Source organism: Oncorhynchus mykiss, chromosome 5 (assembly GCF_013265735.2).
Source record: "Oncorhynchus mykiss isolate Arlee chromosome 5, USDA_OmykA_1.1, whole genome shotgun sequence".
Taxonomy (NCBI): domain Eukaryota; kingdom Metazoa; phylum Chordata; class Actinopteri; order Salmoniformes; family Salmonidae; genus Oncorhynchus; species Oncorhynchus mykiss.
Window position 1 is genome coordinate 40,408,293 of NC_048569.1, and position 285,554 is coordinate 40,693,846.

The 285,554-nt window shown below is 43.1% G+C and overlaps 24 protein-coding genes and 4 pseudogenes across 36 annotated transcripts; 4 read left to right on the top strand and 24 right to left on the bottom strand.

Moving 5' to 3' along the window:
* Nucleotides 1-11,240: 11,240 nt before the first annotated feature.
* Nucleotides 11,241-17,999, top strand: LOC110523806 (dual specificity protein phosphatase 4). The gene is made up of 4 exons (XM_021602838.2): nt 11,241-11,767; nt 12,602-12,735; nt 13,481-13,700; nt 15,624-17,999. The coding sequence occupies exons 1-4, from the start codon at nt 11,380-11,382 to the stop codon at nt 16,004-16,006; spliced, it is 1,125 nt and encodes a 374-aa protein (XP_021458513.1). The 5' UTR covers nt 11,241-11,379; the 3' UTR covers nt 16,007-17,999.
* Nucleotides 18,000-25,640: 7,641 nt separating this feature from the next.
* Nucleotides 25,641-139,376, bottom strand: LOC110523807 (poly [ADP-ribose] polymerase tankyrase-1). 4 transcript variants are annotated; one of them, XM_021602840.2, is made up of 28 exons: nt 138,904-139,376; nt 136,710-136,934; nt 123,054-123,149; nt 77,569-77,605; nt 72,024-72,099; nt 48,690-48,710; nt 46,886-46,980; nt 46,600-46,666; nt 46,048-46,234; nt 45,759-45,880; nt 44,880-44,971; nt 44,688-44,766; nt 41,630-41,801; nt 41,462-41,541; nt 40,821-40,966; nt 40,312-40,477; nt 38,549-38,768; nt 35,391-35,500; nt 34,061-34,249; nt 33,458-33,800; nt 33,139-33,224; nt 31,044-31,164; nt 29,518-29,615; nt 29,201-29,275; nt 28,943-29,048; nt 28,519-28,705; nt 28,107-28,263; nt 25,641-27,962 (listed from the first exon to the last, which is right to left on the bottom strand). In XM_021602840.2, exons 1-28 carry the CDS (start codon nt 139,331-139,333, stop codon nt 27,876-27,878), a joined length of 3,870 nt encoding a protein of 1,289 aa, XP_021458515.2. In that variant the 5' UTR covers nt 139,334-139,376; the 3' UTR covers nt 25,641-27,875. The 4 variants fall into 4 exon arrangements, with proteins under 4 accessions (XP_021458515.2, XP_021458518.2, XP_021458516.2 ...); XM_021602841.2 differs by having other exon boundaries at nt 27,564-27,962; nt 33,145-33,224; XM_021602843.2 differs by lacking the exon at nt 48,690-48,710 and having other exon boundaries at nt 33,145-33,224.
* Nucleotides 139,377-143,871: 4,495 nt separating this feature from the next.
* LOC110523808 (heat shock protein beta-11) lies at nt 143,872-144,836 on the top strand. The gene has a single exon (XM_021602844.2). The coding sequence runs from the start codon at nt 144,003-144,005 to the stop codon at nt 144,630-144,632; it is 630 nt and encodes a 209-aa protein (XP_021458519.2). The 5' UTR covers nt 143,872-144,002; the 3' UTR covers nt 144,633-144,836.
* A 2,308-nt stretch (nt 144,837-147,144) lies between these two features.
* Nucleotides 147,145-147,985, bottom strand: LOC110515957 (heat shock protein 30-like). The gene has a single exon (XM_021594659.2). It carries the CDS (start codon nt 147,926-147,928, stop codon nt 147,284-147,286), a length of 645 nt encoding a protein of 214 aa, XP_021450334.2. The 5' UTR covers nt 147,929-147,985; the 3' UTR covers nt 147,145-147,283.
* A 952-nt stretch (nt 147,986-148,937) lies between these two features.
* On the bottom strand, nt 148,938-149,776 carry LOC110523810 (heat shock protein 30-like). Its single transcript, XM_021602847.2, has one exon. It carries the CDS (start codon nt 149,719-149,721, stop codon nt 149,077-149,079), a length of 645 nt encoding a protein of 214 aa, XP_021458522.2. The 5' UTR covers nt 149,722-149,776; the 3' UTR covers nt 148,938-149,076.
* Nucleotides 149,777-150,728: 952 nt separating this feature from the next.
* LOC118964590 (heat shock protein 30-like) lies at nt 150,729-151,569 on the bottom strand. The gene has a single exon (XM_036977488.1). The coding sequence runs from the start codon at nt 151,510-151,512 to the stop codon at nt 150,868-150,870; it is 645 nt and encodes a 214-aa protein (XP_036833383.1). The 5' UTR covers nt 151,513-151,569; the 3' UTR covers nt 150,729-150,867.
* A 951-nt stretch (nt 151,570-152,520) lies between these two features.
* Nucleotides 152,521-153,362, bottom strand: LOC118964591 (heat shock protein 30-like). The gene has a single exon (XM_036977489.1). It carries the CDS (start codon nt 153,302-153,304, stop codon nt 152,660-152,662), a length of 645 nt encoding a protein of 214 aa, XP_036833384.1. The 5' UTR covers nt 153,305-153,362; the 3' UTR covers nt 152,521-152,659.
* Nucleotides 153,363-154,315: 953 nt separating this feature from the next.
* LOC110523813 (heat shock protein 30) lies at nt 154,316-155,153 on the bottom strand. Its single transcript, XM_021602848.2, has one exon. It carries the CDS (start codon nt 155,094-155,096, stop codon nt 154,452-154,454), a length of 645 nt encoding a protein of 214 aa, XP_021458523.2. The 5' UTR covers nt 155,097-155,153; the 3' UTR covers nt 154,316-154,451.
* A 950-nt stretch (nt 155,154-156,103) lies between these two features.
* LOC118964592 (heat shock protein 30-like) lies at nt 156,104-156,944 on the bottom strand. The gene has a single exon (XM_036977491.1). It carries the CDS (start codon nt 156,885-156,887, stop codon nt 156,243-156,245), a length of 645 nt encoding a protein of 214 aa, XP_036833386.1. The 5' UTR covers nt 156,888-156,944; the 3' UTR covers nt 156,104-156,242.
* Nucleotides 156,945-157,894: 950 nt separating this feature from the next.
* LOC118964593 (heat shock protein 30-like) lies at nt 157,895-158,735 on the bottom strand. The gene has a single exon (XM_036977492.1). It carries the CDS (start codon nt 158,676-158,678, stop codon nt 158,034-158,036), a length of 645 nt encoding a protein of 214 aa, XP_036833387.1. The 5' UTR covers nt 158,679-158,735; the 3' UTR covers nt 157,895-158,033.
* A 950-nt stretch (nt 158,736-159,685) lies between these two features.
* On the bottom strand, nt 159,686-160,526 carry LOC118964594 (annotated as a pseudogene).
* Nucleotides 160,527-161,478: 952 nt separating this feature from the next.
* Nucleotides 161,479-162,321, bottom strand: LOC118964523 (annotated as a pseudogene).
* Nucleotides 162,322-163,273: 952 nt separating this feature from the next.
* Nucleotides 163,274-164,115, bottom strand: LOC118964595 (annotated as a pseudogene).
* A 950-nt stretch (nt 164,116-165,065) lies between these two features.
* LOC118964596 lies at nt 165,066-165,905 on the bottom strand (annotated as a pseudogene).
* Nucleotides 165,906-166,857: 952 nt separating this feature from the next.
* Nucleotides 166,858-167,698, bottom strand: LOC118964597 (heat shock protein 30-like). Its single transcript, XM_036977493.1, has one exon. The coding sequence runs from the start codon at nt 167,639-167,641 to the stop codon at nt 166,997-166,999; it is 645 nt and encodes a 214-aa protein (XP_036833388.1). The 5' UTR covers nt 167,642-167,698; the 3' UTR covers nt 166,858-166,996.
* Nucleotides 167,699-168,648: 950 nt separating this feature from the next.
* LOC118964598 (heat shock protein 30-like) lies at nt 168,649-169,488 on the bottom strand. Its single transcript, XM_036977494.1, has one exon. The coding sequence runs from the start codon at nt 169,430-169,432 to the stop codon at nt 168,788-168,790; it is 645 nt and encodes a 214-aa protein (XP_036833389.1). The 5' UTR covers nt 169,433-169,488; the 3' UTR covers nt 168,649-168,787.
* Nucleotides 169,489-170,439: 951 nt separating this feature from the next.
* LOC118964599 (heat shock protein 30-like) lies at nt 170,440-171,280 on the bottom strand. The gene has a single exon (XM_036977495.1). It carries the CDS (start codon nt 171,221-171,223, stop codon nt 170,579-170,581), a length of 645 nt encoding a protein of 214 aa, XP_036833390.1. The 5' UTR covers nt 171,224-171,280; the 3' UTR covers nt 170,440-170,578.
* Nucleotides 171,281-172,230: 950 nt separating this feature from the next.
* LOC118964600 (heat shock protein 30-like) lies at nt 172,231-173,071 on the bottom strand. The gene has a single exon (XM_036977496.1). It carries the CDS (start codon nt 173,012-173,014, stop codon nt 172,370-172,372), a length of 645 nt encoding a protein of 214 aa, XP_036833391.1. The 5' UTR covers nt 173,015-173,071; the 3' UTR covers nt 172,231-172,369.
* Nucleotides 173,072-174,021: 950 nt separating this feature from the next.
* LOC118964601 (heat shock protein 30-like) lies at nt 174,022-174,862 on the bottom strand. Its single transcript, XM_036977497.1, has one exon. The coding sequence runs from the start codon at nt 174,803-174,805 to the stop codon at nt 174,161-174,163; it is 645 nt and encodes a 214-aa protein (XP_036833392.1). The 5' UTR covers nt 174,806-174,862; the 3' UTR covers nt 174,022-174,160.
* Nucleotides 174,863-175,812: 950 nt separating this feature from the next.
* Nucleotides 175,813-176,653, bottom strand: LOC118964602 (heat shock protein 30-like). Its single transcript, XM_036977498.1, has one exon. The coding sequence runs from the start codon at nt 176,594-176,596 to the stop codon at nt 175,952-175,954; it is 645 nt and encodes a 214-aa protein (XP_036833393.1). The 5' UTR covers nt 176,597-176,653; the 3' UTR covers nt 175,813-175,951.
* A 951-nt stretch (nt 176,654-177,604) lies between these two features.
* On the bottom strand, nt 177,605-178,445 carry LOC118964524 (heat shock protein 30-like). Its single transcript, XM_036976523.1, has one exon. The coding sequence runs from the start codon at nt 178,386-178,388 to the stop codon at nt 177,744-177,746; it is 645 nt and encodes a 214-aa protein (XP_036832418.1). The 5' UTR covers nt 178,389-178,445; the 3' UTR covers nt 177,605-177,743.
* Nucleotides 178,446-179,395: 950 nt separating this feature from the next.
* LOC118964603 (heat shock protein 30) lies at nt 179,396-180,236 on the bottom strand. Its single transcript, XM_036977499.1, has one exon. The coding sequence runs from the start codon at nt 180,177-180,179 to the stop codon at nt 179,535-179,537; it is 645 nt and encodes a 214-aa protein (XP_036833394.1). The 5' UTR covers nt 180,180-180,236; the 3' UTR covers nt 179,396-179,534.
* A 953-nt stretch (nt 180,237-181,189) lies between these two features.
* On the bottom strand, nt 181,190-182,098 carry LOC110523814 (heat shock protein 30-like). The gene has a single exon (XM_036977500.1). The coding sequence runs from the start codon at nt 181,968-181,970 to the stop codon at nt 181,326-181,328; it is 645 nt and encodes a 214-aa protein (XP_036833395.1). The 5' UTR covers nt 181,971-182,098; the 3' UTR covers nt 181,190-181,325.
* Nucleotides 182,099-183,090: 992 nt separating this feature from the next.
* carm1l (coactivator-associated arginine methyltransferase 1, like) lies at nt 183,091-192,661 on the top strand. 3 transcript variants are annotated; one of them, XR_002473489.2, is made up of 14 exons: nt 183,091-183,323; nt 184,551-184,676; nt 184,780-184,889; nt 184,983-185,087; nt 185,201-185,311; nt 187,997-188,174; nt 188,280-188,370; nt 190,963-191,044; nt 191,150-191,235; nt 191,374-191,463; nt 191,588-191,725; nt 191,834-191,923; nt 192,163-192,273; nt 192,406-192,661. XR_002473489.2 is itself a non-coding variant. In XM_021602853.2 (13 exons), exons 1-13 carry the CDS (start codon nt 183,152-183,154, stop codon nt 192,413-192,415), a joined length of 1,389 nt encoding a protein of 462 aa, XP_021458528.2. In that variant the 5' UTR covers nt 183,091-183,151; the 3' UTR covers nt 192,416-192,661. The 3 variants fall into 3 exon arrangements, 2 of the variants coding, with proteins under 2 accessions (XP_021458528.2, XP_021458529.2); XM_021602853.2 differs by lacking the exon at nt 192,163-192,273; XM_021602854.2 differs by lacking the exons at nt 192,163-192,273; nt 192,406-192,661 and having other exon boundaries at nt 191,834-191,927.
* Nucleotides 192,662-192,842: 181 nt separating this feature from the next.
* Nucleotides 192,843-205,545, top strand: pum3 (pumilio RNA-binding family member 3). 2 transcript variants are annotated; one of them, XM_021602852.2, is made up of 17 exons: nt 192,843-192,864; nt 193,886-193,962; nt 194,087-194,308; nt 194,491-194,629; nt 195,926-196,001; nt 196,278-196,371; nt 196,494-196,560; nt 197,289-197,463; nt 197,646-197,749; nt 197,857-197,935; nt 198,021-198,119; nt 198,220-198,273; nt 198,377-198,600; nt 199,487-199,709; nt 199,958-200,045; nt 202,645-202,735; nt 205,036-205,545. In XM_021602852.2, exons 2-17 carry the CDS (start codon nt 193,899-193,901, stop codon nt 205,160-205,162), a joined length of 1,926 nt encoding a protein of 641 aa, XP_021458527.1. In that variant the 5' UTR covers nt 192,843-192,864; nt 193,886-193,898; the 3' UTR covers nt 205,163-205,545. The 2 variants fall into 2 exon arrangements, with proteins under 2 accessions (XP_021458527.1, XP_021458525.1); XM_021602850.2 differs by lacking the exon at nt 192,843-192,864 and adding an exon at nt 193,459-193,532.
* Nucleotides 205,546-207,645: 2,100 nt separating this feature from the next.
* LOC110522940 (potassium voltage-gated channel subfamily V member 2) lies at nt 207,646-210,001 on the bottom strand. Its single transcript, XM_021601376.2, has 2 exons — nt 208,937-210,001; nt 207,646-207,954 (listed from the first exon to the last, which is right to left on the bottom strand). Exons 1-2 carry the CDS (start codon nt 209,999-210,001, stop codon nt 207,646-207,648), a joined length of 1,374 nt encoding a protein of 457 aa, XP_021457051.1.
* A 4,664-nt stretch (nt 210,002-214,665) lies between these two features.
* On the bottom strand, nt 214,666-230,562 carry LOC100136015 (ovary specific vitellogenin receptor). Of its 2 annotated transcripts, XM_036977501.1 has the most exons (20): nt 230,234-230,562; nt 226,660-226,779; nt 225,500-225,622; nt 223,817-223,939; nt 223,271-223,642; nt 222,807-222,929; nt 222,307-222,429; nt 221,750-221,869; nt 221,432-221,557; nt 220,864-221,035; nt 220,176-220,400; nt 219,953-220,071; nt 219,689-219,828; nt 219,141-219,282; nt 218,586-218,735; nt 217,338-217,400; nt 216,758-216,799; nt 216,190-216,270; nt 215,749-215,918; nt 214,666-215,505 (listed from the first exon to the last, which is right to left on the bottom strand). In XM_036977501.1, the coding sequence occupies exons 1-20, from the start codon at nt 230,298-230,300 to the stop codon at nt 215,470-215,472; spliced, it is 2,637 nt and encodes an 878-aa protein (XP_036833396.1). In that variant the 5' UTR covers nt 230,301-230,562; the 3' UTR covers nt 214,666-215,469. The 2 variants fall into 2 exon arrangements, with proteins under 2 accessions (XP_036833396.1, XP_036833397.1); XM_036977502.1 differs by lacking the exons at nt 216,758-216,799; nt 217,338-217,400 and having other exon boundaries at nt 230,234-230,561.
* A 3,144-nt stretch (nt 230,563-233,706) lies between these two features.
* On the bottom strand, nt 233,707-253,501 carry LOC110523817 (SH3 domain-binding protein 2). 6 transcript variants are annotated; one of them, XM_021602858.2, is made up of 13 exons: nt 251,853-252,196; nt 244,080-244,219; nt 242,941-243,043; nt 240,484-240,604; nt 240,322-240,389; nt 240,003-240,088; nt 239,846-239,923; nt 236,875-237,523; nt 236,624-236,741; nt 236,315-236,370; nt 236,038-236,113; nt 235,860-235,919; nt 233,707-234,528 (listed from the first exon to the last, which is right to left on the bottom strand). In XM_021602858.2, exons 1-13 carry the CDS (start codon nt 251,933-251,935, stop codon nt 234,391-234,393), a joined length of 1,776 nt encoding a protein of 591 aa, XP_021458533.1. In that variant the 5' UTR covers nt 251,936-252,196; the 3' UTR covers nt 233,707-234,390. The 6 variants fall into 6 exon arrangements, with proteins under 6 accessions (XP_021458533.1, XP_021458537.1, XP_021458534.1 ...); XM_021602862.2 differs by lacking the exon at nt 251,853-252,196 and adding an exon at nt 253,371-253,501 and having other exon boundaries at nt 233,708-234,528; nt 236,624-236,744; XM_021602859.2 differs by lacking the exon at nt 251,853-252,196 and adding an exon at nt 252,732-252,854 and having other exon boundaries at nt 233,708-234,528; nt 236,624-236,744.
* Nucleotides 253,502-285,554: the final 32,053 nt, after the last annotated feature.

The following is a 285,554-nucleotide window of genomic DNA, read 5'->3' on the forward strand; positions in this document are numbered from 1 at the left end:
TAAATAGACATACCCAAAAGTAACTGCTATTCCTGTGTAATTACATGATTCTGACATGCAAAAATTGGTATATCTGGAAAGAAGACATCTGGGAGATTATTAGGAAATGAACAGAAGATGGATAGGAGTCACAGTTCAGAATACACAAGATCAAGCACATACAAAATAACATTTTCTTTGTTTTCTGTTTATTTTGAAAGTCATCTTTCATTGACAAGCTAAAAGTGAATTATTGATGACTTTGAAATCCCTAAATGCTCTTTGTTCAGTATAAAAACACAATTTCTACTCACTCAAACATTGTGGTGGTGTTATGGGGTATGAGGTTCTGCAATCTACTCTGAACATTTCAATTTCCCATGGTGTCAGATCACTGAAGAATGAATAGGTTTGTGTTTTTTCCAGGAACTTCATCCAGCAATATCATCGAGTAACATCTTGTCAGTGGCCTGACCTGAACCCATCTGCTCCCATCTGCTTGACAAATTTGACTATACAAAACAGGGAGTTTGAATGAGGATACAGCAGTTTCCGGAGGTGTGTGGGTGGAATTTGTGTCTGAGCACACACACACACACACACACACACACACACACACACACACCTAAACACAGGGGCGGGGGGGGGGGAGCGATAGCGAGGCTGTGGTTCTGGGACTTATCGCATCTTTAGGGTCGTTCAGCGAAATGGGTGCCTTTTGTGTCCCTTTGGTATTTTCAGTACGTTGTCCACCAATTTTGAATTTTAAAAACCTGTTATGTTCAATAAAGTGTCCTTTTAATATAGACCACATGGATAATTCAATAAATCTGATTTCTTTTTTATGAATAAAGACTTGCTAAATAGCCAAAATGCAGTATTATGACATGTCCCTCTTTGCACTCCCTGTGACTACCAGGAAGATTTTAACCCACTTAACCCTATCAGTTTTCACCATCATTGCAAAGCGCTAGTTATTTTGTTGCTTTGACAGTCATTTCTGAAAATTATTTAATGTGATTAATGATTGATAAAAAAAAAAACAATAACATGTACCTCATTTTAAGGTCAAACCTGTTACATGAACTGAACTCTCATTTTAATATGGTGAGACATAATTATCATTTTTTATTATTTAAAATGAATGCAAAACAGGGGTTCCCAAACGTCTTTGGCCCATGACCCCATTTTGATATCTGAAAATTCCCGCGAACCCAACCATGTGAAATAATGTATGTAATTAACAGCCAAAGTTAACATTTTGTTATTTGGGACTATGGCAGTCAATTGAAAAACATTCTAGCAGTATTTCTGATGGTCTTCTCAACTCACCATCACATACTTTTAATAATGTGGGGCTATGACAGTCAATTTCAAATGAGTCTGACATAAGAGACATTATCTCACTGCCACTAATGAGGTGGGTGTGCTTGATGCATGTCGAGTCAGAGCTTCTCAAAGTCAGGGGGCGTGGTTGATAATGCGCACCTCCTTTCTGCTCACATCCAACCTGGATCGATATTAGGTTTTAATGCAGACGAGAGCACTGCATCCAGATTCACACAGATATGAGCTGGCTAAGGGTAGCCTACCATGAGTTTTATGGTGCTTTCAAGACAACTGGGAACTCTGAAAAATATGAGGTCAAATCATGATGTCAGTGATCTTTAGGTCAGAAAATCGGAGCTCTAGAAAGAGGCCTGAGTTCCCAAGTTGGAATTTCGAGTTGGATGACCGTTCAAAATTATTTTTCCCAGTCGGGGCTCTTTTCTTTCCGAGTTCCCAGTTGTTTTGAACTCAATGGTGTAGCTGTAGAACATTTTGAGGATCTGAAGGGCGCATGCCTAATCTTTTCAGTCTCCTGAGGGGGAAGAGGTGGTGTCATGCCGTCTTCATGACTGTGTTGGTGTGTGTGGACTAGAGGTCTAGTCTGGACCATGATAATTCCTTTGTGATATGGTCACCAAGAAACTTGAAGCTCTCGACCCGCTCCACTAAAGCACCATCAATCTGATGGGGGTGTGCTTGTCCCTTAGTCCACGATCAGCTCCTTTTTCTTGCTGAAGTTGAGGAAGAGGTTGTTGTCTTGGCACCACACTGCCAGGTCTCTGAATTCCTACCTATAGGCTTTCTCATTGTCGTCGGTGATCAGGCCTACCACTGATGTCGTCAGCAAACATAATTATGGTGTTGGAGACGTGCACGGCCACACAGTCGTGGGTGTGCAGAGAGTACAGGAGCGGACTAAGCACGCACCCCTGAGGGGCCCCATTGTTGAGGGTCAGCATGAGGGATGTGCAGTTCCCTAGCCTCACCACCTGGGGGCAGCCCGTCAGCAAGTCCAGGATCCAGTTGCAGAAAGAGGTGTTCAGACCCAGGGTCCTGATCTTAGTGATGAGCTTGGAGGGCACAATGGTGTTGAACGCTGAGCTATAGTCAATGAACCGCATTCTCACATAGGTGTTCCTTTTGTCCAGGTGTGGGGTGCAATAGAGATTGTGTCATCTGTAGATCTGTTGGGGTGATATGCGAATTGGAGTGGGTCCAGGGTTTCTGGGATGATGGTGTTGATGTAAGACATGACCAGCCTTTCAAAACATTTTGGCTACAGATGTGAGTGCAATGGGGCGTTACCTTGGCGTTATTGGGCACAGGGACTATGATGGTCTGCTGGAAACATGTAAATATTACAAACTGGGTCAGGGAGAGGTTGAAAATGTCAGTGAAGACACTTGCCAGCTGGTCAGCGCATGTTCTGAGTATGCCCCTGTGGCCTTGTGAATGATAACCTGTTTAAAGGTCTTACTCACATCGGCTACGGCGAGCGAGATCACAGTCATCCGGAACATCTGGTGCTCTGATGCATGGTTCAGTGTTGCTTGCCTCAAAGCGAGCATAGAAAGCACTTAGCTTGTCTGGTAGGCTTGTGGCACTGGGCAGCTCGCGACTGGGCTTTATTTTGTAATCTGTGATAGTTTGCAAGCCATGCAACAACTGAGAAGAGTCAGAGCCGGCGTAGTAGGATTTGATCTTAGTCCTGTATTGACGTTTTGACTGATGGTTTGATGGCTAGTTGGAGGTTGTACTGGGATTTCTCATAAGCATCTGCCGCTCCTAGAAAGCGACAGCTCTAGCTTTTAGCTCAGTGCGGATGTTGCCTGTAATCCATGGCTTCTGGTTGGGATATGTACATACGGTCACTGTGTGGACGACGTTGTTGATACACTTATTAATGAAGCCGGTGACTGATGTGGTAAACTCCTCAATGTTATCAGATGAATCCCGGAACACGTTCCAGTCTGTTCTAGCAAAACAGTCCTGTAGCTTAGCATCCGCTTCATCTGACCACTTCTGTATTGAGCAAGTCACTGGTACTTCCTGTTTTGAGTTTTTGCTTGTAAGCAGGAATCAGAAGGATAGAGTTATGGTCAGATTTGCCAAATTAGAGGCGAGGGAGAGTTTTGTTTGCGTTTCTGTGTGTGGAGTAAAAATGAGGTAAAACGGATTTCAGTTTCCCTGCATTAAAATCACTGGCCACTAGGAGCGCCACCTCTGTATGTGCATTTTCTTGGTTGCTTATGCCCCTATGCAACTCATTGAGTGCGGTCTTAATGCCAGCCTTGGTTTGTGGCGGTAAATAGACAGCTACGTAAAAATATAGTTTTTTTTTACCCTCTTGGTAAATAGTATGGTCTCCAGCTTATCATGAGGTATTGTAACACAGGTGAGGAGAACCTTGAGACTTCCTTAACATTAGAAATCATGCACCAGCTGTTGTTAAGAGACACACACCTCCCCCTTAACCTTACCAGAAGCTGCTGTTCGGTCTTGCTGATGCACAGAAAAACAGCTAGATGTACAGTATATTATCCTTGTACTTGTTCAGCCACGACTCCGAGAAACATAGGACATTGCCGTTCTTCAAGTCCCATTGATAGAACAGTCTCAAATGGAGTTTCTTGTTTGTTCTGTAGTGATTGTATGTTCGCCAAAAGAACAGAGTGTAGAGGAGGTTAATTTACTTGCCGACACAGTCTCGTCAGCGTGCCCGCTTGTCGGCCTTCGAGTCCCGGGGATTAGGGCCTGGTCTGGTGCGCTGCTGACCCGTTGAAGTAGAAATCTTCATCCAAATCAAGGTTAGTGATTGCTGTTCTGATGTCCAGAACCTCATTTCGGTCATATGAAATGATGGAGGAAATATTATGTACAAAAAAAGTTGCACATCTCAAAAGGCACCGAGTTGGTGGAATGACCCAGTAGCAATAGTGACTACCCATTAGCCATCAGCTTCCCTGTGATCTGAGACCTATTTAGATAGATGCTGTCCACCACTCCTAAATATAAAAACAATTATTTGATTAAGCAACGGAAATACAACGTAAGGTTTTATTGATTGAGATACTGTAGCTTGCTTTTGTGGTCTGTCATAGATGTAAATATTAACATTGTGAAAACGTTTATATTTTCTATTTCTGGACATGATCAATTAACTCAGCCACTTACATTGGCAATGATTCCAGGATGAATTTCTCATAACGGTCATTATATGTTAGGAAACCCTCACTTTGAATAAATAGCCTGAGCACAATTGATCTGTTTATTTATTTAACCAGGTAAGTTGACTAAGAACACGTTCTCATTTACAGCAACGACCTGGAGAATAGTTACAGGGGATGAATGAGCCAATTATAAGCTGGGGATGATTAGGTGACCGTGATGGCATGAGCGACAGCTTTGGAATTTAGCCAGGACACCGGAGTTAACACCCCTACTCTCACGATAAGTGCCATGGGATCTTTAATGACCTCAGAGAGTCAGGACACCCGTTTAACATCCCATCCAAAAGACAGCACCCTACACAGGGAAATGTCCCCAATCACTGCCCTTGGGATAATTTTTAGACCTGACGAAAGAGTGCCTTCTATCAGCGCTCCAACCACTTTCAGCAGCATCTGGTCTCCCATCCAGGGACTGACCAGGACCAACCCTGCTTAGCTTCAGATGCAAGCCAGCAAAGGGATGCAGGGTGGTATGCTGCTGGCTATCTGTGGTGCTTGTAACTGTTGTAACAGCCAGCAGAAACATGCAGGCCATTGGGTTTAACTGGAGAGGATAGAAGGGAACAAGAGAGACTGCTCCTCAGGACTAACTGACTAATTAGGAAAAGATTACTCAGCCCAACTGAGCCTGCGGTTTTCTTATTCTGTCTGCACTGCCTGGCATCTGTGGGCAGAACCCAACTGGCATGTCTCAGGCTGAGCAATATGGCTATAGGGGAAAAGCTATACAAGACTATAGTCCCTAGACAAAATTACTCATTATTCGAAGAGTTTAGTTAAAAAACACAATGTCCACCAATTTGTATTTTTTCCATCAGAAATGATTGCTTATGGGTACTTTCATGTGTGTGTGTTATTGCTCTCAGATTTTTCATTCATAGATTTTAGATATGTATTAAAATGGATTTAGTTGCAAACTGCTATATATCCATTGTTCAGCTGGAATGGAAAGTTCATGTCCTGTATATTTGACTGTGATAGGTGGTTGTCTCACCTAGCGATCTTAAGATAAATGTTCTAACGAACTGTAAGTCGCTCTGGATAAGACCATCTGCTAAATGGCAAAAATGGCAAATGTAAATATTTTACATACAGATCTCATATTACTATATTGATCATTTTTTTAAATGTAGTTATTTGTCACATTTGACTGTGTAAAACCTAGTAGTACTACTTATTTATCTGAGAGTGAGGCGGACATAGCTATTTGCTAAAATATGATTATTTGTCTGTCATTGAACAACCCCATGCCAAGATAACATGCTGACCAGACACGTCGCGTGCGCGAGCATCGCAAAATAAATGTAGAAATCCACGTTATTCAATTATTGCACCCACACTGCTCGCACGCGCCAACGAGCGTCTGGGATGCCAAGGGCTAAAATAGAACTCCTTTCTATTTCTGATGCAGATCGTGCTGAATGTCCTGCCTCTTCCATCTCCTCATTGGTTTATAGAAGCAGGTACCCACGTGCCATCTCCTCATTGGTTATACCCACGTGGGTGATTGAAAGATGAAATGTTTTGCCTTGTCGTGGTAAAAGTGTAGATGCCAATCACCATATAAGTTCAAAGATGAAAAGGCCTGGAAGGAGGAGAGATGACTAGAAATGATTCGGTTGACCATTTTATGTGTGGATTAATTGTCGGAGTAGATGACCTTGTGCATTTCAGGTAAAATAACAACTCAATGTTTATATTCCAGTACAAATTAGCTAGCAACAGCAAGCTAGCTAAAATGGGCAAATTAGCTAGCAAGTGCAAGCTAACTAGCTAAATTGCCATTCATGTTAAATACTTTTCGACCTGTCCACAAATTAATGTATTTGGTTTAGAGTTTGTTTTGATATTGTAACCTGCGTGTCGTGATCCCGTTTAGTGTAGGGGGGGACAAAATAAATGTATGCACGAGGGCGCACGCACGCAGCCGGTTTGGGTTCCGTGTAAGGTGATGAAAAAACACACCAATCTCTTTGATAAGTTCTTTACACAATAAAAGGTCATTTACCAACATTTCTAAAATGAATATATAGCATTTTGGAATGAAACTGTTCATTTATTCTGTATTGAGCAGAGTAGTGAACTCATGACCTCTTCAACTGTTGCGATTCGATCCACCTTTGTACACCAAATGAAATGGACCCTGCTCTGAGTCTGAGCTGGTTCCATCCAGAGTGAAAGGTCTCTGGCTTGCCTTTACGGGGTGTAGAAGCACAATGTTTGCCTTCCTATCCTGCTCTTACACTAATCTCATGGTCCCAGCCGCATAAAAGATGTCCTTTTAAACCAGCGAGTTGCGGATTCCATTTCCGCTCGTTACTGTGCATTGCACGTACCTCAACAACTCAAAGCCTGTATGACTGCACGGTACATAAAGAGAAGGAAATTGTCAAGTCACATAACATCCACAATGGAGTTGGAGCTGCAGATTCCAAAGTCCCAACCTCAATAAGCTAACAAGCACTGAGGTTAGGGTGAACTTTCCATGCCTGGACTGAAGTCTGCTGCCCAACCAATATACTATTTTACAGATCCAGCACCAGAAAACAGGTGAGAAGTCCACAGACGGGTTGAGGTTATTGACACAGTAACTAGGTCATTGATTAACTCAACAGATGTTCCAAAAACACCACTGTCGTTTAACGTCATACTCTACACGTGTCATATTAACTTTTTCTTCACTTAGAAATGGAAAAAGCAGCTGGCACGTACACTGTAGCCGTCTACATTACATTCACGTGGTTGGGTATCTTTCAAATCTACTTCCTCATGTATCTCATAGCCTGACATCGTGAATGATTTTATCCAAAGCCCTGCTACATGTTTTGCCATGATGAGAGGGGCAGCCCGTCTATGATCCAAACAAAACTCAGAGGGATTTCCACAGGAGCAAATTTAATTGAATGGATCTCCTGGCCTTTTTGAAATGGTTCTTGGTCTACCCCCCCACCTCCCTGCTCCCTCAGCCCAGGCCAGTAATCCCAGGAGAAATCAAGCTGTCTGGAGTTACAATCGAATCTAAAAGCCTGGGACAAATGACACACTGTGTGACAAAAACATACATAACACATATGCAACCTGTCCACATGATGCACACATGCAACCTGCCCACCCATCACTATGTCTGCCCCATATAAACATATAGAAACACACACTTATACCAAAACACCACATACACATTCATAAAAACACACCACTTTCAGTTGATGCTTAAATACGGGATTAAAATGGTTTATGGAGAAAAGGTTTAGAGTGCAGGGTACAGAGAGATTTGTGAGTGGTTTCCATGAACCTGAGAAAGGGGGGTGGGAGAAAGAGAGAGGTACAGACGGAGAGAGAGTGGATGAACTGAGGCAGACGAACATACTGGTGTAGTCAGGGAGGGACACACAGCTGCCCTGAGAGGAGAAAGCAGAGAGAGAAGAGCGAGGGAGTGGGATGTAATTCCCATGGCTTCAACGGGTGACTCATACCCTGCACAGCATGCAAAGTGATGGATGTTTATCATTCCAATGAGGGAGGGAGGGGGCAAGGAGTGTGTGAGAGGAGGAAAATTAAGCTTCACTTGGGAGTAGTCTGTGTTTGGGAGGATGTGGAGGGAGGGAACCCAGCCTGTGTTGTGTGCCTGCCTAGGCGTCCTCTCCTGGGGTGTGATGTGATGGGGACCGGCGGATGGAGGGTGGTGGAGTATAATGACGTCAAACAGAACAGAGGAGGGCCACACACACACTAACACACACATCCAATGACAGCCACATCCAGCGGTCTCTGCACCCACTTAATATACCTTTCCCTTGTTGCCATGACGGCTGAGATTCATTGCAGCTCCCTCGCTGCATGCATACGTGGCGCTGGGAGCCATGGCGATAGCAGGACAAATTCCATTCTGACACTTCTGACCACTGTGCACATGTTGTCACACTCGCCTGGGTGTTCTGTCAGTGAATATCCTCCTTCTGCGCACACACACACACACATCTATGCCACCTCTTTCTCTCGTCCTCTCTGCTCTGAAACATTCAAGGCCTTCTATTCATTATTCAGCTGGTACCGCAATGCAACACTGCCAGTGCGCCTGACACCTCAGGATGCTCACAGGATATTCTTATTTACTATTTGTCCTGTTATGCTGTCTTATTGTAACCCAGACACTACTACGATGTCTGTACCTATCTAGCCTTGTTGTATAGTAGCAGAGTGCAGTCGGTCTGTCCATCTCCTATGTGCCCTGCAGCCCAGGATGTTGTGTTCATTTTTACATCAACACGTCCGCCCTGTGTCACCTCATCTCCACCCTCCACCTTACCAAAGCCATTCAGACAAAATCGACATGCAAATACCTGAGCGCTCTGAAAGGTTTTGTGTTAAACTATGCAAATTATACACTTTTACCTCAGAGAGAGAGAGAGAGAGAGAACAAAGATTCTACAGTAGGCTATGACGCTATATACAGGTAACTGCCAAAATAATGGAAACAATTGAGTAAATGAGGGATGCAAAGTGTATTGAAAGCAGGTGCTTCCACACAGATGTGGCTCCTGAGTTAATTAGCATGCTATCATGCTTAGGGTTATGTATAAAGACCCAATTGATTCTGGAGCGGCACCTGAGACAGCATTTTTCACCACCATCAATGAAACACCAAATGATGGAATTTATTGTGAAAGAATGGTGTTGCATCCCTCCAGTAGAGTTCCAGACACTTGTAGAATATACCAAGGCGCATTGGAGCTGTTCTGGCTCATGGTGGCCCAACGCCCTATTAAAACAATTTATGTTGGTGTTCCCTTTATTTTGTAAGTTACATGTATGTAGGGAACCACTAACCTCTGTAAGATGAATGACAACGACATGTTCTCTGAATTGAAAGTGTTATTGTGGCCTTTGACAGATTTGAAGACTAATTAATGATGACACTTGAGTGAGAATGGGGCATTAGGAACTGGAACTCTCCAGAGACATTGAACCTTAATCAGACTGTAGTGACAATGACACCAGAACAAAGATTCAGGAAATCACTTTGTGGACACTCAATGTGGTGCCTTCATCTATTCCTTCAGATCTGTCTGAGGAATTCAATTATGCTTCCTTCTTTTAAAGCCGTGACTTCCTCCGTGAATGTCTTGGTTACTAATGCTTGATCAAAACCACTCAGAGAGAGACAAAGTAGAGTGGACATGGAGGATAGATCTCCAGTAGATATCTGACAGAAATAGAACATATAGAGTGAGAGAAGAAAGAAAAGAGAGTGATTTTCCAGCATGACAAGAAATTGAAACAGTTCATTATTAATGATGTCGGTGAAAAAAGAATTTGGGGCTGATTATAATGGGATTTTTTCTGATAGGGAGAGCAACCATGCTGCAATTATAGGAGAAGAAACCAAAAACAATTTGAAACACTCAATAGGGTTTCTGGCACAACACTCCATTACTGAGGCTCATCAGCCAGGAAGAGGCGAAGCGAGAGCGATAACTGGGCCCAAAATCTGTCTTCTCCAGCAGGGGATGTTTTTCTTCGCTCACCAAGTGAGGAGTTTTGTATAGAGGTCAATGAGAGAATGTTGAATTTAGTTAACAAAAAATGTCTTATCACTAGTTACCTGGTCTAGCCTCGTCATCACTAGTTACCACAGCCACAAAGTCATAATCCCTGCCTATTTACTACATTTATCTTCTTAAATGTTGATTTTAAACCTATCCTTAACCACACTGCTAACGCTACGCCTAACTCTAACCTTAAATTAAAACCAAAAAGCAAAAAATACAATGAAAATTATACTTTTTCTGTTCACTAAAGTAGTGCACTGGGTCTTTACTAATCCTGTATCAGCCACTGACTGATATAACCATCTGAAGAGCCCCCCCCACCCCCTTCACAGTGGAAGTGAGGGATAGCCTACTGATGAGGTGTGAATGTTCTAGAAGACATCTGCCATGGACCAGAACAGTGAAACTACTGATTGCGTGAAACTGAGAAAATCTGCATACCCTGCTTTCAACACTCTGATCCTGTTGCTAAAAACAAGTTTGGGCAAATATCATTGGTCATATCCTGCAGGATCCTGTAACGGCTGTGTGAGCAAACAAGAGAGGTATCCTGGCCCTCTGGCACCCAGTTGAGAGAAAGGGATTGGGGGAGGGAAAGCATCGTCTGTACCAGAGGAGGCTGGTGAGGGGAGCTATAGGAGGACAGGCCCATTGTACTGGAATGGAATCAATGGAATGGTATCAAACATGTGGAAACTCTGTTCTGTTAATTCCATTCCAGCCATTACAATGAGCACATCCTCGTATAGCTCCTCCCACCAGCCTGTACTGGTCGGTACCCTATCTACAAAGGTATATTACTTAGAATCTAAATCAAGAATGGCAACGGCATATAACACATTCATAACATTTGACCAATTTCTCTTCATATGAAGGAATATAAAATAATAAATGATTAAATAGCCTAGGCATGGTAGCCTATATATAATTACAGAAGATTTTGACTATCGTGGGAAAAGAAGTAGACTACTGCATTTTGCATTCATTCAGCAGAGAGTCAACACAATTTTCGAGGTTTGGCAGCGGTAATTTCATCTTCTGTCGGCTTTGATTGTTGACTTTTCATGAATGAAGAGAAAGGAGAGAATGGTTAATGAATGGTGCTAGCGGGTGACGTCACCTCCAGCGTGACGCCACCACCCATTCATAAAACGGATAGAGGTGACTGCTCGTGATAGTAATGCTCTCAGAAGAATAACAGCACAACATTGCGCAGGAGCTGCTCAGGATTAACGCACATCCAGCACTCTCTTCGTGTTCTTCAACACGAAAAACACGTTTTTTTCTTCATTATGGGGGAAAATATGGTTATCATGGATGAACTTTGCGAAATGGATTGCAACGTTTTGAAAAGGTTGTTGAAGGACGACAGTGCGAAATGTCTGGTGCTGGACTGCAGATCATTCCTGGCGTTTAGCGCTGGACACATTCGGAGTGCAGTGAATATCCGCTGTAACACAATCGTGAGAAGGCGAGCAAAGGGCTCCGTGAGTTTAGACCAGATTCTATCCGGTGACGAAGAGGTCAAAGCCCGGCTGAAATCAGGACTGTACTCCGCTGTGATCCTCTACGACGAGAGGACGCCCGACATAGACACGGTTAAAGACGATAGCACAATCACTCTGGTGCTCAATGCATTATACAGAGACACGTTTGGAACTGAAATATATCTACTCAAAGGTAAAATGATCACAATGCACTTAAGGTTATCAGAATTTAAAAACATGCCCAATGCTGACTTTGTTTACAAATATAAATAACAACAATTAAATATCACATCTGTCTCATTATATCTGACAAGTGTGTTATTACCATGTTATCATATTGTCTCAATCAGTTTAAAATGGTAGGGTACATGTACTGCCGTTTTGTATTGCTGCACAATTCAACCCACAATGGGCATTAGGCTCTAACAATGATGTAATGCGTAGAGAGCCACATCTGGGTGCACGAGGATGTGCCGCAGTGAGTATCTTGTGATCCTCAACAATTGGTTCATCGTCAAGATTTCGCATAACATTTTTATTTGATAATAGTTATTATTGTAAATGGCTCATTATCGCAATGTCATTATCCAAAATAGATTTAAATGACGCACACGCATTGAAGCGTGAAGTGTTGGCAGAAAATCACACGAGAGTATTTCTCAATAAATTATTGGAAGTTAATGGGGAAATGCAAAAACATTTAATCTATTCGAGTATTTAATAGGTTTTCAAATGTAATTAAGGCCTTAACCGTTAGGCATAGGCCTACCCAAATTATAAATGACATTATAAGAAATTGAAATTCTAATTATGATTGTGTTCTATAATGTTTTATGTAATTATTCAGAAATATTTTATTTGGTTGTTATTGAAAAAATGTATGATCTGTAGCCCTATCAAGCTAGGTAGGCCTAATTTGTAAATTATACAGTCGTTTTTTAACGCACACGGTGCGCTATTTTGTTGTGTTGAGAGTGTGGCCTGTGATTGGAATATCCCGATGTCTAACGGTAATCTCTTTTCACAGGGGGCTATGACACATTTTTCACGGAGTATCCCGAGTTCTGTTTGAAGACCAAAACGTTATCTTCGTTCTCTACGCAGTCCAGTTTGGACTCCTGTTCTTCCTGTGGAACTCCACAGACGTTGCACCATGACCAGGTAAAGAAGGGTGCCTGTTTATCTCGGTGACCGAGTTTGACTGAATATGTGCCATTGAGTGAAATACTAGGGGACTCGTCAATTTTGTCCATCCACTGGTTTCCGGGCTCGATAAGAGCACCAGTTATGCTTCCGTTTTTTCTCTCCCTGCCGGAATGGGTCTACCACCCATTCCGGCCTGTGTGACGAACAGTGACCCGGCCGACCTTCCCTATGCACATTTGTTTCACATAGCCCTTATCGATCATTTCTGCCGTTTGAAGCGGGACCATATCAGCAATGACATAACAGTTTTACATAGCCCTTATCGATCATTTCTGCCGTTTGAAGCGGGACCATATCAGCAATGACATAACAGTTTTACATAGCCCTTATCGATCATTTCTGCCGTTTGAAGCGGGCTCATATCAGCAATGACATAACAGGGCCCAAATCAATAAGCTGTCCGGAGATAAATAACTTGCTGGAGTTCAAATCATTGCCATTGGTGATTGGCCAAGATTTTATATGACCACATGTCAGACCCTATTACTGCTACCTTTGTATTAAAATCATTCACACTGTAAATTGTATTTATCAGAACCTTTTAATTTATTGTTAATAGCAAATTGTTAATAGGCCCCTTCTCCAGTCCTATTTATTGTGTTAATTTGTGATGTTTGAAAGAGACATTCTGACTGTAAAATATCCTCTATTCTCTCTTGGCTCTGTATTAATGCCCACTTTTGTCTTATCTATGTTCCAGGCTGGTCCAGTGGAGATTCTTCCCTTCCTGTACCTTGGCAGTGCCTTCCATGCCTCCAAAAAGGACATGCTGGACGGCATGGGCATCTCAGCCTTGCTCAACGTGTCCTCTAACTGTCCCAACCACTTCGAGGGGGTCTACCAGTACAAGTGCATTCCTGTGGAGGACAACCATAAAGAGGACATCAGCTCCTGGTTTATAGAAGCCATTGAGTTTATCGGTAAGTTTCAATCTCTTAGAAGAATACATGGGACCTGTCCCGAATGACACCCTGTTCCCTACAGTGCACTTCTTTTGGCCCGAGACAAGGTAGTGCACTATAAAGGGAATAAGGTGCCATTTGGGACACAGACTAATGCCGCTTAATCATCATCATCATGAGCAGAAGGAGAATTACATGGTCCATGATGGTCCCTGTAGGACCCAGCTGCCGCATAGCCCAGTAGAATGTTAATTTGGTCATGTGATTGAAGGTTGTCTTCTTGCAGGGACGAGATTGTTACTTTAATTGATGGCTCTTCAGGAACATGTTGTACAGATTGCTCCTTTGGTAATTAATGCTAGTGTAGTGTATGAGTAATGGTTGGCAGTATCTTTCAAACCTGGGTGACGTAATGCATTTGACAGAACATTTTCATTTCATGCTAGGTAATAGCCTATCTGACGGGAGAGCATTTTAGAATAAATAATTGGTTATAAATAGAGAGTAAATCATGTGCTCATGCAGAATCTCAGTGTGTGTGTTGCCCATGCTCAAAATGCTTTGTTGATATGGGCGACGGAGGAAGAGGAGTGCTGAGCTATAGTTATTGCGGTACTCCAATGGTTAGGGATTACCATGAGGGAGGATAGGAGGGCGTAGCTCCTAGAGGTTCCATCTTGGTAGAATACACACACACACACACACACACACACACACACACACACACACACATGAAAGCCTCTGCACTGTTCTGTGGAGAACCCAGTAGGCTTGAAGGTGTGTGTGTGTGTGTGTGTGTATAAGCGTGTATGGACTTGAATGCGTCAGAGCTAGCTGCTTAGGGAGTCTGACTCATCCACTGTTCTTGGGTGCGCCGCCTCGTTAGTTGGAGTTACCTGTGTGTGTGTGTGTGTACGCGAGAGAACGACTGCACTTGTATAGAAGTGAATACTACATTTCTATGTTTTAATGAGTATTTATGAAATTCTATCTATGTGGAAATATGTGTGTATTACTACTCAAAATGGCCTCCCTGTGATGAGGGCATATCCCCTGTTGCTGCTATTTCTCATGGTGAGAAATGTTTATGTATGGAAAGGGCTGCTGTAGGTGTCTGGATGCAGGATATACTGGAAACTGTATATAAAATAAAGGAAACACCAACATAGTGTCTTAATAGGGCGTTGGGTCAACACGAGCCACCAGAACGGCTTCAATGCACCGTGGCATATATTCTACAAGTGTCTGGAACTCTATTGGAGGGATGTGACACCATTCTTCCACAATAAATTCCATCATTTGGTGTTTTTTTGATGGCGATGGAAAAACGCTGTATCAGGCGGCGCTCCAGAATCTCCCATAAGTGTTCACTTGGGTTGAGATCTGGAGACTGACACGCACATGCAAGCGTCCACACCCTAAACCCCTAACCCTAATTGTAAACCCTAACCCCTAAGCTTAAAATAGCCTTTTTCCTTTGAAACCCTCTTTCAAAGTCACCCATATCTGTTCTTCTAGCCATCGTAGCCAAAATAATGGGCAATTGGGCGTTTTTATACGTGACCCTAAGCATGATGGGATGTTTTAATTGCTTAATTAACTCAGGAACCACACCTGTTTGGAAGCACCTGCTTTCAATATATTTTGAATACCTCATTTACTCAAGTGTTTCCTTTATTTTGACTGTTACCTGTACATTTGCATGTCTTTTCTCTTGGGTGCAGAGTGTTGCTGTTTGTGTTTTATAGTGCTACAGATTAATATATTGCTTATGAGACACTGAGGTGTAAGAGGCTGGTGTCTGCTTTTGTGGGGGGTCTCTATCATCAAAGCTTATGGACCATGGCAACAGATCATCCTGAGCACTATGTATTACCTATCCTGTACATATTAATATCCTGGAGTCAGTTCTGAACCCCCTATCTCTTTGTCTTTCTTCAGACTCTGTGAAAGACTCTAACGGGCGTGTGCTGGTGCACTGCCAGGCGGGCATCTCTCGCTCTGCCACCATCTGCCTGGCATACCTGATGAAGAAGAAGCGTGTTCGCCTGGACGAAGCCTTTGAGTTCGTCAAGCAGCGCCGCAGTATCATCTCCCCTAATTTCAGCTTCATGGGTCAGCTGCTGCAGTTTGAGTCCCAGGTGCTGGCTACGTCATGTGCGGTGGAGGCCGCCAGCCCCTCGGCAGCCAGCCTGGGCCCCAAGTCTTCCTCCACCCCCACCTCACCCTTCATATTCAGCTTCCCCGTCTCCGTGGTAGCACATGGCCAGCCCAGCAGCCTGGCCTACCTGCACAGTCCAATCACAACCTCGCCCAGCTGCTGATGCCCTGCCCCCACAGACAGACATCAACACTGAACTGACCCAGGGGGCTCCTGTCAGCCCCATTTCTCTCACTATCCAGGGCAGGGAGAGAGAGAGAGAGTTTCTCTTCTCCTAACTTGGTGTAAGCTGAAAGGTCCATTGACAATGAAAAACTGAGGGTGCCTATGCTGCTGCCTGACTCAAAAAAACTGTATAGAATATGACACACACACACTCATTCATCACTATTTGGTGAACATTAAATAAGCTTTTTCTGAAAACAGGCTCAAGGAGATATGCAGTTCCTGTGGTTTAGTGCGAAGGACGTGGCGGCAGACTTCTAAGTTGCAGTCCGTCTCTTTCATTTCCTGTGGAGTTTTCCAAAGCCTCTCCAGTCCTGCTGAGAGGGGTGAATGGCCATGAGCAGAGATGCAGAGAAAAGGAAAGAGCAAAGAGGGGAGGAGGGGGAAAGAGAGAGAAAGAGAGAGAAAGTGCGCTCAGTCATTTAGTCGCTTCCTGACGGAGAGCAGGAGGCCCTTCAGTTGTGACAGGTGCTCTACTAACGTCCTGTCCGGCTTCCTGTCCTCGACATCCCCATCCTATCTCCCATGTGCCCCCCTCCTCTCCTGGAGCAGGACTGCTGATGAATGAGAGAATAAAAGCGTCCCCCATGCGGAGGTGGAGAGGCCGTTGAGATAAAGAGACAAGCTTTCTGAGACGGTGCCAAATGAACGCCTGAGCCTCTGCTACATAGCCCCTGCTAATAGGCTCGGTCGGATGGACAGATAGGCTTTTGAGGAGAAAGTTTGTTTTTTTCTGTTTGTTGGTCAGTGCCTTGTTCAGAAAAGGTATAGGATGTTTTTTCCGGCGCTTTGGATGTGCTCAAGTGCCCCAGCGCCTTTCCTTTTCAAACAGACTGAGGCAGATAAGCTGGGAAATCACTAAACAACAACGTTTCAAGTCAACACTGCAATACAGACAATGTAATCCCATCCGTTCCTCTCCCCCAAGTAGAGCAATAATCCGTTTCTCTCTTTTCCCAGTTGCCACCAAAGCACTACATTGTGTTGTGTATTTCTGATCATGTTTTTTAGCTTCATATGTATATTCACTCATCGATACAGACCAGATATTTCAGAAGTGTTTTTTTTGCCTTACCAATAATTATTTTTTATAATTCTCAAGATAAGAATGTGTTGTTTTTCATCCTTTCATCCATATTGTCTGTTACATAGGTACTATTTCTGTCCAGACAATAGATGTTGATTGTTGATTGGTCTAATGCTTGTTGAAAGACGGAGGCTTAATTGGGAACTGACCTATGAACCTGACTTGTCTTTTTTGTCTTGTCACTGTCACTCCACCAATGTCTAGTAGATCCAGTCTACTTTCTAATTGGGATGATTTCCCAGCTACGCACAAACACCCCTAAGAAACAGACACTGGGATATCAGACATCACTGGGAAAAGATAAGGTAGAAAACTGCTTGTGTGTGCTGCCACTGGTCTGACTCCTGAGAAATGGTTCATTGTTTTCCTTTTCATGTTAAACAGACAGTTCTCTGAGCGTTTGAGACAAAATATTGCCTGGAAGCATTGGCCTAGGTGACGATCAGAGCCAGGAGCAAAGGCTTCTGGGGAAACCGGATTTAATTCCCTCCTCTTTTTTGAAGAATGTTGGCACCTTTTATAGAGCACTTTTAAGTGATGCAATACTGTATTATTTAATTGGTTTGCACATTATTGTTATACCAGGTGGTAACTGATTACTTTTCATACACTCATTATGTTGTTTTCTTCTTGAGCAAGGGTATGTAAATGATATGAAGATGAGAGGCGCTCTCTGGTCCACAATCATTGAATAATGCAATACTTTTTACCTGTGTCAAGTGAAATGCTGTCGTCTCCTTATGGCAGTATCATTCATCAATTTAACATTTTTTAAAAACTTTTTTGGTTCAATTGTAAATGCTTTATTTATTTCTAAAATTCCATTGTTAAATACAACATTGTTCATAAAAAAAAAAAGAATCTGTGTCTTATTTGCACGAAACATCACACATGGTGTCTGGGAGGACTATATAGTGGTGGTATTTTTCATATTCATGAACACTTTATTACACAAACACCTTGGTCATAAACAGGCAGATGACTCATATTCAAATACAACCTTTAATGTAAACATTTTTGGTAGTTCTAATCACCAGATCATAATTGCAAGCACAGGTAATGTATCAAAATAATCAAAGGCATCTTACCAATCACCTCACAAGGAAAAGGCTGGTGTTTAGATGTAGCCAGCATTAGACTATGCAGCAATTTTTGCCGCAAAACTTGGATTGTGATGGTCTGTTTATAACCGGTGTTGGTCCTGTCTCAAGATCTGCACAAACTTCAGTGCATTGACCAGAATAGGGTTCGAGGAGCTGTGTTGCGTTTCCCAACATTAATGTAGGGTTATAACACCCCCTAGTGGGTGATCTTAATACTTCACATCCTCTTAAACCTCTCCATAGAAATCAAATGACATTTTATTTGTCACATGCTTCGTAAACAACAGGTGTAAACAGTGAAATAATTACTTGCAGAGAGAGAGAAAAAATAATGACACGAGGAATAAATACACAATGAGTAACGATAACTTGGCTATATACATGGGTACTAGTACTGAGTCGATGTGCAAGGGTACAACGTATTTGAGGTAGATTATGCACATGGTTGATTTTGCAAATAAGGGCATGTTAAATGTTTTTGAAAAGAAAACCTCTTGAAACTGCTTTTTATCTATCAGAATATCTTCACTCTGTCTTGAAACAAGATCTAATAGTGGTAGAGAACATACTAAATCAAATCAAATCAAATCAAATTTTATTTGTCACATACACATGGTTAGCAGATGTTAATGCGAGTGTAGCGAAATGCTTGTGCTTCTAGTTCCGACAATGCAGTAATAACCAACAAGTAATCTAACTAACAATTCCAAAACTACTGTCTTGTACACAGTGTAAGGGGATAAAGAATATGTACATAAGGATATATGAATGAGTGATGGTACAGAGCAGCATAGGCAAGATACAGTAGATGGTATCGAGTACAGTATGTACAAATGAGATGAGTATGTAAACAAAGTGGCATAGTTTAAAGTGGCTAGTGATACATGTATTACATAAGGATACAGTCGATGATATAGAGTACAGTATATACGTATGCATATGAGATGAATAATGTAGGGTAAGTAACATTATATAAGGTAGCATTGTTTAAAGTGGCTAGTGATATATTTACATCATTTCCCATCAATTCCCATTATTAAAGTGGCTGGAGTTGAGTCAGTGTCAGTGTGTTGGCAGCAGCCACTCAATGTTAGTGGTGGCTGTTTAACAGTCTGATGGCCTTGAGATAGAAGCTGTTTTTCAGTCTCTCGGTCCCAGCTTTGATGCACCTGTACTGACCTCGCCTTCTGGATGATAGCGGGGTGAACAGGCAGTGGCTCGGGTGGTTGATGTCCTTGATGATCTTTATGGCCTTCCTGTGACATCGGGTGGTGTAGGTGTCCTGGAGGGCAGGTAGTTTGCCCCCGGTGATGCGTTGTGCAGACCTCACCACCCTCTGGAGAGCCTTACGGTTGAGGGCGGAGCAGTTGCCGTACCAGGCGGTGATACAGCCCGCCAGGATGCTCTCGATTGTGCATCTGTAGAAGTTTGTGAGTGCTTTTGGTGACAAGCCAAATTTCTTCAGCCTCCTGAGGTTGAAGAGGCGCTGCTGCGCCTTCTTCACAATGCTGTCTGTGTGGACCAATTCAGTTTGTCTGTGATGTGTATGCCGAGGAACTTAAAACTTGCTACCCTCTCCACTACTGTTCCATCGATGTGGATAGGGGGGTGTTCCCTCTGCTGTTTAACTATTTAACAATATAACGATTTTGATCAGTTATCAAATACCTGAGGAGAAATGTCATTACCACCAAGTCATAAAATGGGATATTTTAGTTGAAAATGAAATTACAGGTTTTTTTGTGTTTTTTTTTACTATTTGGAAGTTTTCTTAATTATATGTATTCCTCGTTGTCAAGTTTAAATGCCCATATATGCCTTGGTGATACTCAGAAACATGTTTACCACACCAATATCTTACTATTTTACATTATGTTAGGAATTATCTTAAGAACAAACATATAAGGTTCACATATGGGAAAAATCATCAATATCAATTGTAAGTTAATGCACCGTTTCCTCAAAAAGATGTGCCGTGATGGTAATGAACTAGGGTTGTGGTAATGACAGAGTGTGGTGGAAAGGATATTTCATATAAAACTGATGAAAAATACCATTAAACAGTTTAATGTCACAGTTGTACATGTTCAACTTGATTGAAGACATAGAACACACCATTCAAAACCTCAAAAAACAAAGGTTACATGCCTCATGAACTTAAAGCATATTTTAGAACAATTTTGGGATTCAATGCATTAGGCAGAAATACATGTACAAGGTTGGAAACACTGTTTGACATTGAACAAATGACTGTTCACTGGCTGCAGTCTATTAATTCAGACTCGTGAGACAGGTGTGGGCTCACTCAAGATTAGGTTTTGCCCTTAATGCACTCTATTGCTTAACGAGAGAGCAATTTTTCTCCCAGACTGCACCATCAAGCATTATATGTCATTTTGTCACTGGATGAGGCTCAGGGACAAGCCTAAGCACATTCTCTGGTTGGTCCTCTCTCATTGGTCAAAAGAATCAGTTGGCTCCCACACGACTCTTCGTCTTGACTAGAGTGCTACTCTCTGCATCAACATCTTGTATAATACCAGGGTAAAGGTCTTCATCATATTTCATAACACACCACTTTCCAATCAGTCTCTCCTGTATGTCTGCAATGGGCTGTATTGCGCTAGAAGATGGCTGTGATACTGTGCAGGTGGAAGTGGAAGGTTGTGCTTTGTCTGCTTCTGTTGGTTGAAATATCACGGTCTGTCCGCCAAAACAATCACATAGACGTGGAGTCATTTGAGGGTCAGGTAGGTGTGGTGGTGTGTTCCTTGCCAGGTATGACTCCATAACCTCTTTTCTGGATAGTTCATCTGCTGTTTCTGTTTAAACAAACTTAAGAAAAATATTATCATTATGTAATCAAATCAAATCGGTCACATACATATGGTTAGCAGATGTTAATGCGAGTATTGCAATTTTTTAAATTTATTTTACTAGGCAAGTCAGTTAAGAACAAATTCTTATTTTCATTGAAAATAAGATTTGATGCTGTTCAGGGGCACAACGACAGATTAGTACCTTGTCAGCTCGGGGGTTTGAACTTGCAACCTTCCGGTTACTAGTCCAACGCTCTAACCACTAGGCTACCCTGCTTGTGCTTCTTAATGGCCTTGAGATAGAAGCTGTTTTTGCAGTCACTCGGTCCCAGCTTTGATGCACCTGTACTGACCTCGCCTTCTGGATGATAGCGGGGTGAACAGGCAGTGGCTCGGGTGGTTGTTGTCCTTGATGATCGAAGAGCCCTCACTGCTGCTCGATCATCCTATTTTTCCTACTTAATTGAGGAAAATAAGAACAATCCGAAATTTATTTTTGATACTGTCGCAAAGCTAACTAAAAAGCAGTATTCCCCAAGTGAGGAGGACGTTCACTTCAGCAGTAATAAATTCATGAACTTCTTTGAGGAAAAGATCATGATCATTAGAAAGCAAATTACAGACTCCTCTTTAAATCTGTGTATTCCTTCAAAGCTCAGTTGTCCTGAGTCTGCACAACTCTGCCAGGACCTAGGATCAAGAGAGACACTCAAGTGTTTTAGTACTATATCTCTTGACACAATGATGAAAATAATCATGGCCTCTAAACCTTCAAGCTGCATACTGGACCCTATTCCAACTAAACTACTGAAAGAGCTGCTTCCTGTGCTTGGCCCTCCTATGTTGAACATAATAAACGGCTCTCTGTCCACCAGATGTTTACCAAACTCACTAAAAGTTGTAGTAATAAAGCCTCTCTTGAAAAAGCCAAACCTTGACCCAGAAAAATATTTTAAAAACTCGGCCTATATCGAATCTTCCATTCATCTCAAAAATTTTAGAAAAAGCTGTTGCGCAGCAACTCACTGCCTTCCTGAAGAAAAACAATGTATACGAAATGCTTCAGTCTGGTTTTAGACCCCATCATAGCACTGAGACTGCACTTGTGAAGGTGGTAAATGACCTTTTAATGGCATCAGACCGAGGCTCTACATCTGCCCTCGTGCTCCTAGACCTTAGTGCTGCTTTTGATATCATCGATCCCCAGATTCTTCTGGAGAGATCGGAAACCCAAATTGGTCTACACGGACAAGTTCTGGCCTGGTTTAGATCTTATCTGTCAGAAAGATATCAGTTTGTCTCTGTGAATGGTTTGTCCTCTGACAAATCAACTGTACATTTCAATGTTCCTCAAAGGTTCCGTTTTAGGACCACTATTGATTTCACTATATATTTTACCTCTTGGGGATGTCATTCGAAAACATAATGTTAACTTTCACTGCTATGCGGATGACACACAGCTGTACATTTCAATGAAATTTCAATGAAAATTGCCCTCGCTAGAAGCGTGTGTTTCAGACATAAGGAAGTGGATGGCTGCAAACTTTCTACTTTTGAACTCGGACAAAACAGAGATGCTTGTTCTAGATCCCAAGAAACAAAGAGATCTTCTGTTGAATCTGACAATTAATCTGTATGGTTGTACAGTCGTCTCAAATAAAACTGTGAAGGACCTCGGCGTTACTCTGGACCCTGATCTCAAGATCACAGGGGTGGCCTGTGAGCATATCCCCTGATCTCATATCAAGACTGTTTCAAGGACAGCTTTTTTCCATCTACGTAACATTGCAAAAATCAGAAACCTTCTGTCCAAAAATGATGCAGAAAAATTAATCCATGCTTTTTTACTTCTAGGTTAGAATACTGCAATGCTCTACTTTCCGGCTACCCGGATAAAGCACTAAATAAACTTCAGTTAGTGCTAAATACGGCTGCTAGAATCCTGACAAGAACCAAAAAATGTGATCATATTACTCCAGTGCTAGCCTCCCTACACTGGCTTCCTGTTAAGGCAAGGGCTGATTTCAAGGTTTTACTGCTAACCTACAGAGCATTACATGGGCTTGCTCCTACCTATCCTTCTGATTTGGTCCTGCAGTACATACTTACACGTACGCTACGGTCACAAGACGCAGGCCTCCTAATTGTCCCTAGAATTTCTAAGTAAACAGCTGGAGGCAGGGCTTTCTCCTATAGAGCTCCTTTTTTATGTAATGGTCTGCCTACCCATGTGAGAGACTCAGACTCGGTCTCAACCTTTAAGTCTTTACTGAAGACTCATCTCTTCAGTGGGTCGTGTGATTGAGTATAGTCTGGCCCAGGAGTGTGAAGGTGAACGGAAAGGCTCTGGGGCAACAAACCGCCCTTGCTGTCTCTGCCTGGACGGTTCCCTTCTCTCCACTGGGATTCTCTGCCTCTAACCCAATTACAGGGGCTGAGTCACTGGCTTATTGGTGCTCTTTCATGCCGTCCCTAGGAGGGGTGCGTCACTTGAGTGGGTTGAGTCACTGACATGATCTTCCTGTCTGGGTTGGCGCCCCCCCTTGGGTTGTGCCGTGGCGGAGATCTTTGTGGGCTATACTCGGCCTTCTCTCAGGATGGTAAGTTGGTGGTTGAAGATATCCCTCTAGTGGTGTGGGGGCTGTGCTTTGGCAAAGTGGGTGAGGTTATATCCTTCCTGTTTGGCCCTGTCCGGGGGTATCCTCGGATGGGGTCACAGTGTCTCCTGACCCCTCCTGTCTCAGCCTCCAGTATTTATGCTGCAGTAGTTCATGTGTCGGACAGCTAGGGTCAGTTTGTTATATCTGGAGAACTTCTCCTGTCTTATCCGGTGTCCTGTGTGAATTTAAGTATTTCTCTTTCTCTCTTTCTTTCTCTCCCTTGGATGACCATGCCTCAGGACTACCTGGCATGATGACTCCTTGCTGTCCCCAGTCCACCTGGCTGTGCTGCTGCTCCAGTTTAAACTGTTCTGCCTGCGGCTATGGAATCCTGACCTGTTCACCGGATGTGCTACCTGTCCCAGACCTGCTGTTTTCAACTCTCTAGAGACAGCAGGAGGGGTGGAGATACTCTTAATGATCGGCTATGAAAAGCCAACTGACATTTACTCCTGAGGTGCTGACTTGCTGCACCCTCGACAACTACTGTGATTATTATTATTTGATCATGCTGGCAGTTGCAATTCCAGGCGGTGATACAACCCAACAGGATGCTCTCAATTGTGCATCTGTAAAGGTTTGTGAGGGTTTAAGGTGCCTCCTGTTGCACCTTCTTCACCACACAGTCTGTGTGGGTGGACCATTTCAGATTGTCAGTGATGTGTACGCGAGGAACTTGGAAGCTTTCAACCTTCTCAACTGCGGTCTCGTCGATGTGGATAGGGGGGTGCTCCCTCTGCTGTTTCCTGAAGTTCACAATTATCTCCTTTGTTTTGTTGATGTTGAGTGAAAGGTTATTTTCCTGGCACCACACTCCCAGAGCCCTCACCTCCTCCCTGTAGGCTCTCGTCATTGTTGGTAATCAAGCCTACTACTGTTGTCTGCAAACTTGATGATTGAGTTGGAGGAGTGATTGGCCACGCAGTCATGGGTGAACAGGGAGTACAGGAGGGAGCTGAGCACGCACCCTTGTGGGGCCCCAGTGTTGAGGATCAGCGATGTGGAGGTGTTGTTTCCTACCTTCACCACCTGGGGGTGGCCTGTGAGCATATCCCCTCCATATATGTATAGGCCTATACACTATGCATAATAAACACATCATCATACAAGCTCTAGGTCCATCCACATCATCTAGCAGAGAATACAATTTAGCTCTGTGTGACAAACAGGAGGATAGATTGCTTGGTTTGACCGACTGATTTCTAATGGGCCTTCTGAATGAGAGGATTGATTAAACATCCGTCTTTTCCTGCATGGGATCGCTGAGGTAATGGTCAACTCTGTCCTCACACCTATTCATCTCCCCCACTTTGCAGGAAATCAATTACCCTCTACAGGAATGCAAAGCATGGACAATACTGTTTCAGTGTCTAGTGAATTTTACCCTCTCCAGGAATGCATAGCATGGACAATACAGATTTAGTGTTTAGTGAATTTTACCCTCTACAGGAATACATAGCATGGACAATACTGTTTCAGTGTCTAATGAATTTTACCCTCTACAGGAATGCATAGCATGGACAATACTGTTTCAGTGTCTAATGAATTTTACCCTCTACAGGAATGCATAGCATGGACAATACTGTTTCAGTGTATAATGAATTTTACCCTCTACAGGAATGCATAGCATGGACAATACTGTTTCAGTGTCTAATGAAGTGAATTTTACCCTCTACAGGAATGCATAGCATGGACAATACTGTTTCAGTGTCTAATCTAGACATTTCCATGAATGTCCTGTACAGTATGTAGTGTAGCCAATACAAGGCCCTGCTCCTTAAGCGGGACACTTATATGCTGTGCATTTAACTTCAACAAAAGCCATTCAAAGTCTAACATTAAGACCGAACAATCTTCAGTGAACTACTTCATCGTGAGAAAAGTAGTAGGGAATAGGCATTGGTCGGATGTGAAGTTATGTACTTTATTAAGACTCTACAACACTGAGGAGTGTTACATTAGTCTGCAGATCAGCTGTGAGTGGGTCATTGCAGGATCTTTCAGCACCAGGAAAACAAAATGAACCGGTGGTAAAATAAGATAAGAACTGTAGTAGGAAGTAGGTAGAGGCAGCGAGGCTCTCTCCAGGCGCTGTTGGTCTGAAGGAACGCGGGGAGGGGGGGGGATTGAGACCACGGTTCCATCCCAAATGGCACCCTATTCCTTATATAGTGCATAACCTTTGACCAATGCCAATAGTGTACTATATAGGGTTTAGGGCGCCATTTGGGACACATAATTGCCATTTGGGAATCACTCCAGGCTGTAGTAACAGATGCGTTAACATTCCGGTCAAAGCACAGGCAGTTATGGAGGACTAGTGATCCTAGCAGTGGAAACAATAGGGAAAGCACAGTACCACAGCAGCAAGATGCAGATAGAGCCCAGCTAGTGAGAGGAGACCGAGACACCGTCTTTCAATTCAAATCAGCCACTACTACTTCTGTCGTTTCAAACTGCCATCTCCCAGAGGATGGTAGACAAATCCACCAGGAAGTAAGAAAAGTTATTGTTTACGCCTCAGAAAGAGGACAAAGAGCAGAGGGACGAATATGGCAAATAGTGACTAAGAAACGATGAAAAACACAGCTGCAAACAGTTCATCCAGGTACAATCTTAAGACGGTACAATTGAGAAACTCACTCAACTAAAAAAAATCTATTTCATCCCAGAAAAAACCCAAAGCATAAAAGATCCACAAAAACCCCCACTTAATTTACAGTACTAATACAGCCCACTCTTCATCCGTTAACAACATGGTGAGCTTTACAAAGGCATCGTCTGCTACACACTGTACAATACTGGACATCTTTTTTTTCAACGTTATTTTCAATTAATTTTCAAATAACTTAAAAATCATTCCCGTTAAAAAGTGCAAATCCATTAAAAGATGAGCTTGACTGGATGGGCAATGGTCATGAAAAGTCCGATGTTCAGTGTTTTCTTGTGCAAAGTAACGTTATAATAATACAAATAATAGTAATTATAAGAGTTTTACAGGTGTCATAGCTCGCTGTACTTTCTCACATAACTCCATTCGAGTCTCAATCCCACTTGCTTTTTGTTCCCAATCTGAAACCTTTTAGAGAATGTTCCATCAAATCCAGGAATGGAGAGAAAACCCTTAATGGTCCCAGAGAGGAATACTATGTATCACCTCAACTTACATTTTTTTTTTTAAATCAGAAAGGGGTCAAAAACCAGCAGGTCCCCCGTTTTGACATGGTCCCATTATAGTGTACACATCTCTAAAAACAAAGTCAAAACAATAACGTAAAACCAACTTGAAAATAATCATAAAATAATACAGAGCTAATTTCATAAATGAGGTCTAATGCTTTTATGAGTTTTTTGCTTAAAATATTAGTGTGCTGGAAAGGAAAGGGAGAGGCCATTGGTTGTCTTTTTAATAACACATGATCTGTGTTTGGGGTCTGTTTACTGCAGCTTCCCTTGCCAGGCTTGTTGAAGACACATGGCTCTGAGTGAGGCTAGTATATGCACTACTACACCCACCCTAATCTCTATCCTTGTCTGAGGGATAGGTAGAGAAGCCTCTGCCCGGCTTCATTAGGGCAGCTAACACTCAGGTAAAGGCAGACTGGCATGGGTCCTCATCACAGACCCTAACTGCTCATCAATGAGCTGTGAGTCCCCATCTCTAACCTTAACCACTAACCAATGAGCTATGAGTACCCATCTATAACCTTAACCACTAACCAATGAGCTTTGAGTCCCAATGTCTGACCTAACCATTATCCATTTGGTTCTCTCTATTTGGCCTTAACCAGTGACAACAAAGAGCAACCATGAGCGAGAGACCGGGAGATGGGCACTAGGGGGCGACAACATGACTTGAGACGATTTCCCGGGAAGGCAACATTTTCATGTAAACACTGAAGTAGGATGAGGAAAGAATAAATGGGTGGTGGTTGTGAGAAACTGGTCGTTTATAGTGAAATGGAACAACAACAAAACAAGTGGAGGAAAGAAATCTTTCCAATGGTGTAGAGTTGAGTTAAGGGGCTGGGGTTTGTCCCGGCTCAGCCCAGAATGTGTGAAGTGTTTCTGGTAAGAGTCTCTGTGGTTGGTTCTTTCCCAGTAAAGGTGGGTGTGAGTTGGTCTGGTTCAGTCTGGACTAGGACTTCTGTTCTTCTCCGGCTGTGGATGAGGGTGTGCTCTCTGGCTTCAGGATCTGATACGTGATTAGGTACTCTGGGTACGCCTGAGGAATACAGTGGGAGAGGACAATCATTGTCATTATAAACACCAACCATACAGTCTCAACACATCTACAGTATGTGCTTTTCGACAGACTTGCACTGTGGAACCGTGGCTCTTGTGAAAGGCGTGTGTGTGTTAGACTGACCTGTTCTCCTCTGTAGATTACGTACTCTGCGTAGGCCAGTCCATTGACGCTGGGCCGGCCAATCACAGAGTGGTGTCCAGGGGGGGCGTGGGCCATCTTCATGGCACTGAACTGGAGGAAGGACTTACCCAGGGTCACCCTGCAGAACAACAACTGCCTGCAACACACAACAACCCAACACACACACACATTAGAACAAAACACACACCTCCCTGTAATAAACAACAACACACGCCAGAACATTACACAACTTGAGATCATTCATAACACACACACACATCGGAACGGCACATACAATTGGCTGCAATACACAACACCAGATGGATTAGAAACAGCAGCATACACACAGCCTTTGCTTGCAGAACAGGCTACACATCACACATCATTAAGGAACGTCTGGAGTGAGTCTGACCTGTGGCAGACGTAGCAGGAGCGGTCTTTGTGAGTGGGGCAGCCCGTGCCCCCTCCTATCCCGTACACGTACTGGTTACTCTTGGAGGAGTTCTCTGCAAAATAGATGCCCGCGCCAAACATGCCCCCGATGTAGGCATGCCGCTCGTCAAAACCCTTATGGATGATGGCGTTGATGAATGGAGAGCCTGGCAGAGGAAGGGGGGGGGCAACCCTCATTCAGAAACAAAAGTTGTAAGAGAAATGTCTCTCTTCAACAGAAACGATAGGTAAATGGTAGAGGTACTGGGTAAATGGTAGAGGTTCTGGGTAAATGGTAGAGGTACTGGATAAATGGTAGAGGTACTGGATAAATGGTAGAGGTACTGGGTAAATGGTAGAGGTACTGGGTAAATGGTAGAGGTACTGGGTAAATGAAAAACTACCGTGGAAGAGCATGCGCTCGTTGTGGTGGTTGTGGTTTTCGTCAGCGATCTCTTTCTGTCTGTGCGAGTACCTCTCCCTCAACTTCTTATTCACCACCTTCTGGATCTACAGACGGACAGAGCGCACACAGTCAGACTCAACAGAACTGCCCACGTGCTCAAATCTTTGTCTTATTACCAGTGTTATTAGAGAGGTGTTTATTGAGGAGGAATAGGGATTTGGGGAGGTCGTCTCCTCTCCAGACGCCAACGACTCACCTTTAGGATGTTGTACCTGCTGAAGACCCCACCTGCGTTGCCGCCGTCCTGGTGCTCTCGGATCGTACTTTGCAACTATGAGGACGGTAAAGACAGAGCTGTTATGACAGAGCTTTTGGTCCGATGTCCTTACTTCTCCTAAGTCGACCGTGTCCACTTCTAACACTGATAGAATCTAATTGAACAAAGGCCTGTTTTCGATTGTCCGTTTGATTGAGGAAATGATCTGCATCGTTGCGCTGCCGACTGAGCAAGTAGCCCTTGGAACAATCTGCAGTGTTTACGTGGTAGAGGAGAGCTATAGTTATAGCACATACCTCCTCCTCTACAGACTGGAACTCCTTATCGTCAGTGGCCAGGTCTATGAGCACCGTACCCTGACTGGCACAGTGGAATGTGAGGTACGGGTTAGCACCTGGAGCAGAGGGACGAGAACACAGCATATGAAAATAATTAATCATGTGAAATTGTATCAGGTAACAATGTAAATGCCCGCACCAAAGCCCGCTACCTCATCCTCCAACAAAGACGCTTCTCTATAAATTGCCTAATTGACCTTTTGTCCACTGTACTTGTTTTATTTTTTCCCACAAAGTAGAAATAAGGGAGCAAAATAAATAAATAAATAAATACAGTAGGGGAAGAGGTAGTTGTTTGGGCTAAATTATAGATGGGCTATGTACAGGTGCAGTAATCTGTGAGCTGCTCTGACAGCTGGTGCTTAAAGCTAGTGAGGGAGATAAGTGTTTCCAGTTTCAGAGATTTTTGCAGTTCGTTCCAGTCATTGGCAGCAGAGAACTGGAAGGAGAGGCGGCCAAAGTAGGAATTGGTTTTGGGGGTGACCAGTGAGATATACCTGCTGGAGCGCATGCTACTGGTGGGTGCTGCTATGGTGACCAGCGAGCTGAGATAAGGGGGGACTTTACCGAGCAGGGTCTTGTAGATGACCTGGAGCCAGTGGGTTTGGCAACGAGTATGAAGCGAAGGCCAGCCAACGAGAGCGTACAGGTCGCAGTGGTGGGTAGTAAATGGAGCTTTGGTAACAAAACGGATGGCACTGTGATAGACTGCATCCAATTTATTGAGTAGGGTATTGGAGGCTATTTTGTAAATGACATCGCCAAAGTCGAGGATCAGTAGGATAGTCAGTTTTACAAGGGTCTGTTTGGCAGCATGAGTGAAGGAGGCTTTGTTGAGAAATAGGAAGCCAATTCTAGATTTAACTTTGGATTGGAGATGTTTGATGTGAGTCTGGAAGGAGAATTTACAGTCTAACCAGACACCTAGGTATTTGTAGTTGTCCACATATTCTAAGTCAGAACCGTCCAGAGTAGTGATGCTGGACGGGCGGGCAGGTGCAGGCAGCGTACATAGAAGATGTAGTGTAGTAGTGGAGTATAGATGACGCCTGTCCCATGCTTGACTGTTTGTTTTCAGTGTCTCATAACTCATTTTGATTGGTCCACAATGTGGTTTCAAAACATTTAAAAAAAAAAATCTGTCTTTTGTATTACTGTGTCATAGTGGAGTGACACTTCAATACATTTGTCGAACTCCACGAGAAACCACAATAACACAGAGCTAAAGGTGGTGTCCTCTGAATAGCAGGCTGTACTGAGAGACATTGGGTATGGGTAAGCAGCAGTGTGCATGTCTAGTATTACTTCATAAGAGGTTAAACGGCCCTCCAATATAACCTTAAACTCTCGTGATTAAGCCAGTGTGGCCAATTAAGCCACTATATACTGTATAAGAGAGTTCTTAAATATGAAATCAATAAGGGATGAGATGAATGGAAAACGATCCGGCTGGCAGTATCTTGGCTGAGATCTGGCTCTCTGACCTTGCTGTCCTCCCAGGAGTCTCTCCATGCCTTTGATGAGTTTGTGGCGGTGACCGTAGGCGTTGATCCCAATCTCCTTCAGCTCCTCGTGGCCCATATCGGCCAGGACATCCAGTGTAATCTGCACGGAAACAGAACAATCAGCCAATCAAGAACAGGAGCTGAGACAGAGCATCCTAAACACAGCAAATCGGAGTGGCTCTCCAAAAAAATGCATCCAATCATAATATCATTAGAACGAAGAGACGGTGACAGTGCAGAGAATAGCAAGTCACAGATCGCTACGAATAATGTGACATTCAGAAAGAAGAATATCAACAAATTCCAGAAAAAAATAGTAGATTTATCTTAGTTCTCTGGTTAAATGTACTTGCTGGCCACCATTTCTAGCCCTGCAGCCGACCATGACCCATTTCTACCAAGATATGACAAGATATGGTTTTAGAGCCGTCTCTCTCCCTCTCGGTCTGTGTCAACCCTCACTCATCCGGCCAGTGCAGGGAGTTGTGTAAAATCTCTCCAGCCACTGAGGGGATACACTTAGCCAGTGGTTGAGGAGAAGAGAGGGGTTTAAATGGGTAACTCACTACTCAAATGCATATTCACTGATCAACAACACTGGAGAATCCTCACCCTTAACACAGCATCATCTAGTCTACTCACCAAAAACAAACCTTCAGATATGGACAAACAAACGCTCACACAATCACATAGAGAGAGTGTAATATAGAGAAACTATGAAGAGGCCGTGGTGTGAGTGTGGGGTAGGTTAGTGACTGTGTGTGGGGGGGACACACTTCATCATTTCTATTCCCTGAGCATATATCCTCTAAGGCTGAATCACCTCTTCTCTCTCTGACACTCCCAATCTCAAATAGCCTCCTCCTTGGCTATCCATCACAAGTAAGACAGGTCTGTCACACACTGACACCCGGGCCACTGGCCCTGTCTAATCAATCAGGAAAAGGAGCTTCCCACATGTGACTAACATACAGATGTGATAACGCAGCACAGGAGGTTGGTGTCACCTTAATTGGCGAGGACAGGCTTGTGGTATATATGTTATTTAACCTTTATTTAACTAGGCAAGTCAGTTAAGAACAAAATCCTACCCGCAGTTGGCCTACCAAAAGGCCAACTGCGGGACGGGGGCTGGGATTAAAAATAAAACAAAATAAAAATATAGAACAAAACACTCAACAGCTGGATCGGGAATCTGTAATGCAGTGATAATGGTGAGAAACCAAAAAACAATCTGGTACGAGAACAAACCACTCCACTTTCATCTCATAAGCTTCTCTACATCTGAAAGACTGGAACTTTTTCCTTTCGCAGTAAACCCTCCTTCATGTAACTTCTTCCTTTCCTTTCCTTTCCTTTCCTTTCCTTTCCTTTCCTGGCTGCTCTGATTCTGAACTTGTCTTTAGGAGAGACAGGAAGGTTGAATAAGGTCTGATTTGCTCTCCTCTCCTGACCTCCCTCCTCGCTCCCGTTCCCTCGCTGCAGGGATCCCTCTGCTCATCTATGTGCAAATGAGATCCCTCTCTGTTCCAGCATGGCTACCATGTCCCCAGCCTGATTTCACCTGACATGTCGTCCCGCACACCCCTAACACCACACGCTGCTCAGCGTGGAACCCAACATCCCCCTAAAATCAATCAGCGGGGGGATGAAGAGGTCAGTCTAAACTACCCTGCCGGAGACACGGGGCACTTTGAGCTGCTGCAGACACAGGCAGAGAAAGAGACAGGGGGGAGAGGGAGGGAGAGAGAGAGAGTACAGTCTGCTCTGCAGCATGAGGGAAATTTCATAGTGTCTGGCCATGCAGCACGGTGAAGTCTGATTTCAGCCTGTCTGAGATGATCTGTCTATGCATAAGGGGGGCAAGTAATACTACTGACTGACTGACTGGCTGACTGGCTGACTGGCTGACTGACTGACGGTCCAGTAAAAAGGCCAGCTGCAGACAGAGCGGCACGGATGACAGATTGACTGAGAGTTCAGCTTTTTAGACTTTTAGTCGTGAGTGACGGAGGTGCATGAACGGGAAACAGTAAAAGTGATTGGTTTGTACAGGGACCACTAGGATACGTGCATTTACCTGTTCCCTCTCGAAGATGTCGCGCAGGTGCTCCAACCCCAAGCTCTTCAGGAACTGGCTGATGTTCATGTCTAGGATGGCTGTTGAATAAAACACAAAACAGACAGTGTCAAATGACGGCTTAAATACGGTCTACTCAGACAAATCAGACAAACTCTTTTTCACACGTATTGCCGTATTATGGGAGTCTTCATTTTTCACATTGATGGCCTACTTTGTATGGTGATGCCGAGGGAAAATGTCCACTCTTGGCTGGATACAAAGTTGAATCCTATTCCATCTGTGATATATAAAAGACGGAAGGGTTACGTACGCTGTCCTTCCTTCCTGTCGGACCCGGCGGCTCCGTCTGCAGGCCCGGTGGCTCCAGCCACAGTGAGCTCACTGAGGGGACCGGCCAGGTTGTCTATGCTGCTGGCTGCAGACAGGCAGGATGGCGTAGAGGCCGGAGAGATGTCCGCTGCACTGACCACCGAGCCGCTGCCCACCGAGCCGCTGCCCACCGAGCCGCTGCCCACCGAGCCGCTGCCCACTGAGGCGCTGACCACGGAGACGCTGCCCACCGAGGCGCTGACCACCGTGGCCTGAGGCTTGAAGCAGCTGGGCAGGGCGTCTGGAGGCATAGCATCAATCAGCAGCGCTCTGATGTCATCAGCCTGAGACAGAGGAGACAAGAAACAGACATGTAATGAGGATACTATGATAAACATATTCATTGATTTACACAGTAAACCATCTATCGCGTTCATCTGAAGGAAGGTCTTAATTGCCTAAAGTGAATTACTTCTCAATATCAGAACACAATGGAAATCCTAACAAGCTACAGTTGTGTATTCCAGAATTAAAGGGCAGAGTGACTTTGTGAGAGGCCATTTACCGGAGGTAATTACAAGTGTGTGTGCGTGGGTGTGTGTACCGTAGCCAGGTCCAGTGGCGTCTGTCCCTCCTGGTTCTTCATTGTAGGGTCAGCTCCGTGGGCCAATAGCAGAGCACACAGCTGGGTCCGGCCTTTCTGAGCCGCCTCGTGGAGGGGGGTGAAGGCCCACTTATCTGTAGCGTTCACACACGTGTTGTGCTTGATCAGGAGAGCAGCTATATCCACGTGCTGCGGGAGAAACAACAGGGACGCGTTAGGCTCAAATCTGAATGACCCGGAAGAAACAAATCCTTCAGTGAATGATGGAGTGAATCAGTTCAATGACTTAACTTAGTGAAAGAGAGAACTTAGAAACCCTATCAACGTCTGACGTTTCTAGTGTTCTGTGATCATCTCAGTGTTGAGCCGAGCCCACTGACATTTCATCATCACCACACACTGTCACGCACACCCACACAGTGGCCCTACGCAATATAGACGGGACAGGCCCAGTCAAGGTCAGCCAAGGCCTGCCTGCAACCAGCTGACCCATGGGCCTAAGGAGCACACACTCCACACCTACACAATGGAAGTCAGAGCAGCACACAGGCAGATAGTTGTGCAGCGGGAGCAGTTCTCGGGACCCATGCCAAGGGTAGCAGGCACTGGACTGAACTGAGAGCCATCTCATAACCCAGGGCTGTTACGTAAAACAGACTGCTCCGAGCTTCCTACTACTGGACTAAATGGCATAAAGAACACAAACAACGGTCATTTGGACTGCCTATTAGCTTAACAAATGGCCAAGTTTCCCCATCTGTGTCGTCGCAATGGTCAGAGCTGTCCCTGAGAATGCGTTTGATTTAGGGTGGGAGAAGGTTTGTTTGTGGCTTGTCCCTGAGAATGCATTTGATTTAGGGTGGCAGAGGGTTTGGTTATGGCTTGGACATTTATTTTGCTTGTTTGATTTAGACCGAGGTTGTGTTTCCTGTCAGTGCTGCTGTGCTCTCTCGCTCTCTGTGACCACTCTCCGTATCATCTCCATATCAGCCAGTGTTCACAAAGCGCCTCCCTCAATGGGCCACGGCAGTGCTTCACTACTAAATGAATGATGAAACGCAGTGTTGTATGAAAAGTTGATGAGATTCTTCGGCCTTGGAGGGACCTCTACAGCACAACATTTACACGCCCGACACAATGTGTCACACTCAGGAACACAACAGAGTGTTTGGTATAAGCAGGGAGCACAGAGAGGCCGTGTGGGGGAACAGGACTAGAGAGGAGCTCTGATTGGCTCAGTAAATGTCATTGGCACACTGGTGTTTATAAGTAATAGTCCACTTTTTGGGCTGTGCTCCATGGATTGGAGATGATGGATTATGGCACTCACCCCGTAAGAGGCAGCGTTGTGGAGGGGGATGAGGCCCCCCTTGTCCTGGGCGTTGACATCAGCTCCATGCGCCAGCAGGTACTCTGCTACCTCCAGGTTATTGTAGCCAGCTGGTGGGGGGGGGACACACACACACAATGGATTAATGCAGACACCGAAATGTGCTCATATGTATTGCCATGAATGCCTCATTTGGTCAGCCAAAACTTTTCAGAGACCTTTGCAAGGAAAAGGGTGCAAAATGGATTACTCTGGCACCATGGGGCTCAGTGTTCCATCTGACACTGGTATCTCAATCCCTCTCTCCCTAGCTCTCTCTCTCTCTCCCTAGCTCTCTCTCTCTTCCTCTCTCTCCGTAGCTCTCTCTCTCTCCTTCTCAGTATTCTTTCAAGGTCTCAAACGAGCTCAGCTTCAAAGGGGAAGTGACCCTATACCACTGCAGCAATTTATGGTGTGAGAAATTGAACAGAAATCCAGAAATCGGTTCCGCAGCGGTGTGTTGGAGGCACGGTGAGCACACTGTTCCCTCTAGTTGACTCCCCTCCAGGACCCAGTCTAATTAACACTCATTATTAGCTTCAGCCCGATGCCGATCCACACACGGCTCTGGGCGTGTGCGTCGCTTACACTCTCAGACTCTCTCATTGCTACTTTAATGAGGAGACCGCTAATCAAAGTCATTCTCATAGATTAGGTCTCTCGCTCCTCTCAGCTCTTCACGGTGTGAACATGAGGGGGGGAGATGTCTCACACACACACACACACACACACACACACACACACACACACACACACACACACACACACACACACACACACATGCTACTTACACTATTAAACACACACATCTCTCCCAGCAGCAGGGTGTTTGGACTTAATGTTCTGCTAGGGGAGATAATTGAGCTGCCGTGTTATGGAGTCTAAAGACCTCCGAAACCTCCACTGCAGCACGGACCTCTAGTTAGCAGAATGGAAGTGAATGATAGACTAGAGACACTAAGTTTAAGTGGTATTATTGCATGTAAATGTAATTAAACGGTTGAATCACCACACACACACACACACACAGACAATCTTCATTTCCGCCGCGCGGTCGAAAGTTGCTAATTTAACTGTGAAATCAAGCTGCGGTAGAAAGTGGGTGAGCGCATGAAACGAGGGGCGTCTGTCCTGATCATCCGCCACCTAGAGAGAGGCCATACTGTAGTAAACACATGGTGTGGTGTGAGGTTTGTGTCAGGTCAGCCGTTGACTGTTGTTCCAGCCCAGGTCCGTTCCCGGTTGCCTCCTGTGACTGTTTGTTCACCCTCACCCATCTGTTGTCCCCCCTCCACTGAGCCACGGCCTTCCACGGGCACAGGGAGGGCAGACTTGTCCAACAGCCCTGGCCATCTGGCTACACACACTCATGACCATTCGGACCTACAGTGGGGCAAAAAAGTATTTAGTCAGCCACCAATTGTGCAAGTTCTCCTGCTTAAAAAGACGAGAGAGGCCTGTAATTTTCATCATAGGTACACTTCAACTATGACAGACAAAATGAGGGAAAAAAATCCAGAAAATCACACTGTAGGATTTTTTATGAATTTATTTGCAAATTATGGTGGAAAATAAGTATTTGGTCACCTGCAAACAAGCAAGATTTCTGGCTCTCACAGACCTGTAACTTCTTCTTTACGAGGCTCCTCTGTCCTCCACTCGTTACCTGTATTAATGGCACCTGTTTGAACTTGTTATCAGTATAAAAGACACCTGTCTACAACCTCAAACAGTCACACTCCAAACTCCACTATGGCCAAGACCAAAGAGCTGTCAAAGGACACCAGAAACAAAATTGTAGACCTGCACCAGGCTGGGAAGACTGAATCTGCAATAGGTAAGCAGCTTGGTTTGACGAAATCAACTGTGGGAGCAATTATTAGGAAATGGAAGACATACAAGGCCACTGATAATCTCCCTCGATCTGGGGCTCCACGCAAGATCTCACCCCGTGGGGTAAAAATGATCACAAGAACGGTGAGCAAAAATCCCAGAACCACACGGGGGGGATCTAGTGAATGACCTGCAGAGAGCTGGGACCAAAGTAACAAAGCCTACCATCAGTAACACACTACGCGATTACTACGAGATTTTGAGTGAAAACCTCCTTCCATCAGCAAGGGCATTGAAGATGAAACGTGGCTGGGTCTTTCAGCATGACAATGATCCCAAACACACCGCCCGGGCAACGAAGGAGTGGCTTCGTAAGAAGCATTTCAAGATCCCGGAGTGGCCTAGCCAGTCTCAAGATCTCAACCCCATAGAAAATCTTTGGAGGGAGTTGAAAGTCCATGTTGCCCAGCAACAGCCCCAAAACATCACTGCTCTAGAGGAGATCTGCATGGAGGAATGGGCCAAAATACCAGCAACAGTGTGTGAAAACCTTGTGAAGACTTACAGAAAACGCTTGACCTCTGTCATTGCCAACAAAGGGTATATAACAAAGTATTGAGATAAACTTTTGTTATTGACCAAATACTTGTTTTCCACCGTAATTTGCAAATAAATTCATTAAAAATCCTACCATGTGATTTTCTGGATTTTTTTTCTCATTTTGTCTGTCATAGTGTACCTATGATGAAAATTACAGGCCTCTCTCATATTTTTAAGTGGAAGAACTTGCACAATTGGTGGCTGACTAAATACTTTCTTTGCCCCACTGTATAAACACACACTGCGGGAATCTAGAATCCCACTTACGCCTGGCTTGAAAATACAGTAGCTTCCATGAGGTCACACTAGACGTGGTATGGCATGTGACTGCTGCAGTGGATGGGAGCTGTCTTATTGGCCCCTGACCATTTTGTGTGTGTTTTTTTTTTATTATGCTGATCTTAACGTATCTGCCATCATTTCACCGTGTATTTTTTCCATGTGTCACAATTTGTATGTTTTATCTTTAACCGCGCATTGTGGGAAAAGGACCCGTAAGCAAGCATTTCACCGTTAGTCTACACCTGTTGTTTACGAAGCATGGGCCAAATAAAAATTTGATTTGATTAAGCTATTCATCAAATCTGGCCCTTTTGACAAGTATAACAGCCATTGATAATTGTTAACAGAAGTTCAGTAACAGACGTCCAACTAGATGGGTCTATGTGCCCCTGGCTATGTCTTACCTGCAAGGTGCAGGGGGGTGGAGTTGCGTCCCTGGGTGTCTCTACAGTTGATGTTCTCTGGGCTGCAGAGTTTCTGGACGCGGGCCAGACAGCCCTTCTTTGCAGCGTCCAGCAGGGCAGCGTCTCCTCTCAGCAGGTCCTGGATGTCCGTGTCCCCCTCCTTCACCATGTCCAGCGGAGTGTTGCCGTCACGGTTCTTCTTGGTCGGGTCCGCCCCATGCTGAGGGAACCAGCAGAGCAGAGAGGCTTGTCATGGATTGCTAAGGAAAAGCACTGAATATACACTCTTTCTCTATGTATTTGAACTGTGAAGCTACATTTTTACATTTGGCTCTATACTCACACTCATAGCACTTATAGCATTTTGGATTTGAGATCAAATGGATTTGAGATCAAATCAAAAGTTCCTATTGGGGAAAAAAACTCCAAACAAATGCAAATGAATCCAACGAGTTTGTGGAGTCGCAAGCTTGATGTGATCATTGGGTGATAGGAATATGGGACCCAATGCTAAACTTTTGGACTACTTTAATACCCTGTAAGGGAATTTGCCATAATACCTATGACATATTCGAATAGGCAGACAAGATACATAAAGTGCTTTCATTTCTAAACGGTGAAACAGATATGTATGAATATACCCTCAAATAAAAAGTGACATGCTGTACTGTCGCGTTATATGAAACATTTGATCGCAAATCCAAAAAGCAGGAGTATAGAGCAACCTTTGTTATTTTAGCTTCACTGTCCAAATAGATATGGAAGGAAGTATGCCTCTTGACTGCTGCAGTTAGGCACAGTTAGATGTTTGGGTGATGGGCGAAACTAAACAAACAAGCTCTCTTTAGATAGAAATTGTCTCAGTTGATGATTGAGGTGACGGAGTCATTTCTTATCATGTGCATCAAGTTCAATGCAACACTTGTCCCTCTAACCATGAGGTGGGAAGTAACACGTTCCAGCAGCTCTTGGCGTTCTTGTAAGATAACGCTACCAAAAATAACTCCCCAGCTCACAGCTCAGACGCACATGTTTCTGAGGTCCTTGTGATTTCAGAACTCACATCAATTGGGACCTGCTTAACCCTAATGATGAACAAAACCATAAAAAAAGGTGCTTACACACGGGACGCGGTAAATGGCAACTGAAACGAAAGAAGATCCGCCTACCGCGTGTAGAGAGACCAGTGGTCCCGGTTGTTGTCTGCTCAAATGTTGTCATTAAAACATTGCTTGATTGGCTGACAAGATGAACTCTGCTAATTGGTCAACCACGCCCGGTGGCCGCTCAAGACTTCGGACAATTTTATCTTACGGGCGCTCGAGCCAGCGGCACCGCTCATGAGTGCAAGCGCAACACACTGCGCCGCTTGCAAAACTTCTTGTGTTTTGCCGCCCTACCCCCATTGAAGTCTATGAGACCTTTGCCGCTCACTGCGGCCCGTCTCTAAAGCGCCTTTTAAACACCCTTCTCGAGTGATGTTTTCCTGACCGGAGATCTAATGAAAAAAAAGCCCATAAAACACAAGTGGTGTTCCTGTCTGCTATTCAGCCGTAATAAACAGTGTAACTACCACTGGGCTTTAACATGTGGTAAAATTCTAATACTGAAGCGTTATGACTTTCTACAGTACCTCTCTGTAAAAAAGGGCTTAAAACAGAGAGAGAGGGAGAGATGGAGGGAGACAGAGAGAGGTTTAGAAAGCGTGTGACAGTCTGCAGAGACTGAGGGGACTGACTAACTCGGTTTTAGACAGGACATACCTTGAGGAGCAGCTTGCAGATCTCATATTTGCCCTTGGCTGCAGCCTCGTGGAGAGGGGTGAACTTCCACAGGTCTGCTACGTTCACCGACGCCCCGTGTCTCACCAGCAACTCAGCCACCTCGTAGTGACCGTAGGAGCAGGCATTGTGCAGGGGCACCAGACCTCTGCACAGAGAGGGGGAGGGAGAGAGAGAGGATAGAAAGTGATAGAGAGGGAGAAAAAGGGAGAGAGCAAAGGGAGACACAGAGGAGGGAGGGTTAGAAAGTGATGAGCTTCTACCTACTCTGAAATGTCTTGGGTCTAATATAAGAGACATAGCCTGAGGAAACACAACAGAGCGATAACATCTTTGATAGAGATTCTATATCATCTGCGGGGGGGGGGGAGTGGTGGAGCGGAGAAGATGAAATCACTGCCGAGACAGAAGGTGATAGACAGACATATAGATTCCTGAGCAAACAAGATGGCTACAGAAAGACAACTAGCCAGCCAGCCAGAAAGACTCACCCCTTGTCTTTAGCGTGGACGTCGGCCCCATGATGCAGCAGGTACTCCACCACCGCCACACGGTTGTAGCCGGCGGCGAAGTGCAGCGGCGTGGAGTGACGACCCTCCAGGTCCCGACAATTCACATTCTGTGGAGAGCACAACGACTGCAAGGAGAGAATCAGTTTACATTCTGACAGTGGCACAGGAAGTCTGCAGAGAGCATGGTCACACACGCGTGGGAAGTGCACACACACAGAGAGGGGGAGAGAGAGAAGCAGTCTAAAGAGTGACACACTCAACATTCTGACAGCAGCACAAGCTGTCTGCAGGCAGAATGAGAGTATTAGTGTGAGCTGTGAGACCAAAGCCTAGTTCAGATCAAACCGGCAAAAGCAGCCGTGATGAAACTGGCAAGTTTTCAAAAACATTCTCAGAATATCTTGAGCTGAAGGCGACGCAGTCCAGTGAGTTCATACACCAGAACACGGAGTAGCAGAAAATCAAATAACAGTTTCCATATCAACGGGTCCTGGGCATGTCATGTAAACTTGCTTATTAGCCTTCTTTTTTTCCTGTGAGTCAGCTCGCTATACATATAGTAGGGACACACACACACAAACACACACACACACACACACCGACTTAAATGAGAATCCTACCTTTACAGTGTCCATGTCTCCAGCTTTAGCTGCCTCCAGGAGACGATAGTCTACGTCAGAGTTCCTCACTGGTACATTTTCTGGGGGAGAGAGAGAAGTACAACGTCACAGTATCCCCGAACCAGTGTCTTAGAGTAACACACACACACGCCCTCTCGCTCTCCGTACCATCAAGTATCTGCTGCACGGCCTCGTTGCCCATCTGTGAGGCGGTGAAGCCCTGCAGTGAGAGGATGGAGGCGTCTGCTCCGTAGCTCAGCAACAGCCTGCAGGTCTGGAGGTGTCCCGCCATTGCAGCACGGTGCAGGGCTGTCTGCCCCAAGGTGTCCAGGGCATTCATCTGAGAGAGGGAGGGAGAAAGGGAGGGAGAGCAGAAAAGAGTGAGGAGATGAGAGGGAGAGAAGTTGAGAGTTGTGGGGATTGAGCTTTGCAACTAAATTCACGCATTTTGAAATGAACACAAACAATAATTAATCAGCCGAGCCCTCGGGCTGCTGGAGCTCTTCAGAGACTATCAACACCGAGCAGGAACTGGGAGAGATAGTGTTATTATGTGTGTGTGTTTGGGAGGTCAACTGCATATGTACGTGTATAAATGTATGCTCGTCTCACTGTACAATTGTGTACCAGAGCCGAGCGTTTCAAGTCTGAGATGACTTCCTGCCTGACTTTTATATATTCTGCCCTGTCTTCGTTTCCCTTAGCTCCTGGGATATCCTCATTTCGATTTATTACTGATTGTACAACTCCAAATGAAAGGGGAGGCTCTGCCTAGAACATACACACACCACAGCGCTGCTCCCCACAGACCCACTGATCAGAGCACAGCAGCAAAACTCCAATACCAGGCGCTGCTCGACTTTACTTGTTAACCCTGCACACTCATGGGAATTGGCCTCTTTGAATAGGGCCAAATTGAAATGCTTCTAACAAAATAAACATGAGAAACATAATCATGGTAGAAATTGAAGAGAGATGACAGGGAAATGATCAGACCAAAAGGCGAGGACAACAGAGCTCATTTGACATTTTACTGTACTTTTCGCAGCATTTGTTGCAAAATCTGATATATTCAGTAAGACTAGAACGATATTCATAGAAAACGTGGGGTAGGTTCAACATAAAAGACCAACAATGAAAGGGTTTGAGTGAGAGGTCTCACTGGTGTCTCCAAGTGGTCACACACATCTCCAAAGTAGGCACAGCTCCTAAGTCATTCCAGTGCACTTTTCTGACTCAAAGAAGAGAGCCTTTAACTATAAAAGGTGCTTTCTTGAGCTCCCCTAGCTGTGCCGTTGAGGAACTAGAGCAAGGACATCCGTATTGTTTTGTTTGGAACACAGCCCTGCATCCCCACCATCACTGAATCACTGTTGTTGTTTTGTTTGGAACACAGCCCTACATCCCCCACCATCACTGAATCACTGTTGTTGTTTTGTTTGGAACACAGCCCTGCATCCCCACCATCACTGAATCACTGTTGTTGTTTTGTTTGGAACACAGCCCTACATCCCCCACCATCACTGAATCACTGTTGTTGTTTTGTTTGGAACACAGCCCTGCATCCCCACCATCACTGAATCACTGTTGTTGTTTTGTTTGGAACACAGCCCTGCATCCCCACCATCACTGAATCACTGTTGTTGTTTACCCAATCCAAGAACGGTCCATTATAAATCGCAATCTGGGTCGGATGGGTATAATTTGAACGCTTGTCCTATTGCCGACATGACTAGCTAATTTAGAAAATACCATCGAAAGTTGGGCCCTGTACAATCGGCACTGCAAAAAACGTGGATGGAACCATGGAATCCAGACATAAAAATGGAATGAAATAATACTCAATAATGCTAATAATAACCTTTTGGTAGAGATGGAAAGGCTTTCCCAAAAACCGTCTCAATTAAATGCTAACTACTTAGTAGCCTACTCCTACCTGGCAGAATGACATCATGATTATTTGCATCAATCCAGTGGCCATGTGTTATGCAAACTCAACAATCACATGAGCGCTTGCTGGTGTGCACTTGCTTTAAAAGGTTCAATTCACCCCAATGTTTTATGTATTTTTCCTAGACTTCAAAAGTCGTCTCCTGATGTGGTTTAAGCATTGATGTGGACTTAGAACACCAAATGCTGTTGTTTTTGATTTTGAGAGCAGAAAAAAACATAGGGGAAAACAGAAAAAAAATTAAACTTATTTTTTTGGGGCCTACACAACGCCCTTCGGGGAAACGGTAGTAATTTTGGTGCACATAGAATAGAGTCATTAGCGCATTCAGGTGTGTGTTTTGGGCTAAATTTCTTCACAGCATAGGCTAATTCTGTTCAGAGCAACCCAGGTTTTGGCATGTCATCCTTGTAACTGTACATCAAACATAGCGGTCATAAACATTGATACTGTAAATTACATGCACATTTGGAGTCGGAGACCCTGTAACATGTATAGCATGTTACTGCGCAGCCAATGCGTTCTAATACAGGCACTTAAAAGTGATCAAATCTTCCATTTACACACCGTATACCGGCAGCGAGTTTAACAGGCTGCCTGCTCTGCTCAGGGAAGTGCTGCAGTTTACCTTTCGTTGTCTGTTCCATCTGTCATGCTCCCTAACCAGCTAAGTAGTGCTGGGCCTCTGTGGGGGGGGATAGCTACCTCCCCTTATAACTATGAATAAGACAAGCCCAGACATGACAGTCAAAATACCACTGTTTGGAGGCTTCTCTTCTCTGGATAGATACTCAACTGTCAAAAGCACCCAGGAGCCTCTCTCTCGTGTCCGTCTCTGACGTCTTTCTTTAGAAAGTCATATAAAAACACAACTCACGCTATTGAGAGAATTCCATCGAGGGAAGCTATCAAGAGGATTCTCTTTAGTGGCTGTCTGGCTTTGAAACATTGTGGAACTGGTGCACGTCTTTCACTAGGTCTGCATGAGGGAAGGACCGCCTGTGAAGGTGTCGTTGGTCTCAATAATACTATAAATGACTGAGCTCTAAAACAAGTGGTAACTTCAGACCCACCCGGACACTGAGGAGACAGATCTCAGCCTTCTTTTTAGTTAGAAAAACATCCTGTCTCACAGGGTCTGGGTTCACTCAAACGGCTGCAGATTTACACTCCGATTAAGTATTTTCCATTGAACTTGCCCCTTTTGCTGATACAAGCAGCAAGACCAGTAGAGAGCATGGCAGAAGGGATGGACGGGTGAGGTGAACACTGTACCTTTGCTCCATGTTTCTGCAACACCTCCATGATGTCATTGTGGGCCCTCTCAGCAGCCACGTGTAGGGGGGTCATGAAGCTGCAGAGACAGACAGACGCACACAGGGTGGGTCAACATCGTCATGATATAGCAGTGGTTAGAGGATCGCTTTAGAGGTCAGACAGAGTTCAGCTAAACAGGAAGAGACTCACTCCTTGTTCTTCTCGTTGACGTTGGCACCTTTACGTAACAGCAGCTCTGTGATCTGCTTCCGCTTGGGGTGAGGAGAGGCCACTGAGCAGTGCTGCAACAGAAGAGGAGGAGTCCATTTAACACTGTTTGTTTGTGTGTGTGTGTGTGTGTGTGTGTGTGTGTGTGTGTGTGTGTGTGTGTGTGTGTGTGTGTGTGTGTGTGTGTGTGTGTGTGTGTGTGTGTGTGTGTGTGTGTGTGTGTGTGTGTGTGTGTGTGTGTGTGTGTGTGTGTGTGTGTGTGTGTGTGTGTGTGTGTGTGTGTGTGTGTGTGTGTGTGTGTGTGTGTGTGTGTGTGTGTGTGTGTGTGTGTGTGTGTGTGTGTGTGTGTGTGTGTGTGTGTGTGTGTGTGTGTGTGTGTGTGTGTGTGTGTGTGTGTGTGTGTGTGTGTGTGTGTGTGTGTGTGTGTGTGTGTGTGTGTGTGTGTGTGTGTGTGTGTGTGTGTGTGTGTGTGTGTGTGTGTGTGTGTGTGTGTGTGTGTGTGTGTGTGTGTGTGTGTGTGTGTGTGTGTGTGTGTGTGTTGTGTGTGTGTGTGTGTGTGTGTGTGTGTGTGTGTGTGTGTGTGTGTGTGTGTGTGTGTGTGTGTGTGTGTGTGTGTGTGTGTGTGTGTGTGTGTGTGTGTGTGTGTGTGTGTGTGTGTGTGTGTGTGTGTGTGTGTGTGTGTGTGTGTGTGTGTGTGTGTGTGTGTGTGTGTGTGTGTGTGTGTGTGTGTGTGTGTGTGTGTGTGTGTGTGTGTGTGTGTGTGTGTGTGTGTGTGTGTGTGTGTGTGTGTGTGTGTGTGTGTGTGTGTGTGTGTGTGTGTGTGTGTGTGTGTGTGTGTGTGTGTGTGTGTGTGTGCCTCACCAGTGCCGTCTCATGTGTCTGTGGGTGTTTGAAGTTGATGATCTCCAGAGCGAGGGACTTCTTGGCCTTGGCCACGTCTGCTTCCCGCGCAGCCTGGAGCAGAGTGTGCCCCTTAAACTCATCTACACAACACACACAGGGGGGAAACCATGTCATCACTTACACACATGCCATAAGACTTCCATTATTCTCCCAAGTCATCAAAGGGGAAAACTATTTCAGCATGTGAGTGCATAGGAGAGTCTATAGGTCAGTGTGTGAGTGTCAGTAAGTAGATGTCTTTTCTCACAGGTGAGTCTCTCTTTGAGCTCCGGGGTGGGGGCCATGTCCACAGCACTCTTCCCGTGACAGTTGACCAGGGAGGGGTCAGCCCCGTGGCTCAGCAGCAGAGAACACACCTCCACGCGGTTCTTCGAGGCAGCCTCGTGGAGCGGGGTGAACTGCCACAGGTCCATGGCGTTCACACACGCTCCATGCTAACAGGAAACAGAGAGGGCCGTTACACACCGTACACGTGGTGAAGGAAATAAAGTGGCAGACATGTTTCTGAAAAACTATGTTTTGAAATCCGAACGGGTTCAATAAGAGCAAAGAAAAACGGCTTATTAAAGTGTGAACACGACAAAGTGAACAGAGAATGAAGTCCGAGTCTGTCTGTCTCCTGTCAAAGGAGGAGAAGCCGGTCAGGCTTTTCGGCCTGTGACGAACCCCTCTGAAAACACCTGACAATAAAGGCTTTCTCAGGGCCCTCTATCTCTACCCAGAGCTAAAGGATTCTCACTTCCATAGCCGCAACGTAACAAGCATACCAGCACACAAAAAGCAGCATAGAGTTTCTAACCTTCAGCAGCAGCTCTGTGACTTCGTAGTGACCATAGGAACATGCATTGTGGAGAGGAACCAGACCACTGAGGGAGAAAGGAACACAGACAGCATTAGGTCATTACAGGGACAGAGCCTTTATATCTCTGTGCAATTAGAAACTAAGTTCATTAGGTAAGGAGGTCGAATGAAGTGTCTCAGCAACGTGTGAACTTCAACATTCCAGAAACATTATTGGGGGGGACGGACGGACACTCCAACACAACACTCACCCTAAAGCGCATGCAAACAACAAACACACTTACCCTTTGTCCTTAGCATGTACGTCTGCACCGTGCTGTAGTAGGAGCTGGACTATTCTGACCCGGTTGTACCCTGCAGCCAGGTGGAGAGGGGTGGACTACAGGAGGGAAAGGAGAGAGAGAGAGAGAGAGAATGATCAGAACAAGACAAGGACATCTGAGAGTACAATTTCTAACTTAACCACAGAAAAGACCTCCTACTGGGCAGGAGCACGATGCGCATTACAGCACCTAAAGCACATTAACAACGCACCTTAGTGCTAGCCTATGAGCGTGTCTGTCTGGGGAGAGAAGTTGATGTGAGGTCCCAAAGAGGGAGGAGAGGACTCAGGATGGAATGTTTATCCGGAGGTCAGAGTTCACGGAAACAGAAGCGCAATTCTGAACCGGAGTCGGCAACATAAAGAGCTGATCTGGGAGGACAATATTCTTTAGGTCATTATAGTTAATGCTTCATATCAGGTGAAAACCTGGGGGGCTAGCCTGGGCTATAGTGTGACTGCTTTTATATCGTATCTTATCTTATCTTAACTTATCTTAACTTATCTCTGTGTGTGCATGTGTGTGTAACCTAAATGAAGTGCATCTCATCTCACAGATTATGTCCTCCCACTGAATAGTCAAATAGATTACTTCACCTCATTGAAAACAATTTGTGCAATTAGGAAATTGCAGATTCAAGCTGGATCAAAAATGTGAATCAATGTCTTCCTTCAGAGCAGCCATGTGAAAGCCTCTCTCAGCTGTTTCAGCCTTGAGCAGAATGCTCTACACTGCTGAGTCAACAGCCAAGTAGGGAAGCTCTAGAACAATGGCTGCTTTAACAACACAGGGAACACGTTGACTTGCATGTTTTGTTGTGGACTGTCCTACAGTTGTGATTCTAGTAAGTTGTGGAAATGACTTAGCGACGTTTGTTGTGAAGAGGCAGTGGCAAGACAACACAGACAAAACAACAATCTGAAGGAGGAACTCAAAGGAAAAGGCAGCATCAAGGTCGTTCCATCAACAGAACAAAGAGATGAGCAGCGTAGCATCAACGTCATTCACAGAGACAGGAGTTAGCCTAGCGCCCGTGCATTGAGTGGGTATCAGAGACAAAATAAATGGTAATAACCAGACAGTGAATAAACAGAAAGCAGGAAAAAGAGAGGACCCCATCCCCCTTCATATATACTTTCTAGGTGAGGAACAAGTATGTGACTGGAGAATAGTGAACCAAATAAAGAGAAACTGTGCCAATGAGGCGTGCACAACAACAAACACTGACAATTTGTCATTGTTTCCTGCATTCCACTGATTACACAATTAAGGAACTGTGTAAATTGTCTACCCATAGATCATTTACAACTCTTATTTGGTCTGGACAATATTACCAAGATGCAAGAAACAAGCTTTCGTCACGTGCACATGATAAAAACAACAGCAAAGTAGACAACAAACCGAGTCAAGAACAATATTCAAATGTGTGACTCAAGCTATGGGATGGGCAGGGTGTCACAGTAAGGCATTACAGTAGCAGTTGCAGACAGGGGAGGGGAAGTAAGGTGGAATCAGGAACACCTCTTAGAGAAGGTTCGTATCCCAGGGTTCTTTATCCTGCCCCAAACTCACCTCCACCCCAAATCATAACCTTAACCCAGGACACAGCAGGAGCATTGGTGTGTGGATGAAATATGACCAACAAAAAGGCCAAGGTTCCAAAATGTGCACAAGAGGCATCTTAACTGATAAAACCATAATCCAAGAACCCCAAACAGAAATCAAAAGGAGTGCATCATCTTACAGCTGTTTGAAAATAACTTACCAGCATTTTTTGGGTCGTTGACTGATAGACAATGTCGGCAGAATCACAAATAAAACAAAACAAAAAAAAGGAAAACAAAAACACAAAAAAATGATATGAAAGCATCATGTTGGTATTCCAAGCTAGTAGAAGTTCCGTAGAACCCATTTGATTCCTCCCTGTATTTTCAGCTGTTCACTCGGCCTACGCGTTTATTATTATTTGAACAAGTTGTGGAGAACCGCGTGACTGCACTAGAACTTTCAGGGACAGTTGGTCGGGTGGGAGGTGCAGGTGAAATGCATTAGCAACCATAACATTTACAGGACATTTGAACAGAATCTGGAGGGAGGCGACAGGGCTGTTCATCATCCTGTCTTCTCTGTCCCCATCTGGCCACAGGAAGGGTTGGGCCTGGCGTCATGGGGCACCAGTCAGCCCTGTTCTGTTCCACCCCCAGATAGATAACGCTACATGAGCAGGACTGGGAGGATGATTCAGCCAACACATGGCAGAGCAGAGCATTTGTGTGTTATTTAGGACAGGATGCAATACTGGGCCTCTCTCTTCAACGTGACAGCTGTGAGTCATATGCTTTTATTTCTATGCTATTTAGCAGACACTTTTATCCAAAGCGATTTACAGCCATACTGAGGGTCTCAATACAAGACCGCTATAGAACCAAAAAAGCCATTGTAAGACTTCAGAACTAGCACCTCAGGAGAAACCAGTACCATGCACGTCTTGATTGCTGATTTTACAGTGAAAGTAATAAACCACTGTACAGTACATTCGGAGGGCATACAGACCCTTTGACTTTTTCCACATTACGTTACAGCCATATTCTAAAATGTATTAAATATTTTTTATTAATCCCTCATAAATCAACACACAATACCCCATAATGACAAAGCAAAAACAGGCATTTCTAAATATTAGCACATTTAAAAATATATATATGAAATATCACATTTACATAAGTATTCAGACCCTTCACTCATAACTTTGTTGAAGCACCTTTGGCAGCGATTACAGCCCAGAGTCTTCTTGGGTATGAAGCTACAAACTTGGCACACCTGTATTTGGGGAGTTTCTCCCGTTCTTCTCTGCAGATCCTCTCAAGCTCTGTCAGGTTGGATGGGGAGTGTTGCTGCACAGCTATTTTCAGGTCTCTCCAGAGATGTTATATCGAGTTCAAGTTCGGGCTCTGGCTGAGCCACTCAAGGACATTCAGAGGCTTGCCCCGAAGCCACTCCTGCGTTGTCTTGGCTGTGTGCTTAGGGCTGTTGTCCTGTTGGAAGGGGAACCTTCGCCCCAGTCTGAGGTCCTGAGCGCTCTGGACCAGGTTTTCATCAAGGATCTCTATGTACTTTGCTCCGTTCATCTCCCCTGCTGCTGAAAAACACCCCCACAGCATGATGCTGCCACCACCATGCCTCGCTGTAGGGACGCTTGACATTCAGGCCAAGGAGTTCAATCGTGGTTTCATCAGACCAGAGAATCTTGTTTCTCATGATCAGAATCCTTTAGGTGCATTTTGGCAAACCCCAAGCAGGCTGTCATATGCTTTTACTGTTGAGTGGCTTCCGTCTGACCACTCTACCATAAAGGCCTGATTGGTGGAGTGCTGCAGAGATGGTTGTCCTTCTGGAAGGTTCTCCTATCTCCACAGAGGAACTCTGGAGCTCTGTCAGAGTGACCATCGGGTTCTTGGTCACCTTCCTAACCTAGGCCCTTCTCACCCGATTGCTCAGTTTGCCTGAACAGCCAGCTTAAAGAAGAGTCTTGGTGATTCCAAATTACTTCCATTTAAGAATGATGGAGGACACTTTTTTGGGGGACCTTCAAAGCTGCAGAATTTTTTTGGAACCCATCCCCAGATCTGTGCCTCGATACAATCCTCTCGGAGCTCTACAGACAATTCCTTCCACCTCATGGCTTGGTTTTTGCTCTGACATGCACTGTCAAATGTGGAACCTTTTATAGATAGGTGTGTGCCTTTCCAAATAATGTCCAATCAACTGAATTTATCACAGGTGGCTCCAATCAAGTTATAGAAACATCTCAAAGATGATCAACGAAAACAGGATGCATCTGAGCTCAATTATCGCATCTCATAGCAAAGGGTCTGAATACGTATGTAAATAAGGTATTTTCAGTTTTTTAATTTTTTTTTATGTAAAAGTGTCTAAAAACCTGTTTTTGCTTCGTTAATATGGGATAGCGTGTGTAGATCGATCAGAGGGAGAGAACAATGTAATTAATTTTAGAATAAGGCAGCAAAGTAACCAAATGTGGAAAAAGTCCAGGGGTATGAATGCTTTCCGAATGCACCGTATATGCCCGACATAAAGCAAACCACAAAATAAACACCAAAATACCCACAAAAGGTCATTTTTTGTTTCCGTATTTTATATGCATCCCATACCAATGGCTAGACCAATGATAAGACTAGGCTATTTATCCCAGTTACATGCCACTATTCTCTAACATGTTGATATGATTCACACACCATGCTGACAAAGAGCCTTCTTTCACTGCATTTTTCATTAACAGTTTTCCCTTGTCTGCCAGTCTGTTTTTATTAGGCTGTGTCTAACCCAGGAATATTGCAAATTCAATGCATCACAGGGCTGCATCACCATGGCGACAGTTGTAGCCGAGGTTGGGCTCAATCGCTTAGGCTCCGCCCGTCAATCTGTCAACCCGGAGGGGCGGGGATGAGGGGAGAGGGGGAGGTAGGGAAGAGGACGAGTCAGTCTACTGATAGCTAGAGCATCCCACCGGCTTTATACAGTACACAATCAAACACTGCAGCTCTAAAAAAAACACACAAAAAAACACTTAAGGACACAATAACAAACCCTGTTGTTAAAAATAACTAAGTACTGCTTCCGCTCTCTCCCCCTCTGCAATCGCTTACATGGCTCATTGACAAGACCGGGTAATGTTCCATCTGCTTTCAGACACAAAGCTGTTCACTGTTAAACAACTGACTGGAAATTATTACAATCCGGCCTCCACTTTCGAGAGTCATCATGACCTTCCAGACAGTCTAGTCAACTACTACACAACTCACTACCCTGTCCCCACCTCTAATAACGTACCGTCCCCGCGGATATGAAATCAAACAACAGTTTTGATTTGGAACATGACGTACTGAAGTCATACAGATAGAGGAATTGCATGCTGGGGCATATTGTCTCGGAGGCCCGACGTGAAAACGTAGAGTTTTCATCTTCTAACCAAATCTTAAGTATTTGTAAGGGAACATCTGTGATGGAATAAAGCACTGTTTCATTTCCCGGTGGACATGGAGAGGGCAAGGCAAAGCTGAGCTGCTTGTCGGAGAGAATATGAGAGAGAGAGAGATCGAGCGAATGAGTGAAAACGGATGTGGCAGGATTAACCTATTGTCTCCCAGCCCTTGGAGATATGTACTGTAGTGAGTCAGATAAAGGGAGAGAGAGGGGGAGAAAGAGAGCAGGTTCAGGAGGGTGGAGTGTTAGAGAGTACATGTCTGTGTGTACTATATTGCATTGTTCTTTGAACTATTACTTGGCAGTTAATGTTGCCCTCTTCATCTCCAATACACAATGAGTACAGATACATCCACACAATAATACAATTGTGAATAATCAGATTGATATAATAGTTCGATTTAAACGTACACATGCTTTGCAAGAAGAACGATTTCCCTAATAATCTTTTTTACATGGACAAAAATCAAATAATTTACGTGACGGGACTCTGAAATGGAGAAAATCAGCAATCCAAATAAACGTTCCACCACAGCGACCATGTTATTTTTGTGACGCATATTTGATTCTGAGTTCGAACATACACAGTTTGTATGTGAAAACTATTTATATGATGCATACTGTTTTAAATCAGTGTATGCTTACTCGATTATGAGCTTACGTCGATAACCCCAAAAATGTCTAAGAAACAAAATACATTTGAATTTATCTTATGCCTCTGTGTTTCATAATTGTCCTTCGATTTGCAAGAGGCTGAATGTATCTCACCGGAGAAAGTATCCGGGGCGAGTGAAACAGCGCCCCTCTGTCTCTGTATGTGTAGGCCATCTATCTGATGCTGTCTGGTCATAAAGACTGACATTGTTGCCACCCATGGCATTAAATGCAAGGGAAGCCAGCGAGTATTTGGCCTCCGTGGATAAAAAATAAAAAAAGTATTAAATAATATCCAATCTGCATTGATGTAAACTGAGTAAGCGCAACTGTGAATGGTCCTGGCACACAAAAAAAAAAAGTGTCAAGGGAAGCCAGTTTGGATTTGGCTTCACTCCTATCACATCACATCGCATCAAGAGAAATACGTCATTGACAGAAATAACTTGAATTGATGCATCTCATTGTGTTGTTATCCCCTGGTGGCTGGCTAGCTAGCTAAAATCGTCCCTTTCCTAAATTAGCCATGGATGGAGATAAGGATTTGGACTTCTGGTTTTACTCAATTCTCCATACTGGCCAACGATTACAATGGCAATTCTGATCCAACCATAAATTCATCCATTGTGCCCCTGGTCTGAGAGGACGGAAGTTCAATATTTAGCTAGTAGAAGACTAATAGTAGTAGAAGGCTAATATTAACTATTTAACGTTGCAAGAATTTTGCCAGGTAGCCTAGAACAACAAATAAAAGTGTGTACTGTATGACAGTCATAGACCGTTTCGTCAACATGAACGAGAGGATGGCATTGGCGTTTCTCTACAGGTAGGGTGAGTCAACATGTTTATTCTACTTGCACGAACGCACGCACGCACACACAAATCAGAACCATGGTCAGCCACATCATATTTAGCTAACGTTGATTGGACTTTTTGGTATGTTTAGTTGTCACTGCATTAGACTAAGCGTAGGTGATTTGATGATGTTGAAATGTTGAAGTTTAAATGGTGCTGGAATAGTGGAGGCAGCTCCTGTTTTCTTTGCGGCAACTCTCCGTGGATCTAAATCAATAGTTGTTTAGTGGTCTGAAAATGTTGGAAACATTAACACCCTCTCACCATTCTGTAGGTCACGTAACGGTTTGTTACATGCAATATGCGTCGTGGACTTCACCGGACAGAGGTTGCAAGGCATATGAACTAACATTATAGAGCAAACAAGGCAATCATCACTACACAAGGTGTAATTTGGCTTATTTTTGGTCTTGGCTTCCCCTGTGATTTTACCCACACACCGCTACTGCTTGTAGAGTCCATTCCCTGACCAATTAAGGCTCTTCTGAGTGCAACTCAATATAAGGAAAGTGTTCTGAATGTTTTGTACACTCAGTGTATATTCAGTCTTCAATTACACCAGAGATTGTATGACACACTATTCCATTAGACTAAACAGGGACATAGCAGACTTCCAAACTTAACTGGATAGCCAGTCGGTACTTTATGAAATCGGCACTAAGGTAAAATTGAATAAAATACGTTGTGTTTTTAAAATCTAAAAGCAGACTGCCAGGCAACCGGAGCATATACAGAGTAGCAGATAGGAGAGCGGCAGGGGTGGGAGTATGTCGCAAAGCTGTGATTCCTTCCTTTGCCATTACTTTCGTCAGCTCCAGTCCTTTGTCCCATTTTCTCTCCTATTTCCTTTGCCCCCTCTCTCTCTCGTTTCACAGAATTGTAACCTGTAACCATGCCAACAGTGACTGCTAGCTGTCAGCTGTTGCCATGGCGGCAGTGCATGCTATAACTACCATAAAATTGGTAGAGTGTGAGGTTTGGCCGAGGCACTGCGCTTTCCTGAGCGAACCAACTTACAGAGAATCTCTCTCTCCACTGAGATAACCATGCATCGACAGGCTTAACCCTGGGGACACACCACCAGCCAGGGAGGGAGGGAGGGTGACTTTGTCTTCATGTCCTGTTCCAGGGGATACGGTAGAGTAGACAGCCCGGTCCAAGGGGAGGCAGGCGAACACAAATGTTGGCAAACAGAGAGCGGAGGATAGCCCACTCTTTCCCTGGATCGATAATACATTAGGCCTCTCCACTCCCCTCCTCCGCCCTGCTGACGGCTAACTGCTGGGGGAGATATACGGCCCTGCCCCGGCCCCTATCCCCAGCCACTCTGTGGTAATGATGCATAACACAGCCCAGGTCCCGGGGGGATGGGTGCCCTGCCCATCCTCCAGACATAAAGCAGCACACTACATGCACACCTCTGTTAATGTGTCCTTCTGACCTCCATATATTCCAGGCTAGCGACTACGTAAACACAAACACCACCACCGTGCAGGTATCTTCCTGAAACCTTACAGCAGACTATTTCTATTGGGTGCCCCGTTTCATGAGCCGATAGTTGACAAATGTTCAGAAAATGTACTTAATATTAAGCACATATTTAAACAGTCTGTTTTCCCATAGTACAGACAGTCTTCACACACCAAAATTGGGAGCCGTCTTAGCATGCTGCTTTCATCCAGAAATATGATGAACATCTTAACAAGCGCCTTTGATGAGGGCTACAGAGTGACTCCCTAATCGTTAGGTCTTTGATGTTGTAGTTAGCTGTGGCAGGCGCGTGGGTGGTACTTCACTGCCACCTTCTATTCCCATTACAGCTAGACTCAGACAAAACACAGAGTCAGGAAGGACAGCCGAGCAGGCGGCCTACATTTATATACGGTCAGAACATGGATCAAGAACATTTTCGAAATCACATACGCCTTGCAACTGATCTTTCAAACCTTGAGGCGGCTGCGGCACGATAACGGTGAACGATCTAAACCACACGAGGCTCAAAAGAAGCTCAGAATCCCTGAGTAGCAAACTCACAAAAGCTGCTAGTGTTAATTGGGTTGAAAAGAAACACTCACCCAGCATTGGCCGCAGACTCTATTCCCAGTCCAATCCTAGCCCTCACACCAGCAATAGATCATTTTTACGTTCGAGCCAGGCGATATCGTCAAGTAAATATTACCCCTGCCAACATGATAGCAGAGTGTAGGTGGACATTCTGCCAGTAGTTCTGATATAATCTTAATGGAATAACGTGTGTGTGTGTGTACAACGAGAGGCTAACAGTCAAGTCTATACACAGTAGCCTACACAGAGAGAACTGAGAAGTCTTCCCCCGGTACAGAGTGCGCTAATTGGAAACTATGGGCCTAGAAAGAAGCAGCTCAGTGAGATAAAGATGAAGGACTTGGTTCAGTAGTGGTGTTACCAACTCAATATCTATGCCATGAACCACGACAAAAAAACACCACTACATTTGCCTGCCGGGCTGCTTTCGCAGATGGTTCAAACAAGCCAAAACACTCCATATATTAAGGACCCTGTCTCAGTTAGGTCCTGCAGAACATAACGTAACATTAGCCCTCTCTGTACCACACTCAGGCATCTATGCTAAAATTTGTTCCTAGGGGCACCGGTGCTCCTAAATTAAAATTCCAGGTAGCACAGTAAAATATCTAGGAGCATATGCGACCAAAATTGTAGCACTGTAGAGCCCTCTCTCACAGAACTAGTATGAATGAGGAATACATAAAAAGGAGAAAGAGGGGATAAAAAGAGAGGAGAAACCAGAAAGGTCAGTGAAACAATTGAGGGGGGACTCTCATGGCTGCGCTGCACATGTGTGGTGGAGTAAGTGATTGGTTTTTCAGAAGGCATTTTGATAATGCTCTCCAGCGAGCTGCCGCATCGAGCCGTGCCGCGTTAATAACGTCCTGCACTCCTGAGCTCTCCATCATCTTCAGACACACCCATGGAGTCTCTCTCGCGCACACACACAAAATCGCACCCCTCTCTCTCGTACACACCACACACACACTGTTACTACAAACTTCCAAATGAAAGCTTCTGTTGGAGGCAGGATAGCGTAAAGAGGGCGGCTGGTGTTACAGAGACGCCTTTTCAAATGATGCTTTTGAAGAGTTGCTTCATTGCAGACTGAGTTAAGTGGCACACTCCTGTCAGCTTTGATGTGAATCACAGGCAGCAGTATGAATACCTGGCCGTTGTTTCGTATTCCTACTCCCTCCACAGGTATTGATGGTGGTTGTCACATTTGCCGGTAAAACCGGCGACAGATTCAGGAGTGGGCATTCCAATCTGCATGAGCTGATGATCGTCATGCATTTGGGACGTCGGCTGCTCTTTCAGTTCACCACAAGGGAAAACAGCTGTCAACATCCAGCCACAAGCTTGACTCCCATCAGTATTCGTCACATTGCACAATGCACATTTGCACGTATGATCATTGAACCTGGCTGGCTATCAGTCCTCTCAGACGGGGGGGTAATGATGTGATCTTCCTCTCCATGACCCGCCTCTATGACCCAGCAGTGTTTTGGACTGCTCCGCTCTCTCCCCCGAAGGCTCTCGGAGTAAAACCTTTAATGCGTGGGCGGCTCAGGAAACATACTTGGGCCTCCATATCCAGGACAAGGAAGCACAGAGGAGCATTAACTAGTAATACCGGAGCCTCGCTACAGCAGACTGGGTCAACACAATGGAGCTTACCTACCCATCTTGGCCTGACAGAGCCAGTAGCAGAACACTTATGCGAGGAGTGTTAGACAGCATTAACCCCTTCCTGGCTGGATCTTCTACTGCAGACTAAGGCCATCCAGACTAATCTACTGGATACTAATCCTACCTTTGGTCTATGACACAACTTGTTCTGCAGAATGTGGAGGACCAAAGACCTGAGATTGGTTTCTCTCTTCTGGTTAAATGTGGACCAGTGTAACACCAGGCACTGGTTACAGCATAGGCTGATGGGTGAAGAGGTGGGATGCCCTACGCCCAATAATTACCCTTAATTACACAGGCAATCACCAGCTAATCATGGCTATTAAAGGATGAAGCATAAGTGCCATCAGAGAAATTATCACCTCACAAACATCTCTTATAGGACGGTGTGAACCAGATGGTTAACGGATTAGGCTAGACGGAATCAGCTCTGTGAGAGAACACTAATGTAATGTGCCTTCAAGAAGTTTGCAGACCCCTTATCTTTATCCACATTTTGTTAAAGCCTCATTCTAAAATGTATTAAATGAATAAAAATAAGCAGCAATCTACACATAATACCCATTATGACAAAGTGAACAGGTTTTTAGAAATGTTAGTGAATGTATTAAAACAAAAAAACAGACCTTATTTACATAAGTATTCAGGCCCTTAGCTATGAGACTCGAAGTTAAGCTCAGGTGTATCCTGTTCCCATTGATCATCCTTGAGATGTTTCTACAACTTGATTGGAGTCCATCTGTGGTAAATTCAATTGATTGGAGATTATTTGGAAAAGCACACAGCTGTCGATACAAGGTCCCACAGTTGACAGCGCATGTCAGAGGAAAAACCAAGCAGTGAGGTCTAAGGAATTGTCCGTAAAGCTCTGTGAGAGGTTTGTGACAAGGCACAGATCTGGGGAAAGATACCAAAACATTTCTGCAGCATTGAAGGTGCCCAAGAACACAGTGGCCAGCATCATTCTAAATGGAAGAAGTTTGGAAACACCAGAAATATTCCTAGAGCTGGCCGCCTGGCCAAACTGAGCAATTGGGGGATAAGGGCCTTGGTCAGGGAGATGACCAAGACCCCGATGGTCACTCTGACAGAGGTGTAGAGTTCCTCTGTGGAGATGGCAGAACCTTCCAGAAGGACAACCATCTCAACAATCAGGTCTTTATGGTAGAGTGGCCAGACGGAAGCCACTCCTCAGTAAAAAGACACATGACAGCCCGCTTGGAGTTTGCTAAAAGAAAAGGCACCTAAAAGGCCATGAGAAACAAGATTGTCTGGTCTGATGAAACCAAGATTGAACTCTTTGACCTGAATGCCAAGCGTCACATCTGGGGGAATCCTGGCACCATCCTTACAGTGAAGCATGGTGGTGGAAGCATCATGCTGTGGGGATGTTTTTGGGTGGCAGGGACTGGGATACTAGTCAGGATTGAGGCAAAGGTGAACGGAGCAAAGTACAGAGAGATTCCTGATGAAAACCTGCTCCAGAGCGCTCAGGACCTCAGACTGGGACGAAGGTTCACCTTCCAACAGGACAACGACCCTAAGCATACAGCCAAGCCAACGCAGAAGTGGCTTCGGGACAAGTCTCTGAATGTCTTTGAGTGGCCCAGGCAGAGCCTGGACTTGGACCCGATATAACATCTCTGGAGAGATCTGAAAATAGCTGTGCAGCAACGCTCCCCATTCAACCTGAGCTTGAGAGGATCTGCCGAGAAGAATGGGAGAAACTCCCCAAATACAGGTGTGCCAAGCTTATAGCATCATACCCAAGAAGACTCAATGCTGTAATCGCTGCCAAAGGTGCTTCAACAAAGTACTGAGTAAAGGGTCTGAATACTTATGTAAATGTGATATTTCAGTATTTTATTTTTTCAACATTTTTTGCTATGTCATTACGGGGTATTGTGTGTTGATTGATGAGGGGGGAAAAACAATTGAATTACATTTTAGAATAAGGCTGTAACGAACAGTTGAAGTCAGAAGTTTATACACACCTTAGCCAAATACAATTAAAGTCAGTTTTCACAATTCCTGACAGTTAATCCTAGTAAAAATTCCCTGTCTTAGGTCAGTTAGGATCAACACTTTATTTTAAGAATGTGAAATGTCAGAATAATAGTAGAGAGAATGATTTATTTCAGCTTTGATTTCTTTCATCACATTCCCAGTGGGTCAGAAGTTTACATACACTCAATTAGTATTTGGTAGCATTGCCTTTAAATTGCATAACTTGGGTCAAACATTTCAGGTAGCCTTCCACAAGCTTCACACAATAAATTGGGTGAATTTTGACCCATTCCTCCTGACAGAGCTGGTGTAACTGAGTCACATTTGGAGGTCTCCTTGCTCTCACATGCTTTTTCAGTTCTGCCCACAAATGTTATATAGGATTCGAGGTCAGGGCTTTATGATTGCCACTCCAATACCTTGACTTTGTTGTCCTTAAGCCATTTTGCCACAACTTTGGAAGTATGCTTGGGGTCATTGTCCATTTGGAAGATCCATTTGTGACCAAGCTTTAACTTCCTGACTGATGTCTTGAGATGTTGCTTCAATATATCCACATAATTTTCCTCCCTCATGATGTCATCTATTTCGTGAAGTGCACCAGTCCCTCCAGCAGCAATGCACCCCCACAACATGATGCTGCCACCCCCGTGCTTCACGGTTGGGATGGTGTTTTTTGGCTTGCAAGCCTCCCCCTTTTTCCTCCAAACATAACAATGGTCATTATGTCCAAACAGTTCTATTTTTGTTTCATCAGACCAGAGAACATTTCTCCAAAAAGTACGATCTTTGTCCCCATGTGCAGATGCAAACCGTAGTCTGGCTTTTTTACGGCGGTTTTGGAGCAGTGGCTTCTTCCTTGCTGAGCGGCCTTTCAGGTTATGTCGATATAGGACTCGTTTTACTGTGGATAGAGATACTTTTGTACCTGTTTCCTCCAGCATCTTCACAAGGTCCTTTGCTGTTGTTCTGGGATTGATTTGCACTTTTCGCACCAAAGTACGTTAATCTCTACGAGACAGAACGCGTCTCCATCCTGAGCGGTATGACGGCTACGTGGTCCCATGGTGTTTATACTTGCATACTATTGTTTGTACAGATGAACGTGGTACCTTCAGGTGTTTGGAAATTGCTCCCAAGGATGAACCAGACTTGTGGAGGTCTACAATTTTCTTTCTGAGGTATTGGATGATTTATTTTGATTTCCCATGATGTCAAGCAAAGTGGCACTGAGTTTGAAGGTAGGCCTTGAAATACATCCACAGGTACACCTCCAATTGACTCAAATGATGTCAATTAGAAGCTTCAATAGCCATTACATAATTTTCTGGAATTTTCCAAGCTGTTTTTAAAGGCACAGTCAACATAGTGCATATGTAAACTTCTGACCCACTGGAATTGTGATACAGTGAATTATAAGTGAAATAATCTGTCTGTAAACAATATTTGGAAAAATGACTGGTGTCATGCACAAAGTAGATGTCCTAACCGACTTGCCAAAACTATAGTTTATTAACAATAACTTTTTGGAGTGGTTGAGAAACGAGTTTTAATGACTCCAACATAAGTGTATGTAAACTTCCGACCTCAACTGTAACTAAATGTGGAAAAGAAGGGGTCTGAATACTTTCCGAATGCACTGTAACCAGGGCTGACCCCATTTAGTCGAATATTAAATTGTTTGGATCCATGGTCGACCAAGATCTCTTTAGTCGAGCAGTCGCAATTTATTTGTAATTTTTTTAATGGTGCACAAGACACCAGTCTGATTCGCGACTGTCTCAGTGGACTAATCCATTGCTGAGGCCACGGGGATGGAACAGTCCATCGCTCTAAGACATGTGATACTGAAATTGTCTATTGTGATTGTGAAATTATGTAAAAAATAATGTTGCAACACTAATACATTTAATATTAACAAATGCACTTTCTCCCGCGTTGTTTACAGGTCGCTGACAGCGGCTCTGAAACATTCTTTAGTGCGCCGTAGAAGTGGCTCTTTTCCCTATGTTGCTACGTGCATAATAGCAGAGTTAACTTGTATATGGGGATTGAGAACATTGCAGCGGAGGCAGCAGCAAAGACGAGGAAACAGCCCATGCCTAATTGTCTAATCAAATTGAGGAGAGAGGAAACCCCAACTTAATTAGGTTTATAATAAATAGCCTAACTGTTAAATGTGCCTGGCTTTACAAATCATATATATATATGTATATGTATATATATGTATATGTATATATATATATATATATATATATATATATATATATATATATATATATATATGTATATATATATATATGTATATGTATATATATGTATATGTATATATATGTATATATATATATATATATGTATATATATATATATATATATATATATGTATATATATATATATATATATGTATATATGTATATATATACATATACATATATATACATATACATATATATATATATACATATATATATATATATATATGTATGTATATATATATATATATATATATATATATGTATATATATATATATATGTATATATATGTATATGTATATATATGTATATATATATATATATATGTATATATATATATATATGTATATATATATATATATATATATGTATATATGTATATATGTATATATGTATATGTATATATATATATATATGTATATATGTATATGTATATATATATATATATATATATATATACATATATATACATATACATATATATACATATACATATATATACATATACATATATATATATATAACATATATATATATATATATATATACATATACATACATACACAGAAATAAGACCGAGCTTGCCTTTGTTGCCTGTTTGAGTGCTTGTTTAGTTGCCTACTGATTCGTGAGAACCAAGCATCATGCAACGGCAAAACAGATTTGGCTGTTTTTAGCCTTTACTATACTGTAATATTTTAACACACCCGGGGTGGCAGGGTAGCCTAGTGGTTAGAGCATTGGACTAGTAACCGGAAGGTTGCAAGGTCAAACCCCCGAGCTGACAAGGTACAAATCTGTTGTTCTGCCCCTGAACAGGTAGTTAACCCACTGTTCCTAGGCCGTCATTGAAAATAAGAATTTGTTCTTAACTGACTTGCCTTAGTTAAATAAAGGTCAAAAAAAAATATATATATATATATTTTGTTAGAATAGACTTACAATTTATTTAGTGTTGTTTACACTGTTCCAAACAGGCAGGAAAAAATATATTTAATCTAGCATCTGTTTGTCACACATTATAAGCAAGCATCTCTCGGTCTTATTTATACCCTCCATTTTATTGATCTCATTCTTATTGTTACAATTATCATTATAATAAATATTGTCATTCTCATTAGTAGGCTTTGTTCTGTAGCCTTGTATAACCACCACCGAGCTGTAGGCCAGTCTTAAACTTAAACTGTAACTTACTTAGGCCTATATTTCAATATACACTGTGTCAATCAATCATTTGTTCATTCATGCCATCACACAGCATATGAGACATTCCTACTTTGAAATGCAATCAAGCATAATTAAATATCAAGGGGAGCTTTGAATAAGAAGCCTAAACAATAAATAAACTGCAATGCTGTTTTTAGTCTGCTGTAATAAAGGCTCCATATTTATTATTTTTCATTAGAACAGACATATTTATTTAGCGTTGTTTACTGTTCCAAATGGTCCCAACATTTTGTTATGTAATAGCAACTGTTTGGCACACATAATACTCACGCAACACTTGCTCCAATACCCTCCTCTTTCTTAATCTCCAGGATTTTCCACAACTAAGTCAAATTTCTTCCACAGATCTGACTTCCACTTTTCCTCCTGAGCAACCAGTAAACAAACCACTTTGAGTTGATTTTTCACCTGTTTGTTATAACCAATGTATTGATGTGATTATGGTCACAAGCATGTGATGCTTACATGTATCAAATCAAATCCAATTACAAGTTAAGAAAGCAAATATTGAGGGAATAAGGGAAAGTTTCTCCGAAACAACATAGTGATTTGGGTAACAGTGTTTTTCAGTCAGAAACAGGCAGGAAACAAATGGCTGAAATGTTGCAGCTTCAGCACGAACAGCACAATAAACACTTGCTGTGGTACCTTGTCGCTGCAGTAGGGAGGAGAGGAGGCAATGTGCGCCAGTCACACAGGCACTCGCTGTAATTCTTTTTTTTTTTTAGCACAATGTGACCTCCGGGGTCTTTGACTCATCTGTGTGTCTTAATAATTTAATCAAACAGTGTGCTTAAAGCATCAGACACGCTCAGTGCATATGTAGTTGATTTTATTAAAACACATAGGGTGTGCCTGTCTATATATGGAAAAATAAGGTGAAACATTTTGACCAATCGATTGGTCAAAAGAACTGGACCACTCTCGGTCGACCAAGATTTTTTAAAGTTGGGGACAACCCCAAATGTAACAAACACTTGTGTGATGACGTAGTCCAGCTGGTGTCACGCAGAGACACCCAGGAACCTGAGCTACCCAATCACATGATTGATTCACTTAACTCAGAGATTCATCCTCAGCGTCTTATGCTCTCCATTGAAATTCTAAAGCCGATATAATTCCAAAACCGATAAAGCATTTATTTTAGTCGCCCCCTCTCTCATTTTCCCCTGCGGTACAATATGCGGAGGCGGATGTCACTTCGAAGTCAGTCCCTGAACACAGAGGCAGTGATGGTTATGACAAGCCTTGATGTTGATGACGGTTAAGACAAGGCAAAAAATGGTGAGGTTTGAGACAGGCCCCGTTCATTCATCCTCAGCACATCCCACTGTTCCTAGGGCCGTTGGAGGGACAGGATGGCAGCAGGTTGTTGAAGTAAATTGAGATGCCATTGTGCCCGGGGAGACGGGCACGTGTCTGCTCTGCTCCTCACACATAGACAGACTGGATCTCCTCCTCCTGAATACTGGGCAGCTTCCGAAGGCGTTTGGCCGCATCCGGGTACTGGGTTGAGGCAAACCGGTCATTACAGGGAGCGTCTCATCTCAACGCTCCACTAAGCTTCCCGTCAGTGTCCACACAAGGTCATTTCTTTACACACTACTGAAATGACAGAGCGGAGTTACTAACAGCAGATGCCAAGGGATAGGCCTTCTACAGATTCCTCCACAGTATCAACACCAACCAGTCAGAAAAGCAAAGTAAGGATTTAGTAAATCCAGCTACATAAAAGAGGATGATCAAAAACAACTAGGGCCTATTGTTCATGCCTTGAACCTCAATCTAATAGGGGTTTCTAACAACTAACTATACCAGTGCTGCAGACACCGCAGTAACCTAGATTAAAAACATGGCTGTTGGCAGGGGGTCCACGTATGGCTAATATCACAGGTTCGGAGTGGATTCATCACTTTACAACGTTCTCTAGTATCGCCTACGCCTCTTCCCCTCCTTGTTGTAGCCATGGAAATAGCCTAACACTGAGGACACTGCCAGGGACAGTATTCTCCATTTCCTATTGTCCCTGATCACCCCATCATCGCCAAGAGCCTTTTCTGTCCTGGGCTGCTGCAATATCCATGGTTGAAGCAAACTGTGACAAACGCAATTAATTTACAGAACAAACTGTGTTTCAGGCCATGAAGATATCGGAGGATGATAACAGCCCTTTGCTGCTTTTTTTTAAAACTCCGGGTGTGGATTCAACACAAAACAGAAGAGGAGAAATAGAAGAGAGACTGGTACAGCAACAGAGTCCCATGACAAATGGTGCCGCTCGGAAAGAGCTAAAGTATTCTATTATATACTTCAACAAAATAATGCCCCTGTAAGCTGGAAATGTATGACAAATGGAAAACAGAAGACTTGAGCAGCCAAGGGCGAGCTTCTCTTCAATTCTTTCCCTGGGTTATGGAGGCGGAGGGACAGAGAAGCGAGGTGGGGGGACAGGGGCAGAGGCAGCAAATGCGAGCAGTGGATCTTTAAAACGCACATAGGCAGACCACTAAGGAGATAAAAACAAGAAGCTAACTGAATGGGTTCAGGAAGCAATTGTGATCAACTTTTTATTTATTTAGCCGAGTATCAAAGGAGAGATTAGCTGGGCATGGAATGACTAGACAGGTGAGAGCATTGACTGACTGTGACTCTAGTCTCTTTACGGGGGGGGGGGGGGGGGGGGGGGGGGGGGTTAAAGTAACATGTACTGCACCTGAGTGGTAGAATCTCCATGAAATAACCTGTGCCACAAAGTCACTTCTTAACTACCACATGCATGGCACACATCTCTGAATAAAATGCACCAACAAAACATCAGCAAGCTTAGTACATTTTCAAGTTCACTCTTCTCTCTCAAGGCGGGCCTTAGACCTTTACTTCCATTCCAGTTGAGTCGCTCATTTCTTTATTAGTTTTGACAACAGAAATTACAAGTGGAATGGGTTATGAGGACGGAGAATCCTCAGAACAGAATATCATTAGTATGCTAATCAGAATCCACACTTACAGTATTTGCATATTGCACGGAGAGATCACGCAGATGGCTCTATCTCTGGCTCACACACTCAGTTCTCCCTCTTTCTTAGGAAGAAATCAGGACAATTTTGTGTTAGCATTAAGTTAAGTGGAGTCCAGGTAATTACAAACAGTGAGTTGCCGTGTACTAACCATCTTAGGATAGCTGAGAAGCTCCCCTTTAGAGGTCAGAGTGGGAAGGGGACGAGAACACACCTGACAGACTGGATGTAGCCTAAACACCGACAAAAAGCTCCCTTGGAAATATCTAGGAGCCCCATGAATTGCACCATGTCGGCTAAATGCTGACCTCTCACTTTCCCATAATCTCCTCCATAACTCCTGGGTCTCCCTCCTAGGTAAAATACCTGTGACTCACTGGACAGTCAAATAAAGGGCTATATAGTAGCAGGGAAACAGAGCTGTGGCCTTAGAAAAGGCTTACTTGGCCTCTCCTATCTGAAAAACTTAAAAACACAATTATAGTACCATCCGAACGAACACACATGGGTGTTTGTCAAAATACATACTAGCACAGGAGGGTCAGAGTACGAGTTCAAATCAAAGTATGCCAAACGGAGCACAGAGGGCACTTCTCGAATGCGTGCTCCGTTTGTACATATCTTGAAGCATGCACCGATGCAAGCGTCAACGGAAAGTATGCAAAGAAATATGACGCAACAACGTAAAAAGTTACCCACATTTTCTTGAAATCAATGGTGGCGACTATTTGAGCTGAAGTGAGAGAAAATACACTCCGACTTTGAATGAAATGTTGCCTATTGGCCTCCCGAGTGGCGCAGCGGTCTTAGGCACTGCGTCTCAGTGTTGCAGCATCACGACAGCCACGGGTTCAATCCCAGGCTGTGCCACAACCAGCCGTGACTGGGAGTTCCATATGGCGATGCACAATTGGCCCAGCGTCTTCCGACACATTGGTGCAGCTGGCTTCCGGGTTTAGCGAGCGGGTGTTAAGAAGCGCGGCTTGGTGGGTCATGTTAAGGAGGACGCATGACTCGAATTTCGCCTCTCCCGAGCTCGTTGGAGAGTTACAGCGATGAGACAAGATCGCAATCACCAAATTGGGGAGAAAAAAATATGAAAAGTAATAAATAAAGAAATAAAAAATGTTGCCTATTCACCTCTCATATGTTGCCTGACTACAATATTTTAAATACATGCTGTGTTAATTTTGGCATGGCTACCATACCCACTGTGGTGTGCGTAGACCGCAAGCCATAGTAAGTCAATAGTTAACTGGCTAGCTACTACTGTTAGCTAACTAGATAGCCACAAAGAATTGTTAGCTAGCTACCCATGTAGAATTCACATCTATATTGGATAACATTGGTTTAAGGTCATTTTTGCCGGTTATACTATCTGGTTAGCTACATTATTACGATTCACATATAGCTAGCTGATAGTTATGAAGTAAAACTTTTGTTTTGTGTACATCTGGTTTCGTCTCTATTGCCATTGTCCTGGCTAGACTGCTGCTCCCAAGTGGCGCAGCGGCCTAAGACACTGCATCTCAGTGCTAGAGGTGTCACTACAGACACTGTGGTTCGAATCCAGCCTGTTTCACCACCGGCCGCGATTGGATGTCCCATATGGTAAAGCACAATTGGCCCAGCGTCGTCTGGGTTTGGCCGTCATTGTAAATAAGAATTTGTTCTTCACTGACTTGCCTAGTTAAATAAAGGTAAATAAATAAATACAAATAAAACGGAAGGTTCAGTGAATGGGTAAGTCCATAGTGAGTCAATAGGGCTAACTGACAAGCCACAAATAATTTTTAGCTAGCTACCCACGAAGAGTAAACATCTACTGTACCTTGCATAACATTAGTTTTAGGTCATTTCTGCCTGTTTAACTAGATAGCTGGCTAGCTAGATTACAACGATTCACATATACAGTATATCCAGCTGATAATTCTGAAGTAACACGTTAGCTTGGTGTACATCTTGTTTCGTCTATATTGTTGCCATTGTCCTAGCTGGAAGAAGGTTTAGTGAATGGGGCGATGCAGCGTGGGGTAATACAGTACGGGGAGTGAGAGTGTTTATTAAATGTTATGTTTTATGTGTCCTCCACACCCTTGTCCTCACAAGAGCATACTCAAGAGAACTTCCTTGGAGAATGCACGTGGAGCACGAGTGTGGGGAGCACGGTAGTACGCATATCGAGAAACACCGAGGACTCAAAAACCCAAAGCAATGTAACTAGCAGGAGCAACCCTCTCATCTGCCTTAGAACAGAATCTCTGAACCGACATGCTGTGCTGCCTGGGCCACAGCAACTCATTAGCACAGAGAGACTAACCGCACTGCACATTAGTGACGACTGTAAAGGAGAATACATTCTCTCTGTTCATAAACACTGAGGTCTGGGGAGCAACCAACTGGCTGGCTGGCTGGCAGGAACACTGCACCCTGCAGAGCTGTATTAGGAGGGCCGTGATCTGGCAAACACAGAACCAGCCATAAACATCCACAGCGTCTAGAACAGCACTGCTCACATAAAAGGCAGAGAATTGGCCAGGGAGGTGGAGGGAGGGATGGTGGCATTTTAATTAAAAGGAAAAAGGGGTAATAAAGAAAGGGGTCTTGAGATGGAGGCTATGGCGACAATCTTTGGGAAAGCTTCATTAGCATTTTAATATGCATCATTGTGTCAGTTATTATTATCGCTGTCATCGTACCCTCACGGAAATCAATCCAAATCTAAATGTCATTGCATGCCTCCTGAAGCAGGCAGGGACAGAATTCAGATATACAAAGCCACAGCACTGACAACCCAGCCGGGGGATGATCAGGAGTCATTGAATGCTAACGGCTTACTTAATAGCCATAACTACAACCTACACTGCTGTGGTGTAGGAATACAAAGAACCTCACTGCGGAACCCCACACAGATCTCCAAATCCCTCTACCGGAATAATTCTAAACTATAAAACAGGTTATTTGGATCTTGGATGCTGATTGGTTGATAGGAGTTAGTAACCACAATCCCAGGTAATGAATTGACTCAACCCCACCTACATGTACAAATTACCTCAACTAACCTGTACCCCCGCACACTGACTCTGTACTGGTACCCCATGTATATAGCCTCGTTATTGTTACTTTTATTGTGTTACTTTTTATTATTTTTTACCTTGGTTTATTTGGTAAATATTTTCTTAACTCTTCTTGAACTGCACTGTTGGCTAAGGGCTTGTAAGTAAGCATTTCACGGTAAGGTCTACACTTGTTGTAGTCGGGGCATGTGACAAATACATTTTGATTTGATAATGCCTGTTAACAGCTCCATTTGAATCAATGCGCATCCACTGTCTGACAGCCTAGCCAGGTAATTTATACACTTCATCTCCCCTGGAAAAGAAACGTCTAGGCAATATTTCCCCATGCTACTACTCTAGCATTTGGTTTGCAACAGTCGAGGTTTGTCTAAAACTTGCTGTCTGCTTCTCCAATCCGTGCCATGCATATGAACGTGACAGATTCTCTGGTTATAATTAATATATCCCAAGAAACTGCAAAAGGAACAAAAGGTAAAAACAAACAAAAAATGCACATAGCTTGCTGTCATTTCAGCTGCTTGATGTGATTGTCTGTTTGCTTTAGTTGGCTAGGCTAGCAAAGGAGAACGTGCTAGTCTCATAGCAACCTTTATTGCTTAGACCAGGGGTGTCAAACTCATTCCATTGAGGGCTTTGTGTCTGCAGGTTCTTGGTTTTTCCTTTCAATTAAGCCCGAGACAACCGGGTGTGGGGAGTTCCTTACTAATTAGTGACCTTAATTCATCAATCAAGCACAAGGGAGGACCGAAAACCCGCATAGACTTGGCCCTCTGTGGAATGAGTTTGACACCTGTGGCTTAGAACTGTCCATGCCAATAGAATGGATGACCAGCCCATCTGGCTTGCAACTTCAGGATTCCTGAACTAACGACTGGCTTTTCTCAGACTATATCGTAAGGTGGAAGGATTAAAGCAAACAAATTGACTGAATAAAAAAAATGAAAACATGCCGTTAAATCTGTTTTTTAGTTATACGCTGGTAACCGTTTTATAAAAGCAATAAGGGCCACGAACCCAGGAATTATCTTGAATAACACCCTCCTAAGGGCTGTTTTCCCGTCCCTCTGCTCTGCGTCAGGCCTAAGAACAGCCCTTAGTCGGAAGTTATTCACACGATAGTTCTCAGGCCTTATTGCTAAAATATTCCCAGGAAGATAGCTTTCAGAGAGAATAATGTAATGTTTGGATATGATGGATATCACAGCGTGTGGCTACACTGTACAGTCGTGGCCAAAAGCTTTGAGAAGGACACAAATATTCATTTCCACAAAGTTTGCTGCTTCAGTGTCTTTAGATATTTTTGTCAGATGTTTCTATGGAATACTGAAGTATAATTACAAGCATTTCATAAGTGTCAAAAGCTTTTACTGACAATTACATGAAGTTGATGCAAAGAGTCAATATTTGCAGTGTTGACCCTTCTTTTTCAAGGCCTCTGCAATCTGCCCTGGCATGCTGTCAATTAACTTCTGGACCACATCCTGACTGATGGCAGCCCATTTTTGCATAATCAATGCTTGGAGTTTGTCAGAATTTGTGGGTTTTTGTTTGTCCACCCTGGGGAGTTTCCTGGCCATGGACTCAAAATATCGATGTTTTTTTCCCCGAGCCACTTAGTTATCACTTTTGCCTTATGGCAAGGTCCTCCACCTTGCTGGAAAAGGCATTGTTCATCACCAAACGGTTCCTGGATGGTTGGGAGAAGTTGCACTCGGAGGATGTGTTGGTACCATTCTTTATTCATGGCTGTGTCCGTAGGCAAAATTGTGAGTGAGTCCACTCCCTTGGCTGAGAAGCAACCCCACACATGAATGGCCTCAGGATGCTTTACTGTTGGCATGACACAGGACTGATGGTAGAGCTCACCTTGTCTTCTCCGAACAAGTTTTTTTCCAGATTCCCCAAACAATCGGAAAGGGGATTCATCAGAGAAAATGACTTTATCCCAGTCCTCAGCAGTCCAATCCCTGTACCTTTTGCAGAATATCAGTCTGTCCCTGATGTTTTTCCTGGAGAGAAGTAGCTTCTTTGCTGCCCTTCTTGACACCAGGCCATCCTCCAAAAGTCTTCGCCTCACTGTGCGTGCAGATGCACTCACACCTGCCAGCTGCCATTCCTGAGCAAGCTCTGTACTGGTGGTGCCCCGATCCCGCAGCTGAATCAACTTTAGGAGACGGTCCTGGCGCTTGCTGGACTTTCTCGGGCGCCCTGAAGCCTTCTTCACAACAATTGAACCGCTCTCCTTGAAGTTCTTGATGATCCGATAAATGGTTGATTTAGGTGCAATCTTACTGGCAGCAATATCCTTGCCTGTGAAGCCCTGTGCAAAGCAATGATGATGGCTTCCTTGCAGGTAACCATGGATGACAGAGGAAGAACAATGATTCCAAGCACCACCCTCCTTTTGAAGCTTCCAGTCTGTTATTCGAACTCAATCAGCATGACAGAGTGATCTCCAGCCTTGTCCTCGTCAACACTCACACCTGTGTTACCGAGAGAATCACTGACATGTCAGCTGGTCCTCTTGTGGCAGAGCTGAAATCCAGTGGAAAAGTTTTTGGGGGATTCAGTTCATTTGCATGGCAAAGAGGGACTTTGCAATTAATTGCAATTCGTCTTATCACTCTTCATAACATTCTGGAGTATATGCAAATTGAGGCAGCAGACCCTGTGAAAATTAATATTTGTGTCATTCTCAAAGCTTTTGGCCATGACTGTAGTATCCATTGTCACTAGAATGTTGTCAATACTGTACTAACAATCTGTTACTTATAATCAACATACTATAGAAACTGAGTGTCTGAAAAACAAATTTAGTAGAAAAGAGAGCGGAGGTACTATCCTCAACTCTGACCTATCTATGCATTATGATTACCTTGCAGCAGACAACCGGGTATCACAAATCCTCTCATTTCTCGTATGAAAGGTCTGTGAGAAGGGATGTCGTGGCTCCTATTAAGCCTCTTCTCTGGACTGACTTGGATCCTGTAGCTTTCCCTAAGCTCAGACCAGGCCTCTAACACTGACACCTGGAACAGGACTATGACATCAAGAGGGCCACATAGCCCTCCTCACCCTGTTCCACTTGTGTTCACTTACAATTACTACCTCCGCTGGCAAAGAATGTCTCTAGATTTACCTGAACTGATTGGTCCATTTCACTACGACTTAACGATTGAGTTGGAATATCATGGTTTGAGCGGGGATCGCTTGGGTAACAATGTGTGTGCAGACACGTGCGTGCTGGTGGAGCAAGCCCTTACCTTGCGGCCGTCGCTTGCGTGGCAGTTGACGTTTAACGGAGTGAGCAGGGCCATGAGCTTCTCTTCATTTCCACTCCTGCAGCGGAAGAAAACCATAGAAAATAGGGATCGAAAAAACAAAAAAATATATACCCTGCATTAGATATACCCCAACGAGTGAGCGAGAACGAGAGATAGAAACAGAAGGGAGGAGTGGAGGATTATCATTAACTAAAAAAGGAGAATAACAAAAGGCTAGGAGAGTAGAAAACTTGCCCAGGGAGTTGCCCAAAATGGACAGAATGGCGATCTAAACTAAAGAGCATTATTTATGTCTGCAGTCAAAACCAATCTTTAGATCTCTGAAAACACTGGTCAAGATAGTTAGGTAACAGAAAACAACAAGAGTGAAAAACACTGACGCAGTATAAATTATTTCCTTATCCCAACAGAAACTTCCTTTTTGCCAATGGCTATGCATGGCTGTAGAGAGATTCAGAGAGAAGGCTTCCGGATAACAGAGTCAGCATCTCTACCTGCTGTGGAGGTCTTTCCTGTGTTCTGCTCTACCATCCCAAAACACAGCAGGACATTACACATTGAACACACACTAACAGCCGGTCCTGAAGTCTGGTCCTAAAATCTGGTCCAGAGTGATGGTCCAGTGTGGTCAGGAGACATGTAAAGCCTCAGCGTCTCCTTCCAGTGTCACTGAAGCCAAGGGCCACCCTCTCCGCTCCACTCTCAGTTCCCAATGTGACTGTATGGCACTTCGAAGGATCCACAGTTAAGAGCCAGGGGGGTAAAAGACAGTCCTGAATATGGGATGGACAAAATAAAAGACTACAGTAAGGCCCTACTACTGTGCTGGGTCAGGGTAATCCTACTCATTCTCCTCTATCCGTGTGTCTCTTCACCCTTTGGCTGTTACCAGAAGCCCTGCTGCCTGCTCTGTTCTGGATCAGGGTGGCCGTGTCAGTCAGTCTTAATGTTGGCACGCTCTGAGAGTTTATTTATTAGGGATGTCCTCTGCCTCCTGTGGTTGGTGCACGGTGCCCAGACACGGTGACGGGAGGCCTGGCCAGGATGCACTACCCTGGCAGCGGAGCCGGCCAGTCTCCGCATTACCCAGATGACGACAACTCTTTAAGGCCGTCAGAGAAAGGAAGAAAGGGATCTTTCTCCCCCCCAACTCTCTTTCTCTTTCGTTCCCCCTGTATCAACCTTTGCCAAAGTTCCTTCAGCGAAGATGCATTCATAGTCGGTGGCTTTGCTTTCTTCTGTTCCTCTCTTCTCTCCCCTCCTTCTCCTTCCGCCGGTAGACAACGCTAACTGGGCTTAAGTGAAAACAAGAGATTCTTAATTGAGATGCACAACAACATCCCAAGGTTTAGCAGAGAGTGGAGGCCACTGGATTAAAGCTAGTGTGTTTGTCAGTTTCATCTTCCTAATTACCAGGGCGCTAAGATGGAGCCCATACAGAGTAAACCTCCTGTCATAAGTCAATCAGCTATATGAGGCTCGCCCCCTCCATGATACAAACATCTCAGAAGAGCCTTATCCCTTACCGCAGAATAACCAATAGCAGGCCTCGTCTTAATAAGAAGTGCTGAAAGCAAAGCCCTGGATGGATGGAGCTCCATACAGTACATGTGATTGTTGTGGACATAGTGAGTGGTACATTTACACTCCATGGCAACCCCTCTCATCATGGTTTCAACCGACTAACTGCGTTCCCAGATAATGAAGACGGAGTCTTTATAGTTCTCATGTATTCAAGTTGGGTCTGCTGGCCAAGGGCCAACAGAGGCAGGCACTTCAGTATAATGAGCTGAATGTGACATACATGCCTTGCACCGCAAGACATGTTCAGGTGGTTCAAAGCACGACTATAACAGACTTTGCTATGCTGGGGTGGCCATTGTGGGAAGGAAACTGTGTGCGTGGAGCGACCACAACAGCCATTGTGGGGCAGCCTGTATGTCCTTCATTTGTAGGAACAAGAGAGAAATCCCCTCATGTTTATAGCGGACATGACAGGAGTTCCCAGTGGGCATAGGGAGTTCGTGTTCAGGCAGCAGGAGCACCGAGAGCTGGGCGGACAGAGGGTGGGAGCACAGAGCAGGAAACCAGGGAATCTCAGCTGTTCAGATGACAGGAGGAAGACTCAGTACTGCTCCTCTTCCTCTCGCTGGGGGCTTCACTCCTTCCCAGAGTGCACCTCTCGAGGGACGGCCGTGTGAACTGTGAACCCGCTGGCCAATCAGAAACATCCATCCACCACAACGGTGTTGTCATGTCAGTCATAACAGCGATAGAGAGAGAGATAACCCCTACTCTGAATCCCAGCCGCATCCGGACCAGACGGTCTATCTAGCCTTCTGTTGTTATCCCTGCAGCAGTTTATTTGTTGTTGTTGAGCGGATGGTAGAGGGCAAGAACATAATTACGAATAATGTATAGACTGCAAATTGACCGCAAGAAGCTCAAACACATATGTTGGACTAAAACATAATCATTTTAAACCTTTGTATATGATCACGTGTCATTCGATTATGTGTGGGAATACTTGAAAACAGATGTTTTAACTTAAAATAACTTGGAGCTGACTTCCTGGTGTTTTTACAGTATTTTATGTCCAACAATGAAAAGACAAAAACGGTTTGGTAATTTTTTTGCTCATAAAGCCACCATTTGGGGAACCCTGTCCAAAAAGGGTCCTTCCATATGATTTCAATCACTTTCTGACCGCACCCCTTTTGATTTGAACTAAACCTTCCATACACGTTTTCCCATGGTAGAAGTGGTCAGAAAAGGGGACTTTTTAGACATGAATGCCAAAAGATTCAGGAGATAGAGGTTCTCAAAGTTGACCCATTTTGCATACCCCACCCTACCATGAGACATCCATGTCGTTGTCACTGAAAAAGATGAACGGTTGAGTTCGACATAATTTGAAAGCTCACAAAACGGGTTGTCAAAGGATTGTATAATAAAAAATAAAAAAATATATACAGTACCTGTCAAAAGTTTGGACAGAACTACTCATTCATCTTTATTTTGACTATTTTCTACATTTTAGAATAATAGTGAAGACATCAAAACTATGAAATAACATATATGGAATCATGTAGTAACCAAAAAAGTCTTAAACAAATCAAAATATATTTTAGATTCTTCAAAGTAGCCACCCTTTGCCTTGATGACAGCTTTGCAAACTCTCAGCATTGTCTCAAACAGCTTCACCTGGAATGCTTTTCCAACAGTCTTGAAGGAGTTCCCACATATGATGAGCACTTCTTGACTGCTTTTCCTTCACTCTGCGGTCCAACTCATCCCAAACCATCTCAATTGGGTTGAGGTCGGGTGATTGTGGAGGCCAGGTCATCTGATGCAGCACTCCATCACTCTCCTTCTTGATCAAATAGCCCTTACGCAGCCTGGAGGTGTGTTGGGTCATTGTCCTGTTGAAAAACAAATGATAGTCCCACTAAGCCCAAACCATATGGGATGGTGTATCGCTGCAGAATGCAGTGGTAGCCATTGCTGGTTAAGTGTGCCTTGAATTGTAAATAAATCACAGACAGTGTCACCAGCAAAGCACCCCCACACCATAGCACCACCTCCTCCATTCTTCATGGTGGGAACCACAAATGCGGAGACCATCCGCTCAACTAATCTACGTCTCACAAATACACAGCGGTTGGAACCAAAAATCTAAAATTTGGACTCATCAGACCAAAGGACAGATTTTCATCGGTCTAATGTCCATTGCTTGTTTCTTGGCCCAAGCAAGTCTCTTCTTCTTATTGGTGTCCTTAAGAAGTGGTTTCTTTGCAGCAATTTGACCATAAAGGACTGATTCACGCAGTCACGACTGAACAGTTGATGTTGAGATGTGTCTTGTTCCTTGAACTCTGTGAAGCATTTATTTGGGCTGCAATCCCTGAGGCTGGTAACTTCAATAAACTTATCCTCTGCAGCAGAGGTAACTCTGGGACTTCCTCTCCTGTGGTGGTCTTCATGAGAGCCAGTTTCGTCATAGTGCTTGATGGTTTTTGTGACTGCACTTGAAGATAGTTTAAAAGTTCTTGACATTTTCTGGATTGACTGACCCTCCATGTCTTAATGTAATGATGGACTGTCATTTCACTTTGCTTATTTGAGCTGTTCTTGCCATAATATGGACTGTTGCGTTTGAGACAATCAGTTGTGTTGTGACAAGGTAGGGGAGGGTATACAGAAGATAGCCTTATTTGGTAAAAACCAAGTCCATATTATGGCAAGAACAGCTCAAATCAGCAAAGAGAAATGACAGTCCATCAGGAATTTAAGACATGAAGGTCAGTCAATCCAAGAAATGTCAAGAACTTTTAACGTTTCTTCAAGTGCAGTCACAAAAACCTTCAAGTGCTATAACGAAACTGGCCCTATGAAGACCACCACAGGAAAGGAAGACCCAGAGATACCTCTGCAGCAGAGGACAAGTTCATTTGAGTAACCAGTCTCAGAAACGGATGTCTCATGGTAGGGTGGGGTATGCAAAATGCCTCAACTTTGAGGGCCTCTATCACATGAATGTTTTTGCATTCAGGTCTAAAAAGTCACTTTCTGACCACTTTACCACGGGCAAACATGTTTGGAAGGTTTTGCAGTCGGAAAGTGATTCAAATCAAATGGAGCAACCTTATATGATCCATTCTGGTTCTGCTCTGGGTCTCTGGTCGGTGAGCTAGCACCTTACCAGGGAACACAGTCCGGACTCCCGTCAGTGTGTCTTAACATAGTGTGTTCTGTGTTGATTGAATGACACGTCGCTGTCCTGCCACCCACACCAAGCAGAAGTAACAACTAACACTCCACACAGACAGGGGCCTTCCTCAATTGGATTTGCTCAACTCCTGCGTTCTCTGTCATCTCTCGCCTCCTTCTGAAAAAGGTCAAAGGTAATCGAGGAGTGGGAACGTGGACGAAAATGCTCTTGAGTGAAATGAGAAGCTCCTTCTCCACTCGCGCGTCATCAGGCCAATGACGTTTACAGGGGTGGATCCCAAAATATATGTGTAAAGTGCTAAAAAATAAATGAGTTGAGTTAGTTGTGCAAGACAGTTTATAGCTAAACGGATACGTAGCTTTCTGGTCTTTAAATGTGTGCATGCTTTTCTCCTCTGACAATACGACAGCTGATTCATAAGGTGGTGTGGCAGATATCAAAACTCTCCCGCGGTAGGAAACATTCGTGCTTCCTCGCCAAAAGGAGGCTGTCGGGGGGATCTTCCGTTTGCCTACTAACCAATTGACACGTTCCTCGACCACATCGGTTTCCGGAGCAAGGAAGTGAAAGGACGGAGGAGAGCGAGGACGGACTTCTGCCCAAACGAGAAAGGGCCACACACAGTCCACGTGGGTATCCCTTCACAATAACAACCCTCACCGTGCACCAGCTCCCAAACCACAAGCTCAGCCCTTTCACAACACCTGTCTGCTAATGCCGGAGGGGAAGAGGGGAGAAGGGAGAAAAGGAGGAGAGAGATGGAGAGATGATGAGAGGGGAGCTTGTACTCACCTAGCCGCCTCCAGGAGTTCGTCTTTCTTGTATTCACCTAAATGGTTGCAGAAAATCATAGTGTCAGAGACGGGCAGGGAGAGAGACGCACAGCAGCAGCACAGAGCCAGTGTCACAGTCGAGAGAGAGGCAGCTACGGCACAGAGAGAAAAGAGAGAAACACACACAGACACTGTGTGGGAGAAACACACACACACACACACACGGTGCAGCAGAGCACCCACACATTAGACAGAGAACCTTCCTCAATGCCTGCCTATTTCTCTCTCCTTACGGCTTTCTCTCGCTTTTCTCTCTCCCCCTCCCCTCCCTCGCACATCTCTCTCTTGGCTTGGGTGGCGTAGCTCAGTGCACACCCCTTTGGCTGATGTTGACGTGACGTTGGGCAGCCTGTGCACACAGCAATCATTCTCTAGGAGACGGCTTGTTTCAATCTTCAAATTAAACGGCTTTCTTTCTTTCTCTCACTCACACACACACATCCAACCAACGCCGCCCATCTCTCTCTCTCCTCCTGTTTTTCTGTTAGCACAGGAGGAGGGGTTGCAGTGATAACAGAAGAGAAATAGATATCATGAACAGAAGTGGTCCCACCCTCATCCTCCCTTCTCCCTCTCATCCCTCCAACCCACAGCCTTGCCCCCGCCACTACAGTCGCAACAAATTCCATCCCCCTCTCCCTCCTTCCGACCCCCCTTGATTTTCCTCACCATCAACCCCCCCATCCCCCGTGTGTGCGCTTTCTCTGCCAGGACCTGAGGAGACTGAGGGGGAGATGGGGAACGAGGAGGAAGAATGAATAACATGATGAAAGAGGAGTGGTTAAGGGTCCTGCGACAATATGCGTGGATTTGACAGGACATGCCTGAGGGGTGCCACAGAGATGGAGGGAGAGAGAGAAAGCATTCTGGAACACAAAAAGAATACACGCAGAGTCAGACACAGTGGCTTAATTGGAGGAGTCCTTTGTTTCCATTCCAACAACCGTGGATGTGGAGACAGGGAGGGAGGCTGCCTGGTGTTAAGATCAGAACACACAGAATACATCCGGGAGGGGGGGCTCTGGGGGCTGGCTGGGGTTAGAAGACTATGGCTGGGATGGACTCCCATACAAAGAGAGGGGACATGTCTAGGCAGGCTTTTAGGTCTCTATGGGCATAATACATTTATTAACTCAGAGACATATGGGCAGCAAGATCAAACAAACAACACCCCCTCCTCCCCTGAGATAAAGCAAGGCGAGAGGAGAGCACACACACCATCTTTCCTCGCCATGTGTTCTTAGTGTTGATGCCCCTGCACTCAGTAACCCTCCCTAATATTTGATTGGCAGCTGACGGGGACATAGTGATAGACTGACTGGAATGGCCGGACCCCAGAGGGCAGTTAATGGATGCCATGAATTACATTGTGTTTCTGTGGGGGAGTAGGCTGTGTGTATGTATATTCGGGGTACGGTTGCCTCAGTCAATATCAAACAGATGTAAATCTCATCTGAGGCATGCATGCGGTGCTCCCATCCATCTTTGCCAGAGCAGTGGTAGGTTTCCTCTGTCTCTGCTGTGGTGTGCCTGACTGCCTGTACTCTGACTCAGATTGGATCATTCTAACAGATATGACATTATCGACAGGGAGGAGAGGATATAAAAACAGCAGATGGCGAGGCAGAAATTAGCACGGCATCTAGGGCTGACCCCAGTCGACTGACTGGTCGATTGTTTGGTCGATAGGCTGTTGGTCGGCCAATATTATTTTTTTTAAGTCGAGCAGCAATTATATATATTATTATTTTTATGCCACGAGACACCGGTCTGATTCACGCATGTCTCAGTGGACTAATCCATTGTAGGCCGTGGGAGGGCACACCAGTATCACCAGTAGTACATTTACTGTTATTTCCCATCATTTCAAATCTACAATGTTTGGTTAAGGTCATTTCTGTTAATGCATTCAAAAAATTATTATTATAGTCTTTTACCGTTCTCATTGTCTGGAGTGGACAAGTTGTTTAAGGACCACACAACCTAGGCTACAGTTATGAGGAACAAGTTTTGGTTTATTTCATTCCATTTACGAGTTGTCAATTCATTCAATGTATTTTATTTGTAGCGCTCTGGTAAATGTTGAGTAAGGACCCGCACCAGATTATGCATAGCAGTAGGCCTAGGCTGCCTGGCCTGCGCGCAAATGTAGACCTATAAATGATAAATGTGCCCATTTGGGGATCTGATAGTATTTCTGATCGTCTTAACTCACCAACACTGTGGAACATATGAGTCATTTTTTCTTCACCTCAAACAGCAAGTAAACAAAAGTCTGTTTTTACATGTATTGAGAAAGACAACAAACAACAAACAAAAAAATCCATCTCTCTTTCAATCACTCGGTGTGAAAGGGAGAAAAATGTGTATGTTCTGATCCGGTTGATTACTTCTTATCCCTTGCACAAATAGCCTACAGCTCTGTCTATCTGGAGCTCACTGGCATGGGAAACTCTGAGGGCCCAGAATGTTTTATACAGTGGGGCAAGTTTCCTAGGGTGAGCTTCAGGCCAGACCACGTTGACACAATATTTCAAGTTCCTTGCAGACATGCCATGCATAGCCAATGTGATTAATAGGATATTCATTTTTTAAATCTGGATGTTTTCTACCTGCAAGTTGCAACGTTTTTATTTGTTGGCTTTATGTTAGCACTTTTTACATAGTTGGCAATGGTAATAGAAGTTCATTTTAGAATTTTGAATAACCACAAAGATTTTGAGATTCAAAGACTTTATTATGAATGAAATGACTGTTCCACAAAAATCATGAATGGCACGCAGATCAGTAGAAATGGTCAAATATAAATTGTCACTCCAACAGGAAAAGGTTGCTGACCCCTGGTGTAGCCTGGGGAGGGGGGGGGGGGGACAGGGTTTTTCCTTCTGGTTATGCTATCTTGAACTCTGGTTCCCTCATGAGTAGGGTTGCAAAGGGTTGGAAACTTCCCGGTAATTTTACATGGTAAGTTAAGCCCAGGAATTTTGCTTAAATTCATCAAAAAAAGTTAGCTTATAACAGTGAACCTTTTTTTTGTGGGATACAACCAAGGAATTTCTTGGTCTTGTGGCATATTTTGGTTAAACTATCTCAAATTCAATTGAATTGCAACCCCCTGCATGCACAGTGCATTCCTCCATCACATGCACAGCTGACTCAAGATCTTGCACACTTATGAGATGCTATTGAGCCCACACTACTACACTGTCTGAGATAAGGACTACATACTTTCTGGTAAGGTTTGATTACAATACTGGGTTGGTTGAATATATTTGATATGACATACATGATTTTTTTGTTAACTAGTAAATAGTGGCCTACAGCAAAGTGTGTTTAAAAAATGTCTAACTTAACAATTTCTGCTAGTTAGTTTTTGCTTCCATGTGGGTTTTAGCTTGCTTGAGCCTGCTAACTGAGAAGTGTTAATTCACCTGTTTCCATACATGTCAAATTTTAAAACATTTATTACAAAGGAGTTGTTTAATCTAACTGCTTCACTAAACTCAGCAAAAAAAGAAACATCCTCTCACTGTCAACTGCGTTTCTTTTCAGCAAACTTAACATGTGTAAAAATGTGTATGAACATAAGATTCAACAATTGAGACGAACTGAACAAGTTCCACAGACATGTGAATAACAGAAATGGAACATTGTGCACCTGAACAAAGGGGAGGGGGGGGGGGGGGGTCAAAATCAAAAGTAACAGTCAATATCTGGTGAGGCCACCAGCTGCATTAAGTACTGCTGTGCATCTCCTCCTCATGGACTGCACCAGATTTGCCAGTTCTTGCTGTGAGATGATGCCCCACTCTTCCACCAAGGCACCTGAAAGTTCCCAGACATTTCTGGGGGGAATGGCCCTAGCCCTCACCCTCTGATCCAACAGGTCCCAGACGTGCTCAATGGGATTGAGATCCGGGCTCTTCGCTGGCCATGGCAGAACACTGACATTCCTGTCTTGCAGGAAATCACTCACAGAACGAGCAGTATGGCTGGTGGCATTGTCATGCTGGAGGGTCATGTCAGGAAGAGCCTGCTGGAAGGGTACCACATGAGGGAGGAGGAAGTATTCCCTGTAATGCACAGCGGTGAGATTGCCTGCAATGACAACAAGCTCAGTCCGATGAAGCTGTGACACACCGCCCCAGACCATGACAGACCCTCCACCTCCAAATCGATCCCGCTCCAGAGTACAGTCCTCAGTGTAACACTTATTCCTTCGACGATAAACACGAATCTAACCATCACCCATGGTGAGACAAAACCACGACTCGTCGGTGAAGAGCACTTTTTGCCAGTCCTGTCTGGTCCAGTGACGGTGGGTTTGTGTCCATAGGTGACGTTGTTGCCGGTGATGTCTGGTGAGGACCTGCCTTACAACAGGCCTACAAGCCCACAGTCCAGCCTCTCTCAGCCTATTGCGGACAGTCGGAAGGCAGTCATCAATGACCTTGGACCACAGAAGGTATTTGCACTGGTGAGAGACAATGCTGCGAACATGAAGGCTGCTTGGTCTAAAGTGGAGGATTCCTACCCTCACATCACACCCATTGGCTGTGCTGCTCATCAGGTAGTTCCTGGTGTAACTCGAGCAGTTGTTGTTGCCATCCTGTACATGTCCCGCGGGTGTGATGTTCGGATGTACCGATCCTGTGCAGGTGTTAGGAATGGTCTGCCACTGCAAGGATGATCCGCTGTCCGTCCCGTCTCCCTGTAGCGCCGTCTTAGGCGTCTCACAGTACGGACATTGCAATTTATTGCCCTGGCCACATCTGCAGTCCTCGTGCCTCCTTGCAGCATTCCTAAGGCACGTTCACACAGATGAGCAGGGATCCTGGGCATCTTTATTTTGGTGTTTTTCAGAGTCAGTAGAAAGGCCTCTTTAGTGTCCTAAGTTTCCATAACTGTGACCTTAATTACCTACAGTCTGTAACCTGTTAGTGTCTTAACGACCGTTCCACAGGTGCATGTTCATTAATTGTTTACGGTTCATTGAACAAGCATGGGAAACAGTGTTTAAACCCTTTACAATGAAGATCTGTGAAGTTATTTGGATTTTTACGAATGATCTTTGAAAGACAGGGCCCTGAAGTGCTGAGTTAATTTATTTGTACATGTATTTTTATTTTTTTTAACCCTTTCTTTACAGGAAAATGCCACGGGCACTATCTGATGTGTGGAGACATTTCACTGCAGCTGTAGATGGAAAAGCTGTGTACATTTGCAAATACTATGCCAAATCATATGTGAAGAACGCAATAAAGATGCAGAATCATCTGGCCAAGTGCATAAAGTTCCCTCAGAGCTCACAACAAGCAACCTCTGTCAAAAGTCCCTCTACTTCTATTCGAGGTGAAAGTTATAAATCAGACACCTTTTCAATGGCAACAGCTCATGGTGCTCCTGGAATCAGAAGTTTCTTTGACTCAATGGAGGAACATAGTCAGAGAAATGCTGATTAATGTCTTGCTCGAGATGTGTATGCAACTGGTTAACCTCTGACGCTCACAGGCAATGTGTATTGGAAGGGATTTCTGAATGCTCTTCGCCCAGCATACACCCCTCCAACCAGACATGCTTTATCTACTCATTTGCTGGATGCAGAGTTCAACAGAGTTCAAGTGAAGGTCAAGCAAATCAGAGAAAGCTGACAGTATTGCAATCATCTCTGATGTTTGGTCAAATGTTTGTGGGCAAGGAATAATTAACTAATCTCCACACCCCAACCAGTATTCTAAAAGAGCACAGACACAAGAAACAACAGACACACCGGTCTCTACATTGCAGATAAGCTGAAGGCAGTCATCAATGACCTTGGACCACAGAAGGTATTTGCACTGGTGACAGACAATGCTGCGAACATGAAGGCTGCTTGGTCTACCCTCACATCACACCCATTGGCTGTGCTGCTCATGCATTGAATCTGCTCCTCAAGGACGGCATGGCACTGAAAACAATGGATAAACACAAGAGAGCCAAGGAAACGGTTAGGTATGTGAAAGGTCATAAAGTTATAGCAGCAATCTACCTCACCAAGCAAAGTGAGAAGAATAAGAGAACCACATTGAAGCTGCCCAGCAACACCCGTTGGGGTGGTGTCGTCATCATGTTTGACAGTCTCCTGGAGAGGAAGGAGTCTCTCCAAGAAATGGCCATATCACAGTCTGCCGATATGGACAGCCCCATCAAGAGGATCCTTCTGGATGATGCATTTTGGGAGAGAGTGGTAAGCAGCCTGAAACTACTGAAATCTATAGCAGTAGCCATTGCATGGATTGAGGGAGACAATGCCATCCTGCCTGATGTTCAGACTCTGCTTGCAGATGTAAGAGAAGAAATCCGTATTGCCTTGCCCACTTCACTGTTGCTCCAAGCAGAGGAAACTGCAGTTCTGAAATACATCAAAAGGCGTGAAGACTTCTGCCTGAAGCCGCAACTTACATGCCGCAACGTACATGTTGGACCCCAAGTATGCTGGCGAGAGCATCATATTCCCTTTTGTTGTTCAGTGAAATCATCCCATATGAAGAGTCAACTAATTTAATTAAAGTTAAATTCGTAACTAAATTGAAAAACATATACTCTATTGTATCGATTTAATCATTCGCAAAGATCAACAAGGCCAATGGAGTCATCACTACAGTGTCCCGCCACCTTGGCCTGGAGGAGAGCAAGTTTCTTGGCAGTCTGGCAAAGTATACTTCCAAGCAAGGGCTTTGGGATGGAGATACGGCAGTCATGTCAACATATCTCATCAGCCACCTGGTGGTAGGGACTTCATGGATTTGAGGCTCTTTCCCCGGTTGCCTCCATCCTCCAAATCCCACCAGCACAACTGGTCCTTGTTTGGGAACACACACCAAAGCATGCAACACGGTGACTAATACAACGGTTGAAAAATTGGTGGCAATTCAGGTAAATTTGAGGCTTAATTGAGCCTGACACCGAGCCATCCTGAACAAGGTTGGAAAGTGACAGTGAAGATGAGGCCTCGGAGTCTGATGTTCAAGAGGTGGACATTGAGGTCCAGGGAAAATATATGGAAGCCTGAGAGGAAGACAGTCTAGAAACTAAAGCTTTGGTTATCATTTTATAGATGTTGAAAATGTTTATGGGAGATAATGGATCATTCAATATTCCCTTTTGTTGTTCAGTGAAATCATCCCATGTGAAGAGTCAACTCATTTAATTAAAGTTAAATTTGTAACTAAATGTAAAAAATATACTCTATTGTATGGATTTAATAATTTGCAATTATGTCTACTTATGATAAGGTATAAGGTTTATGTTTGTCTCCATATATGGTAAATATATCTAATGCAAAAAACATTTACATTTAAATGGTATTAATATTTATTTGCATATATTCCCGTTAATTCCCACTGAAAGTTCCCACCTCTGAATATTCCCAAAATGTGCAACCCTACTCATGAGTCATTTGTGTGTCTTAATAATTTAATCAAAGTGTGCTTAAAGCATCAGACACGCTTGGTAGCCTAGTGCATTCGGAAAGTATTCAGACCCCTTCCCTTTTTCCACATCGTATTACATTACAGCCTTATACTAGGATACCATTTTTTTTCCCTCATCAATCTACACACAATACCCCATAATGACAAAGTAAACCGTTTTTTAGAAATGTTTGCACAAAATAATTAGTAAATGAAAAACCTTATTTACATAAGTATTCAGACCCTTTGCTATGAGGCTCAAAACTGAGCTTAGGCGCAACCTGTTTCCATTGATCATCCTTGAGAAGCTTCTACAACTTGGCGTCCACCTGTGTTAAATTCAATTGATTGCACATGATTTGGAAAGGTCCCACAGTTGACACTGCAAAAAACAAGCCATGAGGTCGAAGGCATTGTCCGTATAGCCTTTATGATAGGAGTGGCCTCCGCCTGGCCACTCTAAGTAAATGGGCACATGACAGCCCGCTTAGAGCTTGCCAAAAGGCATCTAAAGACTCTCAGACCATTAGAAAAAATTATCTCTGATCTGATGAAACCCAGATTGAAATTGTTTGGCCTGAAAGCCAAAGGTCACATCTGGAGGAAACCTGGCACCATCCCTACAGTGAAGCATGGTGGTGGCAGCATCATGCTTGGAGGATGTTTTTCAGTGGCAGGGACTCGGAGACTAGTTAAGATCGAGGGAAAGATGAATGGCGCAAAGTACAGAGAGATCCTTGATGAAAACCTGCTCTAGAACGAGCAGGACCTCAGACTGCGGCATGTAACTTCCAACAGGAAAACGACCCAAAGCACACAGCCAAGAAAACGTAGGAGTGGCTTCAGGACAAGTGTCCTTGAGTGGCCCGGACTTGCACACGAGCGGACTTGCACACGAGCGGCGGTAACTCACCAGAACTTCCAGAATTACAACCAGGATTATGACTTCCCTGGAGCGGATCCCTTGTGTCCCCAGAGCTATTTAACTTATTCCAGAGGCTGACCCAAAACAAAGCCGGCAAAAGAGAGGTACTCGAGGCGGTCTTCTGGTTCAAGTTAGGAAGCATGCACACAACCCACCGCTCCTGAGTATTTTACATGCTAATGTGCAATCTCTGGATAAAAAAATGTATGAGCTCAAGGCGAGAGTTATTTTCAGAGAGACACCAGGGATTGTAACATACTCTGTTTCACGGAAACACGGCTCTCTCGAGATACACTGTCTGACTCTGTAAAGCCAGTTGGGTACTCAGTACATTGCGCTGACAGGAACAAACATCTCTCCGGGAAGCAGAAGGATGGAGGTATACAGTGCCTTGCAAAAGTATTCGGCCCCCTTGAACTTTGCGACCTTTTGACACATTTCAAGCTTCAAACATAAAGATATAAAACTGTATTTTTTTGTGAAGAATCAACAACAAGTGGGACACAATCATGAAGTGGAACAACATTTATTGGATATTTCAAACTTTTTTAACAAATCAAAAACTGAAAAATTGGGCGTGCAAAATTATTCAGCCCCCTTAAGTTACTACTTTGTAGCGCCACCTTTTGCTGCGATTACAGCTGTAAGTCGCTTGGGGTATGTCTCTATCAGTTTTGCACATCGAGAGACTGAAATCTTTTCCCATTCCTCCTTGCAAAACAGCTCGAGCTCAGTGAGGTTGGATGGAGAGCATTTGTGAACAGCAGTTTTCAGTTCTTTCCACAGATTCTCGATTGGATTCAGGTCTGGACTTTGACTTGGCCATTCTAACACCTGGATATGTTTATTTTTGAACCATTCCATTGTAGATTTTGCTTTATGTTTTGGATCATTGTCTTGTTGGAAGACAAATCTCCGTCCAAGTCTCAGGTCTTTTGCAGACTCCATCAGGTTTTCTTCCAGAATGGTCCTCTATTTGGCTCCATCCATCTTCCCATCAATTTTAACCATCTTCCCTGTCCCTGCTGAAGAAAAGCAGGCCACCACCATGTTTGACAGTGGGTATGGTGTGTTTAGCTGTGTTGCTTTTACGCCAAACATAACGTTTTGCATTGTTGCCAAAAAGTTCAATTTTGGTTTCATCTGACCAGAGCACCTTCTTCCACATGTTTGGTGTGTCTCCCAGGTGGCTTGTGGCAAACTTTAAACGACACTTTTTATGGATATCTTTAAGAAATGGCTTCCTTCTTGCCACTCTTCCATAAAGGCCAGATTTGTGCAATATACGACTGATTGTTGTCCTATGGACAGTCTCTCCCACCTCAGCTGTAGAGCTCTGCAGTTCATCCAGAGTGATCATGGGCCTCTTGCCTGCATCTCTGATCAGTCTTCTCCTTGTATGAGCTGAAAGTTTAGAGGGACGGCCAGGTCTTGGTAGATTTGCAGTGGTCTGATACTCCTTCCATTTCAATATTATTGCTTGCACAGTGCTCCTTGGGATGTTTAAAGCTTGGGAAATATTTTTGTATCCAAATCCGGCTTTAAACTTCTTCACAACAGTATTTCGGACCTGCCTGGTGTGTTCCTTGTTCTTCATGGTGCTCTCTGCGCTTTTAACGGACCTCTGAGACTATCACAGTGCAGGTGCATTTATACGGAGACTTGATTACACACAGGTGGATTGTATTTATCATCATTAGTAATTTAGGTCAACATTGGATCATTCAGAGATCCTCACTGAACTTCTGGAGAGAGTTTGCTGCACTGAAAGTAAAGGGGCTGAATAATACAATTTTTGATTTATTAAAAAAGTTTGAAATATCCAATAAGTGTCGTTCCACTTCATGATTGTGTCCCACTTGTTGTTGATTCTTCACAAAAAATATACAGTTTTATATCTTTATGTTTGAAGCCTGAAATGTGGCAAAAGGTCGCAAAGTTCAAGGGGGCCGAATACTTTCGCAAGGCACTGTATGTTTTATGATTAACGACTTATGATGTAACTGTGATAACATACAGGAACTCAATTCCTTCTGTTCACCCGACCTAGAATATCTCACAATCAAATGCCAACCATACTATCTCCAGAGAGAATTTTCATCAATAATAACCACAGCGGTCTATATCCACCCCCCAAGCAGATACCACGACAGCCTCAAAGAAATCCACTGGACTTTACACAAACTGGAAAGCACATATCCTGAGGCTGCATTTATTGTAGCTGGTAATTTTTACTATAATTAAATGTCAGGAATTCTGAAAAAAATTAGTTTAAATGTATTTGGCTAAGGTGTATGTAAACTTCCAACCGTATATGGCATGGTCTACAGACAATCATGGATTATAAAAGGAAAACCAGCCACGCGGCGGACACCGACGTCTTCCGGATAGGCTGAACACCTCCTTCGCTCGCTTTGAGGATAATACAGTACCATCGACTGCGGGCTCCCCTTCTCCGTGGCCGACGTGGGTAAGATATTTAAGTGCATTAACCCTCGCAAGGCTGCCGGCCCAGATGGTATCCCTAGCCGCGTCTTCAGAGCACGCGCAGACCAGCTGGCTATATTCAATCTCTCTATATTCAATCTCTCCCTTTCCAAGTCTGTTGTCCCCACATGCTTCAAGATGGCCACCATTGTCCCTGCCACCCTAGACCTACTTCGATTTGCTTACCGCCCCAATAGATCCAGACGATGCAATCGCCATCACAATGCCCTGTCCCATCTGGATAAGAGGCATGTAAGAATGCTGTTCATTGACTATTGCTCAGCATTCAACATTATAGTAACCCTCCAAGCTCATCATCAAGTTTGAGGCATTGGGTTTGAACCCTGCCCTGTGCAACTGGCTCCTGGACTTCCTGAAGGGTCGCCCACAGGTGGTGAAGGTAGGAAACAACATCTCTTAGCTGATCCTCAACACAGTGGCGCCACAAGGATGTGTGCTCAGCCCCCTCCTGTACTCCCTGCTCACCCATAACTGAAGTGCAACAGCACCTCTTCAACCTCAGGAGGCTAAAGAAATTCTAAAACCCTCACAAAAGTTTACAGATGCACAATTGAGAGTATCCTATCGGGCTGTATCACCGCCTGGCACGGCAACTGCACCGCCCACAACTGCAAAGCTCTCCAGAGGGTGGTGCTGTCTGCCCAACCCATCACCGGGGGCAAACTCCCCGCCCTCCAGGACACCAACAGCACCCGATGCCACAGGAAGGCAAAAAATATCATCAAGGACATCAACCACCTGAGACACAGACTGTTCAGCCCACTATCATCCAGAAGGCGAGGTCAGTACAGGTGGATCAAAGTTGGGACCGAGAGACTGAAAAACAGCTTCCATCTCAAGGCCATCAGACTGTTAAACAGTCATCACTAGCACATCAGAGGCGGCTGCCTATAGACAAAGATTAGGAATCACTGGCCACTTTTAGAAATGGACCACTAGCCACTTTAATAATGTTCCGTATCTAGCATTACTCATCTCATTTGTACAAACTGCACTCCACACTATTCTACAGTATCTTTAGTCACTTTTAAATTGTGCTTACATATTGCATCACCCATTTCATATGTATATACGGTATTGTATTCTATACTACACCATTGACTGTTAAACAGCCATCTCCAGCACATCAGAGGCTGCTGCCTACAGACACAGATTAGGAATCACAGGCCACTTTAATAATGTCTCCGTATCTTGCATTACTCAGCTCATATGTGTAAACTGTACTCTATAACATTCTACGGTATCTTAGTCACATGAATTGTGTGTAAATATTGTATCACCCATCTCATATGTACATACTGTACTCTATACTATGCCACTGTATCTTAGTCCAATGCCGCTCTGACGTATCTGTATATACATTCTTAATCCTTTCCTTACTTAGATTTACGTGCATTTTGGATTTATGTTGTGAAACTGTTAGATATTACTGCACTGTCGGCGCTAGACGCACAAGCATTTCGCTACACCCGCAAATACATCTGCTAAAAACGTGTATGTGACCAATAACATTTGATTTGAACAAGTAAGTGGTCTGGGCACGTTAAGAGTTTCTGGCAAAACTATCACGACGTTGACTAATTAATATGCAGTTGGTAAGGGAAACTTTACAACAAAAAGCAACCATAGTCTATGAAGTCTGTGCAATTGACAGTGTGTGTGTGTGTACGTACACTGGTGCGCATGTCTGTGTGCATTCTACAACAATGCTGACTACAGGAAGACCGAGAGGGCAAAAGCTCAGGACACTGCTACCATCCACCTCTGCTGGCTTGCATGCAAATCTCCCACCACAGAGCAGAGTGGCTCTGTGCTGTGGATGTTCCCTCGGACAGCAGCACAGCAGTCAGTGCTTCTCCCTCCACAGCCTGGGAGAGCATGTGTCTAATAACAGCACTATAGAAACTAAGTGACCTTACTGAAACAGAAAGCTCAGTCCACCTTATACTACGGTGCCTGGCCTGCCTGGCCTGCCTGGCCTGCCTGCCTGCCTGCCTGCCTGCCTGCCTGCAACACTAATACCGGTTATTGGAGGACCTAGAAAAAGCCGATACCAATTAAATCGGCCAATTTTTATTTCTATATTTGTAATGATAACAATTACAACAACACTGAATTAACACTTATTTTAACTTATTAACATAATACATCAATAAAATCAATTTAGTCTCAAATAAATAATGAAACATGTTCAATTTGGTTTAAATAATGCAAAAACAAAGTGTTGGAGAAGAAAGTAAAAGTGAAATATGTGCCATGTAAAAAAGCTAACGTTTTAAGTTCCTTGCCCAGAACATGAGAAAGTTGGTGGTTCCTTTTAACATGAGTCTTCAATATTACCAGGTAAGAAGTTTTAGGTTGTAGTTATTATAGGAATTATAGGACTATTTCTCTCTATACCATTTGTATTTCATATACCTTTGACTATTGGATGTTCTTATAGGCATTATAGTATTGCCAGTCTAATCTTGGGAGTTGATAGGCTTGAAGTCATAAACAGTGCAATGCTTGAAGCACAGCGAAGAGCTGCTGGCAAATGCAGGAAAGTGCTGTTTGAATGAATGCTTACGAGCCTGCTGCTGCCTACCAGCGCTCAGTCAGATTGCTCTATCAAATATCAAATCATAGACTTAATTATAATATAATAACACAAAGAAATATGAGTCTTAGGTCATTAATATGGTCAAATCCGTAACCTATCATTTTGAAAACAAAATGTGTATTCTTTCAGTGAAATACGGAACTGTTCCGTATTTTATCTAACGGGGGGCATCCCGAAGTCTAAATATTGCTGTCACATTGCACAACCTTCAATGTTATGTCATAATTATGATTCTGGCAAATTAATTACGGTCTTTGTTCGGAAGAAATGCTTTCACACAGTTCGCAACGAGCTAGGTGGCCCAAACTGCTGTATATACCCTGACTCTGCTTGCACAGAACACAATCGAAGTGACACAATTTGCCTAGTTAAAAGACATTCATGTTAGCAGGCAATATTAACTAAATATGCAGGTTTAAAAATATATACTTGTGTATTGATTTTAAGAAAGGCATTCATGTGTATGGTTAGGTACACATTGGTGCAACGAAAGTGCTTTTTTCACGAATGCGCTTGATAAATCATCACCCGTTTGGCGAAGTAGGCTTTGATTCGATGATAAATTAACACTCACCGCATCGATTATATGCAACACAGGACAAGCTAGATAAACTAGTAATATCATCAACCATGTGTAGTTAACTAGTGATTATGTTAAGATTGATTGTTTTTATAAGATGAGTTTAATGCTAGCTAGCAACTTACCTTGGCTCCTTGCTGCACTCGCGTAACAGGTAGTCAGCCTGCCACGCAGTCTCCTCGTGGAGTGCAATGTAATTGGTCATAGTCGGTGTCCAAAAATGACGATTGTTATGAAAACTTGAAAATCGGCCCTAATTAAATTGGCCATTCCGATTAATCGGCCGACCTCTATGTTGTACCCACTGTGACTATTAAAACCTTCCCTAACCAGAAACCGTGGATTGGTGGCAACATTCGCGCAAAACTTAAAGCACATCCCACCGCATTTAATCATGGCAAGGTGACGGGAAACATGGTTGAATACAAACAGTGTGGTTAATCCCTCCGTAAGGCAATCAAACAAGCAAACCATCAGTATAGAGAGAACGCGGAGTCGCGAGAACGTGGAGTAGCAATTCAGCGGCTCAGACACGAGAAGTATGTGGCAGGGTCTACAGACAAGAAACCCAGCCCTGTTGTAGATATCGACGTCTTGCTCCCAGACAAATTAAACAACTTCTTTGCACGTTCTGAGGACAATACAGTGCAACCGACACGGCCCGCTACCAAAGACAGGGTTCTCCTTCTCTGTGGCCGACGTGAGTAAAACATTTAAACATGTTAACCCTCGCAAGGTTGCCGGCCCAGATGGCATCCCTAGCCGCGTCCTCAGAGCATGCACAGCCCAGCTGGCTGGTGTGTTTATGGACATATTCAATCAATCTCTATCCCAGTCTGCTGTCCCCACATGCCCCAAGATGGCCAACATTGTTCCTGTTCCCAAGAAAGCTAAGGTAACTGAACTAAATTACTATGCTTTAAGAGACAAGTCAAGGATCATATCACCTCCACCCTACCCGTCACCCTAGACCCACTCCAATATGCTTACAGCCACAATAAGTCCACAGACGACGCAATCGCCATCACACTGCCCTATCCCATCTGGACAAGAGGAATACCTATGTAAGAATGCTGTTCATTGACTACAGCTCAGCATTCAACACCATAGTACCCTCCAAACACATCATTAAGCTTGAGACCCTGGGTCTCGACCCCGCCATGTGCAACTGGGTCCTGGACATCCTGACGGGCCGCCCACAGGTGGTGAATGTAGGAAACAACATATCCACTCCGCTGATCGTCAACACTGGGGCCCCAGAATTGTGCATTCTCAGCCCCCTCCAGTACTCCCTGTTCACCCATGACTGCATGGCCACACACGCCTCCAACTCAAATCATCAAGTTTACAGACGACACTACAGTGTTGGGCTTGATTACCAACAACGGCGAGACGGCCTACAGGGAGGAGGTGAGGGGCCCGGGAGTGTGGTGTCAAGAAAATAACCTCTCACTCAATGTCAGCAAAACAAGAGATGATCGTGGACTTCAGGGGACAGCAAAGGGAGCACCCCCCTATCCACATTGACAGGACAAGCAGTGGAGAAGGTGGAGCATTTTAAGTTCATTGTGTACATATCACCGACAAACAAATGGCCCACGCGCACAGGCAACAGTGCCTCTTCGACCTCAGGAGGCTGAAAAAATTTGGCTCATCACCAAAACTCAGGTGCACAATTGAGAGCATCCTGTCGGGCTGTATCGAGCCTGGTACGGCAACTGCACCGCCCACAACCGCAAAGCTCTCCAGAGGGTAATGCGGTCTGCACAAAGCATCACCGGGGGAAAACTAACTGCCCTCCAGGGCACCTACAACACACAGGAAGGCAAAAAAGATAATCAAGGACAACAACTACCCGAGCCACTACCTGTTTACCCCACTTCCATCCAGACGGTGAGGTCAGTACAGGAGCATCAAAGCTGGGACCGAGAGACTGACAAACAGCTTCTATCTCAAGGCCATCAGATTGTTAAACAGCCACCACAAGCACAGAAAGGCGGCTGCCTACCTACAGACTTGATATCATTGGCCACTTTAATAAATGGTACACTAGTCACTTTAAGAATGTTCACATATCTCGTATTACTCATCTCATATGTATATACTGTATCCTTCACCATCTATTCTTTACCATCGCATCTTAGCCACTCTGTCACTGTTCACTTTATACTTATACATTCTTATCCCATTCCTTTACTAGATTGTGTGTATTAGGTTTTGTTGTGGAATTGTTAGCTATTACCCGTTAGATATTGTTGCACTGTCGGATCTAGAAGCATAAGCATTTCGCTACACTCGCAATAACATCTGCTAACCACGTGTATATGACCAAAAAAATTTGATTTGATTGTCTGTGTGTCTGTGTGTGTACACACACACGCACACACACACACAACTGAAGAATGAGGGACAAGTAGTGAGAAGACAGCATTTCAAGCATGACTGACTGACAGGTTAGCTGAGGGGTATTGTGACATAATGACTACCATAGAAGCAGGGGTGGGTCTGTGTCCACACTACCGATGCCCACCTCTACAATATCTCAGCTTTTAGATGGATCTCTAAAGGCACAGGGAAGGGACAAAAGAGAGACCGTTTCAATGCCATTCACTAGGTCTTCTCTAAATCTTCCCATCCACATTAGACATTTTCTATAGATTGTCAGCTGACTGGCTCAATTTGTTCTCATTCCCACCCGTGTCGGACTCTGATTAACCAGGGAAGTGAAGCAGGGAAGAGAAAGGGGGGTTGACAGGAGGAGGGTTGCTGTAGGATGGGTTCAATAACAAAGCAGAGCAGCCGCCCTCCGAGTAGGATGGGTTCAATAACAAAGCAGAGCAGCCGCCCTCCGACTACGATGGGTTCAATAACAAAGCAGAGCAGCCGCCCTCCTAGTAGGAAGGGTTCAATAACAAAGCAGAGCAGCCGCCCTCCGACTACGATGGGTTCAATAACAAAGCAGAGCAGCCGCTCTCCGAGTATGATGGGTTCAATAACAAAGCAGAGCAGCCGTCCTCCGAGTAGGATGGGTTCAATAACAAAGCAGAGCAGCCGCCCTCCGAGTAGGATGGGTTCAATAACAAAGCAGAGCAGCCCCTCTCCGAGTAGGATGGGTTCAATAACAAAGCAGAGCAGCCGCCCTCCGAGTAGGATGGGTTCAATAACAAAGCAGAGCAGCCGCCCTCCGAGTAGGATGGGTTCAATAACAAAGCAGAGCAGCCCCTCTCCGAGTAGGATGGGTTCAATAACAAAGCAGAGCAGCCGCCCTCCGAGTAGGATGGGCTCAATAACAAAGCAGCGCAGCCGCCCCCCCGAGTAGGATGGGTTCAATAACAAAGCAGAGCAGCCGCCCTCCGAGTAGGATGGGTTCAAAGACAAAACATTACATGGTCCTTCTGCCGCTAAAGCAATCTAGCCTAGTCGCTTAAACGTTTAGTGGTTCTAGCATTCAGATAGTTGGTGAGATCGCCTCTAAATGTCTTCTTTCAACTAAGGGTTATTCTCGTTCGGTCAGCTGTGTCATTATTATTCAAAACAAATTAGATATAGCCAGCATAAACATTTATTTCCATTAGAAGTATTTCCATCATGGGATCGACACACTGCATGTATTTCTCTGCATGAGTTGTACTACGCTGCTGCCATTTCAATGGCATTTGAGAACATCTTGGAAACATGAACACACTCGGTATAGGATTTTATGGCAAGGAAGATATCGGATATCGGTATCGGCCAAAAATGGCATAGGTACATCCCTATTTCCAACTATAACTGGACTAGGAGTATTACATGAAATATCTAGAATTCTAGATGTGATAAGGTGATCACCACAGCATAAAATGGTTAAAAAAGTACGATAACAGACAGACAGTACACTAGAAACTGCTTCTCCAATAGAAATCCCCAGTCATGCTTGAAGACGATGTCGTGGAGACGTTGGCTAGCTGAGCTCATGCACAGAAACACGTCATCGGGCATGACCGTGCAGGCCGTCAAATCAAAAGGCACTCGTTCGATATGAACGTCTTTTTGGCGAAAATGAAAACGTGTCAGTTGGTCACATTCCTGAGGATGGAGTAATAACACATTCAGCTACTTCAGACATTGGCTCGAATCTACGTTGTGTCTTTAGATTGAGAAAATGAACAACTAAAAAGGACGAATTTTTCACTTCTCCCGTTGACTTCCCAAACCCGTCTGGTCTGTCAAGTCTGCTTTGTGAAGCGTTACCGGAAGTATCACGATGTTGGGCCTCTGGGTTTAACTCTGATAATATGCTAGCTACATCCATAACAGCATTGTGGAGCAGAGAGACGGGCACAGAAACATTAGTAGTGGAGTAAATATGGTAATTTCTCCTACTGTACCATCCTCTCTCAGACGGGCACACACAGCAGAGCCAAGTGGAGCAGCCATGTGAAAAACTAGGCAATTACAGCTGGATGATAACGGCCACCAAGGCCAACAGCCTGGAAGATGAATCACTCCCTGTGCCATCACAAAGTGGAAAACCAGCAGCCTCACTGCCCGACCCGCTTGTGGGGACTAGGGAGGTTGAGTGCGCGTGCGCTCATCTGTTTGCTCATGTGTGAGCCTGTGCCTGCGTAGTGTGCATGTGCGCCTGTGTGTCCCGGAGGACGACTTCATATCCGTTCAGCCTGTCATCTGGCCCAAATGTTATGAGTGGAGGACATAAGGGGACAAGGAAGGAATGTTTCCGGGAAGATTCTGCATTTTCTCATGGCAACAGAAAACAGAGATATTGTGCTCTGCCAGAAGAAGAATGATGAGTGCTCGCTGGATATCTTAGGCCCGGGCCCATTCATCACAGGAGACCAATCGAAAGGCAGTCGCGACAGTAATCAATGAGCCTGTCACTGATAAGGAGAAGGTTTCTTAAGCACAAAGACACTTGCACTTTGGTATGCATTGTCTCTCCCTCTCACGCACACTCTCCCTATCACACGCTCAGAGAGAAAGAGAGAGAGCAAAAGAGGGAGAAAGATAAACAGAGATAAACTGAAAGCAAAACTGAAAGAGAGAGAAAACATCAAGTCAAAGAGTTTCTCTCTCTAGGGAAGGTTAAAGTCTGAACGGAGAGGATTTCTCCATCGTTCATATTTATTCACCCCTTATTTTACCAGGTGAGTTGACCGAGAATACATTCTCACTTACAGCAACAGCCTGGGGAATAGTTATAGGGGAGATGCAGCTAAATCTATAGGACGGCCTTCAGAGAGTCCTACCCGTCTGGCTCCCTCTCTGTGTCCCTCTTTGTCCTCCATCCTCTCCTCATCCTCTGTCCTGGGCTTAAACCTCTTCTGCTGTGGGTTTGCCTGGCACCCTGAAAGGCTTCGGTTCCAGCCCAGTAAGAGGTTTATCCTCTACACATTCACAACAGAAAGAGCTCCAGAAAGAGTCTTAGTGGCTCAAGGCGACAGAACAAGGTCCTGACTGAAAGACTACCTGAATGGGGCTGTTAAAGTGTGTAACACCAAGAAGTAAAACTCCATTGTAGAACACATTTCAATGCTCCAGCTCATTGTCTGCTTCTATAATTGATTCCTGGAAAGAAAAAAAACAACGGTAGTCAGAGAGATGGATGGTATAAAATAAAAAATACCTGTAGTGACACGTGTCGATTGGTTTCATAACCAAAACCTATTCAGAGTGCTTTTCCTTCTGTCCTTTCTCAGTTCCCTGTGGTGTGCGGGTCAGAGCTATATTATTACCTGAGTCACCGTGCTGCTGCTGCCTAACTGATGGCCAGGCTGGGTTGAAGGCTGCTGAGATCACTCCCATAGGGGAGCACTCTGACTCCTGAGACTCAATACACAGCACGCACACACACCCTTTCATAGACGTAGAAAAAAATATAAGCTAGGCTACACACACGCGCCAGTGATTGTTTACCTTGACAAGAGACCCTTCAACCTTAAAACACACTGAAACCCCTGATTCCTCTTTCCCATTTGCAATTACCCGGGTGTGCGACATTATCCCTCGCCAAGGAGAAGTGGCTGTTTGTGGTAGAGGGAGAGCCTCATGCCTCGTGGGGCCATGATTTAAGATGTTGTGCTTTATGACGCTGGTAAGATAGAGTAGATATTTACCTCAGCGGAGCAGAATGGGAAAAAACAACAGTAAAGGCAAAAGGGTGCTACAGATACAAATAACTCTGGAAGATCCATTACGGTCCAAGGTGAATTCACTGAACAATAACGCTAGCTACTACTGTAGCTGTGGGATTGAAATTCTTGTGTCTGGGGCAAACAATTAGCAGCTGGAAGGAGTGTTTAATAAAAAGTATACAGCCAGCTTCAAAATCAATACTCCATCTGCAGCGCCATTCATGCAAACCCTCCCTACAGCGTCGGCCCTTGGGAAACCAAGAGAGCTTGGCTACTCTTCAGAAACAGTGTTTCAAAACACAATCGTCTGACGATAGAGCCTATCAATTGACAACACAATCACTGGAATCACTCTTCTAAAGAGTCTAAAAATAGCCTAGAGATGCCCCATGCTTCAGTTTAGACTGGCATTCCTCCCGAGCCAAGGTTAGTGAGAGTGACAACCCCACTGGGCCCGGTCAAACAGTGATGAAGTGGCCAGTGAATGGAAAGCTACATGCCACATTATGTTAGTTATTACACAGGAGAAAAAGAGAAGGAGTAGGGAGATGATCAAGGTCCTCTCTTCCAGTGCACCGTCCGGTTAAGAGAATTGATCCTCCCCTCCCCCCTACAGGCAACCAGCCTCTGAATACCAATCACAGAGGTAATTAATAGGAGGAGTTAATGTTGCCTAAGATGGCAGTTTCTCTGAAATGTCTCTGAACTCCCATTACTGTTGCCCCCCCGAACATTGTCTCATCAGCAGAAATAAATGAGCTTTTTGGAGGAGAGAAGAGGCATGAAAAAAGAATGGGATCTTATCACCCCTGGAAAATCCCAACAGAGAAAATCTGATTTGAAAATGATTTAAGGGTAGGATGGTTTCTGTGGTAGTTTTTATTTTTCACTTGTGTGTGCCAACTAACAGGCTGGTGGTTAATAGGTGAAGAGCTGTGTGATATGACCTCCTCATGCTCTCCCAAAGCAGGAAAAACAGTCTCCGTGAGTAATTCTTCCACTTAATTAGCAAGTTGCCTCATTAAAACGGGACTCCGAGAGATAAGCCTAGATAGATGCTGCATTAGGTGGAACGCTAACACAAATACAAACCAATAAGATTATAGGAGCCTGATGATGAGCCCACTGTGTATAAAGTCCAGAGCCAACCATGACAGAGCGACAAACAAATGACGGATGAACAGGCTTTATTCAAAGCCAGGAATTAACTGGATTTGTTACATGTTCCTTCACATTACTCCCTAACCACAAGACCACACATCGCATACAAACTAGGGTTGTGACAATACTAGTATAGCCATGTTTTTTGTCCCATGGCAAAAATGAACACGAAGCAGACCAAACTCTTTGTTCCTTTAACAATCCACTGTATGTAGAATATTGTGTGCTATAGTTTGGCATATATATGTGTGACTCTGGATGACAACATTTGTTTCCAACATTAGGGCTGTTTTCCTAAAGAAGTTAAACCCACTTCCTGTTTTGTTCCCTTGCCACAACAGAACTAGAATCGCGATAATGGTATAGTCCCAGCCCTAATACAAACTGTGTGGCGCAGAAATGCACCTAACCCTCCCACTCAGAGTCGTTTTGAGAGGACAGTGCCTCAATCAGTCAGAGAGACAAAAGCCAGACAATAAACCTCCTCTGCAGTATTAGTGATTCAGTCATAGACAAAAAAGCCCAGAAACAGCCTTTCACACTGAGGGGACTGGAATGGACCAAAAGTGCCAAGCCTCTCCTGCTCCAGATCAATGAGAGCAGTCTCCATAGCAGGGCCACTGCTGGCCTGGGTAGCTATTTCTGGAGAGCCAGTGGAAACCATATAGTCAGCCTGAACACAACCCCGTCCCCACCCCATTGCGGCTGGCTCCTGTTGTGGACCGGGCAGGGAGAAGAGGACGTGGCCTGCATCGCAATCAATGGGCAGGTGATTGAACAGCGTGTCAATTATTTTTGCAGTAACGCATTGGGCATCTGTGTGGTTAAAGAACTTTAACATTATCATGGCTAGACTTGCTACAAAGACAAGGAGCCTCTCTGCAGCCTCTCCTCTCTGCTGTCCTGAAGGCTCGCCCTTAGTGAGGATCAACACATCAGAATGACACTGAATCTCGGGATTTAGGACTCAGAGAACAATGTTTGAGATAGAGGCTTAACAAAGTAGGAGGACTGCGCAAATCAGAAGTATACCTAAGGTTTGGATAGCCAACTGGAGATTTCAATATTGTTTTTGCAGTTTTATCTGCCTTTGTGCTTTAATTTTTTGCAGAGAGAGAGAGACAGAGAGACCTCTACCTGTGGGATAGGACGGAGAGGAGAGGTTGGTGGAGAGAGCGATTCGATGACATGGTGCGTTTGCTCTCACAGATCAGAGCTGGCTTTCTGACCAAGCTAACATGACCAGAGAGAAGACTGACAGGAAACCAACCGTAGGGCTGTGAAGGTCTTGGAATTTGATGTTATGGTAAATATGAATCAATACATTAACAAATGCCAGGTTGAAGAGGATCTGTCACATTTTCCTACTGACAACTTTAACAGAGTCAAAATAAAGAAATATGCCGACCTTTCCCTTGTCTGTTGGCTTTTCTGCATATAAAAAACATGTAATACAAATCGTATTTTGACGCACAAAACCAGTCCTATGGGTTTTGTCACACTTTTCCCGAAATATTTGCATAACGTCACTAACTCTGCTGCTGCGGTCATTCAACAGCATTGGCATATGTTCTTCAAAGAGAGGTGGCCGTAATGAGAAAAATAATGTAGCCTACTGAAAACAGGCTTTTTACCAGATTAAATCTTGACAGGAGCATTTGATTCTTATTAAAGAGATGGAGTCCAGACATGCTAATTTCGGGAAAACCTGGACATATAGGCCTATAGAGAGAGAATCAGTGAACTCTCACACCCCCTGTAAAAGCACCTGTCAATCAAAGCAACCAGCGTACACTACCGGTCAAAAATGATAGAACACCTACTCATTCAAGGGTTTTTCTTCATTTTTACTATTTTCTAGATTGTAGAATAATAGTGAAGACATCAAAACTATTAAATAACACATATGGAATCATGGAGTAACCAAAAAAGTGCTAAACAAGTCAAAATATATTTTAGATTTTAGATTCTTCAAAAAGCCACCCTTTGCCTTCATGACAGCTTTGCACACTTGATTTCTCTCAACCAGCCAAAATAGCAAATATTTCTCCTTCACTTAAAAGTTTTTTTTTTTAAACTAGGCCTACTTTAGGCATTACTGAAAGTAGGCTATAATATAATGAATTGACAAGTAAAGTATGACAGGGACAGCTATGTTATAGTATGAAGATGAAATGTCCAATCATTAAAATAGAAACCAATACATGCATCATGTCCATAACCTAGTTATCAGCGACACGGATTATTGAGGGGGAGAGTGTTGGAAAGAGTCTTCAAATACTGTGAGACGTCAGTATTTTTGGTCTCGTCTAGGGCAAAATACTGGTTAGGACCGGATCAGCATTGATTAGTGTATAAATTGAGTAAAGATTATGTATCATATTATACCATGCCAAATTGGAGAGGATTGGCGCATTGTCCATTTGACACAACATTAGCTCATAGCAGGAACAACCTTGTCGACTGCTGTTGAATAATTCATGAAGTCAGACACATCAACCTTTTTTAAAAGACCAATTTATTTATTTACTAGCAAGCAACAAAAACATACATTGTGTAAAAGAATGTCCACACAAACAATTGTTTTAATGAAGTGCCACAACACTCCACGCACATACACAGGGGCGGCAGGTAGCCTAGTGGTTAGAGCATCGGGCCAGTAACCGAAAGAAGAATTTGTTCTTAACTGACTTGCCTAGTGACATAAAGGTTAAATTAAAAAACATTAGCATATTAGCTGCTCAAGCATCAAAGGACAGTTGGAAAGAGGACTAGATGTAGAAAGTTCAAGTTAGCAAAACAATTGCTTATAATCATTAGTGAACACTCCTGCTATTAGGTGATGTTGACCTACATGAAAATAAAAACAATTCATGAGGGTCTTGATCCATAAACGGCAGTTACACGGTTATTCAATTACCATCGCAGCCCTATCCAACTGTACAGCTCGCTGCCACTCTCAGACTTCATTCAAAGACAGCACATCGACACCAATATGTCAAATAGCTTAGGTGTATCCAGTGGATTTCAGAAGGATTTTGTCATGGCATCTCAACCGTATTGGGAAAGCACAGTTGGCTATAAGCATCTTCAATCCAGGTATAATGAAAATGCCAATGTAAAGAGCGGCAGCTGAGATACCTGAGCACTCACTACGCCATCAGAGAGATCTATCCCCCAGAGGACACACAACTAAACACAGTGGGGACCCATGAGGGCCATCTAGACCTTCGGAGAAGGCCTAACGATTTACGAAAATGTAGTTAAATTTATATTTCATCTTTACAATTGGAATATAAAAAAATATCCAATCAGGATTTTCTTTGGTGGTCCCCGGGTAGAAAAATCAAGCTTGGTCAGCCAGCCATAGGCTCAGCCTTCAGAATCTGGACAGAAGGCCTCTAACATTCAACTGTATTAGAGCAGAATTTTCGAGTGACAGTGGAATGAACCAATCACATTTTGACTTGTAAAGGGCGGGATCGTAAAAACAAAAAGGTGACGTGTCTAGGCTTTCTCAGAGGTCTACTGAGAGCGCAAGAGGAAATCAGTGGTGCAAGCAGTAGTTTCCCCCGCTAAAGCAAGTAAAGTTAGCTGGCTTGTGTTGTAGTATTTTGACAATAACGACAGCGGCTGCAGCAGCTGTTATCAACGTCAAGGTGGATGCCCTCGCTAATTTGTTAAAAATCACCTTTTTCAAGATTAACTTTTCATCTTCTTTCAAACCTTATTTACAAATGATCATCTGGTGAGTGGCACAGTTTTTTGTTGCAGCTCGCTTGATGTTAGTTATCACTTTGAAAACGACTGAAACGTAATGGCCAGATATAAACTTTATATCACCGGTTAGTGCGATTAAGCTGATGAAATTGAATTTGCAATCGGAAGTAATAGCTGGTTTGTTAATTTCATTTTTGAAAATGCTTTTGTATCGTTATGATTTCATGGGGCTTACTGGAGTGAATGGACTGCTTATTATTTAACATTAATTGATGCGTGACTGCTGTCGTCCGTCTATCAGCCGTGTCTATGTGTTCGACCAAAGCGGTCTCTCCTTCAGGCCAGTTGAGTGCACAGGTATTACGGTCGCTGTCCTTTCAGCACAACGAGCCTGTCACCTTTGATGTGCCACTGTTGTTGTCACTATTGGTGATTGTGTGATAGTGGCCAGCATAGGTGTTGTAAACAGTGTTTTTTTGTCTTGCTGGTCGCATTATTTTATGCTGTGTGTCACGTGTTGTGTCCATTTGTACGCAGCCGGAAGCGCGGCCAGGCCTGTTTGATTCATTCATGTCGTCATCAAAAAGCCTTGCTCCTCCTTCACTACAACTAGAATTGTCCGACTACAGAAGACATCATGTCGGGCGCTTTAAGTGATGCTATGTTTTTTGTTATTTTCTTGAGTTTGATACAACGTATTGGAAGATTTTTGGATCCTCTGAGGGCCTAGGTCCTACAGTGGTCCTATAGTCACGGTTCACCACTGACTAAACAGCCCCACATCTGTTTAACTCACCATCAGACAGGCCTGCCTGCCATCTCTCTACATCTGGGTTGCATAATACCTCCCAACTTTGGCAGCATGTCTCCCTGATTGTTAATGAGCAGCCGGACCTGTCTGGTCTGATGTGCTGCTCTGCATGTTGTGATCTGATCCTACCACAGATGCAAAGCTTGATTTCTCACTATGGATAAGATACATTTTACATTCACCACCAAGCCTAGAAACTGCTGCTGGGCATTGTTGATGAGGTACATTTGTCATTTCACAATTAAATCGCCCACTGTGCCAATAGCACACTTTTTTATAATGTACGACTCACTCAACACTGGTCACTTTAATATGGTTTTACCTTACATACTGTATTCTAGTCATAGCTCATTCTATTTAACTACCGCTATACAAACCAAGTCACATAAACGTCCATACACACACCATTCACATACATATTGTGAAAAGCAAGAGCAGCAGCATAAATTATACACGTAAGCCATCTGCATTGTGAATTCACATGGATTTAAGATAATTCATATGAACTCCTTAAAGTCAATAAAACCCAGAGAGAAGACAGAGCCGCTAGGAGACACCACCAGTGTGTAAGAGAACTAATCAATGGCACACAACGGCTGGTGGACCGGAATTTCCTCGCGATTAGAGTGCCAGCCAGCCCAGCCAACAGCTAGCACTCAGGCGCTAACACTTTGACATAATTAATCCTCCAGCTCTCCGTGCCTCCTGTCAGCAGGTAGAATAGGCTGACAGTGGCCTCTGTCCCCTCAGACAAAGACTTAAAAGGTGTGTTCCCTGGCCAAGAGTGTGTGAACTGATATTGAACCATACTTCCTCCCTATGGAGAGGGGGAGGAGAGAGAGGACAGAGGGATGGAGGGACACCCTAAGAGAACGGGAGTATGAAGATTGAGAGAATCTAAAATAGATGAAGCGCAATAAGACATTTCTAATATTAAAAAAAGGTGTAATATGTAAAAACCCCTCCGCCATTTCCTGGTTGCTAAAATTCCAACTTGACAGCTGTGGGAAGCATTGGAGTCAACATTGGCCAACATCCCTGTGGAACACATAACACCTCGTAGAGTCCATACCCCGGTGAATGGAGGCTGTTCTGAGGGCAAAAGGGGTGTGCAATTCAAAATTCAGGAAGGTGTTCCTAATGCTTTATACACTGTGTTTAACTCACATGTCTATGTGAATCTGGTCGGGGCGCCCAGAAGGTTACATACTGCAGCTTTAATTCATTGTAAAGTTATCCAGGTCTATCTAAAATGTGCGCATGGCTACATAATTACCTGGGGCAACACATGGGAGGTAGAAACTAGTCCCAGTCGTTCAACATTAACTTATAGAAGAAATCATACTCCCTCATCCACATTGAGCCGCCTTCCCTCACACACTCACTGTCAGTCGTGCAATGGTTGCAGTGCACTTTCCAGATCGAGTTAAACACACTGCATTCAACTGCCTTACATGATGCCATTACATCGTTATGTGCTATTATACTATTATACTTAACTTGTTTTTCCTTTTAATTGCGTAGAAGAAATGACCACATTCACACGTTTATTTGGGGATAAAAGGCAGGAAAATTAACAATAGCAAGCTTAAATACATCCCGCTTAGTTGGACCCACAAAAAACAAATAATCACATCACGCAAGCCATTTCACTTATCCTGGTATTTAAGCTAAGCAAAGAGGAAGTAATAATGGAGTATACCTCTTTCAATAGTAATGGAGCTTGGAGCTCTGGAATAAAATGACAGGCGAGCAGTCATTTGCAAAAAGTCTTAAAAGGGATTTGCATTCTCAATGTTAACTCTTCAAGACCTAGAACTCAAGTAAAAAGGGAAAAAAAAGAGTTCTACGCTAATACTAGGCCCATCTGTGAATCCCTCCTCACTGGTGCGCCCAGCACGTTGTCTGGAGACGGGAGAGGTTCTGGCTGGTGCATAGCTTCCTGCTGGGGCATAAGATTCCTGCACATAGGACTAGAGTTGGCTCTATAAAGGACATTCAGAGATACAACTTTTTAAGCAATTAAGTGTTAAATGAGGCCTATGGCCATTTAACAACAACAAAAAATGACATGGAGGAAATAAAAGTCTCCTTGCTGTCAGATGGTGAGAAAGGGGCCAGAGAAAAAGAGGAACAGAGAAGGAGAGATAAATCCCCACTGTCAATGCCAAGGACTGCCTCAAGTCAGGATCATTAAACTGGCTTCTAATTGATGAGAAGAAGCCAAGGCATCCCAAGGACACAAGGACACAGGATAACGACCTGAAAGTCTTCCTTCCACTCAGAGTACGGAGAGGAGGATTATTCATAAATGAAGAAGAGGCCTTGCGCTTAGCCACTTACGGTACTGCAGTCTCAGTCAGACCAGGGACCTCCGTCCTTCAGAACAAAAAACACCCAAGGCTATAACATTTTTCTGGCTATCATAACAATCTAAAGCTTTGGCTAGCAATTACTCTACTCAATGACAAAAATAGTGGTGCTTTCTTAGAGGGAAGCTTTTCTCAACTGAGATCCTAAGCATCATTAGACTGCTGTGGTATAGAGACGTTGATCATGAAGCCAGAGCGTTAATAAGTAGACCTAGGCTAATTAAAATAATATCCAACATGGATAATCTGGGTGATAGCTAACTAGCTATTCATTATCTAGGAGGGCTGTAATTGAGGAATCCCTCAGTTGCCACCACGAGAGAAGACACACGGACATGCTCTAAGGGCTGGGAAAAGGTTGAAACTTTCCGGATCGCCGCTGCATGCGTGTTCATTGAGATTTCCCAGCGACCTTGACATTCCATTTTCCACTAACAGCAAAGTCATTTTTGTGGTACAAGCTCCGGTCTGGCTTGTGTCAATGGCGTCCCCTGGCTACGTAAAAACCTGTCACGGTCACATTCACAGGCTGTCATAGCAACCGCAATTCATCATAATAACTAAAACTCTTGGAAAACGTCCACTTGAAAGTTCCATGCCTTGACAGGCAAGAAAAAGTATGTGAACCCTTTATAATTACCTAGATTTCTGCTTAAAATTGGCCATACAACTTGATCTTCATCTAAGTCACAAAAAGAAAGTCTGCGTAAAATAATAACACACAAACAATAAGTTTTCATGTCTTTAATGAACACACCGTGTAAACATTCCCAGTGCAGGTTGGGAAAAAGTATGTGAACCCTTGGATTTAATAAAACTGGTTGACCCTCCTATGGAAGCAACCTCAACCAAACATTTTCTGTAGTTGCGGATCAAGACCTGCACAACGGTCAGGAGGAATTTTGGACCATTCCTCTTCACAAAACGGTTTCAGTACAGCAATATTCTTGTGAAGTCTGGTGTGAACCGCTCAAGGTCATGCCACTGCATCTCAATCGGGTTGAGGTCAAGACTGACTGGGCCACTCCAGAAGGCGTATTTTCTTCTGTTGAAGCCATTCTGTTGTTGATTTACTTCTGTGTTTTGGGTCGTTGTTCTGTTGAGCTTCAATTGGCGGACAGAAAGCCTAACATTCTCCTTCAAAATGTCTTGATAAACTTAGGAATACATTTTTCCGTTGATGATAGCAAGTTGTCCAGGACGAGACAGCAAAGCAGCCCCAAACCATGATGCTCCCTCCAGCATACTTTACAGTTGGGATTAGGTTTTGATGTTGGTGTGCTGTGCCTTTTTTCTCTCCACACATAGTGTTATGTGTTCCTTCCAAACAACTCAACTGTAGTTTCATCTGTCCACAGAATATCTTGGAACATCCAGGTGCACCTTTGCAAACTTCTGATGTGCAACAATGTTTTTTTGAACAGCAATGACTTCTTTCGTGGTGTCCTCCCATGAACACCATTCTTGTTTAGTGTTTTAGGTATCGTTGACTCGTCAGAGATACAAGCATGTTCCAGAGATATCTGTAAGTCTTTAGCTGACACTCTAGGATTCTTCTTAACCTCATTGAGCTTTCTTGCGCTGTGTTCTTGCAGTTAATCTTTGCAGGACGGCCACTCCTAGAGAGAGTAGCAACAGTGCTGAACTTTCTCCATTCACAGACAATTTGTCTTACCGTGGACTGATGAACATCAAGGCTTTTAGAGATACTTTTGTAACCCTTTTCAGCTTTATGCAAGTCAACTCTTAATCTTAGGTCTTCTGAGATCTCTTTTGTTCAAGGCATGGTTCACATCAGGCAATGCTTGTTGTGAATAGAAAACTCAAATTTTATGACTGTTTTGTATACGACAGGGCAACTCTAACCAACATCTCATCTCATCTCTTGGACTCCAGGTTAGTTGACTCCTGACTCCAATCATCTTTTGGAGAAGTCATTAGCATAGGGGTTCACATACTTTTTCCTACACTGTGAATGTTTAAACGATCTATTACATAAAAAAATAAAAATACAATAATTTGTGTTATTAGTTTAAGCACACTGTGTGTCTACTTTTGTGACTTAGATGGTCAGAACAAATTTTATGACCAATTTATGCAGATATCCAGGTAATTCAAAGGGTTCACATACTTTTTTCTTGCCACCGTATGTATAATGTATGTATGTATATACATATACAGTGCCTTGCGAAAGTATTCGGCCCCTTTGAACTTTGCAACCTTTTGCCACATTTCAGGCTTCAAACAAATATATAAAACTGTATTTTTTTGTGAAGAATCAACAACAAGTGGGACACAATCATGAAGTGGAACAACATTTATTGGATATTTCAAACTTTTTTAACAAATCAAAAACTGAAAAATTGGGCGTGCAAAATTATTCCGCCCCCTTAAGTTAATACTTTGTAGCGCCACCTTTTGCTGCGATTACAGCTGTAAGTCGCTTGGGGTATGTCTCTATCAGTTTTGCACATCGAGAGACAGAATTTTTTTCCCATTCCTCCTTGAAAAACAGCTCGAGCTCAGTGAGGTTGGATGGAGAGCATTTGTGAACAGCAGTTTTCAGTTCTTTCCACAGATTCTCGATTGGATTCAGGTCTGGACTTTGACTTGGCCATTCTAACACCTGGATATGTTTATTTTTGAACCATTCCATTGTAGATTTTGCTTTATGTTTTGGATCATTGTCTTGTTGGAAGACAAATCTCCGTCCCAGTCTCAGGTCTTTTGCAGACTCCATCAGGTTTTCTTCCAGAATGGTCCTGTATTTGGCTCCATCCATCTTCCCATCAATTTTAACCATCTTCCCTGTCCCTGCTGAAGAAAAGCAGGCCCAAACCATGATGCTGCCACCACCATGTTTGACAGTGGGGATGGTGTGTTCAGCTGTGTTGCTTTTACGTCAAACATAACGTTTTGCATTGTTGCCAAAAAGTTCAATTTTGGTTTCATCTGACCAGAGCACCTTCTTCCACATGTTTGGTGTGTCTCCCAGGTGGCTTGTGGCAAACTTTAACGGACACTTTTTATGGATATCTTTAAGAAATGGCTTTCTTCTTGCCACTCTTCCATAAAGGCCAGATTTGTGCAATATACGACTGATTGTTGTCCTATGGACAGAGTCTCCCACCTCAGCTGTAGATCTCTGCAGTTCATCCAGAGTGATCATGGGCCTCTTGGCTGCATCTCTGATCAGTCTTCTCCTTGTATGAGCTGAAAGTTTAGAGGGACGGCCAGGTCTTGGTAGATTTGCAGTGGTCTGATACTCCTTCCATTTCAATATTATCGCTTGCACAGTGCTCCTTGGGATGTTTAAAGCTTGGGAAATATTTTTGTATCCAAATCCAGGCTTTAAACGTCTTCACAACAGTATCTCGGACCTGCCTGGTGTGTTCCTTGTTCTTCATGATGCTCTCTGCGCTTTTAACGGACCTCTGAGACTATCACAGTGCAGGTGCATTTATACGGAGACTTGATTACACACAGGTGGATTGTATTTATCATCATTAGTCATTTAGGTCAACATTGGATCATTCAGAGATCCTCACTGAACTTCTGGAGAGAGTTTGCTGCACTGAAAGTAAAGGGGCTGAATAATTTTGCACGCCCAATTTTTCAGTTTTTGATTTGTTAAAAAAGTTTGAAATATCCAATAAATGTCGTTCCACTTCATGATTGTGTCCCACTTGTTGATTCTAAACAAAAAAATACAGTTTTATATCTTTATGTTTGAAGCCTGAAATGTGGCAAAAGGTCGCAAAGTTCAAGGGAGCCGAATACTTTCGCAAGGCACTGTATAAACACACACACACACACACACACAGTGCTGTGAAAAAAGTATTTGCCCCCTTCCTGATATTTTTTTTTTTTTGCACATGTGACAAATGTTTCAGATCAAACCAATTTAAATATTACACAAAGATAACCCAAGTAAACACAAAATGCAGGTAAGTTATGATTTCATTTATTAAGGGGAAAAAAGCTATCCGAACCTTCATGGCCCTATGTGAAAAAGTAATTGTCCCCTAAACCTAATAACTGGTTGTGCCACCCTCAGCAGCAACAACTGCAATCAAGCGTTTGCGATAACTGGCAATGAGTCTTTCACATCGCTGTGGAGGAATTTTGGCCCACTCTTCTTTGCAGAATTGTTTTAATTCAGCCACATTGGAGGGTTTTCGAGCATGAACCGCCTATTTAAGGTCACGCCACCTCAATCGGATTCAAGTCCGGACTTTGACCATGCCACTCCAAAACCTTTATTTTGCTTTTTTAAAGCCATTCAGAGTAGGACTTGCTGATGTGTTTTGGATCATTGTCCTGCTGCAGAACCAAAGTGTGCTTCAGCTTGAGGTCACGTACTGATGGCCAGACATTCTCCTTCAGGATTTTTTGGTAGAGAGCAGAATTCATGGTTCCATCAATCACAGCAAGTCATCCAGGTCCTGAAGGAGCAATGCAGCCCCAGACCATCACACTACCACGACCATATTTGACTGTTTGTATGATGTTCATTTTCTGAAATGCTGTGTTACTTTTACACCAGATGTAACGGCCCTTCCAAAAAGTCCACAGAAAATTTTCCCAAAAGTCTTGGGGATCATCAATATGTTTTTTGCCAAATGTGAGACAAGACTTTACATTATTTTTGGTCAGCAGTGGTTTTCGCCTTGGAACTCTGCCATGGATGCCATTTTTGCCCAGTCTCTTTCCTATGGTTGAGTCATGAACACTGACCTTAACTTCTTGGTGACTGGGGGGGCAGTATTGAGTAGCTTGGATGAAAAAGTTGCCCAGAGTAAACTGCCTCCTACAAATAAAAGCTAGAATATGCATATAATTAGTATATGTCTGTGAGTATAACATAACTCATATGGCAGGCGAAAACCTGAGAAAAATCGAACCAGGAAGTGGGAAATCTGAGATTTGTAGGTTTTCAACTCATAGCCTATCGAAGATACAGTGGGGTATTGGTCATATTGCACTTCCTAAGGCTTCCACTAGATGTCAACAGTCCTTAGAACCTTGTTTGATGCTTCTACTGTGAAGGGGGGCCAAATGAGAGGGGATTGAGCCAGGTATCTGGCAGAGAGCCACGAGCTCGTGACACGCGGTCATGTGAAAGTTAGCTTGCGTTCCATTGCATTTCTACAGACAAAGGAATTCTCGGTTGGAACATTATTGAAGATTTATGATAAAAACATCCTAAAGATGGATTCTATACTTCGTTTGACATGTTTCTACGACCTGTAATATAGCTTTTTGGACTTTTTGTCCGACCTTTCGGCTGGACTTGCACGCGCATTTGGATTTGTTTACCAAACGCCCTAACAAAGGGAGCTATTTGGACATAAATGGACTTTATCAAACAAATCAAACATTTATTGTGGAACTGCGATTCATGGGAGTGCATTCTGATGAAGATCATCAAATGTAAGTGAATATTTATAATGCTACTTCTGACTAATGTTGACTCCACAACATGGCGGTTATCTCTTTAGCTGTTATGATCTCTAAGCGCCGTACTCAGATTACGCCATGGTATGCTTTTTCCGTAAAGTTTAAATCTGACACAGCGGTGAGATTAAGGAGAAGTTTATCTAAAGTTCCATGTATAATAGTTGTATCTTTTAGCAATGTTGAGTATTTCTGTAAATTGATGTGGCTCTCTGCAAAATCACTGCATGTTTTGGAACTCCTGAACATAACACGCCAATGTAAAATGAGATTTTTGGATATAAATATGCACTTTATCGAACAAAACATACATGTATCGTGTAACATGATGTCCTATGAGTGTCATCTGATGAAGATCATCAAAGGTTAGTGATTCATTTAATCTATATTTCTGTTTTTTTGTGACTCCTCTCTTTGGCTGGAAAAATGGCTGTGTTTTTCTGTGACTTGGTGGTGAGCTAACAATCGTTTGTGGTGCTTTTACGGTAAAGCCTTTTCAAAATCAGACACTGTGGCTGGATTGAGAATTTTATCTTTAAAATGGTGTAAAATACTTGTATGCTTGAGGAATTTTAATTATGAGATTTTATTTGTTTTCGAATTTGGCGCCCTGCACTTTTACTGGCTGTAGGCGGGATGGGACGCTACCGTCCCGAATATCCCAGAGAGGTTAACTGAGGCAAGTGAGGCCTGCAGTTCTTTAGATGTTGTTGTGGGTTCTTTTGTGACCTCTTGGATGAGTCGTCGCTGTGCACTTGGGGTAATTTTGGTAGGCCGGCCACTCCTGGGAAGGTTCACCACTGCTCCAAATTTTCTCCATTTGTGGAAAATGTCTCACCTTGGTTCGCTGGAGTCCCAAAGCTTTAGAAATGGCTTTGTAACCCTTTCCAGACTGATAGATGTAAATTACTTTGTTTCTCATCTGTTCCTGAATTTCGTTGGATCGCAGCATGTCGTCTTGCTTTTTGAGTGATTTCTTGATTCAACAGGTCTGGCGTAATCAGGCCTGGGTGTAGCTAGTGAAATTGAACTCAGCTTTCCAAAAAATGTGATTAACGACAGTAAATTCATGATTTAACAAGGGGGGTCCAATTACTTTGTCACATAGGGCCAATGGAGGTTCGGATAGCTTTTTTCCTTTAAGAAATAAAATGATCAATTAAGGTGCATTGTGTGTTTACTTGGGTTATCTTTGTGTAATATTAACATTTGTTTGATGATCTGAAACATTTAAGTGTGACAAATGTGCAAAAAAATAAGAAATCAGGAAGGGGGCAAATACTTTTTCACAGCACTGAATAAATATATATATTATTTGTATATATTTATTATTTAACCTTTATTTAACTAGGCAAGTCAGTTAAAAACACATACTTATTTACAATGACCAAAAGGCAAAAGGCCTCCTGCGGGGATGGAGGCGGGGATATTACAAAAATAAAAATATTGGACAAAGCACACATCACGACAAGATAGACAACACAACACTACATAAAGAGAGACCTAAGACAACACAGCAACATGGCAGCAGCACAACATGGTAGAAACATCATTGGGCACAGAAAACAGCAAAGGCAAGAGGGAGAGACAACAATACATCACACGAAGCAGCCACAACTGTCAGTAAGAGTGTCCATGATTGAGTCTTTGAATGATGAGATGGAGATAAAACGGTCCTGTTTGAGTGTTTTTGTGGCTCGTTCCAGTCCACTAGCTGCAGCGAACTGAAAAGAGGAGCGACACAGGGATGTGGGCGCTTTGGGGACTTTTAACAGAATGTGACTGGCAGAACGGGTGTATGTGGAGGTGAGGCCTAAGAGGGTTTTATAAATAAGAATGGGTCTTGCGTCGGGTACACAGAGATGGACAGTTTACAGAGGAGTACAGAGTATATACAGTGCCTTAGGAAAGTATTCAGACCCCTTGACTTTTCCAAATTGTGTTACATTACAGCCTTATTCTAAAATCTATTAAATACATTTTTCCCCATCAATCTACACACAATACCCCATAATGACAAAGCAAAAATAGGTTATTAGAAATGTTTGCAAATATATAAAATAACAAAAATAAACTGAAATATCAGATTTACATAAGTACTCAGACCCTTTACTCAGTACTTTGTTGAAGCACCTTTGGCAGCGATTACAGCATCGAGTCTTCTTGGGTATGACGCTACAAGCTTGCCACACGTGTATTTGGGGAGTTTCTCCCATTCTTCTATGCAGATCCTCTCAAGCTCTGTCAGGCTGGAAGGGGAGCGTTGCTGCACAACTATTTTCAGGTCTCTCCAGAGATGTCAGATCGGGTTCAAGTCCGGGCTCTGGCTGAACCACTCAAAGAAAGAGACTTGTCACGAAGCCACTCCTGCGTTGTCTTGGCTATGTGCTTAGTTGTCCTGTGTGGAGGTCAACCTACACCCCAGTCTGAGGTCCTGAGAGCCCTGGAGCAGGTTTTCTCCCTGTACTTTGCGCCGTTCATATTTGTTCGCTCCTGACTCGTCTCCCAGTCCCTGCTGCTGAAAAACATGCCCACAGCATGATGCTGCCACCACCATGCTTCACCGTAGGGATGGTGCCAGGTTTCCTCCAGACATGACGCTTGGCATTCAGGCCAGAGTTCAATCTTGCTTTCATCAGACCAGAGAATCTTGTTTCTCATGGTCAGAGTCCTTTAGGTGCTTTTTGGCAAATTCCAAGTGGGCTGTGCCACTTACTGAGGAGTGGCTTCAGTCTGGCCACGCTACGATAAAGATCTGATTGGTGGAGTGCTGCAGAGATGGTTGTCCTTCTGGAAGGTTCTCCCATCTCCACAGAGGAACTCTGGAGCTCTGTCAGAGAGGCCACTGGGTTCTTGGTCACCTCCCTGAACAAGGCCCTTCTCCCCCGATTGCTCAGTTTGGCCGGGTGGCCAGCTCTAGGAAGTGTCTTGGTGGTTCCAAACTTCTTCCATTTAAGAATTATGGAGGCCACTGTGTTCTTGGGGACCTTCAATGCTGCATACATTTTTTGGTACCCTTCCTCAGATCCGTGCCTCGACAATCCTGTGTCGGAGCTCTACGAATAATTCCTTCGACCTCATGGCTTGGTTTTTGCTCTGCCATGCACTGTCAACTGTGGGACCTTATATAGACAGGTGTGCCCCTTTCCAAATAATGTCCAACAATTGAATTTACCACAGGTAGACTCCAATAAAGTTGTCAAATCATCTCAAGCAGTGGTGTAAAGTACTTAAGTAAAAATACTTAACTTTTGGGGTAGGGGGCAGTATTTTCACATCCGGATGAAAAGCATGCCCAGAGTAAACAGCCTGCTATAAAGCCATAAAAGCTAGAATATGCATATTATTAATAGATTTGGATAGAAAACACTCTGAAGTTTCTAAAACTGTTTGAATGATGTCTGAGTATAACATAACTCATAAGGCAGGCAAAAACCTGAGAAAAAATCAGACCAGGAAGTGGGAAATCTGAGGTTGGTCGATTTTCAACTCAGCTCCTATTGAAGATACAGTGGGATATTGGTAATGTTGCACTTTCTAAGGCTTCCATTAGATGTCAACAGTCTTTAGAACCTTGTCTGATGCTTCTACTGTGAAGGGAATGAGTAAGGTCTGCCATGAACTGACCGTGCTCGTTCACATGAGAGGGAGCTCTGTTCCATCGCACTTCTGAAGACAATGGAATTCTCCGGTTGGAACGTTATTGAAGATTTATGTTAAAAACATCCTAAAGATTGATTCAATACATCGTTTGACATGTTTCTACTGACTGTTACGGAACTTTTTGACATTTCGTCTGCTTTTAGTGAACGCGCTTGGTGACTTTGGATCTAACAAAAGTAACTATTTGGACATAAATGATGTACATTACCGAACAAACAAACATTTCTTGTGGAAGTGGGAGTGCATTCTGACGAAGATCAGCAAAGGTAAATGAAGATTTATAATGCTATTTATTATTTTTGTTGACTGCATAATATGGCGGATATATTTGTGTCTTGATTGGGCTCTGAGCGCCGACTCAGATTATTGCATGGTTGCTTTTTCCGTAAAGCTTTTTTGAATTCTGACACAGCGTTTGCATTAAGGAGAAGTGCATCTAAAATTCCATGCATAACAGTTGTATCTTTTTTTTATATATATATATATTTTTTAGGTTACCCCCTTTTCTCCCCAATTTCGTGGTATCCAATTGTTAGCAGTTACTATTTTGTCTCATCACTACAACTCCCGTACGGGCTCGGGCGAGATGAAGGTCGAAAGCCACAAGAGGTTGGCGCGCACTGTGCCTGGCCCGCCACAGGAGTCGCTGGTACGCGATGAGACAAGGATATCCCTGCCGGCCAAACCCTCCCTAACCCAGACGACACTAGGCCAATTGTGCGTCGCCCCACGGAACTCCCGGTCGTAAATTGATGTGGCTCTCTGCAAAATCAAAGGATGTTTTGGAACTTCTGAACGTAAGGCGCCAATGTAAACTCAGATTTTTGGATATAAATATGAACTTTACCGAACAAAACATACATGTATTGTGTAACATGAAGTCCTATGAGTGTCATCTGATGAAGATCAAAGGTTGGTGATTAATTTAATCTATATTTCTGCTTATTGTGAATCCTCTCTTTGGCTGGAAAAATGTCTGTGTTATTCTGTGAATAGGCACTCACCTAACAATCGTTTGGTTTGCTTTCGTCATAAAGCCTTTTTGAAATCAGACACTGTGGCTGGATTTACAACAAGTGTATCTTTAAAATGGTGTAAAATTCATGTATGTTTGAGGAATTTTAATTATGGGATTTCTGTTGTTTTGAATTTGGCACCCTGCAGTGTCACTGGCTGTTGAAGAGGTGGGATGCTACCGTCTCACGTACCCTAGAGAGGTTAAGTCGTTTTTGGGGTATCTGTACTTAACTTTTTTTTAAATTACAACTTTTACTTCACTACATTCCTAAAGAAAATAATGTACTTTTTAATTTTCCCTGACACCCAAAAGTACTCGTTACATTTTGAATGCTTAGTAGGACAGGAAAATTATCCAATTCAAACTTAAGAGAACATCCTGGTCATCCCTACTGCCTCTGATCTGGTGGACTGACGAAACACACATGCTTGTAAATTATGTCTGAGTGTTGGAGTGTGCCCCTGGCTATCCATAAATAAAAAAAATAAAAAAGGTTGCATCTGGTTTGTTTAATATAGGGAATTTGAAATGTATACTTCTACTTTCAATTCGTAAGTATATTTGAGCAATTACATTTACTTTTGATACTTAAGTATATTTAAAATCAAATACTTTTAGAATTTTACTCAAGTAGTATTTTACTGGGTGACTCACTTTTACTTGAGTCATTTTCTAATAAGGTATCTATCTATACATTTACTCAAGTATGACAATTGGGTACTTTTTCCACCACTGATCAAGGACGATCAATGGAAACAGGATGCACCTGGGGTCAATTTTGAGTCTCATAGCAAAGGGTCTAAATATGTATGTAAATAAGGTATTTCATGTTTTTTTATATACATTTGGAAACATTTCAAAAAAAAAAAAAACTTTTCTCGCTTTGTCATTATGGGTTATTGTGTTTAGATTGATGAGGAACATGTTTAATTGTATCCATTTTAGAACACGGCTACAAAAAAGGGAAGTCTGAATACTTTCCTAAATGCACTGTACATATACAAACATATTTCCACACTATGAGGTTGGAATAATACTGTAAAATTGTGAAAATGATAATGTAAGCGTTTTTTAAAAAGACTTCCTAAATTTCCGCCTGTTTTGTTGGGATGCTGTTTTGGCCTTCCATGGTGACATCACCATGTGGTAAAGTAGTTAATAGACCAATAAGAAAGCGTTCCAAAACTCCCTGCCAATAACATCTAATTTTCAGTTTTCCCCTCCCACTCCCAGACAGTCATAGCAAAATTCTTGCTTGAGAAATTGCTAAGTCGTTTGTTTTCTATTAAAATGGCCAAAAAATAATCAGATACTTAATTGTTATCCAGAAATAATTTAAAATTGAGATAATAACTGCTTCAATGGACCTTTAACACTCCGTGAACCTATTGTCTCTGTGTAGCCTCAAGAGCAGCTGGTCTCTACGCACCCTCACTCTATCACTGTCCCTTTTAGCCAGCCTCTCTCTCCACTGCTCTCAGCGCCCTTCTCACTCCCTGTGATTCTAAGCACGGCGGTGGGGTGTGGTGGAGTGGGGACAGGGCGGCTGAGAGCTGGGGGCACTGGGGCAGACACTTCATCAGTAGCAGGTAGAGGTCCTGGCTGCAGTAGAGGGACAAGAGAAAGGGAGCGCCCACACAGCATCTTACTCATCTTGCTCAGATTCTGGCACTCTTATCTAAATCTACCTCGCATAGGGGGTAGAGCTACAGGTGCTACTGGGGCTAAACTTCAGAATCAAATCACGCACAGACCACTCAATCCGTGTCTTTCATTTGCAGAGATGCAAAGTCAACACAGCCAAAATGACATCCAAATAGGCACCCGATACTAAATGGGTGCAATGTCGACTTGCTTCAGCATGTACAATCCGCATAAATGTTCCTCCATCTTCTTATCTGCATGTCATTGTGTTCTGTTGGAGAGGTCTCCCATCATATTGGGGACCATCAGCCCCCCTCCAAGGGGCCGAAAGAACATCCTACACATCATACTGGGGCCTCTCAACATGCCTTGCATTTTTCCATCACAAGATGAGATGTGTGAAACAAAATTACACAATCCTTTTCATACCCAGAGTACAGCGAATTTAATTTCAAGTCGTCTGGAAAAAGTCAATAATTCAAAAGCGATTCATCCGAGTGTGGAGGACGACGTGGAGCAGCATGCATCAAGCGGTGTTTTAAGGCGATTTCTTTAATGGAAGCTTTGAGGATCCAACAAAAGACTAACCCCGGGTGTCGTCCGTAACACTAAATTACTTCTAGCCGGGATTTGAAAATGCATTTTCGTGGCAGTTAGTTACGGATTACATGTAGGGATATATTCTCCGCTCAGGAACCGTGGCAACACTTCAAGCTTTGCTGGAACGGCGTAGATCTAAATTTGTCATCGCTACAGGATATTTGTTCCCCGTCACCCGGGTAGTTTATAGGTCAATATAATCTTTAATCAAACAGTGTACTCGCTGTTCGCTCTGGGGTAGAAGAACTGAATAACAGCTCTAAATCCATCCAAAATGCAGCCTGCAACTAGGAGTACACTACAGACAGGGGCTAACAGTAACACACGGTGCCACAGTGTTTTGAAGTACGGTGTGGACTCCCAGGTGTGGCATCTTTAAAAGAAGATATAATTTCTCATCTGGTGCCCTCTAGAAAACAACATGTCAATGTAAAACAAGTTAGACCAGAGTAGAGTATGATATACAGTCCTGTGGATGAGAGGAGTCAGTTTACTTTAGGTTGGTACGCGAATGTCCGTCTTGGACAGTTCCTAGACCGCAATAGTCAATCATAAGTAAATATAATTATATTGGCTGTTATTGCTGTGTATACACAGTACATCTAGCTTATTTCATATGACAGATCTATATAGATTGCATGTAACTTACCTCATATCACAGACATAGATAACTGGTAGAACATACCAGATACCTTCATAATTACACTGTGTTCTTGTCCATGGGGTAGTTTGGAACAAAAACCTAGCCCATGGCCTCTAACACTGTTCTCACGGTGAGATGGTTATGGTTTGTCGCTTTGTGCCTTTTCACAGCCAAAGGCTTGGGCTTTTTCCTCGAGACATCAGTCCTGTTACTACTGTATTATCCAACACTCAGAGGATGTATAACACAGCCAGAGCAACACCATGATCATTGAGCCTCTGCTTGGTCCTCTGTTCAAGACTAACCTTGAGGGGGATTGTTTATGTAACACAGTCAGCACAGTACAACGTCCACTCCATTTAGGTAGGCCAACTGAGAAATCACAACATTACCCTGCTATGAATGGGGAAAGCCTCGTAAGGGCCCTGCAAATAGTGTTCAGCTAATGATTTGACAATCTATTGCGACGTGTCCTTGGTTTTTACATATTATAAACGTATTCCAATGTCTAAGCTAAGTGCTGAATAAAAAAAAAGACATTCAACCCACATGCAGTGCCTCTGTTCTATTCTCCCCTTGTTTCATTGAAGTGCCATTGAGAGTTTGAGATGGTCTGCATAAAGAACATCCATATCGATCCAATCTGGCAAAAATATTGCAGAGGAAAAAAGACAGACTCCTCAAAATGTTGTCGGTCTCGTTTCCACTCGTGACATAAGAACTGAGCTCTATATTACAAGAGGAAGATTGTGCCAGGCGAGGAGATAAAACTAAGTGTCAGTGGAATCTCCTTTTCAAGATAACAGTCCTATAGTTTCTCTATCTCAGAGAGAGAAACTGTGTGTGTGTCTTGTTCTTCTGTCCTCGGTGGGGACCTGAAATCCCCAAAAGTCACCACAAGGATAGGAAAACAAGGAAAAATCTCCCTCATGGGGACATTCCCCACATCCCCGCGAGGACAAAAGCTATTTTAAGCTTAGGGGTTAGGTTTAGGGTTACAATTAGGGTTGGGTTTTAGTCAGGGGAAATAGGATTTTGAGTGGAAATCAAATTTAGGTCCCCACGAGGATAGAAAAACAAGTGTGGCGTTTATTCTAAATATCCAAATGAACATTAGTATTGGAATATACATATTTGCGAGAAAAAAATCATATTTTAACATGTGTAGCTTGTTGTTTTTGTTGGCCAATCAAAGTGGCAAAGAGGCTCAATGTGTAGCAAGTGGAGTGAGAGTTCACTAACACAAAGCAAGATGGAATAAAGTTACAGAATTAAAATGTTACCGAATTGAGAAGTAGGCCACAACGAGCAACCAAAAGGTAGATTGTTGTTTTATCTGAATGGGGTTGGGAGGGGGGTAGCCTCAATTATACTAGCTAGCTATAGCTGGCTAGCTTAGCTAGCTTAGCTAGCTTCTCTAGTAGGCTGGACAGATTACATTTTTAACAACGCTTTTTTTCCGATAAAAGCTAGTTCATTGCATCCACCGTGGAGCCCAGTTTCATAATGTGACCATTTTTCCAAGCTGCTTGTCGTCGATTTGAAGTAATCGAGAAAAACAGGCCTTATTTTAGGTTATTTTTCACCCTGCCAGCTCCTATTAGTTCTATTGAGCACCAACTCGCCTTCCGAACGTTCTATTCCCAGCTTATTGTTTTACGTCACAATTCTTCGCTATTGTTGGCAATGAGACCTGCTCATGTTGTTAGAAGTTCAAATGTAAACAAAGAAATTACTCATGAAACTGAGGTCGTCCTATTGATTCCTATAGGGGAAATCATGTCGGTCTATTTCGCCAAATATCTTGCAAAGTGTATATTTGGATTTTTTTCTAGTCAGACGTCATTTTAAAATCATGAGAATCTCCTCTTTCTAATTATGTAAATCTGGGCAGCGAGCTTGGTTGTCATCAAATGCTAGCCCCAAAATACTTTTTGCCCTTGGAACGCTGAGCTCCCCCATTGTTTTCCTATGGAGAGGCATGCCAGTCTGTCTATTTAGCCAAATATCTCACCATGTGTATATTTTGATTTTTTCAAGTCGGGCACCATTTCAAATCAGGAGAACCTCCTCTTTGTAATTATGTATGTCTGGGCAGCGAGTTCTTTTGTCATCGATCACTAGACTAGAAATAGTCAGAAGTTTATCTTTTCCTCTACTTTCATTACGCAGACATAAGCACAGTTGACACCATCGAGGTGCAGATGTTTACTTTCTACACAAGTTTTTTTTTTTTTACAGTTTCGTCCGACGAACAGATTGTAGTGGTAAAATAAAAAGGTATAAATTTTTTGGTGCATTTTATGTGAAATGAAATTCTAAGCATCAATCCAGTCAAAACAGGCTCTGCGAATGTTCGATTCCATTCATTTGCTATGGGCGTGCGCTAGTGTTCCAGCTTAGCCAATATTATTTTGCTGTTTTTCAGACTTGGGCGAATTTTAACTCGCTCTATTGTCCAGCCTCTCTCTAGGCTACTTCAGTCAAGACGGGTACTGTTATGTGCGATGATAAATAACATTGTGGCTGCTACAAGTTAGCTTGTCTTGGCCGTAGCCGAGTTGCTGTGGCTAGTGGCTACCGTGACACTCCGTCTCCCTCCGTCTGCTCGCTCCAAGCCCCTTTACAGCTGCAGCAATAGAGTACCAGCCTCTCTCCCTCACGCAGCAGTGAACAGGTAAATAAAAAATCATTGTTTTTCAAATAAAAATGTAAAATAAAAATGTAACAAAACAAACTGTTTAATTTTTTTTTAAATCATGTATTTCAAATTTCCGGACTTAGGGCAAAAATTCATGATACTATTTGAATAGTACAATTGTTTAAAAACCCCTTCCCTAGTATGTGCGTATGTGAACACTGTTAGCTTTGCTCTAGGAGAGAGAGTCGGGGCCTTGAGCAGCATGAGGGTCGGACAGAGTGCTGGCGCAAAGTGCAGAGAGAGATAAGAAAAGTCGATATGTAACAATTATCTGGAGTACTCCAGTGACTGGAGGGGTTCTCCTCTCTCGCTGCTACACTATTTATACAGACAGTACAGTCCTCTCGGCTGCTCTTTCTCAACCCATGAAAGTCGTCTGGTGATTGTTGATAGCCGGGTCATGATACTACAAGGCCAGAGTTTAGTGTGACAGTGATGGGCATTTTCTACCTGGATCGCATCAGTTCACTGACAGTGTCTCAAAACGAAAGTCCAAGCAGGTGGTATAATTAAGATGTTGTATACATGTATACATTCATCTCCAAGAAATCTAAACACACACGCACGGCTTAATACTGCGGTCTACACACAGCAATCAATAAGAGGAAGTTTTTCTCACGGTCATATTCAGCAACAGAGGACAAATTGGCAACAGTAAACAGTGTGTTGCTCTTCTTGCGTGCCACACTCCAACATAGTAAACACTTCCGGAGTGTGTAATGGTTTTGTCTGCTCTCGTATCATGTGAATGTTTTGTTGTTGAATACTGTTATCAAAATCAGTTCACGTTTGCATCACGTACAGAAATTCCAGACAAATAACATCCGCTCCGTGATTTGTTTACAAGGTGGGTGGAAAGCCTTTTAGGACAGTCTTCCACTCTGTATCGCACCTTAATTTATCTACCAGCCAGGGAATATGACGAAACCGCGTGAACAGAGAGAGCGTGAAAGAACAGCAACACAAAGGAACAGCCTAATTATGGATTTGTCTTGACTGCTGAAAGGAGAGAATCACACAACCAACTCAGACACAAAATCAACAGATAAGACCATGGAAGAGGGTGAAGAATAGAGTAGTGTGGATACAAGTGGAGGATCATTCGCAGTTCGACAACTTATCTCTGGGGGAGAGAGAGAGAAGAGAGAGAGAGAGGAGAGGTGAGGCGCAAGAGGTCAGGTACGTAGGAAGAGAGAAAGAGTGGTAGAGGTAGAAAGAGCGAGGGGTAGAGAGACTGCTAGAGGAGAAGGTATGTAGACAACAAAGAGAAAGAGAGTGGTAGATACAAAGAGAAATAGAGTGGCAGAGGTAGAGAGCACGAGAGAGGGAGAGAAAGAGTGCAGTGGAGGTAGAGAGACTTCAAGTGATAGAGGTAACTTGAGAGAAAGAAAGAAAGGGAGTAAGAGAGGTAAAAAAATAAATAAATAAAAATACAATAATAATCGCTCATCACTTACCAGTGAGCACAGCCTTGGCGGACGGGTCGGAAAGGTCCAGGGCACTCTTGCCGTCGGTGTTGCGAATGTTGGGGTCGGCTCCATGCTGGAGCAGCACTGTACAGGGGAAACACAGACAGTAGCTGAGCTCAGGCAGGGACAGACACAGACCACCACTGCTAACACCAGGACTAGCGCTGCCGCCACTGCTGCCCGCTAGCACTCTCTGGCTCCGCGGCATGCTGCCGACATAAACATACATCGCACACCAGTGGTGCGTCGTGAGAACGGAGGACCGGAGCGACAGCAGGCAGCAAGAGGGGAAAAAAACAACAGCCCAAACTGAATGCTGCGGCGGAGGTGAGGAGGAGGGAAAAAAGCCATATTAGAAAAACAGGCAGGAGGACTCAGGCACTACCATGTGACTCCAGCACAGGTATGAGAGCAGAATATCAAAGCCCGCCTGCCTGCCTTTCTCGCTCTAGCCCAGGGAGGGAGAGGGAATGAGAGAGAGAGAGAGAGAGCGAGCGAGCGTGACAATAAAAGAGCAGAGGGTTAGAGACAGAGTAAGGGAGGGGAAAGAAGAGAGACGGGGGGGGGACGACGACATGTTTCCCAGGGTGCAGCGTTTTAATCTCCCCCAGATGAGTGATTGTCTGAGTGGATGAACAGCAGAGCGCTCGCTCATAAGGAGACCAGCGGCCCCGAACTCTCAGCTCTATCCCGAAACACACGCACACTACCAATCACATCCTGCAACACTACTACGCTTCAGTCGTTCTTCACTTCACACACCCACACTGCTCTATGTATTACCAAGGTTTACACACTGAACAAAACAAAGAAGACACACAAAGGGAGAGAGGCAGAAAACTGCTCTGCACTCAAATCAGGGAGCAGGACAATGAAAGAAAGAGTCAATGGGGAGGGAGGCCGGGAGAGGAAAACAAGAGGGTCGGTTAAAGACAACTCCTACTCAATCTGGATCGCACCTCTCAAAATCACATACACCTTTTATACACAGCAGAACAGGGTGAGGGTGCTCGCTTTCGGAGCGATTTGTCATCATACGTATTCAGTCACGCAAGCAGCAGCAGCAGCAGCTTTTCTCAACATCGCCACTCGGATGATCACTTGGCTAAATGGGAGTCCATGTCTGTCTGTCTGCCTGCCTGCCCCTCTCTCCACGTCGGTGACGCACGCCACACGTTAACTCACCCATTCCTCAACACAAATGTGATTTAGCTCTGCACCAAATCACATTGTCTTCCACATCCACTCCTGTCCTACTAGCCTGGTAACTAAAGGAGCAGGGAGACACTAAAGAGAAAGTCCTGGTGGAAGAAAGAGTGAACAAATCCAATGAAAAGGAGCCCTCTGTAAAATAGACATATGCTGGGCTATAGCAGCAGTCTCAGTCCTGTAACAGATTAATATGCAGGTAGGCTCTCATACGCTGCTGCGTTAGCTGGAGGCAGAGCAGAGAGTCGAGGTATGACAGGCAGTCAGTGGGAGTCTGATGGAGGGGTGGCCGTGCTGGTGGAGGGGGCAGTGGAGAGAGGGATGGGGCAGTGTGGAGGGGGCTTGGTGTCGTGTCAAGGCGTAAATGATGGCAACGGGGTGATTAAGATTCGCAGGTGCTCCTCTGACAGCTTGCCTGCCTATCTATCTGTCTGTCACACATGAGCGAGAGAGGGAGCGAGAGCGAGCGAGCGAGCTCAGCTGTTCCTGTACAGCAACAACAACTCCTTCCCCCTCATAATGTAAACCCACATGACCTCCACCCTCCGAACACACACACATACCAAAGAGAGACACTCCCAAAGATTGAGTAGATGAGCCATTTGCCTTGCCATCACCGCTCACCCTGTTCCCATGGTGCTGCATGTGCAGCTGGCTAACACGGCCAATAACACCTACAACAATGATAAACGAGAGGGCGGGAGAGTGCTCAGCATACAAACACCAGCCACTGTGGAGTGACAGAGCTAGCTGACAAGATGGAGAGGATGGAGGGGGCCTGATCATATGATCCTGACACTTAGGTGCTGACACAGTGTATTGCGATTCTATACATATTAGGATTCCATACTACGATTTTATTGCATTATGATGTTAGCCCACGCAACCTCATACTGCCATCTGCCCGGTACAATTCTCCAACGTGCCAGTGGCCATCGAAAGGTGAGCATTTCCCCACTGAAGTCAGTTACAACAACAAACTGCAGTCTGGTCAAGAGCCTGGTGAAGATGAGCACGCAGGTGAGCTTCTCTGAGACGGTTTCTGACCGTTTGCGCAGAAATTCTTTGGTCGTGCATAGGGCTGTTGGGGAATCCCGTAATATCACCACACCGGCGGTCATGAAGGCAGTTCAATTCCAAGTGACCTTTTAGTCACGGTGATTAGGGTTCTCCAAGTGATGGTCATTAGTAGCCTACCAAACTTGCTAACTGTCTGGTATTCAAGCACTCTATTGTCCCTCTAAATCACTGACAATGCAAAGGTAATCAAACATCTAATCAAACACTTCTTGACAGCCTGTGAGCTCATGTTGCTCAACATTTCTATAAGCTACGCGAGAAATGATAGTCGATATTAAAAAGAAGAGGATCCCATCATAGGCCAGACCTACTATATTTATTTCTAAACTTTCTTAATATTTAGCACATCGCTTTTAATTAAACAGGAGTATAAACTACCTGCCTGGCATGAAAATGAACCACGGAAAGGCGTCCTCCATTCGCTATTTAAGTGCATAGATGACATGCATTTTTCCCGCTGCCCCGTTTCGAGACAGGTGCATAATGGTCCATTCTAAATCAAAACAAATTTCACACATATATTATTTAGAATATGTGAAAACAAGATTAAATCAAGAATAGTCTGATGGGTATCAATGTTAGCCTATCACTTGTGAATGATGCCCCCAGCATAAGGCAAAAAACGATTCCTTTTTTTGCCGACTTTTTCGAATCAGTCGCACAACTCATGTAGCCTAGCCCATAGGCCTATGTGTTTAGATAAGGTTTCTATCACAACTAAAGTGGCCAAATAACGTATTAAAATGAAGCACATTAATCCGCTTTACAAGGTGTATAGCGCCTTACTTGCATGCATAAGCAGCGTGAGTTAAGTTTGGGGAAAATAATTTGCTCCATAAAAATGCATCTTTATAATAAAAGCATTACATGCATAACCGCATTCGCGGTCAAATTATAAAGGTATTTTCCCGCTAAATGGAACATTTGCGCTTATAGCCTACTACCATGTGTGCATTGCTGCGCTTATAGCCTACTATCATATGTGCATTGCAGTGCTTACAGCCTACTACCATGTGTGCATTGCTGCGCTTATAGCCTACTACCATGTGTGCATTGCTGCGCTTATAATGGAAGAAATAGCCTAATAGTTCTTTAACATTTTAAGCTAAACGTTCTGATCTGTTGCATCAGCCATATTGCGTTTTTTTTTAAGTATTAATTTGGGATCTATTGCATCTCACAACTGTCCCAGACTATGTTTGGAATATTTATTTCTTGCACAGAATTTGTCAACTTTTGTACTATGGGGGATAGTAGATTGGCTTAGGCTAGTGCTTTTGCTGTTCGTTAGGCCTACTCATTTTGTTGGCTGATGAAAAGTAAATGTGGACAGTTCTTCCAATATCTTCAATATGCACCTCAGAATTGGGTAAGGACCCGCGCAGTTGCATCCACGATGTGTCTGTCTTCACTTGTAGCCTGTATGAAAGACCCGATCACGTGATGGGGAGCCATGTGAGTGAGAGGCGCTCGGAGCGCGCAGCACTCAGGGAGAAGGGCACATCGCAGCACTCCAGACCAAGGTGCATTATGGCCACACAAAAGGGGATGCCGCCGTAAAATTCGAGGCATTATCAAGTGCTTGTCAAATTGTGAATGAAATAGTGATGAAGTGTGTACAGCCCGCGCAAAAAACAAAGCAGAGCTCATGCCTTTCAAGCGACTTTTTTCAAAATCATCATTAGAGTAGCATCATGAAGCCTTACAATGTATCAAATATCGAAACATGTAGCCCAACGTTTGTAGAACAACAAAAGTTACATTAATACCTCTAAATTAAGCAAATAGGAGTACATATTTCTTTATTTACCTGTCAACACAGGTAAATAAATGTGCGCAATCTCAAATCATTTTATTTCCACTTTGTTCAATTGTATTCTTCATATTATAAAATAATGCCACGGAATTCTAAGCTAATCTTATCTGCTAAATTAAATAGTGTAGCCCACAGCCATTTGGCATAGCCAGATCAGGACAACTCAGAGTACGCAATTCTGTTCTGCTGAAATAGACTTCATTTTCTTCATATCATGCTTCTTTAGACCTGTCTAAAATAAATGATTGATTTATTGTGAAAGTGTAGGCTATATTATATGGATTTATTTGCCTTTTTAAAATGTAGATGTTCCAAAGGTCTGCATCAGTGGCTTGTAGGCTATGCGTGGAAGCCAGGAGATGCTAAATGTCTATATGTTAATTAAGAGTCAATTATCGTGAGACCGACAGTTAATTGCTTGAAAATCACCGGCTGTCATGACCGACACAGCCTTACTTGTGCAAACCCACAGATACATCATCTGTCCCGGTGGCTGGTCTCAGATGATCCCGCAGGCAAAGAAGCCAGATGTGGAGGTCCTGGGCTGGAGAGGTTATGCGTGGTCTGCGGATTGAGGCCGGTTGGACGTACTGCCAAATTCTCTAAAATGACGCTGGAGGCGGCTTGTGGCAGAGAAATTTACATTAAATTATCTGGCAACAGCTCTGGTGGACATTCCTGCAGTCAGCATGCCAATTGCATGCTCCCTCAAAACTTGAGACATCTGTGGCATTGTGTTTGTCAAAACTGCACATTTTAAAGTGGCCTTTTATTGTCCCAAACACAAGGTGCACCTGTGTAATGATCATGCTGTTTAATCAGCCATACCTGTCAGGTGGAGGGATTATCTTGGCAAATGAGAAATGCTCACTAACAGGGATGTAAACAAATTTCTGAACAAAATGAGAGAAATACACATTTTGTGCATATGGAACATTTCTGAGATATTTTATTTCAGCTCATGAAACATGGGACCAACACTTTACATGTTGCATTTATATTTTTGTTCAGTATAATATCGTCCAAAATAATATTGTGGTATGTAACTATCGAGTCCAAATGTTATTAGTCTCTGTGAGAGTGAGAAATGTGTGTAGTAATTACATTCTGGCATGAGATGAGCAGAGTGAGTGTTTTTATGTTAATGAACTGGCACTGCTGAAATTAGGCTAAAGTCACTTAATGGTTACTGCTTAATTTCTGCTGAAATTATTTTCATTCAACATAAACATAACACACAAAAATATGTATATAATATCTGAGACAAGCAAAAGCATGAGTGAATATCTCCTTACATGCCCAGTTCTGAAGAACAGCAGCTCACAAATCAACAATCTGTATAGCTAGATTTCCATCCAATTGGCGACAGACTTGTGAATATTAAAAAATATGTTAATTTTCCCCACCAGTGTGTTTCCACCAAATGACAGTGCACACAAAATGTTCTTTTTTTGCTTAACTTCTCATGTACCAAACAAAAATCTAAAGTGCCATGTGCATCACATTTAACTCCAACCTAGATTTATTTTCACCAAAACTGTTGCGTTAAATAGCAAATGTGCCTACTCTATATTTATGTCATGAATATGAATTCAGAGGGCAGAAATCATTAGGTATTAAAGCATTAGACCTCTTACTAAAAAGGCTTCAGTCATGCAAAAGCTATACTTAAATCTGAACTGGTTCTCTAGCAGATTAGTAAGAATGGCTCACCCGATTTCCCTTTATTCAGATTATAACCTCACACTTTCAGTTATTATATAAATAATCTCCAAAATATTGCTATTTTTAAAACAAACCATAGAAAGTTACTTGCAATTTCAATTTAATCCACCAGAAAAGACAGAACAAATATGACAACCAATATTATGGTGAAAATGGTATAATCTTTGTAAATTATATCATAAATAGGGTTGGTGGAGTTAACCTGTTAGATCTCTAGGGGCGCTATTTCATTTTTGGATAAAAAACGTTCCCGTTTTAAGCGCGATATTTTGTCACGAAAAGATGCTCGACTATGCATATTCTTGACAGTTTTGGAAAGAAAACACTCTGAAGTTTCAGAATCTGCAAAGATTTTGTCTGTAAGTGCCCCAGAACTCATTCTACAGGCGAAACCAAGATGATGCATCACCCAGGAATTAGCAGAATTTCTGAAGCTCTGTTTTCCATTCTCTCCTTATATGGCTGTGATTGCGCAACGAATGAGCCTACACTTTCTGTCGTTCGCCCAAGGTCTTAGCAGCATTGTGACGTATTTGTAGGCATATCATTGGAAGATTGACCATAAGAGACTACATTTTCCAAGTGTCCGCCTGGTGTCCTGCGTCGAATTCGGTGCGCAATTGCCAGCTGCTTCTACTTTACCATTTGATTCAGGGGAGAAAGCATGTGTCCAAGAACGATGTATCAATGAAGAGATATGTGAAAAACACCTTGATGATTGATTCTAAACAACGTTTGCCATGTTTTCAGTCGATATTATGGAGTTAATTTGGAAAAAAAGTTTGCGTTTTGAGGACTGAATTTATGGATTTTTTTTGGTAGCCAAATGTGATGTATAAAACGGAGCTATTTCTAATACACAAGGAATCTTTTTGGAAAAACTGAGCATCTGCTATCTAACTGAGAGTATCCTCATTGAAAACATCAGAAGTTCTTCAAAGGTAAATGATTTTATTTGAACGCTTTTATGTTTTTGTTAATGTTGCGTGCTGGATGCTAACGCTAATGCTAACGGTAAATGCTAACGCGAAATGCTAACTCTAGCTAGCTACTTTTACACAAATGATTGTTTTCCTATGGTTGAGAAGCATATTTTGAAAATCTGAGATGACAGTGTTGTTTACAAAAGGCTAAGCTTGAGAGATGGCATATTTATTTCATTTCATTTGCGATTTTCATAAATAAATAGTTAACGTTGTGTTATGCTAATGAGCTTGCTGATAGATTTACACAATCCTGGATACAGGGGTTTTTTCATAGCTAAACGTGACGCAGAAAACGGAGCGATTTGTCCTAAACAAATAATCTTTCAGGAAAAACTGAACATTTGCTATCTGAGAGTCTCCTCATTGAAAACATCTGAAGTTCTTCAAAGGTAAATTATTTTTTTGAATGCTTTTCTGTTTTTGTGTAAATGTTGCCAGCTGAATGCTAATGCTAAATGCTACGTTAGCCATCAATACTGTTACACAAATGCTTGTTTTGCAATGGTTGAGAAGCATATTTTGAAAATCTGAGATGACAGTGTTGTTAACAAAAGGCTAAGCTTGAGAGCTAGCATATTTATTTCATTTCATTTGCGATTTTCATGAATAGTTAACGTTGCGTTATGGTAATGAGCTTGAGTCTGTATTCACGATCCCGGATCCGGGATGGGGAGATCAGAAAGGTTAAGAACAAACTCTTATTCACAATGACAGCCTAGGAACAGTGGGTTAAGTGCCGTGTTCAGGACGACAGATTTTTACCTTCTCAGCTCGGGGATTCGATCTAGCAACCGTTTGGTTACTTGCCCATCATTGTATTAGATCTTTTTCATTTTGAAAAATTAGCTTGAGCGACAACATTGCGTCAATGGTCAACTGGTGGCTCTCAGAGTGATATGTGCGTAATAGACAAATGCGGCCATTGTTTCTCTCGCGCCTACTAAGAAGCCAACTGACCCGGTTGATATATTATCGAATAGATAATTGAAAAACACCTTGAGGATTGATTATAAAAAACGTTTGCCATGTTTCTGTCGATATTATGGATCTAATTTGGAATATTTTTCAGAGTTGTCGTGACCTCAATTTCCGGTCGATTTCTCAGCCAAACGTGAAGAACAAAACGGAGCTATTTCGGCTACAAAAATTATCTTTATGGAAAAAAATGAACATTTGCTATCTAACTGGGAGTCTCGTGAGTGAAAACATCCGAAGCTCATCAAAGGTAAACTATATAATTTGATTGCTTTTCTGATTTTGGTGACCAAGCTGCCTGCTGCTAGCTAGGCATAATGCTATGCTAGGCTATCGATAAACTTACACAAATGCTCGTCTTGCTTTGGCTGTAAAGCATAATTTCAAAATCTGAGATGACAGGTAGATTAACAAAAGGCTAAACTGTGATTCAATATATTTCACTTGTAATTTCATGAATATGAATATTTTCTAGTAATATTTTTTATCCGTTGCGTTATGCTAATTAGTGTCAGTTGATGACAATTCTCCCGGATCCGGGAGCGGTAGTTCCAAGAGGTTTTAAGAGGCTCCTCTGTCCTCCACTCGTTACCTGTATTAATGGCACCTGTTTGAACTTGTTATCAGTATAAAAGACACCTGTCCACAGCCTCAAACAGTCACACCCCAAACTCCACTACGGCCAAGACCAAAGAGCTGTCAAAGGACACCAGAAACAAAATTGTAGACCTGCACCAGGCTGGGAAGACTGAATCTGCAATAGGTAAGCAGCTTCGTTTGAAGAAATCAACTGTGGGAGCAATTATTAGGAAATGGAAGATATACAAGACCCCTGATAATCTCCCTCGATCTGGGGCTCCACGCAAGATCTCACCCCGTGAGGTCAAAATGATCACAAGAACGGTGAGCAAAAATCCCAGAACCACACGGGGGGACCTAGTGAATGACCTGCAGAGAGCTGGGACCAAAGTAACAAAGCCTACCATCAGCAAGGGCATTGAAGATGAAACGTGGCTGGGTCTTTCAGCATGACAATGATCCCAAACACACCGCCCGGGCAACGAAGGAGTGGCTTCGTAAGAAGCATTTCAAGGTCCTGGAGTGGCCTAGCCAGTCTCCAGATCTCAACCCCATAGAAAATCTTTGGAGGGAGTTGAAAGTCCGTGTTGCCCAGCAACAGCCCCAAAATATCACTTCTCTAGAGGAGATCTGCATGGAGGAATGGGCCAAAATACCAGCAACAGTGTGTGAAAACCTTGTGAAGACTTACAGAAAACGCTTGACCTCTGTCATTGCCAACAAAGGGTATATAACAAAGAATTGAGATAAACTTTTGTTATTGACCAAATACTTATTTTCCACCATAATTTGCAAATAAATTAAAAATCCTACAATGTGATTTTCTGGATTTAAAAAAAAAAGTTTGTCTGTCATATTTGAAGTGTACCTATGATGAAAATTACAGGCCTCTCATCTTTTTAAGTGGGAGAACTTTCACAATTGGTGGCTGACTAAATACTTTTTTTGCCCCACTCTATGGGGGAAGGGAAATTAGGCAGACAATTACATTGATAAATTGTCGATTCTATCTGCAATATTAAAGCTGCTCTACACACTAAAAAAAGTTTTACAAAATAATTCTAATAATAATGTGCCTACTCTGGTCTTGGTACGTGCGCTCAAGACAACAGCTTGCAGATACAGTGCGGGTATGCTAGTCTACGTGATGACATTATTGATAATTTTAATTGTCAAATGGCAGTCACGCATCGATCATCATGTCATCAGAATCAGACCCTCACAATATACAGTTGAAGTCTGAAGTTTACATACACCTTAGCCAAATACATTTAAACTCAGTTTTTCACAATTCCTGACATTTAATCCTAGGAAATATTCCCTGTCTTAGGTCAGTTAGGATCAACACTTTATTTTAAGAATGTGAAATGTCAGAATAATAGTAGAGAGAATGATTTAAGCTTTTAATTATTTCATCACATCCCCAGTGGGTCAGAAGTTTACATGCACTCAATTAGTATTTGGAGGCATTGCTTTAAAATTGTTTAACTTGGGTCAAATGTTTTGGGTAGCCTTCCACAAGCTTCCCACAATAAGTTGGGTGAATTTTGACCCATTCCTCCTGACAGAGCTGGTGTAACTGAGTCACATTTGGAGGTCTCCTTGCTCGCACACACTTTTTCAGTTCTGCCCACAAATTTTCTATAGGATTGAGGTCAGGGCTTTGTGATGGCCACTCCAATACCTTGACTTTGTTGTCCTTAAGCCATTTTGCCACAACTTTGGAAGTATGTTTGGGGTCATTGTCCATTTGGAAGACCCATTTGCGACCAAGCTTTATCTTCCTGACTGATGTCTTGAGATGTTGCTTCAAAACACCCACGTAATTTTCCCACCTCATGATGCCATCTATTTTCTGAAGTGCACCAGTCCCTCCTGCAGCAAAGCACCCCCACAACATGATGTTGCCACCACTGTGCTTTACGGTTGGGATGGTGTTCTTCAGGCTTGCAAGCCTCCCCCTTTCTTCCTCCAAACATAATGGTAATTATGGCCAAAAAGCTATATTTTTGTTTCATTAGATCAGAGGACATTTCTCAGAAAAGTACAAAGGCTTTTTTTATGGCGGTTTTGGAGCAGTGGCTTCTTCCTTGCTGAGTGGTCATTCAGGTTATGTCGATATACAACTTGTTTTACTGTGGATATTTGTTTCCTCCAGCATCTACACAAGGTCCTTTGCAGTTGTTCTGGGATTGATTTGAACTTTACGCACCAAAGTATGTTCATCTCCAGGAGACAGAACACGTCTCCTTCCTGAGCGGTATGACAGCTGCGTGGTCCCATGGTGTTAATACTTGCGTACTATTGTTTGTACAGATGAACATAATACCTTCAGGCGTTTGGAAATTGCTCCCAAAGAAGACCAGACTTGTGGAGGTCTACAAAAACAATTCTGAGGTCTTGGCTGATTTCTTTTGATTTTCCCATGATGTCAAGCAAAGAGACACTGAGTTTGAAGGTAGACCTTGAAATACATCCACAGGTATGCCTCCAATTGACTCAAATTATGTCAATTAGCCTATCAGAAGCTTCTAAAGCCATGACATAATTTTCTGGAATTTTCCAAGCTGTTTAAAGGCACAGTCAACTAAGTGTATGTAAACTTCTGACCCACTGGAATTGTGATACAGTGAATTATAAGTTAAATAATCTGTCTGAAAACAATTGTTGGAAAAATTACTTGTGTCATGAACAAAGTAGATGTCCTAACTGACTTGCCAAAACGATAGTTTCTTAATAAGAAATTTGTCAAATATTCTCAATAATAAATGTCTGGAAAGACAACAGAACCATCAAAGTCGAGAGGAAGTTTTAATCGGAGTACGGCACATCAACTTAATTCAGATCATTGCCCACCAGAGAGAATAACGTGCTCATCCCTGTGCCACGATGCACATTTCACAGCAGAGAGACTGCAACAAGAAACTTCATTCTCAAGAGCCAACAAATATAGTAGTCAAGCATAATTCAAAGAACCAGATGCTAAAAAGCACACGCTCTGAAAGCATATAGACAACTCGTGTCTCAACACTTGGTCAATGCAGGGATAATTCCATTACAGCAATGGTAGAAAATAAACTCTTGCCAATATATACAGTGCCTTTGGAAAGTATTCGAACCCCTTGACTTTTTCCACATTCTTACGTTACAGCCTTATTCTAAACTTGATTTAAAAAACTATTTGTCCTCATCTACACACACTACTCCATAACGACAAAGAAAAAAACAGTATTTTTTTGCGCTAATTTATTCAAATAAAAAACTGAAATATCACATTTACATAAGTATTGAGACCATTTACTCAGTACTTTGTTGAAGCACCTCTGGCAGTGATCACAGCATCGAGTCTTCTTGGGTATGACGCTACAAGCTAGGCACATCTGTATTTGGGGAGTTTCTCCCATTCTTCTCTGCAGATCCTCTCAAGCTCTGTCAGGTTGGATAGGGAGCGTTGCTGCACAGCTATTTTCAGGTCTCTCCAGAGATGTTAGATCGGGTTCAAGTTCGGGCTCTGGCTGGACCACTCAAGGACATTCAAAGATTGTCCCGAAGCAACTCCTGCGTTGTCTTGGTTGTGCACTTAGAGTTGTTGTCCTGTTGGAATGTGAACCTTCACCCCAGTCTAAGGGTTCTGAGAGCTCTGGACGCTGAAATACATCCCCACAGCATGATGCTGCCACCACCATGCTTCACCATAGGGATGGTGCCAGGTTTCCTCCAGAAGTGACGCTTGGCATTCAGGCCAAAGAGTTCAATCTTGGTTTCATCGGACCAGAAAATCTTGTTTCTCATGGTCTGACAGTCTTTAGGTGCCTTTTATTTGGCAAACTCCAAGCGGGCTGTCATGTGTCTTTTACTGAGGAGTGGCTTCCGTCTTTTCCCTCTACCATAAAGGCCTTACTGGTAACGTGCTGCAGAGATGGTTATCCTTCTGGAAGATCCTCCCATCTCCACAGAGGAACTCTAGAGCTCTGTCAGAGTTAACATCGGGTTCATGGTCACCTCCCTGACCAAGGCCCTTCTTCCCCAATTGCTCAATTTGACCGGACAGTCAGCTCTAGGTAGTTAGAAACTTCTTCCATTTCAGAATGATGAGGCCACTGTGTTATTGGGGACCTTCAATGCTGCAGAAATGTTTTGGTACCCTTCCCCAGATCTGTGCCTTGACACGGAGGTCTCGGAGGTCTACGGACAATTCCTTCAACCTCATGGCTTGGTTTTTGCAATGACATACACTGTCAACTGTGGGACTTTAGACAGGTGTGTGCCTTTCCAAATCATGTCCAATCAATTGAATTTACCACAGGTGGACTCCAATCAAGCCATAGAAACATCAAGCATTGATCAATGGAAACAAAATGCACCTGAGCTGAAATTCAAGTCTCCTAGCAAATTGTCTGAATACTTATGGAAATAAGGCATTTCTGTTTTTTTATACATTTGCAAATATTTCTAAAAACCTGTTTTCGCTTTGTCATTATGGGGTATCCTGTATAGATTTCTGAGGAATTGTTTTTATTTAATCCATTTAAGAATAAGGCTGTAACGGAACAAAAAGTGGAAAAGTCTGAATAATTTCCCGAAAGGCACTGTAGGTCAAAGTAAGTGACAGAAGGGACTGTGGCTCTAGTTTCTGCCCCGAGAAATTGATCTGGCCTGATGTTCTTTTCAATGGTGTCTGGCTTCCTCCCTGGAGACAGGGAGACTGTTAGGGCCAGACCATTATGGGCTGGTCAGAAAATGTCATTATGTCATTGAGATGTGATTCTGTTGAGATCACTAGGGGTGACATGTTCGTTTCAGGGCAAAATAACCTGACTGTAAGACTTGATGATACAATACGCAGCAGCAGAGCAACAGACCATAGACTCTCCTATCAATTTCTACAGCAGTTAGGCTATTATATGTTCTGTTATAATCTCCACCCGGCAAAGCCAGAAAAGGACTGGCCACCCCTCATGGTTCCTCTCTAGGTTTCGTCCTAGGTTCTGGCCTTTCTAGGGAGTTTTTCCTAGCGACTGTGCTTCTACACCTGCATTGCTTGCCGTTTGGGGTTTTAGGCTCGATTTCTGTACAGCACTTTGAGATATCAGCTAATGTAAGAAGGGCTTTATAAATAAATTTGATTTGTTAATTAAGCTGTTCATAACACAGGAGCCTTAGATTTGGATTCAAAGATAGCTAGGACTATTTTAAATGTGATTCAAGTGTGTAAAGTCAGCACAAAATGCAAGGTAAGCATAAAAGTTGCATGTCGTCGTAGATGTTTCTTACCGATGCACACATCTATTTTGCCCTTGATGGCAGCCTCGTGGAGAGGTGTGTAGTTCCAGTTGTCCCGGGCGTTTGGGTCGGCGCCCTGACAGAGGAGCAGGCTGACCACCTCTGCGTGACCAAAGGAGCAGGCGTTATGCAAAGGGATCAAACCTCCGTCATCACAGGCGTGAACGTTGGCCCCAGTCTGAAGGAGGTGCTCCACAACATCCTTCCTCCCAAATCCTAAAAAGTGGAAAGATTGTGCAAAGTGTTTTTCCTCCTTACACAAATGGGTCTCTAAAATAGTGAAACACAACCTGTAATCATTGTTGAACATATTTTATAGTTTTTTCTGATAAGACATACTGGTTGTGTATCACATATACTAAATCAGTATGGTAAGCTGCAGGCTAAAGTTAAAAATAGACTTGGTTTCCTCCATTGTAATCGCTCCTCTTCACCCCAGCTGCCCAACTAACCCTGATTCAGATGACCATCCTACCCATGCTAGATTACGGAGACGCAATGTATAGATCGGCAGTAAGGGTGCTCTCGGACGGCTAGATGTTCTTTACCATTCGGCCATCAGATTTGCCACCAATGCTCCTTATAGGACACATCACGGCAATCTACACTCTTCTGTAAATTGGTCATCTCTGTATACCCGTCGCAAGGCCCACTGGTTGAAGCTTATCTATAAAACCCTCCTAGGCCTCACTCCCCCCCTATCTGAGATGGGTGGGTATAATTTGTGGAACATTCCAATAGGAATCTGTTCCAAAAACTTTGTAAAGTACAAGGTTGCCAACAAACAATGCATACAAAGTAACATGATCAATCCACCTAAATACCGAATAGGCATTAACTCACCATATAGCTTATTCTTAATGTTTGTCGATAGGCTACCAGAGTTACTACAGACATTTTTCAGAATAAATATGGTGAGTAAAAAACCTCATTAAAATAGCCATCTCCCTAGCCTGGTATCTTATTCTTATTGTTGGCAACCTTGTTATTTACGAAGTTTTTGGAACAAATACCCGTTGCAATGTTCCACAAATTATACCCACCCATCTGAGACATCTACTGCAGCCCTCATCCTCTACATACGACACCCGTTCTGCCAGTCACACACATTCTGTTGTTTTTTTTACCATGTCGACCTTGCAACCTTTCAGTTACTAGTCCAACGATCTAACTACTAGGCTACCTGCCACCCCTGTTAAAGGTCCCCAAAGCATACACATCCCTGGGTCGCTCCTCTTTTCAGGTCGCTGCAGCTGCAACAAACACTCAAACTGGACAGTTTTATCTCAATCTCTTCATTCAAAGACTCAATCATGGACACTCATACTGACAGTTGTGGCTGCTCGTGATGTATTGTTGTCTCTCTACCTTCTTGCCCTTTGTGCTGTTATCTGTGCCCAATAATGTTTGTACCACGTTTTCTGCCTGGAAAGGCCTGTGTGTTTTGCTTACAAATTGCTGGCTAATACAGTGCCCCCTCCCCTAGCAAAGTACCTCAACTCCACAATGACTTCATCCACGGAGTTGAGCACGATATACCTTGTCCTCTGTTTGTCCTTGTCATTTATTTGCTTAAATCCACACTTTTTAATAATACGTGCATATTAATATATACAACCACTGGAAGGTGTACTCAATATTTTTTCTCTACGGTGGAAACGCAGAACATGTTCCAATAGAATCTCAAAAAGTTTTTTTTTTTTTAAGTTAAACTCGGTGGTGGTATTTGATTAACGTTTAATTAAAAACTTAAACTATATCTTTTTTAAATCAAATAAAGAAAACGCAAGCAACAATAGAAAACAAACATTGGTACATGGTAAAGTTGTATCGAATAATTTCAATTTTTTGTTAAGTATCTAGTGCATATCAACTCGAACGAGTCGGAGGTTAATTTAAAAAACGTATCTACGATTAACTCCGTGGATGAAATCATCGCGGAGTTGAGTTACTTTACCAACCCCTCCCTGAGTCTAAATGTAGGCTAGTTGGCTCGGCATTTTCAACAAGTTAGCCTAACGTTACTTAACTAGTACGCGAAGTTTGTTAGCTAACAATTTAGCTTGCAGAAGTTAGCCTCAGAAAATGTAGCTAGTTAGTTAGCAATTTACTCAAGTAACGTTCGTTGGCTAGCTATGTTAGCTAAACAAACCAGCTCGTAGCGAACATTCGCCATCGACGTTACCTGCAGCGAAGTGTAGCGGAGTGGATTTCCGCCCAGCCATGTCCTTGGCATTCACGTTAACCGTATCCACCAGCCTCTTCACCCGCGATACGTCCCCATTACGACAGGCTTCAAACAGCTCTCTGAAAGTCCCGCAGTCGCTGCCCCCGGGGCTGCTATTGCTATCTGAGTCAGGACTAGAGCCAGCGCTGCTGCTACCCCCGGTGGTAGTGGAGCTGCTGCTGCTTAGGGCCGGGGCGGGGATATTGGGGGAGGCCGGAGTTAACTCTGGATCCCCGGCACTGTCTACTTCAGCACCCGCTAGCACCGAAATTATGCCACCACAGGGAACGGGAGGAGACTCCGGAGGAGTGAGTGAAAGAGAAATACTGCGAGGTGGCGAGCATATGCTCTGCTTTTGCTGTTGGGAAGAGCGACGAGACGCCGCCATTTTTACAGCAGTCCCACTGGCAACAAAAAAATATATTGGCTAAACTTCCTGGAAGCGGAGACGCTAATTTCCGGTTTCTAATGTCAGCAGTGAAAGTCGCCCATGAAAATATTTTTAGAACTGTCTTTCAAAACGTTTTTTTAATCGTTTTTTTTACACAGTCTATGGTTTAATCAAATTGTCTGATTAAAGAGCTTGTTATTCAATTGCCATAACAGTTTATTTTTGCTCTTTCAACCGAATAACTAGGCATGACATGGGTGAGACTTTCTCTCCTACACATGCACAGCAAATTCAATGGTTTTATAACTTCCATGGTCTGATATCTTATGTTTTTAGTGTCAGAGACAATAGTGTGTATAACTTCTAACAGCTACTATAGCTATATTATAATCAACCTTTACATTTTTTGCACTGTACGCAACCCTCAAAATAGCAGAAATAGACTGTCATATATGCTAAGGAAGATTCATTTCACTGAACACAATTTCCCTCTCGTCTGTGAAATTCAGTGTGCACGTACTGCACGATGAGTCATCCACAGTATTTCCCTATGCAGATCACATTTTTCACTTAATCTAAAGTAGCCTGAATCACCAGCAGGCAGGACTGCCTGTACTGATATTGAAATGGACGAGAATATGAAACATATCTAACAGGCAAAATCAGTTTCAGAAAAAAAAAACACTTTATTGCATGACTTAAATAGAAAATTACATTTTCAATGAGCAGTTGAATTCAGTGTCAGTCAGGTTGGCCTGATTACTTTTTCTGCCTTGACATTCAGAGCCTTGCAAATTACATATGAAAAAATGAAAGCTATTTGAATAACTATAGTCTATAGTGACAATGGTGAAAATGTACATTCTGCAACCATTCCGGTCTTACCCATTTCAACATTGTAAGCCTATGGTTTTTTGGCGTGTATAAGGTACAATTATGGGAGAAGTACTCTTGACCTGGAGTGCTGGGAAACACACAGGGAAGAAAATGTACTCAACACAGATAAAGGACTTGGAATATGTGCCCTGCTTCTTCTATTACTGAACAGATAAAGAAAATGACTCATGTGCAGGGTGACACCCAGTGGAGAACCGTGGCAAAAACAGGAATGTTCCTGAAGACACTGGAGCTCCAAGTGGCAGGATAAACACTGAGCAAAAATATAAACGCAACATGTAGTGTTAATCACATGTTTCATGAGCTGAAATAAAAAAAATACCTGAAAGTTTCCATACACATAAAAAGCTTATTTCTCTCAAATGCATACATTTGTTTACATTTCTGTTAGTGAGCATTTCTCCTTTGCCAAGATAATCCAGCCACCTGACAGGTGTGGCATATCAAGAAGCTGATTAAGCAGCATGATCATGACACAGGTGCACATTGTGCTGGGGGCAATAAAAGGCCACTTTAAAATGTGCAGTTTTGTCACACAACACAATGCCACAGATGTCTCAGGTTTTGAGGGAGCATGCAATTGGCATGCTAACTGCAGGAATGTCCACCAGAACTGTTGTCAGAGAATATAATTATAATTTCTCTACCACAAACTGCCTCCAACGTCGTTTTTGAGAATATGGCTGTACGTCCAATGTTGCGTTTATATTTTTGTTCAGCATAAAAGCTGTGAAACTCCCACTGCTGAGACAGAAACCAATGCAACCAATACAGTGCCATCTCAGAGCAAGAAGATTCAACATTGACTGAAGATGCTGTGCTCCCAGGAAGCTCCACATCGATGCACCAAATAATCCATTATCTGCTGAGGAGTAGGTGGCTGAGAGAGTGGTGCCCATCAACTGTAGCCTGCATGTGACAATGCAACAATCCCTCAACTCACAGACAGAGGGCAGCACCACAGAAGACAGCACCACAGACACACAGGAAAATGAATAGACAGGCTTCTAATCTTGTCTTTGTTTTTTTGTCATATGTTTTTTTATAACATCTCTGGAATTATGTCTTATATGTTTAGTTTTGTGACCCAATAAAAATGTGCAAAATATATGTTTTTTTGTGTACCAACAAAAAGCACAAAGGTTTTAACTTATTTCACATACAATATTTAAGTCACAGTCTTTATCAAGTAATTGAAAAGGACCTGCTGTAACCCTAACAAAGGTCTGTGAAAACCCAGATATCTTATGTCAGGCTTCCCCCAACTGGCAGTCTGTGGGCCAAATTATTTTATACTTTTTTTGTTTTTTTGTAAACCAACGGACGTAAAAGCCTGTAAAAACTCCAGCAAATCATCTCCAAGTTATTTACATTTTGGAAATCTATTACAAAGTATTACCACGTACGCTGAGTATACCAAACATTAGGAATACCCATTACCCTCAGAACAGCCTCAATTCGTTGGGGCATGGACTCTACAAGGTGTCAAATGTTGACTTCAATGCTTCCCACAGTTGTGTCAAGTTGGCTGGATGTCCTTTGGATGGTGGACCATTCCAGATACACATAGGAAACTGTTGAGCATGAAAAGCCCAGCAACATTGTAGTTCTTGACACAAACTGGTACCGCTGGCACCTACTACCATACCCTGTTCAAAGGCAATTAAATCTTTTGTCTCACCAATTCACCCTCGGAATGGCACACATAAACAATCCATGTGTCAATTGTCTCAAGGCTTAAAAATCCTTCTTTAACTTGTCTCCTCACCTTCATCTACACTGATTGAAGTGGATTTAACAATTGACATCAACAAGGGATCATAGCTTTAACCTGGATTCACCTGGTCAGTCTATGTCATGGAAAGAGCAGGTGTTCTTATGTTTTTGTTTACTCAGTGTTAGCAGATGTGTGGAAACAGGGACGGAACATAGTGTAAAAGGCGATTGGTTTGTCTGTGCAGATTAAGATAGCCCGAGGATGATAGCACAAGGGGTTAACCACGTGTTTTGTCACAGTCCACACTATAATGTTAGGCTTTTAACTGACTTGCCTAGTAAATAAAATGTGCTCTTTCCTGCAAGTTTCCATACAGCTGACTTCCTGCAGATAGTAAATCCAACGGATGTCTCACATGCTGCTGTCACACTCAAACGGATCTTAGCTATACGTCCAGTCTAATGACTAAGTCACACAAAGGCAAGTTTTTATCATGTTAGAAAAAACACTAGCCTATGACAAGAGACAATTTTTTAAGTAGTAAAGTGGGATAGCAAGACTAATTTAGTAATTTTCCACAACAGTACAAATTAGTTGTAATTATGTTCCGGGGCCCTGACCATCCGCTCAAGAAAAAATCGTCCCGTGGCTGAATTTAGTTGATGATCCCTGTCTCGTGTCATAGTCCTGATTTAGATTCAGCCCTCTAGCTGCTCCTTCAAAAGTGTCACGCCCTGACCTTAGAGAGCCGTTTTATTTCTCTATTTGGTTAGGTCAGGGTGTGATTTGGGTGGGCATTCTAGTTGGTCTGTTTCTTTGTTGGCCGGGGATGGCTCACAATCAGAGGCAGCTGTCTATCGTTGTCTCTGATTGGGAATCATACTTAGGCAGCCTTTTTCCCCACATGTGTCTGTGGGTAATTATTTATTTTCTGTGAGTGTTTGAGTGCGCCACGGTTGCGACACGGTCTGTTTCTGTTTACCTGTTTTTTTGTGAAGATTTCACTTCGATTAAAGATGTGGAATTACATGGACGCTGTGCCTTGGCTCATTTATGACAGGGAGTTTGAAGACAGCGAACGTGACACAAAGGCTCAGTGTGTTTCATCTGATGCCATGGTATAGGAAGACAGTAACTCCTTCTTCTCATATAGCAACTTCCTGTATGTTCCTTAACATTTATTGATCGGACATGGCATTAATCTGTGTCCAGATCAAGTTTCCTTTGAAATATTTAATTAACTTGGAGAAGTTGCTGGAAATAGGGTCTTAGCTGTTTTTGTACATTCAAATCGAGCATATTATTACATTATAGATTGTGACTCATTGTGCACACTATGAATACACACTATGAATAATTTTTGGGTCGTGTGATGTTCTCTCAACAAACACAACACTATATTTAAAGACAGAGTAAGGAAGCAATGTTGTCAGTGGGTGTCAATTTCAGAGTCACATCCAAGAAGATGGTTGAGGGAAATTGAATACTGACTCAAGCTACATTATTACAATGTTAATACATTTACTACATGTCATATCAATAAGGGGAAGGGCACTTGTAATTCCTTTTATGTCTGTATCACTTTTAAGGCAGAACCATATGTTATAACTGTTATCCTCATAAGTACAGTGATTTCAGGAAAACTTTGGATGTGTTGTCATGGGGGAAAGGTTATTCATGGACAGAAATGACAGCATGACAAAGCAGCTGTTGTAGATTACTTGCTCACTTTGGAGGCTACTCTTATTTAAAGGACGTTATGTGGCCCTGCGACTCTGACCTGCTTCAGCGGCCACTCTGTAAATAGAACAACGATATATCCCTAAGGCATTTGGCAGTCAGACTGCACTATTACCCAGGGCTTGTTTTGGAGAATGACAAAAGTTGCGTAGTCATAACACTCAGACGTTGGAGTCGGAGGAATGCTACTGGAACTTTCCATTGGACAGTATAAAAGCTGTGAGCCCTAGTCTGCTGGGGACAGAAGCTCGCGGAGACACAATCAGGGAGAAGAGACCAACTAGCAGAAACGACGCAGATTCGATTTTGAATATGCTTTGCCCCAGCATGATGCAGTCTTCCCTCAACCCAATGAGCCCAATGGGCCCCTTCATGGACTTCCACTGGCCTGTCCGCAGCCTCTGGCCAGAGACCCGGCCTCTCTTCTTCCAGATGGAGCAGGAAATGATGCGAAACATGCAGGAGATGAGGCACAATATGGAATATATGCAACGACTCCACCAAAAGATTTTCGAAGACATTGATGGCCCATTATCTTTAACTGACTTCAAGCCCATCGCTTTCCAGATGGGGAAAGAAAACAACCGCTTTGCCCTGACACTGGACACTAAAGACTTTTCTCCAGCGGATCTGTCTGTCAAGCAGGTGGGCAGGAAGCTGAGAGTCAGTGGGAAGACGGAGAAGAAGCAGGACGACGGGAAAGGCTCCTTCTCTTACAGATGCCAGGAGTTTAAACAGGAGTTTGACTTGCCTGAAGGGGTGAATCCTGAGACAGTCACCTGCTCTTTGAATGATGGACAGCTACAGATTCAGGCACCAAAAGTGGCTGCTGTGACGGAAAGCAATGAGAGAGTGGTTCCTATCACTTGTTCATCAGCATTAACATCACCCGGGGCTGCCACTGAGAGCACTGCTGTGGAGGCAGAGCCCAAGAAGGACTGATTACGATGACTCATTCATGATATTGCTGTAACCATTCATTTTATGTTTGGAAAATAAAAATAACTCCCATGAATACCATCATTTCTGTACTATCTCAATGAAATAACTATTTTGTCAAATTTGATGAATTCAACGTCAATAATTATCAATGGCATGGAATGTAAAGCCAATATTTTAGCATGTTCAATAAAGTTTTTTTTTAAATTGTGTCCCTGGAGTGGGTATGCTGGGTATTCCCTGGCCTGGTTTTGCTGCCATTTCAATACATGTCTTGAAAATCAATTAGTGGATTGAAAGACTATGTTTTGATATTATAACAGAGTTGAGTTTTATAAGAGTAATGTAGTTAGTCAAAATGAGCGCAAACAGGTTCCGGGTACATATGTACTGTATGGTCTGTGTGTGTCTATGTTAGTGTCATATTCACACTCTTCAAACTACGCTAGAGAATGTCTGAGGGTCACAGGAGTTGAGTGGTAGTAGTGTTCCCACCAGTCACCATGATATCGCTGAAGAGACCCTGCCATATCTGAACTATTTCTCAACACAATGTAAGTAAAACATTATGAGGAGTGTAAATACTCTACATCAAAAAGGTGACCAACCAGGAAATGATCCCAGGACATGAACATGTAATTGAAATGAAAGGTCTGGTGAGGTTTTAATGAACTTACAGGATTTTCCTGATTAAGTCAATAATGATTTCCTTATACATGAACAAAAATATGGGCTTGGATCCATCCAAAATGTTAAATATAGTTTCCTCTAGCTAGCATACTTGGTGGGTGGCAGGGTAGCCAAGTGGTTAGAGCATTGGACTAGTAACCGTAAGGTTGCAAGTTCAAACCCCCGAGCTGACAAGGTACAAATCTGTCATTCTGCCCCTGAAAAGGCACTGTTCCTAGGCAGTCATTGAAAATTAGAATTTGTTGTTAATTGACTTGCCTATTTAAAAAATACTGTAATATTATCTTTAATTTCAACGAGGGAATTGAACAACTCTATTAGAAGTGTACTGAACATTTTATTGTGTAACAAAACGACAGAAAGACATTATTTCAGAGACAATCTAATAAAAACATGTAACATTTAGAGAATTAATTAGCAAAACAAGATAGTCTATGAATAATACTTGAGGCCAGGCTTTAGGCAATATGTATTTTGTCCATAGACAATTGATACTTGTGTGTGTCTGTGGTTCTGTCTTCTGTGGTGCTGCCCTCTGTCTGTGAGCTGAGGGAGTGAGGCATCTTCACATTGAGGCAACAGATAATGAGCACCACTCTCCCAGCTACCTCCTCCTCAGCAGAAAAGGGATTATTTGGTGCATCAATGTGGAAAGTTCATTTTTGATGAGAAATAATGGTGAGCCAGGGAGCAGGTGACTGTCTCAGGATTCACCCCTTCAGGCAAATATAACTCTTGTCTGAACTCTTGGCATCTGTAAGAGTAGGAGCTTTCCCCATCACCCAGCTTCTTCTCCGTTTTCCCACTGACTTTCAGCTTCCTGCCCAACTGCTTGACAGACAGCTCCTCTGGGGAAAAGTCTTTAGTGTCCAGTGTCAGGGCAAAGCCCTCTCCATCTTTATCCAGCTTGTAGGAGACTGGTTGGATGGCCAAACAAACATTCCTGTCATTGCCATAGTTCTCCACTGGGTGACACACTGAAGGGGAAGTGGTGACGTCACTCCAGCCAGCTTCTAAATCAGGTAGTTCAGTAACAAGCTGGATGGAGTCCACAGTCCTGAGATATTAGTGGTGCTGTATTTAAAGCAGGTCACCTTTTATTGGTTTCACTGGTGAATGATTCACTTAACTTAAATATATTTATGACTTTTAAAAGTATTTTGAACCATATTGCTTTTCACATTTACAGTATTGATGGATCATTTGCAATGCATATTCTGTAACATGCAATAGTATCAGCAAAGTCGAACAAAATTGGACAAAAGATCACAAGCTACGTTTTAAAGAGTTTTCACCACAGGCGTCATTGCAAGAAAGGTCCAAATGTAATTGAACACATTCTAAAATAATCCACGGAGAAATCATATTTTTTAGAAAGAAATTCAGATTGTACAGCATTATGAAATTGGTCATGTGTCGATTTTATGTTCCTATAACATTGTTGAAAACGGAAAAAATGTTTGTCTGGCATTATGTTTATCATATATTTACATCTGTTTTTTAATAACTAAAAACAATATTTTCTAGTTGTGGAAACTATTCACTCACATTCAATGATCTAAAACAGGACACTTGCTCAAAAAGGCCTACATTGCAAATCCTGACAAGTCCACATGACATTTGTTTTCAGAAGTCAGGTTTATAAACATGTCATAAACATGTTAGAATCAGAACATTTTCAGGAGAGAGCTTTTTGAAAATTGGATTTATTGAAAATGATCATTGAAAAATGTCAGGCCAGTGAGCCTTTTGGAATGTTAACTTTTGATGAGAAATAAAGGTCATTATGTTGATATCCGTTGAAGAGATCATAACAACTGCAATATTCTGTCAAATGGTATATTTTATTGATTAAATTAAAAAGCATATCATATTGATTGTTACAAGATATGAAATGTAAATGCATACAGTTTCATAACATGAAAAATATGTATTAGAAAATGTTTCATCCAGTGAAATAAAAATCAGTCCTCTTGTGAAATGGTGTTCTCTTGTTTCTTCTGTGTGTCGGTGATGCTTCCCTCTGTCTTTGACAGGAATTGTGGGGTTTTCACATCCAGGCTACAGTTGATGGGCACCACTCTCTCTGCCACCTCATCCTCACAAGATAATGGATTCTTTGGTGCCTGAATGTGGAGCTTCCCGTCATGAGCCAGGGAGCAGGTGACTGTCTCAGGATTCACCCCTTCAGGCAGATCAAACTCTTGTCTGAACTCTTGGCATCTGTACGAGTAGGAGCCTTCCCCATCATCCAGCTTCTTCTCTGTCTTCCCACTGACTTTCAGCTTCCTGCCCACCTGCTTGACAGACAGCTCCTCTGGGGAAAAGTCTTTAGTGTCCAGTGTCAGGGCAAAGCCCTCTCCATCTTTATCATGCTTGTAGGAGACTGGTTGGATGGTCAAAGAGGACGGGACATTGTCCAACTCTTCAAAGATCTGCTGCTGGAGTTTTGCCATAAGCTCCAGACTGCTCTTGATCTCTAGCAGGTTTCTCTGTAGTAGATCCCGCTGGCTGAGAAGAGGTCGGACCTCTGGCCATAGACTGCGCACAGGCCAGTAGAAGTCCATCAATGGGCTGAGGGAAGACTGGAATCCTCGGGAACACAGCATCTTCAGTCAATGTTGAGTGTTGAGTCTTGTGTGCTCAGTGTTGGATGTATTGGTTTCTGTCTCGGCAGGGGAAGTTTCACAGCTTTTATATGCTGCCACTTGGAGCTCCAGTGTCTTCAGGAACTTTCCTGTCATTTCCACAGTTCTCCACTGGGTGACACACTGCAGGGAAGTGGTGACGTCACTCCAGCCAGCTTCTAAATCAGGTAGTTCAGTAACAAGCTGGATGGAGTCCACAGTCCTGAGATATTAGTGGTGCTGTACTTAAAGCAGGTCACCTTTTATTGGTTTCGCTGATGAATGATTCACTTAACTTAAATATATTTATGACTTTTAAAAGTATTTTGAACCATATTGCTTTTCACATTTACAGTATTGATGGATCATTTGCAATGCATATTCTGTGACATGCAATAGTATCAGCAAAGTCGAACAAAATTGGACAAAAGATCACAAGCTACGTTTTAAAGAGTTTTCACCACAGGCGTCATTGCAAGAAAGGTCCAAATGTAATTGAACACATTCTAAAATAATCCACGGAGAAATCATATTTTTTAGAAAGAAATTCAGATTGTACAGCATTATGAAATTGGTCATGTGTCGATTTTATGTTCCTATAACATTGTTGAAAACGGAAAAAATGTTTGTCTGGCATTATGTTTATCATATATTTACATCTGTTTTTTAATAACTAAAAACAATATTTTCTAGTTGTGGAAACTATTCACTCACATTCAATGATCTAAAACAGGACACTTGCTCAAAAAGGCCTACATTGCAAATCCTGACAAGTCCACATGACATTTGTTTTCAGAAGTCAGGTTTATAAACATGTCATAAACATGTTAGAATCAGAACATTTTCAGGAGAGAGCTTTTTGAAAATTGGATTTATTGAAAATGATCATTGAAAAATGTCAGGCCAGTGAGCCTTTTGGAATGTTAACTTTTGATGAGAAATAAAGGTCATTATGTTGATATCCGTTGAAGAGATCATAACAACTGCAATATTCTGTCAAATGGTATATTTTATTGATTAAATTAAAAAGCATATCATATTGATTGTTACAAGATATGAAATGTAAATGCATACAGTTTCATAACATGAAAAATATGTATTAGAAAATGTTTCATCCAGTGAAATAAAAATCAGTCCTCTTGTGAAATGGTGTTCTCTTGTTTCTTCTGTGTGTCGGTGATGCTTCCCTCTGTCTTTGACAGGAATTGTGGGGTTTTCACATCCAGGCTACAGTTGATGGGCACCACTCTCTCTGCCACCTCATCCTCACAAGATAATGGATTCTTTGGTGCCTGAATGTGGAGCTTCCCGTCATGAGCCAGGGAGCAGGTGACTGTCTCAGGATTCACCCCTTCAGGCAGATCAAACTCTTGTCTGAACTCTTGGCATCTGTACGAGTAGGAGCCTTCCCCATCATCCAGCTTCTTCTCTGTCTTCCCACTGACTTTCAGCTTCCTGCCCACCTGCTTGACAGACAGCTCCTCTGGGGAAAAGTCTTTAGTGTCCAGTGTCAGGGCAAAGCCCTCTACATCTTTATCATGCTTGTAGGAGACTGGTTGGATGGTCAAAGAGGACGGGACATTGTCCAACTCTTCAAAGATCTGCTGCTGGAGTTTTGCCATAAGCTCCAGACTGCTCTTGATCTCTAGCAGGTTTCTCTGTAGTAGATCCCGCTGGCTGAGAAGAGGTCGGACCTCTGGCCATAGACTGCGCACAGGCCAGTAGAAGTCCATCAATGGGCTGAGGGAAGACTGGAATCCTCGGGAACACAGCATCTTCAGTCAATGTTGAGTGTTGAGTCTTGTGTGCTCAGTGTTGGATGTATTGGTTTCTGTCTCGGCAGGGGAAGTTTCACAGCTTTTATATGCTGCCACTTGGAGCTCCAGTGTCTTCAGGAACTTTCCTGTCATTTCCACAGTTCTCCACTGGGTGACACACTGCAGGGAAGTGGTGACGTCACTCCAGCCAGCTTCTAAATCAGGTAGTTCAGTAACAAGCTGGATGGAGTCCACAGTCCTGAGATATTAGTGGTGCTGTACTTAAAGCAGGTCACCTTTTATTGGTTTCGCTGATGAATGATTCACTTAACTTAAATATATTTATGACTTTTAAAAGTATTTTGAACCATATTGCTTTTCACATTTACAGTATTGATGGATCATTTGCAATGCATATTCTGTGACATGCAATAGTATCAGCAAAGTCGAACAAAATTGGACAAAAGATCACAAGCTACGTTTTAAAGAGTTTTCACCACAGGCGTCATTGCAAGAAAGGTCCAAATGTAATTGAACACATTCTAAAATAATCCACGGAGAAATCATATTTTTTAGAAAGAAATTCAGATTGTACAGCATTATGAAATTGGTCATGTGTCGATTTTATGTTCCTATAACATTGTTGAAAACGGAAAAAATGTTTGTCTGGCATTATGTTTATCATATATTTACATCTGTTTTTTAATAACTAAAAACAATATTTTCTAGTTGTGGAAACTATTCACTCACATTCAATGATCTAAAACAGGACACTTGCTCAAAAAGGCCTACATTGCAAATCCTGACAAGTCCATATGACATTTGTTTTCAGAAGTCAGGTTTATAAACATGTCATAAACATGTTAGAATCAGAACATTTTCAGGAGAGCTTTTTGAAAATTGGATTTATTGAAAATGATCATTGAAAAATGTCAGGCCAGTGAGCCTTTTGGAATGTTAACTTTTGATGAGAAATAAAGGTCATTATGTTGATATCCGTTGAAGAGATCATAACAACTGCAATATTCTGTCAAATGGTATATTTTATTGATTAAATTAAAAAGCATATCATATTGATTGTTACAAGATATGAAATGTAAATGCATACAGTTTCATAACATGAAAAATATGTATAAGAAAATGTTTTATCCAGTGAAATAAAAATCAGTCCTCTTGTGAAATGGTGTTCTCTTGTTTCTTCTGTGTGTCGGTGATGCTTCCCTCTGTCTTTGACATGAATTGTGGGGTTTTCACATCCAGGCTACAGTTGATGGGCACCACTCTCTCTGCCACCTCATCCTCACAAGATAATGGATTCTTTGGTGCCTGAATGTGGAGCTTCCCGTCATGAGCCAGGGAGCAGGTGACTGTCTCAGGATTCACCCCTTCAGGCAGATCAAACTCTTGTCTGAACTCTTGGCATCTGTAAGAATAGGAGCCTTCCCCATCATCCAGCTTCTTCTCTGTCTTCCCACTGACTTTCAGCTTCCTGCCCACCTGCTTGACAGACAGCTCCTCTGGGGAAAAGTCTTTAGTGTCCAGTGTCAGGGCAAAGCCCTCTCCATCTTTATCATGCTTGTAGGAGACTGGTTGGATGGTCAAAGAGGACGGGACATTGTCCAACTCTTCAAAGATCTGCTGCTGGAGTTTTGCCATAAGCTCCAGACTGCTCTTGATCTCTAGCAGGTTTCTCTGTAATAGATCCCGCTGGCTGAGAAGAGGTCGGACCTCTGGCCATAGACTGCGCACAGGCCAGTAGAAGTCCATCAATGGGCTGAGGGAAGACTGGAATCCTCGGGAACACAGCATCTTCAGTCAATGTTGAGTGTTGAGTCTTGTGTGCTCAGTGTTGGATGTATTGGTTTCTGTCTCGGCAGGGGAAGTTTCACAGCTTTTATATGCTGCCACTTGGAGCTCCAGTGTCTTCAGGAACTTTCCTGTCATTTCCACAGTTCTCCACTGGGTGACACACTGCAGGGAAGTGGTGACGTCACTCCAGCCAGCTTCTAAATCAGGTAGTTCAGTAACAAGCTGGATGGAGTCCACAGTCCTGAGATATTAGTGGTGCTGTACTTAAAGCAGGTCACCTTTTATTGGTTTCACTGATGAATGATTCACTTAACTTAAATATATTTATGACTTTTAAAAGTATTTTGAACCATATTGCTTTTCACATTTACAGTATTGATGGATCATTTGCAATGCATATTCTGTGACATGCAATAGTATCAGCAAAGTCGAACAAAATTGGACAAAAGATCACACGCTACGTTTTAAAGAGTTTTCACCACAGGCGTCATTGCAAGAAAGGTCCAAATGTAATTGAACACATTCTAAAATAATCCACGGAGAAATCATATTTTTTAGAAAGAAATTCAGATTGTACAGCATTATGAAATTGGTCATGTGTCGATTTTATGTTCCTATAACATTGTTGAAAATTGAAAAATGTTTGTCTGGCATTATGTTTATCATATATTTACGTCTGTTTTTTAATAACTAAAAACAATATTTTCTAGTTGTGGAAACTATTCACTCACATTCAATGATCTAAAACAGGACACTTGCTCAAAAAGGCCTACATTGCAAATCCTGACAAGTCCACATGACATTTGTTTTCAGAAGTCAGGTTTATAAACATGTCATAAACATGTTAGAATCAGAACATTTTCAGGAGAGAGCTTTTTGAAATTTGGATTTATTGAAAATGATAATTGAAAAATGTCAGGCCAGTGAGCCTTTTGGAATGTTAACTTTTGATGAGAAATAAAGGTCATTATGTTGATATCCGTTGAAGAGATCATAACAACTGCAATATTCTGTCAAATGGTATATTTTATTGATTAAATTAAAAAGCATATCATATTGATTGTTACAAGATATGAAATGTAAATGCATACAGTTTCATAACATGAAAAATATGTATTAGAAAATGTTTCATCCAGTGAAATAAAAATCAGTCCTCTTGTGAAATGGTGTTCTCTTGTTTCTTCTGTGTGTCGGTGATGCTTCCCTCTGTCTTTGACAGGAATTGTGGGGTTTTCACATCCAGGCTACAGTTGATGGGCACCACTCTCTCTGCCACCTCATCCTCACAAGATAATGGATTCTTTGGTGCCTGAATGTGGAGCTTCCCGTCATGAGCCAGGGAGCAGGTGACTGTCTCAGGATTCACCCCTTCAGGCAGATCAAACTCTTGTCTGAACTCTTGGCATCTGTAAGAATAGGAGCCTTCCCCATCATCCAGCTTCTTCTCTGTTTTCCCACTGACTTTCAGCTTCCTGCCCACCTGCTTGACAGACAGCTCCTCTGGGGAAAAGTCTTTAGTGTCCAGTGTCAGGGCAAAGCCCTCTCCATCTTTATCATGCTTGTAGGAGACTGGTTGGATGGTCAAAGAGGACGGGACATTGTCCAACTCTTCAAAGATCTGCTGCTGGAGTTTTGCCATCAGATCCAGACTGCTCTTGATCTCTAGCAGGTTTCTCTGTAATAGATCCCGCTGGCTGAGAAGAGGTCGGACCTCTGGCCATAGACTGCGCACAGGCCAGTAGAAGTCCATCAATGGGCTGAGGGAAGACTGGAATCCTCGGGAACACAGCATCTTCAGTCAATGTTGAGTGTTGAGTCTTGTGTGCTCAGTGTTGGATGTATTGGTTTCTGTCTCGGCAGGGGAAGTTTCACAGCTTTTATATGCTGCCACTTGGAGCTCCAGTGTCTTCAGGAACTTTCCTGTCATTTCCACAGTTCTCCACTGGGTGACACACTGCAGGGAAGTGGTGACGTCACTCCAGCCAGCTTCTAAATCAGGTAGTTCAGTAACAAGCTGGATGGAGTCCACAGTCCTGAGATATTAGTGGTGCTGTACTTAAAGCAGGTCACCTTTTATTGGTTTCACTGATGAATGATTCACTTAACTTAAATATATTTATGACTTTTAAAAGTATTTTGAACCATATTGCTTTTCACATTTACAGTATTGATGGATCATTAGCAATGCATATTCTGTGACATGCAATAGTATCAGCAAAGTCGAACAAAATTGGACAAAAGATCACAAGCTACGTTTTAAAGAGTTTTCACCACAGGCGTCACTGCAAGAAAGGTCCAAATGTAATTGAACACATTCTAAAATAATCCACGGAGAAATCATATTTTGAAGAAAAGAAATTCAGATTGTACAGCATTATGAAATTGGTCATGTGTCGATTTTATGTTCCTATAACATTGTTGAAAACGGAAAAAATGTTTGTCTGGCATTATGTTTATCATATATTTACATCTGTTTTTTAATAACTAAAAACAATATTTTCTAGTTGTGGAAACTATTCACTCACATTCAATGATCTAAAACAGGACACTTGCTCAAAAAGGCCTACATTGCAAATCCTGACAAGTCCACATGACATTTGTTTTCAGAAGTCAGGTTTATAAACATGTCATAAACATGTTAGAATCAGAACATTTTCAGGAGAGCTTTTTGAAAATTGGATTTATTGAAAATGATCATTGAAAAATGTCAGGCCAGTGAGCCTTTTGGAATGTTAACTTTTGATGAGAAATAAAGGTCATTATGTTGATATCCGTTGAAGAGATCATAACAACTGCAATATTCTGTAAAATTTTATATTTTATTGATTAAATTAAAAAGCATATCATATTGATTGTTACAAGATATGAAATGTAAATGCATACAGTTTCATAACATGAAAAATATGTATTAGAAAATGTTTCATCCAGTGAAATAAAAATCAGTCCTCTTGTGAAATGGTGTTCTCTTGTTTCTTCTGTGTGTCGGTGATGCTTCCCTCTGTCTTTGACAGGAATTGTGGGGTTTTCACATCCAGGCTACAGTTGATGGGCACCACTCTCTCTGCCACCTCATCCTCACAAGATAATGGATTCTTTGGTGCCTGAATGTGGAGCTTCCCGTCATGAGCCAGGGAGCAGGTGACTGTCTCAGGATTCACCCCTTCAGGCAGATCAAACTCTTGTCTGAACTCTTGGCATCTGTACGAGTAGGAGCCTTCCCCATCATCCAGCTTCTTCTCTGTCTTCCCACTGACTTTCAGCTTCCTGCCCACCTGCTTGACAGACAGCTCCTCTGGGGAAAAGTCTTTAGTGTCCAGTGTCAGGGCAAAGCCCTCTCCATCTTTATCATGCTTGTAGGAGACTGGTTGGATGGTCAAAGAGGACGGGACATTGTCCAACTCTTCAAAGATCTGCTGCTGGAGTTTTGCCATAAGCTCCAGACTGCTCTTGATCTCTAGCAGGTTTCTCTGTAGTAGATCCCGCTGGCTGAGAAGAGGTCGGACCTCTGGCCATAGACTGCGCACAGGCCAGTAGAAGTCCATCAATGGGCTGAGGGAAGACTGGAATCCTCGGGAACACAGCATCTTCAGTCAATGTTGAGTGTTGAGTCTTGTGTGCTCAGTGTTGGATGTATTGGTTTCTGTCTCGGCAGGGGAAGTTTCACAGCTTTTATATGCTGCCACTTGGAGCTCCAGTGTCTTCAGGAACTTTCCTGTCATTTCCACAGTTCTCCACTGGGTGACACACTGCAGGGAAGTGGTGACGTCACTCCAGCCAGCTTCTAAATCAGGTAGTTCAGTAACAAGCTGGATGGAGTCCACAGTCCTGAGATATTAGTGGTGCTGTACTTAAAGCAGGTCACCTTTTATTGGTTTCGCTGATGAATGATTCACTTAACTTAAATATATTTATGACTTTTAAAAGTATTTTGAACCATATTGCTTTTCACATTTACAGTATTGATGGATCATTTGCAATGCATATTCTGTGACATGCAATAGTATCAGCAAAGTCGAACAAAATTGGACAAAAGATCACAAGCTACGTTTTAAAGAGTTTTCACCACAGGCGTCATTGCAAGAAAGGTCCAAATGTAATTGAACACATTCTAAAATAATCCACGGAGAAATCATATTTTTTAGAAAGAAATTCAGATTGTACAGCATTATGAAATTGGTCATGTGTCGATTTTATGTTCCTATAACATTGTTGAAAACGGAAAAAATGTTTGTCTGGCATTATGTTTATCATATATTTACATCTGTTTTTTAATAACTAAAAACAATATTTTCTAGTTGTGGAAACTATTCACTCACATTCAATGATCTAAAACAGGACACTTGCTCAAAAAGGCCTACATTGCAAATCCTGACAAGTCCATATGACATTTGTTTTCAGAAGTCAGGTTTATAAACATGTCATAAACATGTTAGAATCAGAACATTTTCAGGAGAGCTTTTTGAAAATTGGATTTATTGAAAATGATCATTGAAAAATGTCAGGCCAGTGAGCCTTTTGGAATGTTAACTTTTGATGAGAAATAAAGGTCATTATGTTGATATCCGTTGAAGAGATCATAACAACTGCAATATTCTGTCAAATGGTATATTTTATTGATTAAATTAAAAAGCATATCATATTGATTGTTACAAGATATGAAATGTAAATGCATACAGTTTCATAACATGAAAAATATGTATAAGAAAATGTTTTATCCAGTGAAATAAAAATCAGTCCTCTTGTGAAATGGTGTTCTCTTGTTTCTTCTGTGTGTCGGTGATGCTTCCCTCTGTCTTTGACATGAATTGTGGGGTTTTCACATCCAGGCTACAGTTGATGGGCACCACTCTCTCTGCCACCTCATCCTCACAAGATAATGGATTCTTTGGTGCCTGAATGTGGAGCTTCCCGTCATGAGCCAGGGAGCAGGTGACTGTCTCAGGATTCACCCCTTCAGGCAGATCAAACTCTTGTCTGAACTCTTGGCATCTGTAAGAATAGGAGCCTTCCCCATCATCCAGCTTCTTCTCTGTCTTCCCACTGACTTTCAGCTTCCTGCCCACCTGCTTGACAGACAGCTCCTCTTGGGAAAAGTCTTTAGTGTCCAGTGTCAGGGCAAAGCCCTCTCCATCTTTATCATGCTTGTAGGAGACTGGTTGGATGGTCAAAGAGGATGGGACATTGTCCAACTCTTCAAAGATCTGCTGCTGGAGTTTTGCCATAAGCTCCAGACTGCTCTTGATCTCTAGCAGGTTTCTCTGTAATAGATCCCGCTGGCTGAGAAGAGGTCGGACCTCTGGCCATAGACTGCGCATAGGCCAGTAGAAGTCCATCAATGGGCTGAGGGAAGACTGGAATCCTCGGGAACACAGCATCTTCAGTCAATGTTGAGTGTTGAGTCTTGTGTGCTCAGTGTTGGATGTATTGGTTTCTGTCTCGGCAGGGGAAGTTTCACAGCTTTTATATGCTGCCACTTGGAGCTCCAGTGTCTTCAGGAACTTTCCTGTCATTTCCACAGTTCTCCACTGGGTGACACACTGCAGGGAAGTGGTGACGTCACTCCAGCCAGCTTCTAAATCAGGTAGTTCAGTAACAAGCTGGATGGAGTCCACAGTCCTGAGATATTAGTGGTGCTGTACTTAAAGCAGGTCACCTTTTATTGGTTTCACTGATGAATGATTCACTTAACTTAAATATATTTATGACTTTTAAAAGTATTTTGAACCATATTGCTTTTCACATTTACAGTATTGATGGATCATTTGCAATGCATATTCTGTGACATGCAATAGTATCAGCAAAGTCGAACAAAATTGGACAAAAGATCACACGCTACGTTTTAAAGAGTTTTCACCACAGGCGTCATTGCAAGAAAGGTCCAAATGTAATTGAACACATTCTAAAATAATCCACGGAGAAATCATATTTTTTAGAAAGAAATTCAGATTGTACAGCATTATGAAATTGGTCATGTGTCGATTTCATGTTCCTATAACATTGTTGAAAACGGAAAAAATGTTTGTCTGGCATTATGTTTGTCATATATTTACATCTGTTTTTTAATAACTAAAAACAATATTTTCTAGTTGTGGAAACTATTCACTCACATTCAATGATCTAAAACAGGACACTTGCTCAAAAAGGCCTACATTGCAAATCCTGACAAGTCCACATGACATTTGTTTTCAGAAGTCAGGTTTATAAACATGTCATAAACATGTTAGAATCAGAACATTTTCAGGAGAGCTTTTTGAAAATTGGATTTATTGAAAATGATCATTGAAAAATGTCAGGCCAGTGAGCCTTTTGGAATGTTAACTTTTGATGAGAAATAAAGGTCATTATGTTGATATCCGTTGAAGAGATCATAACAACTGCAATATTCTGTAAAATTGTATATTTTATTGATTAAATTAAAAAGCATATCATATTGATTGTTACAAGATATGAAATGTAAATGCATACAGTTTCATAACATGAAAAATATGTATAAGAAAATGTTTCATCCAGTGAAATAAAAATCAGTCCTCTTGTGAAATGGTGTTCTCTTGTTTCTTCTGTGTGTCGGTGATGCTTCCCTCTGTCTTTGACAGGAATTGTGGGGTTTTCACATCCAGGCTACAGTTGATGGGCACCACTCTCTCTGCCACCTCATCCTCACAAGATAATGGATTCTTTGGTGCCTGAATGTGGAGCTTCCCGTCATGAGCCAGGGAGCAGGTGACTGTCTCAGGATTCACCCCTTCAGGCAGATCAAACTCTTGTCTGAACTCTTGGCATCTGTAAGAATAGGAGCCTTCCCCATCATCCAGCTTCTTCTCTGTTTTCCCACTGACTTTCAGCTTCCTGCCCACCTGCTTGACAGACAGCTCCTCTTGGGAAAAGTCTTTAGTGTCCAGTGTCAGGGCAAAGCCCTCTCCATCTTTATCATGCTTGTAGGAGACTGGTTGGATGGTCAAAGAGGGCGGGACATTGTCCAAATCTTCAAAGATCTGCTGCTGGAGATTTGCCATCAGCTCCAGACTGCTCTTGATCTCTAGCAGGTTTCTCTGTAGTAGATCCCGCTGGCTGAGAAGAGGTCGGACCTCTGGCCATAGACTGTGCACAGGCCAGTAGAAGTCCATCAATGGGCTGAGGGAAGACTGGAATCCTCGGGAACACAGCATCTTCAGTCAATGTTGAGTGTTGAGTCTTGTGTGCTCAGTGTTGGATGTATTGGTTTCTGTCTCGGCAGGGGAAGTTTCACAGCTTTTATATGCTGCCACTTGGAGCTCCAGTGTCTTCAGGAACTTTCCTGTCATTTCCACAGTTCTCCACTGGGTGACACACTGCAGGGAAGTGGTGACGTCACTCCAGCCAGCTTCTAAATCAGGTAGTTCAGTAACAAGCTGGATGGAGTCCACAGTCCTGAGATATTAGTGGTGCTGTACTTAAAGCAGGTCACCTTTTATTGGTTTCACTGATGAATGATTCACTTAACTTAAATATATTTATGACTTTTAAAAGTATTTTGAACCATATTGCTTTTCACATTTACAGTATTGATGGATCATTTGCAATGCATAATCTGTGACATGCAATAGTATCAGCAAAGTCGAACAAAATTGGACAAAAGATCACAAGCTACGTTTTAAAGAGTTTTCACCACAGGCGTCATTGCAAGAAAGGTCCAAATGTAATTGAACACATTCTAAAATAATCCACGGAGAAATCATATTTTTTAGAAAGAAATTCAGATTGTACAGCATTATGAAATTGGTCATGTGTCGATTTTATGTTCCTATAACATTGTTGAAAACGGAAAAAATGTTTGTCTGGCATTATGTTTATCATATATTTACATCTGTTTTTTAATAACTAAAAACAATATTTTCTAGTTGTGGAAACTATTCACTCACATTCAATGATCTAAAACAGGACACTTGCTCAAAAAGGCCTACATTGCAAATCCTGACAAGTCCACATGACATTTGTTTTCAGAAGTCAGGTTTATAAACATGTCATAAACATGTTAGAATCAGAACATTTTCAGGAGAGCTTTTTGAAATTTGGATTTATTGAAAATGATCATTGAAAAATGTCAGGCCAGTGAGCCTTTTGGAATGTTAACTTTTGATGAGAAATAAAGGTCATTATGTTGATATCCGTTGAAGAGATCATAACAACTGCAATATTCTGTCAAATGGTATATTTTATTGATTAAATTAAAAAGCATATCATATTGATTGTTACAAGATATGAAATGTAAATGCATACAGTTTCATAACATGAAAAATATGTATTAGAAAATGTTTCATCCAGTGAAATAAAAATCAGTCCTCTTGTGAAATGGTGTTCTCTTGTTTCTTCTGTGTGTCGGTGATGCTTCCCTCTGTCTTTGACAGGAATTGTGGGGTTTTCACATCCAGGCTACAGTTGATGGGCACCACTCTCTCTGCCACCTCATCCTCACAAGATAATGGATTCTTTGGTGCCTGAATGTGGAGCTTCCCGTCATGAGCCAGGGAGCAGGTGACTGTCTCAGGATTCACCTCTTCAGGCAGATCAAACTCTTGTCTGAACTCTTGGCATCTGTACGAGTAGGAGCCTTCCCCATCATCCAGCTTCTTCTCTGTTTTCCCACTGACTTTCAGCTTCCTGCCCACCTGCTTGACAGACAGCTCCTCTGGGGAAAAGTCTTTAGTGTCCAGTGTCAGGGCAAAGCCTTCTCCATCTTTATCATGCTTGTAGGAGACTGGTTGGATGGTCAAAGAGGGACGGGACATTGTCCAACTCTTCAAAGATCTGCTGCTGGAGATTTTGCCATAAGCTCCAGACTGCTCTTGATCTCTAGCAGGTTTCTCTGTAGTAGATCCCGCTGGCTGAGAAGAGGTCGGACCTCTGGCCATAGACTGCGCACAGGCCAGTAGAAGTCCATCAATGGGCTGAGGGAAGACTGGAATCCTCGGGAACACAGCATCTTCAGTCAATGTTGAGTGTTGAGTCTTGTGTGCTCAGTGTTGGATGTATTGGTTTCTGTCTCGGCAGGGGAAGTTTCACAGCTTTTATATGCTGCCACTTGGAGCTCCAGTGTCTTCAGGAACTTTCCTGTCATTTCCACAGTTCTCCACTGGGTGACACACTGCAGGGAAGTGGTGACGTCACTCCAGCCAGCTTCTAAATCAGGTAGTTCAGTAACAAGCTGGATGGAGTCCACAGTCCTGAGATATTAGTGGTGCTGTACTTAAAGCAGGTCACCTTTTATTGGTTTCACTGATGAATGATTCACTTAACTTAAATATATTTATGACTTTTAAAAGTATTTTGAACCATATTGCTTTTCACATTTACAGTATTGATGGATCATTTGCAATGCATATTCTGTGACATGCAATAGTATCAGCAAAGTCGAACAAAATTGGACAAAAGATCACAAGCTACGTTTTAAAGAGTTTTCACCACAGGCGTCATTGCAAGAAAGGTCCAAATGTAATTGAACACATTCTAAAATAATCCACGGAGAAATCATATTTTTTAGAAAGAAATTCAGATTGTACAGCATTATGAAATTGGTCATGTGTCGATTTTATGTTCCTATAACATTGTTGAAAACGGAAAAAATGTTTGTCTGGCATTATGTTTATCATATATTTACATCTGTTTTTTAATAACTAAAAACAATATTTTCTAGTTGTGGAAACTATTCACTCACATTCAATGATCTAAAACAGGACACTTGCTCAAAAAGGCCTACATTGCAAATCCTGACAAGTCCACATGACATTTGTTTTCAGAAGTCAGGTTTATAAACATGTCATAAACATGTTAGAATCAGAACATTTTCAGGAGAGCTTTTTGAAATTTGGATTTATTGAAAATGATCATTGAAAAATGTCAGGCCAGTGAGCCTTTTGGAATGTTAACTTTTGATGAGAAATAAAGGTCATTATGTTGATATCCGTTGAAGAGATCATAACAACTGCAATATTCTGTCAAATGGTATATTTTATTGATTAAATTAAAAAGCATATCATATTGATTGTTACAAGATATGAAATGTAAATGCATACAGTTTCATAACATGAAAAATATGTATTAGAAAATGTTTCATCCAGTGAAATAAAAATCAGTCCTCTTGTGAAATGGTGTTCTCTTGTTTCTTCTGTGTGTCGGTGATGCTTCCCTCTGTCTTTGACAGGAATTGTGGGGTTTTCACATCCAGGCTACAGTTGATGGGCACCACTCTCTCTGCCACCTCATCCTCATAAGATAATGGATTCTTTGGTGCCTGAATGTGGAGCTTCCCGTCATGAGCCAGGGAGCAGGTGACTGTCTCAGGATTCAACCTCTTCAGGCAGATCAAACTCTTGTCTGAACTCTTGGCATCTGTAAGAAGTAGGAGCCTTCCCCATCATCCAGCTTCTTCTCTGTTTTCCCACTGACTTTCAGCTTCCTGCCCACCTGCTTGACAGACAGCTCCTCTGGGGAAAAGTCTTTAGTGTCCAGTGTCAGGGCAAAGCCTTCTCCATCTTTATCATGCTTGTAGGAGACTGGTTGGATGGTCAAAGAGGGACGGGACATTGTCCAACTCTTCAAAGATCTGCTGCTGGAGATTTTGCCATCAGCTCCAGACTGCTCTTGATCTCTAGCAGGTTTCTCTGTAGTAGATCCCGCTGGCTGAGAAGAGGTCGGACCTCTGGCCATAGACTGTGCACAGGCCAGTAGAAGTCCATCAATGGGCTGAGGGAAGACTGGAATCCTCGGGAACACAGCATCTTCAGTCAATGTTGAGTGTTGAGTCTTGTGTGCTCAGTGTTGGATGTATTGGTTTCTGTCTCGGCAGGGGAAGTTTCACAGCTTTTATATGCTGCCACTTGGAGCTCCAGTGTCTTCAGGAACTTTCCTGTCATTTCCACAGTTCTCCACTGGGTGACACACTGCAGGGAAGTGGTGACGTCACTCCAGCCAGCTTCTAAATCAGGTAGTTCAGTAACAAGCTGGATGGAGTCCACAGTCCTGAGATATTAGTGGTGCTGTACTTAAAGCAGGTCACCTTTTATTGGTTTCACTGATGAATGATTCACTTAACTTAAATATATTTATGACTTTTAAAAGTATTTTGAACCATATTGCTTTTCACATTTACAGTATTGATGGATCATTTGCAATGCATATTCTGTGACATGCAATAGTATCAGCAAAGTCGAACAAAATTGGACAAAAGATCACAAGCTACGTTTTAAAGAGTTTTCACCACAGGCGTCATTGCAAGAAAGGTCCAAATGTAATTGAACACATTCTAAAATAATCCACGGAGAAATCATATTTTTTAGAAAGAAATTCAGATTGTACAGCATTATGAAATTGGTCATGTGTCGATTTTATGTTCCTATAACATTGTTGAAAACGGAAAAAATGTTTGTCTGGCATTATGTTTATCATATATTTACATCTGTTTTTTAATAACTAAAAACAATATTTTCTAGTTGTGGAAACTATTCACTCACATTCAATGATCTAAAACAGGACACTTGCTCAAAAAGGCCTACATTGCAAATCCTGACAAGTCCACATGACATTTGTTTTCAGAAGTCAGGTTTATAAACATGTCATAAACATGTTAGAATCAGAACATTTTCAGGAGAGCTTTTTGAAATTTGGATTTATTGAAAATGATCATTGAAAAATGTCAGGCCAGTGAGCCTTTTGGAATGTTAACTTTTGATGAGAAATAAAGGTCATTATGTTGATATCCGTTGAAGAGATCATAACAACTGCAATATTCTGTCAAATGGTATATTTTATTGATTAAATTAAAAAGCATATCATATTGATTGTTACAAGATATGAAATGTAAATGCATACAGTTTCATAACATGAAAAATATGTATTAGAAAATGTTTCATCCAGTGAAATAAAAATCAGTCCTCTTGTGAAATGGTGTTCTCTTGTTTCTTCTGTGTGTCGGTGATGCTTCCCTCTGTCTTTGACAGGAATTGTGGGGTTTTCACATCCAGGCTACAGTTGATGGGCACCACTCTCTCTGCCACCTCATCCTCATAAGATAATGGATTCTTTGGTGCCTGAATGTGGAGCTTCCCGTCATGAGCCAGGGAGCAGGTGACTGTCTCAGGATTCAACCTCTTCAGGCAGATCAAACTCTTGTCTGAACTCTTGGCATCTGTAAGAATAGGAGCCTTCCCCATCATCCAGCTTCTTCTCTGTTTTCCCACTGACTTTCAGCTTCCTGCCCACCTGCTTGACAGACAGCTCCTCTTGGGAAAAGTCTTTAGTGTCCAGTGTCAGGGCAAAGCCCTCTCCATCTTTATCATGCTTGTAGGAGACTGGTTGGATGGTCAAAGAGGGCGGGACATTGTCCAAATCTTCAAAGATCTGCTGCTGGAGATTTGCCATCAGCTCCAGACTGCTCTTGATCTCTAGCAGGTTTCTCTGTAGTAGATCCCGCTGGCTGAGAAGAGGTCGGACCTCTGGCCATAGACTGTGCACAGGCCAGTAGAAGTCCATCAATGGGCTGAGGGAAGACTGGAATCCTCGGGAACACAGCATCTTCAGTCAATGTTGAGTGTTGAGTCTTGTGTGCTCAGTGTTGGATGTATTGGTTTCTGTCTCGGCAGGGGAAGTTTCACAGCTTTTATATGCTGCCACTTGGAGCTCCAGTGTCTTCAGGAACTTTCCTGTCATTTCCACAGTTCTCCACTGGGTGACACACTGCAGGGAAGTGGTGACGTCACTCCAGCCAGCTTCTAAATCAGGTAGTTCAGTAACAAGCTGGATGGAGTCCACAGTCCTGAGATATTAGTGGTGCTGTACTTAAAGCAGGTCACCTTTTATTGGTTTCACTGATGAATGATTCACTTAACTTAAATATATTTATGACTTTTAAAAGTATTTTGAACCATATTGCTTTTCACATTTACAGTATTGATGGATCATTTGCAATGCATATTCTGTGACATGCAATAGTATCAGCAAAGTCGAACAAAATTGGACAAAAGATCACAAGCTACGTTTTAAAGAGTTTTCACCACAGGCGTCATTGCAAGAAAGGTCCAAATGTAATTGAACACATTCTAAAATAATCCACGGAGAAATCATATTTTTTAGAAAGAAATTCAGATTGTACAGCATTATGAAATTGGTCATGTGTCGATTTTATGTTCCTATAACATTGTTGAAAACGGAAAAAATGTTTGTCTGGCATTATGTTTATCATATATTTACATCTGTTTTTTAATAACTAAAAACAATATTTTCTAGTTGTGGAAACTATTCACTCACATTCAATGATCTAAAACAGGACACTTGCTCAAAAAGGCCTACATTGCAAATCCTGACAAGTCCACATGACATTTGTTTTCAGAAGTCAGGTTTATAAACATGTCATAAACATGTTAGAATCAGAACATTTTCAGGAGAGCTTTTTGAAATTTGGATTTATTGAAAATGATCATTGAAAAATGTCAGGCCAGTGAGCCTTTTGGAATGTTAACTTTTGATGAGAAATAAAGGTCATTATGTTGATATCCGTTGAAGAGATCATAACAACTGCAATATTCTGTCAAATGGTATATTTTATTGATTAAATTAAAAAGCATATCATATTGATTGTTACAAGATATGAAATGTAAATGCATACAGTTTCATAACATGAAAAATATGTATTAGAAAATGTTTCATCCAGTGAAATAAAAATCAGTCCTCTTGTGAAATGGTGTTCTCTTGTTTCTTCTGTGTGTCGGTGATGCTTCCCTCTGTCTTTGACAGGAATTGTGGGGTTTTCACATCCAGGCTACAGTTGATGGGCACCACTCTCTCTGCCACCTCATCCTCACAAGATAATGGATTCTTTGGTGCCTGAATGTGGAGCTTCCCGTCATGAGCCAGGGAGCAGGTGACTGTCTCAGGATTCACCTCTTCAGGCAGATCAAACTCTTGTCTGAACTCTTGGCATCTGTACGAGTAGGAGCCTTCCCCATCATCCAGCTTCTTCTCTGTTTTCCCACTGACTTTCAGCTTCCTGCCCACCTGCTTGACAGACAGCTCCTCTGGGGAAAAGTCTTTAGTGTCCAGTGTCAGGGCAAAGCCTTCTCCATCTTTATCATGCTTGTAGGAGACTGGTTGGATGGTCAAAGAGGGACGGGACATTGTCCAACTCTTCAAAGATCTGCTGCTGGAGTTTTGCCATAAGCTCCAGACTGCTCTTGATCTCTAGCAGGTTTCTCTGTAATAGATCCCGCTGGCTGAGAAGAGGTCGGACCTCTGGCCATAGACTGTGCACAGGCCAGTAGAAGTCCATCAATGGGCTGAGGGAAGACTGGAATCCTCGGGAACACAGCATCTTCAGTCAATGTTGAGTGTTGAGTCTTGTGTGCTCAGTGTTGGATGTATTGGTTTCTGTCTCGGCAGGGGAAGTTTCACAGCTTTTATATGCTGCCACTTGGAGCTCCAGTGTCTTCAGGAACTTTCCTGTCATTTCCACAGTTCTCCACTGGGTGACACACTGCAGGGAAGTGGTGACGTCACTCCAGCCAGCTTCTAAATCAGGTAGTTCAGTAACAAGCTGGATGGAGTCCACAGTCCTGAGATATTAGTGGTGCTGTACTTAAAGCAGGTCACCTTTTATTGGTTTCACTGATGAATGATTCACTTAACTTAAATATATTTATGACTTTTAAAAGTATTTTGAACCATATTGCTTTTCACATTTACAGTATTGATGGATCATTTGCAATGCATATTCTGTGACATGCAATAGTATCAGCAAAGTCGAACAAAATTGGACAAAAGATCACAAGCTACGTTTTAAAGAGTTTTCACCACAGGCGTCATTGCAAGAAAGGTCCAAATGTAATTGAACACATTCTAAAATAATCCACGGAGAAATCATATTTTTTAGAAAGAAATTCAGATTGTACAGCATTATGAAATTGGTCATGTGTCGATTTTATGTTCCTATAACATTGTTGAAAACGGAAAAAATGTTTGTCTGGCATTATGTTTATCATATATTTACATCTGTTTTTTAATAACTAAAAACAATATTTTCTAGTTGTGGAAACTATTCACTCACATTCAATGATCTAAAACAGGACACTTGCTCAAAAAGGCCTACATTGCAAATCCTGACAAGTCCACATGACATTTGTTTTCAGAAGTCAGGTTTATAAACATGTCATAAACATGTTAGAATCAGAACATTTTCAGGAGAGCTTTTTGAAATTTGGATTTATTGAAAATGATCATTGAAAAATGTCAGGCCAGTGAGCCTTTTGGAATGTTAACTTTTGATGAGAAATAAAGGTCATTATGTTGATATCCGTTGAAGAGATCATAACAACTGCAATATTCTGTCAAATGGTATATTTTATTGATTAAATTAAAAAGCATATCATATTGATTGTTACAAGATATGAAATGTAAATGCATACAGTTTCATAACATGAAAAATATGTATTAGAAAATGTTTCATCCAGTGAAATAAAAATCAGTCCTCTTGTGAAATGGTGTTCTCTTGTTTCTTCTGTGTGTCGGTGATGCTTCCCTCTGTCTTTGACAGGAATTGTGGGGTTTTCACATCCAGGCTACAGTTGATGGGCACCACTCTCTCTGCCACCTCATCCTCATAAGATAATGGATTCTTTGGTGCCTGAATGTGGAGCTTCCCGTCATGAGCCAGGGAGCAGGTGACTGTCTCAGGATTCAACCCTTCAGGCAGATCAAACTCTTGTCTGAACTCTTGGCATCTGTAAGAATAGGAGCCTTCCCCATCATCCAGCTTCTTCTCTGTTTTCCCACTGACTTTCAGCTTCCTGCCCACCTGCTTGACAGACAGCTCCTCTTGGGAAAAGTCTTTAGTGTCCAGTGTCAGGGCAAAGCCCTCTCCATCTTTATCATGCTTGTAGGAGACTGGTTGGATGGTCAAAGAGGGCGGGACATTGTCCAAATCTTCAAAGATCTGCTGCTGGAGATTTGCCATCAGCTCCAGACTGCTCTTGATCTCTAGCAGGTTTCTCTGTAGTAGATCCCGCTGGCTGAGAAGAGGTCGGACCTCTGGCCATAGACTGTGCACAGGCCAGTAGAAGTCCATCAATGGGCTGAGGGAAGACTGGAATCCTCGGGAACACAGCATCTTCAGTCAATGTTGAGTGTTGAGTCTTGTGTGCTCAGTGTTGGATGTATTGGTTTCTGTCTCGGCAGGGGAAGTTTCACAGCTTTTATATGCTGCCACTTGGAGCTCCAGTGTCTTCAGGAACTTTCCTGTCATTTCCACAGTTCTCCACTGGGTGACACACTGCAGGGAAGTGGTGACGTCACTCCAGCCAGCTTCTAAATCAGGTAGTTCAGTAACAAGCTGGATGGAGTCCACAGTCCTGAGATATTAGTGGTGCTGTACTTAAAGCAGGTCACCTTTTATTGGTTTCACTGATGAATGATTCACTTAACTTAAATATATTTATGACTTTTAAAAGTATTTTGAACCATATTGCTTTTCACATTTACAGTATTGATGGATCATTTGCAATGCATATTCTGTGACATGCAATAGTATCAGCAAAGTCGAACAAAATTGGACAAAAGATCACAAGCTACGTTTTAAAGAGTTTTCACCACAGGCGTCATTGCAAGAAAGGTCCAAATGTAATTGAACACATTCTAAAATAATCCACGGAGAAATCATATTTTTTAGAAAGAAATTCAGATTGTACAGCATTATGAAATTGGTCATGTGTCGATTTTATGTTCCTATAACATTGTTGAAAACGGAAAAAATGTTTGTCTGGCATTATGTTTATCATATATTTACATCTGTTTTTTAATAACTAAAAACAATATTTTCTAGTTGTGGAAACTATTCACTCACATTCAATGATCTAAAACAGGACACTTGCTCAAAAAGGCCTACATTGCAAATCCTGACAAGTCCACATGACATTTGTTTTCAGAAGTCAGGTTTATAAACATGTCATAAACATGTTAGAATCAGAACATTTTCAGGAGAGCTTTTTGAAATTTGGATTTATTGAAAATGATCATTGAAAAATGTCAGGCCAGTGAGCCTTTTGGAATGTTAACTTTTGATGAGAAATAAAGGTCATTATGTTGATATCCGTTGAAGAGATCATAACAACTGCAATATTCTGTCAAATGGTATATTTTATTGATTAAATTAAAAAGCATATCATATTGATTGTTACAAGATATGAAATGTAAATGCATACAGTTTCATAACATGAAAAATATGTATTAGAAAATGTTTCATCCAGTGAAATAAAAATCAGTCCTCTTGTGAAATGGTGTTCTCTTGTTTCTTCTGTGTGTCGGTGATGCTTCCCTCTGTCTTTGACAGGAATTGTGGGGTTTTCACATCCAGGCTACAGTTGATGGGCACCACTCTCTCTGCCACCTCATCCTCATAAGATAATGGATTCTTTGGTGCCTGAATGTGGAGCTTCCCGTCATGAGCCAGGGAGCAGGTGACTGTCTCAGGATTCACCTCTTCAGGCAGATCAAACTCTTGTCTGAACTCTTGGCATCTGTACGAGTAGGAGCCTTCCCCATCATCCAGCTTCTTCTCTGTTTTCCCACTGACTTTCAGCTTCCTGCCCACCTGCTTGACAGACAGCTCCTCTGGGGAAAAGTCTTTAGTGTCCAGTGTCAGGGCAAAGCCTTCTCCATCTTTATCATGCTTGTAGGAGACTGGTTGGATGGTCAAAGAGGACGGGACATTGTCCAACTCTTCAAAGATCTGCTGCTGGAGTTTTGCCATAAGCTCCAGACTGCTCTTGATCTCTAGCAGGTTTCTCTGTAATAGATCCCGCTGGCTGAGAAGAGGTCGGACCTCTGGCCATAGACTGTGCACAGGCCAGTAGAAGTCCATCAATGGGCTGAGGGAAGACTGGAATCCTCGGGAACACAGCATCTTCAGTCAATGTTGAGTGTTGAGTCTTGTGTGCTCAGTGTTGGATGTATTGGTTTCTGTCTCGGCAGGGGAAGTTTCACAGCTTTTATATGCTGCCACTTGGAGCTCCAGTGTCTTCAGGAACTTTCCTGTCATTTCCACAGTTCTCCACTGGGTGACACACTGCAGGGAAGTGGTGACGTCACTCCAGCCAGCTTCTAAATCAGGTAGTTCAGTAACAAGCTGGATGGAGTCCACAGTCCTGAGATATTAGTGGTGCTGTACTTAAAGCAGGTCACCTTTTATTGGTTTCACTGATGAATGATTCACTTAACTTAAATATATTTATGACTTTTAAAAGTATTTTGAACCATATTGCTTTTCACATTTACAGTATTGATGGATCATTTGCAATGCATATTCTGTGACATGCAATAGTATCAGCAAAGTCGAACAAAATTGGACAAAAGATCACAAGCTACGTTTTAAAGAGTTTTCACCACAGGCGTCATTGCAAGAAAGGTCCAAATGTAATTGAACACATTCTAAAATAATCCACGGAGAAATCATATTTTTTAGAAAGAAATTCAGATTGTACAGCATTATGAAATTGGTCATGTGTCGATTTTATGTTCCTATAACATTGTTGAAAACGGAAAAAATGTTTGTCTGGCATTATGTTTATCATATATTTACATCTGTTTTTTAATAACTAAAAACAATATTTTCTAGTTGTGGAAACTATTCACTCACATTCAATGATCTAAAACAGGACACTTGCTCAAAAAGGCCTACATTGCAAATCCTGACAAGTCCACATGACATTTGTTTTCAGAAGTCAGGTTTATAAACATGTCATAAACATGTTAGAATCAGAACATTTTCAGGAGAGCTTTTTGAAATTTGGATTTATTGAAAATGATCATTGAAAAATGTCAGGCCAGTGAGCCTTTTGGAATGTTAACTTTTGATGAGAAATAAAGGTCATTATGTTGATATCCGTTGAAGAGATCATAACAACTGCAATATTCTGTCAAATGGTATATTTTATTGATTAAATTAAAAAGCATATCATATTGATTGTTACAAGATATGAAATGTAAATGCATACAGTTTCATAACATGAAAAATATGTATTAGAAAATGTTTCATCCAGTGAAATAAAAATCAGTCCTCTTGTGAAATGGTGTTCTCTTGTTTCTTCTGTGTGTCGGTGATGCTTCCCTCTGTCTTTGACAGGAATTGTGGGGTTTTCACATCCAGGCTACAGTTGATGGGCACCACTCTCTCTGCCACCTCATCCTCATAAGATAATGGATTCTTTGGTGCCTGAATGTGGAGCTTCCCGTCATGAGCCAGGGAGCAGGTGACTGTCTCAGGATTCAACCCTTCAGGCAGATCAAACTCTTGTCTGAACTCTTGGCATCTGTAAGAATAGGAGCCTTCCCCATCATCCAGCTTCTTCTCTGTTTTCCCACTGACTTTCAGCTTCCTGCCCACCTGCTTGACAGACAGCTCCTCTTGGGAAAAGTCTTTAGTGTCCAGTGTCAGGGCAAAGCCCTCTCCATCTTTATCATGCTTGTAGGAGACTGGTTGGATGGTCAAAGAGGGCGGGACATTGTCCAAATCTTCAAAGATCTGCTGCTGGAGATTTGCCATCAGCTCCAGACTGCTCTTGATCTCTAGCAGGTTTCTCTGTAGTAGATCCCGCTGGCTGAGAAGAGGTCGGACCTCTGGCCATAGACTGTGCACAGGCCAGTAGAAGTCCATCAATGGGCTGAGGGAAGACTGGAATCCTCGGGAACACAGCATCTTCAGTCAATGTTGAGTGTTGAGTCTTGTGTGCTCAGTGTTGGATGTATTGGTTTCTGTCTCGGCAGGGGAAGTTTCACAGCTTTTATATGCTGCCACTTGGAGCTCCAGTGTCTTCAGGAACTTTCCTGTCATTTCCACAGTTCTCCACTGGGTGACACACTGCAGGGAAGTGGTGACGTCACTCCAGCCAGCTTCTAAATCAGGTAGTTCAGTAACAAGCTGGATGGAGTCCACAGTCCTGAGATATTAGTGGTGCTGTACTTAAAGCAGGTCACCTTTTATTGGTTTCACTGATGAATGATTCACTTAACTTAAATATATTTATGACTTTTAAAAGTATTTTGAACCATATTGCTTTTCACATTTACAGTATTGATGGATCATTTGCAATGCATATTCTGTGACATGCAATAGTATCAGCAAAGTCGAACAAAATTGGACAAAAGATCACAAGCTACGTTTTAAAGAGTTTTCACCACAGGCGTCATTGCAAGAAAGGTCCAAATGTAATTGAACACATTCTAAAATAATCCACGGAGAAATCATATTTTTTAGAAAGAAATTCAGATTGTACAGCATTATGAAATTGGTCATGTGTCGATTTTATGTTCCTATAACATTGTTGAAAACGGAAAAAATGTTTGTCTGGCATTATGTTTATCATATATTTACATCTGTTTTTTAATAACTAAAAACAATATTTTCTAGTTGTGGAAACTATTCACTCACATTCAATGATCTAAAACAGGACACTTGCTCAAAAAGGCCTACATTGCAAATCCTGACAAGTCCACATGACATTTGTTTTCAGAAGTCAGGTTTATAAACATGTCATAAACATGTTAGAATCAGAACATTTTCAGGAGAGCTTTTTGAAATTTGGATTTATTGAAAATGATCATTGAAAAATGTCAGGCCAGTGAGCCTTTTGGAATGTTAACTTTTGATGAGAAATAAAGGTCATTATGTTGATATCCGTTGAAGAGATCATAACAACTGCAATATTCTGTCAAATGGTATATTTTATTGATTAAATTAAAAAGCATATCATATTGATTGTTACAAGATATGAAATGTAAATGCATACAGTTTCATAACATGAAAAATATGTATTAGAAAATGTTTCATCCAGTGAAATAAAAATCAGTCCTCTTGTGAAATGGTGTTCTCTTGTTTCTTCTGTGTGTCGGTGATGCTTCCCTCTGTCTTTGACAGGAATTGTGGGGTTTTCACATCCAGGCTACAGTTGATGGGCACCACTCTCTCTGCCACCTCATCCTCATAAGATAATGGATTCTTTGGTGCCTGAATGTGGAGCTTCCCGTCATGAGCCAGGGAGCAGGTGACTGTCTCAGGATTCAACCCTTCAGGCAGATCAAACTCTTGTCTGAACTCTTGGCATCTGTAAGAATAGGAGCCTTCCCCATCATCCAGCTTCTTCTCTGTTTTCCCACTGACTTTCAGCTTCCTGCCCACCTGCTTGACAGACAGCTCCTCTTGGGAAAAGTCTTTAGTGTCCAGTGTCAGGGCAAAGCCCTCTCCATCTTTATCATGCTTGTAGGAGACTGGTTGGATGGTCAAAGAGGGCGGGACATTGTCCAAATCTTCAAAGATCTGCTGCTGGAGATTTGCCATCAGCTCCAGACTGCTCTTGATCTCTAGCAGGTTTCTCTGTAGTAGATCCCGCTGGCTGAGAAGAGGTCGGACCTCTGGCCATAGACTGTGCACAGGCCAGTAGAAGTCCATCAATGGGCTGAGGGAAGACTGGAATCCTCGGGAACACAGCATCTTCAGTCAATGTTGAGTGTTGAGTCTTGTGTGCTCAGTGTTGGATGTATTGGTTTCTGTCTCGGCAGGGGAAGTTTCACAGCTTTTATATGCTGCCACTTGGAGCTCCAGTGTCTTCAGGAACTTTCCTGTCATTTCCACAGTTCTCCACTGGGTGACACACTGCAGGGAAGTGGTGACGTCACTCCAGCCAGCTTCTAAATCAGGTAGTTCAGTAACAAGCTGGATGGAGTCCACAGTCCTGAGATATTAGTGGTGCTGTACTTAAAGCAGGTCACCTTTTATTGGTTTCACTGATGAATGATTCACTTAACTTAAATATATTTATGACTTTTAAAAGTATTTTGAACCATATTGCTTTTCACATTTACAGTATTGATGGATCATTTGCAATGCATATTCTGTGACATGCAATAGTATCAGCAAAGTCGAACAAAATTGGACAAAAGATCACAAGCTACGTTTTAAAGAGTTTTCACCACAGGCGTCATTGCAAGAAAGGTCCAAATGTAATTGAACACATTCTAAAATAATCCACGGAGAAATCATATTTTTTAGAAAGAAATTCAGATTGTACAGCATTATGAAATTGGTCATGTGTCGATTTTATGTTCCTATAACATTGTTGAAAACGGAAAAAATGTTTGTCTGGCATTATGTTTATCATATATTTACATCTGTTTTTTAATAACTAAAAACAATATTTTCTAGTTGTGGAAACTATTCACTCACATTCAATGATCTAAAACAGGACACTTGCTCAAAAAGGCCTACATTGCAAATCCTGACAAGTCCACATGACATTTGTTTTCAGAAGTCAGGTTTATAAACATGTCATAAACATGTTAGAATCAGAACATTTTCAGGAGAGCTTTTTGAAATTTGGATTTATTGAAAATGATCATTGAAAAATGTCAGGCCAGTGAGCCTTTTGGAATGTTAACTTTTGATGAGAAATAAAGGTCATTATGTTGATATCCGTTGAAGAGATCATAACAACTGCAATATTCTGTCAAATGGTATATTTTATTGATTAAATTAAAAAGCATATCATATTGATTGTTACAAGATATGAAATGTAAATGCATACAGTTTCATAACATGAAAAATATGTATTAGAAAATGTTTCATCCAGTGAAATAAAAATCAGTCCTCTTGTGAAATGGTGTTCTCTTGTTTCTTCTGTGTGTCGGTGATGCTTCCCTCTGTCTTTGACAGGAATTGTGGGGTTTTCACATCCAGGCTACAGTTGATGGGCACCACTCTCTCTGCCACCTCATCCTCATAAGATAATGGATTCTTTGGTGCCTGAATGTGGAGCTTCCCGTCATGAGCCAGGGAGCAGGTGACTGTCTCAGGATTCAACCCTTCAGGCAGATCAAACTCTTGTCTGAACTCTTGGCATCTGTAAGAATAGGAGCCTTCCCCATCATCCAGCTTCTTCTCTGTTTTCCCACTGACTTTCAGCTTCCTGCCCACCTGCTTGACAGACAGCTCCTCTTGGGAAAAGTCTTTAGTGTCCAGTGTCAGGGCAAAGCCCTCTCCATCTTTATCATGCTTGTAGGAGACTGGTTGGATGGTCAAAGAGGGCGGGACATTGTCCAAATCTTCAAAGATCTGCTGCTGGAGATTTGCCATCAGCTCCAGACTGCTCTTGATCTCTAGCAGGTTTCTCTGTAGTAGATCCCGCTGGCTGAGAAGAGGTCGGACCTCTGGCCATAGACTGTGCACAGGCCAGTAGAAGTCCATCAATGGGCTGAGGGAAGACTGGAATCCTCGGGAACACAGCATCTTCAGTCAATGTTGAGTGTTGAGTCTTGTGTGCTCAGTGTTGGATGTATTGGTTTCTGTCTCGGCAGGGGAAGTTTCACAGCTTTTATATGCTGCCACTTGGAGCTCCAGTGTCTTCAGGAACTTTCCTGTCATTTCCACAGTTCTCCACTGGGTGACACACTGCAGGGAAGTGGTGACGTCACTCCAGCCAGCTTCTAAATCAGGTAGTTCAGTAACAAGCTGGATGGAGTCCACAGTCCTGAGATATTAGTGGTGCTGTACTTAAAGCAGGTCACCTTTTATTGGTTTCACTGATGAATGATTCACTTAACTTAAATATATTTATGACTTTTAAAAGTATTTTGAACCATATTGCTTTTCACATTTACAGTATTGATGGATCATTTGCAATGCATATTCTGTGACATGCAATAGTATCAGCAAAGTCGAACAAAATTGGACAAAAGATCACAAGCTACGTTTTAAAGAGTTTTCACCACAGGCGTCATTGCAAGAAAGGTCCAAATGTAATTGAACACATTCTAAAATAATCCACGGAGAAATCATATTTTTTAGAAAGAAATTCAGATTGTACAGCATTATGAAATTGGTCATGTGTCGATTTTATGTTCCTATAACATTGTTGAAAACGGAAAAAATGTTTGTCTGGCATTATGTTTATCATATATTTACATCTGTTTTTTAATAACTAAAAACAATATTTTCTAGTTGTGGAAACTATTCACTCACATTCAATGATCTAAAACAGGACACTTGCTCAAAAAGGCCTACATTGCAAATCCTGACAAGTCCACATGACATTTGTTTTCAGAAGTCAGGTTTATAAACATGTCATAAACATGTTAGAATCAGAACATTTTCAGGAGAGCTTTTTGAAAATTGGATTTATTGAAAATGATCATTGAAAAATGTCAGGCCAGTGAGCCTTTTGGAATGTTAACTTTTGATGAGAAATAAAGGTCATTATGTTGATATCCGTTGAAGAGATCATAACAACTGCAATATTCTGTAAAATTGTATATTTTATTGATTAAATTAAAAAGCATATCATATTGATTGTTACAAGATATGAAATGTAAATGCATACAGTTTCATAACATGAAAAATATGTATAAGAAAATGTTTCATCCAGTGAAATAAAAATCAGTCCTCTTGTGAAATGGTGTTCTCTTGTTTCTTCTGTGTGTCGGTGATGCTTCCCTCTGTCTTTGACAGGAATTGTGGGGTTTTCACATCCAGGCTACAGTTGATGGGCACCACTCTCTCTGCCACCTCATCCTCACAAGATAATGGATTCTTTGGTGCCTGAATGTGGAGCTTCCCGTCATGAGCCAGGGAGCAGGTGACTGTCTCAGGATTCACCCCTTCAGGCAGATCAAACTCTTGTCTGAACTCTTGGCATCTGTAAGAATAGGAGCCTTCCCCATCATCCAGCTTCTTCTCTGTCTTCCCACTGACTTTCAGCTTCCTGCCCACCTGCTTGACAGACAGCTCCTCTTGGGAAAAGTCTTTAGTGTCCAGTGTCAGGGCAAAGCCCTCTCCATCTTTATCATGCTTGTAGGAGACTGGTTGGATGGTCAAAGAGGATGGGACATTGTCCAACTCTTCAAAGATCTGCTGCTGGAGTTTTGCCATAAGCTCCAGACTGCTCTTGATCTCTAGCAGGTTTCTCTGTAATAGATCCCGCTGGCTGAGAAGAGGTCGGACCTCTGGCCATAGACTGCGCATAGGCCAGTAGAAGTCCATCAATGGGCTGAGGGAAGACTGGAATCCTCGGGAACACAGCATCTTCAGTCAATGTTGAGTGTTGAGTCTTGTGTGCTCAGTGTTGGATGTATTGGTTTCTGTCTCGGCAGGGGAAGTTTCACAGCTTTTATATGCTGCCACTTGGAGCTCCAGTGTCTTCAGGAACTTTCCTGTCATTTCCACAGTTCTCCACTGGGTGACACACTGCAGGGAAGTGGTGACGTCACTCCAGCCAGCTTCTAAATCAGGTAGTTCAGTAACAAGCTGGATGGAGTCCACAGTCCTGAGATATTAGTGGTGCTGTACTTAAAGCAGGTCACCTTTTATTGGTTTCACTGATGAATGATTCACTTAACTTAAATATATTTATGACTTTTAAAAGTATTTTGAACCATATTGCTTTTCACATTTACAGTATTGATGGATCATTTGCAATGCATATTCTGTGACATGCAATAGTATCAGCAAAGTCGAACAAAATTGGACAAAAGATCACACGCTACGTTTTAAAGAGTTTTCACCACAGGCGTCATTGCAAGAAAGGTCCAAATGTAATTGAACACATTCTAAAATAATCCACGGAGAAATCATATTTTTTAGAAAGAAATTCAGATTGTACAGCATTATGAAATTGGTCATGTGTCGATTTTATGTTCCTATAACATTGTTGAAAATTGAAAAATGTTTGTCTGGCATTATGTTTATCATATATTTACGTCTGTTTTTTAATAACTAAAAACAATATTTTCTAGTTGTGGAAACTATTCACTCACATTCAATGATCTAAAACAGGACACTTGCTCAAAAAGGCCTACATTGCAAATCCTGACAAGTCCACATGACATTTGTTTTCAGAAGTCAGGTTTATAAACATGTCATAAACATGTTAGAATCAGAACATTTTCAGGAGAGAGCTTTTTGAAATTTGGATTTATTGAAAATGATCATTGAAAAATGTCAGGCCAGTGAGCCTTTTGGAATGTTAACTTTTGATGAGAAATAAAGGTCATTATGTTGATATCCGTTGAAGAGATCATAACAACTGCAATATTCTGTCAAATGGTATATTTTATTGATTAAATTAAAAAGCATATCATATTGATTGTTACAAGATATGAAATGTAAATGCATACAGTTTCATAACATGAAAAATATGTATTAGAAAATGTTTCATCCAGTGAAATAAAAATCAGTCCTCTTGTGAAATGGTGTTCTCTTGTTTCTTCTGTGTGTCGGTGATGCTTCCCTCTGTCTTTGACAGGAATTGTGGGGTTTTCACATCCAGGCTACAGTTGATGGGCACCACTCTCTCTGCCACCTCATCCTCATAAGATAATGGATTCTTTGGTGCCTGAATGTGGAGCTTCCCGTCATGAGCCAGGGAGCAGGTGACTGTCTCAGGATTCAACCCTTCAGGCAGATCAAACTCTTGTCTGAACTCTTGGCATCTGTAAGAATAGGAGCCTTCCCCATCATCCAGCTTATTCTCTGTTTTCCCACTGACTTTCAGCTTCCTGCCCACCTGCTTGACAGACAGCTCCTCTTGGGAAAAGTCTTTAGTGTCCAGTGTCAGGGCAAAGCCCTCTCCATCTTTATCATGCTTGTAGGAGACTGGTTGGATGGTCAAAGAGGGCGGGACATTGTCCAAATCTTCAAAGATCTGCTGCTGGAGATTTGCCATCAGCTCCAGACTGCTCTTGATCTCTAGCAGGTTTCTCTGTAGTAGATCCCGCTGGCTGAGAAGAGGTCGGACCTCTGGCCATAGACTGTGCACAGGCCAGTAGAAGTCCATCAATGGGCTGAGGGAAGACTGGAATCCTCGGGAACACAGCATCTTCAGTCAATGTTGAGTGTTGAGTCTTGTGTGCTCAGTGTTGGATGTATTGGTTTCTGTCTCGGCAGGGGAAGTTTCACAGCTTTTATATGCTGCCACTTGGAGCTCCAGTGTCTTCAGGAACTTTCCTGTCATTTCCACAGTTCTCCACTGGGTGACACACTGCAGGGAAGTGGTGACGTCACTCCAGCCAGCTTCTAAATCAGGTAGTTCAGTAACAAGCTGGATGGAGTCCACAGTCCTGAGATATTAGTGGTGCTGTACTTAAAGCAGGTCACCTTTTATTGGTTTCACTGATGAATGATTCACTTAACTTAAATATATTTATGACTTTTAAAAGTATTTTGAACCATATTGCTTTTCACATTTACAGTATTGATGGATCATTTGCAATGCATATTCTGTGACATGCAATAGTATCAGCAAAGTCGAACAAAATTGGACAAAAGATCACAAGCTACGTTTTAAAGAGTTTTCACCACAGGCGTCATTGCAAGAAAGGTCCAAATGTAATTGAACACATTCTAAAATAATCCACGGAGAAATCATATTTTTTAGAAAGAAATTCAGATTGTACAGCATTATGAAATTGGTCATGTGTCGATTTTATGTTCCTATAACATTGTTGAAAACGGAAAAAATGTTTGTCTGGCATTATGTTTATCATATATTTACATCTGTTTTTTAATAACTAAAAACAATATTTTCTAGTTGTGGAAACTATTCACTCACATTCAATGATCTAAAACAGGACACTTGCTCAAAAAGGCCTACATTGCAAATCCTGACAAGTCCACATGACATTTGTTTTCAGAAGTCAGGTTTATAAACATGTCATAAACATGTTAGAATCAGAACATTTTCAGGAGAGCTTTTTGAAATTTGGATTTATTGAAAATGATCATTGAAAAATGTCAGGCCAGTGAGCCTTTTGGAATGTTAACTTTTGATGAGAAATAAAGGTCATTATGTTGATATCCGTTGAAGAGATCATAACAACTGCAATATTCTGTCAAATGGTATATTTTATTGATTAAATTAAAAAGCATATCATATTGATTGTTACAAGATATGAAATGTAAATGCATACAGTTTCATAACATGAAAAATATGTATTAGAAAATGTTTCATCCAGTGAAATAAAAATCAGTCCTCTTGTGAAATGGTGTTCTCTTGTTTCTTCTGTGTGTCGGTGATGCTTCCCTCTGTCTTTGACAGGAATTGTGGGGTTTTCACATCCAGGCTACAGTTGATGGGCACCACTCTCTCTGCCACCTCATCCTCACAAGATAATGGATTCTTTGGTGCCTGAATGTGGAGCTTCCCGTCATGAGCCAGGGAGCAGGTGACTGTCTCAGGATTCACCTCTTCAGGCAGATCAAACTCTTGTCTGAACTCTTGGCATCTGTACGAGTAGGAGCCTTCCCCATCATCCAGCTTCTTCTCTGTTTTCCCACTGACTTTCAGCTTCCTGCCCACCTGCTTGACAGACAGCTCCTCTGGGGAAAAGTCTTTAGTGTCCAGTGTCAGGGCAAAGCCTTCTCCATCTTTATCATGCTTGTAGGAGACTGGTTGGATGGTCAAAGAGGACGGGACATTGTCCAACTCTTCAAAGATCTGCTGCTGGAGTTTTGCCATAAGCTCCAGACTGCTCTTGATCTCTAGCAGGTTTCTCTGTAGTAGATCCCGCTGGCTGAGAAGAGGTCGGACCTCTGGCCATAGACTGCGCACAGGCCAGTAGAAGTCCATCAATGGGCTGAGGGAAGACTGGAATCCTCGGGAACACAGCATCTTCAGTCAATGTTGAGTGTTGAGTCTTGTGTGCTCAGTGTTGGATGTATTGGTTTCTGTCTCGGCAGGGGAAGTTTCACAGCTTTTATATGCTGCCACTTGGAGCTCCAGTGTCTTCAGGAACTTTCCTGTCATTTCCACAGTTCTCCACTGGGTGACACACTGCAGGGAAGTGGTGACGTCACTCCAGCCAGCTTCTAAATCAGGTAGTTCAGTAACAAGCTGGATGGAGTCCACAGTCCTGAGATATTAGTGGTGCTGTACTTAAAGCAGGTCACCTTTTATTGGTTTCACTGATGAATGATTCACTTAACTTAAATATATTTATGACTTTTAAAAGTATTTTGAACCATATTGCTTTTCACATTTACAGTATTGATGGATCATTTGCAATGCATATTCTGTGACATGCAATAGTATCAGCAAAGTCAAACAAAATTGGACAAAAGATCACAAGCTACGTTTTAAAGAGTTTTCACCACAGGCGTCATTGCAAGAAAGGTCCAAATGTAATTGAACACATTCTAAAATAATCCACGGAGAAATCATATTTTTTAGAAAGAAATTCAGATTGTACAGCATTATGAAATTGGTCATGTGTCGATTTTATGTTCCTATAACATTGTTGAAAACGGAAAAAATGTTTGTCTGGCATTATGTTTATCATATATTTACATCTGTTTTTTAATAACTAAAAACAATATTTTCTAGTTGTGGAAACTATTCACTCACATTCAATGATCTAAAACAGGACACTTGCTCAAAAAGGCCTACATTGCAAATCCTGACAAGTCCACATGACATTTGTTTTCAGAAGTCAGGTTTATAAACATGTCATAAACATGTTAGAATCAGAACATTTTCAGGAGAGCTTTTTGAAATTTGGATTTATTGAAAATGATAATTGAAAAATGTCAGGCCAGTGAGCCTTTTGGAATGTTAACTTTTGATGAGAAATAAAGGTCATTATGTTGATATCCGTTGAAGAGATCATAACAACTGCAATATTCTGTAAAATTTTATATTTTATTGATTAAATTAAAAAGCATATCATATTGATTGTTACAAGATATGAAATGTAAATGCATACAGTTTCATAACATGAAAAATATGTATAAGAAAATGTTTCATCCAGTGAAATAAAAATCAGTCCTCTTGTGAAATGGTGTTCTCTTGTTTCTTCTGTGTGTCGGTGATGCTTCCCTCTGTCTTTGACAGGAATTGTGGGGTTTTCACATCCAGGCTACAGTTGATGGGCACCACTCTCTCTGCCACCTCATCCTCACAAGATAATGGATTCTTTGGTGCCTGAATGTGGAGCTTCCCGTCATGAGCCAGGGAGCAGGTGACTGTCTCAGGATTCACCCCTTCAGGCAGATCAAACTCTTGTCTGAACTCTTGGCATCTGTAAGAATAGGAGCCTTCCCCATCATCCAGCTTCTTCTCTGTCTTCCCACTGACTTTCAGCTTCCTGCCCACCTGCTTGACAGACAGCTCCTCTTGGGAAAAGTCTTTAGTGTCCAGTGTCAGGGCAAAGCCCTCTCCATCTTTATCATGCTTGTAGGAGACTGGTTGGATGGTCAAAGAGGACGGGACATTGTCCAACTCTTCAAAGATCTGCTGCTGGAGTTTTGCCATCAGCTCCAGACTGCTCTTGATCTCTAGCAGGTTTCTCTGTAATAGATCCCGCTGGCTGAGAAGAGGTCGGACCTCTGGCCATAGACTGCGCACAGGCCAGTAGAAGTCCATCAATGGGCTGAGGGAAGACTGGAATCCTCGGGAACACAGCATCTTCAGTCAATGTTGAGTGTTGAGTCTTGTGTGTTCAGTGTTGGATGTATTGGTTTCTGTCTCGGCAGGGGAAGTTTCACAGCTTTTATATGCTGCCACTTGGAGCTCCAGTGTCTTCAGGAACTTTCCTGTCATTTCCACAGTTCTCCACTGGGTGACACACTGCAGGGAAGTGGTGACGTCACTCCAGCCAGCTTCTAAATCAGGTAGTTCAGTAACAAGCTGGATGGAGTCCACAGTCCTGAGATATTAGTGGTGCTGTACTTAAAGCAGGTCACCTTTTATTGGTTTCACTGATGAATGATTCACTTAACTTAAATATATTTATGACTTTTAAAAGTATTTTGAATCATATTGCTTTTCACATTTACAGTATTGATGGATCATTTGCAATGCATATTCTGTGACATGCAATAGTATCAGCAAAGTCGAACAAAATTGGACAAAAGATCACAAGCTACGTTTTAAAGAGTTTTCACCACAGGCGTCATTGCAAGAGACGTCAAAATGTAATTGAACAGGACCTTTCTTGTCATTGCCATAGTTCTCCACTAGGTGACACACTGAATGGACGTGGTGACGTCACTCCAGCCCACTTCTAAATCAGGAAGTTCAGGACCAAGCCCAATTTATTCCACATTCATCAGGACTTCGTCCTGCTGTGCTTAACGCTCCTATGTTTTCAATGATATCAATAGACTAAGCTGTCCTCTTTAGTGTCATTCAACATAGTAAAAAAGTGAACAAAATAGAACATGAGTGAAAGTCAGTTTTAATCAAGTGAAAGTGTGTTCATTATTATGTTAGAAAAAGGTGTTTTCGCCCTGAATTTGGAAGTTATCCAAGCATTGATGATACAAATATGTATTTGCAGAAATCTAAAATAAACTTTTGTCTATTCAGATTCTTCAATGCCTTAGCCTAAATTGCTGAACTAGATTAGCTAAATCTAGCCATGGTTAATATATATATATATATATATATATATATATATATATATATATATATATATATATATATGTAGAAAAATAGTTTGTAACTTCTCTTTTTGTTCAAAGCATATTCCTGTACACAGTCTGTCCCCGCCCCTTGACTCCTACCAGAGCTCCTTCCCCTCCCACCTCAACCAAACTCAGACACATCTACAGAACCTTACTACAGAAGTTACGACAGCTGCGACCATGGAGACCATGGAGAGGGGTTCAGAAGTGACCTGTTTTTCCATCAATCTGTTCACGGTGAATGAGGACCAGGTACAGGGAGAGATACAGGTGGCTAAACAGAGGCAACACCAAGGCCTTTCTCTACAGTTGAGCACAGGGCTGGAGGAGACAGTGCTCACTATTCAGGATGGTAAGTACACATGCAAGAAACAAGAACAAGCTAATAAATCAAATTACAGTTTTTTTTTTATCACACTAGCTCTTTCCATATGAGTACAACCAAGAAGAAATAGTGATGATGCTCTCTTTATTTCTGAATAAAATTGCCAATAGCTTTTTTTTTCTAAAGATTAAAAAAAGAAATGTATTGCCCTCTCTCTGGTCTATGAGAAGCCCATGTATGTGTATGTGTGTGGAGTGTATGATATTTTCCTACAGTCTTTCCCATGTGGCAATTTTACTTCTTTCTGTGTGGTCGCTGGACAGGCAGTGCTGAAAGGTCTGTGAGATTTACTACCCAGTTGTGTGCACCATGTGTGTGTGTATGTGTGTCTGTGTGTGTGTGTGTGTGTGTGTGTGTGTGTGTGTGTGTGTGTGCGCGCGCGTACGTGCGTGTGAAGTCAAATCAAATCTAATTGTATTTGTCACACGTGCAGTATAGGTGTAGACTTGATCGTGAAATGCTTACTGACGAGCCCTTTCCCAACAATGCAGAGTTAAAAAAGCAAATTAACAAATAAAAATAGAAAACACAACAAATAACAACAATGTAGCTCTATACAAGGAGTTCCTGCACCGAGTCAATGTGCAGCGGCACGAGGTAGTTGAGGTGTACATGTCGGTAGGGGTAAAAACTAACCGATCAGGATAGATAATAGTAGCAGCAGCGTATGTTGAGAGTGTGCAAATGTGTGTATGTGTGTATGTGTGTATGTGAGGCGTCAATATGCATGCGTGTGTGCGTGCGTGTGTGTGTGTGTGTGTGTGTGTGTGTGTGTGTGTGTGTGTGTGTGTGTGTGTGTGTGTGTGTGTGTGTGTGTGCGTGCGTGTCTGACTCCGTTGTTATGGAGTTCTACTGGACAGTATGTACCTAGACTGTGTTTTCCTATACGATGCGGTACAGTGGGCCTTACCGCTATATCTCTCTTCCTGCTGGTGCACAGGATCAGATAGGGCCGCTACACATTAGAAGCCTCGTGCTGCCAGAGTATGCTGAAGGATTTCTTAGGTTAATGTCTGACATTGTTATTTATGGTTCCTTTACTGATACGTTTGCAAAAGGCCAAGAACAAATGAATGGACTTGGGGTAGATAACTCAGAGGAACAGCCCCCTTGATAATGGATGACACAGAATACAGAGATCTTGTATTTGGGTGTATTTGAATTAACTGTCTGTTGTGTTTTTTTCTTTTGCAGGTGATGGGGTCTGTGTTTTCAAATTCACAGTCACCAGGGAAACAGACTGTTGTCGGGTGGGCACCCAATCTTTCCTCATAACCGTTGGCTGCCTGAGCGTTCTCTTGCAGTTCAGAACACAGAGTGGTAAGGGCACACATGAAACGACTCACGTTAGCTAAGGTGGGAGCCTCCTTTACACCGTCAAAAAGAGTCTTCATGCATCAAGTCCGTTGTTTTCTGACCCCAGAGTTTCAGGAGTTCCACATACAGCTGAGGAGAGAAGAGAAGTCAGCAGAAAGGCAACAATCCGTGTTTGACCAGAGAACAGAAGACTCCTCAGCCCTGCAGTACTTCCAGGTAGTTTTACTGTACCCGTCAACTCGGCCCGCAGAGAGACAAACTGGTGGTGTACTAGGTTGTGAATGAACCTCGTCCTCCCTTCTTCTGTAGTTTTATGGCTGTCTATCACAACAACAGAATATGCTGCAGGATTATTTGAGGACAGCCACGTATCAAAAGGCCATCCTGCTAAACGAGATGGACTTCAAGGACAAAGTAAGAGTGTAACCACATAACCAAAACCACACGTATCCATTGAACCTGATCATGTCTTACATTTTGTCTGTTACTGCATGCGGATGTACTGTCTGGCTCCTTCCTGTACCCAGATAGTACTTGATGTTGGCAGTGGATCAGGGATCCTGTCTTTCTTCGCCATCCAGGCAGGAGCGAAGAGGGTATATGCTGTGGAGGCCAGCCCTGTAGCCAAATTTGCGGAGGTAAAGGCATCTCTTTTACCGTTCACCCTTACGGCCTACTCTGGCAGCATCTGATTGTTTTCCTATCAACCTTCCAGGAAATGTGAAAGCTCATGTTAAACGAGCATCCTTTTGCACTTTAACATGCGCTATCTGGCATTTTCAATCTATAGTACCAGAATTCTTAATAATTGCTCAAATGTGTGTGTTGTATGATGAATAGGTAGTTACTTCAGTAACGTCATTGGTCTGTTGAGATGATTGAACGTTCTATGCTGCTTTGATATCTGATTTATGTTTCTGCTGTTTTAGCAGCTTAAACCACTTACGCCTAGAATGAGAAGGAAAACCTTACGGCTTTGACCAGTGAATAAAGTCATTTGTATTGCTTGGCCCGAAACACCCCGGGTAAAGATGATGAATCACTTATCACAGCCCTAATCACCTGTGTTGTCAACACATCTAGCTCAAACCTCATGGTGTCTACATGGAGCCAAGGACAAAGCCTTGATGAAAACCACACAACCCTGGAAATGCTATCTCAGCGAAAGTCACACCTCCAGAACAGAACAGCCCCCATAAAACGGACCTCGTGCTTCACACACAGAGCATGACATTCTGAGGGTGTAATGGTTTGAGGCAGCTCTTGGCCCAGAAACCAGCTTGAGGGTGAAGGAAACATATTTTCATGGATGGATGGCCTCTAGCTTAACAGTCAGGCATAGTTCTCCCTGTTCTATTTCTACTCTACTGGTGCTTGTTTCTAGACTGCAACCAGATGTGTCCCTTCATATTTCTTTCCTTGCACATTGCAGCTTATCTGCCAATAGCCGAACCGTATACTCAGTTGGACAAAATGGTGGACCTCCATAATGTATTCCTGTTGGGGTGGTTGCATGGTCTCTCTGAGCAGGCTGAATCCCTATCACACTGTAGGCCTACACTGAGGTCTATATAAACAGTGTGAGCCAGAGCCTGGGACCACCCCTGTGGACGCCTGGCCAGCGTCAGTGTGCACGTGCATGTGCATGGGTCACTGCCTCACAAGAACGCTCCACAGGCCAAGGTCTGGATTAAACAGGAAGGGTAATCTGCCACGGTGTGGGATGATGACCTACGCAGACAGCAAGAGAAAACCAACCAGTGTGGACAATGTCCTTTTGAAACAATATTATGAGGGGCTCCGTCACACTCCCAGTCAGAGGGTCTAGCCTGGCCAGCATGACCTGGTTTATGTTTTTAATACACCATATGCTTCAGTCTCTCAGTAATCGAAGACACAGCAGTCTGTTCCTCTCACTCAGTGTGCATGGAGAGCATTTCCATGTAAAAGGACCCATGAGCACCAACATGTGAAGTTCATAGGAGCATATCAAATTGTGTGTCAAATGAAAGCTAAGAGTCTATATTTGGGGGAAATGAAGGCATATATACATTTCTCTACCATTTGCCATCCTAAAAATCTGGACTAACAAACTGATGGAAAGGGTTCTTAGACCACAACATCAACCAGTAAAAGGTATGAGAAATACATCAGAACACAATGTTGAAGTAAAGACCCCTCCAACTAATATCAATACTTATGTTTCGTTTTGGATAAATCGTTTGCTTTGAGAAACTTTGTGCCTTGTGATTCCGTTACCAAAACCCCACATATCTTTAAGACATGTTTTAATGTCTCTCATGAGGAGGGACGATAGTGAAAGTTCACAGAAGTAACAAGTAAAGGTAGACCTACCAATTAGTTACTGTGTAGTGTTTTTACTAATATCAAGTTTGTTATGAATTATTAAGTGATTAAAACTCTGAATTCTGTTACCAAATCGGAATTACTGCAATTGAATTGTCTACAATGGGAAATCATAGTAGTCACAAATCACAGTTGGGTTCACCTGCTACTGTCCTCCCTTTAAAACAGTGTTAAAACAGTCTAGACAACCCCTCTCTCTCTCTCTCTCTCTCTCTCGCTCTCTCTCTCTCTCTCTCGCTCTCTCTCTCCAGTGAATGTCTCCTCTCCCAGATCTTAGTGAAACCTACCATGACACCTACCACCTACCCTCCTTCCATTTACTGTAACAAGCCTCCTCACCCACTGAGCAGACGTGGTCCACATAGAAAACTGAGGGAGATTTTACCGTAATTCTGTGGCCAAATTTAGCATCTGCCCAGTTCTTCCAGTAAATGTGTTTTTGTGAAATGTTCTGTGCAAATTGTTCAAAGTAGTTATTGTGCACAAAGTTGTATGGTTTGATAACTGTTTAAATCAATTGTTTTGTTTGGCATACATTTTAAAGTGAAAAAATCGGAGTCGAAGCGTAATTCCGTTACCATGGAATTGCCCTGGAGCAGCAGCCCAGCAGCTCTGGCATCATTAAAGTAGAACTCCCTGTTTACACAGCAGGGAAGTGTAATGTACCAGAGCACTTCGTGGGAGAGTTTGCATGCACGAGGGTTTACCAAAACACAATTTGTCAACAGCTAATAATTTCTTGCTAATTTTAGACAGCAGATTAATGCAATTTCAGGTGAAGAAACAAGCTACAAACACCCTTAATCCAAGACATCTGCTCTCAAATGTACTACACAGGATGTCATCATCAAAGCCTCAGACGTGCAGTGGTGCATCAGTAAGATCGGACCCTGTCTGACTCAAAAAACAAATGTCATTTTTGGGGGGGACAGCAATGTTTTGTGTTTTCCCTTCAGATGCTTGTAAAGAGCAATAGTCTGTCAGATAGGATCATAGTCCTGGCTGGAAAGATTGAGGAGGTGTCGTGCCCTGAGCAGGTGGACGTGATCATCTCAGAGCCCATTGGCTACATGCTTCTGAACGAGAGGATGCTGGAGAGCTACCTCCACTCCAGGAAGTGGCTTAAACCCAAGGGTCAGTTGAATTCCAACAGAGGCTATTTTCCATGCTGTGATTGATCTGTTGATAGTTTTGTTCAGCTAATGTTACACAAAACATGTCTCTCTTCTACCTATTCAGGTATGATGTTCCCAACCTGTAGTGACATGCACCTCGCTCCCTTCACTGACGAGCAGCTCTACATCGAGCACTATGGACGCTCTAGCTTCTGGTGAGAGAATTAACACAACGTTTCAGAATCTGTTGCGTGTCATTCCGGCACCACAAGGTGGAGGCTGAACTCAAATAAACGTTCTTATTAGTTTTGTATTCTGGATTAGTGCTGCTTTCCATAGGGGGTTTCACAGTTGGCATCAGTGCTAACTTAACTCGTACTTAACTGTGACAGCGGTGTGTGTGTGGCTGCCATGAAAACACAGTGAACTGCTGTATGAGATGAGCTCATAGTGCTCTCCTCCCCCCTCTCTCCTCTCCTTCTGGGGAGAAGCAGAGCAGAGCAGAGCAGGATGCCAGTGCGTTAACAGACCATGATTGACCCCGCCTCACACCCCCACAAAGCCTCTCAGTCTGGGCCTGGCCCTGCCTGACGCTCCCCTCCCCTCCATCTCCATGAGTCTCTGTGACTGTTTACAGCTGTGTCCATGAGGGTTTATTTGACATCCCCCCACAGAGGCCTGGGCAGGCTGTGGGGCTACGCAACATGCCAGGAGGCTAATCGGCCCCCCACCCACCCGCAGCTCCAGGTCCGACTGGCACTGGGCTGTGACCCCAGTCAAGCGGGTTTCCTGTCAACGTAAAACGCTCCAGTTCAGTCCAAACCTGACTCACACATACCCTCTCGAACCCCCTCTACTCAGATAACTGTCCTCACACTGCCAGTGGCAGAAGACACAGAGACATAGAGAGAAATGTAAAGAAAATATCTGCTGCTCAAATATTGTTGGTTAGAGAAAGCGCAATATGTCTTTGCCTGTAGTTTTCCTCCCTCACTACACTCAACACATGACCGCAGATGCCATGCTTACATGGAGATACCGGATAGATGTTGCAATGCTCCTCTGTGAACCCTCTGCCTTCCCTCTCACTTACACACCTACACTTCATGACCAAAAGTATGTGGACATCTGCTAGTCGAACATCTCATTCCAAAATCTTTGGCATTAATATGGAGTTGCCCCCCCCCCCCTTTGCTGCTATAACAGCCTCCAGTCTTCTGGGAAGGTTTTCCACTAGATGTTGGAACATTGCTGCGCTGCGGGGACTTGCTTCCATTCAGCCACGAGTATTAGTGAGGTCGGGCACTGATTTTGGGCGATTAGGCCTGACTTGCAGTCGGCATTCTAATTCATCCCAAAGGTGTTCGATGGGGTTGAGGTCAGGGCTCTGTGCAGGCCAGTCAAGTTCTTCCATGCCGATCTCAACAAACCATTTCTGTATGGACCTCACTTTGTGCACAGGGGCATTGTCATGCTGAAACAGGAAAGGGCCTTTCCCAAACTGTTGCCACAAAGTTGGAAGCATATAATTGTCTAGAATTTCATTGTGTGCTGTAGCGTTGAGATTTCCCTTCAATGGAACTAGCCCGGACCATGAAAAACAGCCCCAGATCATTTTTCCTCCTCCACCAAACTTTACAGTTAGCACTATGCATTTGGGCAGGTAGGGTTCTACTGGCGTCCGCCAAACCCAGATTTGTTCGTCGGACTACCAGATGATGTAGCGCTATTCATCACTCCAGAGAACACGTTTCCACTGCTCCAGAGTCCAATGGCGGCAAGCTTTACACCACTTAAGCCGGTGCTTGGCATTGCGCATGGTAATCTTAGGCTTGTATGCGGCTGCTCGGCCATGGAAACCTATTTCTTGAAGCTCCTGAAGAACAGTTGTTGTAATGACGTTGCTTCCAGAGGCCGTTTGGAACCCAGTAATGAGTGTTGCAACCTAGGACAGATGATTTTTACATGCTAAGCACTTCAGCACTGTGCCTGTTCTGTGAGCTTGTGTGGCCTACCACCACGCGGCTGAACCGTTGTTGCTCCTAGACGTTTCCACTTCACAATAACAGCATTTACAGTTGACCGGGGCAGCTCTAGCAGGGCAGACATTTGACAAACTGACTTGTTGGAAAGGTGACATCCTATGATAGTGCCACATTGAAAGTCACCGAGCTCTTCGGTAAGGCCATTCTACTGCCAATGTTTGTCTATGGAGATTGCATGGCTGTGTGCTCGATTTTATACACCTGTCAGCAAAATGTGTCTGAAATAGCCGAATACACTCATTTTAAGGAGAGTCCACATACTTTTGAGGTTATATTGTATATCACCCGCACCAGTTCACTAGTGCTGACAACATCCTCACCCAAGCTTGAACATACTGAAAAGGTTATTTGTGATAATCTAATACTTCATCTCACACACATCTTGTGTTTCACATGCAAGTCTTTTACACCACCCATTTATAACAATACGGGACCAAAGACACTTCACCAAGATGGGACGTGCAATGAAATCAACGGTGTCATATATACACTTCACTTTTCCCCTTGAAGCTGTATAATGTTACAAGATAGTGGTCTGCATGCCTTTTCCAGCAAGAGGGCTATGGTGTCTTTGATCCACTACTATGAGGGGATGACAAGCCTTTTCAGTTTTTAGGAATGCAGAAATCATTCTTAGCTTGGTGCTCAAACATTTTACAGCATGAATTTCAGTTGTGTCTGCCTGGACAAGTTAGACTTAAGCGCAGAATCTTCTGATCTAATACATTATGTGCCTTGTTGTTCTGCCACACTCCATTGCAGGCACCAGACCTGTTTCTATGGGGTTAACCTGAGTGGTCTTCACAGTTCTGCAGTTGATGAGTTTTTCAAACAGCCCATAGTTGTGAGTACCTCGGTTCAATGAGGCTATAATTGCGTTCATGCTGATATATACTGTGAAATGATACAAAGATGTTCAATTTGCCTCATTGTCCTCATTTTGTTGTAGGACACATTTGAGATGTCGATTCTAATGGCAAAATCTGTCAAGCACTGCATCAATTTCATGGAGGCTAAAGAAGAGGACTTACACAGGTGATTGTCAACAACAACACAAATGTAATTGCGCGGCTCTTATTATGAGCTATGAAACTGTATTGGCAGATAAGAGAAAATCTGCGATAATGACAGAATGTCGCTGTAATAAACATTCCATTTCACTATGTCTTGCAGGATGGAGATTCCATTTGTGTTTAAACTGCTCCAGTCTGGACTGATCCATGGGCTGGCCTTCTGGTTTGACGTAGCATTTATAGGATCCAAGTAAGACCGCTTGGAGTGATGTTTTTCAATGATTTTCATTGTTAAAAAAACAAACAAGTGTTGTCTCAGGCTCCAGGGGGTACAGTAGATATACTCTGTTCATTTGAGTCCTTTCTCTCTGCAGGATGACAGTGTGGCTGTCCACTGCTCCTAGTGAACCTCTGACTCACTGGTACCAGGTCCGCTGTCTCTTCCAGACCCCTCTGTTTGGCAAGGTGGGACAGACTCTGTCCGGATCTGTCCAGTTCATAGCCAACACAAGGTAAGCCGGAGAAGGACAGTGTCTGTACAATATAAATGGAATGTGGGAAATGGAAACAATATTATACAGAGATTATATTGGTTGCTTTTTGCTCTTCATCTCTACCAGGCAGAGCTACGACATTCACATCACAGCAGTCGTTGATCAGTCAGGCTTCAAATCTGGCAACAGTTTGGATCTAAAGAACCCTTTCTTCAGGTGAGCAGCTGCTATTTGGTTCAACAGTGAGATTCAATGATGTCTTATTCTTCTATGTATGCAGTCTATAATGTTGGTCCATACCAGGTTCATAGCAGAAGCTTAAATTCTCTTCATATCCTTTCAATTAATACAGCTTTTGGTAGAAGCGAGTAGATATGGTAGTATTGTTATTTCCTACTTGCCTAATGTGCTCTGTAGTGTGCCTGGACTACACCTCTGTCTGTCTGCCTGTTTAGGGTACACAGTTGGCTGCTGGTGTAAGAACCTCCAGACAATGCAGGAGCAAAGAGTGTGGACAGACCCTTTACAGAGTAGAGTGTGGCACAAGCCCCGGGACTATAGGCTAGGTAAAGTACACCTGAACTGCCCTGCGGGGTCAGTAGTGTAGTCCATTACATATCCCCTTTGTAGGAAAGTGCATAGTTCCAACAGGAGTTTGACTTTGTTTGTTTAGCTAAACATGCATTTTCTTTCCAAAGGTATGCCTGAAGTGATGATCACCAATCAAGTTCCAGGAGCCTTCATGTCCTTCGCTATAAAACTGTCCATGAAAGAACTTTGAATGTACATGAATATGTTTTTATTTTGCATAAACATATAGCCAACGCCGGCATTTCATGCATTATAGTGTACAGGGACATCAAGTGGATCTACAATAGTTATGCACTAAGAGAGATACACGTGTATGTATTGTAAACCTGTAATACAAAACCAATAAACTTGTGTTATCCGTAACAATAACCTCTCATTACTTCTCTAACCAACACATATCTGGTTCCATTTCGGTCCCTGGCTCGTTAGCTCTTACTTGGATTTGAAAATAATTGATTTGAAGGGACAGGTGGAAACAACATGCTGGTGACGAGTGACTTTCTTGGGCTATTCAGGGGATAGATTGAGCCATGACTATACGTGACTTAGGCTACTTAGCTACTACAGTAAGTATCAGTTTTTATCTATAAACACATAGATATCATAAATGTAATATAATGATTTATCAGGTACAAAAACAGGCACCGGGTCATGTCTAGATGGATTGCAGCTAGCTTTTGTCAAATTTACGCCGTTTTTGAATTTGTTTTGCATTTTACGTAACCCTAAACGTAACCTAATTCTCATAACCGGCTACGTTAATTCTCCTAACTTGCTGTGTAAATTCTGCAAAACATGATACGAAAAGTCAATTTTGACAAAAGCTGTTAGACGTGTTAGGGTAGGAACGTCCCAAGTATCCCAGATTGCACTAACCACCCAGGGTCGTCACAAGTTACCACAGCCAAAAAATGTCATAAACCCCGCCTATTTCTACAATGTATCTTCTTCAAATGTGATTTTTTTTAACCATAACCTTAACCACACTTCTAATCGTAAACCTAACCTTAAATTAACATAAAACAGCAACATTTTGTTTTCATGAATGTCTACGATATTGCCAAATCTGACTTTGTGGCTGTGGTAACTAGTGACAACCCAGGCACAGCACAATATGCCGTATCGTTCTAGTATTGTCGCAATAAAAAACAACCCATGCATTTTACGGCAGTCAGGACGTTTTCTGATTGGAAGGTTCATGCCGTAAACCGTTAAGTTCAGAACGCATGTCAAGGTATGTAGCTAAACGTGTGTATTTTGTCTTCTGCATAGGAAAATGCTAAAATAATGTTGTTAACGTGACTGTTTTGTCAGTGAAAATATCTCTACCAGACATGTTTAATTATTACACCTCATACCTTACCTGTAGTTCTTTCTGGCCTGCCAGGTTTAGTAACTAACGTTAGCAAGTCAGCTGAACGCTAACTAACTAGCTGCTATTGCTAGCTAGGTACTGAGGTTAGCTGGAAAACACATGGCAATAGTACATACAGTAATCAGTATTCAAGCTGGAACTATGATTAGTCGATCGTCTAAGGTGCAACTACCTACTGATCATGCGCGCTTTTTGTCTTTTCCTTTGAATAGTGAGTTCTTGAGAATGGAACCCAAAAAGAAAATATTTTCCCCTAAAGGTGGCAAGAAGTTAATACAGAAAGGAAAAGGTAAGTTAATACGTAGAAGTAATACTACTACTAATATGAATATTATACTTGAAAATATTTGTTTAATGATGTGCTGGTAAAAACAATGTGTAGGCCTAACTGACTAACTACAAACTCTGTTCAGAAGGTACAGGTAAACCGGGGACCAAACCAACAGGTAAATCACCAGGGAAGAGGCCATTTAAACCCCACAGTGGAGAAAAGGGCAAGACGTTTGAGAAGACTGGAGGAAAGGGGGCTCCACGGAAATTCTTGAACAAAAAACCCACAGATGGAAAGTATATCAAACCCACAGATGGAAAGTTCACCAAAAAGCGAAAATTCATACCTGGGAAGGCTGAGGAAGGTATGAAATATGTACAACAGCCAATTATCAAACACTTTAAATGGGCTACATTTTGTAATGGCTTGCTGGAAATGTTTTAACAGTATTTAAAAAAAAAAAAAAGGGGTCTATTAGATTTCTTCATCTTTGTATGAATAATCAGTCATCACACCAGTGGTGTAACGCTTGTCTTGTTTGTTCAGGTTCTGAGGCCAAGAAGCCCAAATGGGACGAGTTCAAACAGCAGAAGAAAGAGCTGAAACAAAACCGGCAGCAGACTGAAAAAAAGGAGAGTTATCAAATAGTGAGCAGAGCCAAGCAAGTGTGGGAGATGGTCAGAAGGTAGGTTAAACCAGCTACTACATTAGTTATTGTACCAGCGGTCTAACAAAACTTCAAATGTAGGATTAAGTTGCATATATTTATATCGTTAGTTGTCACAGTGCTATACAGATACCCGCTCTAAAACCCCAAAGAGCCACCAATGTAGAGGCACGGTGGCTAGGAAAAACTCCATAGAAAGGCAGGAACTAGGGTTGAATGCTGGGAACACGGTTAATTTGCCAGGATTTGCCACACAAAACCACTACCAATTCCCGGGAAAGTAACTGCGACAAACAGGTCAAATATAATAAATGATTTCTATGAATAGCATAGCGGGAAATGGAACTGTTAAATAATATGAGACATCTGGCTTCCCTTACGGACTTTGCATGATGAATCATCAACGCTCCGGGTGAGGACAGACAGACCATCTCAGTATGGAGCGCAGTTCACAATGCACGTAGACCTATCATCTCATCATGGTAACTTTTTGGTAATATTAGTGGTAACATTAGGGGTAATATTATGAAAGGTGTATATATATGAGTCAGCCTACTAATTATGCAAATAGGCCCTATTGTATTTCAAAATCAAATTCGCTAGCCTATACTTATAACTTTGAAGGCCGCATGTGCAGCACCATTATCACGTGTTCGCTCACCTACTTTATCACGGTTTGAACGTGTGTCATTCCAGTCCGGTTAATACAGTACAGTAATACAGTTCACACAAGATTAGCCTACTGGAACTAGTTACATCCATGGGCTTTGTTTTTCTGCAGTAGCCTATATCAAATATTTATTGGAGAACAGCACAATCATTTGTGCTTTTTTGTGTGCTAAGCCTCATAAAATGTCTTTAATGTAGGCCTCAGGTAGTATCAGGCTTGAATTTTCAGTCTAATCTCTAATCTAATCCCGACACGGGATTTATATGCTTTAAAATGCTTTTGAATAACACTTAACACTGGTTTTGTCTGGAAATACTGGGATACCTGGGAGAAAGGGGATTTATTCTCGGGATGGAACATTTGTAAAACACCAGGGAAATATTCAACCTGAGCAGGAACCTAGGAGGAAACCTAGAGAGGAACCAGGCTCCGAGGGGTGGCCAGTCCTCTTCTGGCTGTGCCTGGTACATGGCCATTCTTCAAGACATTCAAACGTTCATAGATGGCCAGCAGGGTCAGATAAAAACCACAGTGGCTATAGAGGGTGCAGTAGTTTAACACCTCATGACTAAATGTCATTTGGCGACAGCAACATTTTACGCCTGTACTTATTATTTATTATATGTTCCTCTTTTTCAACACAGGAAAGATTGCAACAAAGAGAAGAGGATCAAACTCATGAAAGAGCTTCAGGAACTTGTGAAAGGAAAGATAAAAACAGTGAGTACAGTCTTAACATTTACACTGCTGGAAGGAGCCATTCAAATCTATATTTTACTGTAGATTGTGCATTGTCAATCACGACAATGTACGAATTAAAAACATGGCACAATGGAGAATTTGTTATCTGCTGAAATTATTGGACAGACCATGCCTGTCAACACTTGAGTACAATAAAACAATTGAGCACAGTAGACTTATTCAAATTAGTTTACAGTGCATGGCATCCCAATGCTCAAGTTTGCAGGTAAAGATGAAACGTTTTTTCTCTTTCAGATAGCATTTGCTCACGACTCCACCAGAGTCCTCCAGTGTTTCATCCAGTTTGGGAACGACGAGCAAAGGCGGGAGGTTTTTGATGAACTCAAGGGTCGGTGGTTTGCTCTGTTCTACCGTTCTGTTCTAACGGTCTGTTCTTCTGAGTGTGGTCAGTTGTTTTTGTCACGTCAATCACAATGCTCTACATCTCAATGATGTTATTCTTCTCCCTAGATGATATGGTCGAGCTGAGTAAATCAAAGTATGCCCGAAATATTGTGAAGAAGTTCTTAATGTATGGGTAAGTGTGCCTTTTTCTTCCTCCAGACAGTTTGTTTATACATGAAGTCGTCGCACTAGCGATGGATGTATTCTTTCCATATCATCAGATATTGTGTTGATGGCATTAGATCCTAGCAGGAAAGCCGGCCCAAAAAATATAGTAAAAACAACAAAAAGGGTCATCTTGTTGAGTAAATCACATCATTGTAAATCTTTGTATGGATATGATTCAACAGTAATCCTTTGTGCTCGCGTGCCATTGTCATTTCAAGTTGGTAGTGCTGCTTGATCTGATCTGTCGTTGGAATTTCCTGATCATTTGTTTAGGACACATTTGAAATGGGAATCAGGTCAATAATTCCAAACTTTACTCATTGTAATCTTCCTTGTAATCGTGACCTTTGCTGAAGATAGAAGTTGTTTTAAGTACAATCTAATGCATGGCTCTGCTATTAAAGGATGGGGGAATGTTATCCCGTTATGAAGGTGTATCTTGTACGGCGAATATAAAGGTCATCATTTGATTGATTTACATTGTGAACACTCATCTCTGCATTTCCTGTCATCTTCCATGTGTAAGATTTGGAGAATGATATCTGGGGAGAAAATTCAAGTCTTTGATCTCCATTGAGTCTCTCTACTCACTGCTAGTTTCTGATAGGGCAGTGTTGTTACATCATAATGAAGTAAACCTGACGGGTCTCTGAATGAAAATCTGACGGCAGGTGTGTGTATCCTCTGCCACAGGAGCAAAGAGCAGGTTGCGGGTGTGATGGTGGGCTTCAAGGGGAAAGTGAGGCAGATGCTGCGTCACTCTGAGGCGTCGTCGGTGGTGGAGTACGCTTACAACGAAAAGGCCATCCTCTCCCAGAGACTCATGCTCACCGAGGAACTCTACGGAACCACATTCCAAGTCTTCAAGGTCAGGACACGTCTCACACCTCTCCCACGAGCACAGTGTAATAGTGTAGTTCTCAGAGTCCGGAAATCCCTTCTCTCATAATCTGGTTACCAAGATATCTTTCTGATTGCTTGTCTCTGTGAATATCGGCCGGAGAGGATGTTATGCCGAATTGTACTGACAGTTGGCATGTTTGTTCACAGTCGGCAGTGTGCCCCACGCTAGAGAAGGTGCTGGAGGCGAACCCAGACAAGGTTAATGGCATTTTGGAGGAGATGAAGCAGATCCTTACCCCCATGGCCACAAAGTGGGTATTATTGAGCACATATACAGCTCTAACCCTCCACAAGGGAAACCGAGATAATAAATCCAGATACTGCTTTTGATTTCTGTCCGTGTTCTCTTCTCCCACAGAGAGGCTGTGATCAAACATTCTCTGGTGCACAAAGTGTTTCTGGAATTCTTCCTGCATGCCCCAGCCAAACAGAGGACTGTAAGTAAAACCACCAATGGCTGTAGAAATGACTGAGCGAATCCTACCATGTTTCTAATATCATTTTGATCATGTGATTTCACAGGAAATGATTGAATCAATAAGGGAGTCTGTGGTGTATATGGCCCACACCCATGATGGAGCTAGAGTAGCAATGCACTGCCTGTGGCATGGGACACCTAAGGTGAGTATTCACTCAGGCCTTCTAGAGAGATGAGCCTCACCAACCACAAACTAGTGTCTGTTCTTTGTATGTACAGTGATTTATTTGTTTTATCTTTCAGGACAGAAAAGTCATCATTAAAACCATGAAGACCTACATTGAGAAGTTTGCAATGGTACTCAAGACAACAACAAACAGACAATATTTGATCGCCACAGTCAGACATGCAAATATGTAAACGTGTGACTTACTGATTGGTTTGTTGATTTTCTCTTCAGGGAGAGTTTGCGTTCTTAGTCCTCATCGCTGCCTTTGACTGCATAGACGACACCAAGCTAGTGAAGCAGGCCGTCCTATCAGAGATTTTTGCTTCCCTGCCTGATGTCATCACTAATAAGAATGGAAAGAAAGTTCTGCTGTACCTGCTCAGCCCGCGAGACCACGCCCACCTGTTACCTGAAATCATCCAGGTGCTGGAGAAGGGGGATGGAAACGCCCACAGGTGAGTCCTGCCACCACCTACCAATCATTCTAAAGGTGTCCGCGTACTTCAGTTTGGTTGGTGCCTAGCTGGATTTGGCTAGGTGTACCGAACGAGTGTGCTTGCATACTCGCTTAAAAGACCTTCACTTGGAAAACGAGAAAAAAAGCGGCAATAGTATTGTTTGTCCAGTATACACTTCCTCAAAATAGTCAATTAATCTAAGATATCTCAAGAACTCTGTCATTAGGCGGCAGGTAGCCTAGTGGTTAGACCGAAACGTTTCTAGATCGAATCCCTGAGCTAACAAAATCTGTCGTTTTGCCCCTGAACAAGGCAGCTAACCCACTGTTACCCGGTAGGCTGTCATTGTAATTAAGAATTTGTTTTTAACTGACTTGCCTAGTTAAATAAAAATGTTGATGTTTTTGCAGAGGAGATCTTAGTTGTGTAATATTACATTTAACTAAAATGTTTGGCGCAATATTTATTTGTACTTTTTATTTTCGCATGAAAATGAGTCGGCGCTCATTGAATGACACTTTATTGAAGAATCCCAACCGTTGACAAATCACAGATGAGGGGTCGTGGACTTCGGCTACCGACTTCTGGCTACTGACTTCGGGTTGCCTCGAGACAGATGTGTGTGTCCGAACAGCCGAAAACCCTCTGACTGAAGTCCAAAACGAACAATATATGCTCTAACTCGTCCGATCTGCCTTAACCAGCTAGTTAGACTAGAACAAAGGGAGGTTAACTGTCCAAACCTTCCCTAGAGTCACTTAACATACCTAAATTGCTATTTTGAACCCAATTGGACAGACAAGATTAAAGAAATGCTGTCTATGCTTCATGCTTTTCATAGCCTGTACTTTAAATGTTCTCCATCCGTTCTCTGTCCCTTCAGCAAGAAGGATGTTGCCCTTCGCCGGAAGGAGCTCCTGGAGGCGGTGTCCCCGCACCTAATTCAGCACCTGTGTGACCACGCCCGCACTATGGCAATGGACAAGGCCTCCAGCGTCACAGTCACCGTCATTCTGGGGTCCGCCATTGGGGACCTGCATCCTGCCATGGAGGCTGTGGCTGAGCTGGCTGCTGACGACTTCACACCAGGAGGAGTGGAGGGGCAGGTGAGGAGGGGTCAGGGGCATGGTGTGCCTGTCAAATTCAAGTAGGAGAATGTCTCTCATTGGTGAGAATTTCATTTGGTTTTGAAGTCTCCATTAGGTTTTCTTCAGTCTGTCTGGTCAACTGCAGGAGGATTGTCCAGGCTTGGAATCGGAAACACTTGAAGGGCAAAATCTGTTTCTCTCTTCTGTCCTCTGGAAAAACCATGGTGTTCAGTGTGAACATGTTTTGTCTGTTTCCTGTTCTGTAGCTGCACATGGCTGAACACCCTGCTGGGCATCTGGTGCTCAAATGGCTGATTGAACAAGACACCAAGATGAAGGAGGTTGGGAGAGAAGGTATGACCGTCTGTAAAAAAAAAAATATATGTATATATCACCTCTGGGGCTGACCGTACATATGACCTCAAATACACTCCCCTACGTATTTATTTGAACAGTGAAAGTTAAACTTTTTAATTTGGCTCTATAATCAAGTATTTGGGATTTGAAATCAAATATTTATATATTTGATGAAATTGAAGTTGGCCTTACTGCTATTAGTCCATATAAATGCATTGAATAACAGGTTCATACATGGAAAAACAGATAATCAGAAGGAAGTTTGTTTTAAAGTGTCTCTTTTATATCTAAGAAAGGTCTGGATTTTTTTTTATTTTTATACCAAAACTATAGGCACAACTACTTCCATATGCATTGCATTCGGAAAGGATTCAGACCCCTTAACTTTTTCCATGTTTTTACATTACAGCCTTATTCTAAAATGGATTAAAAAATGTTTTGTCCCTCATCAATCTACACACAATACCCCATAATGACAAAGCAAAAACAGATTTTATTTGAAAGTCTCTTGAAGCATGTTTGGCAGCTATTACAGCCTCAAGTCTTCTTGGGTATGACGCTACAAGCTAAGCACACCTGTATTTGGGGAGTTTCTCCCATTTTGCTCTGCAGATCCTCTCAAGCTCTGTCAGGTTGGAAGGGGAGTGTTGCTGCACAGCTATTTTCAGGTCTCTCCAGAGATGTTATATCAGGTGCTGGGCCACTCACGGACATTCAGAGACTTGTCCGGAAGCCACTACTGCGTTGTCTTGGCTTTATGCTTAGGGTCATTGCCCTGTTGGAAGGTGAACCTTCTCCAAAGTCTGAGGTCCTGAGCGCTCTGGAGCAGGTTTTCATCAAGGATCTCTATGTACTTTGCTCTGTTCATCTTCCTCGATCCTGACTAAACTCCCAGCGATACCACCATGCTTCACTGTAGGTATAGTGCCAGGTTTCCTCCAGACGTGATGCTTTGCATTCAGTCCAAAGAGTTCAGTCTTGGTTTCATCAGACCAGAAACTCTTGTTTCTCATGGTCAGAGAAGCTTTAGGTGCCTTTTGGCAAACTCCAAGCAGGCTGTCATGTGCCTTTTTACTGAGGAGTGGCTTCCGTCTGGCCACTCTACCATAAAGGCCTAATTGGTGGAGTGCTGCAGAGATGTCTGTCCTTCTGGAAGGTTCTCCCATCTCCACAGAGGAACTCTGGCGCTCTGTCAGACTGACCATCAGGTTCTTGGTCACCTCCCTGACCAAGGCCTTTCTTCCCCCGATTGCTCAGTTTGGCTGGGCGGCCTGCTCTAGGAAGAGTCTTGGTGGTTACAAACTTCTTCCATTTTAAGAACGATGGGGGCCTCTGTGTTTCTGGGGACCTTCAATGCTGCAGACATTCTTTGGTACCCTTCCCCAGATCTGTGCTGACACAATCCTGTCTCGGAGCTCTACGGACAATTCCTTCGACCTCATGGCTTGGTGTTTGCTCTGACATGCACTGTCAACTGTGGGACCTTATAGACAGGTGTGTGCCTTTCTGATGTCCAATCAACTGAATTTACCACAGCTGGACTCCCAAGTTGTAGAAACATCTTAATGGAAACAGAATGCACTTGAGCTCAATTTCAAGTCTCTTAGCAAAGGGTCTGAATACTTAAGTAAATAAAGTATTTCGGTTTTGAATTTATACATTTGCACACATTTCTAAAACCTGTTTACGCTTTGTCATTATGGATATTGTGTGTAGATTGCTGAGGATTTTTTATTTATTTAATCCATTTTAGAATAAGGCTGTAACGTAACAAAATGTGGACAAAGGGAAGGGGTATGAATACTTTCTGACCAAGTACTAAACTTGGACTACTTTAATACACATGTTAATTTGTCCAAATACTTATGACACTTTCAAAAGGGGGTCTAGATACATGAGTGCTTTCATTTCTAAACGGTAGTACTGATATGTATGAAAATGCCCTAAAATGAAAGGTGGCAGTGCTAGCTGAGCCTCTAGAGATCCTGGTTCGAGTCCAGGCTCTGTCGTGACCGGGAGATCCATGGGGTGGCGCACAATTGGCACAGCGTCGTCCGCGTTAGGGGAGGGTTTGGCCGGCAGGGATGTTCTTGTCCCATCGCGCACCAGCAAGCCCTGTGGTGGTCCGGGCGCAGTGCACGCTGACACAGTCGCCAGGTGTACGGTGTTTCCCCCGACACATTGGTGTTGCTGGCTTCGGGGTTAAGCGGGCATCGCGTCAAGAAGCAGTGCGGCTTGGCTGGGTTGTGTTTCGGAGGACGAGTCCCATCGCTGCCACTCCCCTATTGACAAGACTGTAACTACCAATTGGATACCATGAAATTGGGGAGAAAGGGGGGTAAATTGTTTTTATAAAATTGAAGGTAACATTCTGTACTGTCGCCTCATGAAACATTTGATCTCAAATCCAAAATGCTTGAGTATAGCGCCAAATTAAGTTTTATCTTCACTGTCTATAAATAAATACATAGGGGAGTGTATGATCTTGAAACAGTACTCCACTCAAAGACAATGCTAACATTGGCTGTATGCGTGTCCATTTGGACCTGTGACTCTATCCTGTGTCTTCCTGACCATGACTACTGTGTCTTCACAGAGCGTTTCTCCAGGGTCCTGTTGGACAAGGTAGGGATGGACAAGCTAAAGACGTGGGCTGCAGTGAACCGTGGGGCTATCGTGCTCTGCTGGTGAGTACCTCTACACTGTTCGATCTAATTCCTCTAGCCAGTCACAAACTGTAGCACTATCGACAAATACTGCAAAGCAAGCAAACTGGTGCTTTTTGATTTAGTTAACCTTTATTTAACTAGGCAAGTCAGTTAAGAGCAAATTCTTAATACAATGACGGCCTACACCGGCCAAACCTGGATGACGCTGGGCCAATTGTGCGCCGCCCTATGGGACTCACAATCACGGCCAGTTGTGATACAGCTACAGCCTGGATTCGAACCAGGATGTCTGTAGTGACGCCTTTAGCATTGAGATGCAGTGCCTAAGACCGCTGTGCCACTCGGGAGCCCAGTGCTTAACGGTAAAAAAAAACAAATGGAACAGAAATGATACCAGCTCCTTCCTAGGAATTGGGGGGAAAACTCCCTCCATTTGAACTTTGAACTTGTCCCGACTTTAAAATCCAGTCCTTGCGAAACTTGTAAACCAGGGATTGGAACCGGTTCAGGGAACAGAACCGTAAAATGTTTTTTTTTTTTACGAGGAACAGAATCGCGAACGAAGGTGATCTATACTGTTCCAGAACAGAACCGTTATTTTAAAAGCATGGGAACCGGTTAATAACATTATTTTTAGGTTCCCGGCATTTTCTCCCCCAGTCCCACAAAACATAAAGTGCCTATGCCTCACTCTGGCTGGAATTTTTTTGTCTGTGCGTGTTGGCAACCCGCCCCTTCCCCCCCAGAGCTTAATCTAGTAGCATACTGACGTGTGATTGATTCACTGATGTGTGATTCAGATATTAGGTTGATATTTTTAATTGGAAAGAATGGATTTAACATGCTAATTTAAAATGCTAATGAAGGATTCTATAGTTATCATGTCTCACATTGGATTTATTAACTACAAAAAGGTATGCCGTGTTCTGCACACACAAGCTTGTGACGTTTTAGACATTCAATGTTCCTTCATAGAAGCCTTCTCCGTAGGTATAATTGTGGGCCCAATACAGATAAGGCAAACGAGATGCCCAGCACTTCAGGCCAAGCGTACTCCTCCACCCTCTCGCTCTTTCCCCACCCGCAACATTAGTCTCATCTCGCACCCTACACTCATCTGTCCAATGAATGTAAATGGCTTGCCTGCTCCATAGCGAGCTGCTCTGTCTGAAGTAATTTAATGTAGAAAGGAACAATTATAAATTAGTTTATTTATTTTTGGTTCGAACCGGTTCAGAACTTTATTTTGCTGGTCGGAACAATGAAAGGGTGGTTTTGTTCAGAACGGGGGGGAAAAACCTGTTATAAACAGATTGAAACTAGAAGTGCTTAGAAATGTGTACCATGACAGCGAAACTCACTGAGCCATGAAAATGGTAATTGAACTTGGATCAAGGTCTCTGGAGGCCAAACACTTCAGGAATACCAAACACCATCACAAAAGACTAGGCTTAGTGTTTGTCTTGATTTAAACATTTAAATCTTCCCATCACTATAGATGTTCTGCTTGTCTTATCATCCTAGCTGTTGCCAGTGAAATTGAGTGTAAAGCGAGAACAGGCAGGCGTCAGCTGGGGGTTAAGCATGTCTTACAGGGTGGCTGTTTGTATTCATTCACCATATCACTGGGTGCTGTGGGTGAGAAAGGGGCGTGCAGTTGGGCACAGCTGCCCATTGTGAAACAGCAACACAAGCCGTGGATTACGCTTCCTCAATTCCTTGGCTTTCGTTTTCTTCTCTCATTTCTCTGCCTCTCTTCTCTAGCCCCTGTTCACTCTAGCCCCCACCCCTTCCTCCAGTCCCTCTCTCCTCTCTTGTCCTGTGCCACTGTCCCGCCACCTCCTGCAATGTCTTTGTGCCCATTGTCCTTCTGTAATCTCTAAGTCTCTAAGCAGTGAGAGATTTGTCTGAATCACTCTCTAAAGTCTACATTTATAGCTGTAGCCTGCCATATCAAATCAGTTTTTCTCTTAGGATTTTTTTCCCAGCAGCGGTGGCAGTTAGCGGAGTCGGGGGGCTTCCGGGGGCATATCTATACATCTACATTATAAAACTTTTATTTTGTAATTATTTTTTGCAATGTCGACCACAAATTAACAAGGGGCAGTGCACTGCTGCTCAATGCAAATAGGGGAAGCACTGCAAATAATTAGATTTAATTCTCGATGTTCACTAAAAATAGTTTGACTTGGTTAACTTAGTATGGGTAGAAATGTTTCACTCACCAGGTATGAGATGAAAGGAAGACGTTTGTTTTGTAATGTGGTTTATGTGTAAAGGTTACCTTCACCAACATATCTGTTTTTGTTTTTTCACAGTCTCCTGAACAGTGCAGATGAGACTGTTGCAGAGGAGGTTAGGGAGGCGTTGAAGGCCTACGCTCCAGAACTACAGAAGATCCAGAACTGTAAAGGAGTGGAAGTTCTTTTGGAGAAACTGGCCTGATACATATTTCATGATGTCTATCCTCAGAGACAGTCTACCCACTTACTTGTCACTTCTTTCCAACTGGAGTAACAGGTTTTCATTACTTCACTGGGGTTTATATGGTTTTCTATCCATACTGTCCACCCAGTCCAATGACCTGACCATCCTGGTGAAATAGCGTGAAGAGGGAAGAACAGAGGATGCTTATTTTTACTGCATTTTTTTGTCCAAATAATTCCGATATGCTTGTTTGTAAAGCTGTGGTGCAAGTATTTTAAAGGTAAAAGATACCCACACACTGGCAGGCAGTGAGTTTGTATAATTTGTAACTGACCTGTGTTTTTGATTTGTGCTAGCTGACTGTGGTGCTGGAATAAACAAAAATGTTGGTTGGTACACTATCGTTGTGTGAAACTTTCCATTGCCAATGAATTTGTCAGTAAGCAAATGTTAGAAGAATTCTTTCATATAAATCCAACCATAAATGCATTCCCTGTCACGTTCCCTGACAGGGAACCTCAGTCCGTCACCTTTATGCCCCATTAATTCACCAATCTGTGTCCCGGCCTGTCAGACTGCTCGTAGCCTATTCATCTGTGAAGGAAGCAGAAGCCAGCTTGCTCACTAGTGGGTCCTGCTTAGATTCCATCTGTCCAGGTCTCTGATTTGGATGGGCCCAGTCAGCCGAGAAACAGCTTTTTCCTTCAAGACCCAGCATTCTTCTCATCAGTTTAGAGGATTATTAGTGGCTGCCTGTGTGGCCGCTATTCGGGAGATTTTAGTCACATTGTAGTAGTCAGTCTGACTTGCGCTACTTCTGAGGATTCTGTCCAGTGGAGACAATTTGGCCATTAGGCAATCAAAAACACCTGAGAGCTGTGCTGTCATGTTATTTTGATCTTTCTCTTTAGCAAAAAGTCCGCTTTCTGCTAAGTGGAAATACAGCAATGTATGGGTGGCTGGTGAACATTGTGAATGACAAGCGAGAGGTTTTTCTCTGCCCACAATCTGTCCATGAAAATAAGCGCACAAAGTGAGGAATTTTTGTATAGTGGTCAAATTCGGTCATAAGTGTACTTGCTAATTTGCTCTAAAATAAGTTTCATAGTGGTTAGGTTATGATTAATTAATGTACTGATATAAGTGGACACGTGGCATTTAGGCAAAAAATCAAACACTAGGAGTTGTGCGTGTTGTCATAGAGAGGACTCCTAGCTATAACCTGTTTTAGCATGGACATTGAGCGATTCCACCATTTTTAAAGTCAACCGGTTGGGGAATCCTATGCGTTGGGAGCAATCAGCCAATGAAGAAATTATTACTTTAAAATGGAGATGGCCTCAATGGTGCTGCTCATACGGTCTGTCACAGACACGAAGATGAGTCTAGAGCCTGTTCACACACATATCTACCCTCTCATTGGCTAGAATGGTCCCACCTGATCTCGCCTCCCCTGCCTTCTGTCTTTGAGGAAATGTATTTCCATTGTTAGAGCGGTCACTTGACTATCTTGTCAATATAATAGACAATCTTTGGAGAGTACTTGAGGTTTTCCAAATATGCATAAAGAACATTCAATATCACTGTGACCTATTATTTTTTTAAATGTTCTAGCTAGAGCAGAAACATTGCAAGCTGTTCCATATAAAGAAATCGGCATTGGGAAGATCCAATCTTACACAGATTCCCATACAAGGGGGGAGGGGCTGAGTATTTAACCTGGGAATGGCGTGGTATAAAAATGTCAAATATGCATTTCAAAGGCCTTGTTTCTTCTGTAGGAATTAATTGTTTCTAAACCTCAAATGTAACTGAAGGAGAGTTTTAACATGGTAAAGGGAAAACATTAAGAATTAATAACGTACATGATATCTTTCTTTGTCTGCAGTATTTTTGCTACAATGCAAGGTTGCCCTCCACTCCGTGGGAGCATTAAAATTCAAGCATGTAATTTCATAGAATCTCAGAATGCTTGGCAATGCTGAAATCTATGCAAGCAATAGCCTGAAATTAACCAGTTATACAGTAAACATAAGCCTTGTTTATACCTGGTACTGACTTGCGTCCTTTGTCCTGATCTTGTCCACATTCTATTTGTGCTCACACTTTCAGAAATGTGTCTACACATGGTTTTAATGTCTCTCATCCATCCACTGTGTCTGCATTGTGACCAGATTTCTTGGTCCCCCTCTGTATGTAAATTATTTGACAGCTATTCTTTCATAATGACGATTTAAATGTTTTCATTGTCCATATCGGTCTACACTTGTAAGTGTGCCTGACAACCTCAGGAGGTAGTCAGGAAGATCTGATGACAATCGGATCACATTGCATATTTTAATCGTCTACACGGAATATGTGGGCACAATCAGAATATGGACAAGATCAGGATAAAGGATGCAGTTTAGGGGCAGCTTTACAGGACTAGAGATGCATAGTAACTCCAGCTCCCTTGGAACCCCACTTGGTAGAAATAATTTCATGCTGTCACAGCAGATCTGTTAATTGAATGGAAAGTCTCCCATAGAGCTCTGAGAACATTCACCAGTGTGTTTATGGACTGCATCGTCACAGCATTTGGTAAACTTCCTGGCCGCCCTCTTGGCGAACCTGACCTTGCCCCGAGCCTTCAGTGTGGAGCTGTACTCATAAGACTTCAGCTTGGTGTAGTAGTCTGAGAACTTGTTGTACAGGATGGAGATGGGCATGCCGTTCAGAATGATCCCAAAGGAGATGCAGGCGAAGGCAAACAGCCGGCCCAGGATGGTCTCTGGAAACATGTCTCCATAGCCCACAGTAGAGATGCTCACCTGAGGGAAGGAGAAGGCCAATGGTCATGTTATCTGTGAACATTAACCGAGTCGCTACTGAGCTTGCTAACATTTCCAGGAAGTTACAACTTGGACTCAGATTCAACTCGCAGTGCATAGCAGTTTTAACTTTGCTTTGCAATCTGAGCCCCGAGTTGACCCTTTGTGATATGTGTGTCACTGTGCTTACTAGAGGCCTTGGAGGAGGCCGAGGAGAGCCCATGTGAAAAGCTTTATTAGGAGGGCGAGTGACGTAGTTCGTTTCTGGGGACATATTCAACCTCCGTCTGAAGGCTCTTTTGAAGCATTGTTTAATGGAATTACAGAACTAAGGCACTAGGTGGGTCTACAGTCAAATTACATACGACAGATCAATTCCCATGTCATCTTGTTCCATTAAATAAGGTGGAAGTGCCTCAAGGGAAATCCCTAAATGCCTCCCCTGGCAGTGAGAGGGAACCGGAGTCCAGCCCTCTTCAATACCATTGTATCTATTAGGCAATGGAAAATAGCTTCCACATCTGCTGAGTCAGCCCTAATGAAACAAGATCAAGACGTAAGGGCAGGACAGGCTATTGGCAATGTGAAGGTGTCTCTTAAAGGTAACCGTGATAATAGGCTACTGTACTTGATAAGTGTGTGATGAAGATATCTATTTCTGGCTGCATGTTCGTAATTAAGGCCAACTTTAGTTCTAGGTGGAATTGAATCTGCAGGTAAGAATGAATCAATGTTGCTCCATGCTGTGTAAAACCCAATTGTGTGTGTGTGTGTTTAACAGTACCACATAGTCACATAGAAAGATACTCAGCACTGAGCAAGGTCAGAATGTGCTGAATAATGATAGTCCAGAATTTCCTGTGATATTGTAATAATACACAGTACAAACATTTCCAAATAACTAAACAAATCAATGAAGGTAATGCAATAATATTAAGCAAATTACTTATAATGACCAATGAAATAGAATGGGGTGACTTACAGCTGCCCACCACCATGCGTGAGGGATGCTTGTGAAGTTGGTCTGATGGACATCATGCTCCACAGTGTACACCATGGCAGAGAAGGTGAGGATTCCCATGGCGATGAAAAGGAATAGGCAGCCCACCTGCTGGTAGCACTGGCGCAGCGTGAAGCCGAATGCTCTCAGCCCCGTAGAGTGGCGTGCCAGCTTCAAGATACGGAAGATCCTCATCAAACGCATGATTCTCAGCACCTGGCCCAATTTGCCCACCCGGCCCACCGTCTCGATGTCTTGGTGCTTCCCGTAGTCGTCGTTCTCGAAGCACTCCAGCACCAGCTGCAGGTAGAGGGGAAAGATGGCAATCAGGTCCACCCCGTTCAGGACGCTTTTCCCGAAGCGTCGCAGGTCCGGTGTGGACACCAGACGCAGCAGGTACTCCATGGTGAAGAAAGCGATGCAGAAGGTTTCCACATGCTCCCCGTAGGTCTTCCCGCTCAGCTGTCCCGTGGGGGTGTTGTACTGCATCTCCTCCACCGTGTTCAGCGTCATGGCCACCAGGGACACCAGCACGAAGAAGCTGGAAGCCAGAGCCATGAGCTTGGCGGTGACAGAGGAGAAGGGTTTTTCCATCAGGTTCCAGATGATCCAGCGCGTCTGGCCAAACGCCATGCCGTGGAACAGGTCCTCATTCTCTTCCATCTCCACCTCGGCCTCCAGCTCCCGCTGGATCTTCAGCTGCTCATTGAGTTCATCCTGGCGCTCCTCAAAGGAGATGCGGCAGCAGCGGTGTGTGTTCTTGATCCTGACGCCCCAATAGTTGATCTCCTCCAGGAAGTTCCTGGGACACAGCTCATCCTTGATCCAGAGGACGCCCGTCCGGTAGAAGTTGAAGATGCTGTGGAAGATGTCCGGGTCCCTGTCGAAGAAAAACTCGTTGTTTTGGACAACATAGTCATCACACAGGTCCAGCTTTCTGTTGTGGTCTGTGCATGTCGCCAGGCGGCCGATCCTGGTCTTGGGATACTTGGCAGCAACCCTGTATGAGATCTGATACTCCTTCCCACCTACGTTGATGTTCAGCATGTAGTTCTTCACAAGAGAGGAGAGACCTCTTGTTGGGGAGGCCATTACAACATCTTCCTCGTTTTCGTACTCTGCATAGATGTCGTAGATGTCTCGTCTGAGCTCTTGCATGGAGTTCCATTGTTTCACCAAGTTGTTCTGGGTGAGGGGAACATTGTAGTCCTCCTCTGGGTCCTTGTATGTGGGGCCTGTCCCCCCCACTTTGTAGTTGGGGAAAAGGCTCCGTCTCCTATTCTTGAACATTCTGGAGTCCTGTGCTGGGACCTGGTCAGACACGCCGGCTCACTGAGGGGCGTGGAGGCATTACCACAGGTCTAATACCCTCTCCTGAGTCACCCACAGCAGTATACCAGCAGAAAGAAACAACCCTGACCGTCTAATGTTGCTGACTGAGGATCTGGGTGCTTAAAGATTTAAATACTATTATCCTCTTCCAGTCGCTTTCCCCTCCACCCTGACGTCTTCCATTTGCCTGACATTCACAGATCAAATTGCCTAGCCACAGCAGGGGACACACTGTGCTGTATTATAGACCATTACTGACCTCCTGGTTGGTAGTAAAAAATAAAAAAAATTTAAAGGTGAGGATGCAGCTTAAATCCAGTTTGTTTCAATGATTCTAACACTATCCCGTCTTATGTCATCTAATAGTCCTAAGGAAGTCCTAAGGAAATCTTTCCGGTCATAGCTCATGTGTTGTGTTTTCATCTACATGCAGCTACTAATAGTCTTAAAACCCCTGGCTTATGTGGAGTATTATAATCCTAGAGGCATGATAAAATACGATAACACACGCCTAATGTCTACTGGCATTAACATGCAGAGCAGGACATCTCCAGTTTAGCTGTGGCCTGCTGCCAGCTGCACTGTATGGTACTAACTCATTGCTTACCACCAAGAGGCACCAACCACTTTCTCTCATTGCAAATAACTAAACAATGGCAAATTCCTACGGACCAAAGCCACGGGAAGTAGGGGTGCTGAGGGTGCCGCAGAGCCCCCTGAAAATCGGAATAAAAAAATATACTTTTTTAAAAAAATTTTAAAGGCAGTACGCTGGGCCTTTACAAGCCCTGTGTTAACGGACCAATATAGCATCTGTCGCACAGGCACTTGTTTTTTTTATTCAGCAGCGCCCTCAACAGAAAAATGCCTGTGGCTATGGTACTCTTGTCACTTTGCTGTGACCCTTTAATCCAATCTGGTGCAAGCAAACTAGTTAAAAGTGCTCTGAAGTAACCTGCCATCCTAGCCTTTGTGTAAACTCTGTTTCAACTACGCTCGTTGTGGGCTTAATCCAGTTAACCTTTTTGACTCTACACAGCATATTGTACTGCACTCTGTAACGAGGGACCCTGGGCATCTTTTTTTGTTGTGTTTTTCAGAGTCAGTAGAAAGGCCTCTTTAACGACCGTTCCACACCATTAATTGTTTATGGTTCATTGAACAACCATGGGAAACAGTGTTTAAACCCTTTACAATGAAGATCTGTGAAGTTATTTGGATTTTAACTAATTATCTTTGAAAGACAGGGTCAGCTATTTTTTTTGCCGAGTTTGTGTTTTGTGTTAAAACAAAAGGTGTGGTTGAATTTATTCTGCCACTGTGTCTTCTTATTATCTCGGCCTTTAGGCCTATATATCACAGTCGCAAGGCAAATTAATTGACAGATTATAGAGCAAACAATGCTATTATTGCATCACATAGGTTGTAATATGGCTTTTGGGGCAAGGGGGGCTTGGCTTCCCCAGTGATTTTACCCACGCACCACTACTGGATCTTCAGGTCAGAAAGTCAGAGCTCTAGAAAGAGCCCAGAGTTCCCGAGTTGGTTGACCATTCAAAACTATTTTTCCCAGTTGTCTTGAACCCACTGAAGTCGGAAATCTGAGATTACCCAGTTTCCTGTTGTTTTGAATGCAGCATTAATGCTCAGAGGAAGACGGCAGGGTATTCACTTTAAGTCAGGAACCAAAACTCCTCCGTAGTGACCCATGAATGCATTCAGTCACATGACAGCTCGATCAGCTGTTTCGATTTCACTTACTCGCATGTCAACTGAGCGAGGATCACATTCAAATGGGGATTGGGAAGTAGGTCCCAAAATGCTCTTCTAAGCGTTGAGGCTCTGTGCAGGCCAGTCAATATCTTCCACACCAACCTCTAAACAAACCATTTCATTATGGACCTCGCTTTGTGCATTAGGGCATTGTCGTGCTGAAACAGGAATGGGCCTTCCCCAAACTGTTGCCAAAGTTGGAAGCACAGAATCGTCTATGCTGTAGCGTTAAGATTTCATTAAGATTTCCCTTCACTGGACCTAAGGGGCCGAGCTTGAATCATGGAAAAACAGCCCCAGACCATTATTCCTCCACCAAACTTTACAGTTGGCACTATGCATTGGGACAGGTAGCATTCTCCTGCTATCCGCCAAACCCAGATTTGTCTGTCAGATGGTGAAGCGTGATTCATTACTCCAGAGAAGGCCTTTCCACTGCTCCAGAGTCCAATGGCGGCGAACTTTACTCCACTCCAGCCGACGCTTGCCATGGCTGCTCAGCCATGTAAACCCATTTCTTGAAGCTCCCGACAAACAGTAACTGTGCTGACGTTGCTTCCAGAGGCAGTTCGGAACTCGGTAGTGAGTGTTGCAACCGAGGACAGGTGATTTTTCCGCACTACGTGAGCTTGTGTGGCCTACCCCTTCACGGCTGAGCCGTTGTTGCTCCTAGACATTTCCACTTCACAGTAACAGCACTTAAAGTTCACCGGGGCAGCTCTAGCAGGGAAGACATTTGACAAACTGACCTGTTGGAAAGGTGACATTCTACTGTATGATGGTGCCACGTTGAAAGTCACTGAGCTCCTCAGCAAGGCCATTCTACTGCCAATGTTTGCTATGGAGACTGCATGGCTGTGTGCTCGATTTTATACACCGGTTAGCAACGGGTTTGGCTGAAACGGCAGAATCCAGTGTATATACTGAAAAAATAAACACGCTACAATTTCAAAGTTTTTACTGAGTTACAGTTCATAAGGAAATCAATCAATTGAAATAAATGAGTCCCTAATCTATGGATTTCACGACTGGGAATACAGATATGTATCTGTTGGTCACAGATACCTTTAAAAAAGGTAGAGGTGTGGATCAGAAAACCAGTCAGTGTCTGGTGTGACCCCCATTTGACTCATGCAGCGCGACACATCTCCTTCACGTTGATCATACTGTTGTCCCACTCAATGGCTGTGTGAAGTTGCTGGATATTTGCGTGAACTGGAACACAGTCGTACACGTCGATCCAGAGCATCCCAAACATACTCAATGAGTGACATGTCTGGTGAGTATGCAGACCATGGAAGAACTTGGACATTTTCAGCTTCTGGGAATTGTGTACAGATCCTTATGGACATGGGGCCCATGCATTATCATACTGAAACATGTGATGGCAGCGGATGAATGGCATGCAATGGGCCTCAGGATTGTCACGTTATCTGTGCATTCACATTGCCATCGATAATGTCAATGGTGTTCGTTGCTTATGCTTGCCCATACCATAACCCCTACCGCCACCATTGAGCACTGTCAAAGTTGGGAACAAACCGCTCACCCACATGACGCCATACACGTGGTCTGCAGTTGTGGCCGGTTGGAAGTACTGCCAAATTTCCTTAAGATGTCGAGGCGGCTTAAGATAGAAATTAACATTCAATTCTCTGGCAACAGTTCTAGTGGACATTCCTTCAGTCACCATGACAAGTGCACGCTCCCTCAACTTGAGACGTGACAAAATTGCACATTTAAGAGTGGCCTTTTGTCCCCAGCACAAGATGCACCTGTGTAATCATGCTGTTTAAATCAGTTTCTTGATAATGGATTATCTTGGCAAAGGAGAAAAGCTCACTAACAGCTTTTTGTGCGTATGGAGAACATTGAGCTGAAATAAGATGGCATTAAACATGACCAACACTTTCCATGTGCATTCATTTTTGTTCAGTATATATATATATATATAGAAAGTGTATTTTAATGCCCTACTTTTGAATAGTTAAACATTTCCTATTTTAGTATCGGTACATGAGCTTATTTCCTCAAGTATGTACATCAGGAAAGGCAGTTTGACAAACCTATGCAGCATTACCATTTCATGAAAAATACCTTTGGGCATGTCTATTAGGCAGAAATCTACATTTTACCCTAACAGTCAAGAGGTTTACTTGGATTATGATATCCTGTAGATCAAAACAATCCATATTGCCATCTGCAATTGTTATATCAGGCACAACTATGCATATGTTAATGCAGTTGAAATAGGCTGTCAATCATTAAAATAATGCACTCTCGAAAAGCTACTAGGGCCACTACCTTAGACCAACAAATGACTTGGTTGCACTCAGATTCTCAACCAAACTCCAGAAGTTGGTACATTTGTACTCCCTCCCCCCCCCCACACACACATTTTAAAATCATTGGTTTTTAGTGCATGCATGATATCCTCAGACCAGTCAATTCCTTTTTGAATTAACGAGGGGAATGTATGCTTTGGGAGAAAGGAGGAGATTCAGAATGTACCCCTAAATAAGTGGTAAAGGGAAAGTCAAGCAGTGGCTTTTTGAATGACTTATGGATCTTACGGAAATGTGTAAATGAAAGAGTCTTGTTTCATCTTAAGTGTTTGCAAATCATTTTATTCACGACACAGCATTTAGTCCCCCTGCACATGGCTAGAAAAAGTCACAGCAACGGCACAAACATACAAAATAGTTTAACAAATTCAGTTTAAATACATCTTACCCTACCCTGGCACTATGCCCAACCATAGCAAAAATTGATTTCAGTCAAATGTATACAATCTTATTTACAGCAGACCATTTGATCAAAGTGCTTCAGTCCTGATTCTGTTCTTAGGGGAAGAGGGTTTATGTACAATGTTTTACAAATGCTGTAGTAACATGACCTTCCTTAGCTCTCATCTTCCCAGCACAGAATCACACAAAAAAGCTTTATAAGAATGTGCTTCTGGAGATAATGTTCATAAGAAACGTACATATTTTAAGACAGTACTGCCTAAAATATTATTTTCATAAATATTCAGAGAAACATGTTCAGTAGGGGACTGAAGGTTAGAACCAGTATCGCGCCCTGCATGGCCTCACTTCAAAGGACGACCAGTGTACTGAACTAGACGCAAGGTCGCACGTAGTAGAATCTTTGAAATGTTTTGGGGCTAAGGGGGAAGGAGTGGGGATATAAGAGGCCAAGCCCCCAAAATCCCTTGCCACTTTGGACACACTTGGTGTGAGTAGGACAATTCATACATCATTCACACAACTAATGACAAACATCCCCCCAGAAAACACAACTTAATGCACTTCAGAAGGCATCTGGTTGTAGCTCTGTTAAAGAAGCAGAGGTCGTTGGCATGGAGACCAAAGGTAGAAGAAACCGACGGGGTTCACTTGGCAGATTGGTTATGACAAGTCATCTTCTGTATTCACAACTGATATCTGGAAGGAAGACAAAAGCACAATGGAAAGTGGACCTTCACAGGCAGAGAATCTAAACAATTTACCGATTGAGGGCTAAAGTAGTCTGGCTACTAGCAACAATGAATGGGATTTCCCCCTTAGGGGACAGTCTGCAAGTAAACGTAAGGTGATAAGTCACAATGCAAAAAGGGATTGGAAGTTCACACAATCAAGTAGTTAATTACAGAAGTGAACACGCGACTGATTAAGGAGACTACTTACTGCTGGGTAGGTGTGGCCTATATTGGAGGAGTGCCTGCTGATATCAATGTTGAGGTCGTCTTCGGTGGTTTTCAGGTACACTGGATTGTCAAAGTTCATGCTCTTTTTATTCTTCAGCTGCCAGTTACGCCACATCAAGTAGCCTCCTGCAGCAGCCATGGCCAGGAACACTGGGGACAGGAGCCAAAAGTGGGATCAACATAAGCCATACTGTAGTTTAATATCCAGCTAGCCAGAGCCAAGGTTACACAGCGGCGGTGCAATTCAATGGTAACCTGAATAAATCACCACAGCCAATCAACAACTACTATAACTAGGAAAAACCATTGAAGTATTGCTCACCCACCCACTTATCATACAGTTGAGTGTCCTTTAAAAATTATGAGTCATCGACAGCTGCAGGAGAGAGATGCGGGATGGGGCAGTGACAGCGGTACTTACACACAGGGAGGATAACCCAGGCAGCTGCAGATCCTCTAGCTGTAGAGTCCACCTCACGGATGGATGTACTGACGTTGGCTTCTACAACAAAAAAAGTTAGTCTGAATGAGAGTCGGTCCTTTGAGGGACCACGTAAACACAGAACCATACTGGTTTGTGTCGCTATTAGTTTATTTTAGGGTAACCAATAATCACGGTGTACCAAGAATAACCTTGAGGGCCTAAAGTACAATAGACACAACTGGTCATGGAAATAATACTTCTAGGAAATGGAACATAGGTGATATGAGAGTTGGTAGTGACATGACTTGCAAACAAGTTGGTGAATGGAAGGGGGGGGGGCAGAGAGAACCAGCTTTTTTTCCTTCCCTGCCCGTCTGCCAATAGGGTGGCTCTGATCCCTCTGGCAACCCCCTGGTGGGCAGCTGGGCTCTGGAACATTATGTGGCCATCAAGAGCTGGCAAGAACAGGCTGACGGACCAGTAATTTGGCACAAATCACAGTCTAAGGAAAACTACCACTTCTTTTCACCAAGGGCTCAATCAGGGAAGGAGAACTGGGGCTTACCAGCAGGGACAGGTTGGGGGACAACTTTTGGCACCGTGATCACTTTGAACAAAAAAAACTGAGATCAGTGCAACAAAGGCATCTTACAGAAACAAAAAAAAAGGCCTAAACAAATGACTTAAAAAGCAGGCTAATCAAATAAATCCACTACAGATAAAATGCTATATTTGTTACTTTAATTGTGGTCCTTAATTATGCATGCATCCACTGGTTAATTGTAGACGTCACTTAAATCTACCGTTTAACATTCCTGGGTGGATGGCAATAATAGCTACTTCCAAAATTTACTTTGACAGTACAGGAATGTCTAACACTCCAGACATCTTGACTGACCAACTTCCCCATCACCACCTCACACCGCCCCAGTAGAAGGCTGAAAGCTTAGGCTAATCACCATGACGGTGGGTAGCACAGGGAAGCCAGACCAGAGTCATCCAAGAGTAAAATTAAAATCATTGACATCTTTTCTAAGAGCCCAGAAGGCCATGAAACTAGACTACTGGGTCCTGAGTCGTGGCTATAGCCAGGACACGCATGCAGCCCCAGCCGCACATGGCATGCGGGCGGTTGACATCTTTACCTTGGGGGTCAGTGGGACGTATTAGAGCTTTCCCATCATCCTTTGAGGGAGTAGAAGGGCTCACTGTCATAAGAGAGCAGAGTATTGTAACGCTTTGGCAAAACTTCAATCACAGCTTCACATTCTGACTACAGTTGCATGTTAGCATGTTACCATGCAGCTTTTTCATGTTACTTTATGTCACAAATTAATTCCTAGCGGAAAAACAGGAAAGCGGAGCAACGCGAAGCACAGAAGCGTTTGAAAAAAAAATTGCAGAAGTGATCCAAAATTACTAGAGGGAAATGAAATCAATTTCTATACTACTGTCCAGCTAACCATAGAGCCTTGTTCAATTGCCAAAGGAATTGGCGACAAAAAGCAGGAAATGTTAAGGCCTATATTACTCTATAGTAGTGCAAAATCTGAAGGCTGCTCATGTAGGATTATGAGCGGCATGAATGAAATGAAGCAGGAGAGACGATTAGAGCAGACAAAATATTATCCACACTTGACTTATAACTGAGCCTAAATTACCACAAGAAATAATCTTTATTCATTGATCATTTAATAAAGATCTTTATTAAATTAAGAGCATAGACTACACTGCATGACAGTATAACAGTATTTTAGGCGATAGATCTTGGTTAATGGCAGTGAGGTGCACAGCCTGAGCTTTCCCCGCTAGTACCCTCACTAAGCAAATCCGACCCCTTTGTCTCATGCAAATGAAAAGCGTCAAGCACACCGTCTATATCCTAGCATTCCATCAATTACCAGACAAGACACCTTCTATTTGGGGAGAACACATGTTGCTTTCTGGATCAAATCTAAAAAAAGCAGTATATAAAGCATTCAAGTGACAGGAGTCCCTCTAATTGGCCCCTACAATAACCCCCTGTCCCCTCCGCACCCCGGGTGGTTCATTCAATCAAACTGCTTTTAAAAAGCCTAGTGCCATCTCAACTATATTCCCAAACATCAGTGGCTCTGAGAGGGGAAGAAAAAGCAGCAGAGGCTTTTAGAAGGGCAGTTGGGATGAAGCAGAAGACAGGCAAACAGAGGGCCAGACAGCCTGGCTACAGCGGTCAGGCTTCACAAGCAACACAGAGGGGAAAGAAATGCTTGGGTGACAGAATGGGAGTTAAAGGCCTCTAAAGAGAGAGGGCTCGTACAAAAAAAATAAATAAAAAATAAAATAAAAAAACGGCATCACAGCACAGTTTAACCCCTCACTGCCCAACCGGATGTTAAGGGTAAGGTACTTGCCTGGTCGACAGTGAAGGCCGTTTGAAGCGAGCGTCTGGCCTTTAGGACACACGCACGTGTATTTGGGGGAGTATTTGTTGATCTGTGGAGCTGGCAGGCACATGTAGGCACAGCCACCGTTCTGAGCCTTCTCATTGCACCAGTTTGTTCCTGTGTGGAATCAAAATGGAGGGAACCAGTTAGCCACTGCCTGTGCCCCATACTTCTAGGATACATTACGTGAAGAACTACGCTACTTTGCCTTAAAAACGCAGATCAATCTAGTCACACCTACATAACAGCATTTTGATGTCCTAAAATATCCTAGTCAGTGTGTTTTTTTTAAAGCATTGAGAGGCTAGCCAGTTAAGGAAAGGTCAAAAACAAGGATCCTGCCATGCACTAACGGTTACAGGGGTCAATGGAGTTGACTGAAGACAGTTACATATGAGTGTGGAGCTGTGAATTTCACAGAGGCAGCAAACACAGCCCTCTCTCCCTGTGATCTAGGCTAACTAACATAGCCTGATCACTGGGGCTTGGGAGAGAGAGAGGGCTAACATCTGGCAGCCTTACCAGGCAGCTGGATTAGCTCGTGGTAAACAATGATGTCCTGTGGCTCGTTCAGATTGCTTGCCAGGGTAATCACATCAGAGCCTGTGAACTTGTTTGCTCCGTAGATTGCCTCGTTCTCCCCATCTGTCCAAAACACTCGATCCTGAAACAAAACCAGTCACACACTAAACCCCAGAGCAGATGCCAGTAGAAATGGCTTGGGACCTAAGCTTCAGAGAAGGAAATACTTTTGAAGACACCAAACAGATATTTATTCTAACAGTAATTCTGTCAAATGCCACCAGGGGTAAATGCCGTTGATCACCACACGGAGAAAATCATGGGGTTTACAGAAAACCAGTTATGGTGAAACCAATTATGAATGTCAATAAAAGCATGTGTTTGCTGGGTAGCATTAACACGAGAAGCAATCCAATTGTAGACGCAAAACTACAATCTGTCAATTACCCTGCCAGTGTATTAGTTATAATAAGTAGCTTTCGCACACTTATATATACACACACACACACACACATTTCACCACCATCACAGCGCATCGAGAGCCATACCTCAAACACAGTGACAGCGAAGGGGTGAGCCAGGTATCCTGGGGACTGGAGCACTTTCCTCCGGTTGTCTCCGTTCAGGTCGACACTAGAGAGCATGTGCAACTTTGAGTCCACCCAATACAGTCTACTCTTGATCAGGTCTAAGGGAAGGAAATGAATACACATCACACCCTGTCGCCGTCAAATCAATTGAACCTGCTCAAAGGGTAAATGCACATGAGGTATAATGCAGTGACGGGCCAATCAGAATCCAGCTTCACCCACCCAGGGTGATGCCATTGGGCCACTGAATATCAGTCTCGACCAGGACCTGCCTGTCAACCCCGTTCATGCCCGACTTCTCAATCTTAGCTGGTTCACCCCAATCTGACCAGTACAAGAATCTAGAACACGGGCAGAGAGGAGATCAAATCGTTATAAGGGTAAAGAAAGGTGGAAGCATTCAGGAACAGAAATGCAGAACCCCCATTAAATACAGTAACTTTACCCAGAGAGTGGATCAACAGCGACAGACGCAGGCTCTTTCAAACCGCTGTCAAAGAGAACTTTCCGTTTGGTGCCGATGAAGTTGGCCACAGCTATGGTCTTGGTACCGAGGTCTGACCAGTAGATGTTCTTGTAGATCCAGTCAACGGCGATCCCCACTGGTGTCTGGACGTTATCTATCACCTTCACATGACTTCCTACATCTCCTCGCTTATCCAACACCGTGCTGGAAAGACAAGGGATTGAGAAACATCTGTGCTCGGTTTGAAGTTACTCATTGAGCCAAAAAGAAATGTAGTTTGTAGGGTTGAACGGTTTACTGCTGGGAAGTATAGCGAACATATGCTCAGTGAACTTTGGCCCTGGTTACCATGTAAAACTGATTTCATACGTCTGTCAGAAACCAGTGATAACAGGTCAAGGTGAACACAGACTCCATGATAATAGACCATCTATGGGCTGAGACTTAATCCCATAGCTACCTGAAGACGGGACCCATAGCTACCTGAAGACGGGACCCATAGCTACCTGAAGACGGGACCCATAGCTACCTGAAGACGGGACCCATAGCTACCTGAAGACGGGACCATTAGCTACCTGAAGACGGGACCATTAGCTACCTGAAGACGGGACCATTAGCTACCTGAAGACGGGACCATTAGCTACCTGAAGACGGGACCATTAGCTACCTGAAGATGGCCCTCTGGCTCAGGTCTGCCCAGAAGAGCGTCTGCTGGGTGAAGTCTGCATCCAGTGCCACTGTGTTCCGCAGCTGCTCCACGATCTGTGTGTACTCCCTCCTCTCCAGACCCAGCTTCCGGATGTCCCTCCGGTTAGTGAAGATCAGACAGGGCTCCGTGCCTTGAGGGAGCCACAGACACTCATTCATAATGACGATACAATGGAGCCTTTTAAGTCAGTCCTCATGTCAGAACAACACTAATCACGAGTCACCGAGTCAGGAATGGCACAAAAAAACATCCCCCAGCTGGACTTCTCAGATCAAGGTCATTGCAAACTATATCACTGCTTTTCCATTTGAGCTTGGACTACAATAAATAAATAAAATATATAGCAGCTTGAGAAGTCAAACACATTGATCAGGACAGATCGACATGGGGTACCGAGTCCATTGGACCGGATGCCCATTAGTGACGCCGCGTTCCTCTAGCGTGCCAACGTCTGCCTAGGCATCCCTCTGCCATGTGCTCGTGGTGGTACAGCATGGTGTATACACGCCAGGCTGAGCCAACTTACCCACGGCCTTGCACACTCCCGTGGTGGGGTCCATCTGGTAACTGTTGTGGCACTCGCACTTATACCCTCCCTTCAGGTTGATACAGATCTGACTACAGATCCCAGGATTCATACACTCATCGATGTCTGCAGGAAAGGGAAAAACATGAATAGTCACTAACAGTAGGAGGTCAATGAATTTAGTTGTGAATACCAAGTCAAATGTAAGAGATGTAGTACATCTCAATACCCAGTTAAACGTCAGCTGAAAACACCTTTCTTTCGCATGAGAGTTAATATCAAATAGTGTATGGGTTAATGATTAGATATGGCTCCTACCCCCGCAGGTTTTACGGTCTATGAGCTGCAGTCCAGGGGTGCAGTCACACTCGTAGCCAATCACCATGTCCCTGCACATGTGGGAGCAGCCGCCATTGTTCAGCAGACACTCGTTCAGGTCTGAGACGGGAACAGCAGAACAGTGGTTACTCATGCCCTTTATTCACAAACAAAGGCCTGCCTGAAAATCAATCACATCAGTGGACTGGCTTCGGCTGGCTGAACGATAGCGGACTAATGGGAATCGCTGTAGCGTAGGACGAGTTTGACAAGGACAATACGAGGTATCCGACATGGGACAGGTCAAAAGGGTAAAATGTATATAGTAAGTGGTATACACAAACAGACCGAACACTTGCGTCAACCCCATAATGTTCTGCGGTCTACAACCAGGGCAGTATTGCAACTTGCAAGGCAACCCACTCCAGTGAAAGCACTCATGGCTCTTCATCGTGACTGAACAAATCACAAGACTACACACACACTAACTGATCTCATCCTCGCGTCGCTTCTACTGCTTAATTATAAACAGGTTTGGTTCCCGTCCATCCACTTACTGCACTCTTTGATGGGCTCGTCGCTCCAGTCAGGACAGTCCCGGGCCTTGTTGCACACTTTGCTCATCTCGATACACTCGCCACTCCGACACTTGAACCTGTCAGGGCCGTTGCACTGCGTCACTGAGTCGTGAAAGAGAAAGGTGACATTACAAACCGGTGAGGCTGTTAAACAGGTACAGTGACACAATGGAAGTGGGTGTAGGAGATTGAGTCGACCGTCTACAAATGTTGTGGATGTAACCATAGAAACACGGAGTGCTTAATTGCACGTGCAACCAATGCAATTCATGTGACGGCTTGAAGTCAATACTTCCATAATCTCATTGCTGTAATCCTGAATATCAAATTATAGTATTTATTGAGCATATTTTGCCCCAACTCATACAGGAATATCTGAACGCCGACGCAAAAATGACCTCGTTTGTGGAAACGTTCTGTAGTGTAGCAACACCATGTACATTCGTTCGGGACGACATTACTTCTGGTTGAACACTCACAGTTTTTGCAGTTGACTTCGTCGGTGCCATCTGCACAATCACGCAAGCTGTTGCACTGTCTGCTGCCGTGGATACAGGTGCCGTCCTCGCATTTGAACTGATCTGGCCTACAGGTACGAACAGCTGGAAAGGAGAGGACACAGACCTGTCACACCATTTAACCCTTAACTCCATTTGCACTCAATACTTACACCACGGTCATAACCATAAAAAAAAAACAGAAACCCATGACAGCTGCTGTGGACACGGAGTATAAAGACAAGCACGTTTCTTTTATGGCCAGATCCTTTTATTGCAATATTGTTTTATTGTAATAGAAGGCTCCATTTATGATCATATGAAAGCAGCGCAATCTGACCTGTGTAGCAAAAAAAAAAAAAAAAAAAAAAAAAAAAAAAAAAAAAAAAAAATCGGCTGGCCTGCTGGAACTTGCAGGTGGTCTGATTAAGCCGCTCCACACTTACGACAGTTTTCTTCGTCGCTGCCGTCCTTGCAGTCGGCGTCTCCGTCACAGCGCCACTTGCGGTGGATGCACTCCCCGGAGCCACACTGCGTCTCGCTGGGTGAACATTTAGCCGGGGGCGTGGGGTGGCGACCACAGCGCTGAGGGGATTCGTCCGATTGGTCCTGGCAATCCACATCGTCGTCACACACCCAGCTGCCAGGGATACAGGTGGCGTTGCCACACTGAAACTCGCTGGGGCCGCAGGACGACGGGGCGCACTCCTGCTCGTCACTCGTGTCGCCACAGTCGTCCTCGCCGTTGCACACAAAGTTACGGGAGATGCAGCGGCCGCTCGCACAGGTGAACTCCAGCGAGGCGCACGTGATGTTACCTGTGTGAGTGAACGGAGTACTCAGTACTGTGACGCCAATGTAGGAATCAACAACCATGTACTCCTAAATTAACTGTTGCTGCTTGGAGTCATTCAAAAATACACAGTAAGGAAATCCACCTAGCGGTTCGAGGGACACCTCTCGCCCTACGGCTACATGGCAAATAGACTCACCGCAGTTAATTTCATCCTCGCCGTTATCGCAGTCCTTCTCTCCATCACACTTCCAAAAGACCGGGATGCATTGGGTGGACCCGGCGCCACAGCTAAACTCATTCACACGGCAGGTCCTGGTGTCTGCAGGGCACATGGATGGAGAGGGAGTGAATTTATAGACCTTTAGTGCTGCAAGTGTTTGGAATGGGAAATGCTTAACACACAATTCTGCAGGGCGCTGGGCTAGGCCGGCTAATGGAGCACTGAGCGATATATTGAGCCGAGCACTGAGTCGACTGCCTCTGACAGCAAACGTAGGCGGTTAGACAAATGTTATACATTTTCAAATCAATTGATCTTGATGTGTTCAACAAGATTAGATTGAGATTAGTGTGTGTACACTCCCTCACTTTACAGGGTAGGTACTGTATAGAGCAGATTACGAATGCTTCCTTAACTAGGCTGAGAGTCCAGAGCACGTCTTCGAGCCCATTCAAAACTCCTACAAGCCTCTATCTAGTGGCGATTGGCACAACGCCTGTTGGTTAGGAAGCAAACCTAGAGGAATTTAATATTTCAATCAAAGACAAGCCATCAGGAACTGACCTACTAATCATACCATTGAAGCAGAGGAGACAGACGAGTCATGTGTAACAGGGATATAGGAAGGTCTGGTGAGAGTGCTCGCTACCAAAATCAATGAAACTATTTCTGAGAAATGCATGTGAAAGCATGCTGGGCAGTATCAGTCAGAAGAGCTTGTGAAGCGTTAGCTCCACATCGGCGAAGAAAACTCATACTGCTCCTAATGTAACATCACACACACACAACGGGCTCAGAGAGTAATGTACGATGGCAGATGAACTGACAGACCCGTGTTGGAAATATTCTTAACGTCACATCAAATCAACATTTTATAAAGCCCGTCTTACATCAGCTGATGTCTCAAAGTGCTGTACAGAAACCAAGGCTAAAACCCCCAAAACAGCAAGCAATGCAGGTGTAGAAGCAGCCTCGTGTAACCTAATGCACTTTTGGGAGCGAATTGCTTAATAGACAACTGCTTCTAACTAAAGGACAATTTTGGGAGAATTAAGAGTTCCTCAATATTTAAATGTGGTGACTCACATCCTCACACAAACATCACCATGCCTACAGACAGAGCGCTTTTCCGACAGCTGGTCAAACAAACCAGTGACGTCTTGACCTGCACGTACACACAAACCACCCCAAATAGGACTGACACCCTGCTCATTGTGTACTGCAGTGGAATACATTGCTGCTGCCCACATCACTGGGAACAATCCCGTTTGGAACATTAAATGAAGGCTTGTAATGTGGCCACCTGGTCTCTATGCAAGTCGAACTATGCGAGGGTGCACGGAGGACATGCACTTAAAGCAGTATAGCGGAAAGAGCCAGAGTAACCTGATCTAATCTGGATCCAAAGCCATATCCACAAACTGACACAGCTGTTGCATTGGCTGACCGTGGGAGGCACATGGTGAAACTGATTAAACGCCCGTGTGAGATTGACAACCTGACCCACTTATTATGGAAGACACAGTATAATGAAAAGTTGGGTTAAATTGCAAGTGAAGGCAAAATTTATTTTAGACAGGGATACATTTCTCAACTGAATACGAAGATCAGAAGGAAAGGGAGTCCCAATCTGGGGCTGGCTTGTTGCAGGTCACTTACGGCAAACATCCACGCTCTCGTCAGAGCCATCCTCGCAGTCTGGCTCACCGTCGCAGTGCCATCTCTTGGGGACGCATTGGCCATTGCGACAGACAAAATCCACCTCCGCACAGGTCTTACGAACTGCAAAGGCAAAGCGGCATCGAGTGCGTTAGTGATACAGTATGCGAGCGTCAGAATCAGACCACCAAGCAGCAAGTGAAGCATCTTGGTCTTTCAGTGTGAGGACAAAATCCGCCCCAAAGTACCAACCAAAATATCACAAATAAGAGCCGAAGGTCAGCTCCGGACTAAACCAATATAAGGATTGACAATGTGCCCTTTAAAATCAGTCACTATAGTGTATATTTAGTATAGTGGTCTATTTCAGGATTTCCAAATGTGGTTCTGGGGCCCCACTACACAGCTGATTCAAATAATCAAAGCTTGAAGATGAAGTGTTTATTTTCAATCAGCTGTGTAGTGCTAGGACAATAACCAAGAGGTGCACCCAGGGGGCCCTCAGGACAGAGTTTGGGGAAATCCTGGTCTATTGCACTGAGCATAGTATTAGTCAAACAGACCTCCACAATGGCAAAGCACTCACCCTCGCACATACCCCACCCTATTTTCAGTCACTTCATGTCCACTGTGCTAAAGAGCCTTCTCACAGGCCATTCCTCCTTGTGACTAGATTGCCACCTATTGCCAGAGGCCCCTCTAACTCTTATGGAAGTCCCATCAACATTAATGTCACCAGGGCTGTGTTGGTAATGTATACAGTCAATAGAGGGATCGACGGGCAGAGAGACAAAGGAAACAGATGGGCAGGTAATCCATAGTAACACTAAAGTGGTTATGTCAGCACAGATTTCATTGAGACCGCAACACACATCCCTTTCTACAGCAACCTCTTCTTCCCTCCATCCTGCTCCGTCTCATCCCCCATGACCCAGATAGCACAGAAAATCAAGGTGACACTCCGTTTGCCCAGATGGGGCTCGTGGGCGCGTCTCCATCACGGCCATTTTTAGCTCTCCAGAACCGGCGCCACTTACACCAGGTCATGATAACCCCGGTGGATTCAGACACAGCACCAACAGGGCCAAGATTAACAGGCTATGCCACTGATTTATCACCGATCTGATGAAATAGTGTGAGAGGCGGTTCGTGCTTCTCACCACAGGTGTGCTCATCACTGCCGTCGGAGCAGTCCTCATCCCCGTCACACTGCCAGACAGATGGGATGCAGCGGCCATTCCCACACTGGAACTGACTGGGCTCACATTCTGTCTTCGATCCTGTAAGGAACAAGGAAATACTCATTGCACAACAATGTAGAACTGGCGTTTGCGTCCCCAGGCTTCAAGGACTACCACATTCCATCTCGTTCAGCACCAAATTGAAAGTCCTGACCTGGGTCGTGTCTGTAGGACACAGAAACACAAAATAAGCCATCACTACATGCACACATTCAGCCAATCGATGGTTAAGGCAAAATCAAAAGCCAGAGTCAAATTCTAAAATGACTGTCTATGGGGTTAATATTGACAGAGGGAAGAGAGTTCATTTGACGTCAACAATAACCCACTGTGCCCTAGGTACCAGCCAGCCACAGTGAAACACGGCATATGGCTCCTGTATGACAGAGTGGCTGTTGCCAGCCAGCTACGAGCCTGTGCAGAGAGGAGAAAGTACAGCCGGACCATGTCTAATGACCCCCTGCTCCTCAGAGTGTGCCTGAGTGACCTGCTCAGCATGGTACACTTCTGCAGCATGGAGCTAACAGACCTGTGTGACGTGAGGCCAATACCACCAGCACAATAGTCTGCCTGGGACCGACTAGTAATTGTCCTGGGCAGTGGCCAAAGGGTGTCCGAAATGGCACCCTATTGCCTAAATGGCGCACACACTTTTGAACAGACACCTCGAGTCAAAAGCAGTGCACTAAATAAGCAAAAGGGTGCCATTTTCAGACAGCCATTTTCTAAACAAGCCAGCAGATCAGGCTCTTGAAGGGTAGAATGCCAAAGAACGATCAAGAGGGTCATATAAAGCAGAGCGCTTGCAGTGTGGACATTAGCATAAGTCTCAGGGGCACTACCAAACAAGTGGCTGATATGGGTCCTCATACACACAGGACTACACATAGTAGAGAGATTACATTAATCAGTGCCACTCATGCCCAAACCGTCCAGTGATAGTTCCAAGGCAAGGACCGGTGTGTAGCAGCAGTGCTCCTAGAGTGGTTCACACTACAGCTAAACCAATGACCCCCCCAAACCGCAACTAGAATAAGGCTGGTCCTGAGGGGCAGGGCATCAAAATGAAATCCCAGGCCAAAATAAATGGAGACTTGCATAATCATACACACTGAGGCTGAATCATGTGAATATTAGTCATTAGTCAACTGTATAGGTCCTACTGCTCGTCTGTTCTATGGAGCAAGCACAGCTCACAGCAGGAGTTACCTCAGATACATCTCTGCTATTGTAACACATTTTGTGCTGCGGTTGCTTCACTGAAAAGCCTGGGGCAGTGGATCTGTTGATTAAAACTTGATAGTAGGCAATAACTTGGACGAATACTGACCAAAAATATAAATGCAACATTTTACTTTTCATAGGAAATCAATCATTTTAAATAAATGCATAAGGCCATAATCTAGGGATTTCACATGACTGGGAATACAGATATGCATCTGTTGGTCACAGATCCCCCCCCCCCCCCACAAAGAAAAAAGGATCCCATCATGCATCTCTGCATTCAAATTGCCATCGATGAAATGCAAGTGTGTTCATTGTATGCCTGCCCATACCCGCACAGCCACCCTGGGGCACTCAGTTCACAACATTGACATCAGCAAACCGCTTGCCCACACATGGTCTGCGATTTAGAGGCCAGTTGGACATACTGCCAAATTCTCTAAAACAATGTTGGAGACTGCTTATGGTAGAGAAATGAACATTCAATTCTCTGGCAACAGCTCTGGTGGACATTCCTGCAGTCACCATGGCAATTGCATGCTCCCTCAACTAGACAATCTTGCGTGACAAAGCTGCACATTTTAGAGTAGCCTTTTATTGTCCACAGCACAAGATGCACCTGTGTAATTATCATGCTGTTCAATCAGCTTCTTGATATGCCACACTTGTCAGGTTGATGAATTCTCTTGGCAAAGGAGAGATGCTGACTAACAGGGGCATAAACATTTGAGAGAAATACACTTTTTGTGTGTATGGAAAAAGTCTGGGATCTTATTTCAGCGCATGAAACCAACACTACATGTACACGGATCTAAAATATAAACGCAACATTAGGGAATAAACCCACCAACCAAACTAAAGCAGGCGTACTAACGCCTATTGGCAGCTTGCTGATCGTCTCATTATTTATCATTTTCAAATTAATTGTAGGCTTCAAGTGTTTGCAATTGTGCAATCATTAATAGCAGAAGGTCTGAAACACTCCAAGGAAATATGTAATTAGTGTTAGATCAATGTCATTGTGAAATGTATGGTTAATACTCAAATAACCAGTTTCCATAATGAAAGCCATAGGGCAAACATTAACTGTTGTAGGTAGGCCTAGCCTACTCTTATTTCATTGTATTATATACTTTTAATTGAGTAACAAGAGACATTTCAAAAAAATATGCGCATCTTTCATTCAGGCCCATTGTCTACTTTGATTGACAAACTAATTTCCGTTCGCCACAGATTGTGTCCTTCTGTAGTCCCTGTCCGCTGTGGTGGCCTACAGTCTGAAGACAACGCGCTTTTGAGCACTATTGGTCTCAGTATCACAACCAAAATGGAGAATAAAAGCCTTGGTCCTTGGACACAGCTCCATTTTAATTAGGTCAAGGAGAACCTAATTTGCGTATGGTCTCGCTCAATTCACGAAGTGAAAACAATCGGAGATGCAACAACAAAAGCCCCCGACACTAATAAAATGTTATTTTCACGGTGTGGCAAAACATACCCCTTCACGCTCAATGACAAAGCTAAACACTTCATAGATGGTCTACATACCGATAGGGTAATACAGACAAGCGCTTAATCGCCAATGCCATGCACTGCAATCCAATAGTCCGCAAATAATAAGTCACCTGTTCTTTATAAATTTGTTCTTTATAAATCCCCCCGAAGAGAAGAATGTGGTGTTGCTACGCTGTCCCACTGGCCAGTGTGAAACAACATATCAATCCATTGAAGGCTCGCCCCAATCTTCAGGAATAAATGATCACTGGTGGAACATTCTGTAACCTACAGAGAGCGAATGTTAAAGAGAAGATTCCAAATACATCCTACCCCCCTATATCAGTAATATCGACTTCAGATTCATTGCAACCCAAACCAATTACCCACACTGACCATTTAAAAAAAACGACGGTATATGTTTCTAGTGTAACGACCACGTAGCCTACATAAACACAGGCCTTTTGCCTGGCCGCATTTAAAACGACCGACACCTAAAGACTAAAAGCAATTATTCTGGAGTTTGTCAAACCTAGGCATTTTATCGGAAACGGCAAATGTTGGACTAAAACAATATGCTGAGGGCACTGAAAACCCGTCTGCCCGTTTTGTGCCATATTCGTAGAACGAAAGCAAGGTTGAGTATTACATTGCCGCTGTCAGTCCTGTGTAAAGAAACCATAGGCAGGTGTAATGGGCATAACCAACCCGGTGTTGTACCAACACATTGAAATAGACCACAAAACGTTCAGACATGTACAATTAGGCTACGTACCGTGTACAACACCACACTGCTGAAGACATATTGGTAGGATAAGGAGCCCAAGAATAGACGTGACCATTTCGCAGTGTGAGCTGGCCTGGTCGTTCTGCGCGGATATTCACACTGCTACGGATACGACACCTAGCTGGAGAAAACAAAAACCTAGCGCCAACCACGCGCTTTTTATCTCATTTAGGCAACACCGGTCAGGCTCTCCCTCCTCTCAAGCTGGTCATCGAGCTGCAAGCCATGTCCTAATTTACTGATAACATCAACCTGCACCAAACAACCGCGCCAGCAGAGCTGTGTGTGAGCTTTCCCCCCCTCCTTCAAAATGTCATTTTACAAAACAGTAACCCTTTCCCTGCCCACCGGTGATGTTAGGCTATGTGTAATGCTATTCTGATGGGAAGTGTTTCGATGCATATGCTATTACAATTCATAACTGTAGCCGAGATGAAAATGTATGTATGATTGTCAAGGGGCAATTGCGGTTAGCTGAGTGATTGATTGACCGATTGATTCCACTAATTGGTTAATTGATTGATTACTAGTCAATCTAGCGTGAGCGGGACATATCACTGGCCAGACTTCATGGGACTGTGGATAAAAAATAAAGGATCTAGCCAATAACAGCACATAACTGCAGTAATTGCAGTCAACTTACAGAGCAATTGAACATACTGTTTGAAAAGTGAAAGAGTGCAATGAAAGCCAGCCATACAGGGGTTAATGTGGACCCATTTTTAAGCTACAAGTTTCCGATATCTCCTTCTTGTTATCCATCCACTTGTTTTTATCATGAAGACTATTGGGCAGCTGATGAATCTCCCTGCAACTTGCCTGTTCTGTAATAGTAGCGATGTACCAGTAACACAGCTGGAGGCACTTTCTGTCCTAGATTCTGCAGGCAGACCAAAACAAAACTGTAATAATGTGCATCATCATGGAATCTCTCTCTCTCTCTTTATCTTTCTTTTTCTTTCTTTCCCTCTCCATAATTATAAATCCATAATTTAGTGCTGTTTGAAAACATAAACCCAGCATTTAGTGTTATTTGCAGACCTTGATGTTCAGATATTGTACCGTCGACACGTACACTGAGCATACAAAACATTAGGAACATCTGCTCTTTCCATGACCTAGACCAGGTGAATCCAGGGGAAAGATATGATCCCTAATTCATGTCACTTGTTAAATACACTTCAATCAGTGTATATGAATGGGAGGAGACAGGTTAAAGGATTTTTAAGCCTGGATACAATTGAGACATGTATTGTGTATGTGTGCCATTCAGAGGGTGAATGGGCAAGACAAAAGATTTAAGTGCCTTTGAACGGGGTATGGTATAATAGATGCCAAGCGTACCGATTTGAGTGTGGGAAGAACTGCAATGCTGCTGGGTTTTTAACGCTCAACAGTTTCCTGTGTGTATCAAGAACGATCCACCAGCCAAAGGACATCCAGCCAACTTGACACAACTGTGGGAAGCATTGGAGTCAACATGGGCTAGCATCCCTGTGGGACGCTTTTGACACCTTGTAGTCCATGCCCTGAGCAATTGAGGCAGTTCTGGCAAATGGGTGGTGGTTGTGGGGTGTTCCTAATGTTTTGTACACTCAATATACATTTACAGTGTAGCAAACAAGTCAACTCACGTTAAATAGTATGGATTGGAAAAGTTGTGCTACCTTATATTGAATGTGAAATGGTGTGTGCACTATTCTGAATCAAGTTAATACTCTCCTATCTCCAGTGAAGTAACATTTTCTACAAGAATTGTGAGACGTGCCCCCCGAGTGGCGCAGCGGTCTAAGGCACTACATCCCAGTGCTTGAGGCATCACTATACACTCGGGTTCAATCCCAGGCTGTGTCATAGCCGGCTGTGCCGGGAGACCCATGAGGCGGTACACAATTGGCACAGCGTTGTCCGGGTTAGGGTAGGGTTTGGCAGTCTGGGTGTCCTTGTCCCATTGTGCTCTAGTGACTCCTTGTGGTGGGCTGGCCACCTAAGCCGACTTTGGTCACCAGCTGTATGGTGATTGGTGTGGCTGACTTCTGGGTTAAGTGAGCAGTGTGTCAAGAAGCGATGCGGTATGGTTGCGGCATGGTTGTGTTTCAGAGGACGCATGGCTCTCTCCCAAGTCTGTATGGGAGTTGCACTGATGGGACAGGATTGCACCTACCAATTGGGGAGAAAAAGGGGTAAAAGTACAACCAAAAAAATATCTGTATTTTTAACATCAAATATAATTTGATGGAGTCAATTTCCACTGCCAACTAGCCTTTAAAATGCTAAATGTAATGGATTTATACATATTGGATGCTATCATTCTTGTGGTGTTGTCTGTAGGCGCCCAATATTCTCTGTTAATTAATTTACAGCGATCGAGTCTTGTAATCCTGCCTTCATAAATTCCAATTTGCATTAGTGTTCGTTCGCGCTGAATCCCATTTAATGAACCAGTTGAAGAACAGTACACTAATATCCTGTGCTGATAACATGGTGATGCTGGTGGTGATATGGCTGTGGCAGAGTAGAGGGGAAAGGGGGAGAAAAGACAACAGACAATAAGAAGTGATTTAGCTAGAGCGCTAAATCTCCTGGCATCCTTCCCTGTCAAGGTCTGATAGATACACTGTTATATAATTCTCCTCTCTGAGTAAGACGGGGAAATATTGAATATTAATCACGATACCATTATAATGATTTACTTAGTGTGCATGTTTAACGAACCAGTGTCTCTGCTGCTTGTGTTGCTGCTGTATCAAGGCATTCCTTTGGGAGGCTTTTATCTGAACCAGTGTCTGCTCATCACTATCAGTGAGTGATCTCTGTGTGATTTTGCTGCACGTGCCCTCTGGGCTGGAGAACAACACACACAACACAAGATTACAACATAGAAATATCTAAATCAAATCTACAGTTAAAAAAATAAGAGCTACAATAAAATAACAATAACGAGGCTATATACAAGGGGTACCGGTACCAAGTCAATGTGCAGGGGTACAGGTTATTCGAGGTAATTGGGGTAATATGTACATGTAGGTAAGGGTAAAGTGATAGGAGCTTTGATTTCACCTTAAATACTTTCTACTGAACAAAGTATACTTGTAATTATGTGGCTGTTTATTATTGTCTGTGACTCAACATAAATCATACCCGGACTATTTTTTCATAATAAAAAAAAAACTGTAGGCAACAGTAGGATCTATGTAATTCTTATTTTCAATGACGGCCTAGGAACAGTGGGTTGACTGCCTTGTTCAGAGGCAGAATGACATATTTTTTACCTTGTCAGCTTGGGGATTTAATCTTACAACCTTTCGGTTACTAGTCCAACACTCTAACCACTAGGCTACCTGCCACCCCAGTTACATGGCACAGCACCAAACAGCGCCACCCAATAGAATCGTCACCTGCCCTCTGCTGTTATCCAGTTACACATAAAAAAAAAACAATATAATCAGACATTTTTTTACACAATTTTTTTTTACAATGCATTTAATTGACATATCACAAATGGACAGTTCTGTACAGTGCAATAGGATGTGTGGACAGTTTGATAGCATACTGTCATCATTATCTAAGCGTTTAAACTTTTTTTCTGAAGATAATATGATACATTTCATAAACTTTATGGAATAAATAAGTGATTTACACATCATTGGTCCTCAATGCAAAACCAGTGTTAAATATTCCGACATTAATGTGCAGTGAACCCACAAATCTTCACATTTGCTTGTATTCTGAACAACACTACAACAGTGCTATCCAGTGTAATGACAGACCTTTAGAGTACTAGTCCTGCAGTAGTCCTCACATAATACAACTTTGTTCGGTATATAGAGCTCATTGTCCTCCTCACAGATACCATATTTTCTTCACAACTGCAACCATGTGCACTCGTTGCACCTCTGCCCAAGCGTTGTTTCGGGCTAGATCCCATGCCATGACACTCATCAGAATCACTCCAACAAATACTCAGGCTTGGTTACAGATATGCACCAATCTGACTTGCCCTACAGGGGGCAGTGTCATTTTGTTTCTACCACAGCAGGTTTCGACTGTAGTTCATGACAGTTGCAGAACCGTATTAGATACCCAAAAGGAGAGAGTCCGTTTGAGCGGATGAGGCAATGGCCTCAGGTAGAGTCAGGACAGGGTCATCTGGGCATGATGTAACCATATGGCTGCTGCAGACACAGAGAGTCGTGATTGGGTAGAGGGTGGCTATAGTAGTGCTCCACTAGGGCCGACAGGGAGGAAAATGTCATCTCAAACTCCAGGAACACCCGGGAGTCCTAAACCATAAACACATTGAAATTCACATCAAACAAGACAGATATGGTACTGGAATCCTATAATTTATTATTGATTGAGTCAGACAATCGACATGCTAGACAGCCTTAACCAAGATTTGAGTTTTAGTGAGGTCCGGTAGCTTAATTTCTATACAATTAAAAAACTTACAAATGCTATTTGGAGAACAGCAAAAGCAAGCAAAAAGGACCCCAGCCATTATCACCTTGGCTGCTGTAGGTTCATTCACCTCAGTCAATCTACAAACATATAGCCTATTAGCCACTGTAATGTTATTCCCCTGAAAGGGAGGAAATATGAGAAATGATTCACACTGACACGTGGCATCAGCGACATTTTTAGAACTGAACTGTTAGCATTTTAATGTTGGCCTATGGGGAAGATAGGCCATGTGGAGATGTTCATATTGAAACATGTCTTTTCAAGTTCCTAACTTGTTTGATCAAATTAGTACCGATTGTCTCAGGGGACCCCACATGGGTGCCCGACCCCAAGTTTGGGATCCACTGTACTAACCTCTCTGCTCCTCTCTCTCCGTCTCCTCTGCTTCCTCCTGCTTACATTGCAGACTGCCTCAGCCTCACCACATCACTGTCTGTCTCAGTAGCCTACTCTCTATAAAGCAAAGTTATTATGAGAACTTTGTAGGCTAGCGTATTTTTTTGCTCCTGCTGAGGTAGGCTCTGTTTAACGTTAGCTTCTTAATTCATCCTTCTAGCTGGCTAAGTAATACTAGCCAGAGCCTTCAACGTTACTGCAATAGAAGTGTGTGCCGGCAGTTAGCCACCTGATTGACTGACACCTCTATAAGCGACTATTTACCAGTCATTCTCTGAGATTCATTTTCTGTTTGTTTGGGGGATGTTTGTAGACATGGCAGGAGTCGCGGGATGCTTTTAAAATGCGGATGGTTTTGGTCATGTTTTTTTTCCCCCCAGTATCTTGCAAACACGCTATCTGCAGGGTCTTCAGTTGCCTTACTTGAGGATACTCTGATCTGGGGTAGTTAGTTTCTCATCTCAGGCCGTTTGAGAGAGTGGTGAATGTGCTGCTAAGAAGGCTTATCCGGGAGGCAAATCCAGGGGGACGCAGGCGGACGTAACGAGCCTGGATCAACGTTCTGAGCTTTGATCAACGCTGGGGCAATATTTCGATGTTGACCCGTAATTGATTTTCTTTATTGTGTACAAAATATATATTTTTATTATCATATTCTTTTCTTCTTCCAAATGATAAAAAATGACCAGACCTCTGTGTACTCGTGTGTAGTTACGGGCATGGGTAGACAGAAAGTAAAGACAGTGGTTCTGACCTCCTCAAAGAGCCTGTAGTTTCTGGCCTTGCACAGATCCACATCCCACACCACCAGCACCTGATTCAATGAGAACAAATGTACATTATTTACTAAAGCAGTTTCTTTTTAATATTCATTGTGTGATGTGTGGTGAATCCCTAGATGTTTTATGCATCACAGCATGCACATGTTGTACCTTGGATGTCTTTGATCCTGAGTTCCTGAAGCAGTAGAGACCATCCTGCGGTGAACTGGAGCTTTCCATAAATAACCTGCAATTAAAGCACAATAGTAATGTATTTTAGTAAGACTGCATTCAGACGTGCTCTGCTCTTCTTCCAAGAGAAAACAGAGACGTGATTGTCAGAAGGAGATTGCCCGATCGAACATTAGTGGGCGTTAAAGACTGTTACACAACATGGAACAAGGAGGATTTAACAAATGTTCAATACAGAAAGAGTTTATTGTCTTACTTTTCAACACTGCTTGTTTCTGTTATGTCCACAAACACAGAATCTGGTAATTGAACCTGAGGTCAGAAACATGTGTCAAAAACAACAACAACAGACATAAAGGAGGTTAGAATTGTGTCAGCAGGCCAAGACTAATCTGTAGTACACGGAACAAGATTGTGCGATGAGATTATGGAATTTGCAGTGAAACAAGGGCATGCACTCGCCACCGAGTAAAGACACTAAACTAAACACAAAACATAACAGATGTGTTTCTCTAGTAGCCTGTGTACACAAGAGTGATAGTTGATGGAGAATATGGCCACTTACATTCTCATAGTCTTCATCAGAGTCATCGTCGATGTCCTTGGATGGACCCCTGTTCTTTCTTAAAGAGGCAGGCACCTCGTCCACTGAGGTTCGGAAGCTATGTCCATCTGGAGAGGATCTTCTGAGAAGAAGTGGGTGTTTTAACCTTCATCTTAAACGGTGCTATATATTTTTGCATGATTACAATATAACAACCTTGAAATCAAACTGTAGTTTTCAGAGCAAAAAGTAAAGCCTTTGCAGACACTTACTGTGCTGACCCTCTTGGTTGTTTAGGCATGGTTGCCGGACATGGAGATTTCGCTAGGAGGGGTGGCTTGTACTGTCCAGGCGTGTGGTTCAGTGCTGGCGAGGCCTGTGGTGGGAGATCTGGTGTTGACCTAGTGCTGTGGCAGTAGTTTCGAACACTTGGGATGTGACTGGGTGTGTTGCCATGGTAACCAGGTGGTCTAGGATTCAGTCCCATTTGCCTTTCCAGGTTGATGCAGATGGGCAGGGTGGCGGGAGACTTGAGGGTCACTGGAACATGGGGCTTCTTGTCTCTGTGGTCCCCCACAGGTAGGGTGGAGATGGACGTCTTCGCCATCATCATCTGCTTCTGAAGGCTGGCAATGGGAGTGGGAAGAGGGGTCTTAGGGCCCCTCACACTTCTCTCTGGGCTGTCCTTGTTTGGGATGTCCATGTGTCCATGTTGGTTGTGGCCGACCTCACCCAGCTTCGGTCGAGGTAAGACCGGGGACATTTTCTTTGGAAGGGGGCTGGAGAGAGTCCTGTTGGGGACAGGGACAGGGGCAGGGGCAGGTTGGGGGAGACCTTTGCAGAATCCTGATTTTGATTCTTGTCTAAACTGGCATGGGAGTGGAGGAGGATGGTATGATGGTGGTGGAACAGTTAGTCTTCCTTCAACAGTAAAAAAATAAGATATTCAGTGATAGGTACTAGAAACAGCAGGAAACATGGACTTCCTAAATTGTTGACAACTTTGTTGAGAGTTGAGAGACAATGTTGTTTCAGTGGTAGTTATCGTTTAGCTATAGATACAGTGCCTTCGGAAAGTATTCAGACACCTTGACTTTTTCCATTTTTTGTTTAGTTACAGCCTTCTTCTAAATTCTCATCAATCTACACACAATACCTCATAAAGACAAAGTGAAAACAGGTTTTTCTAAAAACCTTTTTCTAAAGGTTTTTTCTTAAAAATCAAATTATTTGCATAAGTATACAAACCCTTTGCTATGAGCCTCGAAAATTGAGCTCAGGTGCATCCTGTTTCCATCAATCCTCCTTGAGATGTTTCTACAACTTGACTGGAGTCCAACTGTGGTAAATTCAATTGTTTGGACATGATTTGGAAAGGCACACATCTGTATATATAAGGTCCCACAGTTGACGGTGCAAGTCAGAGCAACAACCAAGCCATGAGGACAAAGGAATTGTCCGTAGAGCTCTGAGACAGGATTGTGTGGAGGCACAAATCTGGGGAAGGGTACCAAAACATTTCTGCAGCATTGAAGGTCCCCAAGAACACAGTGGCCTCAATCATTCTTAAATGGATGAAGTTTGGAACCACCAAGACTCTTCCTAGAGCTGGCCACCCAGCCAAACTAAGCAATCGGGGGAGAAGGGCCTTGGTCAGGGAGGTGACCAAGAACTCGATGGTCACTCTGACAGAGCTCCAGAGTTCCTCTGTGGAGATGGGAGAACCTCCCAGAAGGACAACCATCTCTGCAGCACTCCACCAATCAGGCCTTTATGGTAGAGTGGCCAGACGGAAGCCACTCCTCAATAAAATGCACATGACAGCCTGCTTGGAGTTTATCAAAAGGCACCTAAAGACTGTCAGACCATGGGAAACAAAATTCTCTGGTCCGATGAAACCAAGGTTGAACTATTTGGCCTGAATGCCCAACGTCAAGTCTGGAGGAAAGCGGCAGAGACTGGGAGACTAGTCAGGATTGAGGGAAAGATGAACAGAGCAAAGTACAGAGATCCTTGATGAAAACCTGCTCCAGAGCGCTCAGGACCTCAGACTGGGGTGAAGGTTCATCTTCCAACAGGATAACGACCCTAAGCACACAGCCAAGAAAACGCAGGACAGACTTCAGGACAAATCTCTGAATGTCCTTGAGTGTCCCTGACAGAGCTTGAGAGGATCTGCTGAGGAGAATGGGAGAAACACCCCAAATACAGGTGTGCCAAGCTTGTAGTGTCATACCCAAGAGGACTCGAGGCTGTAATCGCTGCCAAAGGTGCTTCAACAATGTACTGAGTAAAGGGTCAGAATACTTATGTAAATGTCATATTTAAATGTTTTCTTTTTATAAATTTGCTATTTTGTTTTATAAAAAACAGTTTTTACTTTGTCATTATGGGATATATTGTGTAGATTGATGAGGGGAAAAAACAATTTAATCAATTTTAGAGTAAGGCTGTAACGTAACAAAATGTGCAAAAAGTCAGGGGGTCTGAATACTTTCCGGATGCACTGTATACATATACACACTACCGGTCAAAAGTTTTAGAACACCTACTCATTCAAGGGTTTTTCATTATTTTTACACTTAACCACCATGGCTACGACAGCATTCTGCAGCGATACGCCATCCCACCATTTGTTTTTCAACAAGACAATGACCCAACACACCTCCAGGCTGTGTAAGGGCTATTTGACCAAGAAGGAGAGTGATGGAGTGCTGCATCAGATGACCTGGCTTCAACATTCCCCTGACCTCAACCAAATTGAGATGGTTGGGATGAGTCGGACTGCATAGTTAAGAAAAAGCAGCCAAAAAGTGCTCATCATATGTGGGAACTCCTTCAGACTGTTGGAAAAGCATTCCAGGTGAAGCTGGTTGAGAGAATGCAAAGAGTGTGCAAAGCTGTCATCAAGGCAAGAGGTGGCTATTTGAGGAATCTCAAATATAAAATATATTCAAATTTGTTTAACACTTTTTGGGTTACTACCTGATTCCATATGTGTTACTTCATAGATTTGATGTCTTCACTATTATTCTACAATGCAGAAAATAGTAAAAATAAAGAAAAACCCTTGAATGAGTAGGTGTTGTAAAACTTCTGACCAGTAGTGTATGTACGGTCTCAAATGGAGCCAAATGGGACCATTAGTTTGAATTGTGATGACATGCCAGTCCCATCAAGTGCTGTCTATCACAGTTATAGCACCTTTCAGCACCAAACTCAAATATATTTATTATTTAGTACCTGTATAAGTTGGTGGGCTATCTGGTTTTTCATAGTCATCTTCGTCCTCATCATCTTCTTCATCCTCTAACATATAATCTAGGCAAGAAAACACACAAAAAATTGTCAGTGCACAGAATTCATTGTATGAAACAATGTTGTGAGTGCTGTCACTTACTGTCTCCTGGGTCATCACGGGCATAGGTTATGTCCATGGGGCTCTCGATCGATCCATAGAAGCTGTCCGTATCACTTTCAGAGTCACTATGTCAACAGAGAGAGGACCACATCAATCACCTTCTATTGAATTGATTCACTGATCATGCATTCGCTGACTCCCCTTCATACTTTTTGTAACACAGCAAGAGATATCCTACAAGATCAAACCTGCATGCTCAGAAAGTTAATTGGAGCATGCAGCCAAACTGTCTACCATTTATCAGAAAGAACAAGTGACCGCAGGTGGTATGTTTGTGTGAAGGGATGTGTTGACTTACTTTGGAATATGTGAATCCATTCTGTCATTATAGTGATCAATTTCTTTTCGCAGGTTACGCATCCATTTCTGTTAGTAGACAGAAATAACCGGGATTACATGATCTATGTATTGCTGTAATGTTACTAGGAATGTGAGAGGTTCTGTACATATCACCCCTCACCCTTCTCTCTTCCTCGTTGGCTGCTGAGAAGCAATAGGTCCGGTGCTTCTTACTGCTGAAGTGGACGATTTTGAAGGGAAACACGTTGTTGGAGGTGGTCTCTTCTGCTGCCCTCATCACCCTGCCAATGAGAGAAATAGAAACTGAAACCGCACCTTGGAGAAGACCACATCCACATCCAGTATAATAGATACACAGACGTAGGAAAACACGGTGCAGTAAAGCCTCCTCACTCTGACCAATCCGATTTCACATTTCGTAGGTTAAACCATATCAGTGGGTTAACTCATTTATTACTATTACTATCACATTATTGCTGTGACAAACATTCCATGCCGTCTATGTGATATTGTGTACTGTTGGAGCTGTATGGGCCTGCTGGTCTGGCCATGTATCAGTGTACCAGGCTGCTAAGTGTTTACTACTACTGTTAGTAGTAGTTGCAATTACTATTCCCTGTAATGTTATTACTGAGATATTTCTGTTTGTACAAGTGGCATGCTGGAGCTTGTCTGAGCGGTTGGCTGTATATGCCCTCACCGGCTAGTAACTTCTGATGATTCATTAAGCTCTGGCCACTATAGTGTTGTCCTGTCAGAACTGGATGTTAAGGCCCATATCTATACACTTTGTCACCACAGACACAAACACACGTGCGGACACATCTGCTTCCGTATGACGATGTTTATATGATTGTGGATATGTTCGATGGCTGCACAACACTTCAAGATAGAAAAACAAAATGGGAGAGTCCGTCACTACACAACTTGCATCTCCTTGAGACGGCAGGTGATCCTGCTCTGACATGAGGTGCACAGGGCGGATCCCTGGAGAAACTCCCCAAGCTCCATGAATGGTTGAACTTGTGATAGGTGACTGTTAAGGGATTTTTTTTTATCAATAATGACTAATTATGTATACATTTCAATCAGGACTGACTAATCAGAATACTATTATGTTACTGTATGGATGTATGAATTTTCTTTTAATCCTAGTACTGAATATAATGTGTGTAATTATAATCAAGAATTAGAACAATGACTGTCTGTACCTTGGTAGAAATGAATGAACTTATCGTCAGACTGGCTAGAATGCTTATCTACACAGGAAGACCTTGGTTCAGTCATAAATTATCTAAATTGGTGAGAGACGATGCGGGAAGGCTTGAGAACTATACAGCCTTTGTACCAGAGTGGAGAAGAGACGGGACGTACTATGGTTTGCACAGATGAATATGGTACTTTCAGGCATTTGGAAATTGCTCCCAAGGATGAACCAGACTTGTGGAGGTCTACAAATGTTTTTCTGAGATCTTGGCTGATTTCTTTTAACTTTCCCATGATGTCAAGCAAAGAGGCACAGGGTTTGAAGGTAGGCCTTGAAATACAGCCACAGGTACACCTCCAATTGACTCAAATGATGTCAATTAGCCTATCAGAAGCTTCTAAAGCCATGACATCATTTTCTGGAATTTTCCAAGCTGTTTAAAGGCACAGTCGACTTAGTGTATGTAAACTTCTGACCCACTGGAATTGTGATAAGTGAAATAATCTGTCTGTAAACAATTGTTGGAAAAATGACTTGTGTCATGGACAAAGTAGATGTCCTAACCCACTTGCCAAAATTATAGCTTGTTAACAAGATATTTGTGAAGTGGTTGAAAAATGAGTTTTAATGACTCCAACCAAAGTTTATGTAAACTTCCAACTTCAACTGTATATATATAAATCGGGGTATCCAATTGGTAGTTACAGTGCGCGCATCCGAAACACAACCCAGGCAAGCCGCACAAGCCGCAATAAAGTTCCCTGTGTATGTTAACTCTCTGTGTGGTTGCTTTATTCCTTTGACTGGGAAAGGTTTTCAACGAGTCACAGACCAGTCAAATTGCTATATTAAAGCTCTATTTATGCAAGGCCAAAGTAGAGAGAAGAGACTCCAGATGTGTAATTACACAGTTACACAGTTCTAACGCTACCCCTATGGCACTGCAGCATGCCCCTTCAGGGGGAAGCAGTAGAAGGAGAAACTCAATGGACCACCACAGGCTAGGATTCCTCAGTGTCCACTTTCACTTTTCAAAATGTCAAACAAATATGGAAAAGAGGTGGTTTAACAGTGCCGTCTCTATTACTGACTTGTCACCTATGTAGGAATTAATATGACGAGTCCCCCCTGTGTTAGGTATTCGTAAGCGAAAACCCCTGACCTTTATAGAGAGGCTCTCATTTAGCAGGAAGTGGCACTCCGACACTTAAGAAATGCTTTCACTGTCAGCAGACTTTCTCATCTGATCAGGATTTCTCAGCTTAACAACCGATTGCAACGGACAATGCCAGCCGTATTACAAACATTGATAATCATATGTAGGCCTATGGGAGAATGCCAACATGTTTTGCCAAAGTCTATTCAAATGCAGGTGCAAATGACAGCTGCATGACAATAGTGGACACTGACCTGTTGTAGCCATTGAGAGAGAAAGCTCCTTGTGGTGCAGGACTGGTACTGCTCTTGAAATAATACACACATCCCCTGTGGATGATTATATAGCGAAGAGGCCCTGTAAGAAAGAAAGATAACGTAAGGGAAAGTCTCACACATACAATAACCTAGGTATGATAGCAAGTATAAAGAGTTTCATTCTAAAATGCTATATATCCATTTTCAGACATGTTGGTAAATTTAGCCTTTATTGTTGAAAGAAATGATGAAAGAGATTGGTGTGTTCTTTCAATATTTAATCATGGCATGAGGTCGTTCAATGAGAGACATCAAATTGGCCCACCGTCGTCCGGGTTTGGCCGGGGGGTAGGCCGTCGTTGTAAATAAGAATTTGTTCTTAAACTAGTTAAATAAAGGTTAAACAAACAAACAAAACACAACATGTATTTGTTTAAAATCTATCACTTGATGATTTCATTTCAGAGACAAATAAATAATAATAAATAATAATTTTTTTGCAAAATGCTATATATCCGCCTCACTCTCAGATAAATAAGAAGCACTGCTACGCTTTATACAGTCAAATATAGCAAATAACTACAAGAAATGTACAAATGATACATTTGTGACATCAATATTTATTTATTTTTAATCAATTAAATACAGTAATATGAGATCTGTATGTAAAACATTTACATTTGACATTTTGGTAATTTAGCAGACGCTCTTATCCAGAACGACTTACCACATATCACATATCACATATCACATATCAAATACCGGATAAGAACATTCCATTCCAGATAAAACATTTATATATAGCGTTACACATCTAAAATCTATTAATGAAAAATCTGAGAGCAGTAATATTTACACACACATGAAGGTACCCCTAAGCAATAATTTCTGATGAAAAAACACAAATGTGAAAAATAGGTGGATATAGCGTTTTGGAAATAAACTTGATATGTTGTTCCTAATTTGATGAATCTCCAACCCCGCTCGAGGGGTGATGAACTAAACGTTGTGATGAGATGAAAGTATGCAGTGCAACTCATCTCAGACCTTTGTCAGAATCCCTTGGTGCAGTGCACATTAATGTGCCATGAAAGTTATATATGTAATGTAATGTTATGTACTGTAGGGCTACTCACACTTCATAAGGCTGAACTGGCTCCCTCCCTTCTTGTGGAGGTACCCAGAGTGGCATACGCCTCCTGGCATGGTGAGCAGGTTCTGGGCCCCGATGGCCCTCATTGGAACAGGCCAGTAGATCTCTGCTGAAGACATGTTTCTGAGGAGGACATGGAGATAGAGAAATAGCACGTCAAATACCACATTACACATCACAGAGCTGGCAGTGGTCTGAACGTATCTAACTTGACATTTCTGAGATGCAACGCTAAAATAATATTTCAGCTGCTGCATTTCTCATCGAACCCAAGTCTGACAGTGAATTCTAAACCCGATTGCATCAAAACAGCAACATGTCAATGAACAAACGGCACAAGGACTTGAGAATTGGGACCATGTCAACAAAATATCAACAATCAAGAAGAAGTAATACTACTTCCCATCGCAGCTTTGAAACACCTCGGTCCTTGAGAGCCTCTTACATCCTGACCCAACAACTTTCTCTCCACTTTGAAAGTTAGAAGGGTTCTGCGGCTGTCCCCATAGGATCATCTTTTTTGGTTCCAGGTAGAACTCTTTTGGGTTCCATGAAGGACCCTCTGTGGAAAGGGTTCTACATGGAACCAAAATGGGTTTTTCAAGGGAACACAGCCAAACTGCCCTTTTCGGTTCTAGATAGCACCTTTTTAGCACCTTCAAATGAGCAACGGGGTTCCCTTATTAGCACAGACAAAGAACCTTTTTCGCTTCTAGATAACACACTTTTTTTTCTAAGAGTTTAGACTTATAAACAAACAAACAAAAAACAAACACCCCAGCCAACAGATCTGCTACCCAACCTAAAACCCCAGTCATAATACCTGGGTACCCCAGCAGCAGCTTACATCTTCTCCTGAGGGTCTGAACTGCTGAGCTCTTCCTGAGCATGCGGGTAGTTGAGAGAACACACTAAGACAGACTCAGAGAGACACACACACACCACACTCTCCTCTAAATCTCTAAAACCCCAATACAGCCAAAAACCTGCAGTCTCGAGCCTTGACCCTAAACCAGACAAGCAAACAGGAAACTGGACGTTTCCTCTGTAATGTGTCTCATGTCCTTTCAGAGCTGTTGATTGCACCCTGTGTGGTATGCTTCCTGCTTGGCAGCCCTGTGTGCCTGCCTGGTCTTTCCTTGGCCTGGCGATGGCTGCCTGCCTTCTGGGAGGGACAACTGCCTCCAGACACAAAGACAAATATACTAACAAGGGAAGAAAAATAGGCAATTTTACACATTTTTACAAATGACTGCCGAGCACCAACGGAAGGGATTGGGTTTAACATTGAGATCCAAGGGACAGGTGCAGGGGAGTAGTGTCTGACTGTTAGAGGAGAATGGAAAAGAGGAGACCGTAAGCTGCATCTCTCCCCAGAGTAAATCAGAGGTCGTTGAACTTTCCAAGAGAAGAAACAGCCAGGCAGGAAGGTTCAATAAGGATGCAGGAATATAGCTTAGTCTCCAGGCAGCAGGTAGCCTATTGGTTAGAATATTGGGCCAGTAACTAAAAGGTTGCTAGATCAAATCCCTGAGCTGACAAGGTAAAAATCTGTTCTTCTGCCCCTAAACAAGGCAGTTAACCCACTGTTTCTAGGCTGTCATTGTAAATAAGAATTTGTTCTTAGCTGACTTGCCTAGTTAAACAAAACCCCAAAAATGTCTGATTAGTGAATTAGGCCGGGGAAGAAAATGATGAAGTGTTCCTGCAAAATGTGTTTATGCTCCTTTTCTTTAGTGTCTATATTGGCACCTGATGAGGCAAGCAGATTGGAGTGTTTAGGATGCAGCAGGCTGGCTTGGTTATTTCTGACCTGTTTGTGGTGCCTGCTCCAAGTGGACTTAAAAGGACAACAGCAGCCTTTATCTGTCCTGTTGCCTTATTCTGATGTTTGTGTAGTTTCCACTGGAAAGCAATAACCACTGTTCAAAAGGCATACAGGGTGTGGGACCTATGGACGGATTCACCCTGACTGCCTGCTCTGACTATTTGTGGTGTTGGATATGTGTGGTTGTAAAGAGGACTAGGAACTTGTACGCTCTTATTTACAATGGAAGACTGCATGAACAGAATGGTCCCTTGGTTTGCATAATTCCTAACTCGTTGCAGTTAATAACAAACCTTATTAAAGGGCATCTACGTGGACAATACATTGGAGTTGCAAAAAGTCATCAAGGGTAACATTTCAAGCACAGGATTATGTTGTCATGGTAATCCATTTTCAACATTGACAAACCTTTATAAAAATATGTTGAATTTCCACCATTGAAACATGTTCATTGGTCTATCCACTATCAGAAAAAAAAGAACAGTTAGCTGGGTATAGTAGTGAGAGAGAGTGTCACGTTCTGACCATCGTTCGTGTGTGTTTTCCTTGTTTTAGTGTTGGTCAGGACGTGAACTGGGTGGGCATTCTATGTTGGATGTCTTGTTTGTCTATTTCTATGTCCGGCCTGATATGGTTCTCAATCAGAAGCAGGTGTTAGTCATTGTCTCTGATTGGGAACCATATTTAGGTAGCCTGGGTTTCACTGTGTGTTTGTGGGTGATTGTCCTTAGTGTTAGTTTGCACCAGTTTAGGCTGTTTCGGTTTTCATTACGTTTATTATTTTACACTGTTTGTATTTAGATTCGTGTTGCTATAGTCACAATAAACATGGATCGTAATCTACACGCTGCATTTTGGTCCGACTCTCCTTCTCATAAAGAAAACCGTTACAGAATCACCCACCACCAACGGACCAAGCAGCGTGTCAACAGGCAGGAGCAGCGCGAGGAGACGCGCAATAAGGATTTCTGGACATGGGAGGAAATCCTCGACGGGAGAGGACCCTGGGCTAAACCAGGGGAGTGTAGCCGCCCAAAGGAGCAGCCCAAAGAGGAGGTATGGACATGGGAGGACGAATTAGAAGGAAGAGGACCCTGGGCTCAGCCAGGAGAATATCGCCGCCCCAAAGAAGAACTGGAGGCGGCGAAAGCGGAGAGGCGCAGATATGAGGAGGCAGCACGACGTAGCGGATGGAAGCCTGAGAAGCAGCCCCAAAAATTTCTTGGGGGGGGGCTAACAGGGAGTATGGCTACGCCAGGTAGGAGACCTGGGCAGACTCCCTGTGCTTACCGGGGGGCTAGAGAGACCGGACAGGCACCGTGTTATGCAGTGGTGCGCACGGTGTCTCCAGTGCGGGTGCATAGCCCCGTGCGGTATATTCCAGCTCCGCGTGTTGGCCGGGCTAGATTGAGCGTCGAGCCTAATGCCATGAAGCCGGCTCTACGCAGCTGGTCCCCAGTGCGTCTCCTTGGGCCGGCTTACATGGCACCAGCCTTGCGCTCGGTGTCTCCGGTTCGCCTGCATAGCCCAGTGCGGGCTATTCCACCTCGCCGCACTGGCAGGGCGACCGTGAGCATTCAACCAGGTAAGGTTGGGCAGGCTCGGTGCTCAAGAGCTCCAGTGCGCCTGCACGGTCCGGTTTTTCCAGTACCACCTCCACACCCCAGCCCTCCGGTAGCAGCTCCCCGCACCAGGCTTCCTGTGCGTGTCCTCGGCCCAGTACCACCAGTGCCAGCACCACGCATCAGGCCTACAGTGCGCCTCGCCTGTCCAGCGCTGTCGGAGCCCTCCTCCTCTCCAGCGCTGTTGGAGTCTCCCGCCTGTCTAGCGCTGTTAGAGCCTTCCTCCTCTACAGCGCTGCCGGAGTCTCCCGCCTGTTCAGAACTGCCAGTCTGCAAGGAGCTGCCAGTCTGCAAGGAGCTGCCAGTCTGCAAGGAGCTGCCAGTCTGCATAGAGCTGCCAGTCTGCAAGGAGCCGCCAGAGCTGCCTGTCTGCAGGATGCCGCCAGAGCTGCCAGTCTGCAAGGAGCCGCCAGAGCTGCCAGTTAGCATGGAGCAGCCAGGGCCGCCAGTCAGTATGGAGCAGCCAGGGCCGCCAGTCAGTATGGAGCAGCCAGGGCCGCCAGTCAGCATGGAGCAGCCAGGGCCGCCAGTCAGCATGGAGCAGCCAGGGCCGCCAGTCAGCATGGAGCAGCCAGTCAGCATGGAGCAGCCAGAGCAGCCAGTCAGCATGGAGCAGCCAGAGCTGCCAGTCAGCATGGAGCAGCCAGTCAGCATGGAGCAGCCAGAGCTGCCAGTCAGCATGGAGCAGCCAGTCAGCATGGAGCAGCCAGAGCTGCCAGTCATCATGGAGCTGCCAGTCATCATGGAGCAGCCAGTCAGCATGGAGCAGCCAGAGCTGCCAGTCGACCGGACTCTTCCAGATCTGCCAGTCGACCAGACTCTTCCAGATCCGCCAGTCGACCAGACTCTTCCAGATCCGCCAGTCGACCAGACTCTTCCAGATCCGCCAGTCGACCAGACTCTTCCAGATCCGCCAGTCGACCAGACTCTTCCAGATCCGCCAGTCGACCAGACTCTTCCAGATCCGCCAGTCGACCAGACTCTTCCGGATCCGCCAGTCGACCAGACTCTTCCGGATCCGCCAGTCGACCAGACTCTTCCGGATCCGCCAGTCAGCCAGGATCTTCCGGATCCGCCAGTCAGCCAGGATCTTCCGGATCCGCCAGTCAGCCAGGATCTTCCGGATCCGCCAGTCAGCCAGGATCTTCCGGATCCGCCAGTCAGCCAGGATCTTCCAGAACCGCCAGCCAGCCAGGATCTGCCGGATCCAACCACCTGCCTGAGCTTCCTCTCAGTGCTGAGCTTCCTCTCAGTGCTGAGCTACCCATCAGTCCCGAGCTACCTCTGTCCCGAGCTGTCCTTCTGTTCCGAGCTTCCCCTCTGTCCCGAGCTGTCATTAAGAAGGGTCACCTATCTAGGGACGCTAAGGAGGTGGACTAAAACTGTTATGGAGTGGGGTCCACGTCCAGCGCCAGAGCCGCCACCGCGGACAGATGCCCACCCACACCCTCCCCCATAGGTTTAAGTTGTGCGTCCGGAGTCCGCACCTTGGAGGGGGGGTACTGTCACGTTCTGACCATCGTTCGTGTGTGTTTTCCTTGTTTTAGTGTTGGTCAGGACGTGAACTGGGTGGGCATTCTATGTTGGATGTCTTGTTTGTCTATTTCTATGTCCGGCCTGATATGGTTCTAATCAGAGGCAGGTGTTAGTCATTGTCTCTGATTGGGAACCATATTTAGGTAGCCTGGGTTTCACTGTGTGTTTGTGGGTGATTGTCCTTAGTGTTAGTTTGCACCAGTTTAGGCTGTTTTGGTTTTCATTACGTTTATTATTTTACACTGTTTGTATTTAGATTCGTGTTGCTATAGTCACAATAAACATGGATCGTAATCTACACGCTGCATTTTGGTCCGACTCTCCTTCTCATAAAGAAAACCGTTACAGAGAGACACTAATCAGGAACTGCCAGGAACTTAAATGTAAACAGGAGTGGCAGGTATAACATACCAGGTTATTATTCAAACCTACTTCCTACTGCTGCCAGGAACAATCCACAGGAAAAACCACTCAACATAACCCACGGTTCTCGAGGAGAAACTAAATGAAACAAAAGCACAATGTCAACGGTTCACAGTGTGCTCTCACCTACTGCGAGACACACTTCTCTGAATGGCTACTCATAACAGGTACAGTGAGCAAAACATCAGTATCCTTAACTGTATCATAACCTTTGACGTACATGTCCCAGCCACAGTGTTACCAAATGCAACTTTATGATTACATCTCTGCTCTTGCAGATGTCTGCCCAGCTGTTGGTGAACAAAAAAACAATTGCAGGTGGATCCACCACAGTCCTATGAAGAATGTTGACGAGCACAGTCTCACAGGTGTACAACACTCACGACTGTTGGACATGTCTTTAAAGGAGAAGTCCACTAAAAAACTATCTGTTGGTATTCGTTTAACTAGTCCACTGTTGATACAGTCCCAAAATGTTGCATGTCAGCAAGTTGTCAAGATATAGAACTTTCAAAATACAGAAAGTGTCACGGTATGATACATTTTGGGAATGTATTAACAGTGGAATAATGAAAACAAATAACAAAATTATAGTTTTTGAGTGGTATTTTCCTTTAAGGAGTCGGCCTACTCCACAGGCCATATAGGGGAACGTGATGAGTTTCCGACAACACATAGTACTTTCATTTCTTTCAGCCTTCACTCATTACATTCCACGCTGTAGCAGCAATCATTTCATTTTGCTTTTGTGGGGGGCTTGGCTTTCTCCCGCATCACTTCCTGTCTCCCAATATGAGCATGTTCTCCACACAGGGAGGCTGTGTGTGTGCCCAGAAAACAAATACTGTAAAAAAGCAGCAACATGACAAAACAAGAACCAACTCCTCTCTTTGGAGATTCAGGACTAAGTTTTAGTTTAGGGGATGTGTTCCTTTTACTTTCCTGAACATGTGAATCACAATCAGAGAGTAAGAAAGTGATCAAGTGAAAGTGCACGTTCCTATATAGGAGTGCCCAGTGCTTAATTTGAGTACCTCTCCGTTTTGGTCCACATAAGCCTGCAACTCTCATCTCGCCAGCATTGCACTTCATCATTTATTTCCTTATAGAATCGTAGCCACGCGAAGGGTTCGAAGCTGCAGCACGCCTGATAAATGTAAATACATTTAAATAAAGTTACTGCTGTCTGTTCAGAAATAAATGAAATAATTCAGAATAGCCTACTACACCATGAGGAAGCCTCAAATTTGGCTACAGAGGATAAATAGCTTATTTTAAAAATAGCCTAGTGGAGTGTAGCCCAATAACAAGGCATAACCTACACTTGAGAAATCGGTCAGTGAACAAACAGCATGCAGACAAAACTTGCCTTTCGAATTGTTCAAATAGCCTACAATCGCGGCAAAATACAGGTTGGAAAACAAATCGCTCCTGCTGAAAAGAAAATACCTGTCAGCTGTAGGCGACCAAAATATTTGATAAACTTCCAAATATTGTTTTCCAAGTAAAACAAGAGAGAGGCTTTTGGCACGAGCACATAGGCCATCACCAGCTAGTGAGCTGTGCGTCATTGGGTGAGTCAGTGAAACTGGAAAGCATTTTTAGGACCATCATTTCCTCCTCATTTCCCAGTTGTCTTGAATGCACTGAAGTCGGAGATTTCCCAGCCCCGAGTTCCCAGTTGTTTTGAACTCAGCATTAAAAAAAGATTATGCCAAAGTCTCCAGTCATGTAAAAGGACGTAGAAATGCATGAAATGCGTTTATTTTCACAGACCCCAGGCCACATTTATTTCGCCCCATGTGTGCAACTTCTGTAAGTGCCATTACGCAAATGTGATAATATTCATGCAATGCTCCCCAGGTCACCCACCTCTCATGCTCACTTTTTGTTCCGACACCTTCCAATTTACAAATTAAGCACTGTGAGTGCCCGTGAGACTGTGATCTTGTTTCGTGTAAACAGGACTCGATATGACTAGCACACCAATGGTTGGATGTAAACAGTTGAACACACAAAATAACCGTTGCTTCATAACTCTGCTGTCCAGCAGTTAAATTGATGACATATCAGTGTGTTTGTTTCCTCATAAAGTCATTGTTAGGAGAGGTTGATAGTTGCAACAATCCTAGCCATCCTCTTCCACACCAGTAGGGGTATTTTTAATCAATACCAGGAGCTTGAGATCAACCGGACCTCAATGGCACCTTAATAATACAATCGTCTTTCTCTTTCACTGCATCACCAAATACTCAGAAACTGAGTAAGTAGGAAAGTAGGTAGGAAAAGAGGTAGGAAAAGAGGTAGGAAAGTAGGTAGAAAAGTCAGAAAGAATTACGCCACTTACGTGCTATTCCGTTCCCAACACATTCTCACACTGGGCTCGCTTGCAAGGAGAAACAACATATTTTCTCTTACTGACACATCCATTGATGTTGCAGGGCACTTCTCGCTACCATGTTATCTCTGGCAGGTCGTGGAGACAGACGGAAGACAGGGACAGACGGACAGACCGCCAGAGTGTGCTGCTGTACAGATATATAGATTGATACTCCAGACAGACAGAGCCTGGAGGAGCAGTCTGTCTGTGGTCTGAGGAACTGCCTGCCTGCTCAGACGCATCGACTAACTTCCGGAGGGCCTCGTCTCAGAGCCCACACTCCACATTGGCCGACGCGCCTGAGCAGCTACTTCCTGCCCTTAGCTCATCAGCCAACAGTGCCACAGAGCTGAGTGTTGGGGGGCTTTCCACCTCCAGCACCATAGAACAATGAAATGGACACAAACAAAATATCCTGAGTGCCACTATGACCTATAGACAGAACACCATGTGTCCTGTATTCTACAGTGTGTATCCAAATCACATGCATCGGTGAGTAATACACTATATCAAGCATGTGTAATAACATAAAATAAATATATATTACACAGTAATAGCACTAACTACTTTTTGACTTTCTAGTGTCGTTTGAGCCACATCCTGTGTAGTCCCAAGACCAATAGCCAAATAAAAGACATCGCTGGTTGACCAGGAGGTTAGTTTCTGGTATTAGCATGGCCTATTTAGAAGTGATCCATGAGTTTCCAAGGAAATACCTAAACACGAACAGATTTGAAAGATGCTGCACAAGGAAAAACACTGTGTTCCATAGATCTTTCCACAAAACAGACTATTAATATAACCGGCTGCTAAATTCTGTTTACTTGACGGGAATATGGTGCTTACCCATTGAGACCTGCAGAAGAAGACTGCTCTCTCTTCTGAAGATCCGTGGTTTGCAGTGAACACTAGGCCACTTCCTGCACGCCTTTAATGCCATAAAGTGCGGTGACACCCTCCAAATGTAGAGCTCCAAGGCGACATATGTGCACACTCAGAACACTAAGAGCAGCTTGTCACACCCCCGTGTCTTTAGACCATTGAAGAGAAATGTGCGCTGCTCCATATTTGGATACATTGATTCAAAGTAGTACAATGGTGAGACACCCCTATACTTGATATAATGAGGTTCACTTCGCATGGTTGTTCCACTGTCAGTACACTAAACTTCACAAACAATTATGGCCTTTGAAGTCGATAATCTCATTTGATACAGTATCAAAGCCGTTGTAGTAGTACAATCATTTATGGGCCCATGTTTCCTATGGACTTATTTCATGTTAGAGAAAATATACAGTAAGTGAGTATCCCCCTGAATGCAATCAAAACTACAGACAAGCTGAACGACAGAATAACAGACCACAGTCAGTTGTAACCCGTACTGTACATGGCCGTAGCCTGACTATTACAATTTCTCCCGTGTTGCTTATAGTAGTCGTCTGGGTCAAGGCTGAGCGAGAGCTTGTGAAAGAAAGTGAGACTCACCATGGTGATTCCTGCTAGAACAGAACAGGCTATTAGAGTCATGTGCCGTCATGTCATCGGACAGACCACAGAGGAAGTACTTGGACTACCTTGTCAGTTTGCGTAGAGGATGGGTTCGCTCTCACAACAGATGGGCATTCTAGTGTAGTTTGTGTATCACTGACTGACTGACTGTCTTCTCCTGGTAGCTTTTTACATCCTCCTGCCACAGAGGAGGCTGGTGGGAGGAGATATAAGAGGATGGGCTCATTGTAATGGCTAGAATGGAATCAATGAAATGGTACCAAACACATGGAAACAAAGCGTTTGACTCGGTCCCATTGATTCCATTCCAGACATTTCAATGAGCCCGTCCCCCTATAGGTTCTCCCACCAGCCTCCTCTGCCACGCCAGCCTATCATGCACGACCATCAAAGCACAAGAGTTGGACACCAGAAATACCACTTTGAAAAAATACACACTTTACACACTTTAAAGGGGCAATCTGCAGTTACTACAATAAATCAAATGTAAACATTGATCCTTGAAGAATAAAATGTATAAATGCCTCATGAGCTCAGTTCAACTGTTGTACAACATCAGAACCCCAAAATATAAGCTGGTTTTACTCAAGGTAAACAAAGTAAACGTCAACAAAAACTATATAGCGTCAAAACATGGTTGAAACTAGAATTTTGCTATCATGGATGATCAGTCCTTGCATCCATAGCTCTGTCTAGGAATCTGAGAGTGTTAACATTTCTCCAGCCCCACCCCTCAGCTTTTTACCAAAACAGGGGTGGAGAGAACGCTTTGTTATTGTTTCAACTGCTGATTCCCTCTTTAAAATGCTTCTCAAAAGACATCTTCTTAACTGTCATATAGGAAAAGAAAGTAACTTGCATTGCTCTTTGGTAAGGGGTAGCACATGCACACACTGTACGGCGCGATAGAGCTGTGAGAATGGAGAAGTTGGATATAGTCTAAAAATGAACGTTTCTTTACTTGTTGCACAATGTCTCATGTCATGCCATCTCTGAGTAAAAACTAATTGCAATGTCTCCAACTCTGCATTTATTTACAGTACTGAATCCACAAAGTACACTTCATAGTGTATAACAATGGGAGATCCACAAAGTACACTATGGTGTATAACAATGGGAGATGACATCATTCTGAGTTTTTTTGTGGTTTGTTCCTCTCTAGGTTTCTTCCTAGGTTCTGGCCTTTCTAGAGAGTTCTTCCTAGCCACCGTGCTTCCACACCTGCATTGCTTGCTGTTTGGGGTTTTAGGCTGGGTTTCTGTACATCACTTTGTGACATCAGCTGATGTAAGAAGGACTTTATAAATATATTTGATTGATTGATTGATTGTTTTTCATGACTATTATGGTTCCTGGTCTCAATCAGAATATCACATGGAAGCAGTTCCTTTTGATTACCTCAATAAATTGCTCCCGCATGTCATTTTATTATCGCTAGCGCATTTAATGCTAAAAAATGAATGAGCCAATCACGGCAAAGCATTGCCTGTCCCTTCACAACCCCATGTCTGAAATGCTCCCATGACTGAAATGCTCTGTGTGTGGGCAGTATAGGCCTACTGTGGCATTTAAAGAGTAGGTTTAAGTTGGTCATGTAGAACGCTGGAGCATCATTGGACTGTAGAGAGTGCAGAGGTGGTGGCCCAAAATAACACGCTTCAGCCTCTAAGCAGCTCATTTGCATAAGTATCTCAACCACAGTCTTGAAGTAGTGTCTGAGGATAGGAGTTCTCAATTTAAGTTGTTAGGTTATGACAGAATAGTTGTGTCTGTTCATCAAATAAACACCCACGATCTTGCTAATGTATTAAGTTAAGCAAGCTTTTTTTCACCTAAATTCTAAGGCTATTGTTTTGTGTTTAAATCTCTTTTCTCCTTCTTGTAAGATTGACTTATATGGCCCAAATTAATTGCGTTTCATTTTATTGTGAGTTTTTAAAACAATACCTTCCCTTCTACTATTGTTATTCCATGAGCTTTAATTCATTTTGATTGCCCTTCCTGAGGATGATACAAGATGAGTGGAGAGTTTGCTTTTGTGGTTGTCATTCCACTTAGCCACTTTAACTCTGTTAAAAGCTTTGTTTTTAGGACACACTGTGAGAGTTATGCTGGTGTTATACTGAATTATGCTATTTTTCTACTGAATTAGACCGAATGGTCATTCTGGCAGGTGTTAGGTGGTCCTTTGCATGGGGTTTCCTTTAACATCAGTCTTCCAGATAGATGACACAGACACAGGAACCTTGGTATAAAACTCTTTAGTAATACAATGCAATTGCAGACAGAGATTCACATACAGAATACCTCAGTAGTCTATAGTAAACATCTGTGTGGCAAAACAGGAGACAACCCTCCTTATACTAGTTGGTGTGGACAACCTACATCAATCATTCCTTAACTTTGTGGCATTGGATTAGATACAAAGTATGTAAAATGAGAAAAACATGTCTAGATTGTGGTTTCTCACTCTACTATCTCGGCCTTGAGGCTGCGTGACTATCAGCAGGTGCAGACAAATCTCAGCCTGAGAACTAAAGCAGTACAACTCCATTTACCCAGTACTTTTCCATCATTGCGCATTGCAAGTATACAAAGGTTATCACATATATACAGTAATCATGGCATTGGGGTAGCCCCACACCTGACCCCCAGGGTAACCCCCAACATTCCCCCCTTTGAGACTACCTAGTCTCATATAACCATGTACAGAAATCGACGTTAGACATCTGGAACTTTAACCATTCACAAATAGGGAGTATAGGAATCATCCTCTGGGTCAGTTGGGCAAGCAAGAGGGTCATGGTTGGGGTCAACACCAGTGGCATCATAGTATTCATCATAGGAGGCAGGTAAAGCCAATACCATTAAACCAGGCATGGTCTTCTTCACTGCCCATTTACCAAGACAACAACAAATCTAAACACAACAAAAGTCTATCAACACAGGAACTACAAATGATAAGATAACCATTCAAATCTGGCCCTTAACATTTCCAAATATCCCAGTGAGCCATTTACCCATCGTGGACAGAACACTCGTCACTAGGGCTGAGAGTATTAGAGAGCTTGGACATATCAAGCAGGATTTTGGTCCACAGGCCTGATCTGTCTTTGCCATTTGTCTACTCATTGAACCAAACAACTCTCTCATGGATTTGGGTTTAGACAAAATCAACACCGCAGTCCCGTTTGGGGACACTTTTCTACCTAAGTCTCGAACAAACTTTACCCACGTGTTGACAGGGCCGGCTTCACCCACACAAACAAGTAGTGTGGATAGAGCCAACACAGTCAACCACCAATGACCAACCACATGCTGTCATCTTCCCTCTCTTATACCCCATAAGGGTTTGTTTATTTACAACATAATCTTGCTGATCATGTAAAACAGTTGGTTCTTCGGGGCTTTGGTCTTGACTCACATCTGCTTCTGCCTCTTGTTTCAGGCTGTCTGGCTCCATCATCTCCTGTGGGCTGAACACCTTCTGGCAGTGGGACAGGTGGTGCCAGCCGGACCTTTCTTGAACTCTGACCGCCGTTGTTGTTGCCATTGTTACCTTGAATGGCCCCATCCATCTTGGCTGGTTCCATTTTCTCTTGTGGACCCGGATTTTGACCCAGTCGCCAACCTCCACAGGCAGGCAGTCGGGGTCCTCACCTGGTACCTCCTCCTGAGTTTTCCTAGTGTGAGAGTGGAGAGATCTGACAATAGTAGTTAGCTCTTTCATATACTCCAAGTGTTCTACTTCAGCTAGAGTGAGGTCTATTTGTCTGTCAGTCATGGGTCTGGGTGCGGAAACATTCATGCGTCTTCCTGTCAACATTTCATGTGGTGAACACCCCAAGCCATTATTAACACTACTGTGCATTTCATTAACACCAGTGGTAAACAATCCACCCAAGATTTCTTGGTGGAGTGGCATGCCTTAGCTAACCCTTGTTTAATGGATTGGTTAGCTCTCTCGGTAACCCCATTACTCTGGGGGTGGTAGATGGACACAAACTTCTGGTCCACTCCCATCATTATGGCTACCTGGCTTCACTCCATCACCAGTGAATTGAGTACCATTGTCTGCACATAAAACCTCAGGAACACCAATTTGAGGTATTATCTCCCTCACAGGTAGCTTTGCTACTGTCTTAGCATCACAGTGTGTGGTGGGAAATGCCTCCACCCACCTGGCGAACCTGTCAGTAAGGACTAAACAGTACCTTTTCCTTTCTTTTCTTCCTACAAGATCTATGAAATCCATGGCAAGATGGACAAATGGTCCTCTTGGCGTAGGGAAATTACCTGGTTTTTTGAGGTGTTCCTTTGGCAATGTTAAATTGTACGTAGCACATCGAAACAGAAAGTGTTTCACATGCTGAATCAAATTTGGGTAAAACCAATCCAAAGAAATTGCCTCTATCATATCCCTCCTTGACAAATGGGCCATACCGTGGGCCACTTGGCAAACAGAGGCGATAAGACAAGCTGGCGGACACGGTCTGTCTCCAAATTTTAGAAACGGGGTCAAGTTTACAACCCTGCTGTTGCCATATCAAATGAGAACCAACATCCAAAGCCTGTTTAGATGACAAATCATCAGTGTCTTTCCCAACAGTAGCAGAGAAGAACGTGGAGTGGCTATGACACTTTGAGGCAGCCAATTTAGCAGCCTCATCTGCCATAGTGTTACCCATACTCAAAAAATCTTCCAACCCAATGTGAGCAGCAACCTTCACAATAGCCAAAGCAGAGGGCAGCATCATAGCCTCCAAGAGATCTAAAGCCAAAGTTCTATTACAAATAGGACTTCCACAAGCATTGTGAAAACCCTTACTCCTCCAGACACCACACCAGGAGAGACAAACCCCTACTCCTCCAGACACCACACCAGGAGAGACAAACCCCTACTCCTCCAGACACCACACCAGGAGAGACAAACCCCTACTCCCCCAGACACCACACCAGGAGAGACAAACCACTATTGCATAAGCAGAATCAGAGAAAAATGAAACCCTTTCCCTTCTCCCATTTTACAGGCAGTGGTTAGCGCCAAAAGTTCAGCCTGTTGAGCTGAGAAAGTATCTGGTAATGGTTATTGTATGTGAGTGGTTCTATCAATTGTCACAAAACTAAACCCTGCATGTTTCTTCCCTGTAGTTTGATCTATATATGCAGAAGCGTCAACGAAAAGCTCCAAGTCAGCATCAGTCAGGTTAGTGACAGAGAGGTCAGGCCCAGCCTTCATTGGTTTGGGACAAACTGTCTCTGCACTGCCTTTGGTTGAATTTGTCATGGTGCCCCGTGATTTTGTTTGAATCAGGTTCTATGTAATGTGGACTGAGTGACTTATCTGTATGGTACTGTAGAAAACCCCCAGTTCTATCCCCGTATACGGGTAGTAGAACCTAACATAGGATGATCTACCCAACGCAGTTCTATTTCCTCTAACCCCTCTTCTTCTTCAGCTTCACTACGTTTATCCACTAACCACGCTAGTCTAAATGGTCCCACGTATGTGTGGTAAATAACCACAGTTGGTTTCAATTGTATTTTAACTTTAGTACGGGGGTCTCCCTGTCTCCTCTCTTATGGATGTAATGGAAGAGTAAACTCACAACATGTCTTTCCCAATACGCAATTCACAAATGTATCCCTTTCTTGTACTAGTCTTAAAGACCAGTCTAGATTTATTTCAGTACATAGAAATTCTTGATATTGACAAGCATATGTCCATTCACTGTTATCAATACACTCAACTCATACAACAATTGTCCCACACCAAATATATAACCCCACCAATTATACATATATCAAAACAATACCAGTCTTCCCTCAGGTAAGAACACCATACATAAAACCAGTGTCTTCCCTCAGGTAAGAACATCATACATAAAACCAGTGTCTTCCCTCAGGTAAGAACATCATACATAAAACCAGTGTCTTCCCTCAGGTAAGAACATCATACATAAAACCAGTGTCTTCCCTCAGGTAAGAACATCATACATACAACCAGTGTCCTCCCTCAGGTAAGAACACCATACATAAAACCAGTGTCTTCCCTCAGGTAAGAACATCATACATAAAACCAGTGTCTTCCCTCAGGTAAGAACATCATACATACAACCAGTGTCTTCCCTCAGGTAAGAACATCATACATACAACCAGTGTCCTCCCTCAGGTAAGAACACCATACATACAACCAGTGTCTTCCCTCAGGTAAGAACATCATACATAAAACCAGTGTCTTCCCTCAGGTAAGAACATCATACATACAACCAGTGTCCTCCCTCAGGTAAGAACACCATACATAAAACCAGTGTCTTCCCTCAGGTAAGAACATCATACATAAAACCAGTGTCTTCCCTCAGGTAAGAACATCATACATACAACCAGTGTCCTCCCTCAGGTAAGAACACCATACATAAAACCAGTGTCTTCCCTCAGGTAAGAACATCATACATAAAACCAGTGTCTTCCCTCAGGTAAGAACATCATACATACAACCAGTGTCCTCCCTCAGGTAAGAACACCATACATAAAACCAGTGTCTTCCCTCAGGTAAGAACATCATACATAAAACCAGTGTCTTCCCTCAGGTAAGAACATCATACATACAACCAGTGTCCTCCCTCAGGTAAGAACACCATACATAAAACCAGTGTCTTCCCTCAGGTAAGAACATCATACATAAAACCAGTGTCTTCCCTCAGGTAAGAACATCATACATAAAACCAGTGTCTTCCCTCAGGTAAGAACACCATACATAAAACCAGTGTCTTCCCTCAGGTAAGAACACCATACATAAAACCAGTGTCTTCCCTCAGGTAAGAACACCATACATAAAACCAGTGTCTTCCCTCAGGTAAGAACACCATACATACAACCAGTGTCCTCCCTCAGGTAAGAACACCATACATAAAACCAGTGTCTTCCCTCAGGTAAGAACATCATACATAAAACCAGTGTCTTCCCTCAGGTAAGAACATCATACATACAACCAGTGTCTTCCCTCAGGTAAGAACACCATACATACAACCAGTGTCTTCCCTCAGGTAAGAACACCATACATAAAACCAGTGTCTTCCCTCAGGTAAGAACATCATACATAAAACCAGTGTCTTCCCTCAGGTAAGAACATCATACATAAAACCAGTGTCCTCCCTCAGGTAAGAACAACATACATAAAACCAGTGTCCTCCCTCAGGTAAGAACAACATACATAAAACCAGTGTCTTCCCTCAGGTAAGAACATCATACATAAAACCAGTGTCCTCCCTCAGGTAAGAACATCATACATAAAACCAGTGTCCTCCCTCAGGTAAGAACAACATACATAAAACCAGTGTCTTCCCTCAGGTAAGAACACCATACATACAACCAGTGTCTTCCCTCAGGTAAGAACACCATACATACAACCAGTGTCCTCCCTCAGGTAAGAACAACATACATAAAACCAGTGTCTTCCCTCAGGTAAGAACATCATGTGCATAAAACACTTTCAATCACTTGTCACCCAGTACCTCAGCACGGACTAATAATCTATAACCAAGTTCCTCACACAAGGTTCCATTAGACCCTCGGGAATTTCTGACTATTACACCTGGGGTTCTGGGACATTTATCATATTCATCTTATTATGGGCTTCTACATAAATGTAGGTATCGACTGTTCCTGTAATTATCAACCCCATGAGTGAGGTGCCACTTACGTACTGGAATGAGTCATCAACCACACGGTGCTATTTCTCATTTCAGACTTCTGGTTTAACAGGCGTCTGCTTACCTCATAATTTGATGTGCTGCACAGCGGGACGAAGATCATCCAGACGCAGTGGTCACTCACTCCTGGCAAGCTTGCCAAATGTTGGGTGGTCCTTTGCATGGGGTGATGTAAGTTTCCTTTAACAATCAGTCTTCCAGATAGATGACACAGACACAGGAACCTTGGTATGAAACTCTTTAGTCATGCAATGCAATTGCAGACAGAGGTTCACATACGGACTACCACAGTAGTCTATAGTAAACATCTCTGTGGCAAAACAGAAGACAACCCTCCTTATACTAGTTGGTGTGGACAACCTACCGTCAATCATTCCTTAAGATTGTTGCATTGGATTAGATACAAAGTATGTAAAATGAGAAAAACATGTCTAGACTGTGGTTTCTCACTCTACTATCTCAACCTTGAGCCTGAGTGACTATCAGCAGGTGCAGACAATTCTAAAGTAGTACAAAACCATTTACCCAGTACTTTTCCATCATTGCACATAGCAAGCATACAAAGGTTATCACATACAGTTGAAGTCAGAAGTTTACATACACCTTAGCCAAATACATTTATACTCAGTTTCACAATTCCTGACATTTAATCCAATAAAAAATCCCTGTTTTGAGTCAGTTAGGATCACCACTTTATTTTAAGAACGTGAAATGTCAGAATAATAGTAGAGAGAATTGCTTATTTCAGCTATTATTTCTTTCATCACATTCCCAGTGGGTCAGAAATTAACATACACACAATTAGTATTTGGTAGCATTGCCTTTAAATTGTTTAACTTGGGTCAAATGTTTCAGTTAGCCTTCCACAAGCTTCCCACAATAAGGTGGGTGAATTTTGGGCCCATTCCTCCTGACAGAGCTGGTGTAACTGAGTCAGGTTTGTAGGCCTCCTTGCTCGCACACGCTTTTTCAGTTCTGCCCACAAATTTTCTATAGGATTTAGGTCACAGCTTTTGATGGCCACTCCAATACATTGACTTTGTTGTCCTTAAGGCCATTTTGCTTTTTACTTTGGAAGTATGCTTGGGGTCATTATCCATTTGGAAGACCCATTTGCGACCAAGCTTTAACTTCCTGACTGATGTCTTGAGATGTTGCTTCAATATATCCACATAATTGTCCTCCCACATGATGCCATCTATTTTGTGAATTGCACCCTCCTGCAGCAAAGCACCCCCACAACATGATGCTGCCACCCCCGTGATTCACGGTTGGGATGGTGTTCTTCGGCTTGCAAGCCTCCCCATTTTTCCTCCAAATATAACGTTGTTCTGGGATTGATTTGCACTTTTCGCACCAAAGTATGTTCATCTCTAGGAGACAGAACGCGTCTCCTTCCTGAGCGGTATGACGGCTGCGTGGTCCCATGGTGTTTATACTTGCGTACTATTGTTTGTACAGATGAACGTGGTACCTTCAGGTGTTTGGAAATTGCTCCCAGACTTGCTCCCGTTTTTTCTGAGGTCTTGGCTGATTTCTTTTGATTTTCCCATGAAGTCAAGCAAAGTGGCACTGAGTTTGAAGGTAGGCCTTGAAATACATCCACAGGTACCCCTCCAATTGACTCAGATGATGTCAATTAACCTGTCAGAAGCTTCTAAAGCCATGACATCATTTTCTGGAATTGTACAAGTTGTTTAAAGGCACAGTCATTTAGTATATGTACACTTCTGACCCGCTGGAATTGGCAGACAATGAATTATAAGTGAAATAATCTGTCTGTAAACAATTGTTGGAAAAATTACTTGTGTCATGCACAAAGTAGATGCCCTAACCGACTTACCAAAGCTATAGTTTGTTAACAAGAAATTTGTGGAGTGGTTGAAAAATGACTTTTAATGACTCCAACCTAAGTGTATGTAAACTTCCAACTTCAATTGTTTTATACAGTAATCATGGCACAGACAGACATAATTCCACCTCGGCAGTTGAGACACCCACCGTTTACACTTCTTCTAATACATACTGTGACCCTGAGCCCAAGCATGCTGGTGTCTTTACCCTGTGGTTAGTTTGTGCATGCAAACATACAGACGCTTACACATTGTGCAAACAAAGGTCAAATTCAAGCTTTCAAGATGCACAGGTTTTTCTTATGCATTGCTAATGGTAGTAACACAAAGGATTAATTATGAACAAGTCACAAACTTAACCACTACAGGATGTGAACTGCCACTGGGCCATCTCTCTGCTGTTACATTGTATGTACTGTACGTTATACCAACCTCTATGGTTAAGTGAGAGCCGAGAAACTAAACACAAGTGTAGTTACTGGCAAACCTGTGATGACTAATTCATGACCAGAGCATATGCTAACTGTTCAAGATGCTCTGTACTACAGTATTCAGTCTACTGTGCTTCCAATTGTCTAGAAATACATAGATAGCCACTTCTGCCTAAAACAGTCGACTCTGTGTTCTGTTTCAACAGCAGTAGCTGTCTTCCCTCAACAACAATCACTAGACGTTTGGCTAGTCCTTTTTCAGCTCTACAGTAGTTCAGTCTCAAAGATTTTCAACGCATTACGACCAACATATCTCACGTATCTGTCTAAGAATAGCACCGGCGGAAATTGCTCTTTGACCCTCTTTCTTCTCGTTGCATTGCAACTTTTTTTTCTGCATTTCTAATTGAAATGACTGAAGTTAAAACATGGTCAACTTATCAAGCTTTACAGAAAGCGGAGCTATATTTACATCCCGTTAATAAAGAGGTAAGGAAGAAGAAGGTGTGTGGTATGGGGAGGGGATGTGATGTGATGTTTCCCTAACAGTGGGAAAACAGAAAGAGAAAATTAGGGATATATGTATAGTTATGTATAATTATTTAACTACAGGAACCGTAGCTGTGAGTGAAATAGCTGTAATGTGCCGGGGAAGTACTGTTGTCCATTAGTTTACTGCAAACAGGGTAGAGGTTAAAATGATAAAAATATCTTTAAAAAATATGGGGATTGGAAACAATTAAATGGAACGTTGTGGTGGTAACTTCGATCAGCCTCCGCATCTCACAGAGCAGAGCCTATAATTACACATAGGGCAGAAGCCACATTGCTACGGAGACTTTACTCAGTCTCTCAGAGCTACTGTATGGCTGACACAGCACCGTCCTCAGTTAGCATTTGGTGTGAAAGTAACAAAGAGTGGGGAAATGCAACTACAGCTACCATGAAAAAGCCACATTTACATTATTACAAATTTACATTATACAAAACAACAAAATAACCAGACTGTATTTTTTTTTTTTAAAGAGTCTATTCTCTCCAACAGCAATGTATAACCTGCTTAGCAATTTGTATCTATGAGTCCTGTTGGTGTGCGCTGGTCTGGCACATATCATGCCTAGCCACCGACGGGCCTATGAGATCAGTCTGGAATATGATTACCTCTGAAGCAGTCAGGCAGATAAGAGGGCTGCAAGGGCAGTGGTGAAGGTTATAGGACACTGAGCCCACAACATGGACAAACACTGCTCTCTAGTGGGGCTAAACAACCCCAAGGCATACACGAGTGAGTACTGTCCTCTGGTGGTCCTACATCCCTACGGCACCCGGCCTTATTAGTAAACAGTCTACTGTGCACATTGTAGGCAACAGGGAAGAACATTGACATCTGGTGGTACAAGACCAGTAACTGCTAAAAAATCCATGTCTAAGCTTGCAATCAGCATGCGTGTACTGTATACTGTAGGTTAGGAAGCTACTGTGACCCTGACCCGTCCCCACATAGATACAGACCACGTCCAATGTTCTAGCATCCTTTTGCTTGGTGATACTGTATTATCAATATAATTGATATGGTTGTTTGGGGACATAACCTTCAGAACAAAAAAAATACCTTGAAGAGGGGGTGGCCAGGGGCTGCAACTCCATTTGATTGAGTTTTTGGCCTGCGATAAAGGATCACCAGGACCCTCGCTCTACAGTCTACAAGAAAACAAGATGGAGCGTATTGAATAGGGAAGGAAGCTATATTGTAGCTTTCCTCCCACTCTCAACTTTAATAAACACTCTGAAACAGACGTTTTATGAGATCCGCAAAACTTGTCAGGAAATGAAAAAAAAAAGAAACAAGTATAGCATCAAATAAAATCTAAAACCCCTTTAAATCCCAAAGAAAGGACAGAGGTTCCTATACTTAAACTTTAACATGCTAAGTTTACTTTTTATTGCTGGAACAGCACACCAGAAAACATATCTGTGAATTGCATATTGTATTTATTTAGGATATTCGCTCTCCAAAGTCTTGCAAAGCTCTGGGTCATGACTTTAGGATGACGCGATATTATTAGAATCAAATCATTTACCTGTAGAACAGTCAGGTACATGTGACAATATGCAATGCAATGAAGACTTAATCCATAAGACGAATAAAAGACACACAAATATATCAATGAAACCTTACCGCTTTAACATTGGTACGGTTTATTCAAAATCATATCAGTTGTCATGGTCACATGTAATATTCCCTCTGTAAACATTTGCATGGATATATTCACAGATCAAACCTCCAGAGACTCTGTATGAGGTACTATATGACTACACAGGTCAGAGAGCTGAAATCAAGTCCAATCTAATCACTTGTTTACATACAAATGAAATATCTCTGCCAACTACACCATTTTAGCATTTCAATTTCAAAATGTTATGGTTAGCAGTTCACTTTGGGACATTTGAAGGGACCATTTGAAAACAAGTTTGGTGGGGAGGAAAACAGTTGGGTGAGAGTCACGTACTCTGGCACAGTAGGGTATACAGAAAGACAGATATAGCTGAGTACGTGGCAAGGGCTGAAAGCATTTTCAACTTCTGGGATCTATTCAAACATGACATTTAGCTGTCGCTATTTAGGGACTCACTCAGTTAACTTCCATAATGTACAGTGGCCTACTATCAAAAGCCATTAGTCAGTGGGTAAGACGAACGCAAAGATAAAGATAAGCACCTGCTTATGGGGAAGTATCACACAAATACACTACTGTTCACTGCAGTCTACGGTAAAGGGCAAAACAAAAAGGAAGTCAAAAAGGAAGTCCTGAAATAGACAGAATTGCTGTCCAGGACAAGACTCGAAACAACATGTTTCGAAAAGCAAAATACTCAAAGGCATCAACATTTCCCACCACATTTTTCTGCCATTCCTAGGTTGGGACAGGTCACTGTTATGGGCGTTCTCCCGGGTTGCCCATATAAGGGCATTTCCTTGTTCTTCCTTCCCAGGGTGAGGGCCTCTGTGCTGGGCTTGGCTGCTCTCAGGCTCAGCCTCCTCTGGGACTCACCCCTGTAATTGCCCCTGTGGGGGCAGAAGCACATAGCACCGGCGCTAGGACACACACACACACACACACACACACACACACACACACACACACACACACACACACACACACACACACACACACACACACACACACACACACACACACACACACACGCCACACACACCAGAACCACATGGAACTGCTTTCCTGGACCTCCTTTCTGCCTCTCAAACCGGGGACAAATACTGAACATAGTCAGTGTATGCCAAATACTGTATTCAATGTGTGCTTGATTTAGCTTGGAGTTTGCTCTTCGGGCAGATCCATTGGTTTTATTCAGCATTATGTATTTGACCCTGGTCTGCTGCCCATATTGCAACACTGGAAGGGAGAGGACAACAGGGACCACTGAGAGAGAATCAGTGTTGGGGGTTCTGAAGTAACCAAATGATTTGAATCATTGTGTTACAGTTACAGTAAGCTTTTGCCAGTCAGCACAGACAGCCCAGCAGCAGTTCAGGGTCAGGGACACCACATACAAGTTACAGTATAATTGATAAGTGGTTCACATGCAGTCTCATCTGCAGTCTCATCAGGGTCGTGGTGAAGGGACTGAGGTCATGCATCTCACCACTCCCACATTGGTCAATCACCCTCCAGTGACAATGCAGATCCAGACCACAGGTTGAGGGAGAGGAGAACGCAACAAAGTAAAAACAGTAGCCTTAGCTAGACGGCCACATCCTGTAGATAGGTTACTGACTTCCTTGTTTACATTTCAACAGACTTGCTTGTGTTTGAGATGCTTAAGACCAAACCGCCTTGTCAATGTCAACCTAATGATAGAAACTGTTAGTAGTTGATGTTATTCTTTAATAACGCAGATCCCAAAGCAAATCAGGGGGAGGAAAATTGGTTTATTCAAAGCAGACGAATCATGCTTGGAAGTAGATGTTAGATGTTCATGCTCCCCTGTCCTCAGTGATTCTCTCTCAGTGATTCTCTCCTGTGAACAAATGGACCGGATGTAGTTTATAACCCAGCCCTAGCCTGTGGTTGACCAATTAGAATTCCTTGCAATAAAACTGGGCCAATGGCCAAATAACAAGTATACTATTTCAGACTCAATATATAGGCAAATTCCTCCCATGTCTCTGCATTAATCCCTTATTACAGAAAAAAAAACACTATTTCCCTTGATCGTTTAATGACCTATTATTATTGACCTCTCGTCCTATATCTCTGCATTGTGTATTTATCTTCAAAATATTCTTATAAAACCTTTTGATTTTATTTCAACTACAACACTCTGGTTTCCTCCATTTTTTTTACGTTTCATTTCATTCTGTTTTGGACACTCGGAGTGTCTCACAATACTGGATCTCAAGGACATTCTGTCTGGCTGCAGTAGCTCTCATACAAGCTTCGAAAGCTACACGTAAAAGGGATTATGGAAATCCTACTGTGTTGAGATAAACATTAAGACATGCATGCCTTCACGCACACATGCACACGACACCCATTCATGTTGACTTGTTCTTTTAATTTGGACTTGTTCTTTATGTCTTCCTGTCAAAATACATCTTAGTATATAAACATTTAAATAGACTAAAAGCAATCCCAGCCATGGAGTCTCTCTCTATAAAAGGATGTAGTAGTAGTAGTAGTGCTGTGGCAGTTGTTGGCCAGAGACAGCAGTGGCCACATGGCATGCCACACACATAAATATACATGTTCTTCAGCCATGAGGAATGATTATTAAAGATACACGCAAACCCTCCCAAATGTGTCCCATCTGTTCAGTATTAAGGGAAGAGCTTTGAGAGAATGCGGGGATAGCTTATTGTGGACATGCAAAAGGTACAGCACTGTAGCTGTGTATGTTTGTTTTTTTATGCAGCAGAGTCCTTAGGAGAAAAAAAAACTTCAGCCTCTAGTGATGTTGACCTTTTATGTAATACACACACATGCATGCATGCACACACACACATAAACAACACAATGCATGCACTACTTTCACAAAAACCTCAAAATGCTTTTTTGAGACAGCAAAATTGCTTCATAGTTCACCTTCTTACATCCCAGGCCTTGAACACATTAGAGTTTCTCCTCCGTCTCAGTAAACATTTTCAGAGTCAGCAGCAGAGTGAAGCCCTTAGCGGAGTTATCTACAGTAGGTCTCTATGGAGTTGGCTACCAGTGGAGATCACAGGAGGTTGGTGTCACCTTAATTGCGGGAGGACGGGCTTATGGTAATGGCTGGAGCGGAATCGGTGGAATGGTATCAAATACATCGAACACATGGAAACCATGTGTTTGATGCCATTCCATTCGCTCCGTTCCAGACGTTATTATGAGCCGTCCTCCCCTCAGCATTCCCTGATGAACAACCCTCTGAAGCCCAATCCCCAACCCATTCATCCAGACTCCGTCTGAGCTTCACGGACCACTGTGATTCCACCACTGCACAGTGCACACACACTGGCCCTAACCCTACAACCACTGGAGACTATGGTGATTCACCCAGGCCTCTACACATATACTTTTTTCATTGGTATCACTGGTGTTCCCAACTTTTAAAAGTTAGGAGCACCAAACAGTATTTAGCACTAGGAAAAGAGATTGAATACATTTGATTTAGCTACAGGCTACATTAGGCCTTTATTATTCCTACTTTTGGAGGCATTTGTGTTACAAATCCCATTCAAGTCATGGTACCTATATTAGCATTTTTCCTGCTTCATGTTCAAATCATCTATAAGTGACTTTGTTGAGCTTCACAATCAATTTTAGATATTTTCAAATTATTTAGACATGATGCGCGAACATTGCTAATATCGGTACCATGACTTGAATGGGATTTGTTTCACAAATGCTAAAACATTAGCATTTAGGAACAGTGCCAGGGAAATAAAACCAAAGCACTGATTGCTGTCATACTTTGTCCATAGACTGCTTCCAGGGTAAAGAAACCATTTTGTAATTTGAGTGAGCTATCCCTTTAATATCTTTATCTGTAACACAATGATGAGAGAGCTGATGCTCCAAGAGTTGCTGAATTTCCTCAGGTGATATTAACAGGTGAGGTGAAATTATACAATGTTTGGACTATGCTTGCGCTGCTCAAATGGAGCCTTATAACAGATAAGCTCACATGATACAAATATAGCCTTGCAACAGATGAGCTCAGATGATACAAATGTAGCCTTACTACAGATGAGCTCAGATGATACAAATGTAGCCTTGCAACAGAGGAGCTCAGATGTTACAAATGTAGCCTTGCAACAGATGAGCTCAGATTATACAAATGTAGCCTTACTACAGATGAGCTCAGATGATACAAATGTAGCCTTACTACAGATGAGCTCAGATGATACAAATGTAGCCTTACAACAGATGAGCTCAGATGATACATATGTAGCCTTACAACAGATGAGCTCAGATGATACATATGTAGCCTCACTACAGATGAGCTCAGATGATACATATGTAGCCTTACTACAGATGAGCTCAGATGATACATATGTAGCCTTATTACAGATGAGCTCAGATGATACATATGTAGCCTTACAACAGATGACACAAAACAACAATACAAAAGTAACGACTTTGCTCGCTAGATCCCAACCCTGTTAGCAAAGTACGCTCGGCAGACAGGCGCCCCTCCAAAGCACCAGTTTTTACTCACACACCAAGCTGCAATTTAGAGCCCTATATGTATACATTGCAGCCACTGGTCGAGGCTAACATTGCTTTGTGGAAATCTCATGATATGAATATGAATGATCATATTATCATATCATAGACGTATGTGATTGATTTTTTGAGAAATAGAGGTACTTCTATGTACATAACCAATACAGTAACACCCAGGTTTGTGCTTGGTCATTCGGTTCCTCTCAAAACATCTGAATAGTCTGATGATGCCCAGATTATATCTGTTTACAACTTCTTTGGCACTCTCCAGGACCCCAAGGATTTTATGAGCACGTAACCAGTTGTGATATTGTGTATGTTTTTTTCACTTTATATGTAACTTATTTTGTACATGATGTTTCTGCCACCATGTCTTATGACCGAAAATAGCTTCTAGATATCAGGACAGCGATTACTCAGCCCGTACTGGGGGAATACTTTTTCTTCAACAAGTCGGATGGGAAGGATTTACTTCAGACACCCGACAAGGCTCTCATCCCCGCCATTCGCAGGAGAAAGAGACGGAGGTATCGGGAACGAAGGTCCGGGTGCCTTGTAAGGATCTGATGCCGAGAGGGTAATCTACCTTTTCCATCAGTCCTATTAGCAAACGTACAATCAATTAATAATAAAATAGACGAACTACAAATATGTATATCCTACCTTTGTAAACAACAGCTGGTACACGAAATCTAAGGAAGACTCGAGGTTTTGCCTGCCTGAGGTAGAGTATCTTATGATAAGCTGTAGACCACACAATTTATCAAGAGAGTTTTTGTCTGTATTCTTTGTAGCTGTCTATGTAACAACATAAACCAATGCTAGGAGTGACCGCACTCAATGAGCTGTATACGGCTGTAAGCAAACAGGAAAATGCTCATCCAGATGCGTCACTCCTAGTGGCAGTGGACTCCCTTGTGTAGTCTTAACATTCTGTATACTCCCCTTGTCCTAAGGGTAAAAAATGACCCGCCTTCACTAAACTCCTAAAATAAAGCAGCTTAATTGAATTTTAAACCCCAAATATTTTTTTTCATGAAGAAGTAACCTGTCATTCATCACAAACTTTATGAATATCTGGGTTTTCCCTCTTCACAATGCAGAGAGACTGCATTTAATCAGTGGACACCACTCATTTTTATTACAACACACCTGTCATAATTGTTTTCTTTACTAAAGTAGATGTTTATTGCTAAAGGTACTGCATAGGTGTGCACGTACATTTCTTTAGCAAGAGATAGCGTTTGTATAGCCTAAGAAAGTAGCACAAATGTGCAGAAAGTATTTGTATTTTTTATTACATTTAAAAATATATGTACCCCGTTTTCTCCCCAATTTCGTGGTATCCAATTGTTTAGTAGCTACTATCTTGTCTCATCGCTACAACTCCCGTACGGGCTCGGGAGAGACGAAGGTTGAAAGTCATGCGTCCTCCGATACACAACCCAACCAAGCCGCACTGCTTCTTAACACAGCGCGCATCCAACCCGGAAGCCAGCCGCACCAATGTGTCGGAGGAAACACTGTGCACCTTGCAACCTTGGTTAGCGTGCACTGCGCCCGGCCCGCCACAGGAGTCGCTGGTGCGCGATGAGACAAGGATATCCCTTACCAGCCAAACCCTCCCTAACCCGGACGACGCTAGGCCAATTGCGCGTCACCCCACGGACCTCCCGGTCGCGGCCGGTTACGACAGAGCCTGGGCGCGAACCCAGAGTCTCTGGTGGCACAGCTGAGAAAGTATTTTTGAATGCTTTCTATTAGAGGGAAACAGTAACACTCTTGTAAACAGTAACTTTTTTGGCACCATAGTGATATATTCTTATATACTGTACAATGAGGAATTCAACTACAAAATACTAGTCTTCTCCCAATTTTTTAACCATTGCCCCCACCCACAAGGTGTATAAACAACAACAATAAATAAGAATAAAATAATATAATAGATACAAAACAAAAATGTGAAGAACATAAATCAATCAACTCTAATTAGCACATGTAGGACAGTACGCAAGTGTGTGTGTGTGTGTGCATGGACTTTGCAGATATATTTCTAAGCACATAGTATTTGTTTTACAGTCCTTCTTTGGGGGAGAGAATTGGCATCTCCTCCTCTTGCCTGCCCCAGCTGCAGCCTCAGGTGGATCAGGACAAGATTCAGCCCCCTGAACAGCTTTCACAAGCGCTGCAGAGGCTACTGTGCGGGGGAGGCGCTCCCTTCTTTGAATGTGTGGGGTTACAAGTGCCTTTCCCAGCTGCTTCAGGAACACCCTCCTCTTGTTCCACTTATCAGGCATCCAGGTAGGGTTGATCTTGTTCCATATCACGAAGGCATTGTATGAGGACACATCAATGATGTTATGGAAGATGACCAGGTTGTCCACGCCTCCTTTGTTGTGGTTGTAGTTCAGGATGATGGCTGGCTTCCTGTCCTCACGATCAATGATCTCAGCTGTTTTGTGCAGTGTGCTCAGGAAGGCCACATTCTTGTTCCTCTTTGGGAGGTAAGTAACTAGAGTGGTGGTGGGGGTGAAGGCAAACTTTGATGAGATGGCACTCTTTGTGAGGAGTGCAGGAGGGAGCTCAGGCTTGTTCTTTCTAACTGTGCCAACCATGGTGATCTTCCTCTTCAGGAGCTGCTGGCTGAGTTCATAAGAGGTGAAGAAATTGTCACACGTGACATTGTGCCCCCTTAGTCCATCTGTCACATTAAGCACAACCCTCATCCCCTGGTTCATCTCCGGGCCTCCACTGGTCGGCTTCCCTGTGTAGACTTGCATCTTTCAATTATAGCTGGATTGTGAGTCACAGGCCATCCATATATTGATGCCATATACTGCCAGGAAAGGATAGCGACCTTTTGACAAGAGATTACTACCAGTAATTAGTATCAGTGTCACTGAAAACAATCACATAATTCAATGATATTACAGCAATACATAATAAAATGAACAGTGAAAATCACTGACATTGCAGGTGTGAATCAATTGCTCATACACTGTTGCCTCAGGCCCAGGGTTGTAGAGGTATGGTAGATGCTCCACCCACTTCTCCCACACCTCTCTTATGGCCGCCAGTTTGTCTGTCACACGTCTTGCAGGTCTTGACTCACGGTTATCAAATCATAGAATTCTTGAGAAAGTGTGAAAGACTTCCAGTGGCATCATGGCATGGAAACTTGCCTTTCCACTCTCTGCATCCCAGAGACCACATGTAACCTCACCTCGGGACCTATACACATCCGCTAAGATTATCAGCCCTATGTAGGCACGCAGGTCAATCTCATACATCCTTTTCTAGTTGTCTCCATATTTACGGAAACACTCCAAATTTGTCATCTCCAGGATGATTTTTTCGATGGCTGGTGTGATGAACATGTAGAATGTTGAGGCGATGTCCTGGGCATGGGCAACTGCATGTCTTGTGGGCCCTGGGGTCATCCTCATGACATGTTGTGCTGCCATCCTGCCCTGGCTGTCATATGGTGACAAAGACCATGTTATTTTGCTGTTCTTTGATAAAAATGTCTCTCTTTCAGCTTGGGGGATTTCTTCTTCATCTGAAGATGATGCATTGTGCTCTGGGTTGTATTCTTCCCCATCTTCTTCTTCAGATACATCCTCCTCTTCTAAATCATTGTTCTCTTGCTCCTCCTTGACATCTGAAAAAATCTGATCTACGACCTGTTGGGCAATGAAACGCGCACTCATGGCTTCAGCAAAGAGAGAACTGAGGGGACTGTCATCTGCAGCACCTTTATAGCCTCTGACTGCATTCCCCATTAGTAGACAATGCTTTCAATACATTTTGATTTTGTCTGAAATGTTGTTTATTTGGTCTGAAATTGTTTTTATTTTGTCTGGGAAGTTGAGTCATGTGTGGGGTCATGAAGGGGTCGTGGAGGGGTCATGTGTGGGGTCATGGAGGGGAGATGCTGCACATGCACAAGAAAGTTTTAGTTTTGTCTGAGTTCAGTCAGTAGCACACATAACCTCAATGTGTGTGTGTGTGTGTGTGTGTGTGTGTGTGTGTGTGTGTGTGTGTGGGAGGGGGGGGGGGTGTCTTTGTGGTTTTTGTGGTGTGTAAATGATTTTATAACTGCTGGGTCAAAAATGACCCTAAGACAATCTTTGTACCCTGGTGGTGTACAGCTTTCATGGAAATATGAACAAAGGCAATGTTAGTGCGTCTGGCCCAGTACATAACTGGAGCCAAGCTTCCCACCATTTAGGATTTCTATACCAGGCAGTGTCAGAGGAAGGCCCTAAAAATGGTCAAAGACTCCATCCACCCTAGTCATAAACTGTTCTCTCTGCAGCCGTACTGCAAGCAATACCTGAGCACCAAGTCTAGGTACAAAATCGTTTTTAATAGCTTCTACCCTGCAACCACTCAGTCACCTGTATAAAGAAATAAGCAAACAGGAAACCACTCACTCAGAGGCGGCGCTCCTAGTGGCCAGATATTTTAATGCAGGGAAACTTAAATCAGTTCTACCAAATCTCTATCAACATGTTAAATGTGAAACCAGAGGGAAAAAAATCTAGATCACCTGTACTCCACACGCAGAGATGCATACAAAGCTCTCCCTCGCCCTCCATTTCGTAAATCCGACAACAACTCTATCCTCCTGATTCCTGTTTACAAGCAAAAAATAAAGCAGGAAGCACCAGTCACTCGGTCTACAAAAAAATGGTCAGATGAAGCAGATGCTAAACTACAGGACTGTTTTGCTATCACAGACTGGAACATGTTCCGGGATTCTTCCGATGACATTGAGGAATACACCACATCAGTCACTGGCTTTATCAATAGGTGCATTGAGGACGTCGTCCCCACAGTGACTGTACGTACATACCCCCATCAGAAGCCATGGATTACAGGCAACATTCGCACTGAGCTAAAGGGTAGAGCTTCCGCTTTCAAAGTGCGGAACTCTAACCCGGAGCTTACAAGAAATCCCGCTATGCCCTGCGACTATCCATCAAACAGGCAAAGTGTCAATACAGGGCTAAGATTGAGTCATACTACACCAGCTCCGATGCTCGTCGGGTGTGGCAGGGCTGGCAAACTGACTACTAAGGGAAGCACAGCCGTGAGCTGCCCAGTGACACGAGCCTACCAGATGAGCTAAATCACTTCTATGCTCGCTTCGAGGCAAGCAACACTGAGGTATGCATGAGTGCATCAGCTGTTCCTGACGACTGTGTGATCACGCTCTCCATAGCCGACGTGAGTAAGACCTTTAAACAGGTCAACATTCACAAGGCTGCGGGTCCAGACGGATTACCAAGACGTATGTTCTGGGCATGTGCTGACCAACTGGCAGGTGTCCATTTCCAACATGTCCCTGATTGAGTCTGTAATACCAACATGCTTGAAGCAGACCATCATAGTCCCTGTACCCAAGAACACAAAGGCAACCAGCCTAAATGACTACAGACCCGAAGAACTCACGTCCGTAGCCATGAAGTGCTTGGAAAGGCTGGTAATGGCTCACATCAACACCATTATCCCAGAAACCCTAGACCCACTCCAATTTGCATAACGCCCAAACAGATCCACAGATGATGCAATCTCTATTGCACTCCACACTGCCCTTTCCCACCTGGACAAAAGTAACACCTATGTGAGAATGCTGTTCATTGACTACAGCTCAGCGTTCAACACCATAGTACCCTCAAAGCTCATTACTAAGCTAAGGAACCGGAGACTAAACACCTCCCTCTGCAACTGGATCCTGGACTTCCTGACGGGCCACCCCCAGGTGGTGAGGGTAGGTAGCAACGCATCTGCCACGCTGATCCTCAACACTGGAGCTCCCCAGGGGTGTGTGCTCAATCCCCTCCTGTACTTCCTATTCACCCACGACTGCATGACCAGGCACGACTCCAACACCATCATTAAGTTTGCAGACGACACAACAGTGGTAGGCCTGATCACCGGCAACGATGAGACAGCCTATAGGGAGGAGGTCAGAGACCTGGCAGTGTGGTGCCAGAATAACAACCTATCCCTCAACATAACCAAGACTAAGGAGATGATTGTGGACTACAGGAAAAGTAGCACCGAGCACGTCCCCATTGTCATTGACGGGGCTGTAGTGGAGCAGGTTGAGAGCTTCAAATTCCTTGGTGTCCACATCAACAACAAACTAGAATGGTCTAAATACACCAAGACAGTCATGAAAAAGACACAAGAAAGCCTATTCCCCCTCAGGCAACTAAAAATATTTAGCATGGGTCCTGTGATCCTTAAAAGGTTCTACAGCTGCAACATCGAGAGCATCCTGACCAGTTGCATCACTGCCTGGTACGGCAATTGCTCAGCCTCTGACAGCAAGACACTTCAGAGGGTAGTGCGTACGGCCCTGTACATCACTGGGGCAAAGCTGCCTGCCATCCAGGACCTCTACACCAGGCGGTGTCAGAGGAAGGCCCTAAAAATTGTCAAAAACCCCAGCCACACCAGTCAAATACTGTTCTCTCTACTACCGCATGGCAAGCGGTACCGGAGTGCCAAGTCTAGGACAAAAAGGCTTTTCAACAGTTTTTACCCCCAAACCATAAGACTCCTGAACAGGTAACCAAATGGTTACCTGGACTATTTGCATTGTGTGCCACCCCCCAACCCCTCTTTTACACTGCTGCTACTCTCTGTTTATCTTATATGCATAGTCACGTTAACTATACATTCATGTACATACTACCTCAATTTGCCCGACCAACCAGTGCTCCCGCACATTGGCTAACCGGGCAATCTGCATTGTGTCCCTCCACCCGCCAACCCCTCTTTTTACGCTACTGCTACTCTTTGTTCATCATATATGCATAGTCACTTTAACCATACCTACAGTGCCTTGCGAAAGTATTCGGCCCACTTGAACTTTGCAACCTTTTGCCACATTTCAGGCTTCAAACATAAAGATATAAAACTGTATTTTTTTGTGAAGGATCAACAACAAGTGGGACACAATCATGAAGTGGAACGACATTTATTGGATATTTCAAACTTTTTTAACAAATCAAAAACTGAAAAATTGGGCGTGCAAAATTATTCAGCCCCTTTACTTTCAGTGCAGCAAACTCTCTCCAGAAGTTCAGTGAGGATCTCTGAATGATCCAATATTGACCTAAATGACTAATGATGATAAATACAATCCACCTGTGTGTAATCAAGTCTCCGTATAAATGCACCTGCACTGTGATAGTCTCAGAGGTCCGTTAAAAGCGCAGAGAGCATCATGAAGAACAAGGAACACACCAGGCAGGTCCGAGATACTGTTGTGAAGAAGTTTAAAGCCGGATTTGGATACAAAAAGATTTCCCAAGCTTTAAACATCCCAAGGAGCACTGTGCAAGCGATAATATTGAAATGGAAGGAGTATCAGACCACTGCAAATCTACCAAGACCTGGCCGTCCCTCTAAACTTTCAGCTCATACAAGGAGAAGACTGATCAGCGATGCAGCCAAGAGGCCCATGATCACTCTGGATGAACTGCAGAGATCTACAGCTGAGGTGGGAGACTCTGTCCATAGGACAACAATCAGTCGTATATTGCACAAATCTGGCCTTTATGGAAGAGTGGCAAGAAGAAAGCCATTTCTTAAAGATATCCATAAAAAGTGTTGTTTAAAGTTTGCCACAAGCCACCTGAGAGACACACCAAACATGTGGAAGAAGGTGCTCTGGTCAGATGAAACCAAAATGGAACTTTTTGGCAACAATGCAAGACGTTATGTTTGGCGTAAAAGCAACACAGCTCATCACCCTGAACACACCATCCCCACTGTCAAACATGGTGGTGGCAGCATCATGGTTTGGGCCTGCTTTTCTTCAGCAGGGACAGGGAAGAAGGTTAAAATTGATGGGAAGATGGATGGAGCCAAATACAGGACCATTCTGGAAGAAAACCTGATGGAGTCTGCAAAAGACCTGAGACTGGGACGGAGATTTGTCTTCCAACAAGACAATGATCCAAAACATAAAGCAAAATCTACAATGGAATGGTTCAAAAATAAACATATCCAAGTGTTAGAATGGCCAAGTCAAAGTCCAGACCTGAATCCAATCAAGAATCTGTGGAAAGAACTGAAAACTGCTGTTCACAAATGCTCTCCAAGCGACTTACAGCTGTAATCGCAGCAAAAGGTGGCGCTACAAAGTATTAACTTAAGGGGGCTGAATAATTTTGCACGCCCAATTTTTCAGTTTTTGATTTGTTAAAAAAGTTTGAAATATCCAATAAATGTCGTTCCACTTCATGATTGTGTCCCACTTGTTGTTGATTCTTCACAAACAAATACAGTTGTATATCTTTATGTTTGAAGCCTGAAATGTGGCAAAAGGTCGCAAAGTTTAAGGGGGCCGAATACTTTCGCAAGGCACTGTACATGTACATATTACCTCAATAAGCCTGACTAACCGGTGTCTGTATATAGCCTTGCTACTCTTATTTTCAAATGTCTTTTTACTGTTGTTTTATTTCTTTACTTACCTACACACACACACACACACACACACACACACACACACACTTTTTTTCGCACTATTGGTTAGAGCCTGTAAGTAAGCATTTCACTGTTGTTGTATTCAGCACACGTGACAAATAAACTTTGATTTGATTTGATTTGAAGCCATAAGACTCCTGAACACCTAATCAAATTGCTACCCAGATCCCTCTTTACACTGCTGCTACTCTCTTTATTATCTATGCATTGTCACTTTAACTCTACCTACATGTACATATTACCTCAATTACCTTGACTAACCGGTGCCCCCGCACTTTGACTCTGTGCCGGTACCCCCTGTATATAGCCTCACTATTGTTATTTTACTGCTGCTGCTTAATTATTTTTTTACTTTTATTTTCTATTTTTTACTTGCATATTTATTTTTTTATTTTTTATCTTAAAACTTTATAAAGCATTGTTGGTTAATGGCTTGTAAGTAAGCATTTCACTGTAAGGTCTACACCTGAATTATTCGACACGTGACCAATCACATTTTATTTTATTTGACAACCACCCATAAAGGGCACTAGAGTACATCAGTGTTCAGAGATGGCATTTGATGCATCCACTCCGATACCAAGATTGCCCTTTACTTCAGCATCCTGTTTTGAGCACTCTGTGTTCCTTGTGTGTAGGCCTAGGTCTGTGTTGGTCAGTGGAAGTGGCCCCTGAGTGTCTCCTTACGGTCTGTTTAGGCTGCAGCTCATGCATGGACACACAACAGCTAGACGCCCTACTCTGGACCCAGGCCTGTCCCTGTCCCTGTTTACACTCATAAAACCCCATGATGCCTGTGTGGGTGTCAATTTAATCCTGTTTACATCTCCTTCCTCAATTCCTTGAAAAAATACTAGATTTCCAACTAAACTGCTGTGAGCCCACTTTTATATATAGGCTAATTTGTTTTTAGACAGTCTGAGACCAAGAGGCCCTTTGACAGACAGAAACACACATATTTAAAAAAATAAAAAAATAAAAAAATGTTTTATAAGGGAGGGTTTTTCCATGCAGACACATACCGTGCAGCCACTGCAGCGGTGTCAAGAAGACAGTTGAATTCTGCCACAGGAGTCGAGAGTTGTCCCGCTATGACACAGTGTTGCTATTTCTAACTGTCATTAATAAAGAGATGCTCCAGTCAGTCACGACTTGTAGTGTACAGCTCTATACACAACAGCACGGAGTCTGCTGGGTCTGTTTTCCCTATTTAAGACTGTGTTAATTAGTCACATGTAAAGAGGCAGCTGACTAATGACCCTGTGAGACCGCATTGTGACATTTCAAAGTGATTAAATGAAGCAAGCGGCCCACTCAGTCAATCAGTCAGTCAATAAATCACACTGTCAATGGCACATGTCTGAGCCTGCCGACATTGCAAACCCTTGCAGACAGATTAGACGCTGTTGATGATACATTAACGTTACTCTGATTTAAAACATCTAGGTTTAATTTTTGTATGCATGTACACCAGAACCCCTATCTACTGACATGATGTGACACACTGCTGTCAAAATAACACAACAGCTGCCAAGTTTCACTGGATATCTTCCCATTTTTACACTTGTAGCCGATGTGAAATGGCTTTGCACTAGCAGCGTTCAGTCGGGTCCGTCACCTACTCTGAGACACTGAAGTAGTTGTTTCCCTTGCTTCCCAAGGGCCACGTCTTTTGTGGAGTGACAGTTGACGATGCTTCATAAATGACAGGTGTCAATATTCAGAGGTTTCCTGGATGGAGAGGGACGAAAGCGACACTGTTACACATTTACACGAAAGACCCCAAACATATTTTCAGATGCAGTTAATAATCATGCTGTGGTAGTCATCTGTAATATATATATATATACATGCAATATTTCAAATAACAATAAAAAACATCTTAATTTTCAATCATATACTGAAGACTTCCTGCTTCGGTTCGTCAGTTGTTCCACTGGCGGAGAGTTGTACAATCCAGACCTGCTAGTAATGTCTATTACTGTCCAGTGTTTCTCAGGATGCAGGCCTATCTGGTGGTCACAGAGCTAGCCAGGATCTCCTATTCTGATCAGTTTTCCCCTAATGAAAATCCACATTTACTGCTTAATGGAATGCTTTTTATTGCATGGTCACATATAAACCGTGTTCATTAAAAACGCATGAATTAGTCGGAGTAAAATAGTAGAACATGTTGTATGGATAAATGTATTAGCTACTGCTTAGAAATGTGCAACTGTTCATGTCACAGCAGTGAACGTAACTTTATTCAAATTTGATTTGTTACGTGCGCCAAATACAACAGGTGTAGACGTCATTGTGAAATGCTTACTTTACGAGCCCTTTCCCAACAATGCCGAGTTAAAAACTATGAAAACATGCTAATAAAAATACAAAATAGAAACACAATAAATAACAATAACACGGCTCTATACAACCAGTAACGAGTCAATGTGCAGGGGTACGAGGTAGTGGAGGAATTCAGACCGCTTGACTTTTTACACATTTTGTTACGTTAGAGCCTTATTCTAAAATGGAATAAATACTTTTTTTTCTCTCAGCAATCTAAACACAATACCCCATAATGGCAAAGTAAAAACAGGTTTTTAGAAATGTTTGCACATTTATTAAGAATAAAAAACATAAATAGCCTATTTACATAAGTATACAGACCCTTTGCCATGAGACTCGAAATTGAACTCAGGTGCATCCTGTTTCCATTGATCATCCTTGAGATGTTTCTACAATGTGATTGGAGTCCATCTGTGGTAAATTCAATTGATTGAAGATTATTTGGAAAGGCACACACCTGTCTATATAAGGTCCCACAGTTGACAGTGCATGTCAAAGCAAAAACCAGGCCATGAGGTTGAAGGAATTGTCCGTAGCGCTCTGAGACAGGATTGTGTCGAGGAATAGATCTGCGGAAGGGTACCAAAGCAGCACAGAAGGTCCCCAAGAACACAGTTATTGTTGTTAAATGGATGAAGTTTGGGACCACCACGACAATTGTAACTGGCCACCCGGCCAAACTGAGCAATCGGGGGAGAAGGGCCTTGGTCAGGGAGGTGACCAAGAACCCAATGTTCACTCTGACAAAGCTCCAGAGTTCCTCTGTGCAGATGGGAGAACCTTCCAGAAGGACAACCAGGCCAGAAGGAAGCCACTCCTCAGTAAAAGGCACATGACAGCTCACTTGGAGTTTGCCAAAAGGCACCTAAAGCCTCTCAGACCATGAGAAACAAGATTCTCTGGTCTGATGAAACCAAGATTCAACTCTCTGGCCTGAATGCCAAGCGTCACGTCTGGTGGAAACCTGACACCATCCCTACAGTGAAGCATGGTGGTGGCAGCATTATGCTGTGGGGATGTATTTCAGCGGCAGGGACTGGGAGACTGGTCAAGATCGAGGCAAAGATGAACAGAGCAAAGTACAGAGAGAGCCTTGATGAAAACCTGCTCCAGAGCATTCAGGGCCTCAGACAGGGGCAAAGGTTCACCTACCAACAGGACAACAACCCTAAGGACACAGCCAAGACAATGCAGGAATGGCTTCGGGACAAAGGTTCACCTACCAATAGGACAACAACCTTAAGGACACAGCCAAGACAATGCAGGAGTGGCTTCGGGACAAGTCTCTGAATGTCCTTGAGTGGCCCAGCCAGAGCACAGACTTGAACCAGATCAAACATCTCTGGAGAGACCTGAAAATAGCTGTGCAGCGACACTCCCCATCCAACCTGACAGAGCTTGAGAGGATCTGCAGAGAAGAATGGGTGAAAATCCCCAAATACATACCCAAGAAGATTCAAGGCTGTAATCATTGCAAAGGTGCTTCAACAAGTACTGAGTAAAGGGTCTGAATACTTATGTAAATGTCATGTTTCAGGTTTTTATTTCTAATAAATTAGCAAAAATGTAAAACTGTTTTTGCTTTGTCTTTATGGGGTATTGTGTGTAGATTGATGAGGAACAAAAACAATTGAATCAATTTGAGAATAAGGCTGTAATGTAACAAAATGTGTAAAAAGTCAAGGGGTTTGAATACTTTCCGAATGCACTGTATGTGGAGAGTGTGTGTGAGTGTGTGTGTGTTGGTAGAGTCTAAAGAGTCTAAAAAAAATGGTAAATGCCATAGTCTGGTTAGCCCTTTGATCAACTATTCACTCTTATGGCTTGGGGGCAGAAGCTGTTCAGGTGCCTTTTGGTCCCAGACTTGGCATTCCGTTAATGCTTGACGTGCGGTAGCAGAGTGAACAGTCTATGGTTTGGGTGGCTAGGGTCTTTGAGAATTTTCCAGGCATTCCTCTAGCACCGCCTGTAGCGCCTTGCGATCAAGGGCGGTGCAGTTGCCATACCAAGCGGTGATGCAAATAGCTCTCAATGGTGCAGCTGTATAACTTTTCGAGGATCTGATGGGCAGGACCAAATCTTTTCAACCTCCTAAGGGGGAAGAGGCGCTGTCATGCCTTCTTTACAACTCTGCTGCTGTGAGAGGGCCATGTTAAGTCCTTAGTGTTATAGACACCGAGGAACTTGAAGTTCTCTTCCCACTTCACTACAGCCTGTCTATGGATGGGGGCGTGCTAGCCCCTCCTTTTCCTGTAGACCATGATCAGCTTGCGTTGAGGTAGAGATTGTTGTTCTGTCACCATACTGTGAGGTCTCTGACCTCCTCCCTGTAGGCTCCAGTTGGAGGGGGAGGTGTTCAGTCCCAGGGCAGTTCCAGGGTCCCGAGCTTGGTGATGAGCTTTGAGGGGACAATGGTGTTGAATGCTGAGCTATAGTCAATGAACAGCATTCTCACATACAGTAGGTATTCCTCTTCTCCAGGTGGGATAGAGCAGTGCAGAGTGCAATAGAGATTGCATCATCTGTGGCTCTGTTGGGGCAATATGCAAATTGGAGTGAGTACATGGTGTCTGGGATGATGGTGTTTGATGTGTGCCATGGCCAGCCTTTCAAAACATTTAATTGTTACAGATGTGAGTGCTATGGGAAATAGTAATGTAGTACATTATAGTAATGTAAGCAGGTTACCTTGGAGTTCTTAGGAACAGGGACAATGGTGGTCTACTTGAAGCATGTTGGGATTACAGACTGGGACAAGGAGATACTGAAAATGTCTGTGAAGACGCATGCCAGCTGGTCTGTGCATGCTCTGAGAATGCACCCTGGTATAGCTCTGACTGTGCTGATACATACTTTGTTGAGGGAAAATGTACTTGATATGATTGTGATGTGTTGTTGTCTCACCTAGATATCTTAAGAGGAAAGCACTAATTGCAAGTCTGGATAAGTGTGTCTGCTAAATGACTGAAATGTAAACATTCGTCTTTGCTTGCGGAGCTTGGGTAGCCCGAATAATGGATTAGGGTCACGTGTAAACAAGGGAACAGCTGAGTCGCAGTGGAAGTAGGAGCAGAAATCAAGGTTGAAGTCGAGGTTAGTAGCTGTTGATTTATAAGGACTTGGCGGTCATAGGTGATAACGGTGGGAGCTTTCTGTACAAAAATAAGTAAGGACAAACACAAAAAAAAGTCACAAAATAGCAAAGTCGGGTTTGAGCACGTTAGATGTCGACCATCTCTGTCGGCGCCATCTTATTCTGAGAACCAAACATGTATTGGAAGCGTATGAGGACAACATCTAAAAAGCTATCTGGACAACAAGTTGTTAAAATAATTGCATTGTTGTTCTAAAAGTAATGATCAATAATTAAAGCGCATGACAGTAAAGACTTTGAATGACCTTTTTCCTGGTAAGGTTTCCTCCCAGCAGCCCCAGTCCCTTACAGTAAACCAAAATAATATAACCTCACAGAGGTGGAATTCCCCAGCAGCAGTGGTGACCAAAATCTTGTCTGTCTGTCTGTCTACAGACAGTCTTGTGGCTGAGAGTCTGACTATGTGTCTCAGTCATAATGGTACATGTGAGGGATGTGTTGGTCATGAGGGATTTGGTGTACAGAACTAGGCAATATTTCCCCAAACAAACAAACCGACCTTACTGTTGCGGAATCACTGTGATGCTGCTTAGACAAATATCGGTCTCTTTACAGTTGGAATCTTGCTGAAGCAAAAAACTCTCTGGCAATTGGCAAAGACAAGTGAGGCAACTGAATGATGATATTCACATGATGGCGCTTTCTCTCCTCTCCACTAAGGCTACAAAGCATCTTACCACTAGTGTCTGCCTGGCACCTGGCCCTCCTGGGAGGCAGAAATACCCGATGGATGTCGTCTACAATTACGCCTTACTTGAATGTGGAGACATGACAGTAGTGTCTTCCCGAATGTTTTTTCATCACAAAAATATGATAGTTTTTATTGCGTGATCAAATACGTTTGATAGAATACACAGGACCTCTACAAACAATGTGTAAAAACAAGATTACATAACAGGCACATTTTACTACAATTTTACCACTCTTTCCCTCGACATACTTTTTTTTGTCCAAGTGAACAATGTCGGAGCAAACTTTACAACTTGTTTTACCAGGGAGCTTGTTAAATATTATTGGAATACCCCAACATAGTATCACACCCATTAACCCAATACCCAACCACTTTATTCTCTCTACAAGAAAACACTGAGTACATAGTAGAGTGGTTCCTAAAACCCATAATGACATACCGTATGCCATACATGCATTTGTATAGCATTGACATGTTTGGGTAACAAGTCAGTCAGGCTGTCTCTAACCTGAAACCAGGTGACATTGAGATCATGAAGGCAGCAGGTATAGGGCCTGTGTTGTCGACACTTACAGCTGACTCATCACAATCTCTCCCAGTGTTATAAGTGAGGCATGACCTTAGATAATTGCGCTTGTTTTTCCTGCACCCACACAATTCTTATTATGTTAGTGGCGAAATAAATGAGTTTGTTTTAATGATAGTGTTGACTTAAAATTGGAGTGCTTTCAGCTCCACATGAGCTG

What these genes read in the sequence shown, in the direction of transcription:
- LOC110523813 (XM_021602848.2), bottom strand. Translation starts at nt 155,096, where the DNA reads ATGCTGTGTTCCCGAGGATTCCAGTCTTCCCTCAGCCCATTGATGGAC.
- LOC118964597 (XM_036977493.1), bottom strand. Translation starts at nt 167,641, where the DNA reads ATGCTGTGTTCCCGAGGATTCCAGTCTTCCCTCAGCCCATTGATGGAC.
- LOC110523808 (XM_021602844.2), top strand. Translation starts at nt 144,003, where the DNA reads ATGCTTTGCCCCAGCATGATGCAGTCTTCCCTCAACCCAATGAGCCCA.
- LOC118964593 (XM_036977492.1), bottom strand. Translation starts at nt 158,678, where the DNA reads ATGCTGTGTTCCCGAGGATTCCAGTCTTCCCTCAGCCCATTGATGGAC.
- LOC110523814 (XM_036977500.1), bottom strand. Translation starts at nt 181,970, where the DNA reads ATGCTGTGTTCCCGAGGATTCCAGTCTTCCCTCAGCCCATTGATGGAC.
- carm1l (XM_021602853.2), top strand. Translation starts at nt 183,152, where the DNA reads ATGGAGACCATGGAGAGGGGTTCAGAAGTGACCTGTTTTTCCATCAAT. An exon ending in GAAGTGGCTTAAACCCAAGG is followed by an intron (nt 188,175 to 188,279) that starts GTCAGTTGAATT and finishes CTACCTATTCAG; the next exon opens with GTATGATGTTCCCAACCTGT. An exon ending in TATGGACGCTCTAGCTTCTG is followed by an intron (nt 188,371 to 190,962) that starts GTGAGAGAATTA and finishes ACTCCATTGCAG; the next exon opens with GCACCAGACCTGTTTCTATG.
- LOC118964592 (XM_036977491.1), bottom strand. Translation starts at nt 156,887, where the DNA reads ATGCTGTGTTCCCGAGGATTCCAGTCTTCCCTCAGCCCATTGATGGAC.
- LOC118964598 (XM_036977494.1), bottom strand. Translation starts at nt 169,432, where the DNA reads ATGCTGTGTTCCCGAGGATTCCAGTCTTCCCTCAGCCCATTGATGGAC.
- LOC118964600 (XM_036977496.1), bottom strand. Translation starts at nt 173,014, where the DNA reads ATGCTGTGTTCCCGAGGATTCCAGTCTTCCCTCAGCCCATTGATGGAC.
- LOC110523817 (XM_021602857.2), bottom strand. Translation starts at nt 251,935, where the DNA reads ATGGATGTGTCAGTAAGAGAAAATATGTTGTTTCTCCTTGCAAGCGAG. An exon ending in TGTTGGGAACGGAATAGCAC is followed by an intron (nt 244,220 to 251,852) that starts GTAAGTGGCGTA and finishes TGTCCTCCTCAG; the next exon opens with AAACATGTCTTCAGCAGAGA. An exon ending in ACTACAGGCTCTTTGAGGAG is followed by an intron (nt 234,529 to 235,859) that starts GTCAGAACCACT and finishes TTTATGGTTTAG; the next exon opens with GACTCCCGGGTGTTCCTGGA.
- LOC110523806 (XM_021602838.2), top strand. Translation starts at nt 11,380, where the DNA reads ATGGGGGAAAATATGGTTATCATGGATGAACTTTGCGAAATGGATTGC. An exon ending in AGACGTTGCACCATGACCAG is followed by an intron (nt 12,736 to 13,480) that starts GTAAAGAAGGGT and finishes TCTATGTTCCAG; the next exon opens with GCTGGTCCAGTGGAGATTCT. An exon ending in AGAAGCCATTGAGTTTATCG is followed by an intron (nt 13,701 to 15,623) that starts GTAAGTTTCAAT and finishes GTCTTTCTTCAG; the next exon opens with ACTCTGTGAAAGACTCTAAC.
- LOC118964603 (XM_036977499.1), bottom strand. Translation starts at nt 180,179, where the DNA reads ATGCTGTGTTCCCGAGGATTCCAGTCTTCCCTCAGCCCATTGATGGAC.
- LOC118964524 (XM_036976523.1), bottom strand. Translation starts at nt 178,388, where the DNA reads ATGCTGTGTTCCCGAGGATTCCAGTCTTCCCTCAGCCCATTGATGGAC.
- LOC110522940 (XM_021601376.2), bottom strand. Translation starts at nt 210,001, where the DNA reads ATGCTGAACATCAACGTAGGTGGGAAGGAGTATCAGATCTCATACAGG. An exon ending in ACGCATGGTGGTGGGCAGCT is followed by an intron (nt 207,955 to 208,936) that starts GTAAGTCACCCC and finishes TCCTTCCCTCAG; the next exon opens with GTGAGCATCTCTACTGTGGG.
- pum3 (XM_021602850.2), top strand. An exon ending in TGAAAGGAAAGATAAAAACA is followed by an intron (nt 196,002 to 196,277) that starts GTGAGTACAGTC and finishes TTTCTCTTTCAG; the next exon opens with ATAGCATTTGCTCACGACTC. An exon ending in CAGGAGGAGTGGAGGGGCAG is followed by an intron (nt 199,710 to 199,957) that starts GTGAGGAGGGGT and finishes CCTGTTCTGTAG; the next exon opens with CTGCACATGGCTGAACACCC.
- LOC118964591 (XM_036977489.1), bottom strand. Translation starts at nt 153,304, where the DNA reads ATGCTGTGTTCCCGAGGATTCCAGTCTTCCCTCAGCCCATTGATGGAC.
- LOC118964590 (XM_036977488.1), bottom strand. Translation starts at nt 151,512, where the DNA reads ATGCTGTGTTCCCGAGGATTCCAGTCTTCCCTCAGCCCATTGATGGAC.
- LOC110515957 (XM_021594659.2), bottom strand. Translation starts at nt 147,928, where the DNA reads ATGCTGTGTTCCCGAGGATTCCAGTCTTCCCTCAGCCCATTGATGGAC.
- LOC118964599 (XM_036977495.1), bottom strand. Translation starts at nt 171,223, where the DNA reads ATGCTGTGTTCCCGAGGATTCCAGTCTTCCCTCAGCCCATTGATGGAC.
- LOC100136015 (XM_036977501.1), bottom strand. Translation starts at nt 230,300, where the DNA reads ATGGTCACGTCTATTCTTGGGCTCCTTATCCTACCAATATGTCTTCAG. An exon ending in GCAGTGTGGTGTTGTACACG is followed by an intron (nt 226,780 to 230,233) that starts GTACGTAGCCTA and finishes TGTTCCTTACAG; the next exon opens with GATCGAAGACAGAATGTGAG. An exon ending in CGAGCTAATCCAGCTGCCTG is followed by an intron (nt 218,736 to 219,140) that starts GTAAGGCTGCCA and finishes GATTCCACACAG; the next exon opens with GAACAAACTGGTGCAATGAG.
- LOC110523810 (XM_021602847.2), bottom strand. Translation starts at nt 149,721, where the DNA reads ATGCTGTGTTCCCGAGGATTCCAGTCTTCCCTCAGCCCATTGATGGAC.
- LOC118964602 (XM_036977498.1), bottom strand. Translation starts at nt 176,596, where the DNA reads ATGCTGTGTTCCCGAGGATTCCAGTCTTCCCTCAGCCCATTGATGGAC.
- LOC110523807 (XM_021602840.2), bottom strand. Translation starts at nt 139,333, where the DNA reads ATGGCGGCGTCTCGTCGCTCTTCCCAACAGCAAAAGCAGAGCATATGC. An exon ending in GTCAACGAGAAGAACAAGGA is followed by an intron (nt 44,767 to 44,879) that starts GTGAGTCTCTTC and finishes CTGTCTCTGCAG; the next exon opens with CTTCATGACCCCCCTACACG. An exon ending in CACCCCCCTGCACCTTGCAG is followed by an intron (nt 35,501 to 38,548) that starts GTAAGACATAGC and finishes CCCCCCCACCAG; the next exon opens with CTGGCTACAATAACCTGGAG.
- LOC118964601 (XM_036977497.1), bottom strand. Translation starts at nt 174,805, where the DNA reads ATGCTGTGTTCCCGAGGATTCCAGTCTTCCCTCAGCCCATTGATGGAC.